Source organism: Heloderma suspectum, chromosome 14 (genome assembly GCF_057233095.1).
Source record: "Heloderma suspectum isolate Gila_16-S chromosome 14, 16-S_ref, whole genome shotgun sequence".
NCBI classification, from domain to species: Eukaryota; Metazoa; Chordata; class Lepidosauria; order Squamata; family Helodermatidae; genus Heloderma; species Heloderma suspectum.
The window spans coordinates 8,939,304-9,227,661 of record NC_139471.1 but is presented as its reverse complement, the minus strand read 5'-3'; the positions used below and the strand labels follow the sequence as shown (position 1 = coordinate 9,227,661).

The 288,358-nt window shown below is 46.9% G+C and overlaps 1 protein-coding gene and 1 long non-coding RNA gene across 6 annotated transcripts; one reads left to right on the top strand and one right to left on the bottom strand.

The window, feature by feature from the left end:
- Nucleotides 1–113,589: 113,589 nt before the first annotated feature.
- LOC146335671 (uncharacterized) lies at nt 113,590–125,562 on the bottom strand. The gene is made up of 4 exons (XR_014785971.1): nt 124,276–125,562; nt 122,693–122,887; nt 114,912–114,975; nt 113,590–114,383 (listed from the first exon to the last, which is right to left on the bottom strand). It is a non-coding gene; the product is annotated as an uncharacterized LOC146335671 (long non-coding RNA).
- A 25,196-nt stretch (nt 125,563–150,758) lies between these two features.
- On the top strand, nt 150,759–267,788 carry MVB12B (multivesicular body subunit 12B). 5 transcript variants are annotated; one of them, XM_084821336.1, is made up of 10 exons: nt 150,764–150,960; nt 164,066–164,188; nt 179,451–179,558; nt 182,544–182,640; nt 184,321–184,450; nt 184,654–184,776; nt 196,523–196,620; nt 238,790–238,845; nt 246,551–246,610; nt 261,687–267,788. In XM_084821336.1, exons 2-10 carry the CDS (start codon nt 164,078–164,080, stop codon nt 261,771–261,773), a joined length of 870 nt encoding a protein of 289 aa, XP_084677462.1. In that variant the 5' UTR covers nt 150,764–150,960; nt 164,066–164,077; the 3' UTR covers nt 261,774–267,788. The 5 variants fall into 5 exon arrangements, with proteins under 5 accessions (XP_084677465.1, XP_084677462.1, XP_084677461.1 ...); XM_084821335.1 differs by having other exon boundaries at nt 150,788–151,140; nt 261,687–266,001; XM_084821339.1 differs by lacking the exons at nt 238,790–238,845; nt 246,551–246,610; nt 261,687–267,788 and adding exons at nt 228,052–228,163; nt 228,762–229,619 and having other exon boundaries at nt 150,759–150,960.
- Nucleotides 267,789–288,358: the final 20,570 nt, after the last annotated feature.

Sequence of the window (288,358 nt, the reverse complement as noted above, 5' to 3'; positions counted from 1 at the left end):
TAATCCCCCCCCCAATTTTGCTGCCCATGAATAGGGTGGAGAATTTTGGTGGGGGCATTTTCACTCCGCTCCAGTGGCATACTGGTACACTTTGAAGTGCAGGTTCTCATCATGACAGCCCCCATTGCCACAAGCCCCCAAGAAGAATCCATAGCTATGTTATGCTCATGCATAACTCATGCGTGCTCAAAGGAGCCAACTGTCTGGTTAGAAACTCCATAACAAAGCACAGCCATCCAAAACAAACAAAGCAAACCACTAATAAAATGTCACAATCAAATTTACAGGGCATGACTGCAGTTCTGTGCATAGTTACCTGGGAGCAAACTTCACTGAACTCAGCTCTGCTTCCTTCTGACTGCAAAGGTTTAATTGTAAAACACATTGAGCTTTCACAAAAGATCTTCAGCCAGCTGAAATGCAGCCTTCAGCACAGGGTGCAGAACCAAATCCACCTCTCTGCAATTTTCCAGAACGATCCACCCCCTTCTCTTGGCCCCACCCCCTTTCCCTGACCACTGATTCTTTGATAGTTTCCTGGCTTTTGTGCATTTCCCCCCTTTCTAATTGGTCAAAATGCCTCTCCTGGGGCTTAGTCCATCAAGTAAGAGCTTTAAGCTAAAATAGGCTGGTGTTTTGGCCCCACCCCTTTTATCTTTTGCTCCGCCCACCATTGGAATGCTGCTCCCAAGAGCTTCTCTGAAGTGGAATTTGGCCCTTGGGCTGAAAGAGGTTTGACACCCCTGCTTTGGCTTTTAATTAGAAATGCAAGCAACCTTACATTGAAGTGTTACCATCAAAATGGCTAGTGTGAAGTAGGAACATTATCAAAGAAAAGGAAAGAAGCATCCAATCTCTGCTTTGTTTTTTTCCTCATTCTCTGACTTCGTTTATGTGATGCTCTCACAAACAACAGCACCATCCAAAGGACCAAGAGCTGCTATTCAGGGAAAGAACAACAGGAAGGGAAGATCACCCCACTCTGAACTGGATATAAATGCTCACTCAAAGCTCACCACTTTGTTCTGGGCTTGAAGGACTGAGCTCCCTCTGCTCCCTTTTCCTTTCCTTTCCCTTGTGTGTCTTATCTTCAGGGCTGCCCCAAGACATTTTGCTGCCTAGGACTAAGATGGGACAGTCATTCCTTGTACAGAACTGGCAGTAGGGATGGCAGAGAATTCCGCCACGGATTCCAGTGAGGCCAGATTCTTTAGAATCTGGCCCCCCGGAATCCGTGGCGGAACGGCCTCCTGCCCCCCCCACCCCCCCCACGGAATCCCCCCGGGACAGCACTTACCTGGGGCGGATGCGGCAGATGCGGCAGATCCGGCGGCGGCTGGTCTCCTGGCCGGCCACTGCTGGGCTGCTGCCGCCGCCATTGCCACCCTTGCAGCCGTGATAGGCTACGTAAGAATTTACGTAGCCTAACATGGCTAACCCCCCCCCGCAAAAAAACCCAGCGTACGCAAGTGGCAGCAGCTATGGCGGCCACCATTTGCGTTCTGTATTTTTCGCCAATTTATCTTACATAAATATTTATGTAAGATAAAATGGCGAAAAAAAGGGGAACGCAAATAGTGTAGTGGGCGCTATTTGTGTTCCTTTATTTTTCGTCGTTCTAGCCTACGTAAGTATTTATGTAAATTCTTATGTAGCCTATCATGGCTGCCTGGCTGGATGCAAATGGCGGCCTCTACGGCGGCCACCATTTGCATCTGCAGCAGCCTGTCCGTGGCCAGAAATCCGGCTGCGGATGGCCCTGGCCGGCTGCTCCATGGCCTGGCCGTGGAGCGGAGCCAGCCGTCGAGGATTCCAGTGGGGAGGACCGGATCGCCTCCCTTCCCGTCAAGGATTCCAGGGGGAGGGATGGAGCGCCCCCCCCCACCGCGAAAGATTCCGCGAAAAGGTAAGTGAGTTTCGTACATCCCTAACTGGCAGTTAGGGATAGATGGACTCACCCCAGTCCCTCTGACGCGCTGTGTGCCGGACCCAGACTAGGCCAAGTGCTGTGTGCCTGACCCAGGCCAGCCAGCCACCCCTACTCACTGTACTGTGTGAGCCACTGGATGGTCTGCGAGCACCTGGCGAATGGTGCATGGTCACCCATTCCCTCAGCAAGCCACCATTTTGTGTAAAAATGGTGGCTCGTTCTTTCATGTAAAGGGCCTTTTATGCAAATGGTGGTCATAAGGCAGCCATTGACACAGGATTATAGGAGTAAATGGTCCATTTCTGCCTGTAATCTTGCAAGAATGGCTGCTTTGTGGCCCCCAAGGCCCTTTACGTGAAAGAATGAGCCACCATTTTGCGCAAAATGGCAGCTTGGTTGACTAGCGGAGACCACTGCACTTGCCCAACTCAGTGCTCACCTGGTCCGGCATGCATGGTGGTCTTAGGGCTGGGAGGTGGGGGGGGGGAGTCCGCCAGACTCCACCCCACTCTTGGACACCTGTGACATTCCTACTGGCAGCTGAATTTTATCTCAACACTGGCAATGGGACAGCATCCTCGACCACACATGGGGCAGGAGGCTAGTTTCCCAAACTGTGCAAAATTTGCATGTGCCATATGTGCCTGCCCGGACCTTAAGATCATCATCAGCGGCCCTTCTCCGTGAGTCCCTGCCAAAGGAAGTGAGGCGGGTGGCTACTAGGAGGAGGGCTTTTTCTGTTGTGGCACCCCGGCTCTGGAATGAGCTCCCTAGTGAGGTTCGCCTGGCACCTACATTGTACTCCTTTCGGCGCCAGGTGAAGACCTTTTTATTTTCCCAGGCATTTTAGCATTTTAGCTTTCTAAATTTTTATCTTTGCTGTTTTAAATCTGTTTTAAACTCCTGTACTGCTGCTAGGTTTTATTGTGGTTGTATTGTTATATTGTGGTTTTAATGTTCTATATATTTTAAATTGTTTTATTGTGTGTTGTTTGGTTTTAATTTTTGTGAACCGCCTAGAGAGCTTTGGCTATTGGGCGTATAGAAATGAAATTAAATAAATAAATAAATAAATAAATAAATAAAATTCCTCCAAAATGTCAATTTTCATACTTTAGCCTATGGGAGAAATGTTCATTTTTGGCTGTGTGTTGTTTTGTGTGTGTGTGTGTGTGTGTGTATTTTTCTACAATGAAAGTTGTGCAAAATTCAGGAAAGTTAGAAAAATGGCCCGCAAGTCCAAGGAATCTGCCCAACAGGGGAAAAGCAAGTCCACTGCAGAATCCACAGGTCAGATCCATGAAAATCTGAACTCACGTGGTTCCATTGCAGATTTCTCTGACATCCCTAGTTGCACCACTCCTTTGAACTCCTGGCCCCAGGCTGGCCGCTCACCCCAATAGCAAACACAGAAGAGTCAATATTCAAAGCAGCAAGACATGGCAAATCAAAGCTGTAGCAAATCGAATTGATCACTCACTTTCAATCCTGCTAAAAGCCTGGATAAACCCTACAGTTTTGACCTAGTGTCAAACCCACCCACCCCACCCCCAAATCTTCAATACAAACAACCTCCAAATTGACAAGGGGAAGAATTTCTACAAATGAAGGGCCACAGAACTGCCTGGGCTCTCCCATATTGCACTGCAGATGGGGAGATCGCATAACTGAGCCCCTTTTCAATAATAATAATAATAATTAAAAAAAAATCCACAAGCTCAGAAAAATAGCACGTTAGGGAAAAGGCAAGAGTCTCCTGGAATTCTTGTCCACGACTGCTAGTTTATTATGTACAGGGATTTATGTATTAATTTTGCATGGAGAAATCATTCAGTCAGGTGAGACCAACACACACACACACACACACACACACAACTGAAGTCTGAAGCAATATGACCTAGACACAATTTGTGACCACCTCAGTAAGAAGTAAGCCTCATGTGTAAAACCAAAACCAAAACCAGAAGTAAAAAACCTGGGTCAGCTCTTGTGGGTGATTCCATGAATACAATGCCTTCACTGGCCAGTGGTAGTGGCGTAATGGTTAGAGCGTTGGGCTAGGACTCAGGAGATCCGGGTTCTAGTCCCCACTTGGCCATGAAGCTCAATGGGTGACTTTGGGCCAGTCACTGACTCTCAGTCTAACTTTCCTCACAGGGTTGTTCTGAGGATGAAATGGAGAGGAGCGTTGTGTACACTGCTTTGGGTTCCCTGGAGTAAAAATGGTGGGATATAAATGCAATAAATACATACATACATACATACCCTGCCTGGAGATTCCAGGGCTAGAATTGGGAACCCTCAGCTCCGTGCATGGCTGCCACATGTGGTGAGCCACTGAAGTTGAGGCCTGAACATTCTCTGGCATTGGCCATCATGTTTGGGATAGGACTTGGCTTGAGCAACAATTGTCTTCCTGGTTGCAGTGTGTTTCAGTGTGCTTTTTGGCTCTCACTCCTGGTCCCTCACCTTTGGAACCCTGGCACAACGCTTGTCCCCTGGCTGCCCGTCCCTCAGCCTGGACAAACCCCCTGGAGTGGAATCAGGTTCAGGTATAGATGGCCCATCTGCCAAGACCCAGAAAGAGGAAGGAATCCCTCTTGGAGAAGAAAATACGAATGAGCTTGGAATTGCTGAGTCAGCACCCCTGAATGTTGCTCCCCTTCTCCATCGATTCTGAGCCACGGAATGATTTGCCATGTGGTTTCAATAAAGCTTTTGGAGATTGTTATGCTAAATGAAAAAGGGGGAATGGTGGTGGTGGTGGGGAGCGGAGGGAGTAATTGCCTTCACCACCTTGAAAAACTCCAGATATATAGCTTGGAGAAATATAATTAGCTGCTAACTTTGAAAGATGCATTGGACTTTGGGTAATGGGGAAAAGAGAGGCAAGTATTAAAAACTGGAAGGGGCAAAAAGAAAGATTATGGGGCTCTGGCATGTGAATGGAAGGAGGCCTGCATGTTTTCAATTAGGATCTCTTTCGTATGCTGAGAAAAGCAGCAAATTAAAATAAAATTAAAACACACACACAATAACAACAACAAACCCAGTTAACAGTATGCTAAAGAGACACATACCAAGTGTAAAGTCTTGGTGAATAAAATGGGGGTGGGGGGGACGGGGAAGGATGTGATTTTTCCTTCAGTCTTGCTAGCGAACAAAAGCTATTTTAAAATATGGGAAGGTGATATTTATACTGTGTTTAATATTTCATGAGTCTTTCATTTCTGCTAAACAGTATTTGCAAATATTTCTAAGTACCCATTGGCAACATACAAAGAAAAGGAGTTTTGTTTTTACTGTCTGGGGAAAGCACAGAAATCTCGATCATGGCATGTTCGTGGAAAGGAGGGGGAATGACCAAAGTGGAGGCTGTTTCCCTTAGGGTGACCACGTGTCCTCCTTTGCAGAGGGCAATCCTCTCTTATAAGGGCTCTCAGAGAACAGTTTTCTACTAGAAGGGGTCCTCTACTTAGGGGAGGCTGGTGGCTCTGAGGTCAGTGGGGCAGTGAATCCACTCTGGGTTTCAGTCACCTTGGATCACTCCATTAGAGTTCTGACTGGTTCTGACTGAAACCCAGAGCGGATTCACTGCCCCACTGATCTCGGAGCCACCAGCCTCCACCACCTCTACTGGAAGGGCTGTCCAGTTCAAACAGTAAAGATATTACACCATTTTCCCCCACCCCCCGAATGGCGTATGGTCAGGGTTGGCAGGAGTTGTAGTCCAAAACATCAGCAGAGGAAGGTTGCTTTTGCCAAGGGTGGTGAACCTCTTTCAGACCAAGAGCTGAATTCAGTTTTGGAGAAGCTTCCTGAGGCCACGTTCCAGTGGTGGGCAAGGCGGAAGGCAAAAGGAGTGAGGCCCAAAATGCAGAAAAATACCAGCAAATTGTAGCTTATATCTCTTACTGCCAGTAACCAAGTTTTAGGAGAGAGACATTTCAACCTTTTAGAATGGGGGAAAAATGCACAACAGCCAGGAAACCACCAATCAATGGTTGGGAAAGGGGTGTGACTGGGAGCCCAGAAGGACTGGATTCCGCTCCCTGACATTCCACACCACGGCTTCATGCCCTGCTTGTAGGCTTCCTTGAGATATCTGTTGAAAACAGAATACTGGACTAGGTAGATTTTTGGTTTATTTCCAGCGAGACAGATCTTAGGGGAGGGGAGAGCCAAGGAGTTCAAAGTGTTAGAACCACCAGGTCAAAACTGCAGTGATAAGCCATCGTCTTTGTCTCAGGAGCCAGTATGAAACAGTCTGAAGGCTGTTGAGTAGCAATGGCATAACATCTTGATGGTCACTGCCCCCATTTTCCAGTAGGAAAACAAGAGGAAAACATAGCACAGCAATGACGACCTCATAGCAACCAAGGAGAGATAAATGGTGTCCCTGGATTTTGTACATCATGGATGCCTAAGAGTCAAGAAGTGTTTCTTTCCTTGCCCTGCCCCTCCTGGCTTGGTTCCATCCCGCACCCTGGCCTACCCCTGTTCCCCTTGCAATTGTGACAGGGAATGATGTCAGACTCTCATCCTGGTGGGTCAGAGCTGTCAGCGATCATGCGGGCGCCAGGGCCGCAACCGCAGCGACGCTTCATTGCCGAAGAACCTGTGAGAAATTAAATTCTCCACTTGGCTGGTCCGGGTGACTCGGTTTTGCTCCGCCAACTTGTTTCTTCATTATATTTTTGGCCGATAACTGACTGCGAGCTTGTCTTGTCTGTTTAATGCCAGTTCAACGGCTCCATGAGAGGAGCCATAGTTGTCTGTCTCAGCTAAGGCACACCAGATGACTATCCCCACCTCATTTATTTTACAGACAGGTGTGTGTGTGTGTGTGTGTGTGAGAGAGAGAGAGAGAGAGAGAGAGGGCGAGGGCGAGGGGAATTGCCTGAAGTTGCAACGACTCTTGAGAAGTTTTCATGGTTTTGCTGTTCTGCTTCTTTTGCCTCAAGAGAAATTTGGGGGGCCTTAATGTCTAAGGTGAATTTTCTTGGGTTTTGTTTTTGTGTGTGTTGAAATGTGTGTTTTTCAGTAGGGCAGGGGCGGGGATCTCAGGCTTGTAGGCCAAATTTAGCCCTCCTGAGATCCCAATTTGCCCCTCCAGGGTTTCTCAGTTGATTATGCCTCCTTTCCCCCAAGCCACTGATTTCCCACTTATTTTATGGTGGCTTCCTGGCTTTTGCAGAGTGTTGGTAGAGGCATTTTAAATCTGGGCATTCTGAGGTGAACACATTCACATTCCAAAGCATGTAATTATGAGCTCCCATGACATTACTACAAACATGGATATCGCCCACCATGCAACTTCACAGTGCACAGTGCAATCACAAATGAATCCACAGTTAACAACAAGAATAGCTCAGCTGGATTTTCTTTCTTTCATTGGTATCCTTCAGTCCTGGCAACTAGCCAAGAGGGTAACATCTTAGGCAGGCCAGTAAAATTCTGGATGGGAAACAACTGTAGTCCTCACACCACCTGAGATACAATGCTTTTCAACAGACTCTATTCGCACCTTAAGCTGTCATCAGCTATAATCAAGTGAGGAGCACACAAGTGTAAACCATTCCTAAAGTTCAAGAGGAGAGTCTTCAAGGGCTGGGGTTTCTCTTTCTCTCCCCCACCTCGCTGATGATAAATTAACCTACTCTTGGTTAAGGACAGCAAGCAAACAACCTAAGATCAATGAACTCACTGCTGTCACTGTGGCTACTCAACGCTTGCTCATTTATAGCACAGAAAGAAAAAAAGAAATGAAAGAATGAGAAACCTTAACCTTCAGGCCCCAGCACTGCTTTTTGAGGGTAGGGTAAGCAGGAGGACTGAGTGCTGATAATGATTATGAATGGAAGCGATTATGAGTCAGATCTAAAGACTTATACATTCCAAGTTGCCTCCTCCAGTCCTTTCCTGTTGCATGCATTGTGCACACTGTCTGTGAAGCCAGATAGAGGGAGAAACTCCCACTGCTCGCTTGTTCCTTCTCTTCCTCCCCCGAGCCTTGCCCCTTTCCTTCTCTTTGGCTGGTGTATGCCTGCCAAGAGAGTGAAAGATCCCTGCCTACTTCTTTTCCTCCCAACTCCAGTTGACTGTGGATCACAGGAAAGGAAAGAAAAATCAGCTATGCTCATAGTGACCCGGGGCACTAAGAAATATACCCAGGGAATGTGCCCTGTGGGCCTGCCTCTAGCAATGTCCCCACCAACCTTTTTTGTGAAATGTCATCTACCCTCCAGTTTGGAATGGTTTGCACCTAGGGTGTTCTGCATTCACACCATAGGAAGTAACACTGGAAGCTCCCTTATGCAGAGCTTGGCCACTGAGAAGCCCACAACCTAGTCAAGGAGGCAAAAGCCCTCTCCTGCTGATGTTTCATATAGCAACTAGTAGTTTCATCGCCTTAGGACATGGATGTTCTTTTTTGCTATCATGGCTCATAGCTGTTGCAAGACCTCTCCCCCACCATGATTTTGTCTCATCTTCCTTTCATAAGAATGGTGCTGCTGGATCAAACCCAAAAGCCCCATGCCCTCCAACCTCCTGTTCCCTACAGTGGCCACCTAGATGCCTCCAAAAATCCCCCAGAGTGTGAAGGCAATAACTCTCATAAAAATTCTCTTAGGAACAATTGTGCATGCTTCCAGACACTAGGGGGAGATAGAGAATGTGTATCAACAGCCACATGGATGATATTCTGGAGGTGACGGACTCAGCCTTGGGGGAGCTGGGGGTGGCGACGGCCAACAGGAAGCTCTGGCGTGGGCTGGTCCATGAAGTCACAAAGAGTCGGAATTGACTGAGTGAATAAACAACAAATCAACAGCCTCTTGTCTCGTTCATCCCCCTTGTTGTTTATTCACTTCCTTCTTCCTGCTTCCTCTCTTTCCTCTTCCTTCTTCATCTTGCCCCTGCAATGAGCAGCATGCATCTCTCTCGTTGAAGGAAACAATAACCATATCTCACTTACACTCACACGCCCAGTGTTTGGGGTTTCTTGTAGTTGAACAGTATTAGATAGACTTCTCTTAAGGATATGTAGAACAGTACTAATAAAGTAAGTTGATTTGAAGTTCTTTTAAACTGGCTCTAGCCTGCATTCATTGCCTTCAATATTAAATGCTGTGTTGCCACACTTTCTGTGTATAAAACAATTCTGCTGTAAGTCACACCAGACTTTCCAACAAGAACAGCCATACAAATCGCATGAAGCTGTCTTAAACTGAGTTGGGTGAATGGCCCATCTAGCCCAGTACTGCCAACACTGACTGGCAGCAGCAGCTCCCCAGGGTTTCAGATGGGAGTCCTTCTTCCCAGCTGGAGATACAAGGGATTGAACCTGGGACCTTCTCCATGCAAAGCAGGGGCTCCACTACAGAGCTATGGTTGCTCCCAAAATGACTTGGAAAAAAGGCAAGTAAGGGGAGACATGGTAGAGGTGTCCAAAATTATGCATGCTGTGGAGAAAGTGGACGGGGAGACATTTTTCTCTCTCTTTCATAATACTAGAGCCCAAAGGGGTCATCCCATGAAGCTGATGGGTGGAAGATTCAGGACAGATCAAAGGAAGGGCTTCTCCACACAGCACAGAGTTAAACTATGGGATTCACTTCCACAAGATGTAGTGATGGCCACCAATTTGGATAGCTTTAAAAGGGGGTTCAGAAAAATCATGGAGGAGAAGGTGATTAGTGGCTACTAGTCCTGATGACTGTATCCTACCTCCAATAATCAGAGGCAGTATGCCTATGTACACCAGTTGCTGGGGAACATGGGCAGGAGGGTGCTGTTGCACTCATGTCCTGCTTGTGGGTTTCCCATGGGCAGCTGGCAGGCCACAGTGTGAACAGAATGCTGGACTAGATGGACCCTTGTGTCAGGAGTGCCCTAGCGGCCTCTTTCAGTACACTCCGATAGCCAACTCAAGACACAGATGAAAGGATTCTTTTCACGGCTTTAATCCTTTTACAACTTAATGACTCCTTCAGATGCTAATCACCAGCGACTAAGCAATGAACAGCAGAGTAGCCTATGCTCTGAGTAGGCAGTTGATCCCTGTTTGAAGGAGAATCACTTGAAGATCCTGAACTTATGGGCTAGGGAGAGATCCTCCCTCTTTCCCTAGGGTCCATGGGAGGTGGCTGTTGCTTGCGCACCAAACGGGCGCTACACCTCCTTTCCGCGCCCTCCATCACTCGTTGCTGTCTGCGTCGAGCGTCTACCAAGCCCCCCTCCCGCACTTTCTCACTGCTAGGATCATATCTATCTCAGGAATGCTGGCAGGAGGAATCTCTGCCAGCTGCTGTGCCTGTGAGGGATGAGCTGGCTCCTCTCCCACGGATTGCTGATCCTCCTCAGAATCAGAATTGCTCTGGGGTTCTATCAGCTCAGTTTCCACCCTGACATCTTGGCTTGATCCAGCAGGGTACTTCTTATGTCCTTACATTCGTAACCACAATGGGATCCCATTGTATATCCTTTCCCCCCAGTGTTCAGAAATGGGCAGAGCGGCCAAGATTGTGCAAATGTCTTCCCCCCCCCCTCCAAATGCTAACCAAAATGTCCTTTCTTCTTTCCCCCTCTTCAACCCCCTGCTTCATTTAAAATGCATTTTTTCTCTCTTTATGCAGCACTCGTGACCTTTCTGCCAGCCCCCTTTGGAGCCAGGGCTGGAGTCGTGCGTAAAAGTCACATCAAATGGGCCACTAAAACCTCTTTTGCCTGATTAGAATGAATTGCTCTAGGATGGCTGGTGCGTTTCCCCACTGCTGGCTTTTTGCATGCTGGAGTCTTTCCAGCATTCAAAATGCAGTGTGTGCATGCGTGCGTGTGGGGAGGGGTGGTTGTGGGAGAAATACCGCTACAGGTACTGCCGTCTGGCTTCACGGGTGCTAATTGCACTCAGTGGAAGGATTGATTTGTAAAATGTATTCTGGTTGCCTCAAGGACAAACATTTGTGCAAATCATATTATTGTATGCGGAGAAATTGGTAACACTTGGCGTTATGGCTCCCTTTATAAATACCCTATTATTTATGAAATTAAATTAAACGGCACTTGATAGCAATCCTTTTTCCCCCCCTAATGCCAGTGTGCTGTTTTTAAATGCTACCTTCACGTTATAAAATAATCTATTAGATCTTGGGAGTCCATCAACTGGTGGAAGAATTTATTGTCCGTGCATTTTATAACACGCTGAGTGTTAACAGTCGGAAACAAATAGGCAATTCCCAAGATAATGCAACACAGCCTCCTTTTTTATTGTAGTTCTTTGGAACAGGGTCTTGATTATATATGAAACTGGTTCCCAGGGTTTTGTCACAGGAAACAGAACTCTGGGCAGATCTATGCAAATGAAACAGTGTGGCTGATCAGGTAAAGGTAATGTTGTTTCTCACTGGCTGAGTCACTGGGGTCAAGTGGGAAAGGTTAGCTTCCACTTCAGTGGTGTGTTCCTTTACTTTTTCCCATACATTGCCCTCACTTACCCCTAACTTTCAATTGCCGTCATCTGTCCCCAGTCCTGACATCACTTACCCAACTTGAATTGGCTACCTAACAGCATTGTGAAGACATCCTGTTCATTGTGTGAATCCTGCTAGGATAAGATCGCCCATGTGACTAATCCAGGAAGTAAGAAGTAGTGATATTAGGGATGTACGAAAGTCACTTACCTTTTTGCAGCTTGGATTTGCGGTGGGGGGGAGGCAGCTCCGTGGAACCACCGGCCAGGGCCGTCCGCAGCCGGAGTTCCAGCCATGGCCAGCTGCTGTGGATGCAAATGGCGGCCGCCATAGTGGCCACCATTTGCGTCCTGCCAGGCTGCCGTGATAGGTTATGTAAGTATTTACGTAGGCTGCCTTTACCGTGGCAGGACGTAAGCATTTGCGTGGCTGCCTTTACCATGATAGGCTACGTAAGTATTTAGTAAAGGCCGCCATTTGCGCCCCTGCTCTTTGCTGTGATAGGCTACATAAATACTTATGTAGCCTATCACGGCAACCTGGCAGGACGCAAATGGTGGCCGCTACGGCGGCCACCATTTGTGGCCGCAGCAGCCGGCCAAGAGACCAGCTGCTGCCACCGCTGCCAGAGCTGCCGCGGCCGGAGCTGCCACTGCCGGAACATCCGCCCCAGGCAAGCTTCGTCCCAGGGGGGATTCTGCAGGGTGGCGGGGGGGGTGGTGGCCATTCCGCCATTCTCCACCATGCCTAAGTGATATCAAGGGATACAAGATGGCACCATAACAGCTACAGCTAGCAGAGGAAATGATTGAAAATAGCAAATATTCACATCATGAAATTCGGTTTGGGGGGTGGGGGGAGATGATCTAGCTCATCAAGATCCACTCACTTTGAAAACTGAGATGGAGGAGGAGTTTGGCATAGCTTTAAAATGAGCCTTTAGGTGTACATCTAGAAAAGAAAAGGGAATATATTATTAAAGGGGGGAGCTATGGGCCCTCTTTGGTCTCAGCCAGGATGATGGGGATTACTTGCACAGTCTTGCTTCTCATATAGGCATGGATCCTTTGGTCTATTTCTGGTCTATTTCTGGTCCATATCAGTTTTGCTTGCATTCATTCCTAAGTCCATTCTGTCCCATTTCTGCATTCTGTTTTAAAAAAAATTAAATGGCATGAAAATTCACATTTTTGAACATCTATTCACAAAATATGAATTTTGTAACCTAAAATATGCATTTTTGTTCACATTTTGGTATGTTTTTTAATTATTAATTTCTTTATTTATTTAGCCAAGAACTGCGTCACAAAACCTGTGTAATCAGTTAACAGTTAACTGATCCATTTGATCCAAACAGTTAACCTGATCCTTTTGCGACTTTGTCTCACCCACGAATCTGGTTTGACTGGGACCTGACAGGATCAGGACCCCCAGACTAAGACAACCTTCTTTATAGTTCTGACTGGTTCTGACTGAAAACCAGAGCAGATTCACTACCCCACTGACATCGGAGTCACCAGCCTCCACTGGTTCAGTCCTGTTGATCTCCAGACAGGGCTAGGAAAGACCCTTGTCTGAGACCCCAGAGAGCTGCTGCTAATGAGTATAGATAATACTGACCTAGTTGGAGCAAGGGTCTGACTTGGGCTATAGCCACCTGCTGTGTTTATTTTGTTTCTCTTTCCTCCGCCCTTGCTATGGAATTTCCCAGCCATGCCTGCTTCCTACCTCCCTCACCTTCAAGAGTAGGCCCTTAGCTCCTGAGAAAGGTATTGATCCTGTAGAGGCCAGCCCCCTCAGGGAGCAGACCACTGCTGCTTCTCATGTGGCTTCCCTCTTTGCACAGACATCCCTCTTCTTCTGCCACCCAGATCATTCAGGGGGATTTGTCAAGTTGGAGGTGTCGTCGAAATACCCACAGATGTGAAGGGAGCCTGCTTGGGTCAACCTGAAATCACAAGGTCAGTCACAGGGAAACTATAGGGATTCCAAGTGGGGATTCTCCCCACAGGGTTGGAAGGTGCCATGCCTCAGTCAAGCCACCCATTTAATCAACTCTGATTGCTTCTAGTGAATCAACTCCCATGTCATCATTGTGCCACACTCTTGCCCTCGTATCACATTATATATTTCACTCTCCAGTAATAAACAAGCTTGGGAGAGGTAAGAATCCCATCCGGTTTGTTGTTGTTTTTATAAGAATTTACCAAACCCACAAATTTCTTCATGAAAACAGGATGGAAAGAACTTGAGATTTTAAAGAATTCTAAAGTGGGAGGAAGCAGATTCATCTGGCCAGGCAGAGGACTTTGAGTGCTTCGCTTTGAAAAGCCTGGCTTTGAATCCCTGGGTATTTAGCCCTGTTTTTGATGCTGAAATCAGGTCACCAGCCTTTTTTTCTCCTCATTTCTAACAGCAACATGGCAGGCAGGTACAATGAGGTCCTCTCCATGCCGGGTATAGCTGTGCACCTATTGAATTTGGCCAGCGCCAATGACTGAGGATTCTGTTTGGTTCCTTTCTTGGTAAGTATTGAGCCCAATTTGCACATTTCTTCATGGGAAAAAAATGGGATGGAAAGTACTTGGGATTTTTTTTAAAAAATCAAATGTGTGGGAGAAAAAGAACGCAGCAGATCCATCCATCCCTATTACAGAACACTTTCCCCATTTTTGGTGTGCTGGTGTGGGTGTGTAGCAGGGAGGGAAGGACAGACATGGCCTACTAGAAATACCTGGCACTGTCTTCTTCTTTTTACAAGAAGGCATTGACCTTCCCTTCTGAAATCCTTGCCAGCTCTGGAAAACAAGCAGACAAGACATCTTTACTGAGGTAGAAATTTCTCTTGAATGTATCTTCTTTAATTTATGTCCCCTTGTGCTCCATTGCCTGCAGCAAAAGCCATTAATGGTGGCCATTTGTAACGTAAGCAAAAGCTCCCCTAATGGGCAGCGGTGCAGCAATTCAAACACCGTCTTGCTTCAAAGAATTCTTGCCAGCATTGGGATCCTTTGGTCTTTCTCGCTTTTCTCCTCAACCCCCACCACACCCCTTGTTTTGCCCAGGCTCTGGAGAGCAATCCTTCCTTAAGTTGTTCTTTCCTACTACACGGGCCATAATTCCTCACCTCCACCATCACCACCATCACGGTAATCATCCGTCACAATTCTTTGGGAGCAACGCAAGGAATGCCACTCGTAGGATACCTTAGAGGTAAGACAAGCTGCACATCATAAAAGTTTTAAAAGTTCTGTGGGGGGGGGGATATCTCATATGGCTCTTCATATGAAGCTAAAATTGCACATCAGAAAAGATAATGCATCTTTATGCCGTTACAATGACTTCTAAATTTTTCATTTAGTGGCAGGGACCCACCATTGCCTGCGTTACATTCCCAAGATGGTTCCCCCCACCAATTCCACAAAGTGTCTGCGGTGGATTTGAACAGTAGGAAATCCAAGGGTGATAAATAGCTATTTCTAAGTAAATTTCATGCAATTGCCCTTTGGTTAAAGTCTCTCCTCTCAGCACTTTTCCTGCGCCCGCCGCACAGCTAATAACATTCAAGAGCGAGTACTCTGCAGTGTGACAACTGATTGCACTTTGAAGCAGTAAATGGCTGATTTCATAATTGGTATAATTTTTCACAAGTACCTGAATGTCATATAGAGAAAGAATAAGCAACCTGGACTTAATACGAGAGCTTTTTCAATTCACTGACGAAAATCAATAATGTATTAAATCCCCCTCAAACTGATTAAAATAATGGGAACCTTGACGAGGCTCTGGTGAGGAAAGCAAGTTGCTTCGATAGGGGGTTGTTGGGGCAAGGGGGAGATTTATGGCCAAAGGGTTAAAATGTGGGGCAAACGGGGCTACTTTAGTGATGGGAGTCAGTTTTCCTAATTAAACTTTTATCCAGTCCCCCCACCCCATTTCCTGTTTGGAGTGTTCCACTTAATTCAATGGATTGTTGTTGTTGTTGTTGTTGTTGTTCTTGTTGTTGTTACTATTATTATTATTGCTCAGGCTGTTGATTTCAGTATTAGCAGGTGTTCAGTGCAACTGTGAGAAAGGGGAAATGATGATAATAATATAAAGAAATATTGATTCCATTTGGAAAACATCTGAAATTAATTTTCCAGGTATTTGGATAATGGAAAACCTGGATGACATGGTTGAAATCAGTCATAGTAAGTTGTTTCAGATGATAACGGAAATCTTAATCCATGGTCCAAGATGAACCTAACATGGATAAGACTTGTATCTACAGTTCATATGGATGTCCTTCCATTCCATGAGTTTTTTCCCCTAATTATGTACTAATGAATATCCCTCTGAACACTAGCTCAAAAGGATGTTTCTGCACTTTAATGATAAAAGGCACCAGGACAGGAGGGTGTGGTGTGTATTTGTTCCCCCTTCCCTCTTTCTTCAGAAGTGAACAGTTTGTGTTTTAGTGATTTGCGGAGCCCTTTTGTCCTGGTCCAAGGAGAAGTTGGCAGCCAGTTGTTTGTATGGACCGGTGGCAGGCTTCATGGATGTGCAGGCCCAGCTCTTTCGCGAGGCAGGGGGTTGCCATGGTAATTATCTTCCCAGGCAACTCTCCTGCCTCCAGGCACCTTTGAGAAAGTTCAATTAGCATCAGTAATAACATGAATATTATCCTCGTCCAGGCTACAAAAGAAAGAAGAAAAATAAAGCAGAGGGTGGGAAGGAACACCAGTTTTCCTTTTCTTTTTCTCCTCACAAGGAATGTAAGAATCCAGGATTGTGTCTTTCAGGAAAGCAAGACTGCCAAAACATTTGAAGCTATAATTGGGAAATCGTAAGTGAGTTTGTTTGTCCTAAGTTCTGTCGTAGATTTCCCCTATGTTCTTCAAACAGAGATGCCCCAATCCAGTTTGACACCTGATGGACAAAAGAAGAAGAAGAAGAAGAAGAAGAAGAAGAAGAAGAAGAAGAAGAAGAAGAAGAAGAAGAAGAAGAAGAAGAAATCATCAAATCCTAGTACCAACTCCATGGCGGTAAAAAATATAATAACAAATGATGGCTGCAAACCTAAACACACTTACTGACTGCAGTGTCAGCTCCAGGATTTGGGGGGCCCTTGGGCAAGACACCCTCAATGGGCCCCCCTCCCTCAGTGAGACTACTTTCTCACCACCATTGTCACCAGCCGCTATTGGTCCTCCGCCTCCTTATTGCTACTACCTGCCTGCTTGCCAGGCGGAGAGGCGATGAGTAAATGGGCAGTGGTAACTACTGCTCTGGTGGGTGAAGAAACAGGTTGCAGGGGTTCTTGTCAGTACCCGCTTGCTAGGATGGGGGTATACACGTCAATAGTGGGAGAGAGCTATTGAGTTCATGTCCTGTTTCTTAGTTTGCAGAGGCATTGCCAAAGTTGTGGCCTTGAATGAGAGCTGAGGCTCAGAGATGGAGGAAGAGGAGGAGGCCAAGTCTGTGGCTGCTATACCACCAGGTCCCAGGGCATAGTCTGAAGGCACATGAGACAGCCACCTTGATGAAGCTAAGCAGGTCTGGGTCTGGTCAGTGCTTGGAGGGGAGACCACCTGGGAACCACATGTAGCCATCTTGAGTTCCATTCCATGATGGCAGAAAGGTGGGATATAAAGGAAATAAACAAACGAACAAACAAATAAATAACATTTATATCATGCCTTCTTCCTCTTGCAAAGAAGCCAGGGTGGCTTACATGATCCTCCTCCTCTCCATTTTATCCTCACAACAACCCTGTGAGGTAGGTTAGGCTGAGAGTCAGTGACTGGCCTAAAGTCTCCCACTGAGCTTCATGGCCAAGTGGGGACTAGAGCCCAGGGCACCATCTACATGGCATCACTTTTACCCCCCACCCTGTCACAACTGCACAGCATTGCAGCTTCGAATTAGCTTCTGCTGGGATACACTCGCGATTTACTGCCCGCTTCCCTAAGAGATGCCGCCGTGCCCTTTTTTTGCCATTATACTTTAATGAGCAGCTGTGTGGTCCCGTGAGCATGTGGATGTGACACTACAGTGGCTGTTTTGTATTTTAGGGGTTCTGTGGTGTCTTTCCGCCCCTCAATAGGTAAAAAGTGGGTGTTCTGTGCTCCGTCATTTCCACGCTATCTGTTTGTCAGTTCCCCAGCCTGAGACTCTCGCAATGGTTCGTGTGAGTGGTATGTGCCTACTCATTGCTCCGAAATGGAGGCTGGAGCGAAGTTGGTCCCCGCACAATACCCCCTCGGCCCTTGGGCACTGTGTCCAAAAGCAACCGTTGCGAAGATACAAAGCTGCAAAAATGTGCGGAAGTGTGATGAAATAAATGAAAATGCCTCTCTGTGCCTCTGTAACTGCGCAGCTGCAAAGGGACTGGGGGAATAAAGGGGCATCACAGAGTGATGCAAGTACTACACACGCCTACAACACACCCACCACAAAATGCGAAGTTGGTTCAGGAAAGGGACAGATGGCTCGCAACCACGGGGAAACCCGCAGCAAACCCCCAAAATCGCAGCAAAATGCCTCCTCGGAAATCCGCATTTTCCAGAAGAAACTAGGGATGGCTGCGAAGTGGTGACTGTGTCATCTGTTCCAAGCTGCCCTGGAGTAAAAGGGTCATGTAGATGGGGCCCAGATCTCCCGAGTCCCAGTCCAGCCCTCTAACCACTAACCACACTGGCTCTCAGTTAAAGAACTCAACCAGGTACTGGATACTGAACCCAAGGCTGACGGCTGTGGATCTCAGATCCCAACCTAGAACCATCACAGATGTCCTCTGTGCACACACACACACACACACACACACACACTGAGCCCATTTCCTCAGAGGGGCCAAGTACCTCTGGCTCCCCATCCCCCGTCCAAGTCTCCAGCATTTTCATGAGCAAGATGTTCGCTTGGAGGAGTTCTCCAAAGTGTTGCAGCCCTGGCCTGCCTCGATGCTGCCTATTTGTGGGCTTCTGCCTGAGTTCAGCTCAGGACATGACAAGCATCTGGTTGGTTGGGAGACAAGGTGCTGGACTAGAAGAGCCACTGGCCTGATTAATCAGGGATCTTCTTATTTTCTTACATACATTTGTAAATAAACCACTTTATTCTCTGATACTCTTTTCTGGATTTTTTTGTTTTTAAATCTGCCTTGCAATTCCCTGCCACTCAGGAAAGTGGGGGACAGAAAACAGGAACCCCACTTAGGGAAACCCATTCCTCTGTATCCACGGGGTTCTGAAGTAGAGCTTCCCTCAATATTGCTCTTTCTCCTTACACTGCTCAACACCAGATCTATCTAGATCTATCTAGATCTATCTCAGCACCAGATCTATCTTTGCAGGATGTAGATCTGAGGCTGACAGATCTTCACATCTCTGGCTCTAACTCCACCCCACCCCCTTGAGCATGGGTATCATTCACATTTGTGTCTATAGTTTCAAACTCATTTCCCATTTTCCAGTTGAGGGGACTCTGCCAGGAGCTCTCCGTGCCAAAGATTAAAACAATTTAGGGAGCAGACAATCCAATTTCTTCCTTTGAAGACACAAGCAAATTGGATATCTGCAAGAGGCAAGCAAATTTTATTATCAACACATAGTTTGCTACTTAACTATCCTTAGGAATCACCCAGTAGTTCATAGAGTCTAATTAAGAGGGCTTAGCGGAGCTATGAGAATTTTACCACCAACTTTGTTGCTTATTAGACCAAAGGTCTCCAAACCATCCTATGGAGTACTAGGAGATACACAGCTCCCTCCTGTCTGCCTGATTTGCTCTATCAAGGCAATGGCCTCAAAGGGAAAAATGCAGAAATATGAGTCACAGTCTGTCTCTACAGTCCTCTGTCCTTCTTGGCCACCTCCACAGACAGCTTTCCATATGGGGCTGAGGGAGTGGGCTCTATTTAGGTGAAAGATTCCCAGTTCCACAAAACCTCCCATCCTACAAAGTTTGCTGATGACATGCAGTGACAGAGGAATTTTGTTCACTTCACATTCTTACAAGATTTGTACTTCCCAATCCAATAAGTGAACCAGAACACTGTTGCCCTTAGGTAATTGCCTTTGCCTGGATTTTGTTATGCAGTGCTTGGAACCAAGAAAGTGCACGCAAATGCACTTATTAAGGAGATGTGCAGACAAAAATGCATATATTAGTGAAAGAAACATACAAAACATCACTATATAAGGGGAAACTCCTTGGAAAAAAAAGTGTGTCTATTATGCAAAGGTGTGTACAAAAATGTATATATTAGGCAAGAGTGCATACTAAAATGTATATATAAGGATGATTCATATGAAGTTCATACGAATTTCTGGGAAACCTTTTTCTTTTCTTTCTTTTTTAACTGAAAGCTGGAAAAAATGAGAAACTGAGAGAAACTAAAATTGCTAGCCCAAATCACATCTTTGCTTCTGCAACAGGAAAAGATGGACAGAACCACAGACATGACGAGAGAATTGACACCTGACCTGCAATTTGGCGTAAATGGCGCTATTTACAGCAACCATTTTGTGCAAGATGGTCATTTACGTAAAAGGCTTACCTGCCATTTTCCACAAAACTGTGGCTCATGAGTAAGCGGGACACCACATAGCGCTCACCAATCAACCCTAGACCATACAGCAGCTCACACCATGTGCTAAGCAGGGGTGAGCAAGAGGTGGGTTTCCAGCGAGCGGTGTGTCAGGTGACGGCAGGTGATTTTGGCCATCCCTAACCCATAGCCCCTGAAGTTTCTGAAAATGTAGCAGAGCACTGATAGGAACAGGACAGAAGTGATGGGAAGCTTTTATATCATATTCCCCAGACAATCTGTCTTAGCTGTTCCACCACTAGAATTTAGTATGGAATTATATACTGTATTGTTAGCCACTTCAAAGATGTTTCATCTTGAAAAACAGGGTGTAAATCTTTAAAATTAACATAAATAAAAGGAGTATTCTTGCAACAGTTGCACCCTCACGACATTTTAACTTTTTCATATCATTTAGCTGGGGACAGCCAAATCATTTAGCTGCCTGATTTGGGGGTAGGCAGGTGGGGACCTGGGCCGCGGTGGCTTAGTGGTTAAGATGCTGAACTGCAGACTAGAAGGTCGGCAGATCAGCAGTTCGAGACCCGAGTGCTGCGTGACGGAGTGAGCTCCCGTCTTCAGTCCCAGCTTCTGCCAACCTAGCAGTTCGAAAGCAAAAAATTGCAAGTAGATAAATAGGTACCACCTCGGCGGGAAAGGTAACAGCATTCCGTGCACCTCGGTGTTCAGTCATGCCGGCCACATGACCACGGAAGCATCTTCGGACAGCGCTGGTTCTTCAGCTTAGAAACGGGGATGAGCACCGCACCCTAGAGTCGGACACAACTGGTTGGGGACACCTTTACCTTTACCTTTAGGTGGGGACCTAGGGGGAAATATACAGCTGAAAAAATTACAAAAGACTATAGTTCAGTATGATCTAAAGTGGAAGGTACAAGCATGAGAAATACTAACTACACTGCCTTAAGACTACAAACCCTATGATGCACTGTGTGTGTTTTGAAAAAGGTGTGCAAGAAAACAACCAGGGGCTTTCACTGAAGACAGCAATTGATAGCATGAAAGGAAGAGTTCAGCACACAAAACTGGCTGAACTTGAACAGAAAGATGGATTTTCTCAAAAAAAAATCCAACTGCTCGGGGCTCAGAGAAAGGGCAACTGGAAATGGAATTCTTCCTGCTGGTTTTGAACATGGCTATAAATTAAATATATTTCTCTTTAGCTTCTTGTAACATAATGGGCTTGGAGAAGGGGTCCTGAGAGGCTCAGAAAGATGCTAACTCTCCCTTATAGAAGTTGGCCTAGTAAAAAAAAATCCCCCCTTATCTGCTCCATGCCTCCTCTTCGAGCTGTCAACAATGGCTTGCCCCATTGATTCGCTTAATATGCTGGGGACAAGAAAGCCTAGTGTGTGTCAAATGTTGCTGGCAATGGATGGCTTAGGAGTCATTTTCTTTCTTTTTATTGCCATTACATTATTTTTAAATTGCCCCTCACAGCACTTATAAATGGCCTCTCCCATCCAGCTGAACTCCATCTGGGGAACAAGGGAGTATGCCTCGCCATGCAGCAGGTCAGAGAGGCCTATGCCATGTTGTCATTTGAAATAATAAGTTGGCGATGTTCCTCTTTTCTCACAGAGAGGCAGTCGCGAGGACTACCTGTTTCAGGCATTTGCAAGGGCAAAAAACAAAACAGGATCACAACCTTTGTCGAATAATAGCTGGGATCTTTGTCCTTGCTTTACTGAATGCTGAGTCTTTGGAACTGAGTACAATCAATGCATTTTTAGTTTTGCCAGCATCGCAATTTATTGCATTTTATTAGCTTCTGATTCCTGTCTCAGTAAAAGGTGCTGTGAGAAATAATGTGGCTTTTTGTGTGTGTGATGTTTCCCATCCATAGGTCCAGTTCACACATGAATTTACCTTGCTTGGTTGGATCATAGATCATAGAATCATAGGGTTGGAAGGGGCCTACGAGACTATCGAGCCCAACCCCCTGCTCAATGCAGGAAGCCTGATTCCCAGCGGTCTCCCATCCAAGTACTAACCAGGGTTGACCCCGCTTAGCTTCCAAGATCAGACGAGATCAGGCACATCCAGCCCTTGATCCATTACGGGACACTTGAACCTGGTCCATTTGTATTTACACCATTGACCTCTCCACCCCTGATGCTGGGGCGACTAAATTTGCTAAAGGAATGCTTTACACTGCATTCCATCTGCATTGCTGCTGGGAGGAGATATGAAGGTTTTATTTGTGGTGTAAACCCAGGCTCTCATTAGGTACACCAACCATGCAATCCTCTACAGGGGCGGTGTCTGAGTGGTGGAGAGCATGCTTTGCATGCAGAAGGTCCTAGGTTCAATCCCCACCATTTCTGGTAGGGCTGGCGGGAAAAAAAACCTGCCTGAAACCCCGGAGAACTGCTGCCAGTGTCAACAATACTGGACTAGATGAACAAATGGTCTGACCCAGTATAAGGCAGCTTCTTGTGCTCCTATTTAGAAGTAAGTCCCACGAGTTCAATGAGGCTTACTCCCAGGTAAGTGAGTGCAGGGTTGCAGCCAGAGGTTTCACATCAGTTAGACAGTCTCCACCTCAGAATAATTTACCTCATAAATGGGTATTTTTCACATTAGTTATATCAGTGAGACCTCATAATAATGTGCCTCATAAATGGGTACACTCTGGTATTTTTCACATTAGTTAGAGGGCTGAAAAACTCATAAGAGTTCACCTCATAAAATGTTTACACTAAGGTATTTTTTTTTATATTCGTTAGACAGGAGAAAGCTCACGATAGTTGACAATTTAGTAGCTCGTGTGGTATTTTGTTTACCTCATAAATGGAGTGGCCACATAACAGAGGTCAGAAATTTAGCGCGTTGCAAGCCAAGCTGCACAAGCGGCAACTGTTAGTCTTTGGAAGTTCCATTGACCCTTGACGCATGTGAATCAGGCTTGGGGTGAGGCCTTGGGGATTTCCAGTGGCAGCCAGGAATGTGTATCTATGCTTGAAGGGTGCTCTTGCTCTGATATATTCACTGATCAGATGCACTGTTTCAGAACTTCCAGCCCTCTCATCTCAGAAATATAGAGTGTCTAAGCCCACTGTTCTATACAAAGCTGACAGGAGACGGTATTCTTTGGGACAGTCAAAGCCTGCACAGCTGACGTTCCACAGCAAGCCCTGTGGTATCCAAGAAGACAAGGCCTTGGATCCAGGATCTGCCTTCTGCAAGAAGAAGGACTCCACTTGTGGAAGTTCCCTCCACCTGACTCACACACACACACACACACACATGCACGCACGCACACACACCACAGTTCACCCCATTCAGCAGGGGCTCCTGACTCTCTGGGTAGCATTTTTAGGGGGCTGGAGGGGCTGCCTTGGGAAGGAAGGGGTGGGGAAACCCCACTTGCACCACTGCAGTTAATCCAGTGTAAATCTGGACCCAACCCATTGCCCATGCCTTTCCCCAGAATGCTTCCTACCCATCAGCAACGGATGAGCCAAATATGTTTATCTTGCTCTTTTTCTTTTTCTTTTTTTAATAGGGGCTGCCTCATCATGTTGCTGTAGGTTCTCACCTCTAACAGGGGTGTCTCAAGGTATAGTCATTCAGCCAGCCAGACTTCTCCTCTTGTCCTCTTGTGATGACTGGGCTCTGAGCTCACAGAGGCAGTGGACTGCAACAGTGGCACCTACTGGCAGGGCAGCATAACAGCAGGTAAGGCAGAGTCACATCCCAAAGGCCAGGTCCAGGCAAGTACAGCAGGGTCTGGCTTAGACAAGGCAGAAGTGGTCAGGACCTTGGACAGAGCACAATGAGTAAGCTGGCTAGAGGGCTCCCATGCATAGGAGGGCAGCTGTTGCTTCAGCAAGGTAATAGAAGCCTCCTGTAGCCTTATGAAGACTGGCCAGACGTCCTGCTATTGGCCCCACTCCCTTGTTCTGCAACCATTGGCTTCCACAGCTTGGGGGTGATGGGGGCTGCCCCCAGAGTGAGCCTTCTGAACCTGAGGAGTCCAGGAAAGCAATAACCTCTGGTCTGAAAGGACTCAGAGTTGGGTGATGGTGTATTAATGTGGGGTCCTGATTCTGTCAGGTCCCAGTCAAAATAGGTTCTTGTGGATTACCAAGATGAAACAAAGCCACTTGAGCAGAAGGATGGCAGTTTAGCGACAGAAAATAGATGTGGAATAAATATGAAGAGGAAGCTCACACCTCTCATCAGCCAATGAAGCTGTCAGAGCTGATTGTCTACCTGGGCCCCCAAGTTAGATGAGAAGTCATTCCTAGGGCTACAAATGTTCTCTAGGCTGGTAGCATGCCCCCCACCATCCCCTAGAACAAAGCCTGCAAGTTGGATTGTATAGGTTTCCCTCTCTCTAAGCTCAGGAACCTGTCTTGCAAAACACACTCCCTTCTCGAGAGAAGGGGGCTTCTCTTTTGCTTTTCATGGGAGAGAAGAACAGCATTCCTTTCTGGTTTTCCAGGATGACATCATCCAGCTGGCCAAACGGCTTCAAGGTGAAAGGTGTAAATAACTGCCCTGTGTGAAAGGCCTTCCTAATTAACTATAAAGCTGCTGGTTAGGCCAAACCTAACAAGTCTTATGTGTTCTAGGTGGCTACCAACAGCATATAGGAATCCTGTGCAGTCCACTTTATTGCTCACTAACAAACTCACTACAGACAGCAAGTTTTATCTGTGCTTGTGTGTGAGTTGAAGCCAGGGAAGAATCTGTAAGGAGGTGAAGCAGGAAATGTAAGGAGCAGAGAAAGGCAAGCAGGAGAATTGCCTGGCTCCAGTATGCAGCTGCTTCCTAGGTCCAATCTAGAGTGGTGATGGGTTGGTCTGGGCTGGTAGGTGAGGGGCTGGTAAGGAAAGATTGTTGATCTGGGGGTGGGAGGTGGGGAGAGAAAACCAATACAGCTCTTTTAACATCCAGTGATCAAACAAAGCTCAAAATGAAGATAAAATACACACAACACAGCCCACGAGTCATTCATCAGGGCTGTTGTAGCTCTTGACCACATGGTGAATGATTTATTAAATCTTAATGTATTCCATAAAGAGTCCCGATATTTCCATAAATGTGTCACATCTACCTAATACATAGTAATGAACCCGCTCCGAGGATAGATAAATAAGATCTAAGCATGCTGTGCCAATGTTTATCAAAGAGAGATACGCCAGTATTGAGTTCTTTAAAGTACCATTCTTCATAGCCAGGTGAGGCAGCTTCTAAGGCATCTCTCTTCAGTGAGAAACTCCTCTGTGTGTGTGCGTGTGTGTGTGTGCGCGAGAGAGAGAGAGAGAGACAGACAGACAGATAGACAGACAGAATTGTATTTGTGCTCCCCCCTCCCTGTGTATGACTTCACTTTCCTTCTGATGTTACTCATATGGTTGATCCCAACTAATCAGGGATCACATAGGGAACAGTCATGGCTCTACATAGCCACTCAGTTTGGCTCTGTGCTGATGTCACTGAGGACAAATGAAGTCAATTAAGACTGAGGGGGATATTTCCTGAATATGCCAACACTTCCAAACACAATTTTTCAGTAAAATAATCAATGCAACCTTCAGTGAATTAATTGGTGGCCAATTTTGTTTGAAGAAGGTAAATTTTAACCTGTAAAGCTGAAAGTTAAGGGGTACCTTAACCATGATTGAAAATGAAAATAGTAAGGATAGCCTTTCCTTTGAGCAATGTTCGATATGAGCATTCACTTACTCCATTGTGCGTTCTCTCACAATTCCTTCAAGACCTCAACAAACCCCCTTTATGATATGCAGACTTATGGAACTGATTTTGATTATATTGCACGGGGGCCGCGGTGGCTTAGTGGTTAAGACGCTGAACTGCAGACTGGAAGGTCAGCAGTTCGAGACCCGAGTGCTGCGTGACGGAGTGAGCTCCCGTCTTCAGTCCCAGCTTCTGCCAACCTAGCAGTTCGAAAGCAAGAAATTGCAAGTAGATAAATAGGTACCACCTCGGCGGGAAAGGTAACAGCGTTCCGTGCACCTCGGTGTTCAGTCATGCCGGCCACGTGACCACGGAAGCATCTTCGGACAGCACTGGCTCTTCGGCTTAGAAACGGGGATGAGCACCGCACCCTAGAGTCGGACACGACTGGTTGGGGACACCTTTACCTTTACCTTTTTTACATTTTATAATAATCAAACATATGTAACTGGTTAATTAATCTCATAAAATTAGATGATCTGCCAACTTAAAAATCTTTAATGGGGGCGACACCCCAAAGAGAATAATCCTAAAACATTCTTTTAAATGTTGAAGGTTACAAATACAGAGGGTCTCCATCTTGAAAATATCTGAACTAGCTTTTTCTCTCTTACCCTAAATGATTTGATAAATGAATGGATGATAATTCAATCAATGGCTATTAGCTAAGTGGAGCTTCCGTGTTCAGAGGCAGTCTAGCTCTGAATAGCAGGTTTAGGGGACAAATCATTCCCTTCAGTCTGTCCTTGAGATTGTTCAGAAGCATCCAACTGGCTGCTGTCAGACAGAATGCTGGGCTGGCTGGACTTTTGGCCTGATCCCACAAGACAAATCTTCACTAAAATGAATCAACAGTTTCCTTGGCGGTGGCAAGTTTTGCTGAGCATCTGTTGAGTGTCCTGTGGGCTGCTGCATCTTTCATTGCTGTCACCCCAGAGGCGCTGAGTGGCTTAATAAGACTGCTGTTGTGCTCCCCCCTCCCCTTGAACAATCGTTTCCTCTTAGCAACGTACAGCAGCATTCTGGGACACTCCAGTGGCCTTAGGGCTCCCTATTGCTGTGACTATTCTGGCTTGTCTCTGCCGTATTTCAGCTGACAGGCTGCATTTTCTTTGGGGTGGTGAATCTTGTCAGCAGTTGGGATGACACTCATTACTCTCTGGCTCAAACATTGTGCGGCTGAATGACACGCCGAAACCTCCCTGACACTTCCCAGGGTTTCCCTTCACACTTTTTTTTTCACTTTTATCGGTAGTGTCGTTCACAGCTACGATCACCTTTCTAGCCCCAAGCGCTGGAGAATAAGGCGATGCGAGTGGCTCAATTGTGAATGGCGCGGCGCTGGAGCTCAGGCCTCCTTGGGACCCGTGCTTTCAGGTAGCTCTGGGCACTGGGAGGAAGTGTGAAACAGGGAGCACACCTTGCACTTTCTGTATTGTACTTCTGGTTAAGTGCAAGATGAAACAAAGGCAGAAAGGGGGCGTTAGGAGTTGCCAGGGTTCACAGGCCCTCATGTCTGTGTGTCGTGCCCCCACTGGAGGGGTCCTCAGAGAGGAAGAGCTGGAGGACCAGGAACCACCTGCCCCCAGCAATGCCCAGGCTCTGCCAGCAGACCAGGATGAGCCCGGGCCCTCACGGGCAACTACCATGAGGGCATCGCCTGTGGAGGACAAGGACTCTGCCTTAGAAGTGGAGGCAGAGAAACCTCCAAGCCCTTGGGAGAGATGGGGCCTGAAAAGACAGAAACTCAGGAGGAGTGCTAGGGGCCTCCTTGTGAGAAAAGGTCTACTCACACACAGGAGGCTTGCTCACAAGAATGACCTTTTCAGCTGAAGTCACTAACAGCTCACAGCAGAGGCTTGGGTGTGGCTCTTTATTTATTTTTATTTATTTATTATTAAATTTATTAATCACCCATCTGGCTGGTCACCCAGCCACTCTGGGCGATGTACAGCGTATAATGAAACAGTTTAAAACAATAAAATTCTACAGTAAAAATGTTGTCTAAAATACCCTAGCCCACCCCAAATGCCTGCCTGAACAACCACATTTTTAATGCATGGCGGAAGCTCATTAAAGAAGGGGAATGGCGGAGTTCCCTAGGGAGGGAGTTCCACAGAGTGGGGGCCACCACAGAAAAGGCCCTCTCCCTCGTCCCCACCAGTCTAGCTGGCCTGGCTGATGGGACAGAGAGAAGGCCATCCGAGGCTGATCTTGTTAAGCGGCCTGTCTGGTGCTGCTGGAGGCGCTCCTTAAGATAGGCTGGGCCGGAACCATATAGGGTTTTAAAGGTCAAAACCAACCCCTTGAATTTGGCCTGGAAAACAACTGGTAACCAGTGCAACTCCTTCAGCACTGGAGTGATGTGATCTTGCCGGTGGCTGCCTTTAATCAGGCGAGCCGCCGCGTTCTGTACCAGCGTGGTTCTGACAGCTTCTGCATAAAAACAGCCATGTGAGGCTGAGGCAGTGGCTGGAAACAGCGTTGACCAGACTTTCCTGAATCCAGCTTCTCTCGCCTTGACTAATTCTTGGTGTGAACACTTCTGGACAAAACTCTGACTATCCTTCTTCCTAATCCTTGTCTGCTGGGTTGCCTTGGGATGCTATTGCCTGTGACCTGGACTGTTGAGACCTTGCCTTTTGCTTTATCCCTATTTGCGCTGACCATCTTGGAACTCTTGGACCCTTGAACCTGCAACTGCTAGGTTCAGACTCCGGAAATGTGACACTGTGTGTAGCTACCCTGTGCAATCAGCCACTGAACTGAAAGTTGCAGCATCTGCCTAGGCAGATTTGAGCCCTGGCAATAACATGCAAGGAAGGTGATCGTGCTTCCTCAGAGAGAAACATGGCAGCTCCAGATCCATGGCTGGGCCCTGCCATTTTATGCCACTTCCAGCCTGTACTAGGAATCCCCATTCTCTACGTTGCATAGAGATGTGCTTCCCAGTGGGGATCATAATGTGGTTTGAGGTCACGGATACCTCTGCAGATATGTGCTCATCCCATTGCTGCTTTATTGTTGTTTCAACATACACACCTGGACCACCAGGGTGACTTGGATCTCCCTGGAGATTTGAACCACTACACACAGATATTGAGGGATATCCAAGGCTGACATGGGTCAGGCACCTCCTTTGCATGCAGAAGGTCACAGGTTCAATCCCAGGCATCTCCAGCTGGTGCTAGAAAAACTCCTGGCTGAAACTCTGGAGAGCCACTGCCAGTTAGTGTCAGCAATGCTGGGCTAGATGGATCAATGGTCAGTTTAAGCCAGCTTCCCGTGGTCCTATCTGTAGTGATTAGGACTGTTGGAGAAATCTGCAATGGAATCAAATGAGTTTGGATTTCTATGGGTCTGACCCATGGATTCCACAGCAGATAGGCTTTTTCCAAGTCACATGATTCCACAGACTTGTGGACTTTTTTTTTTTTTTTAGCTTTCTGGAATTTTACACAAATGTAGTTGTACAAAAATATGTTGTTGTTTTTTTAAAAAACACAGCTGAAAATGTGCATTTTCCCCATAGGCTAAAGCATGAACATGTGTATTTTGTGGGGGATTTGTGCATTCGGGGGGCGCATTTTTGCAACTGTGAATTTGTGCAAATTTGGGAAATCAGAAGAAACCCAATTCCGTGAATGAGCAGACGACGGAACGAAAGGCGACTGACAATCCAGGAAATGCAGATGGAATGGACTTGGAAAATCCATTCCATCCGAAGTGATGATGGAGCAAGAGTTTTCCATTTATTCCCCATGCATAGGTTGCTGTTTTTCAAAAGGCAGTCTGGTCTTGGCCTCTTGCCAAAGAGTCTTGCTCTCTGGGATCGACCTGGAATTCTTCATATCACTCCAGGCTCATATGCCCAACCACTTGGGATGGGTGAATCTGTCCATTTCACTTCCTGCTGCATTCATTTTTGTAAAATCTGAAGTTCTTTTTCTCCTACACCTGAAACAATTGGTCAGTTTTGGTTCTGATCCAGACCAAATTCGAAATGAAATTCTCACCCAGCTGTACCAGCCAAATTCAACAAGTGCTGCTATTCCCAGCATAGAGATCACGTTGTGCCTGCCTGCCATTTAGCTGTAAAAGATGATGACCTCATCAGAAAGATAGAGGTGGCATTCACCAACCTGGCTGAATCCATTGGGATTCAGTGCTCAAAGCCCCCAAATCTCTCATTTTGTGGTTCCTCCCACATTCAATGTTGCAGTTGTGGTTTCTCCCATGTTTAGTGTTTCCAATCTCAAGTTCTTCCCATCATTTTCACGAAGAACTTTGTGAGTTTTGGTAAGTTCTTGTCAAGAAATGAACCCTTCAAAATTCTCACCCATCTCTGCCAACCTCATACCTCTGTCTGAGGCTTTGCTGGCCCATGGCAAATCTATCCCTGTTTGGCTGCTGCTACAGTTTCCTTTGCCAGCCAGGGCAGTCCATCCAGTCCTTCAGTTGCAGTGGCTTTTGCCTGGGCCCAGTGTGCTCAAACAGGCACTTCCCCAAGGAGTTGGTTCTGCTCTTAGAGAATACCCTGCATATTCATGCTTCGCATGCTGATGGCTAGCGTGGGCTTGGTCCCTTTTATCAACTGTTCCTCAAGCTTTCCATCCCGTTTCCTGGACAATGCTTCCTACAAGCTGTTTCCCCCTGATTTGGCCACCTTTGGCTCCCTCGGTTCCATGTGCCTTTCAGCCTCCATGTGGCTGAGGGAAGGTGGAGCTCCTAGCTCCCGGTATCTGCTTTCTTCCTCTCAGCCCACGCATTCACCTCTCGAAAGATGGGCTCGCCCGCCTCCCTGTCTTTTCTAGCACACCTCTCCCTTGGGAAGGGCCCATAGAGTTTTGCCAGCTGCGTCTGTCACAAGATGGTAAACAGAGGCGGCTCCTGGGATTGTAGCCTGGAGTTTGGCTCCCAGGCTCTGTGCGTTTGGGCTTGTTTGGGGAACGCCAACCTCATTGTGTTTTCTGTTGGCACAGGGACTGCCGCCACGTCTCTGGTGCCAGCTGTACAAAGCTCCATACCAGATCATATATCTTCCTGACAGTTGAATACCTGGGACCAGTGCCTGAGCTCTCTTCCTTGGCAAGGGATTCCAGTTTGTCTCCACTCTTGTGTGCCGGAGCCCCATCAATATAGGCTCATGCTGGAGTCTTTGGCTAGGACAGCGGAAAAGTTGCTTAAGTCTCTGTGGCAATGTCAAACCTAGTGCTACCCATAATGCTTTGTGGCTTTTTCATGAGGAACCTTGCATCCATGAGGATACTGCAGACCTTCTTCAAGTTGGCAATGCATTATTATCATCATCATCAATAATAATAATAATATATAATAATAATATATAATAATACCAAACTCGTTCTCTAAAAGTAGATCCTTCTAGAGCAAAAATGGCACTGCCCTCACACAAGACAAGAAGGAGGCATGGCCAACCTTGGGGGAACCCCAAAATTTTCAGAAGTATTAAGACAAGATTTTAGAAAAAACAACTAAGAGCCCCTCCACCCCCAATCCAATAAGAATTAAGCATGGTCAGTGGCCAGAGAAAGCTGACTGACTGACTGCTGAGTAGGGATGTATGAAAGTCACTTACCTTTTCAAAGGGTGACATTCGCGGTGGGGGGGAGGCGCTCCATCCCTCCCCCCAAAATTTTCTCCAGCCAGCTCTGCTCCGTGGAGATTCCACGGACCCGCCAGCCAGGGCCACCCGCAGCCAGACATCTGGCCACTGGGCAGCCTGCAGGGACACAAATGGAGGCTGCCGTAGCCGCCGCCATTTGCGTCCATGTATTTTGCCATGATAGGCTACATAAGTATTTACATAGCCTATCACAGCAAAAAAACAACAACATACCAGTGAACGCAAATGGCGGTGGCTACGGCGGCCGCCATTTGCGTTCCCTTTTTGTTTTTGCCGTTTTAGCCTACGTAAATATTTACATAGGCTAAAACAGAAAAAAAAAGGGAACGCAAATGGTGGCCGCCATAGTAGGAGTGCATGAAAGCCACTTACCTGGTCTCGCAGCTTGTTCGCAGTGGGGGGGAGGCGCTTCGCTGCTCTCCCCCTGAAGTTCAGGCCGGGGGGGAGGCTTCCCGCCTCGCCTGGCCGAAATTCAGGCCGGGGAGGAGGCGCCTCGCCTCGCCCGGCCGCGAAATAAAAAGTTTAAAAAAAAACAATGCCCCCGTGATAGGCTACGTGACGATTAACGTAGCCTATCACGGCTAGATCTGCAAAGTCAGCCGTGATAGGCTACGTAAATCATCACATAGCCTATCACGGGTGACTTAAAAAAAAAAAAAAGCGCATACGCAAATGGTGGCCCCCATAGGGAGCCGCCATTCGCGTTCCTTATTTGGTCGCTGTAGTCTACGTAAATCTTTACATAGACTACGGCGAAAATAAGGGCAACGCTACGGCGACTATTTTCGCCGTAGTCTACGTAATCTTTACGTAGACTACAGCGACCAAATAAGGAACGTGAATTTTGTTGCAGGTCCAATTTGTTTGGTTGTTATCTTTATTCATTATCTATCCACAACCACTGATGTATGCAATGGCATGTTCTAGACAGTGGAGGCTGGTGGCTCCGATGTCAATGGCGCAGTAAATCCACTCCAGGTTTCAGTTAGAACCAGTCAGAGCTCTAAAGGAGCTATCCAAGGTGCTTCACACCTTTGATTAGGGATGTCAGAGAAAGCCGCAATGGAACCAAATGAGTTTGGACTTTTATGATTCCACAGCAGACTGGTTTTTCTCCTGTCAGGCAGATTCCATGGATGTGCAGACCGTTTTTCTAACCTTTGGGAATTTTGCACACATTTTGTCATAGAGAAATACACCAAAATTGTAAAAACCAACCAAAATGTACATTTTTCCCCATAGGCTAAAACTTGAAAATGTGTATTTTGAGGGGATTTGTGCATTTTTGCATGTGCAAATTTGGAAACTAAAAAAATCCAATTCCATGGATGGGCAGATGATGGAACGAAAGGCACCTGACAACCTGTGAAACACAGACAGAATGGATTTTACACAGTCTGTACACTGCTACTTTGGAGAGCTCCTTTAGAATTCTCACTGAAACTCGGAGTGGATTCACCACCCCTCTGATATTGGAGCCACCAGCCACCACTGTTTCTAGGGTAGAAAAGTGGGAGGACAAATCCCTGATCCAAGGAGTATCCACTGTATGATATAACAATGGGGAGAGATACTAAAAGGAGCAGAGGGCTGAGAGAGTCCATGTCACATAACTGTTCTGGGAGGGAGATCCAAATCTAAAGCACAGCAAGAGAAGAGGAAGGATGGAATGACTTAACTACTATAACCATCTCCCACTCAAGCTAGGAAGACAAAATCTGGCACATTTATAATTGACCCAGAGACAGTGAGAGTAACAAGCAAAATTTAATTAAAGCTGCAGCAGTTACGATTTTGAGGAGAACAAGTAACTCCCTGTCCCTGCCCCCTTTCTAGAACACTGTTGGCCTTCAGTGGGTTTCATCCAATTTCAGTTTGCATGTATTGAAGTTTCGGGGGATACAACTTCTGGCAGAAGAAACCAGATATTCTCCAGATTGGAGAAAAGGTGGTTGTTGTATGGATTTTCACCAATATTTACAACACTGGAGGGCAGGCAGGTTTGAAACCACTAAACAAATTCTGAAAAGATTTTGGAACACTTATATACTGTGTTTACCAATGGAGATGAGGTGGTGGGTTTGTAGCAGATGAAAATTGTGTTGCCATCTTGTGGAAGAGCCTTGAATGGTGTGCAGTGTGGCTTTCTGATTAAGGCTATACATCTGAAGCACCGCTACCAAGTCAAGAGTTGAGCTATGTGTGCAAAGAAAAGTTTTTCAAGTAGATTCATACCATTAACAGCAATGGATGTATAAACTACTACCCTTCCCCAAACTGGAAGGGTAGTAGTTTATACTACTCCAGGCGTTTTGGACTTCAACTCCCAACAGCCCCAAACAGTATAGTCAGTCATCAGGAATGCTAGGAGTTGTCATCCAAAAACATCTGTGAGGCAACAGATTGAGGAAGAGTGGTACACTCTGCTTGACAATGTTCAGTGCTTTGTGTCTTCTACCCTAAAAATGTGCTGTTGCTGTTTTTGTTTTGTTTTTTTAAATCCTGCAATTCAAATACTACAACAAGAAAAGCCAAATTCTGTGACTCGGATAAATGGTGCAAGTTGACCAGATTTGAATTATTGTTTTCTTACTTTTCATACTGTTTTCTGGTTTTGCAAGTCACACAGAGGAGCAAAAAACTATATAGGCCACAGAATCCCTGCCACCAACGAGCAAAAAAAGTTATTCTCCAGTTCCTGAAATTTCAGCCAGCATTGCACACACTTTCAAACCTATTTGTGTCCTGCAAGAGCTAGAAACTTGTTGTCTTTAAATGAAAGCTAAGAATCTCAGAAAACAGTTCTAATGACATATTCTTGGGTGGATGGGTGGGCTGGTTTTTTAGCCTTCCTGCAAAATAGCAGTCCTGATCCTAGCAGTTAATGGAATACCTTCTGGCTATATTTTGGTTCCATGTAATAACCTGATGTATTAGATGAGCATTCTGCCGAAATGTATGTACATTAGATATTTTGCAGATTTCATTGTGTTCTTTCTCCATTGATGTCAGTCTCTTCAGTGATGTTATTTACACTACTTACATTAGTGGTTCTGTATCCATCATATTGTTGTTTCTTCTGGTTGAAAAGAATGTTAAAATTCACATGATGTAACACCAATGTTGTGGCATGCGAATGTGAAAGGATATGCTTGATTTAAAAAAAAAGTGCATCATTCCCTCCCCCAACTACAAAATATTGTAATATTCTGCCTCTCCAAAGCCACAGCATGACTTCTGTATTTAAATCGATTTATCTATCTATCCACAAACGCACGCGCACATACAAAGCAGATAGCATTGGGTAAAAGTTTGCTGTGAATGGCAGCTGGCAACCTCTCTGAGCCCACAAAATGATATTAACATTTCATTATTCTAAGGTGAGATTTTTAAAACGGAATTTTAAATGTCACCCTGCTGTTTCGGAACACAAAAACCTTTAATTTTATGCAAATGAACAGCGAGGAGCTGAGTGCCTTAATGTAAACCAACACTTTCTTTGAACAAAGAGGTTGGAAGTGAACAAGAGAGAAGGAGAAAGAAAATATTCCCATAGATTCTTTAATTGCTGTCTCAAATTATGTAAATCCCAGCACTAGGCAGAATGCAATTATCCAGTGCCCCTCTCTGCCACCATTGCTAATGTCTAACAAACTATCGGTAGGTGACATTTAGTGGAGGTAATGCAAATGAGAATTAATTTTTTTCCCCAGACAAAGGGCAGTAGAAAGAGCACCTCCTTCATATACAGTAAAAGGAAACTGAAGAGCGTGTGTGTGTGTGTGCGTGCGCGTGTGGGGAGGCAGTAGCAGAAAGGCACCAGCAACCTGGAATAGCTGAAATGGGCAAGACACGGGTAGTGGAACTCAGAGGCACTGTTCGGTGTTCTCTCCCTCTGTCTCTCTGTGAAAAGGAGAAAAACTCTGCCATTTCCCCTTTTTCCTTTTAAATCCGCTGCTATTTTCAAAAGGTAGGAGGAATCTAATGGAAACCCCTCTAACGCCCTGGGTATTGTCAAGGGAGTGCTTGCAATTCATCACCTAGTTGCGTTGATAACTAGCAATATTTCTATGAAATATTCAGCCTGTGGCTTTGGCAACAGAGAGAGCAGAGAAGGGGCTATGTGTAAGAGTTTGGGGCTGGGGAGTTAGGGTGGCTGTATGTCCTCTTTTACAGAAGACAGCCCTCTGTTTTGAAGGTGTCCTCTCTTTGCAGGGCTGGACCTTGAAGCTGTGCAGTGACAGCACCTGGACAGCTCACCTGGTCACCAGGCTTTCACACTACGGTGGGATGTCCCATATTTCTATTTGCATGATAGTGATTCTGTCTAAATGTGCATCTATGCCTACAAATTAGCAAATGGCAAATGCACATTTTATACAAATGGGTGTCCTCTTTGTTCGGCAATGCGTTTCTTCTTTGGGGGCAATTCAGAAGTGTTCCCTCCCTCCCTCCCTCCCTCCCAGTACTGCCTGTTCATGGGTGTTGATTGGGGCGGTACTGAAATATATCCTACATCTGGAGACATTGGAGGAGATGGGAGTTTGGTCACAGATGGCGGCACCATTATAGTGAGGGTGGAAAAGCTGCACAAAAGCAAGGAAACCAGGTCAGGTGAAAGGGGGTGGGGGCAGGGGAAAGGTGTGTGACTATTTGGGGAGCCCAAGAGAGCTAGATGGGGACCCGAAGAGGGGTGGACTAAAACATTGGAGCAAGAGAATGATGATGCAAAAAACGGGGAAGAAATCTCTTTGGCCGAAGGGACACATTCCGATTTGGGAAACCATCTGGGAGCTGGGGGGGGGGGTGCTCCCCAACAAGTAGGTTCAAGTAGATAGAGCCATCCCATATTCTCTTTCATACACACAGCTATAGGCACGCACAACACACACACCTTCACTCATTCATACACACACAACACACACAGATAACCAGTGGCGGCTGATAACTCCAGTTCCAGAGGGCTGGTATTCCATTCAGGGTTTTAGTTACAACCAGCCAGAATTCTAAACATGCTATCCAAGGAGCTGAACCCATTTGGGGGATAAGGTTTAGCACCTTGTATAGCACTTTTAGAATTTTGGCTGGTGGTAGCTAAAACCCAGAATGGAATTGCCGCCCCTCTGGAACTGGAGTCTGCACGTAACATGATTGATACAGCCCCCAAACACACACACACGTGCCACATTCCTCACACACATGGCAATTCCACTTTTAAAAAGGCCTCCGTCAGCACCAAAGGAGGCCTTTTCAGAGCCTGACGGTGGCACGGGGTGGGCAGGAGGCAAAGGGAAGGCCACGGGCTGGGTTGGAAGGCCCCACAAGCTGGCTGAATGTTCCCTGCCCCTGTTGTACAGCATCAACTCAAGATGGCTTGTATGCATTGTTTTGCCAATGTGCATGGCAGTAACATGAAGGAGGGGTGATGCACATGGATTAAAAGGATGGACAACTGCAGCAGATGTCAACAAAGTGTATGCACTCCTGTTCAGGAATTAGTTTTAGAAGTCCTCTCAGGTGGGGCAGGAGACCTGTGGCCCTCCAGATGTGGCTAGACTCCAACTCCCATCAGCCCCAGCCAGCATGGCCAATGGCCAAGGATGATGAGAGGTGAGAGTTCAGCAACATCTGGACAGCTGACCACTGTTTTAGTTAAACCAGAATTAAGGGGGAATGGAACATGGAGCAGAAAAAGATTCTGAAGCATTACAGCAGAAGAATGGGGTGGGGAGGGGTGCGGGGAATCTACTCAGCCCTTTATTGGCCTCTCCATTGATTGGGCCTTGAGCATCATGTGCTGCATAGCTGGTTCAATTCCCCCTCTCCCCACCTCTGTTTTTAGGCTGGGAAAATGAAATGAGAAATAGCCTGAGCAGTCAGCAAATGATGTACATTGCGAGTGAGCGGCGAGAATCCATGCACATTGTCTCAGAGTGGGATTGGGAAACATCACATGGAGACCATTTTAGAGAGTAATGGGCAGAGAAAACCCTATTTCTCTTACACATTGACAACAACTTTTTCTCCCCGCCGGCTCTTCCGCCATCTCGATGGCAGGCCGGCTGGATGCTCCTGGAGGTGAGGCTGCAGGCTGCAAAGGCTGACAGCGTCTGTTCACGACAGCTTCAAAAAGTGTGGCAATTAACTCATTGTGTTAATCACCATGGGTAGATGAACGGCTGGGCTCTGTTTCCCCCTTCCTTTTCTTCTTTCCATTCTGTGAAAGCAGGGCATTTCCACGGCAAACATGTGATGTTCGAATTTGTTGAGGTACTCCGAATCCCTCCCTGCAGCTCATTCTGCTTTGTTCGCATTCCCAAACGCAAGCATCATTTTTTCCTGGAAAAACCTGCATTTTTAAAGGTGTGCATGCAAAACGTTCACTATCCTCCTGTAGGCTAAGCTGTAGAAATGTGGATTTGCAGGGGAAATATGCCTTTGCGGAAGTGTGCACTGGCAAACCCAAACACAAGTTTGAAAAATTGCAAAAATTTCCCAAGAATTGCACTCCTGCCCGTGTTCAAATTCGGGGTTGGAAACGGGACATGTTTACATTGTGAACTTAAATGAAATTCATGTACATCCCTATTTCCAGGTGGCTTTTTGAGTGGGAGGCAACTGTCTTCCCACCTCCATTCTTAGTTGGCATTCACAGCTAGGGATGTACGAAATACTTACCTCCAGGTTCTGGGGGTGTCCACGTTGGGGGGGAGGCAATCTGTCCCTCCCCCCGGAATCCTCCCTGGCCAGCTCTGCTCCACGCAGAGTCCGTGGAGCTGCCGGCCAGGCCCTTCCACAGCCAGACTTCCGGGCTGCGGCCACAAATGGTGTTCAGCATAGGGGATGCCATTTGTGTCCCTGCTTTAGCCGTGATAGGCTACGTAAATATTTACGTAGCCTGTCACAGCTAAAGCAGGGACACAAATGGCGTCCACTACTCTGGATGCCATTTGCGGCCACAGACTGGAGCAGTGGATGGCAGCGGACAGACTGGACTGGACAACAGCAGGTAGGGTCCATCTGGGGGGGATTTCAGGGGGTAGGGGGGTAGTCCGTTCCACCATGGACTCCGGGGAGGTGGATTCTAAAGCATCTGGCCTCACTGGAGTCCGTGGCAGATTTCCCCGCCATCCCTATTCACAGCTACATTAAAGTCCAGCTCTAGCCCATCTAGGCAGAGCCATGAAGGGGCAACACAAATAGATAAGGGCTACAGGATGACACCTAAAGCCCTTCCCACCTGGTCTTGTGTAACTTCTACTCATGCTACTTCCTAATTGCTCCCCATGCAATTAGGAACCCTAGAAGATACACCAGAAGGTGGAGAAGGTGGCAGGGGGCACACAGCCCTGTTTACCAGTTGTGTTGCCTCCCCTTCAGGGCCACAAAGCCTAAATAGGGCTGGTGTGTGTTCCCAAACACAGTCTCAAAGGTGCTTGTAATGGCCCTTGTGGAGGCGAAAAACTGGTTTTATTTCTATCTCTTCCCAAAAATTGTGGATCAGACCAGAGAAAGGCAACTTGTGTCCATCCAGTGCTTATGGCCTACAACTACGCATGTTGAAGAAATCCGCCATGGATTCAAATGAGTTCGTATTTCAGTGATTCTTAGGGATGTACGAAAGTCACTTACTTTTTCGACGGGGTGATTCGCGGTGGGGGGGAGGTGCTCCGCACCTCCCTCCGAAATCCTAATCCGGCCAGCTCCACTCCATGGAGATTCCGCAGAGCTGCCGGCCGGGGCTGCCCGCAGCCGGACATCCGACCGCTGGGCAGCCTGGAGGGAAAAAAAACCAAAACACCCACATACGCAAATGGCGGTGGCTACAGTGGCCGCCATTTGCATTCCCTTTTTTTCGCTGTTTTAGCCTACGTAAATATTTACGTAAGCTATTACAGCGGGGGTGGGGAGAAAGGAACGCAAATAGCACCCACTACGCTATTTGCATTCCCCTTTTTTTTGCCAGAATAGCTTACATAAATATTTATGTAGGCTAAAACAGCGAAAAAAAGGGAACACAAATGGCGGCCGCCATAGCCGTCGCCATTTGCGTACACGGTTGGGGTTTTTTTTGCTTGCCGTGATAGGCTACGTAAATACTTACATAGCCTATCACAGCCTCCACAGGGACGCAAAAGGCATCCCTGCATTAGCTGTGATAGGCTACGTAAGTATTTACGTAGCCTATCATGGCTATGATGAAGAAGCATGGCGGCCGCCATTTGCAAGTCAGCGCAGACGGCAGCAGGTAAGTGCTCCATTTCACATGCCTTTCGTGGGTTGGGGGGGCAGGGGCTTTGTTCTGCCATGGATTTCGGGGGACCGAATGCACTGGCATTTGGCCTCACCGAGATCCGTGGCAGTATTCTCTGACATCCCTAATGATTCTGCAGAAGTCCAGTTTTCCCAAGTTGTGTGGATTCCACAGACTTGCAAAAACATTTTTTACTTGGGGTGGGGGGATTTGCACAAATTCACTCATGCTCTAATGCACATTATTGCTAATGCACACTTGCACTAATGTGTACCTGTGCCAAGGTGCAATTGCACAAGTGGAATGAAGCTCTTGTGCACACACACACCCAATCTAATTCCGTCGATGAGTGGACAATGGAACGGAAGACACCGGCAATCTGCAAAATATAGACAAAACAGATTGAACAAAATCCATTAATCCCTTCCTACAACTCCCATGATCTCCCACCATTGGCTATGCTGACTATGCTGGGAGTAGAAATGTCAGAGGAATCTGTCCAGGGGGTCAAGCCCATCGAGTTGTTGGTGGCTTGACCTCACGGACTCCAGCTTGCTTGTCCGCGAGCTGCCCTGACGTGGAGTTTGCCGAATTGGGCCTCAAGAGTAGGGATGTACGAAAGTCACTTACATTTTTACGAAATTGATTCAAGGTGGGCAGGAGGCACTCCGTCCCTCCCCCCCGAAATTCTGGCTGGGGGGGGAGGCGCTCCATCCCTCCCCCCCAAATCCTGGCCGGCCGGGTCTGCAAATGGCGGCGGCCATAGCCTCCGCCGTTTGCGTCCCTGCAGTCAGCCGTGATAGGCTACGTAAATATTTACGTAGCTGATTTAAAAGGGGAAAAAAGTGCGTACGCAAATGGCGGTGCCCATCGGCGCCGCCATTTCCGTTCCATATTTTGACACGTCTTAGTCTACGTAAACATTTACGTAGACTAAGACGGCGAAAATAAGGGGAACACAAATAGCGTAGCGTCTACTCTATTTGCGTTCCCCTTATTTTCGCCGTCTTAGTCTATGTAAATGTTTACGTAGACTAAGACGTGTCAAAATAAGGAACGCAAATGGCGGCGCCCATGGGCGCTGCCATTTGCATATGCACATTTTTTTTCTTTTTAATCAGCCGTGATAGGCTACGTAAACATTTACATAGCCTATCACAGTATTTTTTTAAAATCTAGCCATGATAGGCTACGTAAATCTTTATGTAGCCTATCACTTTTTTTGTTTTTGTTTTTTTTTTCCTGGAAATGGTGGCGGCGGCAGCCTGTCGGAAGACTGGCCGCTGCAGCTGCCGCCGCCGCACTGCCGCCGCACCGCCGCTGGAGCCGCCGCCGCCAGGAAGATCTGCCCAAGGTAAGTCCCGTCCTGGGGGGGGGCGGGGGGGCAGACCGTTTCGCCACCGATTTCGGGGGGCCGAATGCGCTGGCATTCGGCCTCCCCGAGATTCATGGTGAAATTCTCTGACATCCCTACTCAAGAGGGCCAGATTTTCCCCATGCCAGACATCCCCAGATGGGTACTGTAGGACAAAACCTCTGGAGGGCCATGAGTTGCCCACACCTGGATCAGATGTTCTATTGATCCCTTCCATCCTTTCCGTTGCATTGAGTGAGGATCTCGTTGGTTTCTTTTTTAAAAAAATGTGCCAACATTCTCACATTTCTTCATCAAAGGGATGGAAAGATCTCAAGATTTCAAAACAGTGGATGTGGGAGAAAGCAGAAGGAAGAGATTCAGCCACCCCTACCCTTCAGGTCCTTCATGAAGAATTGCTCCCTTCTCTTAGAGTCCATCGCTGCTGGCAAGCACTGCATTCCCTAAACGTAGTCTGCTTGCTGGCTTTGGGATTGTCAAGGGCTGTGGCCTGCCCGAAATACTGTCTGAACATGCTGCATCTCTTTCTAAGGGCTGTAGGAACACAAAGAGATGCACAGCAAGAGGAAGGGGGGAAGCAAACAGGGAGGCATATCACCCGCAACCGAATGAGAGGCAGAATGCAAAGCACCGCAGCGTTTAAAATATGCAGGTCGCTGGTAGGGGCCTTCCCAGTGTAACGGCATGCGCCTCAAGTCAAGCAGGTCAATTGCTATTTGTCAGAGGGAACCACAGCTGAGGCCTGAGGCTCAGTGCTGATCACGATGTGGCCCCCTCTGAACTGACCCAGCCATTTAGCCTTTTCTGAGAAATATTCACAGAAAGGTCAGCAAATGTTTTGTGACAGGATGCGATCGCATCCCCCTAACCCCGTGAGCTCCTGCTGTCTACCTCCCCTATTCTCCCAGCTGCTCAACCTCATGAGAGTGGCAGGCTTGGGTTGCTAAGGGGACAGGGGGGAGCACAATTGGACAGGAATGTCCTTTGCAGAAGACTGGTTGAAATGCATGGCAGCAGCACAAAACGGTGCCTCTTGTTCTGCATGTCTCCACGTTAATTACAATTAGCAAAGTCTGGGATTTGGGAGAGTTCCCGAAGGCTGGGGACTGGAAAGAGTTTATTTCCAAACTCACTGGGTGAATCTGGAAATGAACCCACCCAGTCAAAACCCCTGAGCCCATGATGAGTTGAGCTCCTAACTGCTCTGCGGTTCAGGCGTGGTTTGTAACAGGCTTGGCCTGATCCCAACTGCCATTCCCCATCATTGCAGCTGCCCTTCTCCACTCAAAGTTACCTGTAGCAGCAGCGAGGACGACTGGGGAGGATGACCCTGGGGCCCCCATTAAACTCTGGAATCGTGCTGCAACTAAGGATGTATGAGAAATTCATTTCAGTTTGTTTTTGACCAAAATTTACCAAGTTTGCACCTTCCGGACTGAACACAGACACCTGCGGTTGAAGTCTGTACATTTCCAAGCTTGCAGTGTCGTTCATAGACCCTCCAAATGTGTCCAACAACATGTGTCCATTTGAAAAATGCACATAAAATGCATACTTGTGAAAAATGCACACAAATATGCTTTAATCAATGGGAGAAGAATGCATACCTGTCAAAGATGCACTCAGTCGATGTGCCTAGGTGCAACAGAGTTCCAAGTACCAGTTGCTTTGGGAAATTAAAGGTCCTGTGGCTCCCAAGTCCTTAACACTGGGAAATGCAGTTTCCTAAGGTTTCCAAGTCCTTAGTAAGGTTTCATCTTGGCACTTGGGACACTGCTGTGGCAACATTCTAGGTATGATGGAGGTTCCAGCACCAGAACTCCCAACTGTGTGACTTCACTTCACTTCACATACACACACACACACACATTCAAGGAATGCACAAGAGTGGTTATGGGACCTTTTGAGTTGGCCCACCTGGCAGCTGTGCCCATCCATACCCTGACTGTGCACGAGGAGAAGCTGTACACGTGACGCCATTTCCTCCATCAATACACTGGGTGTGTTTGTATGAACCCTCCTTTTGCCACCATTAGGTAAGTGTCAGTGTGGCAGGGGAACTGGGGAGGGTTGGAGGAAGGCATTCAGCCCTCCAATGATCTCATTGGGTCTGCAATGGGATCTGAACTTCAGAACAGGCTCGGAAATCCTACTGTCTACTTTCTGATCTATTTGGGGCCTTGCCGATCTCTGGCATCAATGGAGCTTACACAGGAGAAGCTGCTGAATGGTGCGCCGTGTTCCTTCCAGTGGGGATTGCAGGGGCCTGGGAACCCTTGGGGACTATAATCCTGGCTTACTATATGCATTGCATACACAGGTGCTGTCCCATGTAAATCAATGGGACTTGCCCATGACAAGTTCCCATTCACTCTGCTTGTGTAAAACCAAGTGATCACAGCTGATGTCAAGGGTCGGCCTGGTTGGGCACCTGCCAAGGGCCCACACCCCAGCAGGGGCCCACTGACAAGAGCCCCCTGGAGTTGCTCCTCCTCTTCGGCATTGCAAGCTGCATGTTCCCCTGCCTCTTAGTTTGGCCCAGACAACGGCGGTGGTGAGAAGGAGGAGCAGGAGATGCCGTGGTCTCCTTGCTCGCCGGCGCTCTGCCTGTCAAGCAAGCGACGGCAGTGATGAAAAGGAGGTGGAGGAGAAGCTAGAGCAGCTGGGGACAATGGCAATGCGAAGGTAAAGTCACTGAGGGAGGGGGCCCATGGAGGGAGTCTTGCCCAAGGGCCCTCAAAAGCCTGGGGCTGGCGTTGCGTGTGGTGCAAGCTAGAGATGGAAGACCTTTCTGAAGCTCTCCTTGGATTAGCCTGGGCATTTCCCAAGTTTGGGAGGAGGGGGGTGTTGGAAAGCCTTCCAACCTGACTGACCAGTGCCAGCTCCAAGTTGGGGGGGGGGTGCGTGTGCTTGGGCAGGGGAGGCTGGTGTCTCTGATTCCAGTGGGGTGGACATTCCATTCTGGGTTTTAGTTACAACCAGCCAGAAGTCTAAAAGAGGTATTCAAGGAGCTGGACCCTTTGGGGGGATAGGTTCCAGCAGCACCTTGGATACCTGTACAAGGAATGGGATCTCCATCCTACCAAAATCGGAGCCACCAATCTCCCCTGGGCTTGGGCCAGGTGCCGTCAGTGGGCCCCTTCCTCTCCAAGGTACCACTGCCCAGTTGCTTGGCCTCTGCCTCTGGGCCCAGTCCGCACAGCTGTCCAAAGAGAGAATACAAAGCAAGAGTGGAGGACGTGATTCCATCTCCTCACTCTTGGAGGACAGGTAGCGAGAGCAAGCAATAAGAGCTGCAGGACCAGGAAGCTTCAGAGAGGGACAGTGTTGCACTTGCAGTGGGCAGCAGGTCTATCTGGAGAATAGCAATGGAGGCATGCATGGAAAATAGAGGAGGGAGAATTTTCCTTGCCTCCCTCCTTTTGCTCCATTGCCCTCTCTCACTGGGTGGCAGCATGCAGGAGCTCTTTTTTATTATTTATTTTATTGCATGTATACCCCGCCTTTTTTCCTCTTGCAAGGAACCCAAGGCGGCTTACATCATCCACCTCCTCTCCATTTTATCCTCACAGCATCAACCCTGTGAGGTGGGTTGGGCTGAGAGTCTGTGACTGGCCCAAAGTCACCCAGTGAGCTTCCATGGCTGAGTGGAGACTAGAACCCGGATCTCCCAGCTCCTAGTCCAACACTCTTGCCACTACACCACACTGGCTCTTACAAGAACTACATCACCCACAGGCCTCTGTGCTCTGGCACAACAGAGCGATGGGGCAGAGACAGGGAGAAAGGGCGTTCCCTCCTCTCTTTTCCCCATGGGTCTCTGCCATGGCTGTTCTTCACTCTGCCCAGCGGGGTGGCCAGTTACGCATCGCCAAAAAAGAGGACGCCAATGTCTATAAAAATGGCATATGCTAATTTATATGTATAGACATACATTTAGACATAATTATTATAATTTAAAGATAAAGGCATTACATCTCATCATAGCATGGAAGACTCTGATCAGGTGATCTGCTCAGGCTGTGTCCCAGGTGCTAATTGTCGATGGCCAACTTCAATAGGAATGTCCACATTTTGTGAAATCTGTCCCATGTGTGTTTTGTGGATTGTGTGGTGTCATTTGTTCTGACATCCATTCACAAACTGATTCGATTTTTTTCATTATGCATAAAATACACAAATAATTCCATAAGACATTTTGCAACAATTTACATAATGTACATTAGTACGTAACATTTAGCGTATTGTCCTTCATTCCATTAAACGTTTTCCCACGTATATTTTCCAGTCCCAGCAGAAATGTGCGTATTTTCCTACAAATAAATTTGCACACATTTTGGGAAAGTAAAAGAAAAAAGAAAAAAGATCTGAACATTTACAGACGCCATGCTGCCTGTGGAGGCCAGTCATTGGCACATTCTGAAGGTTGGATTCTTAGAAATCTGAATTCATTTTAGTCCTTTTCGAATTTCTCCAGCATGAAGGCCTTTTAGCTTTCCCTTCTGATGGTTCTTGAACTTGAAACTGGACTTGTGCTGGACAGCCCTTCAAATGGAGGATGCTTTCAAAATGGCAGCTCTTCATACAGAGAATTGTCCTCTATAAAAGAGGACTCATGGCCACCCTACAGCCAGTTTCAAGGGAAGGAAGGGGATGTTTTTGGTGAAGGTGGTAGCGAAGATGGTTTTTCATGAGGAAAGGCGTCGAAACCAAGAGGGAGATGCCAGGAATTATTCTGTGGCTCAGATTGTAATCCAAGCCAGAGAAGAATGGGAGGCTTGCAAAGTTTGCCCTACATTTTCAGTCTAGCTAATGAACCCCCAAAGACAATTTCTGAACCCAACCTTGATGAACTTCACTGACATCTCTAGCAAGAATCAATTGGCCCTTCCATACCCCACTGACTAGAAATGAAAGAGTATGGCATGAATCACACAAACTGGTGCATTTTTTAAATCCTCAGTGACTACATGTTTTATTTATTCTATTAAAAAGTTATATTGGTCTTGTTCTTGTGCCAAAGGATTAGACACCTGATTGTATTATGAGTTAATAATGAGTGTGTGTGTGTGTGTTTTAAGGAAATGATCCAGTTATGGAGGTCTCAGGCATTTGTAAGCTCTCAGGGTCTTAAAGGAAGTGTATTACTTACCTTATCGAGACAAGTAAATTGGGTTAAAGGCCTGCGGAAACAGAGACAAGGGGGAGTGGGGGAAGAAAGATGCTGTGCTTCTAGACTGCAATGTTTGAAAATAATACGATGAAAGAAGCTAAATGTTTCAAGCTGAACAAGCGAAGGAAAGAGCATAAAGTAGAAAAACAGAGAAGGACGAAATGCTGACATGACTGGTAAAACAACAACAAAGAAACACCAATCCATATGGGACCCACTTCTCCCTAATGGATATGAAGCACATATGTAGCAGGACATTCTCTTTCTTGCACTGTACCACTTCAAACGGCAGGAAGGGGAGCCCACCATTTGCATACGCAATATTGCAAGACTCCGTGCACAGAGATTTGGTCCCAGTGCACAGAGGGCCTCTACTGGCCCCACACCACCATGGGCCGGCCAGCACACGCCGGCCCTCACATTCAGTGCACCACAGGGCTTTCATGTCAAACCTTTGATGCTCGTGTGTGTTAGACTCCTTGGTCCCCTGCGCATGGAATCCCTGCACATAGAAAGCTAGTGTGTCAGAGAGAAGAGTTTTAGCTTAACTAGATATCTAAATGCAGGGATTCCCCCTGCCCCCGCTGCCCAACGTGGGAGAGTACTTTGACAGCACAATCCTATACATCTCTACTCAGAATTACGTCCCAGTGAATTCAGTGGGGCTTAAGTGGGTACAGGATTGCATTTCAAGTGTCCTGAACTTTGACTGGATGGTGTCATCAGTCTGGCTGATAAATTTTAAGGAAATTAATAGTAAATGTGAGCTTACCAATGTCACAAATCTGGCAGGAAGGTTGGATCCAGGTTTACACTGGATCACCTGCACTAATGGAAGCTGACTTCCTCTCTTCCTCCTTCCCATGGCAGCCTGTCCAGCCCCCTGAAAATGCTACACAGAGGGTCAGGGGACCTGTTGGATTGGGAAATGCTATGGTGTGGGGGAGTGGGGGGGGGGATCTCCACAAATAGGGCATGTGGACGGAGCCCTTCTGAGAATGATGTAAAAAAACCACCAAACAACTAAATTGGAATTAGGAGAAGATCAACCGAATCACTAGAAGCTATTTGGAGTTAGGAGAATGTGCTACGGATAGCATTTTTCTGCTGACAGAATGAGATTCCTCAGTGTGGACAAAGCGTTTTTTCTCTGAAGTCGCCCTAAACAAAGACAAACGAGTCCAAAAGAAACTGACCAAGTGAGCCCACTGCAACTTAAAAGTCCACAAATAACGAGCAAATATTCCAGGTTCTGAGACATCCATTACCAACTTGCCTACATGGGGTGATGACCTGATTAATTGATATTTAATTGATTGTCCTGCCAGCCTAGGACTTTATCGTGTGTTGATTGTTTTGCAGACTATTACCAAAATGGTTGAGGGACAGTTAGTGCAAAATCCATAGGAGCGTCAGCAAGAGACCAGTAACCCCATTCAGAGTCAACCGGAAATGATAGGTCTGTTACATGCTTGCGTCTTGCAGCAGGAAGAAAATGATCATTGGATAATGAACAAAAAAAGTAGGGATGGCGGAGAATTTCTCCCCGAAATTTCGGGGGGCCGAGCGCCAACGTGTTCGGCCCCCCGAACAAGTTTCGGGGAGAAATCCTCCGAACCCCCCCGCCCCCCGCACCCCCCCCCCGGGACGGGACTTACCTTCGCCGAATGTCCCTCCCGGCGGCGGGTCTGGCCGGCGGTTCGGTGGGTGTTCGAGCGGGGCGGGAGCGGCAGCCGGTCTTTCGACCGGCTGCCGCCGCCGCCATTGCAATAAAAGAAAAAAAAAACGCCCCCTGATAGGCTACGTGACGATTAATGTAGCCTATCATGGCTAGATTTGTAAAGTCAGCCGTGATAGGCTACGTCAATTGTCACGTAGCCTATCACGGGTGACTTTAAAAAAAAAAAAAGCGCGTACGCTAATGGCGGCCCCCATAGGGAGCCGCCATTCCCGTTCCTTATTTGGTCGCTGTAGTCTACGTAAAGATTTACGTAGACTACGGCGAAAATAAGGGCAACGCTATTTGCGTTGCCCTTATTTTCGCCGTAGTCTACATAAAGATTTACGTAGACTACAGCGACCAAATAAGGAACGCGAATGGCGGCTCCCTATGGGGCCGCCATTAGCGTACGCGCTTTTTTTTTTTTTTTAAGTCACCCGTGATAGGCTACGTGACGATGTACGTAGTCTATCACGGCTGACTTTGCAAATCTAGCCGTGATAGGCTACGTTAATCGTCACGTAGCCTATCAGGGGGCGTTTTTGTTTTTTTTTTAAAGTTTCGCGTTCGCGGCCGGGCGAGACGGGAAGCCTCCTCCCCGGCCTGAATTTCAGCCGGGGCGAGGCGGGAAGCCTCCCCCCGGCCTGAATTTTGGCCGGGGCGAGGCGGGAAGCCTCCCCCCCCGGCCTGAACTTCGCGGGGGGAGCAGCAAAGCGCCTCCCCCCCACCGCGAACAAGCTTCGGCGAAAGGTAAGGGACTTTCGTCCACCCCTAAAAATAAGACCCCTTCTGGATCAAAGAAATCAACCCAGCCTCCATCTTGTTTCCAACACTACCCAGAAAGATTACTGTTTTTAATGTTCTTGGGGGGGGGGGTTAACTATTGCTAAAGTTGTTATTGTTTTATACTACTGTGGACAACCTTGATGGCTTTTTCACAAATAAGGCAGTAGATAAATGTTAATAATAAATAAACCAACTCTTATCCAGTGTCCTTGTTTCCTATAACGAACAACTGGGTGCCTGTAGGAAGCTGACAAGCAGGATGTGATGGCAGAAGCTCCTTGCACCTGAAACAGAGGTATGCTGCTCTTGAACATGGAGGTTCTGTTTTGGGCTCTTCTTAGGTGCAGCTAGGTGCTGCTAAGTTTTATGTCTTGGGGATGCCAGTCCTCTTGGCCTCTATCTTGTGTAGGCTAAATGTGATATTTCACAGGGCATTGGTGACATGCTTTCTAGCCCTAGAGTCACAGCCTTAAGGGATAGTCGTTTGATCTTTTACCCTCTTTGTTCTTCTACACACCAAGTCCAATATGGCTGTCTTTCTAGGCCCAGTGTGCTGTAGTGGTTGGAGTGATGGACTGGGAAATGAGAGATCTGGGTTCTAGTCCCCACTCAGCCATGAAGCTCAGTGGGGGACTTTGGGCCAGTCACTGATTCTTAGTCTAACCTACCTCACAGGGTTGTTGTGAGGATAAAATGGAGAGGAGGAGGATCATGTAAGCTGCCTTGGGTTCCTTGCATGAAGAAAAAATGTGATAATAAATGAATAAATAGGGAAGAGGCCCAGTTGTCTTTCCAGAACAGCCTTCCCCAACCTGGTGCCCTCTAGATGTCTTGGACTTGGGGTTGGGAAGGAATTTCACTGGAATTTCAGGTCCACATTCTTAAGTGACCTGACCACATTTGCACTTCCTCGGCTAATATGTAGATCAGAACACAGTCCGTATTCTGGATTGTACATTTCGCTCAGTTTTTTCTTGGCTCAAAAAAACTGTACAAAAAATGCATAGGGAAAGTGGCGTGCAAAATCTGTATGTTAGGGAAAGTTGCATTCGAAAATAAATGCAAAGTTCCATGCAGGGTTTTCTTTTTTAAAACATGCACATTCACACCGTGATACAGAAATTGGACGGAATGGATTTCGGATTGATTTCATGCAAAAATGGTATTGGCTGGTTGTAGACCAATTTTTCCATCACTAGTTAGACTACTAATGCTTTCTCAGGCACATGTCTTCTGAGAAATGTCCCCTCAGCTCTAAGTAGAGCCCGCCTTTCTCTCCCCTGCCCCTGAGACATTTGCTAGTCTTGTTGGAACTCGGTTGACTCCATTCAGAATTTCATGCACTAGGAACCCCAGTGTTTGCTTTGGATTTTTTCTTCAGGTCAGACATGACAACAATCTAGGGAAGTGGCTAGATGTTGGACTTTGGCTGACAGAAGCCCAGCTGCAAATCTCTGCTCACCCATAAAGTGTATCGGGTCACCTTATGTCCGTCACTCTCTCTTGGTGGCCTAACCTGCCTCACAGTAGGGATGTTGGTGGAATCTGCAACAGAACCAAACGAGTTTGGATTTTCATGAATCCAACCCTTGGACTTGCAGACCGGTTTTCTAACTTTCCCGAATGTTGTGCAAGTTTTGTAGTTGAGAAATATGCAATTAAAAAAAATGTGCATTTTCCCTATAGGCTAAAGCATTTTTATTTATTTATTTATTATTACATTTATTAATCGCCCATCTGGCTGGTCACCCAGCCACTCTGGGCGATGTACAGCATATAATAAAACAGTTTAAAACAATAAAATTCTACAATAAAAACATTTTCTAAAATACCCTAACCCACCCCAAATGCCTGCCTGAACAACCACGTTTTTAATGCACAACGGAAGCTCATTAAAGAGGGGGTATGATGGAGTTCCCTTGGGAGGGAGTTCCACAGAGTGGGGGCTACCACAGAAAAGGCCCACAGAAAAGCATGCATTTGGGGGGAATTTGCATTTTCACATGCATGAATTTGAGCAAATTCAGAAACAAAAAATCCAATTCCGTCGATGGGCAGATGATGGAATGAAAGGCACCTGACAATCCACGAAACACAGACAGAATAGATTTTACACAGTACCTCACAGGATTGTTGTGAGGATAAAAGGGGGAGATCATGCCTTGAGCTCTTTGGGAGGAGGGCAGGATAATGATACAGATCTTGTTTATCTAAGAATTTTCCCAAATAAACCTTACTGCCGTTTTCTAGTTTTGAAACCCTTTGGAGGAAATGTCAAATTTTGACTGAGGTGTCACTGCAATTCTGCTTCCATTTTTCCCAGGTTCCAACTCCCAGTTCCTGAAATTCCCAAGTTCAAATGTCACCTCAGGTGCAATTTTTGATGTCCGCTCTAAATGTGGGCTAGGAAATCCTTTCTACTTTCTATTTCAGCTCATCCACAAACCCACTAAGTACCCTGGGACAAGCTACAATCCTCTCAGCATAAGCTCCCCATCTTCAGTATGGAGATAATAATAATAATATTGCCCTGCCTGACAGTAAGAATTACTGAGGTGGTGTCTGTGGAGAACTTTGAAAGCTCAAAATGCACAATATAAATGCTAAGCATGATGCGGATGAGGTGTTTGGGAAGACCAGAAAGCTATTCTGTGGCAATGACTGGGTGCAGGAGAAGTGATGCTGTCCCACCACCCCATATTACCCTAGCGTCCGCTTGAATCAATACCCAGAAAAAGCACCAAGCCTCAGAATGGATGAATAACTCCCCCCACCCCGAAATCTGATCTGACAGAGAGGCTGTGGTCACTTCCCGGTCAGATCTTGCATTTGCTTATGGAAATGTTGCCACTGTCCTCCCGTCTTTCTTGAAAGTGAGGCCCAGACCTCAATTATTCGAAAGCCACTGTGAACCTGAGGATGGAATTGCACAGCTGTACCAATGCTACCCCCTTGTGACCAGAACAGATGAATCCAGTCGAGTTTCTAATGTGATGCTGCTCTCTCTTGCAAGGAAGGGAGAAGCAGCTGAAGTGGGAAGGGCTGTTCTTTCAGGGACATGGGAACAGACTGGGACAGACAGAGGGATTCAAAGAGAAATGTCTCAGAGCAATTGTCAGGCCTTTCCCCTTCAGCAGGAAATTTGCTCTGGATAACAAAACCTGCTGTTTCCCTTTGGAATTTGGAATTCCTTCCTCCCTTCCTCCATCCCTCCTTTTAACTACTTTGTATATCTTTCCCTGCCAGCTTCTTTCTTTCTCTTTCTAATCAACCAGTCTCCCTCCATCCCTCTCTCCCTCTCTCCCTCCCTCCCTCTTTTTAATTACTTTGCCTACCTACATCCTATCCCCACTCTTAAAAGAAAATATATATATATTGAGTTTTAATTACATATTTTCAATGTAATCAGTGAGCACGTAAAAATATTCTAACAAAACACAAACATTACATAGGAAATCCAATTACAGTCACCTGGGATCACAGGAGTTTCAATATATTAATAACCTTATATTTATCCACAGAAGTTCTTCAAGGGTTTAAGATTCAGTTGTAATTACTGAAATGTATCTTTCCATATCTGTCGATGACATGATGGTCCCCACTCTCTCTTTTCAACTATCCTTCTTTCCTTCCTTCCTCCTTTTAACCACTTTCTATATCTTTCCCTGCCAGTTTCTTTCTTTCTTTCTCTCTCTCTCTCTCCAATCAATCTCCCTCCCTCCCTCTTTTCAACTACTTTGCAAATATGTTTGCCTGCCTACCTCCTATCCCCACTCGCTCTTTTCAACAATCCTTCCTTCCTTCCTTCCTTCCTTCCTTCCTTCCTTCCTTCCAGAGCTATGTAGCTCACTCCTATGCATGCTTGCTTAGTGCTAATGCTTACTCACTAATATGTGTATTTAGGATCACAGCCATAGCCTGTTCCACAGCAAAATGAAACGTCTTCCATTTAAAACCCCAGTCAAGGTGCCACTGGATTTTGCCTGAAGTAACATTTGAAGTGAATTTCCTGTGCTTTACCCATTAAAAAACAACAACAACACCCCACTATGATGGAAGCAAAGAAAGTCTTGATCAGACTACTGAGAGTCTCTGGAGGTTTCTATGCATCCCAATGTGGCTACAGAGGGGGACCATGGCTCAGTGACAGAGCCCCTGCTTGGCAAGCGGAAGGTCCCGGGTTTGATCCCCAGCATCTCCAGGTAGGGCTGGAAAAATTCTTGCCTGAAAGTGAAAACCTGGAGAGCCACTGCTGCCAGTCAGTGTCAGCAATACTGGGCTAAGGATCTGACTCAGTATAAGGCAGCTTCTGATGTTCCTAAGGGTGCCATGCCACTAATATTCAGCCAAAAGGGAAAAAGAAAGAAAGAAAGAAAGAAAGAAAGAAAGAAAGAAAGAAAAGGAATACCTTGAGCAAAAACAGCTGAGGATTTTCAAGAGAACCCACGAGTTTGAACAAGAGAAGGGCAATTTCACAGGTGAGGTTCTACATATCCCCAGTTCCAGCACTTCCCTCTCAGAATACGATGCTTGTGTCTGAGAACTGGTGTAGTATGGTACTCAAGAGGGTGATCCATGATCGAGAAAGCTTGGGTGGCAGCTGGAGATGCATGCTAACACCTGCCCTGGCGCCGTTCAAAACACTATTCTGGTGTCCCACAATGCCCCAGAGTGATGCTGCACTAGGGGCATTGTGGGAAATTAAAATGGCAGGGAGGGGAGTTTCTGGGGCCATTAGCTGAATGCTTTTTGGAGGTGGGGGAACTATAGGAACCTGTGAATCCCACCTGCTTTTCTCATTGAATCTGACCGGTGGGAGAGTCAGGGCAGATATAAGGGAGTCCTTCTTCACTCAGTTGCTTTCTCGTTTCTCCCACATCCATTTCTTTTTTAAAAAATCTCAAGCTCTTTCAGTCACGTTTATGATGAAACTGCAAATATTGGCAAGTCCTTATTATAAAAAACCTAACCAAATGCAATTCTCACCCATTCCTAGCCTCAGCCAGTATGGCCAATAGTTAGGGATGATGGGAATTGTGGTCCAACAACATCTGGCAGGACACAGTTCCCCACTCCTGATCATAGAATCATAGGGTTGGAAGGGGCCTACAAGACCATCGAGTCCAACCCCCTGCTCAGTGCATTCCCAGGTAGTTTCCCATCCAAGTACGAACCAGGGCTGACCCTGCTTAGCTTCCGCGAGCAGATGAGATCGGGCGCATTCCAGCCCTTTGCTCATGTAATGTGCTTTGAAAAGTCAAAAAATCACTCTATAGATGTTGTAAAATAAGAACACCTTGATCAGTTGGCAGAGGATGTTCACTGGGTGCTTTAGGAACATATTTTTCCTAAAAAAATTTTCCTCGAAGGGCAAAAATTGCTTTGTTATTGGACATAAAGACAAAATAATCCTTTGTCACCTTAAAGACTACCAGGTATGTTGTGGCATGACTTTCCGGACTTGTCAGAGGTAGCCACAAGACTCATAGTTGCTTCTGCTGCAGTCGAGTAATGTTGTAAAAAGGATGTGTGTGTGTGGCAGGGGGAGCTGTTAAAGTGGTGAAGTTGACCTTTCTTCAAGAGCTGATTTATGTTGGGCCTAATGGCATATACGGGGGTTGGCATATAGCCAGAAATTTAGGTTGGAGCAGGATAGCCAAGACGTTCTTTTGTGTGATTTTCTGGGGCCATTAGCTGAATGCTTTTGGGGGGTGGGGAAACTATTGGAACATGTGAATCCTTCCTGCTTTTCTCATTGAAGCCAGATGATGGGAGATTCCGGACAGATAAAAGGAAGTTCTTCTTCACTCAGTGCAGAGTTAAACTCTGGAATTTGCTACCACAGTGATGGCCACCAATGTGGACGGCTTTAAAAGGGGATTGGGTAAATTCATGGAGGAGAAGGCTATTAGTGGCTACTTGTCATGATGGCTATATATTACCTCCAGTATCAAGGGTAGTATGCCTCTGTATGCCACTTGCTGGAGAATACTAGTGGGAGGGTGCTGTTGCACTCATGTCCTGCTTGTGACCTTCCCATGGGCACCTGGCTGGCCACTGTGCAAACAGAATGCTGGATTAGATTCTGTTTAGACAGTTTTCTGAAGCACTTGAGTAGGGGACATAGGTACTCTGGAAACTGCATGTCCTAGGGCACCTTGTACCTGTGACATTGCTTATCATGTTCATGACTGTGATCCAGGAAGGAGGAGCTCTCAGACATGTCCTTTCTGGGGTAACATGTCCCTGCTGACTACCCAGATGCCTTGGAAGACTATATGTCCCAGGGTTCCTTGCTGACCTACACATGTTCAGATTCTTGGTTAATATTCTATCCATCTTGAAGATGACAATCATCATTTATTATACTGTATTTCAAACAAAAAAGGACATCTTGGGGAAATTGGTCTCAATTCATAATACATTTGAGCATTCCAAGCTGGTTGTCTGAACTAGTCCACCTTAGAATGCAGCTCCCAAACGGTTCAAAATCAAGGGTCACACTTCTGGGTTTGCAGCAGCAATTACTTTTTCTTTCACCCAGGGTGACTCCCTACCTATGACAAGTGAGTGCTCATCTCATACAACTCATTCTCCCCCAGTCAGGAGCACCTGGTTTTGCACACCATAACTGGGATTCCCCATTTTCTCTCTTCTTCCTTTTTTACCTTGCCTGGTGAAATGATTGCAGTGATCAAGTGCTGACAAGTAGCATTAAAATTTATTAGCTGGCATAAAGTTTTATTTAAGGGTGGCTAGAGATTTACTAGGCTTCGTGAGTCCTCACATAGGTTGGCTGTGTCACTTTTAATAACTACTTGACACAACAACTCTTTTCCAAAAGGGAGACCATAGGATGGTTTAGGGGTCGGGAAAGGGGGGCACAATATAAGAACATAAGAAGAGTCCTGCTGGATCCGACCAAGGGTCCATCTAGTCCAGCGTTCTGTTCACACAGTGGCTAACCAGCTGTCAGCCAGGAACCCACAAGCAGGGCATGAGTGGAACAGCACCCTCCTGCCCATGTTCCCCAGCAACCGGTGCACATAGGCACACTGCTGCCCCTGGTTCTGGAGGTAGCACATAGCCATCTAGACTAGAAGCCATTGATAGCCTTCTCCTCCAGGAATTTGTCGAATCCCCTTTTAGACCATCCAAATTGGTGGCCATCACTACATCTTGTGGTAGAAAATTCCACAGTTTGACTATGCGCTATGTGGAGAAGTCCTTCCTTTGATCTGTCCTGAATCTCCCACCAATCAGCTTCATGGGAGGACCCGGGGTTCTAGGGTTTTGAGAAAGAGGGGGGTGGTGGTGGCTGAAAAGGGAACCAGCAGCCCAGACCAATCAAGCAGTGAGCCCAAGACTGCTAAGGAGACTCCTCATCATTTACCCACAATGCCTTATCCATAGATTAGGTTTTTCTAGAATAGCCAAGGGACACATCTGGTTGCTTTATACTGGGTCAAGCCATTGGCCACCCTGCTCAGCATGGCCTGCTCTGGCTGGCTTCTCTCTGACCTCAGGCTTCAGTGCAGGCTAAGGAGCTGGGCAGCAACTGAGGGCTTGTTGTTGCCATTAATATTTTTTTAACAAACTATAAGAACACAAGCATAGCATAGAATGATCTTACACACAGGAAGATTAAAATCAAACAATTTGATTTAGCGGAAAGTAGTTAGACCCAGCAGAATTTAGATCCCTCTTCAAACTTCATCATTATCATCATCACTTTACGTACACTTGTGGAATTTCAGTCTTCTAGATTTATTTCCGAAATCTTACAAAAGGTGACCTTCTTCTGTCAACAAAAAAAATCTCATTTTTTGCTGGCTTTACTGAGGTCTCTTATAGTCAGTCTTACAGACCCATCATTCCTGGTAGCTCAGTGGAAGTCCTGATCCTGGAAGCACGCAGGTGCATTGGTGAAGGACCTGTTCCTATGAGCATTTCAGTCAGGCTCTCGTCCTGAGGAGCAGAACTTGGGGGAAAAGGAGGACCCATGACTCCTGGGGACTGCTCTGCTTCCTGATGGTGGCTTCTGTCTGGGATCACTATCTCCTTTATTCCTGGGGTCCAAGAGGTGACCATGGGGATGGGGGTTCTGTGAGAGAGAGGAACCCTGGTCCATGGCAACAGGTTTTGTGTCCAAGTCCCTGGATTCAGCAGGGTCCAATGGCACTAAGAACTTTATACCAGGTATCTTGGAATTCCCAAGGGAGCCATTTCCTCCAGGTCCCAGCATATATTGGTGTCTGTCTGTGGGGAATTTGGAAGTCCCATCAGACACAGGTTCTAGGAGCCAACAGGTAGCTGCAGAAACACAAACAAACCCAACCCCTTCTGCATTTGATTTATTTATTTATTTATTTATTATTAAATTTCTTAATCACCCATCTGGCTGGTCACCCAGCCACTCTGGGCAAAGTACAACATACAATAAAACAGTTTAAAACAATAAAATTCTACAATAAAAACATTTTCTAAAATACCCTAACCCACCCCAAATGCCTGCCTGAACAACCACGTTTTTAATGCACGATGGAAGCTCATTAAAGAGGGGGCATGATGGAGTTCCCTAGGGAGGGAGTTCCACAGAGTTTAAAACGTTTAAAATCTGGGTAACAGCAACAGAGGAAGTTGTGCATCATGCTCATTTCCTCTACACACATGGGCACACACCCCAAAAGACCAAAATTAACATCTTTCTTCTGCTCAGTGGTGATTGCTTTACTGAGCTCCCTTATTAATATTTATAATGTGGAGAGGAAGTTGCATAAATCTTAATCGCTACATAATTAACCCTTCTTTTACAAAAGGAAAGGTGGCTGCTTCTTTGCCGTCATTTTTTATGGGAACTCCGCAAAATGAGTTGAGGTTGACTGGCAAAGAAAAAAAATCTGGAACGTGCCATCATATTCCAATAAGGTTATTGCAACCCAGACATTTTGGAAAACATAACCTGCCTAATTCCTAGCTCTCTGGAGATTCCCATGTGTGAATTCACTTCTTTGAAATTATCTTTATTTCTGGCCATGCTGATAATTCTGTTCCATCTCTTGATATATAAAAGGTGGCTCCCAGCATTCCATCACTGCCTAAGCCCCATTCAGGCATTCTAGTCCTCATGCTGTATGGCCCAGCCCTCACTGGAGATTTCAGGAATTGAACCTGGGACCTTCTGCATGCAAAGCATGTGCTGTACCTCTGACCTACAGCCATTCCCCACTGTTCCCCCCCCCCACACACACACACACATATATATATATATATATATATATATATATATATATATATATATAGTTGGAGATGGAGCAATACTTTGTCCCAGGGTTTCTTAGCCACACCAGAGTCTTCTTTGGGCATTCTAGTCCTCATGGAATGAGGGGAGAGCAGGGATGCTCTCACTGGCCCTGCCCCCTCCCTTGTATCCCCATTGCCTGGCCCCACTGCCCTGCATAAATTGGAGGGTGAAGCTCTGAAGCTGAGTGCCTGCTTGATACATATAGGATCCCCCTACAGTTTACAATGTCACATAATCATGGTTCTAAATTGCATGGGGGAGCACACACAGAAGGAGGCTTGTGTGATTCGCAGCAGTTTTCCACTGAGTAACTATCTGATCTTGTTTCATTTCTCTTTGTGAGGGCTTAGCGTAAAAATCAGCTTCTAAATATACTTTGAAAGAATGAATGAATGCATAAATATCAAATTCAGTGGGACTTACATCCAAGTAGATATGCAGAGAAGCTTGGGTCGCTTTATTTTTTCAATCCATTGTTGGGCCGCTGCTCTTTTTACAGGGCGACACATATACTCAGAGACAACAGGCCCCTCTAGACCGTGGGTAGAGAACCTGCAGCTCTCCAGATGTTGTTGGGCAACACTGGCCCTCTAGAATAGACCACAGGTAAAGAACCTGCAGCTCTCCAGATGTTGTTGGACAACACTGGCCCTCTAGACCATGGGTAGACAACCTGCCGCTCTCCAAATGTTGCTGGAAAATACCAGCCCTCTGGACCATGGATGGAGAACCAGCAGCTCTCCAGATGTTGTTGGGCAACAGAGGCCCTCTAGAATAGACCACAGGTAAAGAACCTTCAGCTCTCCAGATGTTGTTGGACAACACTGGCCCTCTAGACCATGGGTGGAGAACCTGCAGCTCTCCAGATGTTTTTTGACAACTGCTTCCATCACCTCCAGCCATGTTGGCTGGGGCTGATGGGAGTGGTAATCCAGGAACATCTGGGGACCTCGGGCTGGGGGCCATTGCTTTAGGCAGCGCAAGCCCCATGGCTGTGGCTCAGTGGCAGGGGGCATGCGAAAGGCCCCAGCTGCCAATGCCAGCATCTCCAGTTAAAAGGATCAGGTCGCAGGTGATGGGAAAGAGACTGAGGCCCTGGAGACAGCTGCCAGTCACAGCTGAAAATACAGGGCTAGCTGGACAGTCTGCCCTTGAACCTGGTGGCAAGATTCAGGCTGCAATACTATGCACACTTACCTGGGAGAGGGAGAGGCTGGTGGCTCCAATTTCAGTGGGGTTGTGTATCCATACTGGGTTTCAGTCAGAACCAGCCAGAACTCTAAAGAAGCCTTCCAAGCTGCTGAACCCCATCCCCGGAATGGGTTCAGCACCTTGGAGAGCTCCTTTAGAGTTCTGCTTGGTTCTGACTGAAACCCAGAGCAGATTTACTGGCCCGCTGACATCAGATTCACCAGTCTCCGCTGATGGGAGTTGAACGCAGACAATTCCCTTCCCCTGCCATAGTCTGAGTTTCTGTCAGACTTACGTCCCCTGCTTTCTGGCTTGGTTCCTCAGCTTCCCTCCAGACTGCCCTGCCTCATCTGCCCAAAATGTCAGGTTCCCCCTCCCCTCACACCCGCTTTTTTGTTTTAATCTGCACTTTGTGCCTGATCTTTAGCACAATTCATAAGGAAAATGGTTAACACGCAGCTGACATATCTTTGATACAATGATCATATACGGGAAGCAGCTTGACCCCTGAAGGTTCTCTTGTACCACAAGATTGACACTTCGCATTGACTTTGCTTCAGGCTTATCAACAAATCTAAGCCAATTTTATTAAAGAGCATGCCAGCAAGAGACAACTTTATAAAGAGGACTGTGTAGAAAGCCAAGGTTTGTTTGGCTATTTTTTTTTCCTGTTCACTTCCCCCACCACATTCATGTACAAGAAAAAGGCTTAGGAATAGGGAAGGAATTCATTCAGTTCACATTTTAATTCAAATTTATCTAATTTCCTACTTTTGAACCAAGATGCGAACTGAAATGCGATTCTTCTTCCAAATTTGTGCCTCTGAATTTTGCAATGAAGTTCTCCAATCAGAAATGCACGGGAAAATTTGCACGTTTGTGAAAATAACATCAAAATGCATTATATTAGGAAAACTGTTTGCAAAAATGTGTATATTAGGCAGAATTGCGAGAAAAATGCACACATTTGGAGAAATGAACTCAAAAACATGTGTTCAGATTTTCATGCAAACTTCTTTTTTAATCTCAAGGTTTGGGACAAACCAAAACTATGGCAGAAAAAATTCTCAAAGTTCAGTACAAAACAGACTTCAGATTGGAATGAGAATGTGAGACAAATGGAACCTGAAGGATTTATCCATCCCTAGGAAAGGTCCACTTTAAAAAACGATTGGTTGATGAAGTAAGCGAGTGAGTTTGGTCATCAGCTTGCCAGGCCACCATATCTGCTGGACTTCAAGAGGGTTATAGAAACTTGGACCTCCTTTATCACCTGCCTAGGAATGTTCTCCTCCCAAGGTCCTAGTCAGAAAATTGGTTCCAAACTAGGAAATTCCTCAGCTATTGGAACTGTTCTTTCACCACCATAAGAAGAACCCTACAGAATCAGACCAAAGGCCCATGCAGCTTTTCCTAAGCTATGTGCCGCTAGATGTTTTGGACCATGATTTCCCAGTGTGAAATATGGATTTCAATTTTTCCCAGGACCATCCAGTTGATCAGGCTGAGAGGTTTGGGATCTGATGAGGTGGAAAAGAACATGCACACAACCACTGTAGATGAAAGAAAAGGAGATTTATTGCAATCAAAAGAAATAAGCAAAAGTAGAACCTCCCCAGAGAGTTGCACGCTCTCTGAGGCTGAAGAGGTCACACACTTCTCGGGCACAAACGTGGTTACAAACAAATCTCAGAGAGTTTCAGCCACTCTGAAGCTCAAGACTGAAGAGGAAACATGCCTCTTAGGTACAAACCTAATTACAAAGAAATCTCAAAGAGCTTCAAGCCCCCTGCGTCTCAAGAAATTCCATGCCTCTTAGATTAGAGTCAAACCAACTATCCTTCAGAAGTTGCACGCTTCTTCTGAGGCTTTAAGAGGTTGCGCACCTCTTAAGGTAGAAACTTAGTTAACCAAATGTGGTGCATTAAATGACTAAATATACAGTTAGCCCCCATTTGTTGCTCAGCTCCAAATCGGTCCGCTGCCACAGATGTCCCACTGGGACAAAGATGATGCAGTGTCAGCCAGACCCAATCCTAAGCCTGCTGTCTTATATCCAAACCAACAGTGCATATGACAGAACAAAGATAGCTGCGCCCATACCTAAGCCCTGGACAGTAAAATCCTCTCCCTGAATTTTACCCAACACATACTCACCACAGTGCTATCAAGTACTTGGCCAGAGCGCTTAATGCGTGTCCCGTTGTATCGACGGTACTGTTGGTATGTGCACATACAAACGATCCAGATGCAACCACGCCCCTCGTAGGGATGTCAGAGAATTCCACCACGGATCTCAGTGAGGCCGAATGCCAGTGCATTCAGCCCCCCGAAATCCGTGGCGGAACGAAGCCCCCCATCCCCCCACCTCACGAAAGGCGCACGAAACGGAGCACCTACCTGCTGCCGTCCACACTGACTTGTGAATGGCGGCCGCATCTGCGGCTGCCATTCACTTCTTCCATGTAGCCATGATAGGCTACGTAAATACTTACGTAGCCTATCACGGCTAAAGCAGGGACGCCATTTGCGTCCCTGCAGAAGCCGTGATAGGCTACGTAAGTATTTATGTAGCCTATCACGGCCTAACTAAGGGAACTCAAATGGCGGTGGCTACAGTGGCCGCCATTTGCGTTCCCTTTTTTCCCCCATTTTAGCCTATGTAAATATTTATGTAGGCTATTACGGCGGGGGGGGGGGGAAGGGAACGCAAATGGCAGCCACTACGCCATTTGCGTTCCCTTTTTTCTTTTTGCAGTAATAGCCTATGTAAATATTTACGTAGGCTAAAATGGCAAAAAAAAGGGAACACAAATGGCGGCCGCCATAGCCACCCCCATATGCGTCCACTTTTTTTTTTTTTTTGCCATGATAGGCTACGTAAATATTTACGTACCCTATCATGGCAAAATACAGGGACGCAAATGGCGGCGGCTATGGCCACCGCCATTTGCGTCCCTGCAGGCTGCCCAGTGGCTGGATGTCCGGCCACGGGCGGCCCCGGCCGGTGGTTCCGTGGAATCCCCGCAGAGTGGAGCTGGCTGGAGAGAATTCCGGAGGGAGGGACGGAGCGCCTCCCCCCCACCGCGAATGTCACCCTTCGGAAAGGTACGTGACTTTCGTACATCCCTACCCTCCTGAACAATGGCAGATTCAGGGGTTTTATACTCTTCTTCCCTCGTTGGGGCTCATGAGATCAAAGAGGGTTTCAGTATGTTCTTTGTTGATAATACATCATGTTCCCAATTCTAGGACTGACGTTGTTACTGACAGATTGACATTTATTGTAGACAGCCAGGTACCTCCTTCTGACTCCCCAACATTTCAATGGTTATAAAGTGCTGTCCCTGTTACCAGGTAATCTGTAGATAGCCCTCTTTTATTGGCCCATGTCCACCTTCTGTAACTGATACTTTGGCAATCTTCAGCACATACCAGAGCACCCTCATCTGGCCCTCCTATAACAAAACCATTCACTCTCCATTCACACCTCCCCTTCCTGGTCTGGGCTATTCACATGACATGGACTGGTTTAGAATTTTGACCTTTTCACATTTCATAGAGTTCTAATTCACACTCAGTCAGATCACAGATTACATACCAGGATCTTTATAATTCAGGCTTGTATTCAGGGTCAAATGCTGCATTCCATTTCTTTTCACACCACATCTGTTATGTTGCAGAAGAAAATAAGAGTACGTCAGGCACCAGGAGTCTACAAGATTATCCACTATGAGAAAAGGGTGGGGGGGAGTTATAGAAGGAAGCAATCTTCACTGTCAAAAATCAGGTAAGGGTAGATTTAAGAAATGAGAGCAATTAATAGCAAATATTTAAGGTATGAGGAGACAGTAAAAAGACAACTTGAAGAAAAATAGAAAAAATAAAATCACACTGTGTCATCATCTGGCTTGGGTTGATGATGGAAGCTGAAGTCCAAAACATCTGGAGGGCAGCAGACTAGGCTCTAGTCCCAATATCTTGTTTCCTACAGTGGTCAACCAGTTGCCTCCAAGGCACTCACCAGCAGAGGGGATGAAGGCAATAGCCTCCTTCCATTGTTGCTGTTTGGCAACTGGTATTCAGTGCCCTCTTACCTCTGAATCTGGAGCTTGCCTGTATCTACCAAGACTAGTAGCCACTGATAGACTTATCTTTCATGAAATCAGCTAATCTGGGTGTAGACAACATAGTGCCCTCCATATATGTTGGTCTGTAGCTCCTGTAATCCATGACGGTTGGCGATGCTACTGAGGACTGAGGGGGTTGTATTCTAAAACATCTGGAGGACATCAGGTTTAATCCATGGAGGAGGCAATGTCCATGCTATCCCCTAACACAAGGCAGCAGGCAGGCAGGCATACCTTAGACTCAAAGGATGACCCCCTTTAACAGGGAACTGACCTTCTTCAGAGGGCGTTCCTGCAGAAATATTTTAGCCCTTTGTAGGCTGATGCTATGTAGTAAGTGCTTGGGGAAGGATCTCTCCCCCCCCCCATTCCCCATGACACTAGCAGTCAGGGTCACCCAATTAGATTGATTGGGAGTAGATCCAGGACAGACAAAAGGAAGGATGTCTTCACACAATAAATAATTCACTTCTGGGAATGCCCTGATGTGGTGAAGGGTACTGACTAGGGATGGCGGAGAATTCCACCATGGACTCCAATGAGACCGGATTCTAAAGAATCCACCCCCGCCCCAGAGTCCGCGGCAGAATGGAACACTCACCTCCACTTCCCCCCAGAATCTGTCTGGGTCGGATCCATCTCGGCATTGATCCTGCGGAGCCAGCCGCCTGCTCCACATCACTGCTGAATGTCAATACGGCTGGCAGTCATTGCCCTGCCGTATCGCTGTAAGTAAGTCTCCGGACAAAAATGGCGTAGTGGGTGTCATTTGCGGCCATAAGGCTTCTAGATTAGCCTAAATATAGCCATTTACAGCCACAAATGGCATCCACTATGCCATTTGCATCCCTGTTTTTTGACGTGTCAGGCTACAAAAATATTTGCATAGCCCATCACGTGAACAGGGATGCAAATGGCATCCACTACACCATTTGCATCCGGAGACTTACAGCGAATATTTGTGTAGCCTATCACGTCAAAAACAGGGACGCAAATGGCATAGCAGATGCCATTTGTGGCCATAAAGCTGGTAGATTAACCTAAATGCAGCCGTAAATGGCTGCATTTAGGCTAATCTACCAGCTTTATGGCCGCAAATGGCGCCCACTACACCATTTGCGTCCGGAGACTTACTTACAGCGATACGGCATGGCAATGGCTGCTGGCCGTATCGACATTTGGCAGTGATGCAGAGCAGGCAGCTGGCTCCGCAGGATCGACATGGAGTGGAGCCGGCCTGGATGGATTCCAGGGGGAGGGATGGATTGCCTCCCCCCTGCGGGTGGATTCCCCCATGGAACAACAGGTAGGGAATCTGCCCATCCCTAGTCCTGACTAGGGATGTCAGAGAAATCAAAACGGAACCAAATGAGTTCAGATTTTCATGAATCTGACCTGCAGATTCCACAGCAGACCACCTTTTCCCCTGTCGCAGGGATTCTGCAGACTTGCAGACCAGTTTTCTAACTTCCCCAAATTTAATCATAGCAAACTATGTGAAATAAAAACAACAACGGCCGAACATGTACATTTCGGCCACAGGCTAAAGCATGAAAATGCACAGTGGGGGGGTATATGCGTATGTTTGAATCTGCGCAAATGTGCAAATGCGCATTTGCACACAGTCGGCAAAAAAAAAAAAACACCTCGATTCTGCTGATGGGAGGATGATGGAAGAAAAGGCGCCCGGCAATCTGCAAAACACAGATGGAATGGATTTTACACAATTCATACATCCCTAGTACTGACTCAGATGACTTTAAAAGAGCATGAGACCAAACCATGGCGAAGTTGTCTACAGTGACTATTCACCATAATTGCAAACTGGTACTTTCCAGATCAGAGGCCTCCAAATACCCATTGGTGTGGAGAATTACCACGGTAGGACTGTTTCCTCCCTGACCTTTTTGTGGGCTTCCTGGAGGCATCTTTAAGGAACTGGATGCTGGAGTGGATGGACCTTCAGTCACATCAAGAAGGGTTCTTCTTATCTCTGGATGTCCTAGGTTCTGACCATTTCTGGAGCAGCACTCTGCCTGCTTGACCGCTTTAGGCTTCAGTCCAGGTCCACAATGCTCTGTCCAGGGTCCTGATGGGTGGCCTGCCATGGTAGACTCCTGCTTCACACCATTATGGCTCGCTGGTCATAAACTCTATGGAGTCCCTACTGATGGGATTGAGGTGACTTTCCATAGCCATCACAACTAGGTAGCTGCAGGTGTTCAGCCTTGCCACAGCTCAGCAGCAACATTCTGAAGGCTCCAACTGACTTCCTTTAATACAACCAAATGGGGGTTTGGGAGGGCAGGAAGCTCATATCTCTCCCAATCCTTGACCAATCTTGCTGGATTTTGAACTCACTGCTAGTTAACCCATTCTCTCCCAGCCTGGTGAATTTGTTGGCTTTCCATCCTTAGTTCATGAGACAGGTTGGTCACACCTTTTCACTTCTTTTTCTTGAATTTTCACACTCAAAAAAAATTCTACCATAGCCTATGCACTAGAAGAACTCCCCATGGATCTCTGTCTCAAAGGACAATGCTAACTTCCATCTATGAGGGCCTACATGAGGGCTGAATCCTTTTTCTCTCTAACATCCCATAATAAGCTTTGTTATGCACCATACTTAGCCGATTCACTGGAAAATTACATAGCTATTTACATGCAAAATTTGGGGCAGATCAGATGAGGGGGAGCTTATCTATGCCCCCCAAACTGACTTTTTGCCCCTGTGGGAAAAAATGCCATATTTCAACTAGTGGTCAATTTCAAAGTGAGTTTGGTGTTTTTGGCCCTGGTGAAACATTTGGGGACTTTAGATAAAACTATTGACATTGCTCAGGAGTGTTCAGTAAAACCCAAGGCCAAAGGCAAAGGTCCTCTAGGATCCAGTGTGACATAAAAAAAAAAAAGAATGCAGTGGAAATGTGATTTGGGGATGTTGCTCTCTCTTTGTCTCTCTTGCTCATGCAAATGTTATCAATATTATTTATGAATTCCAGGCCACATATAAATAATATATACATTTATGCTAAGGTAATTGCCTCAACTTGATTATTTGTCCTGGTTTTTAATGTCTGGGCAAGAAAAATGCAGATGACTTCTTTTCTCTTTTTTTAAGTGATGTTATACAGAACATGCTTTTCTCTCAGTTCAGACATCAAGTCCCTCAGGGAAAATATATAATAAATGTGTGTCTGTATTTCCCAATGTTGTGTAGGAGTTTGTGTGTGGGGTGTGTGTGTGTGTGGATATGACAGATAGGAGAAGCAAAGCATTGTGGGAAAGAAGGAGAAACAGAGAGAGAACATAAAGGAAAATTCCAGTGTAAATGAAAATGTAAGTCACTATTTTTTTTAAAAAAAGAAAAAAAAATGGAGAGAATGTTCCATCCCTTACTGAAAGCCTGCCCAACCTCCTAGAACTGTGATATTTTGACCTACAAAGATCTGTGCCTAAATGGCAGGCAAAATTTCAATGGGTGATGCTTTTTGCCCACAATATGGAGATGCGGCGATCGATAAACCCTTTGATTTTGGCCTTTCACACATCTCTTGCAAGACACAGCAATGTTTGCAGGATCAGTTCCCAGTGGAGGAGAAGGTACAGAAAACCATATGGTGCATGGTGTCCTAGTCACCAGATGTCTCAGACAGTGACTGAGGCAGTGAAGGCTTCTTCAAACAAAGATAAGCAGCAGTCAGAAACCTTGCAAGTCCCAAGTTAGCTTAATGCCCAGTTCAAGCTAAAGCACTCTGTGGGCACCCAAATGGGGATCGCTTGATGCTCAATATTACCCTTGAGGCTCAGAGTTCAGTCTCCACTGGTGGGGAAATGGAATCTGAATCTCCAACATTTTGCCAACATTTGAAAGCCCTTCGCTTGTCCCTATCTTCTCAAAACAGTGTACACCCAGAGGCTATCTAGCAGTGCCAGCCTGCACTCTTTCAGTCCTGGGATCTGTCCTATTCTAGGCAGGGGAAAACCAGGAAAGCTGGGCGAGAGTTCCCATACGGAGGCAGGACCATGGACAGCTCCAGGTTGAGCTGGAGAAGTTCAGGCTGGCTACATCCTCCTTGGGACAATGAAACAATGTTGGTGCTTGCCTGGCATCAACAGGCAGGGAGTTCCATAGAAAGGGAGCCAACTCAAACAAGGCTGTGCTTTGCGCAGACTCCAAATGACTGCAGGTCCATGCAGAACCACCAGGCCCATGCAGAACTAAATGGACTGCAGGTCCATGCAGAACCACCAGGAGTGCCTCAGCTGATGACCTCAATGGTTGGGCAGGCTGGTAAGGGAGAAGATGCTCTCTCAAATGCGCATGGAGGATTTAGAATTAAATGAGAAGCACATTCTGCACTGTGCAGAATCTGGTTTTACATTGTGAGCTGCTGAAGGGGGAAGGCATTCGATCAGTAATACATCCAAGCATCCCAGGCCAGGCCATTTCGTACTCCAGAGCGGGAAGCAACCAGAAGCTTCAACAATGTCCCTAGTTCCATGCCACATGCAACAGCACACAACCCACATCTGGGATAGTCATATAAAATCTCCGGGCTTCCGCAATCCGTCATGTTTTTACCACCCACCTCTTTACTTTACCTAAACTTGACATCACAATGAAAAAAGATTAGGAGTGTTGACAGGCCTGCAAAGGTGACAGCTACAAAGAATTATGGTGCAATCAGATTGTCAGAATGCCCATTAGGGGTCTAAAAAACCTTCCCGTTCTCCAACGCGATCCAAACTGATTTATGGCTCTGCACAGTTCATGAACTCATCAGTGGTTTTGCATGGGGAAGAGAGATGGATTTTCTTCCCAATCTTTGGCATGCCTTCATAATGTCCTTCTGAATCTTATCACTTTGATTCTGTGTGGGGGGGGGGGGACTGCTCCCATCCAGGATGGATCAGAGCTTGTGAGGGTAATCTCATTCAAAAACATACCCTTCTAGCTGAACCATTTTCACAAAAATGCTGAATTTTGGGGCCACCTCTTTTGATTTTAAAACACCTCTTTTTTCTTCTTTCAGTGTGGGTTTTTTTTTTAAAAAAAAGTTTATGATTTATAACTTATAAATGTATAAACTTACAAATGTATAACCCATTTATCTCCCAGATGGAACTAACATTGATTCCTGCCCCCATCTATGATTATTATTCAGCAAGGAGAATTTCCCCTATTTCTAATGTTCAGGCTGTAAGTGCCATTGCTTATGTAGCCAAAATAATGCAGGAGGGAGGTATCTGCAAGCTTGGGGAACCCCCAAGTTTGCAGAAGTACAAAAAGATTAGAAAAAATAAATAAATGGCAGCTGTTGCCTCTAAAAAAATGAGAAGGTTCAGTGGCTATTGGATACTGATAGACAATTTGGGGTGGGAGGATGGAAAACCAGGGGAGAGGTGGGATGGAAATGGAATGGCTGGGATCCTGAAGAGCAGCATTCCATGCTGCAACATTGTTACAGGTCCCACTTGGATTTCTGATTTTTAAGAGGTGTCAAAAGTAATCGCAGGATTCGCTCTTGAAATGCACAGCCTTATTTCTTTATTTTGCAATTTGAATTCGAATATATCCAAGAGCAGGACCCTTGCTGCAAACCTGGCCCCCTTTTATAGAAACAAAAAAAAATGGTGACCCTAACATTTCACTTTTCCCCCAAGAGTTCTTTGGGCCCAAATAACCATGACTTCAGGTGCATCTCTAATGTCTTTATTTATTTATTTATTTTTGCTAAACATAGCCACAGGGTGGCCGAATTGGCATCAAGGCCATGGTACAGAAGAGTATATGTTTGCCTCTGCAGCTGATAGCAGTTCCAGGGGTGAGTGATTTGGCTTAGGAACAGGGCTTAGGAACAGGGATTCCCTATTTATTTATCTCTGTTCACAAATCATAAGAACCTGCCCTGTTCACAGCCTTCAGTGTGAATGCATTTTCCCGAAAGAACTTGCACATTTCTGAACTTGCGATCATGTTTGAAAAATGATTTCTTTAACAAAAAACATACTTTAAAATGCACATTTCTCAAGAAATACACATTTTCACACTTCTTAAAAGCCACTCCCTCTGCCTGCATGTTTCACGAACTACCAGGGCTCGATCTGGTGGTCTCTGGGTCTGTGTGTGGTCAAATACCAAACTGGATGTTGCAGCATGTGCCTAGGTAGCTTAGTATCCTCAGACCCTGGTTTGTCAGCCTGGTCACTGGGCCCTCCTTGGCAGGAAGTACTATCAAAGAGATGCCTCTTCCAGTTCAACCTTGCCTGAGCCAATAAGGTATTTCTGAGCTCTGTCATGTTCCTGTATCCTTTGGTCCTAACTTCTGGATTGCTCCGTGCGATAAACCCCTATATTCTGATGTAGCTCATCAGGGTAGCTCTTGTATCTGGGACTTTGCACCCAGTGCTGGATCCAGGATTTGCAGAGACATCCTCAAGCTGGCAGCAGCATCTACTGCTCGTCTTTCATACCACCACCATTTTAGTTATTTACTTACTTACTTACTTACTTATTTACAACAGTTGTAGACTGCTCCACATCTAAACAGATTCCAGAGTGGTGAACAACAAGAGATAAAATGAACAAAAGATAAAAAGAATGAAACATGATATTGAGATTATTCTTTAAAAACAGAATACCAATGAAACTGAGGCTGGTTAACCAAGGAAGGCTTCCTGGAAGAGAGCTTGTTTCCAGGAGGGGCTGAAAATAACCTAGTGTTGGCGCCTGCCTAACTTCCACAGGCAAGAGTTCCATAGGAAGGGGGCCACCACACTGAAGGCTCTTCTCTGGGTGACTGCAGTCAGGCCATGGGTCCATATGGAACCACCAGGAGCATTCCCTCTGATGACCTCAGTGACTGGGCAGGTTGGTAAGGGGGAAGATGCTCTCTCAGGTATCCTGGTCCCAAGTTGTTTAGGGCTTTGTACGCTAATACCAAAACCTTAAACTTGCCTGGTAGTGAATAGTCAGCCAGTGCAGCTCCCTCAGCAAAGGAGTTACATGCTGAAAAGGGGCAGCTCCTGACAACATCCAAGCTGAAGCATTCTGCATTAGCTCCAGCTTCCGGAGCAGCCTCAAGGGCAGTCCCACATAGAGCACATTGCTGCGATCCAGTCTTAAGGTTACTAGCACCTGTACCACTGTGTTCTTTCTGGGCCAAACTGAGAGGCAGGTGAACAAGCAGGTTGCAAGGGCTCTTGCCAGTAGGCCCCCTGCTACGCTGTGGGTCCTTGGCAGGTGCCCAGCTTTGCTTACCCTTGACACCAGCCCTGTTTGCACCCCTGAAAAACTGAACCCAGTAACAATGCCTTTGGGCAATATCCCTAGAACCAGCCTTGCCTTCTCCCCCAGTGTGCTGTTTTTCGATGCGGAGGGAGTTTCTTTTACTCAAATATGACCCCAAACACACACACAGCTTCAGCCTAAAAGGATCACACCAAAACGTTTTACAGCTAGGTCCTTCCAGTTGTATAAACAGGCCCTCATAGGAGAAGCAGGCAGAACAATGCTCAGTCCAAGATGGCCTCCCAGCAGATAATTTATATATACAAATTTTTGCAGACAAAGCTCAAGGGATCCTGATTTACACAGGCGTCCACTGTCTCTTCCTCTCTCTTTTAATGGCTTGTGGCTGCAAATGAATTGTGTAAACAAAAGGTCTCCCTCTGTCTCTACCCCATCACCCTTGCCTGCCTCTTTGGATGAAATCATTACACCCTCTGGGAGTCACAACAGAGTCATGTCCAGCCTCGGAGCTCCCAAGGGGAGGTCGTGCCAAAGGGACGCATCATGACATTGGCCACAGAAATAATATGTTGTTGCTGCTGACATTGGGTTCTGGAAGACGTCAGAACTAGGGATGGGCATTCCTGTCACATTTGCTTTGGCTCAGTTTGTGGGATTTCCATGGTTCCGTTCACTCCATCCTGCTCTCGCTGCGCTGTCCGAATTTTGTTTTTGAAAGTCCACATGAAAATGTGTATTTTTACATGTGCGTTTCTCCTAATATGAACATTTTTCTGCCCACATTTACAAATGTACACATCCCCCATGTATATAGTGACTTTGTGCATTTTCCCTTAATACATGCATTTTGTCTGCACTTTTCCCTAATATATTCATGTTTGTGCATAATTGTAGGCCAAATCCAGCCCTTTGAGGTTGCCCAGGTGGCCACTTTCCCCTTCCCATGGCCCCACCCCTTTTGCTAAGACCCCTGATGGCACTGGTGCAGTCCCCACCCCCATTCTACAAGGTCGAAATACCTCTCCTAGGGTTTAGTACTGGCAGTAAGAGTTTTGAGCTAAAATATGCTGGTATTTTGGCCACACCCCTTTTGCCTTTGCCCACGCCCACTCCTGGAATGTGGCCCCCAAGAGCCTCTCTGACATGGAATTCAGCCCTCAGGCTGAAAAATGTTCAACACTCTAGATACAGAGAAAGGAATACAACTATGAAAATTCACAGGTCCTGGCTAAACAATTCACCCAGCAGGCTGCTCAAAGACTTCCAGCATGGAAGTCTTTGAGCATGCTGACCCCACCAGCCCACTGGGTAATTGGTTCCATTGTCAAACCGTTCTTGCTGTGAAGAAGTTTCTCCTAACGTTCAGCCAAAATCTACTCTTCTGTGACTTAAGCCCATTAGATGTAGTCCTGCCTACCAAAATGCAGGTGGAAGAAGCTTGCTTTCTCCTCTCTGTAAGACCCTGAACTCTTGAGACGGGGCTTCTTATAAAGTTGTTCCTGTGTTGCTGGATCCTGAACCATTTTGAGAAGATTGCTGCAGAGCTGAACTGAATAGAGACTGTTCTCCTTCTTCAGCCAGCAGAAAAATCAAGCTTCGGAGAGTTTTATTTATACTTTTGCTGTGGACTCAAGCTAAAAGACAGAACTTTGGGAGGGCTGTGCTCTGTTTTATTGTTTTGGTGATAAGTGAATTGTTATGCATGTAAAATTATTACATGTGCATTATTATTGTTTTTAATTAAGAAATTACAATAATATTGTCAGGAGCACCCTGGCAGCCTCTTTCAGTCTACTTCAATAGCTCACTCACGACACAGACAAAAGGATTCTTTTCAAGGCTTTAATCCTTTTACAACTTAATGACTATTTCAGATGCTAATCACCAGCAAGTAAGCAAGGAATAGCAGAGTAGCCTATGCTCCACGTTAGGCAGCTGGTCCCGATTTGAAGGAGAATCATGGGAAGACCCTGAACTTATGGGCTAGGGAGAGATCCTCCCTCTTTCCCTTGGGTCCTCAGGACGCGACCGTTGCTTGCACGCCAAACGAGCGCTATGCCTCCTTTCCGTGCCCTCCATCTGTCGTCGCTCCCTGCGTCTGCGCCGAGCATCCAGCAAGCCCCCCTCCAGCGCTCTATCACGGCCAGGGTCACTATCTCTCCCAGGAATGCCGGCAGGAGGAATCTCTGCCAGCTGCTGTGCCTGTGAGAGATGAGCGTGCTCCTCTCCCATGGATTGCTGTTCCTCCTCAGAATCAGAACTGCTCTGGGGTCCTATCAGCTCAGTTTCCACCCTGACAAATATATATTAATTGTCCCTGTGCAAGGCCTTTACTGTGAGTCCCTTTAGAGACCCTAAAGAAAAAGTCTTACAAAATTTACAACATGTTACATGCCGAGGGCTGCATGAAGATTTCATTTGGTCCACATTGCAAAGCAAACCTCTTGGACTAATAATGTGTGGATCAGAAATGCAGTCTTCAGCTTTTCCACTTCTCTGTGTTTTCTGATCCAGTTCTTGGCTCAAGGAAGTACCACAAGGTGTATACAAATGCATATTTGGGGGTACAATGCCATGAGAAATGGGACTTTCAGAGAAACTGATGTTTAGAAATGCATGCTTTGTGGGAAAATAGGTTAAATATATTTATTTAAAAGCATTTTTTTTTTACAATTGCAGGTTAATGTAGGAATGGGATGGAATGGATTTATATGTGAAACTGACACAGATCTGAAATAGACTGATCCCTAGTCCTGCCTTTCAAGGTAGGAGAGAACAAGTCTTTACCCTTTCATATGCAACAGCCCTTCAAGTATTTGAAGAGTGCTACCAGAACCCCCTTCAGCCTTCTCTTCTGCAGGCTAAACATACAGTTCTTTCAGCCTTTCCTCATAGGAGCTGGATTCCATACAGCTGACCATCTCCATTGTTTTCCTCTCAATCCATTCCAATGTCTCTACATCCATCTTAAAGTGTGGTGCTGGTGCACAGAAGTGGACACAGTACTCTAGATGCAGTCGGACTAGAGAAGAACAAAGTGGAACTAATATTTCCCTTTACTTGGAAACAACCGTTCTGTGAATGCAGCATAAAGTCACATTAGCCTTTTTTCACAGCTTCGTCGTCACACTTCAGGCCCATGGTCAGCCTTGGTTTGCTTTGCCTGCAGTTTCTGGGACTTCACTCATGCAATCCTATGCATGTTTAGACAGAAAAAAATCCTAGAACTCCCAGCATGTCCCAGCCAGGATGCTTTTCTGTCTAAACATGCATAAGATTGCTGGAGGTGTTTATGGCCTCCATTTTGGTCTCATTTGGAAGGGTGGTTCTTACCTCCATGAATCTGGGATTGGTAGGGATGATGGGGCAAATCTGGAATCAGGGGAGTTTGGAATGTGAAGTCCCCAGTGTGGAGAGCATCACCCCGTCATGAACTGATCCCAAACCCTTTTGAATTGAGGTCTGGTTTATGACAGGATATGCCCCTGTGGCTGGTGCCTCCCCGAGCAGGAAAACCTAGAAAGCAGAGAACAACTACACTGCTGTCGAAGTGCACACCCAGGGTAAAATCCAATTCTTTAGTAGGTCTTGAACTAGTGATGTGGGGCAGAGATTTAAATTGGCCAAAGGAAGGAACTGCAAGGAGACCAATCAAGGTGTTGGGAATATTGCAACCTCGTCTGCAAGTTACTGGAAGGGGGTGGTGTTGCAGTTCATTAGTTCATGGGAATTTTGAGCACAGCTAGCCTCAGGATGTCTGTAGCCTACAGTGTGGTTTCCTGTGAATTCTTTCTTTTGCTCCTCCTTTTCCTCCCCCCATCTCCCTCTCCCTCTCCCTCTCTCTCTCTCTCTCTCTCTCTCTGACTTCCTCCATTGCTGAGAGCACATATGTTTGCTCTCTCTCTCTCTCTCTCTTCTGCCCATGTAATGGAACACAAAATGGACTGAACAAACTCCTTTTGAAACTGTTTGCTGTACCTGCATATTGTATGCAAGTTTATATTGTGAGTAGAGATGGCAGAGAATTCTGCCACGGAGCTCGGTGAGGCCGAATGCCAGTGCATTTGGCCCCCTGAAATCTGCGGCGAAATGGCTTGCCATCCCCCCCCCCCGTGGATCCCCCCCGGGATGAGACTTACCTGGGGCAGATCTTCCGGGCAGCGGCAGCTTTGGCAGCGGCGGCTGAGGCAGCTGGCTTCCGACCGGCTGCCGCCACCGCCATTTGCAGTTTTTTTTGTTTGCTTTTTTAACAGAGACATGATAGGCTACGTAAGTTTTTACGTAGCCTAAAACGTCTGGGTAAAAAAAAAAGAGGTGTACGCAAATGGCGGCGGCTATGGCCGCCACCATTTGCGTTCCTTATTTTGGGCTGTCTTAGTCTACGTAAATAATTACGTAGACTAAGACGGTGAAAATAAGGGGAACGCAAATAGCGTCCGCTACACTATTTGCGTTCCCCTTATTTTTGCCGTCTTAGTCTACGTAAATATTTACATAGATTAAGACGGCCCAAAATAAGGAACACACATTTGCATACGCGGTGTTTTGTGTTTTTTTTCCCAGAGCCCTCCGCGGCCGGAAATCCAGCTGCGGACGGCTCTGGCCTGGCTGGGCCTGTCCGGCTGCTCCATGGAGCTGCCGTGGAGCACAGCCGGCCGCGGAGGATTCTGGGGGGGAGGAACGGAGCGCCTCCCCCCCATCCAGGATTCTGTAGGGAGGGACAGAACACCTCCCCCCCCACCATCAACATAATCCACGAACAGGTAAGTGACTTTTGTACATCCCTAATTGTGAGTAAGACTATTTCACCTTTCTTCACTAAAGAAGGATGTGGTCTCCTTTCTAGCCTTGTGTGCATGTTGGACTGGTAAACACTCATTCTGTTCTGCCTTTTGTTTTTACTCTGCTGCCTTTCTAGCAGGAGGCATCACTACCAAATCATTCCCATCACAAGGAAGCCTCCTTCCACCCATAGGTCAGAGCAGGTCAGGTGATACTCCCTGGATCCCATTAAAGCTTCCAGGTTGAGCGTTCTCCCTTGCTTGAGCAATGAGCAAGGTTGCCTTGGCAATTCTAGCTCTCCCTTGCTCTCATCTATACTGTTGGGTCTGATGGCCTGCTGTCGCTGTCTCCCCCATCCGATGGATGCCATCAGAGATAATTGATGGCCTAGCCAATGGAAGGCCTAAGACAAATCAATTAAGATAGCTGCTAGTCTATTGATTCATACCCGCAGCTATAAAAATATCATTGATTACCTTGAGGTCCACGCACAACCACAGATGGCCCCACCTGTCTGCCGCTTGATCAATACGGCACATTCCGGAAAGTTTGCCCAGGAGTCTCGTTGGATGGGAACAGATTTGGCCCCAGCTTAAAGAGCAAAAGCAAATAATTTTGCTAACAACAGCCCATTAGGCAGCAAGTCGGTTTGTGTCCCTCATTTATCCCCCGACTCAAGTTTATAGCCACACTGGTAGCAGTCACATTTTTTATTTTTATTCTCAACCGGAAGGAAAGTGGCTCTGTGGGACCTGTCATGGAATGCTGATGGTGGCAGCTTTTGCTGGTGCATGGACAGGATAAATGGGATGTGTGTGTGTGTGTGTGTGTGTGTGAGAGAGAGAGAGAGAGAGAGAGAGAGAGAGAGAGAGCAGCCCAGGAAGAGGGAGAATTTGGCTGAGGCAGCATGGTAGAAATAAAATTGCTCTTGGGATGACCCCTGCCTCGCCCCTCCTCCCCACAGAGGATGTTTTCATCCAGAGGACAAGATCATTTCAGGTTTACAGCATATATATATATATATATATATATATATATATATAATTTTCCATTCCATTCAGTCAGAAGTGGCAAGGAACATTTGATGGGGATAAGTTGAAAGAGATAAGCAGAAGCTCCGCCTGATGCCTCTGTCATTTGACTGCACCATTTCAGATTGTGTGCAAGTATGAACACAGGAAACAACTTTATTTCAAGTTAGACCAGGGGTGCAGAACCTCTTTCAGCTGAGGGCTGAATTCCATATCTGAGAAGCTCGCGGGGGCTGCGTTGCAGTGGTGGGCGGAGCCAAAGGCAAAAGGGTACGGGGCTAATATACAAAACAACCCAGCGTATTTTACCTTCAGGTTCTTACTCCCTGTAACTAAGCTTTGGAGAGGCGCATTTCAACCTTTTTAGAATGTGGGGGTTGGGGGGGACTGCCCAAACGCAAGGAATGCAAACTGAGAGCCAGTATGGTGTAGTGGCAAGAGAGTGGACTGGGAGCTGGGAGATCCGGGTTCTAATCCCCACTCGGCCATGGAAGCTCACTGGGTGACTTTGGGCCAGTCACACACTCTCAGCCCAACCTACCTCACAGGGTTGTTGTGAGGATAAAATGGAGAGGAGGAGGATAATGTAAGCTGCCTTGGGTTCCTTACAAGAGGAATAAAGGCGAGATATAAATGCAATAATAAATAAATAAATAAATAAATAAATAAATAAATAAAATAAGGAAAGCATCAAATGATCAGTGGTAAGGGGAAAGGGGTGGGGCCAGGGGAAGGGGGTGTGGCCTTCTGGGGAGTCCCAGAGGGCCATACTGGAATCCCTGGAGGGCCAGATTCAGTTCCCAGGCCTGTGATCCTGCATCCCTGAGTTAGACCATCGCTCCATCTTGCTCAGTATTGTCTGCACTGACCGGTTGTGGTTTTCCAGGGTTTCAGGCAGGATTCTTTCCCAGCTCTGCCTGGGGATCAAATCTGGGACCTTCTGCATGCAAAGCAGGGGCTCTCCCAATGAGCTATGGAGTCCACTGTTCCATCAAGCTCAGTATTGCCTATGCCAGCCTTCCCCAACTTCCAGATGTTTTGGACCATGACTCCCAGCATTCCTGACCACTTTCATGGGAGTCAGTTTTGACATCTTTGAAATGAGCATCGCCATTTTGAGACAGCCCTGGGCAGCTTGTTAAGAAATGACTTATGTGACGTGGTGGCGCAGATCCAGGACCTTTTTCAGGGCAGGAGCAGCAACGACACCTGCCGGAGCACCAAAGTCCTTGAGAGTGAAGTGATAATGAGGCTTTCAAGTTTCACGGTTATTTGTTGCAGGATAGCAGAGAAGAAATTGTAGGATGAGGAAGATAGTCAAGTGGAGGCTAGATATGTATTTCATTTTCCTTGGGAATCCTACTTCACACTAGCAATTTCAATCAGGGGTACTGAACTGCTTTCAGCCAGATTTCCATTTTGGGGAAGCTCTTGAGGGGTGGGGGAGCACAGTGGTGGGCAGGGCTGAAGGCAAAAAAGGATGGAGCCAAAAATTCAAAAACTACCAGTATATTTTAAATTAAAGCTCTTACTTCTATAATTAAGCCTTGGGGGGGGGGGAGACTGCACAGAAGCCAGGAAAGCCACCAAACAATCGGTGATTGGGGGGAAAGGGGTGGGGCCAAGAGAAGAGGGTGTGGCCATCTGGAGAAACCTGGAGGGCTTAATTTGGACCACAAGAGAGTTAGATTCTCTCCCCGCTCCCCGGCAAGAGGTTCTGCACCCCTGAATTAAATGATAACGCATCTTTGCAAAATTGTTTACTCTTCTCCTTCTCCTTCTCCTTTCAATTTATGCAGTGCTTCCCATTGCAAAACGCGATTTACCCACATCATATATAAATCCATAATTAATATAACAGAAAAAAACCAAAATCAATATAACCCTTAATCAGCACAATCATAAAAAATAAACACCATAAAACATAATCTGAAAACAATGCAATGTGAAAAGTATCCGTCTAGAATACACAAAATCTCCCCCTTCACCCCCACCCATTGACCCACCACACACACACACACACACAGCCTAGAATGAATACCATAATGAATACCCACAGTGGTTGGGGCAGGAGTCATGTCCAAATGCCCAGGAAAAGAGGTACATCTTCACCTGGCACCAGCAAGATGACAATTTTAAATTTTTAAACATCTTAATGAGAAGTTCAACGTTGCATTTCATCTGGTTGAAGATCTTTTGTGAAAGCTCAGCCGGTTGGATCTGGAATCTGCCTTCCACAAGTGGAAGGGACCTACCATGAGAGCTCTTTCCCCACACATATCAGAGCTCACCCATTTCAGCTAGGTCTCCTGACTCTCTCAATAGGATTTTCAGAGGGCTCGGGGGTGGGCAGGGGCTGCCGTTGGAAGGAGGAGGCAGGAAAGTCCACTCCCACCAGCACACTTGATCCAGCATAAATCTGCATCCAGAATAAATCTGGATGCAATGTCTTTTAGGAGTTGAACCTACGCAGTCAAAAGGAAGCCCTGCCGAACTGAGTGGATATATAACCCCAGGTAACTACACATAGGATTGTTGTCTTTGGTGCACCTGTGTGTGTGTGTGATGTATACACATAAGCAGTTCCAAGTTTACTACTGCTTGAGTGTATACATACACCTACACAAGGCGCTTAGCAAAGTACGAAAGGGGGTGAATGGGAGAAAAAACCCACTGTGTCTTTCCCCTCGCCCCAACTCAGCATCGAGTAAATCCGAAGAGACTTTGACAAGGTGAAGGGAAAGTGATTATACTGGTCCAGGTTGTCACAGGAATTGATCTGTCCTCCCAGATATCGATCCATGGTCTCAAGCATTTCAGGATGTCAAGCGACTCGATCTGAATTTCTATCTGCGACGCTCTAGATGAAATGATGGAGAACCTCACCCACCCCCGCTGCCAGGTTTACCTTTGGAATTCCTTGACAGAACACCAGCGTAACAGAGAGCCCCACTGGAGAGCCCACACCGAATCTCCGGGAGGCTGAATGCCAACGTACGGCTGACTTTGAAAAAAAAAAAAAGAAGCGCGTACACAAATGGCGGCGCCCATGGGCACCGCCATTTGCATTCCTTATTTTGGCCTGGGTAGTCTACGTAAATATTGACGTAGACTACCCGGGCCAAAATAAGGAACGCAAATGGCGGCGCCCATGGGTGCCGCCATTTGCGTACGCGCTTCTTTCTTTTTTTTCAAAGTCAGCTGTGATAGGCTACGTAAAGATTTACGTAGCCTATCACAGTATTTTTTGAAAATCTAGCCATGATAGGCTACGTAAATCTTTACGTAGCCTATCACGTTTGGTGTTGTTGTTGTTGTTTTTACTTGGAAATGGCGGTGGCAGCAGCCAGTCGGAAGACCGGCCGCCGCCGCCGCCACCACCGAACTGCCGCCAGGATCTGCCACCGCCAGGGACATTCACCGAAGGTAAGTCCCATCCCGGCGGGGGGAGGACCGTTTCTCCACCAATTTCGGGGGGCCGAATGCGTTGGCATTCAGCCTCCCGGAGATTCGTGGAGAAATTCTCTGACATCCCTACCAGTGGTCATATTCTGTGGCAGACAGGCAACCCAGGCCATAAACTTCTCCTTTTTTTTTACTAGCCCATATGCCCAGACTTCGGTTAGTCATCTCACCATTGGAGGCTGGTGGCTCTAAGGTCAGTGGGGGAGCGAATCCACTCTGAGTTCCAGTCAGAACCAGTCAGGACTCTGAAGGAGGTATCCAAGATGCAGTGTTGTTATAATCTCCCCTATGAGGGAAGGTTAAAACAGCTGGGATTGTTTAGTCTGGAAAAATGGAGGCTAAGGGGAGACATGATAGAGGTGTACAGAATTATGCCTGGTGTGGAGAATGTGGATAGGGAGACATTTTTCTCCCTCTTTCATAATCCTAGAACCCGGGGTCATCCCATGGAACTCACTGGTGGGAGATTCGGGACAGATCAAAGGAAGGACTTCACACAGCGCAGAGTTGAACTATGGAATTCCATAACATATAGCGATGGCCACCAATTTAGAAGGGGGGTTGACAAATTCATGGAGGAGAAGGCTTTTGGTGCCTACTAGTCCTGGTGGCTATATGTCATGTCCAGGATCAGTGGCAGTGTGCCTATATACACCAGTTCCTGGGGAACATGGATGGGAGGGTGCTGTTGCACTCATGTCCTGCTTGTGTGTTTCCCATGGGCAGCTGGTTGGCCACTGTGTGAACAGAATGCTGGACTAGATGGACCCTTATTCTGATCCAGCAGGGCTCTTCTGAAGTTCCTTTGACTGAAACCGAGAGTGAATTCACAGCCCCACTGACTCAGAGCCACCAGCCTCCAATGTATTAACATACATGGGATCAGGCCAAAAGTCCATCTTGACAAGTATTGTGTGTTTATTAACAGCCAACCAGATGTTGCCAAGAGTCTACACAAGCAGGTTTTGAAGGCAATGCCCTTATGACTACATTGTCCCTAGCACTGGCTATTCAGACGAATATGCAAGGCTGGCCCAAGACCAACTGGTGCCCCAGATGAAAAGTAACTCCGGCATCTCCTCCACTTCTTCAGTTTGGTCCCCAGGCCTGAGGTTTCCACCCCTGGTATATTTGCTGATGAGGTGGTAGACTGAGATCATATTATTCTGGTCTGTACTATTTGAGACTGCAAGTGTATCAATGTCACCTTTGGAATGCTCCCCACTTTAAAACAACAACCCTCCCTCTGCATGTAGAAACCCCTCCCATGCTTTCCACCCATTTGGGGGGGGGGGGTCTTAATGAGGAAAGTCTGATCTTTTCTCTAAATCATGTCATAAAACTCTCATGTAATGGTGCAATTCCGTTATACCACACTCCCATCTAGTGGCTGTATAATGAAACATATGGAAAGGCAGAGAAAGAAAAACCCAGAAAAAACATGTGTAAAGGAAACTGATCATAATCCTACAAGAGGGATAAAAGCTTCATGCAGGAATGCTTGTGCTCTCTCTCTCTCTCTCTCTCTCTCTCTCTCTCTCTCTCTCTCACACACACACACACACACACACACACACAGCTCCAACCTGTAGTAGTTCAGTCCAGAATTCTCCCATCTCATTCTGTGTAATATATTGTCTCTGTGTAATAAAATTGTCTCAGGCCTCTGTACTTCATGCTACAGCCATTTCTGAGCTGTATGACTTGGTTGCAGGCAAGGGGCTGACATGATGAAATACTCTTTCCTGCCAATAAAAACATAAATAAATCCCTGCCTGTAGAAAACAGGCAAGCCAGGGAGAAGGTTCTAGCCTAGTTTTCTCCCTGAGAACTAGTTTTCTATGTAAAGGGAATGTCTTTGTATGAAAAATTATTCCTTCGATTGGGTCCCAGCACTCTGTCCAAAGTAGCACAGACCAGACACAGTTTGTTTGCTTGTTTATATAGTGCAGACACCCCACTCCTCAGATGAAAAGGCTCGCAGAGTAGCTTACAAAGGGTCAATTTTTTAAAAGCCAAACAGTCCCTTCATACAGGCTCACGATCTCAAAGACATGACACAAAAGGAAATAGGATTGGGGAGGGAGGGGGGAGAGGGAAAGAGCAAACTTAAGAGACCAGTTCTTAAAGCTGCAGTTCTTATAATGACCAGCTGGGTTGGAGACAGCTCAGGCGGCCTGATGTAATGGCTGATGCCAAGTGTCACTTGATGGAGAAGAAGAGCCAAAAGCAGCTGGTCTCCAAAATAGCCCAGCTTCTCCCCTCTCCCTCTGTTGAAGCCTGGGAGCCACTTCAGAGGGACCTGGGCCTCTAGATCACCCATTTCTTTTCTTCTGTCCTTGCTGTCCCCCCTCCCAACTTGTTAAGTAATTTCTTCAACCTTTTAGTGGCAAGGGCATTCTGACATCACCCAGCATACAGCAGTGGGCTTTCTCAGTTATTTATCACCGTAACTACTCTCCCCTTCTCGTCTTTGGCATCGTTGGAGGTCAGACAGAGTTTGTAGCTTAGAAAGATTCGGTTTCATGTTCTCAAAACAGGGAGAAAAATTATCATGAGAAGATACGTGGGCATGTGTGCGTGTGTGGGTGTGCATGTGGTAGGGAGAGGGTGAAGGTCAGAAGAAAGACCTGTTAATGAACTCCCAATTGTGTGTTGTCCTCCTTGGCCAAAAGTGAAATTTCAATGTGAAAGTTATTTATCAAGCTACCTTGTGTGTGTGTGTGGGGGGGGGTCATTTGGTCCACACAAGCTTCAGTCTGGGGCCCAGAGCTGCTGAAGGAATTCTCTGGGCCAAGTTGGGCAAAATTGATTCAACCACAACATTCCTGAATGTTCACCTAGAATGAAATGTAGAGGAGATTCTTGGAAGTTTCTACTCAAGAGAAATGTCCAAGAACCTTTGGTGGAAGCAAAAAAAACAAAAACAAAACCCAAAGTTCTTTGTACTCAGATGGCTGGTTTTTATTTTACATTTCCTGATGGGGTTCCATGCATCCTTATTTCAAATGCCTGCCTGAACCAGGCCCTGTGGAGACCTCCTCTGAGGAAGACACATGGGATCCCGCAAAGAACCCCAGTACAACTGCAGAACTGGAAGAAGCCACTGAAGTCCTAAGGCAGCCCTAAATATGTTATCTCATGAATGTCTCACCTAGGCCTCTGACGAACTCTCTGACCACATCCTATATGCACCTTGGATAGCTCCTTTAGAGTTCTGACTGGTTCTGACTGAAACCCAGAGCACATTCACCACCTCACTGACATCGGAGCCACCAGCCTCCACAGATGTGCATATTTTGTTTCGGATCGAAATTGACTTTAATGTTCATATATTGTAAGCCACCCAGAGAACTTTATGTTATTGGGGTGACATACAAATGTCATCAATAAATAAATGAGGAAAGAAAACACACAGCATTACCATGTTACCTGATTCGTCTGCCAACTGAACAGATCTAAGTTTGAAGGCCTAAATGAGAACAGGTTGTGTGAACATTGTCTCAAGTAACACCTGTCTTTAGACATAAGAACATCAGAAGAGCCCTGCTGGATCAGGCCAAGGGTCCACCTAGTCCAGCGTTCTGTTCCCACAGTGGCCAACCAGCTGTCGACTGGGAACCCACAACTAGGACAGGAGTGCAACAACACCCTCTCGCCCATGTTCCCCAGCAACATAGACATACTGCCTCTAACCCTGGAGGTAGCATCTAGCCATCAGGATCAGTAGCCAGTGGTGGCCTTCTCCTCCAGGAAATTGTCCAGACAGAGGAGATAGGTTATAAATAGGGGGCTGGGTCCAAATTTCATCATACCTAAACTGGACCCATTGAAACCAGTGGGACTTCAGTTTGCCATGACCACCTGAAGTTCCGTTGGTTCCAATCTGTCTACTCTAAGTATGACTAAATCTGGTTCCAACCCAGGGATGGATCACCAGGACTGGCCCTGCCTTATATGTGAGTCCTCAGCATCCTGCTAAAGCAGATTTCCCCAACCAGCATTTATTTATTTATTCATTTATTCATTCATTTCATTTCTATGCCGCCCAATAGCCGAAGCTCTCTGGGCAGTTCACAAAAATTAAAACCAAACAACACACAATAAAACAATTTAAAATATATAGAACATTAAAACCACAATATAACAATACAACCACAATAAAACCTAGCAGCCGTGCAGGAGTTTAAAATACAGATTTAAAACAACAAAGATAAAAATTTAGAAAGCTAAAATCCTAAAATGCCTGGGAAAATAAAAAGGTCTTCACCTGGCGCCGAAAGGAATACAATGTAGGTGCCAGGCGAACCTCACTAGGGAGCTCATTCCAGAGCCGGGGTGCCACAACAGAAAAAGCCCTCCTCCTAGTAGCCACCCGCCTCACTTCCTTTGGCAGGGGCTCACGGAGAAGGGCCGCTGCTGATGCTTTAATTTATTTGTTATTACATTTATATCCCACCTTTCTTCCATCGTGGAACTCCAGGTGGCTACATGAACTTCCCAGGTGGTCTCCCCTGCAAGCACTGACCAGACCCAGACCTGCTTAGCTTCAGCAAGGTGGCTGTCTCAAGTGCCTTCAGACAATTCCCTGTGACTTTAATTGTGTTGAACTACAACTCCCATCACCCCAGCCAGCAAGGCCCATTGCTGTGCTGGCTGGGGATGATGGGGGTCATAGTCCAACCCTCTAGAGGGCAGCAGGTGGGGGAAAGCTATTTTTGCCTGGCCTGTTAGAAAACCATCTTCCTTGAACCACATTCCTAGAACGATCCCTCTTGCATGTGTGAGGTTTTCCTGTGAATGACAACAACCTTGCAGTGGGATTTCCCCACCCCCACCCCAGTTTGCAGAGCTCTGGATTAAATAATAGTTATCAGCATTATGCTTGAAAAATTGGTTCTGGACTAGCCAAATAGCTGCCCCTGTATTATTATTGTTTTGATGCTAAGTAGTTGTTGTTACATCTTATTCATCTGGAAAATAATTTTAAACAGCCATGAAAATAGCGGATTCCTCTCTGTTAAAATGATCGTGGGCGCCAGGGCCGCTGACATATAGTAACATGATTCACTTGGACAGTTAGTGACTGCACATCCAATTCATTTCTTCTCTGGAGCACCAAGTTATTATCTGAAATGCACAAGGTGTCTAGGGCTAACGTATGATCAGCCAGGGACGCTTCTGACGGCTTGAAGAGCAATCAATAAAAATTGTCTCCAGCAGTTTTGTAGACTATGGAAGTTGGTGGGGAAATGAAGTGATGGAGATTAACTAGTGGAAGTCGATGCCCCGGTGCTTTGAACCCTGCTTTTTAATTAAAGATCCAACACTGCTTTGTAGTGGAATAGGGATTCCCCCCCCCTCCACACACACCCCACACACATACACCACACACACACACACTATTTCCAAGAAATTCCACAGTACTGGATAATTTCCTTTCACAAACCACATAACTGTGAATTTTGATAAAGCTCTTGCCACAATTCATAGTATCAGAGGGCTGATTTATACATTGGGTTGGAGCCAGTTTTAGCCACACTTAGAGTAGACCCATTAAAATCAAAGGGACAAGCTAGTCACAGTTAACTTCAGTCCCACTGATTTCAATGAATGCCCATTTAAGACTGGATCTAAGTTTGACTGCCTCTGGATCCAACCCATTATGTGTTTAGGTGTACATCTAAGATGTTTTAAGTGTGTACCTCCAAGAAGAATCAAACTGGACTCATCTTTATGTTTGACATTCCTGATGGCTTTTTCTTTCTGTAAAAGGTAGTGATGGCAAAGAATTCCACCAGGGACTCCAATGAGGCTGGATTCTAAAGAATCCGGCCCCCCAGACTCCATGGCAGAATGGACCACTCACCTCCACCTCCCCGCGGGATCTGTCCAGGTTGGATCCCTGTCCATGTCGAACCTGTGGAGCCGGCCGCCAGCTCTGCAGAGCTGGAGAAAGTCGATATGGCCAGCAGCCATTGCCATGCCGTATCTCTGTCTAAGTCAGTCCCCCGGACGCAAATGGTGTAGTGGGTGCCATTTGCAGCCATAAAGCTGGTCAATTAGCCTAAATGCAGCAACCATTTATGGCTGCATTTAGGTTAATCGACCAGCTTTACAGCCGCAAATGGCATCTGCTACGCCATTTGCATCCCTGTTTTTGGCTGTGATAGGCTACGCAAATATTTTACTAAAAGGAGACACTGGGATCCCTGACTGGGATTGGGACCATGGCATAGAGGTCAAGGGTTTGGTAGATGCCCCTTCCTCCCCATGCTATGGCCCTGATCCAAATCATGCAACCTGTTGCTCCTGTTGGGAGCACAAAACACGGACCTCCCATGCCATGTCAAATCTAATCACGCCCATGTATTTCAACCCTATTTACCAGTCTGATGTTACAGTACCTTCCCTGATATATAACTGTCCTGTTTTAATTGGGGGGGGGACACCTTGTTAAAATGTTGTTGGGGTGAGGAGCCAGTGTTGTCATTCATCAGGGTTCATCTCCTTCCCCAGGGTCTCTAGGCCTCTAAGTTTCTGAGTGAGGGATGGGCTGCATCTTGCCTCTAGAGCACACACAACATTTCAGGCACCATGCAGGACACAGGCTGTGTTTTGGGGCATTTTAGTTTAGAAAGAAGGAAAGCCAGGGAGGCCATAAGGGAGGTGTGTAAGACTATGTATGATGCAGAGAAAGTGGATGGGGAGATGCGACAAGGAGTTTTTGATTAGTGCAGGTAGCTCCTGAGGAAGGAGTTCATCTCCAAAATGTTGGGCACAAAAGAAACAGGCACTTTTATTATTTGGGAGGTTTGCTGCCAGCATGCCACACAAGGATGCTCGGAGATCAAATCGCCCAAAGGTAGAGATGAAACCAACTCGTGAAGAATGGGAATTTCCAAAGAAAGACTTAACTCTAATTCATTTGTAAAAACAAATCACATTGTTTGTTATTTGTAGTGAATTTTAGTCCTTGATGAATCCACTGATCCTGTTTAAAATAAAATAAACAATCAGAGACTGTACTAAGATTTTGTTTCTGAATAACTGGGTGCTATTTATTTCAGATTTCACAATGTCTATATATGTGCAGTCTAGCAAATAATGGCCTGACTTTCAGTTACACCCCTTGTTAAATAATAAGGGGTACATCTGCTTTATTTTTATTTTTTAATCCTCCTAAATAGTAATATTATCAAAATAGGAGAAACAGATCTTCCTTCCTTCCTTCCTTCCTTCCTTTCTTTCTTTCTTTCTTTCTTTCTTTCTTTCTTTCTAAAAGATCTGTATCTTTCATATGAGTAACTTGTATATAGGCCCATTTCACAGTTTATTATTCAGGGCTGCCCTGGTGGTCCACTCTCCATAATTGCTGTTGAGTGACATTTGGCTTGGTGGGTCACAAGGCGGGCAGCCAAGGTTTCTAAATAGTGTGTAGAACTTGTGAGCTGGCCATAGATACATCACATGCAGTCTGAAACAAATAATATATGAATTGTACAGATGAGGGGAGGGGAGGCAACTGAGGCTAAAATGCTGACTAGTAAACCCATGGTTGAGGTGGGGTTCGAAACCCTAGTTTCCCTAGGTTCAGCATCAAAAAACACCCTCTCCTCTTCCCCGTCCTTGCCCTGCATGCATTCTGGTATCTAGGGCCCATCCTACATCTCTCTTTGACATCTAACATATTACACTCAAGCGTCGTACACTGTCATTGCGGGAGACAGGATCCTGGAATAGACAGAGCATGGGACTGATCCCGTCTGACAATTCCCATATCCGAATGGAAGAAATTGAGTCGAATCACTGAACTGGGGAAGATAGAATGCCAGCCTGGAGTTTGCACCTCACAAATTCTCCCCGCATGTCCCTCACTTGCTAGCAGTTGTCTTCCGAGTGAATCGCCAAGTCTCCTGGAAGGGAGGCAGGGAAGCTGTTCAATGGAACATTAACCTCACATTTCACATGCTTGCAATAATCCAACAGGAAGATTCCTCCTCCTCCCCCCTCCATTTTTTTTCATATGGTGAACTACCCTTACTGGCTTTAATAAGATATGTCTCCAAATAATAAAAATGGATATTATTATATATATTTTTCCCAAGCATCTGTCTCACAATTCCCTGTTAGTCCGGAGATCGTTCTTCTGGGATCATAAGTCCAACGCATTAATGGTAATTTAAAGTTGCACTGCGCATTGATTATTTATATGCTTACATAAAAAGGAGGAAAAAATGGGTTTTCAGCAGAGCACACGAGTCTTGATAAACTGTGCATGTTAAATCAAAATCTCCCAGATATGTGCGCTGAATCTCTGGGTGGTACACACACACACGCACATGCACACAGATGCATACTTTGCTAGTGACTCTCATGATTCAAGCGCATCTCTAAATCATGCTGTGCATGTAAATAATATATAAGGGAGACCATCGTGCTCTTCATGTTATTCTTGCGTCTTATTAAACTAATATTTCAAGAAACATACGGTGTTGGGTGCGTTTTGCACATCTGCGTATTTTGTCACCGTTAACGTAAAACAAAAGGAGAGAATGGGGAGGAGAGGGGCAGGGTGGGGTGGGGAAACACAACCCATAATAGTGGTAATAATAGCAGAAGCGATAAGAAGAAGAAAGGAGTGCCTGATCTGATAAAAACACAAACCAATCCCATAAAAACAGAAGTATGACTGATTATTCTAATTGTACAGAAATACCTTCGGAGAGATGGCATAATTAAATGGCATAGTGGCAGAGACCTCTAGACATGCTCTCCTTTCCCTGTTATCCTTTCCCCCTCGTCCCATGAGAAGTAACAAAGATATTATTTTCTGAAAGACTCTTTCATCCATTAAAAAAAAAAACTTTATCGCAAGAGGATTCTTATTTTAGTTCTCGCCATGAATCTCCTCCCTCGATTCTGCCGGGTTTGTAATGGGCTGCAAAGCACGGATGCTTTGCTTGGGAATATGCACCAGGCACATTGAGGTGATTGGTTTCAAGAAAACACAGTGGCCGGGGTCTTCAGGAAAGCTGGTTTTAACCAAAAGGAAGCAGAGACCCATCCAGACATTACATTGAAAGCCAGTGTGGTGTAGTGGTTAGAGTGACTCAGGAGATCCAGGTTCTAGTTAGGGATCCTGGAGAAATTCAAGATTGGTTACTCACGGACGTTTGCGGGTCCATTAGATGATGTCGTCAACCTCCAGGGCATCTCCTGTACTAAATGACCTTCATTCAATTTTTTTTAAAGATTGAGCTATCAAATTACAGTGTTTGAGTTCCGCTTGAGTTCTCTCTGTGAAAATAGGAAAAGCCACAATAAGAGGAGCTAGACCACATCGCCATCTAGTGGCTGTATAATGAAACATATTAAAGACTCAGATGAGGAGGAAAAGAAGGGGGAAAGGGGGGGGAGGAAGTGCTTGTAAAGGAGAGGGAAAGGGGTGGGGAGGAACTGCATGTAAAGGGAGTCTGTCATGATCCTGCATTTAAAATGGAAGCAGAAAGCCTCATTTTAAATGCGGGATTTTAGGCCGGCGTAGAAATGCTCCAGAAGGCACTTCACTGTGAACCAGCTACCTGTAATTCATTGGTTCACCACAAGGGGTGGCCACACACAGCTCCAACAGTTGCTGATAGTTTGTAGGCTCATCCATGCTATCAGGAACCCATATCTTTGCACACTTCAAACATTTGCGCGGGGCTACAGTATGCACATACTTGCTAACTTGTCCACACATTGGGTCAGTCTCGCTGTTCAGCCTATGTACATCCATAATATTTGTTTGTGCATTCAGTCCACCCAAGTATACATGCTGGTGTAATGCAAGTTCCAGGATGACAGTCAACCCAGTATCACCAGAGAGATGAGGTACAGAACAGAGAGCCAGTGTGGCGTAGTGGTGAGAGTGTTGGACTGGGAGCCGGAAGATCCGGGTTCTAGTCCCCACTCAGCCATGGAAGCTCACTGGGTGACTTTGGGCCAGTCACAGACTCTCAGCCCAACCTACCTCACAGGGTTGTTGTTGTGAGGCTAAAATGGGGAGGAGGAGGTTAATGTAAGCTGCCTTGGGTTTATTGTGAGAAGAAAAAAGGTGGGATATAAATATAATAAATAAATAAACAAACAAACAGATATGCAGAAAACACTACAAAATGAAAATGAACAACAGTACCTGCTATATTGCTACTTCTATGGCTTGCAGGACAATTTCATATATGGAAATGGAGTTCCCATGCATGTGGGGGTTCGTTCAACCATACATGTGTCTGGTGAACGTGCGTGCAAAGGAATGTGTGCTTGCCTCCCCAGATTTATTCAGGTTCTCCCATGAATATACACTCCAGATTTGACCGGGTTGAGGCCAATATACACAGGAGATGGAACCAGGAGCTGTGCCAGCCCATGACAGCTCAGGTATCAAGCCAGGAGTCAGCGATTAGGAACAAAGCCAGGGGTCAGAGCCAAGAAACAATGTCAGGAGGAAGAGCTGAGAGGCAAACTGGAACATGCCATGCTCCGGAAGAGCAGCATTCCAGAGCACCTCATGTTTCTTGTGTGTCAAGCCTGAGATGATGGATCTAGAGTTGTCTCCCTCACACGTCAACATCCCCAGATCAGCAGGCAATAACCAGGCAGGACCACAGAGGACAGCTGTCATTTTCCTGGGAATTCTTAGACAGTTTGAGGTCCTTGGGCTCTTGGATGGAACAGCTGAAGATGGAGGTAATCTGAACACCTGCCTCTCTCAGGTGGTTGTGTTTTGGCTTACACTTTTGGCTGGGAAGCCAGACCACAGCTTATCAGCTGTGTCATCCTTGACCATATCCCCCCACCCCAAAACTTCAAATTTCTCAGAAGTGGTTCCAAGAAAGCACTGGGAGGAAGGAGGCAATTATGCCAGTCCAAACCAGAGATAAATATGATGCATCAAAATTTGCAGCAAATTAAAATCAGAAACATCTACAAGGGCAATGAGCAGCTGACTGTCTGGCTTGATCAACAGGGGAGTCCCTCAGCAAATTAAATTTTGGCTAGGAGATCCAGTGGACTACCACAGAACATTTCCTTCTAGAATGAAACTCTTGGAGGAAGATATTTGAAGTTTTGTTCCATCAGACCTGAGAGTTAGAGATACGACACTTTTAAATGAACATTTTGGACAGTGCCAAAAACTGCCCCCTCTTTTCACACCCCCTTTTTGTGGGGGTGATAATTTTGAAAGTGTCCATCTCTTTGTGAAGCATTGCCTTAATGCTGAATTCAGTTTGCCACCAGTTATATGAGCACATAGCAAAATCTGATTGGCCATGTAGCTTCGCGATGTCATCCCATTCATTGGATCTTCCCCAATCAGCTGATGGCATGTGATAGATCCAGAATTCATTATCCCCATTCACAATTAGCTTAGTTTGCCCTTAGTGACATTATTAAACCTCCTCGACTACATAGCATCATTATGTCATTCCATTCACTATATGTTCCCTGATAGGTTGGGATTTTGCAGGCAATTAAGCAAGGAAAAAAGCAACACCAGCTGTAATTAGGAGGGTGCTGAAAGCTGAGAGGGGAAATGACTTCAGCAAACACAATTGAAAAAAGTGAATATTATCACCATTGGGGGGGGGGGTGATATTTCTGCACCTTGAAATCCCTGAGTCTGACAATTACCATGGGAGAACATTTAATGCAGCCTTAGTTAGATGTATTAAAACAACAATACAAACAAGAATGAAACCAAGAGGACAAGTTGTCTAGGACTAGTACTATTTATTAAACTCATTTCTCTTCAAAATTAACACATCTTCTGTGTGAAGGCAGTAGGGGATGATTTTTGTTTATTTATTTTATTTATTTTGGCTTTCACTTAAAATAGGACTCCTGCTGAAGCATTTCAGGCTTTTGACTTAGAAAAAAAAAAAAAGAGGGGAAAAAAGGATGAATAGAGGGAGGACATGATCAAGGTTTCTAAAATTAAAGAAGGTATGAACTGACCGAGATTTCTTGCCCTCTCTATCATAATGATAGAATTCAGGGTCATCCAATGTAATTGACTGGCAGGATGTTCATTGAGACAAAAGAAAGGATTTCTTCACACTGTGCATTTAGAACATAAGAAGAGCCCTGCTGGATCTAGATTCTAGTCAAGTGGCCAACCATAAGCCCACAAGTAGGCCATGGCAGTAATCGCCTTCCCATTTTGACTGTCCTCTAGCACCTGGTATTCAGAAAGGCATGTTGCCTCTGATGCTCAAGGTAGCATACCGCCATCACAATTAGGGGCATGTGAGAATGTCACTTCACAGAGGGCCTTCACATTGTTTGTTTTTACAGGTTTAGGTGATTTGCACCTCGCAGAACCAAATGCAATTTGTGGTCTGAAATCCATACATTTCAGGGCTCGTGATGCATTCCGCAAAAGGAGGAAAGAAAGAATGTGTTTGGCAACATCTGAAAATTGTGCAAAAACTCTGTGAACATTTAGTCAATGAGGGCATGCTAAAATAATGTGCACATTTGAAAAAATGCACACAAAAACTGTGTACATTTGAAAAATGCACACAAAAGTATGTATGGATTACTTACTGTGAAGGAAAAAAAATAACTCATTTGGAACTGGGATGGAAAGAGCTTGGGTGTGGGAAATTAAGAATCTCAATAAGCTTGAGATTCACTGATCTGTCCATCCTGAATCATGGCTGTAGCTATTGATATACTCATCTTCCAGGAATTCATCTAATCCTCTTTTAAAGTCTTCTAAGTTGGTGGCCCACACCACATCTGGTGGAAGTGAACTCTACTGCTAGGTAGTGAACCCTGGGTGATATGGGGTCAAAGATGTCATACAATCTCAGGGGATCAGTGGATGGTGGACTTCAGTGCAGGAGACACACACACACATCTGAGAGCCAGTAACCCAGACCACTCAGCCCAGTCCTTAGGCTCAGAAGGACCACCTCTTCTACCCATAATTTGAGATCTTTGTCATAGGCCCTATTAATTGTCCCACCTCCAGGAGGGATGGGCCCATGAGACAGGGCCTTTTCTGTAGCAGCCCCCTGACTGTGGAACTTCCTCCCAAGGGAGGTCAGGCTGGCCCCATCCCTACTGAGTTTTAGAGAGGAGTAAGAACTGTATTGGTCTGCCAGTCCTTTGGCTTTTAAAAATGTGTTTGGTCTGTTATTAAAGAATGTTCTGTTTGAGGTTGTTGCTTTTAGGTTGTCTTTGGATTTAATTGTACATCACTTTGAGGGCCCTGATGGGCAGAAAAGTGATATAAAAACACATTCAAATGAATGAATGAATGAATGAATGAATGAATGAATGAATCCTAGACTCAGCACTCATCCAAGACCTCAACTTCATCTATTCTCACTCCCCTGAACCCACTACACAGAACACCAAAGGAGGGCTGTACTTCAGGCCAGCATGTGCCCCCTTTAAGACATGTTTGCTTCACCAAGGGGATGGAGTTTGAGACAGTCTCCAGGGCCTACACACTCTATATAAGGCTCAGTTCTGCCTCAGGGACAGTTGCCAACACATAGGTTGCCTGCCTGGAGAGCTGTCTACAGTCTCGCCTTGGGCACTATCCAAGGTACTGAACCACATCCCCCAAATAGGTTCAGCACCTTGGATCGCTGTTTTAGAGTTCTGGCTGGTTCTGACTGAAACCCAGAGTGGATTCATAGCCCCACTGAGATCGGAGCCACCAACCTCCACTAGCCAATCAACAAACCAGTTTCATAGATTTCATAGAATCCTAGGGTTGGAAGGGGCCTACAAGACCACTGAGTCCAACCCCCTGCTCAGTGCAGGAAGCCTGATTCCCAGGCAGTCTCCCACCCAAGTACTAACCAGGGCTGACTCTGCTTAGCTTCCGAGATCAGACGAGAGCATGCCCTATTATGTTCTCTTTTTTTGGTGATGCATAAGTGGCCACCCTAAGGCCGAGATGAGATGCTTTAAGAGAGGGGTAGGATATGAAGAATGTCCCAGAAAAAGTGGGGTACCCAGAAGATGGGCCTAGAAATGGCAGGAGGAAGAGGAAGCTTACTGGATGATCCCATAAGTAATGAGAATGCCAGAAGGTGGCACATAAGAGAGGAAGGCAACTCTGGTTTGAGTGCCGTTTGGTGGTGCTGAGGATTCTCCAGTAGAGCTCCTTAGCCTGCTCCACACAGAAGTAGTTGCCAGGATGCCAAGGAAAGATGGAAGAGCAATGGACCCATTTAAAGTCCACAGTGTATCTATGGCTTTAGTGGGTGTGAGCACTCCGATGAGGGAGGCATCTCAGCTTGTGAGCAGTCACGCCATGCAAAGAACATCAAATACACAGTCTACAAATGAGGCAAGATTGGCCTTCCCCAACCTGGCACCCTCCAGATGTGTTGGACTCCAATTCCCATTATCTCATGGCAGGTGAGGCTGATGGGGGTTGTAGCTGCACACATCTGTAGGGCATCCAATCATGAAAGGCCAGGCTAGATACATGGCCCATTAGAGAGGTTTATAGACGTAAACCCTTTCCAGTACCGCCCCGGCCATTAGCCAATAAATACCTGAAATCACTCCATTAGACACTAATACTCGAACTTCTGTGAATTATTCAAGTAGGGCGACCCAACAAACCGGGCAATGCGGGAAGATAATTGTCAGCACCTGGCAGTTAAGTTCTGCCAGAGCAAGATAAGGGTGGAAAATGTACCAAGAAGGTCAATTATTCAATAATCTTAATTCTGTCGGGCCCTGTGGCTGTTTAGCAACAGACAGCACCAATTAAAATGCTCCTTCAATTAGCAAGTGGAAACTTTTCACGATTCCCCCAGTAAATCTACATAAAGTTGTTGTTCTTTTCTTTCTGCCTCCACTTAGTAAGGATAACAGTATTAGGATTTTTAGCTCTGCTGTGCTGTTTAGGAGCTGGATAAAACAGGGCTATGAATGCTTATTTTGTCATTCTTAAGAATAATCTATATCAGGGCTGAAGTAGAAGGTAAATCTGGACCCATTGCTAGATCCCCAGGTGATTTGCAGGAGATCTGCAAGGATTTTGGACTCCCATTTGTTTAACAAAAGCAGGAACAAAATGACCTCCCCCGCCCCCCCCCCCACACTAAATTATACTGCTGCAGTGAAGAAACCTTGGGGGTAACTAGGAGTGGATTTTTGTGTGGAAGGGGTGCAAGTTGCATTCAGTTCTGGTAGTCAAAACAAATTCCTGGACTCAGAATTTTTGCTTACTGGTGGCTCCAGGGTCAGCAGAGCCGTGAATCCGCTCTGGGTTTCAGTCAGAACCAGTCGGAAGTCTAAAGGAGCTCTCCAAGGTGACAGCCCTCAGAGCCACCAGCCTCCACTGTGAGCACCTGACTTTTGCACCAGGCTAGGTTTGGTGGGTCTCAGGGTTCTAGTAAAAATGCAAAAAACAAACAAACAAACAAACCAAAGTCAACCCTACAAGCCTGAGATCTGCCCATCTATATGACAGTGCTCTTAGGGACTGAGTGGTGGTGGAGAAGTCTCTAGCAATGGTTGGCTGGGCCTCTCTGATGTCACAGAGTGTTAATCAGTCAGGCAGAAGGGTCTCCGGCTACCACTGGCTGAATTTCTCAAAGCTGGGTGAGGGGTACCGTAGGCAGAAAGAAAGGCCATGGGGAGGAGGCAGTTGAAGGAGCTACGGAAGGAGCAGGCAGGGGCTTAAGATCACAGCAGGCCCAAGAATGTACTGCAGCAGGAAGGAAGGTTGGGAGAGGGTGGATGTTGCCACGCTGGAACTTCATAGCATCAAGTGTGTTGTGTGGCTGTATAGAGACCTCCCTCTTCAAAAGAATACCTAACAGGCTGAGCCATTCCACCAGGCTGCAGCAGAGGGAGAGAAGTGAAGCAGGGCCGCTCCATTGGCTCTGCCAAGAAGCTTCATTCAACTGCCCTCCACCCACAGCCATTCCATCAGTCTTCAGCAGAGGGAGAGAAGGTAGAGACAGTTCACTCCACCAGCTCTGCTGAGATATCAGCAACCATTGGCTTCTCCTCCCCTTGAACTGTATGCATTCCAGTTGGTCATTATCCAAACTTCTGTAACTACCCATGCCTGTGTTTGCTTTGTTTCCTCCTCCCTCCCAATACCTTTTCCTTTTGTGTCATGCCTTTTTGATTGTCAGCTGGTGGGCAGGGACTGTCTTGGTTATTTACCTTTGTAAGCTGCTCTGCGAGTCTTTTCTCTGGCTGAGGAGTGGAATAAAATAAAAGAAAAAATCCTCCAAACTAGGGGTGTATGAACCCCACCTACCTGAGTCTGCCAGGGGGTCCGCGAGGGGGAGGCGATCTGTTCCTCCCCCGCCCCCGGAATCCTACCTGGCCGGCTGTGCTCTGCAGTGAGTCCACAGAGCCACCAGCCAGGTCCTTCCGCTGCTAGACTGCTGGATTGCGGACACAAATGGCGTCCGGCATAGCAGACGCCATTTGCGTCCCTGCTCTTTGCCGTGATAGGCTACGTAAATCTTTACATAGCCTATCACACAAAGGAACAGAGATGCAAATACACCATTGAGGTGAATGGAGGTGAGTGGTCCATTCTGCCACGGACTCCGGGCAATCTTTCTTAGAATCTGGCCTCATTGGAGTCCTTGGTGGAATTCTCCACCATCCCTACTCCAAACACATAAATACAGTGCAGCTGTTTGTATTCTGTTCTTCTCCACTTCCTAATACCACCCTACCCCTTCAAAAAAAGAAAAAAGAAAAAAGCCAACAGCAGGCTCTCACTGAAGAGTTTGCGCAACTACAAAGTTCTTCCTACCTTCTTGTTGGATCAAACGTTGCTTGCTCCTGTGATTGCTCAAAGTCCCGAATCCCTAGTTCTCTCCCCACCACCACCATCACCCCCCGCCCCTCTTTTCTGTACCAGCACAGTGCTGTCTCCGGCAATGACATGAGAACAATACTTTATGTAAATACCTTCCAAGTGGAGTTCCTCATTATTAATGCCGACAGTTCCGAAGGCAAAGGCAAACAACGTTTGGCGGTGAAGCTTTTTTAATGAGGATGTCATTAAGGAATTCAGCCTGGGAACCGCTGCACACTTCTCAATGCTCCTCCTTTCCCTCTCTTGTCCACTAAACATTTTTAAAGAACACGGTTTGTTTTTATAACCCCAGGACGCTGGACATTCTCTTGCCCTCCCCCCTTTGGGAAAAAAAAAATCAACCAATTTATTAGCTGGGCGCATGCAGCCAGCTGGAATGCAAGCACACTGGCTTTTGACCCTCTTTCTCCGTTTTTGGCCCTTAAATGTTCAATCGGTCTCATTATTTATAGCGTTTGGGTAGCAGGGCTTCCATAAATTCAGACTTCTCTCTTCCAAAATGCTGGCATGCTAGGCTGACTCAGTATGTGGGAGTGCACATAATGTGCCACTAGAAATAAAAAAGGGTCGGGGATTACATTGCTGGTTGGTCCTTTGTGTGGAGAGGATGGGCCTTATTCCTTGAGCTGTGTTGTCTCTTGCCTCTGTGCATTTGCTGCCAGAAAAACTATGGGTCCCTCTCTGAGTACTGCCGAGCTGCCATTTCTCAGAAGATGTTATTCTTCAGACCATGTCTGCATTTGTTTGTTCGTTTTTCTCACTCTTTTAAGAAAAAGAAGCCCCCTAGCATTTTCTCTGAATATTGTCCACCTTGCTTTTTGTGCGGTTGCCACCATGCCCCCCCCAACACACACACACACACACACACACACACCTACACACAATGTCCCAGAATGAGATTAGGTGCAGAGAACTATGAAGAGTGCAAAACAGTGGCCAGCCTGCCAACACAGTTGCTGGCGGGGGCGGGAGGAACAAACCCACAACTTTGAGGAAAGCAAAAGAAACTGCTACTTCAACTGCTAAAGGCGAGCCCTGCTCAGATCTGTTGGGGAATTTCTTCCCTCCTTAGAGAAATTCACTGAAATGGTCTCCCTAATTTCTTGGCCCACAAAGATGGCGGAGCATTTCGAGAGGCCGTTTGCGCACAGCTATCTGTGAGGGCAGATATAACCCCCCAGTTTTTAACTGAGAGTGAGGTGCATGGAGAGAAACCATGAGACGGTCCTTCTTCTCACCCCCCATCAACACATGCGGGACATGAATGGTGGCCTTAGAAATCTGTTGTGGCCAAAGCAATGAGGAAGGCAGGGGCTTTGGCGTTACTGTAAACGTAACACTGCATATTGACTTGTTGAAGCTGAGGGCTTCACGTGGTCAGATGAGTGGGCCTTCAGAAATAGGAATCACAGCTCCTGCTTCCTCCAATGACTCCTCCCTACTTTCCCTTGTTGCCCCTGGGGCCTGTCACTGCTTCTCAGAACACCTCCATGGTGTCATCTCTCTTATTTCTTTCAAATCCCTCCTGAAAACCCACCATAAAGCCTTTGGCTCAACCCCCTAGTTCCCAGGTCCTCAACACCCTAGCATCTTCATAGTTCCCATGGCTCCGACCCTTGCTCTGGGGAAATGAAGATGGTGGATGTAGTTGAAGCCTCAGAAATGGCTCCTTCACTGCACAGTGTGTTTGCTCAACTCAGTGGGAAGGAAGGAAGGAAGGAAGGAAGGAAGGAAGGAAGGAAGGAAGGAAGGAAGGAAGGGACTTCTGCTTCTCCCTGTGGAAGAGGATGGGGCAACCCAGGCAGCAGGAAAAGAGGAGAGGGCAGAGTAGTGGAGCACCCATGGTGTCAGAAAACCGGGGGGGGGGGCAGCCATGGCAGAACAGCTAGGGCAGCACACAGGAAAGCGAGCAGCCAGGGCTTCTGCCAGGGCTTCCTCATGGCTGGGAAGCCGTGAGCCGAGCAGCATTGCTGGTTCTAATCCCTTTTCAAATGTCCAGCTTGAGCAGACATTCACAGCCTCACAAGTGGACCACTTTGTTGAATCCACAGGGAAATTCTGAACACTTCGCTCCGCCACCCGCCGCACCTGAATTACAGCTACGGTTCTTGCCGCAGAATGTCCACTTTCTCTCTGCACACCCCAGCCCCCACCGGCCCCCTCTGCTTCTCCTGGATTTTTCTCTTCCACTTATTAATGGCGCTTCACCACCGCTGTTCCCAGCTGCGATGCCACTCAAATGCCAGCAGTAATGAAATGCTTATCCATGCACAGAGCAGCCACTTCTATCAGTGCTCACATTTCCACAATTCCTATCGACTCAGGCTTTCAGCTGGGCCACTCTTGGGTGCAAATGGGCTTGGTGGGGAGCCGAGGCCTAGATCTGAACTTTTCAAATGCAAGTGCATTTGAAGAGAGCCAGCGTGGTGTAGCGGCGAGAGTGTTGGACTGGGAGCCGGGAGATCCGGGTTCTAGTCCCCGCTCGGCCATGGAAGCTCACTGGGTGACTTTGGGCCAGCCGCAGACTCTCAGCCCAACCTCCCTCACAGGGTTGTTGTTGTGAGGACAAAATGGAGAGGAGGAGGAGGATAATGTAAGCTGCCTTGGGTTCCTTGCGAGAGGAAGAAAGGCAGGGTGTAAATGCAATAAATAGATAAATAAATAAGTGTAGCTTTCCTTTAATAGCCACTCAAGCATGGAGCACCCTGCAAGAACTGTTGAACAAGAATGAGCGTTCAGTAAATGTCTGCCGTTGGCCGAAATTTCTCAGTTTGCCATTCCAACATTCAAATGTGAAACATCAGATCGGAAGTTAGAATTTAGGGGGCTGGGGTTGGGATGTATTTATTTTTAACCCTGCAAAGTTTTGCCTAGAAATGTGAGTGCTTTAGAGTTTTCCACACCCTGGCATTGATTTGATTCAGGCAGATATCAAATGTGAAGTTTCATTAAGTTGTCAACCTTCAAATACTACATGCTATTGCATACCGACTATCGAACGCTGCAAAAGGTCAGATATTGAAATCAAACACTGATTCAGTTCAAACATTGCCCCAAACCATGGAACAATGTATGATTACTCATGAAGTAACCATCATGAAGTAACCTTCTGCCTTTGACAAGAGGTCCACCAGTATCCGGCTGGAAGGATCAGGGCCCTGAGCATCTGCAAGTGTCATTTGAGTGACTATGGGCATCTTAAACCATGGTCTCTGGGTAAAAGCCAACTTATGTCCTACTTAGAGTAGACCCATTGAAATGAGTGGGACGTAACTTGGCTGCAAGTAACTTAAGTCCCGTTCATTTCAATGGGCCTACTCTAAGTAAGACTTATGTTGAATTTTACCCTCTGTCTGCTAGCCCTAAGTGCCTCCATGACAGAAGAGCACCACCTGGCTTTTTCCGGTGCTTAGGCGCCACCCGTGCAGCTGGCCAGAAAGGGTATTGCAGCTTGCTATGACAGCAGTTGTCAGGTGGTGGCCCAGGTGGCCAAAAGGGTTTCACCTAGCCCGGAAAAGCCTCAGACTGCCTGGGTCCGCTTGTGTGTCACCCCATGTGCTGCCGATCTGGTGGCAACCAGGCTTCAGGCTTCCTTCTTGGACTCGTCATATTCCACCAGGCCTGGCTAACTTGACACCATAATGACGTGGGCGGGCCACTTCTTGCAGGTTTAACATAGGAAAGCTGCAACAGAACCAGGGCCATGAAGTTGTTCTCCATCTGCTGCCCATTCCTCACTGCAGCCCTTGTTTTGACCCTTGCTTGCTACTCCCCAAAGGGTTTTCTCTCCTCCATTTGGAGGACCATGCGGGCTGCTCCTGCCATCTTCTGTCAGATGTTCCTTGTGGTTCATCACATGGAAAGCCCTGAATGCAAAGTTTCTGCAATCAATAATGCAGATGAGCAATGGGAAAGGAAGTGTCAGGAAGGATATCTTTCAACCGGCATGTACCCTACTTCACCAACAGAATGATGACTGAGCTCGTACATCCAAACTCCCCCAGTATTTCCTGCTGAAATTTGGGACCTTTGGTCAGTATGGCGCCAGGAGAAGCCAAACCGTCTTAGGGACAAGTCACACATTTCATTCGTACGATTTTTTAAAAAAAGGCATGCCTGAATGAGACAACCCACACCTTTGGGGAAAAGTGTATCATACAAGGACACTTGCCCTGCAAATTGCTGTCAAATGTCCGCTCGGCTGGGAGCCCGGGTCCCTGCTATTTAATGTGGATAAAAGGTTATCCATCCCCTGAAAAAGGTTGGCCAGTTTTTCCCTAAGCAATGGGGCAGATTGCTCCAGAAATACCTGGGAACCAAAAAGGTTGAGTTACAGTAGCCTAGATGGTCAAGTACGTCTCACACAGTGCGTAGTCAAGCTATGGAATTCAGTACCGCAAGATGGATGGCTTGAGAACGGGATAAATTGGTAGGGAACAGGACAGCAATTCACAGAGGCTGAGACGATCAATGGCTACTAGTCACGAGAGCTATATGTTGCTTCCAGTATCAGAGGCAAAATGCCTCTGAATTAGGGATGTCTGTCATTTGCAGGCCCAGCCCTTTTGGGGCCTGACGGATTTCCGCTGCCCACCTGGCTTGGCTTGCATTTGTAGCCAAGCCGCAAATGTTTCCCGAAATCCAGGAACTATTTTCGTGGGGGGTGGGGGAGAGTAAAAAGAAAGTTGCACAAATTGCAGCCAGAATTTGCTTAATTTGCACACATTCTGGGTGGAATCTGTGCAAATTAAGCAAATTACACAAATTGCAGCCACAATTTGCACAACTTTCTATTTATGGGGAAAAAACAGAAAATCCACAAGCTGGCCCAACTTGATGCAGATTGAGTCAGGCCAGCTTGCGGGGAAGTAAGTCAAAGTCCAGGGGGCTGAGCTGATGAAAGCTCAGTGAGCTCCACCACCCTTCCCCCTGGATGGATTCCTCTGACATCCCTATTCTGAATACCATGTATCATTATTATTTATTACATTTCTATAGTGCCCCATAGCCAAAGCCTTTTAGGCAGTTGCTTGGGAATATGTGTGCAAGTGTGCTATTGCCCTCTTGTCTTGCTTGTGGGTTTCCCACTGGGGCATCTAGTTGGCCACTGTGGGAACAGAATGCCGGATGAGATAGATGGGCCCTTTAGATGGCTTGGATTACAACTCCCAGAAGCCTCCAGTCAGCAACTGTAGGACATGAGGTTGGGTGAGACTGAGACAGACCTTTGTTCTAAGACTGCAAAATCAGGTGAGGGCCCTTCAACAGTCCAGGCAGCTTCTCCAGGAGGGTTGGAGTTACCTGATGGAACATGGATTTACTGGTTGGACACATTGGATTCTGTCTGGCTGGCAAAGCCTCCATGTGTAGCCTCTTTCCAATTTTTCTCTGCTGTGTGCCTTTTTAGTCCTAAACCATTACTTCCCAGGATGCCTCTGCACACTATACAGGGAGAGTCTATTTCCTTTCTAGACATTCAAGCAGAGGAAGATTCTGGGATCCTCTAAAATGACTACATTACCCTCTTTGTGGAGAAAAAGGTGAGGGGGATACGCACCTTAAGTACAGAAATAAGACACACACCCTTGAATAATGGTCTGCTAGAGTACTTAACAGAGCCTAACTGAAATATTGCAAAAGGTTTTAGCACCACCAACAACTATGAAATGCATCCCTCTATTTTGACAATTGTTCTGGAAGGCTTGTGAAACAGTCTGAAAATGTTTGCCCATTCAGAGTGAGGGATGAAAGCATTCCCTTCATTGTGAATTGGTCTGATGACACCACCATCAAATACCAGATCAGATAGGCTCCCTGATAACATCAAAAAGTCAATCTGAAGTGAAGGTAATGCTTTGCACCCTCACTTGGAATTGGCTGTGTGATGTCAACACACCACTTTGCAATCCCTTGATTGGCTGGAATTGCCTCCGGAAGAAGCCTGTTGGAGTTGTTTTAAATGACAAGAAAGAAGTAGATTGGGAAAAGAAGTAGCTGTGAACAGGCAGTGAACAGCAGGCAAAGGAGGCAGGGAGATTGCAAAAGTGCCCCTCCCCATCCCTTTTCTCCCAAAGTGTTCGCAGACCACAAAAAAAAAACAAAAAAAACTTGGCACAGCCCTATTATCTCATGATGACTGTGCTGTGACTGTCTTTGTTCACTGGAATATATAGGCTTTAAGTTCTCCCTGTGGTTTAAACCCTCTCCATGTCCACGCTGTTCTGTGTCTTAGAAACTTTTCAGGCACATTGAATGCTTTTGTAAGGTATCAACAGCTCCACCTTGTGGTGGAAGGACAAGATGCACTTCAAAACCGGGCAGCATGTTAGTCTATTACAGGGGCTTCCTTCTTTTTTGGAGCAACTTTGGTGGTCCTTGGAAGCTTATTAGAGGTCCTTCAATGAGAATATTAAAAATGGTTGACCCAATTCCTCAAAAGACAGCGTGCCCTCTCCTACCAATTTCCCTCTGCCCTGTGCAAAGACAAGGAAGCACTGAATATGCCTTGAACTGCATCTCCCATCATCCCCCCCATTGGCTATGCTGGCTAGGGGTGAAGGGAGTTGTAGTTCAGCATCTTCTGGAGGGCCACAAGCTGTCTGCCCCTGCAATAGGTCCTCAGCAGGCCAAGTCTATGTAAAAAGGGTTCTCTCGAGTCAGAAAACTTGAAAACCACATCTCTATTATTGCAAAATGTCCATGAAATAATATTTGTATTAGGAGTGACCAGTGTTTGTAATGCACCGCATGAGATTTGGGGCCATACAGAACTCTTCTTCAGCGTGACGGTTCGAGATGAAAGGGGGAAATTGCTCGTTCTCAGCAAAGGCATGATGGCTTCCAGCTCTTGAGTATGGATTGTTCCAGTCTTGAGACTGCGGAGGGATTTCCTGCAGATGTCATTCAGTTACAGTCTCAGGTCTCCCAGGTGCATGCTGGGGCAAAAAGGCCATAGGAACTTCCCCCCTGGAAATATAATATGCTGTATTTCAGCGGGAGCCAGTCTCACTGGAGACTGTTTCCCAAGCCAAGACTGAAGCAAGAGGCAGTGCCCACTTCAGTGGCCAGCTGTGTAGGCCCAACTGCCCTGCGAGACAGAGTAAGAAGACCGTCAAGATTCCCTTATCCCCCACTTCACTTCAATGCCCAAACATTCCTTGACTTCAGTCTACAGCTTCAGTCCATTACTTCCTTCACAGGGTCATACAGATGCAAATTCTTAGAGAAACTCTCTGTCTACAAGGAATGCCTTCAGGGGATCCAAATGGGATTTACGAGAGTTGCCCGCCTTTTGAAGAGGGAGGTGGTCTCACTAGCCTAACTTAAGGTGGGGAGGTCCCTCTCTTCTCGTGAGGCCTCTAAGTGCAGCCTCTCACACAAGGCCAATCAGGTAGACCGTCTATGTTCCACCCCTGCCTTCTCTCTCTTTGCTCTGCACCTGTGCCTGGCATCTGTTAGGTCAATCTCCTGTTCACTGCCTCTCGGAGGGGGGGTGAGGAGGGACCCTCAAGCTCAGCCATCTGTACATTTGCAACCTGAGAAGCAGGCCTACTCGTATCTGGACTAGCCTGGGAAAACACCTCCCCATGTCTAGGGGTGTATGAAACCCCACTTACCTGCATCCATGGGGGGTCCACCGGGGGGGAGGCAATCTGTTCCTCCCACCAGAATCCTCAACAGGGGAGGAGATGATCTGTTCCTCCCACCTCGGAAGCCTCCCTGGCTGGCTCCGCTCCGCGGCAAGTCCGCAGAGCTGCCGGCAAGGGCCGCCCACCGCAGCCTGACTTCTGGCCGCGGCCAGGCTGCAGCCGCAAATGGCATCCCACATAGGGGACACCATTTACATCCCTGCTTTGCCGTCATAGGCTATGTAAGGATTTACGTAGCCTATCACAGCAAAAAGGGATTCACGCAAATGGCATAGCAGATGCCATTTGCGTCCTTCCTTTTGGCTGTGATAGGCTACGTAAAACTTTACATAGCCTATCACGGCCAAAGGGAGGCATGCCAATGGCCGCAGCCCAGCCATTCGCGGCTGCAGCCCAGATGGCAGCCAGCAGCGGCTGGATCCAGACCCGCCGAAGGCAGGTAGGATCCAGTCCATGCAGATTTCATGAGGTGGCAGGGGGGATTGCTCCGTCCGCCACGGACTCTGGGGGGCCAGATTCCAAAGAATCTGGCCTCACTGGAGTCCGTGGCGGAATTCTCTGCCATCCCTACCCATGTCTGATGGTTCTCCTTCAGAATCTGAGCTACTATTCCACTCCCTGCACTCAGAAACACCCCAACAAAGACAGGGCCAACAAAGATGCCATCACAAAAGGCTTTTGGAAATAGGCCAAGAGCTGCAGGTTGCCAACCCTAGGATTAGATGAAGCTTTGGCCTCCTGGCTCAGCAACACCCTCCTTACGTTCTTAAGAGCATCAGTTGCCATTGGGGGTGGGGGCATGGCACAGTGGCAGAGCCCCTGTTGTGCATGCAGGAGGTCTCAATTTCGATCTGTGGCTTCTGCAGGTAGGGCAGGAAAATCTCCCACCCGAAACCCTGGACAGCCACTGCAAATCAGTGTCAATGGACCAATGGACTCAGTAGAAAGCAGTTTCCTACATCCCTATGTATATCTCATAATAACCAGAAATATGGATCATCCTGAGGAATAATCCCAGTGGCCTTAAACCAAGAAGGCGGGCAGCACAACTAGCCAGAAGATGGAAACTGGACCAGTGGCCTGTGCAGCTGAACATGTAGCTGCTAGTACTGAGCCAAAGGTTCACCCTGCTGAGACCTCCAGAGCAAAAGCGGGTGTGGATGGAACATCCCTCCAGAGCAAAATGAGGAAGCAAGAATTGTCCTTTAAAAAAAGCAAAAACCAAAAACCAAATTTTGCCTTTAAAGCACTTGATCTGCAACAAAAGGGCCAAATCAGATCACAGTGCAGAAACAGGAGAGTCAACAGATTGCAGTGGCGGCTGGAGGGGTGGTGATTCCATTCACGGCTTAAGTTACAACCAGCCAAAACTCTAAAGGTGCTTTCCAAGGTGCTGAACCATTTGGGGGGATAAGGTTCAGCACCTTGGACAGCACCTTTAGAGCTTTGGCTGGTGGTGACTAAAACAAAATAGAGTGGAATTGCCGCCCCTCCAGAACTGGAATCACCAGCCACCCCTGCTGGATTGCCTATGTACTGTAGGTGCTGCCGGGGCTGGGGGGACCTGCAGGCCCACCTCTGTTGTTTGCCTTGGGCCCCCTGGGAATTAACGGCTGGGTCTGGAAGCTACAACAGAAAAAAAAGGAGTGCTGCTGCAGCATGAAAGCATAAAGAAGCAGAGAAAGAGGCACAGCTTTAAAATGGCACTGGGGAAATGAATCTTATAAAATGGTCAAATGGCCTTATAAAGTGTGTTCCAGTAAAGACTTTTAACAGAGATGCAAGGATACCTTTTAGCCAGAATAAAAAACCTATGTTCTTGTGCCACTGAATAAGGTCTTTGCTGAAACACGGGCATTTTATACGGGCATTTTATAAAATTCATTTTTTCTAGAGCCATTTTGAGACTTCACCTCTTCCTTTCCTTCCTCCCTTTCAGTCCAGGAGCCTCCATTTAAATTTCCCATAATACCCCAGAACAACACTATGACAGGTGCATTGTGGGAAATTAGAATGGTGGCTTCCAACCCAGGTGTCTGGTGCTGCCTGCTATTTCCATCAGGTAAGCCACTCGTGACATAGGAAGGGTCTCCTCAAACCTAGAACTGGACCTGCCCTTCCTTCAGGCCCCAGACCAATGATCAAACTCCAGCCATCACCGAACCCACCCCCCGCCTCCGAAGCAGTCAGTCAAATTTGTCAGTCAGTCAGTAGATTAGTGATGAAGTGAAGGATTTTTTTTTCCCCAGCAAGTTCTTCTTACTCCTGAGGAGACTCTCTCCTGCCCCCTCCCTAGTAGCTACAACTTACCTATTACAGGTGAGACCTCTAGGAGAGATGCCATGATGAGAAAGGGAGCGGGAACTTTATAGCCCATGAACAAGGCCATGAAACTAGGATGGTATCTCAACTCTAGCACAGATGCAGAGCATGATGTACTTATTTTTCACTGCAATGGGTGACTGGATTTGTGAGACCCAGAGCTCACCCCACCACCTCTCCAGTCACAAGAGTTCTGGCCCTGCTAATATCTGAATGAACTCTCTGGTACTATTTGCCAATCTAGGATGAAGAATTCGGCAAGGACAGACTCAACTGACTGACAGTGGAGAGGCATTTTCCCCCGAGTCCAGAAAAGAGTTAAGGCTGCAGTCCTACACCCACTTACGTGGGAGTAAGCCCCACGGAACTCAATGGGACTTACTTCTGAGCAGACATGTATAGCACTGCTCGTTGATGTGAGAAATACTGAAGGCAATTTAAAACACACAAGCGGGGGGGGGGGAGAGAGAGAGAGAGAGAGAGAGAGTAAACAACAGCAACTTATGTTCTGCACTTTTAGCATGAATTTGCAGATTCCTTAGGAGGCTAGGAACAGGAGAAATGATGACAGAAGTTTGACTTAAAGGGTTGCCTGCAGTGTTTCCTTTTTAAACCCTCAGTTGATCCAAAGGCAGCATCATTCCCCCACCTTAACATCCTTTCAAACTCCCATCCAAAAAGCGCAAGTGAAATAACTGGTGTGATTGCCCCCCGCCCGCTTCCTCCCTGCACCCTTTCTCCATTTCCAGAACAGTTGCTTCTAAAGCTGCAAATGTCAAGTTTGGAGATTCTACCCAATATTAATCGGGATGCTTTGTTACAAAAATGCCTCCCCCCCCCCCCCCGAATACATCTGAGGAACACCTCCGGACAACAACCCTCTCTTCAAAGAACGGTGAAGAACAGAGCCTACGATCACCCAATCTTTTTCCCTCCCCACTCAGTAAAGATAATTGTATCTTGTCAGGTATGAGAGCACCTGAACAAAAATATGTATTCATCGTAGAGGCATTCATCCCCATGAGAGTGTGGGATTTCTTTGGGGGTGAACTTTGTTGAAAAGGGGCTTGCTTTTAATTAAGAGGGTTTGGGAAGCAAAGCAAAGAATCACATCTTGCCCAGGGACTGGCTCACGTGTGCACAGCCCTCACTTGAGCACTGTGACCAGTGCCAGCTCCAGGTTTCTGAGGGCCTTTGGGCAAGAGGCAGTGTGGTGTAGTGGCTACAGTGTTGGACTGGGAGTTGGGAGATCCGGGTTGTAGTCCCCACTCAGCCATGGAAGCTCATTGGGCAACTTTGGGCCAGTCACAGACTCTCAGCCCAACCCACCTCACAGGGTTGTTGTTGTGAGGATAAAATGGAGAGGAAGATTGTGTATACCGCCTTGGGTTCCCCAAGCAGGGATATAAACGTAATAAATAAATAAATAAATAAATAAATAAATAAGAGACCCTCCATAGGCCCCGTCCCTTCTCACCACCATTGTTACCAGCAGCTTTTGCTCCTCTCCTCTTCCTCATCATTGCTTCTGCTTGCTTGCTTGACAGGCAGAGAGCCAGGGAGCAAGGAGGCCGCAGCATCTCCTGCTCCCCCTTCTCACCACCGCCGTCGTCTGGGACAGAGTGACAGGCGGATGAACAAGCCAGCTGCGGTGGTGAAGAGGAGGAGCAAGTCCAGGGGGCTCTTGTCAGTGGGCCCCTGCTGGGGTCTGGGCCCTTGACAGGTGCCCAACTATGCCTACCCTTGACACCAGACCTGTCAGCAGCTAATATCCCCTTAAAATACCATTTCAAGTTATGTTCAAATGGTGCCAGGGCTCCAGGTTTTGGAGGTCCCTTGGGCAAGACACCCTCCATGGGCCCTTGGCAGGTGCCCAACCATGCCTACCTTGGCGCCGGCCCTGACTGCAACACCAGAGCCTTTTTCAGATGACTTTCATCAGTGGGTTCAGAGAACCTCCCACATGCCATCTGGGGCTGGAGCTCAGTGGAAGCGCATGGGACGTGCATATAGAAGGTCCCAGGTTCAAGTCCCAGTCTCCCCAGGTAGGGTTGGGAAAGATTCCCATGTGAAATTATGGAGGTTAGAGAATTCCACCATGAATCCCAGGGGGGCCAAATTCCTGTGAATTCGGTCTAGGGATATCAGAGAATTCCACCACGGATCTCGGGGAGGCCAAATGCCAGTGCATCGGCCCCCCGAAATTGGTGTCAGAACGGCCTGCCACCCCCACCCCACCCCGCCACCCCTGGGACGAGACTTACCTGGGGCGGATCTTCCGGGCACCGGAGGCTCCGGCGGCGGCTCCGGCAGCGGGGCGGCAGCGGCGGCGGCCGGTCTTCTGACCGGCTGCCGCCGCCACCATTTCCAGTTAAAAAAAAAAAAAGTGATAGGCTACGTAAATGTTTACGTAACCTATCACGTCTGACTTAAAAAAAAAACCGCACATACGCAAATGGCGGTGGCAACGGCCGCCGCCATTTGCGTTCCTTATTTTGGCACGTCTTAGTCTATGTCAAGATTTACGTAGACTAAGACAGTGAAAATAAGGGGAACGCAAATAGCATAGCGTCCGCTACGCTATTTGCGTTCCCCTTATTTTCGCCGTCTTAGTCTACGTAAATCTTGACGTAGACTAAGATGTGCCAAAATAGGGAACGTAAATGGCAGCGGCCATGGCCGCCGCCATTTGCGTACGTGCAATGTTGTTGTTGTTTTTTAAGTCAGACATGATAGGCTACGTAAACATTTACATAGCTTATCACGGCTGACTGCAGGGACGCAAATGGTGGTGGCTATGGCCGCCGCCATTTGCGTCCCTGCTAGCCAGCGGCCAGATGTCTGGCTGCTGGCGGAGCTGGCCAGTGGCTCCGCAGAATCCCTGCGGAGTGGAGCCGGCCGGCCAGGATTCCGGGGGGAGGGACGGAGCGCCTCCCCCCCACCATCAACATAATCCGCAAACAGGTAAGTGACTTTTGTACATTCCAAATTCGGTCCCCCGGAGTCCGTGGCGGAACGGAGCCCCCTGCCCCTCCACCCTGTGAAAGCCCCGCGAAATGGAGCCTACCTGGCTGCGGCTCTGGCTCCGGCTCTGGAGGTGGTGGCGGCGGCTCCGGCCACTGCCAGGCTGCTGCGGCCACAAATGGCGGCCTTGTAGCGACTGCCATTTGCATCCCTACGCCGGCCCATGATAGGCTATGTATATATTTACGCAGCCTATCACAGCTAAAGCAGGGATGCAAATGGCATCCCCTACGCCGTTTGCATTCCCGCTTTAGCCGTGGTAGCCTACATAAATATTTACGTAGCCTATCACAGGCTTGCGCAGGGATGCAAATGGCATCCCCTATGCAGGACGCCATTTGTGTCCATACCAGCCCAGCAGTGGCTGAAGGCCCTGCTGCGGGTTGGCCCAGCTGGCGGCTCTGCAGCCTGGCCATGGAGCAGAGCCAGCCTGGAAGGATTTGGGTGGGGAGGACCAGATCGCCTCCCCCCACCTGCAGAACCCAGCGGAGCCACGTAAGCGGAGTTTCGTACACCCCTATGTGAAATCCTGGAGAGCAGGTGCCAGTCATTGTTGACAACACTGGGCTAGATCAGGGGCACCAAACCTCAGGCCTGGGGGCCAAATCCAGGCTGCCAAGGGTCCCAATCCAGCCCTCTGGGGTTCCCCAGCAGGCTACACCCATTTCCCAGCTTTTCTGCAGTTTTTTCCCCATTCTAAAAGGCTGAAATGCCACTCCCAAGGCTTCATTCCTGGAAGTAAGAGCTTTGAACTACAATACACTGGTATTTTTGATATTTTTGCCCTGCCCCTTTTGCCATTGCCCCACCCCTTCTGCTTTTGGCCTCACCCACCACTGGAATGCGGCCCTCAAGAGCTTCTCTGAAATGGCATTTGGCCCTCGGGCTGAAAGAGGCTCTGCACTCTGGGGCAAGATGGATCCATGGTCTAACTCAGCAGAAAGCTGTATCCTATGCATTGGGGTTGGCCTTGCGGGGCCCTATAGGCTAGCCAGTGAAGGCCGGTGGCTCCAATGTGAGTGGGGTGGTGAATCCAATCTGCTTCCACACCTTGGATAGCTCCTTTAGAATTAGAGTTTAGAGTTCTGGCTGGTTCTGACTGAAACCCAGAGCGAATTCACAGCCCCGCTGACATCAGAGCCACCAGCCTCCCCTGAGGCCAGCCATGCCCCTGCCACCAATATGCCCAGTGGCAACACTACAGCATTGGCATATGGAGGAGGTCTATGCATGCTGGGGATGTTGGAGAACTGTGCAATGGAACCAAATGAGTTCAGATTCTCATGAATCCAACCCATGGATTCCACAGCTGAGTGACTTTCCCCCCATTGGGCAGAATCTGTGGACTTGGCTTGCTGACCAACTTTCTAACTTTCCTGAATTTTGTGCATCATAGGAAAATACAACAACAACAACAACAATAATAATAATAATACCAGCCCAAAATATGCATTTCCCTCCATGGGGCTAAAGCAAGAAAATGCATGTTTGGGGGAAATTTGCACGTTTTTGCACATGAGAATTTGCACAAATTCAGAAACAAAAAAAATACGATTCCATTGATGGGTGGACGATGGAACGAAAGGTGCCTGACAATCCACAAAACAGACAGAATAGATTTTACCTGATTCATACTATCCTTAATGCATGCACATGGTTACTTAAGTAGAGCCTCTTCTGATCTGCTCCAAACACACGCCTGGCAGTTCTAGCCCATGGGTCCCATGCACCCCCCCTTGCATTCTTTTAATGCATAGGTGGGTGTCATCTGAACATCATGTGCACACTGAATGTTTGGAGCAGAGAGCAGGATCATGCCTACGATCCCCATGCGGGGCGGCCCTAAACTAGCTGCCAGTAACTGGCGCCCAAGGTGAACCATGCCGTCGACACCCCCACCCCCAAGCCCCATGGGCAGATCTAGGTTGAAGTTTTTGGTAAACTGGGAAACATTTTGCCCCTATTTTCCGTTTAACGTTTTTAAGCATATTTATTTAAACAGAAGCACAATTATTCTATTTTTCCGTCTGTCCAACCAATGTCTCTGAGATCAGATAAGACAGAGACATGAAACGTTCAGAATGGATTTGTATCTGACAGCTAGGCTACATTTCAGTCTGATTTCAAATAAAAATGCATTTAAAATGTTGATTATACTTATTGTTATTTTATTTGTATTTTTTTAATTTGCATTTTCCCCTCGAATCTGGCTCTCCACTCCACTTGGTGCCCTAGGCAGCTGCTTTCTTCACCTATATGGATGGGCATCCCCTATCCCTACCCCTGATCTCCATGAGATCAGTTGGGGAACTATCCATGTGCAACTCCAGACAGAAGGGTGAGCTCTCCTTTTCCAGCATTCCCAATTTCTTAGAGCACGATACAAGCAAAGTCAAGCACCTTCAAGCCACTTTCGTGCCACTGGGGATGGCGCAGGCATCCGACTAGGTATGGGAGTTCATCAGGCTCACCCCCAGACCACACCTGTCGAGCCTCTGGCCTCGCTCGCCCCCGCTTGCAGCCTCCTGGGTGTTCCCTGCACTCACCCGGACCTGTCTGTGGGCGCCTGCCATTTTCCCAAGCTGGTTTTTACAGAAAAAAGGAGGACTTTAAAAATGTGCATATTTAAATATATGTAAATTTGGGCCGGGAAAGGCTGATCTATGCAATATTAGAGGTGTAAGTGGCTCATTATGCCTGTAACATTGTGCATATCAACCTTTTCCAGCCCGAATTTGCCCTTGTTTAAATGTGCGCATTTTTAAAGAACTCCTTTTTTCTGTAAAAGCCAGCTTGGGAAAATGGCAGGCGCTCACGGATGGGGTCCAGGGTGAGTGTGGGCAGCTCAGCAAGCTCATGAGGGCTTGAGCATGGGTCCGGGGAGGCCCCTGCCAAAACCAGACAGGGGTGGATCCACCCATCCCTACATGCCACTGGGTGGATTCGACACACGTTTCATTTCCCCTTGAAACCAATTGACCTGAACATGTTCCTACTCTTCCCCGCCCCCTTTTAAAAAAAACAAGTGATGACCCAGGGAAGGACCCTGGAAGGAGGGAGGTTTCCACGGGTGTCCCCACACACACACACACTGTGGCCCTGGTCCATTCCAGCAACTGCAATGTTGTAATTAGTCAAGAAGCCACCATGGGTAGGGGGGGGATTGCTACCACAAGTCAAAGGTCTCACTACTCAGGGAAACTTGCTCTTGCTTGTGGATTTCATGGCTTTTTGTGGGTGCAAAACAAAAGGAAAGCCCCTTGGCTGTTTCTGTCCAAGGTCACATCTCCCTCCTCCCGAGCAATAGTCCATGGCTGAATGTGCTGAACTGTCTTTGGCTGCAGGCAGGGTGCCAATGAGACGCTTCTGCCTCACCTGCTGCCCTTGCTCAGCCACTGGCTTTTCCTCAACCATCTTGAACACCCACTTAATTATGCAAAAGGAAACAACACATGACATGCCGTGTCAATTGCTGCACCATAGCGCTTGAACTCTGACGCTCAGTTGGTGCCCCTCTCCAACTCCTTTCTGAGAGCAGGCATCCCTGTTTGCTCCAGCCCAGTTATACTCTCAAATGACATATCCATTACATGGGCCTGCTGGTGGCGTTGCTTGGCTCCAAAATGTTGGCATGCCCCATTCCCACAAACACAGGAGCTGGTGGGCCGAGGGTCAAGGGTTTGCAAGGGAGGTGGGAAAGAAGCCTAGCTAGGAAGGAAGGCTTGCACTGGAGCTCGGATTCTAAGCATGACTGCCGAAGCAGCAGCACAGCTGTCCATAACACACAGCCCAAGGAACTGGGCAGGATCAATGTTTTGCCAACAGAGCCGGCCCTACTGTTAGGCAGAGTGAGACCATCGCATCAGGTGGCAGATGCTGGGAGGGGGCAGCAAAGCGTTGAAGTAGAAAGTTGTGTGCGTGTGTTTAATAATTTGCTTTTTATGAGGTCATAAGCATAACTGTTCATTGAACAACAATACAACACAACGAAAGGTCTCAATATGGAATAAATGCACCACCCCACAGAATTCAAATTCACTGAAGGGCTCAGTGCATTTATGGATCATACAGAGTAAAGTTATTACAGAGTAATGTCATCCTTTCATCCAGTTCGAGGCAGTATCCAGTGCTGTCCAAGCAGCAGCAGGACCCACCGCTTGTGCAATGGTGATTTAGCACTTCAGATCAGAACCGGAAACAAGTGGAAACGCTCATTTCCAGAAAGGGGCAGGTCAGAGGTGTGCACATAATGGCGCTCTGCCTACCTGCCCTGATGAGAAAATATGCATTTCTGCTCATTTGGGGGCTTGCTTTATGAAGCACTAAATCCACGTTGCGCCAGCCGTGAGTCCTGTTGGCGCAACAGGATTGGTAGGAGCACAGCGGCCCTGTTGGAAACTACCCCAGGTCTCTCCATAGAGTTCCACGAGTGAGTGGTGGATGGACATGGACATGGAGGCACACCTCCAGCAGCAAAATATCTTGGACAATCCCTGTTCACCAGCACCAGCCAGGCATCAACTGAGAGTTCATTTAAGAGACTTCATGGCCTCACCCTTCCTGGTGGATCAGTGGAGGCTTTGATTCCGGATCTGGAAGCTCTTCAGTAAGGATCTCATTCTCAAGTGCAGAGTCAGACAAGCACTCTGCTCTCCAGTGGTGTCTTCTGCCTGGTTTCACCATTCTCCTTCTTCTTGGATATAATCCTGGAGGGTGGGATGGGAGGAGTACATGCATGTGGCAAGGGAACTATATCCAGGTCTGTGGACTCAGTGTTGTCCAAAGTTGGGTTGTCTTTCATAGAGACTGTCTTGGAGTGCCCACTAGGAGGCACCAACCCCTCCTGGTCCCAGCATGCAGAATCCATGGACACAATGCAGTCCTGTCCCCATCTTATGCGGACTCTGAGAGCCATCAGGCCCCAACCGTGAAATTTCAGCTCACAAATGCAGATGAGAATAGCAGCAACTTGGCTGATAATTACCTGGTTGAAATCCTCACCCTGGGAGGCTGAGGCCCAAGGTGAATGAACAATGGGAAACACCACCCCCACACTAAGGTGTTGATGGGGCTAACACGGAACAGTGCTCCGAGGTTCCTCAGCGTCCCCGGCGACACTTCTGAATGACAGCCAACAACTCGCCTTCCGTATGGAAGAGGTACGGCGTGGCTTTGACAAACACTCACAGGAAAATAATAAAGTGGCAAACTAATTTTGCATCGGCCACACTTACCAGAGCATGAAGATCCTCTGAAAAGGAGACATCTTGTGCCATCTATCTTCCTTAAACACCCAAGCTGTGACAAAGTGGAAAGCAAAATTATGATGAATGATGGGACAGGTTTCCATCGGTACCTGGGCGCTTTAACCTGGCGGAATGGGTGCTAATGAAAAACAGAACTTCTGCCGGTGGGAGGAGAGGCGATTTTCTTGAAACACACACAAACGCACACAAGTCTTTATTATAAATCGGCGCTTCATTTCCATCAAAAGTGCATAATGAAGGCGCATCTCGTGACATAAATTAAAGCCGGCAAGTGATAGGTCAGCATTGCGCCATGTTGTGCGAAGACGAATGGCCCCCAATCCCTTGACAGTGGCTGTATCTCATTTACAATTTTTTGAGTACATTTCCCGATTGCAAGGGGAACATGGCGAGGTTTTGTTCGTCAACAGCATCAGCGTCATTTATTTTACTGCCTCATTTGAATATGATGAATACTGGAGCCCTTTATTTGTTCACAACAGCCAAATAATTGTAGATCCACCAGTTTCTCAGCAATTAATCACGGGACAGGGATTTCCCCCCCACCACCTTTCTCCCCCAACATTCCACTATAAACATGACATTGAACAATAAAAAACATTAACCTTTGCTTTGCAGCAACAGAAATAGATACACACACACAAACATCAAAGATCCACTCGCCTGTTTCCTGCAAGGTTAGTGGTCTGTAGTCGGTTTCTTTCAGATTAATAATTTATGTAGTTCCATTTTTGTCTCATCCCTCCCCACAAGCTTGGGAGGGGAATTACAATGGTGAAAAATATAATAGAGGTAATAACAGACCCATCTACCTCCGCTGAGGCTCTGGAAGCTGCGGGGCTGGTAAAAAAAATTCTGCTTAGATGTGTGCAGAAGGACGATGCATCAATGGCAAACGCCCCATGTTCCATCCCTGACAAATGCAGTTAAAATGGATATGTAACCACTGGCCTGTGTGCCTAATCTAGCCTGCAGGACACCACATCGATGTGGCCCATGCCACCTCTTGAGGTCCTTCCAGGGGAAGCAGCTTAGACTCTAAGCTGCACCCCCTGGAGGAATCCTATCCCAGGGCAACCCCGCCACTACCTGCAATCTGATATTGGAGATAACCGCAGGAGTTCCCTTGCTGGAGTGCACCAGCAGGGGAACCCCCACCATTATCTCCAATCCCACATTGGGGATAGCAGCTGGTGGGCTGGGTCTGACTCACCTGGACCAGGGAAAGCAGCCACTCTTCCCTGTGTGGGCAAGTCCCAACCCCCACCACTAATCACCCCCATTGCTACCTCCAATCGGAGACAGGAGCGTGGGTGGGGCAGCACCACAGGACTCATCCATGCATGGGGAAGTGTGTGTCAGGGTGGACACTGAGCCCATAGAATCCCAGAGTAGTTCTGATTCTGAGGAAGAGCAGTCGCTCCTGGGAGAGGAGCGCGCTCCTTTTTCCCAGGGCCAACAGCTGACGGAGATTCCTCCCACCGGCATTCCTAGCTTAGATAGCAGTCCTGGGAGTGACAGAGCGCGGGAAGCAGACTTGCTGGACGCGTGACGCCGACGCAGAGAGTGGCGCCAAATGGAGGGCGCAGAAAGGAGGCGTAGTGCCCGGTTGGCGCGCAAACAATGGCTGCGCCCAGAGGATCCAAGGGAAAAGGGGAGGGACTCTCCCTAGTCCTTAAGTTCAGGGGTCTGCCAGTAATTCCCTTTCAAATGAGGACCAACTGTTCCAACTTAGGGCATAGGTATTCTGCTGCTCATATCTAGTTGTTAACGGCAGAGTTGTTAAGTTGTAAAAGAAGAATAAAGCTTTGAAAAGAGTCCCTTTGTCTGTGTCTGGACTTGGCTACTGGATTAGACTGAGAGAGGCCTCCAAGGAGCCCTTGACAGCGTGCTCTTAGAGTGAAGATAGCAGCAGAGGTGGGGGGTGGCCTGGGCTTTCTCTGTGCTGGCAGGAGGCACAAAGATAAAAAAGAGAGAAGGGGGTGCCATAAGGGGGTAAGGCCATGACCCCTGACATCATCTATCCCCCACTCCAAAACTGTTTTGCACCCCTGAGTTAAAAGGATCTCCATTGGTAGCAGGGCTTGGAAAGGCCTTCTGACCATGATCCTGAGTTAAAAGGATCCCTGCCAGTAGGTGGAGTTTTCCATTAACAGCTGGTTGGCCGCTGTGTGAACAGAATGCTGGACTAGATGGACCTTGGTCTGATCCAGCAGGGCCCTTCCTATGTTCTTAATAGCAGGGGTTGGGAAGACCTTCTGCCCAAGAACCAGAATGAAAAGGATCTCTACCAGTAGCAGGTGTCAGAAAGACGTTCTGTCAAAGATCCTGAGTTAAAAGGATCTCCACCAGTAGCAGGACCCAGAAAGGCCTTCTGCCCAAGATCCTGCCTGGCTGCTACCACTGTAAGGAGGCCATACCAGGCTACAAGGATCAGTGGTGTGATCTGGCTCCTTCCTAGGCTCCATAGAGGGGAAAGGAGTCCCACCACCTTCCTAGGATAGCTCAATGCCTCAATTTCTGAAACCTGTTTCTAACAAGGGAAGGTTTTGGCATCTGTACAGCAGTCTCTTCCAAGTACGGCATGGGATGGGGATCTACTGGAGAGATGCTTCTTTCAAGACCACCACCTTCAGAGGCATGTTTGGTGGGGACCCAAGAGAGGGATTTTTTGGTGCCAACCCCTGCTATTAAGAGCATAAGAAGGGCCCTGCTGTGGAACTCCCTCCCAAGGGAGGCCAGGTTGGATCCCTCTGTGCAATCTTTCCAATGGCAGACAAAGACAGCTTTATGTAAGAAGGTCCTTAACCTGTAAGTGGGTCTGCTGGGTTGGGCACTGTTTTTATTTTTTTTATTCTGCAATTGTTATATTTTAATTGTATTTTAATGCATTTTATTGTCTTAAATCAATTTGAATTATGCGTCTAAGCTGCCTTGAGTGCCGTTTTCTTGGTAGAAAGGTGGGGTATAAATCAAACAAACAAATACACATACAGATTTTGTTTAATCTGTTCCATGTGTGTTTCATGGATTCTCAGGCATCTTTCGTCCTGTCATCCCTCAATGGCAGAATCACATTTTCCCCCCCATTTGGAATAATATGCAAAAACAAGTCTGCTGCAATTTACATAACTTTCACTGACACATAAATAGGGATGTACGAGCTGTGTAAAATCCACTCTGTCTGTCTTTTTTGGATTGCCAGGCACCTTTTGTTCCAGCGTCCACTCACAGACAGGCGTGAATAGTGTTTTTTTTTGTCATGCGGAAAAATACGCAAATAATTATGTAAGAGGTTTCGTAAGAATATACACAATGTACTTTAGTACATAATGTTTAGCATATTATCCCCCATTCCATTCAACTCTTCCTCAGCAGAAATGTGCATAATTTCCTACAAATAATTATGCGTACATTTCAAGAAAGTAAAAAAAAAACAAAACACGTCTGGAAGTCCACAGACTCTACACGCCCTGAGGGGTTCACTCCGCAGCAAATTCCGCAGGTCGGGTTCTTAGAAATCCGAGCTCATTTTAGTTTGTCTCGAATTTCTCCAGCATCCCTACACATAACATCTCCGCTCAGTGTACGATCAATGAGCAGAGCACACACAAAGAGTGCTACAAAGCAGAGGCTGAAGAGAAATCAGAGATGCATAAAATGTTTTGCTTTAGTATTTTAGTGGCATATACTATATTAGAGTCTTTTCCAGTAAGTTTTGTATTTTCGTATGACTAAATTTGGGCCAGCCTTCCCCAACCTGGTGCTCACCAAACGTGTTGGGCTACAACCTCCATCAGCCCCAGCCAGCATGGACAATGGTCAGGGATACTGATAGTTCCAGCCTGAAACATCTGGAGGGCATGTGGTTGGAGAAGGCTGCTCTAGATTTAGCCACTCCTTGGAAATGCCAAGGGCTGCTTGATAAGAGGCCGAGGCCTGCCTGTGGGCCTAGGTTAGCCTCCCCTGGGCTAGAAGGTTCAGCACTGAGCAATAGTCCACCAACAGCAATAGTCCGCCAAAGTACAATAGTGAATTAGTCCGCCAATACACAATAGTCCAGCTCCACAGTGGGGAATCTGGCAGTAAGCCTTGATGTGAGCATAGGAGCACAAACAGAGTATCCTTGTTCTCTGTGAAATGTCAGAGAATGTGGACAGAACTAGGGATGGCGGAGAATTTCTCCCCGAAACTTCGGGGGGCCGAGCGCCAACGTGTTCGCCCCCCGAACAAGTTTCGCTATTTGCGTTGCCCTTATTCTCGCCGTAGTCTACGTAAACATTTACGTAGACTACAGCCACCAAATAAGGAGCGGGAATGGCGGCTCCCTATGGGGGCCGCCATTCGCGTACGCGATTTTTTTTTTTTTTAAAGTCACCCGTGATAGGCTACATGACAATTCACGTAGCCTATCACAGCTGACTTTGCAGATCTAGCCGTGATAGGCTACGTGAATCGTCACGTAGCCTATCAGGGGAAGTGTTTTTTTTTTTACTTTCGCGTTCGCGGCCGGGCGAGGTGAGGCGCCTCCCCCCCGGCCTGAATTTCGGCCGGGCGAGGCGGGAAGCCTCCCCCCCGGCCTGAATTTCGGCCGGGCGAGGTGGGAAGCCTCCCCCCCCGGCCTGAACTTCGCGGGGGGAGCAGCGAAGCGCTCCCCCCCACCGCGAACGGCCTTCGACGACAGGTAAGTGACTTTCGTCCACCCCTAGACAGAACTGCCCTCGTGTCTCATCCCATAATTCCTTGCTTCTCCTCTTTCCTGATGAAGTCCCAGGGCATGTATGCAGCAGAGAGTGTCCCTTTTAGCACTCTGAATTTTGCCTGAGGCTTTGGAAAAGAAATGCTTCAGAGATGCCCAAAGCATGGTGTCTCTGAAAAAAGACAAAACAAAACCAACAACAACAACAGAATTTAGACACACTTTAGTACTAGACAAGATTAGGGATGTACGAATCCTCCTTACCTTTCTTTTGCCGGGGGTTGGCTAGGGGGGAGGCGATCCGTTCCTCCCCCGGAATCCTCTAGGGGGGGGGAGGTGATCAGTTCCTACCCCTCAGAATCCTGCCAGGTGGCACCGCTCCGCAGCACGTCCACGGAGCCGCCAGCCGGGCCAATCCGCAGCCGGACCTCTGTCCGCTGCCGGGCTGCTGTGGATGCAAATGGTGTCCTGCGTAGGGGACGCCATTTGCGTCGCTGCTTTAGCCATGATAGCATGGCTAAAGTAGGGATGTACGAAAATCACTTACCTTTCGGGGATTATGCTGATGGTGGGGGGGGAGGCGTTCCATCCCTTCCCTCGTAATCCTCGCCGGGGGGGAGGCGCTCCGTTCCTCCCCCCCCCGGAATCCTGGCCGGCCGGCTGTGCTCTGCAGCGATTCTGCGGATCCGCCGGTTGGCTCCACCAGCAGCCGGAAATCTGGCCGCTGGCTAGCAGGGACGCAAAGGGCGGCGGCCGTAGCCGCCGCCGTTTGCGTCCCTGCAGTCAGCCGTGATAGGCTATGTAAATGTTTACGTAGCCTAACACGGCTGATTTTTTAAAAAAATGCACATATGCAAATGGCGGCAGCTATGGCCACCGCCATTTGCGTTCCTTATTTTGGCACGTCTTAGTCTACGTAAACATTTACGTAGACTAAGACGGCAAAAATAAGGGGAACGCAAATAGCGTAGCATCTACCAGACCTGCCGAAGGCAGGTAGGATCCGGTCCGTGGGGACTACGCGGGGGGGAGGGGGGAGCAGTCCGTTCCGCCATGGACTCCAGACTTCTAAAGAATCTGGCCTCACTGGGGTCCGTGGGGGAATTCTCCACCATCCCTAGACAAGACAACAGCAACAACAAAGTGCAAAGCTTTGGCTATTGGGTGGTATAGAAATAAAAAATAAAATAAAGGGAAACAAACTTACAGGAGCACAGCTGAGTGGAGGGTAGGGGCGTACGAAACCCCACTTACCTGGCTCCGCCAGGTTCCACTGGGGGGAGGCTCTCCGTCCCCCCAGAATCCTCGCTGGCTGGCTCCGCTCTGCAGGGATTCCGCGGAGCCACCGGCCGGCTCCGCCAGCAGCCAGACATCCGTAGCCGCCGCCGTTTGCGTCCCTGAATTCAGCTGTGATAGGCTACATAAATCTTTACGTAGCCTATCACAAATGTGGGGGGGGGGAACAGACTGCAAATGGTGGTGGCGGCGGCGGCAACCGGTCGGAAGACCAGCCGCCGCTGCTGCCGAAGCTGCCCCTGGAGCCGCCGCCGCCTGGAACATCTGCCCCAGGTATGTCTCGTCCCGGGGGGGATCTGCGGGGAGCGGGGGGGCAGGCCGTTCTGCCACGGAGTTCAGGGGGCTGAATGCACTGGCACTCAGCCTCACCGAGATCCGTGGCGGAATTCTCTGACATCCCTAGTGGAGGGAGGCAAATTCATCGTAACAGGACACTATCTACTCCTGGCAACTAAAAAAGGTGTAAGGAGGCACACAAGTTCCATTTAGGTCATCACTGTTGTTGGGGAAAGCCCCAGCCTGCTCTCCTCCCGATGTTCGGGACTACGACTGAGAGCCGGTGTAGTGTAATGGTTGGAAGTCTTGGGCTGGGACTGAGGAGACCTGGGTTCTAGTCCCCTTTCAGCCATGAAGCTCACTGGGCGACTTTAGGCCAGTCACTGACTCTTAGCCTAAGCTACCTCACAGGGTTGTTGTGAGGAAAGAATGGAGAGGAGGAGGATCATGTATGCTGCTTTGGGCTCCTTGGAGGAAAGGTGGGATATAAATGTAATAACTAAATAAATGCCCCCCAGTCGACATGGCCAAGACTGATGGGAATTGTAGTACAAAACACCTGGAGGGTGTCAGATTGAGAACGCTGGTCTAGGTCCATGAGTCTAGGTCTGAGGGTGAGAGGGCCTGGGTTCAATTCCCAGATAAATCTACGTACCTGTGGAAAGGAGGGGCACACCTTTAATAATGCCTGTGGGGCTTCTACAGGAAGGACCATAGCACAATGGAAGAGCCCCTGCTTTGCATGCAGAGGGTCTGGGATCCAGTCCCTGGCATCTCCAGGTAGGGCAGGGAAAGACCCCCTTCCTGAGACCCTGGAGAGCTTCACCCAGCCAGTGCCAATGGGACTGAGTGGGGTGGTCTGACTTGGACCAACGCAGCTTCCCATGTTCCTGGGGGTGGTCTTATGAGGTGCAGTGCCCCCATGCCCTTCTTTTAGGCTTGCTGGGAACATCTGGTTGGTCACTATGGGAAGTGGGCACTGGGATACTAAATGGGCATCTGAGCCTGGTTCAGCAAGGCTCTTCTTCTTGTGTTCTTCTCAACTGGAAGTTCTCCAAGCACAGATGTAATATATCTGTGAGCATATCTATACTACATACTGAGGCTGGAATTATGCATCATGTAGGAACACTTAAAAGGAAGGAAGGAAGGAAGGAAGGAAGGAAGGAAGGAAGGAAGAAAGAAAGAAAGAGAAAGAAAGAAAGAAAGTCCTAGGCTGGAGCAATACATCATAGAATCATAGAATAGTAGGGTTGGAAGGGGCCTACAAGGCCATCGAGTCCAACCCCCTGCTCAGTGCAGGAATCCAAGTCAGGATTAGTAAAACTATCAACTAACGTTGTGCCAAAATTTCTCCCACATTTTCTTCAACCATTGTCATTCAATTTGATAGAAGGGAATCCTTTCGAAAAGAAATTTGGTGATGAAGGAATTTCAGAGAAATTCTCTTGTGTTGGCTTTATTCTCTCCTCCTTACCTTACTTAGCGGGAGGTCGAGGGGTGAGCACAAGCATTCTGTGTTTCATTGTACACTCATCTCTCCGGCAGCCTGTGCCCTCCTCAGCTTCCCACTCTTCAATTACAGCCCGCTGGAAGTCAACGTGAGGCAATTCCTCCCATGGGGCTTTTTCAGATCAGGAAGCGCAGGCGGCCTGGGAGGACAGCTGTGATTCTGTTCGCTCAAAAACACCACAAAAATGAATTACAAAGCACCCTGAGAAGGAGGCAGAACAACTGGAAGCCCCTTTCGTGGGGGAAGAAGACTTTCAGGAAATCGGAGGACAGATTTTGGCAGAGCGCTAACTCCCCCTCACCCCTGGATCTGGACCCAACACTGGAGCTAGCACGGCAGAGTGGGAAGATGGAAAGGGGTTTAAAAGGCATTGTCTTCTCCTCAGGGAACCTGGGAAGTGTAGTCCTTTGAATAGACTCTAGTCCCCCTGAATGCTTTGGGGGAAGCCACCAGCCTTCTGCAACCTGGTGCCCTGCCTTCCAGATGTTTGGGACTTCAACCCCCATCAGCCCCAAACAGCATCATCAATATTCAGGAAATATGGAAGTTGTGGTGAAAACCTGGAGGACATCAGGTTGAAGAAGGCTGCATTAAACCAATACACCTTTGTAGCGCCCAGGAAGAGCACAGCGGATGCATGACTGCTTCTGTTTTATCTGGACTAGTGTTCTGCCAACCCCAAGCGACCTGTCGGGGCTGCCACTCTGAGGCCAGCGAAGCACCTTCTTGCCATGTTGCTGAGCATTGAGGGGTGCAACTACGGTGACTATGTGTCCTGTTTTACAGAGGACAGTCCTCTATTAGAAGGTAGGGATGCTGAAGAAACCCGCAATGGATTCAAATGAGTTTGGATTTCTATGAATCCGACCTGTGGATTCCCCAGCAGGCCAGCTTTCTCCAAGGGGGGGCGGATTTGTGGGATTGTAGGTATCATTGCAGCAAGAGTATTTTGCATGGCGTTTTTCACCCGTGAGCAGTTGCACAGCAGGGAAACACTGCACAAAGAGAGACTCATGGCAATCACATGTATGATCCTATGAAGATTACTTTTTAGCCTTTAAAAAAAAAAAAAACACCAGTGCACATACGCACACTGGTGAAGCAGAGGGTGGAGATGGGGCGAATGCACTGAATGCATGCGGCTGGCCGCATGCCAGGAGCTGCCGGATCTGTGCGCAGCTCCCCTGTTTGGTGAGCCACTGAACTGCAGGAGCCACTTCTCAAGGAAGTGCCTTCAGGCCCTGGTGTGACTCCACCCATACCGGAAGCTGCCTTATATTGACTCAGACCGTTGGTCTGTCCAGCCCAGTGTCGTCCATGCTGAGTGGCTCTCCAAGGTTTCCAGCAGGATTCTCTCCTAGCCCTACTTGGAGATGCCAAGAATTGGATTTGGGACCTTCTGCATGCAAAGCTGGTGCTCTGCCACTGAGCCATGGCCCTTCTATTGGATTCTCCTAGACAGGAAGGAGTATGAGATGGCTTCCTATTCCAGGTGAGCCTTGCATGAGCAACAAGGCCTTCCTGAGCTCTGGTGTGCTCTTGCATACCTGGTTATTCTTTGTGCCTGACCCCTGGCTTGCCTCTTGAGCCTGCCTCCTGGTTTCTCTTCTGGTTCTGACTCACTCTTCAGCCCTGGCTTCTGGCTTGCTCCTTGATCCTGCCTCCTGGTTTCTCCTCCAGCCCTGATCTTCATTTCTGCATCCAGGCTCACTCCTTGATCCCGCCTCCTGGTTCTCCTCCAGCCCTGATTTGCTCTTCATTTCTGCATCCAGGCTCACTCCTTGATCCCACCTCCTGGTTTCTCCTCCAGCCCTGATTTGCTCTTCATTTCTGCATCCGGGCTCACTCCTTGATCCCGCCTCCTGGTTTCTCCTCCAGCCCTGATTTGATTTCATTTCTGTGTCTGGGCTCACTCCTTGATCCTGCCTCCTGGTTTCTCCTCCAGCCCTGATTTGGTCTTCATTTCTGCATCCGGGCTCACTTCTTGATTCCGCCTCCTGGTTTCTCCTCCAGCCCTGATTTGGTCTTCATTTCTGCATCCGGGCTCACTCCTTGATCCCGCCTCCTGGTTTCTCCTCCAGCCCTGATTTGCTCTTCATTTCTGCATCCAGGCTCACTCCTTGATCCCACCTCCTGGTTTCTCCTCCAGCCCTGATTTGGTCTTCACTCCTGCCTCCAGGCTTCTTTCTCAGCCCTGCCTCCCAGTTTGTCCTTCAGACTCACTCTTTGATCCTGTCTACTGACTGGTCCCGTGGCTCCTGGCTCACCTCAGACCACGGTGCACAGTGCAACCCTGGCTCTGTGCATGGGCCAATCCTGGAATTGAATTCATGTTGTTGTTGTTCTAGCGAAGCCAGAATCCAGGAGGAATGGAAAGTAGGGTAAAGCAGGGCAAAGCAAACCAAGAGGAACAATAAGGGAACAGAATGGATCCTTTCTTCTGCACGCAAGGCTCCTTAGCAGCCTGTTGGCAGTTTTGCACGTGGTGGATGCAGTGCCCCCTCCCCATTCCCTCTCCCTGCCTTTATTTCCAAATGGATGGTGGCAAAGGCGCCCTCCAGCTGCCGGCACTGCGCTGCCCTTGTGCAGTTGCCTGCCAGTTGCACGTTGCCGATTGCAATGAACGCCACCATCTGCCATGCCACGTGGACCTCATCATCTTTCCTTAATTACATTAGCCGTGCAATCAGTTACTGCGTTACAAGGCCGGCGATGAGCTTTTAAATCTTGGTGGAAATCATAAATAATTGCAATAAGTGCCAGGCGCCAGATGTGAGTGCCAACTCCATGCGCGCTAGATAAATAGTAACCTTACGACGCGGCGTTCTGCTGCTGTCCGGCCGAGCTGACGTGTGACTTCATTCGGCTTCATTTTCCACACTCCCGCCTTCCCGACTGTGCCATTCTGGACCTCCAGGGGGAGAGACAGCAGAGGCTGGGGAGGGGGAGGAGGACAACCCCGGCCAAACGGACCCTTACAAACAGAGATGTCGACCCAAAGAGCTGTTCCTGGTTCGGCAGCACCAGCCATCAAGATGCCAAGCTAGAAAGGAACAGGCTGTTTAGGGTTCTTTGTTGTGCAAACGCCGGCAGCCTTTCCAGATAATTGGGGAGGGTGGATCAGTCATTGCGGGGGAGGGAGCAGAGGCTGTAGGACCTGAAGACATTTTCACAGAGGCAAAAAATGAAAATTGGCAATTACGTTCTAATTGATAGCCCAGCAGCAGTTAACGAACGGGCCTCCCTCATTAATCCTAGCTGTAAGGATTTTGCAAACCATACCAGCATACTGTCCTTCTTATTGTTATTATTACGCCAAAGAATGCATCCATTATAATAAAGGGTATTTTACATATATATTATATTGGAATGCATTCTTTAGGAACGACTTTCTTTTTTAGTGTCAATTACAATTCAAAGACTCTTGCTTCTCAATGGATATTTGGCACTCTCCAGTTTCACGATGGACACATTTCTTCTTGCATATCTGAATGAGCCATCCCAGATCAAAAGACATGGATAGAACTTCTGGATTACCTCAAAGATGATGCTTTTCACACATGCCGCTGTGAGGCATGAGGGCTTGCTTTACACATAAATAAAGTGCATCACTTGATTTTTCTGTATTCACTTACCTCCTATATCATCCTGCCCATGCATTAAGCTCTTCAGAGGCAGCCTTTCTTCAAATACCATCAGTGGGGGAAGCACATTATAGGCTGGATCCAGATTTAGTCAGAGTAAACCCATTGAAATCCCATTAATTCAAATGGATCTTACCTCTAGGTATGACTAAATCTGGGTCCAGCCCTCTGCAGTTAGAACTGAGATGGCCTTCTCTGTGGTGGTTCCTGATTTTGGAATCCCCCTCCCCACTCTTTGCTTTCTTTTTGATGCCAAAAAATGTTCTTGCTTGCCCAGGCATTTTAAAAATTTTTTTTAATGGATAGCTTCATTTCTTTGTTTACTGGCTGAATAGTTTTTGTGTCTCTTACCTTGTAGTTCTATCATTGTCACTATCTTCTGTTTTGCCATCTTATAACATCCTGTGCATCACCCTGGGATCCCTTGTGTATGAAGGGTGGCTTATAAATTTTACAAATAAAATACATGCATACCTTCACACTCAACAGATGTAAGGACTTCACCCCAAGTTTCTCCCATTCTTAGGGATGTGTGAATCCACCCCTGTCTGGGTTCTCTGGGAGCCCACCCAGCCACTGCCCCAGCTCACCGGTCCCCAAAACACGCTCGAGCCTTTCCTGTACTCGTGAGTGGCCCACACCCACCCCGGCAGCCTCGTCAAGCTCCGCAGTGACAATTTTTGAAAAATAAAATGGCGATCGCAAAATGTGCATATTTGAATATGCACGAAAATGTACATTTTTGCAAATGTCCATATGAGCGCATGCACAAAAATGTGCATTTTGCAACTGCACATATTTGCATGTGTGTGAATATGCATGAGCACAGAAATGCACACTTCACATAAGCAAATATGCGCAGCCGCAAAATGCGCACTTTTGCACTTATGCGAACATGTGCATTTTTGCGACTGCCATTTTATGTTTCATAAAATGGCGACCGCAGAGCTTGACGAGGCCACCTGGGTGAGTGTGGGCTACTCATGGAGCACGGGCATGGGGCGAGCAGGGGCAGGTTCTCAGTGAGCGGGGCTCGGGGTGCGGGCAGGGGGTTGTGCCAGATTTCTGAACGGAATAAGGTGCCTGCACCATCTCTACCAATTCTATTTCGAGCTCCATCTCAAAGTGCATCAGCATCTGGTTCCTAGCAATGGCTGCTTGGTTCCATCATCCTCAGTTTCCCCTTGAAGTATCCTCTGCCCTGGGCGTGACCTCTCCTGGGAGGAAAACACCATAACCTGCTCTCAGGTCATGTAGCGCAGGAGTCATCTTCTCAAGCATCCTCATCTACCTACCTCTTGGTAGGGATAATTGAATCAGTCCATTTCAGTTTTGCTCCCTTTCTGATTTTTTTTTTTAATCTTCAGTTCATCCCAAACTTTGGGAATCTTTCCAGTCTCAAGTTCAGTTCATTCTGAACTTTGAGTTTATTATTTTTAAGTCTGCACAATTCATACATATTTTTGCATGCAGTTCTCCTAAAACCTGCATTTTTGAATGCAATTTGGCCAAGTATGCACAATTTTTGCAAGCAACTTTCTTAATATAATGCATTTCTTACCATTATTTTTCCTAATATACACATTTTTGTATACATTTTTTTAAAAATGGGAGAACTCCTTTGCAAAATGATTTTCACTAATATATGCCTTTTTATGTGCACTTTGACAATATACATTCTTGTACACATTTCTTTTTTAAAAAAATGGAGAACAGCATTGCAAAACTTGGGTAAGTGCAAACTGCGATGGAATAACTGAGTTTCAGCTCACATATCGGTTCAAAAGTGTGAAATTAGGTATGTTTGCATTCAAATGTCAACCAAATGAATTCCTGCTGCTTGGGAGAGTTGACGCTTTCTCAGGCTGCTCTACAACACTCATACTCATGAGAACAGAAGAAGAGCCATGCTGGGTCAGACCAAGGGTCCATCTAGTCCAGCATTCTGTTCACACAGTGGCCAACCAGCTGCCCATGGGAAATGCACAAGCAGGACATGAGTGCAACAGCACCCTCCCATCCATGTTCCGCAGGAACTGGTGTATATAGGCACACTGCCTCTGATCCTGGACATAGTACATAGCCACCAGGACTAGTAGGCACCAAAAGCCTTCTCCTCCACGAATTTGTCAACCCCCCTTCTAAATTGGTGGCCATCACTATATGTTGTGGAATTCCATAGTTCAACTCTGCGCTGTGTGAAGTCCTTCCTTTGATCTGTCCTGAATCTCCCACCAGTCAGCTTCATGGGGAGACCCCACTGGGTCCTAGTACTTTGAGGGATGGAGAAAAAATATCTCCCTACCCACCTTCTCCACACCATGCATAATTATTCTTGCAATTATTATTCTTGATTAAGGGGCTACGACCACAGAACTGGAATCCTCTGTATCTGTTCACATGTTAAAGTCTGAGGACAGATAGAAAGGCCTTTTGCATGCAAAGTATGGGCCCTACCGCTGAAATGTAGCCCTCCCCTTGGGAACATGGCACAGGGGGAGGAGGGCTAAACCTCCTTCCCCAGCCCCCCCAGCCCACACACACACACACCACGGACTCAATCAAATTATTCCTGAGTCCAGTGGAGGCCTTGGATAGCTCCTTTAGAAGTCTGAACTGGTTCTGACTGAATCCCAGAGTGGATTCACCGCCCCACTGACATTGGCGCCACCAGCCTCCACTGCCTGAGGCAATCATACGAATGAAGGAAGCTGCCTCATACCAGGTCGGATTCTTTGTCTCCCTAGCCCTAAATTGTCTGGTCTGATTGTTAAAGGCTCTTCGGGATCTCAGACAGAGAAGGGTTTTCCCCATCCCCTGCTACCCAACCATTTAATGGGAGAGGCCGGGGGGTTGAACCTGAGGCCTTCCGCATGCAACACAGGTACGCTAGTTTTTTATTTTGCATATTTTTCCATGCTGAAATTTGCGCAACATTCAGGAAAGTTAGAAAAACGGTCCGCAGGTCCGCAGCATCTGCCTGACAAGGGAAAAGCCAGTCTGTTTTGGAATTTGCAGGTCAGATTCATGAAAATCCAAATTCATTTGGTTCCCTTGCAGATTTCTCCAACATCCCTAAGTTGAAGGACCACCATCCACAGTACTGGTGGGGATTTAAGATGAGATTTAAGATCAGCTGGGCAGGCTTTGCTTATGGTGTCCTTAAGGAAATGTGGCCCATAAGGCTACCACACTTGGCAGAGCCTTCTTAATGATGGCACCCTGTCTGTGGAAATCCCTTCCATTAGTAATCAGTTGTCCTCCACACTGTTGTCACTCAGGCACCAGTTAAAGACATATTTATGTGTATGTGCATTTGGGGTATAGACAAGTGCTGTATTTGCTTTCTAGTGTTGCAGTGATTATTTTATTGAGTATTTGTAATGTTAGAGTTATGATTTCCATGGTGTTCATATGTTGTATTGTTTTTATACAGGTTGTTAGCCATCCTAGGATTTTTGCAAGCAAGGACAGGATATACATATAAATCAATAAATAAAATAAGTATTGTCCTTATGATTGATAAATTTGAGCCATAACTCAAGAAGGTACCAACCCAGCTTTTTTCTTTCTTTCTTTTACCAGCTTTGACTTCTCTGCCTTTACAGGTAGCTTGATGTGCGTACAATTAGCTGGTGACAAATGCTTCAGCTTTGAAAAGACTTTTACCTAAAAGGTGACCTACAAATCTTTTAAATAGATGAATTTAGTGGTAGATTTCTGAACATCAAACATCTGCGAAACGCACAAGAGCACCTCCCCCCCAATCAGTTGGCAACCTGGTTTTGAAGCTGAGATTGAGTCCCAAAGTACATTGCCAGCATTTGTTGTTAGCAAGGCTGCTGTGTCTTTAGTAGCTGCCAGGTGACTGAAATGCAAGAGATACAGCTTTTCTCAGCACAGAACGGTGGTGAAAGGAAAAGCTTCACCCGGGGAATTTCCATCATGTGCCCATTAACCCTGAACATTCCGCAATATTCCTGATATTCACAAGCTAGGGACCAGTTCATAAATGTGTTTTACAGACAGCTGTTTGCATGTTGCAAATAGCATTGATTCTGTCTAGGAAGCAGGGGGGAGGATGTCAGAGTTTTTGCCCTGCCAGAAAGATACAAAGATAATTATATAATGCTTCCTCTCTAGAGCCTCAGGGCTTCAGCCCAGCAGCAAGTTTTGCTTTAGGTCACAGTGTGTTCTGCTCTGAACGGGCGGAGGGGAGCAGGGAGACGTTTAACACATTGTTAATGGCTGAAACGTATAACCAAAGCTATGGTTTTCCCAGTAGCAACGTATGGCTGTGAGAGCTGGACTATAAGGAAGGCTGAGTGCCGAAGAAGAAGCTTTTGAACTGTGGTGCTGGAGAAGACTCTTACGAGTCCCCTGGACTGCAAGGAGGTCAAATCAGTCAATCCTAAAGGAAATCAACCCTGAGTGCTCATTGGAAGGACAGATACTGAAGCTGAAGCTCAAATATTTTGGCCACCTAATGCGAAGAGAAAACTCCCTGGAAAAGACCCTGATGCTGGGAAAGATCGAAGGCAAAAGGAGAAGGAGACAGCAGAGGATGCGATGGCTAGAGAGCATCACCGATGCAATGAATATGAACTTGAGCACGCTCTGGGAGAGAGCAGAGGACAGGAAGGCCTGGCGTGCTCTGGTCCATGGGGTCACGAAGAGTCGGACACGACTGAATGACTGAACAACAACAATGGCTGAAAGAAAGCAATTCTCAAACGGAGTAAGTGGTGTGTTTCTTGGCCTAGCCTCTTATTTACTCACAAACTGAGTTGTGAAAAAAAGACGCTTTGGGGTTCTGCTGCACCCACCCCCCTCGAGTTGAATTTGACATTATGAGGTGAACGTGCTGCAAACTCTACTAAGATCATGGTCACTGAACTTCATGGGTCTGTGCAGTCACCACTTGGATCAACCCACTCTGCCCACTTCATAGCCATACAGCACACTTGTATTATATGCATGATGACCAAAAAATGAAGAAGCATTTATTTTTTTAAGAAAAAATAGGGATGTCAGAGAATTCCGCCACGGATCTCGGTGAGGCTGAATGCCAGTGCATTCGACCCCCCGAAATCCATGGTAGAACAAAGCCCCTCACCCCCCCACCCCACGAAAGGCACGCGAAACGGACCACTTACCTGCTGTCATCCACGCTGACTTGCAAATGGCAGCTGCGTCTGCATCCCTGCGGAGGCCGTGATAGGCTACATAAGTATTTACGTAGCCTATCACAGCAAAAAAAAGAAAAACAGCGAACGCAAATGGCAGCTACAGCAGCCGCCATTTGCGTTCCTTTTTTGCCGTTTTAGCCTACGTAAATAATTACGTAGGCTATTAGGGCGAGAAAAAAAGGGAACGCAAATGGCGGCCACTATGCCATTTGCATTCCCTTTTTTCTTTTTGCAGTAATAGCCTATGTAAATATTTATGTAGACTAAAACAGCAAAAAAAAAAAAAAGGGAACACAAATGGTGGCCGCTGTAGCCGCCGCTATTTGCATCCGCTGTTTTTTGGGTTTTTTGCTGCTGGTTTTTTTTTTTTTTTTTGCCATTATAGGCTACGTAAATATTTACATAGCCTATCATGGCAAAATATAGCCCTGCAGGCTGCCCAGTGGCTGGATGTCTGGCTGTGGGCGGCCCTGGCCGGCGGCTCCGTGGAATCTCCACAGAGCAGAGCCAGCCGGAGAGAATTTTGGGAGGAGTGATGGAGCACCTCCCCCCCACTGCGAATGTCACCCTTTGAAAAGGTAAGTGACTTTCGGACATCCCTAAGAACAATAGACAGCAGAAGTACAGATATACCTTGGTGTCTCCCTTGCTTTTCTGACAACTAGGAAGGAAGGATGAAAGATGTGGGAAGTTGCAAATTGATGGAAGTGGAGATGGAGAAATCTGTCAACTTTGGTTTCTCATTTTTCCAGCCTTAAGTTCAGTTCACCCTGAACTTTGAGAATTAAAAAAAATGCATGAACATCATACGCATTTTTGTCTGCTTTTTCTCCTAAAGTATGCATCTTAATGCAAATTGGCCTACAGTGTGAACAATTTTTCTAATAGAATGCATTTTGAATAATTTGAACAATATATGCATTTTTGTGTGCGTGGTTAGCCAATGCATGCATTCTTGAACACAGTATGCATTGCCGGACTCCAATGCAAAATTTGGAGAAGGGAAAATTATGAAGGAGGACAAAGCTCTGGTTTCTGTATTGGTTTGGAAGTGTGAAATTGGGAAAGCTCACATTCATATGCGAACCAAATAAATTTCTCCCCCATTCCTAGGAATGAATGAAGAGAGGAATTTGTTTTTCCTCCTGTCAACTAGCAACCATAACTAAACCGGAAGTTCTGAGTCAAACAGCGCACTACACAGGTAGGGAGTGTTACATCCTGCAGAGCAAGTCTGCAAAATTTGGAGAAGTACAAATTGCAAAACTTTTCTGTGCAGACTAGGGCTTGATCAGGAAGAGGAGTGGCAGATGTCCCTTCTTTGGGTTGGATTTCTAAGTCACTCAGCTCCCCCTGCCCCCCCCCCGCCCCAGCTCACAAATGCACTGTGTGCAAATTACTACGAAGGAATTTCTGAAGAGTTTACAAAGCTGTTTTTACCAACAGCTGTTAGTGTCTGATGAGCCGTGGGCATTCTGTCAGGGAAAACCAGTTACCGGGTTTATAGCTCAGGCACTTAAATATTATGATCCCTAATATATAAATAGCAGGGCTCATGCTGCAGCTCCTCTCCAATATTACATATTTCGCATAGCGACGAGGATGTGCAACCAAATTTCTAGAGCTGTCCTATTTTCTGGGAGTGCCAGAGTGTGGCATCATGGCTACAATGCTGGTCTTAACTGGAGATGGCAAATGGGTGCCCTGCAGATGTTTGGGTCTACAAGTCCCATAATCACTGAGCATTGGCCTTCCTGGCTGGGGCTGATGGGAGTTGTAGTCCCAAACATCTGAAGGGTGCCAGGTTGCCTACCTCTGGACTAGTGCTGGGAAGAACTGGGTTCCAAGAACTCAGCCATGAAACTCCTTGGGCGACCTTGAGCCAGTCAATTTATCCCAATCTAACCTACCTTCATTGGAGGCAGATAGCTCTGATGGGCAGTGAATCTCCTCTGCGTTTCAGTCAAAACCAAGTCAGAACTTTGAAGGAGCTATCCAAGGTTCTGAAGCACCTTGGATAGCTCCTTTAGAGTTCTGACTGTAACCCAGAGCGGATTCACCACCCCACTAACGTCAAAGCCCCAGCCTCCACTGTGTGAAGATGTCCATGCCACTTTCTTAGCAGCTGTCTACACCGTGCAGCCCCACACAGGGCTGTGGGTTGCTGGTTTGTCCAACCCCAGTGGCTGCTGACAGACCCTCACCTGGAGAGTGCATTCTGGAGTCCCCCAGCCTGGTTTGAACCTGACACATAACTCACAGGGTTCTTGCGAAGATCACATTGGAGTGGCCCATATATGCCACCCCATGAAGCGGGCCCACAAATATAACACACTATACTGACTGAAACCATGCCTCCACCTAGCCTCATAATGGCCCTGTTCAGACATCATACGAAGCCATGATGGTTAGAAGTTTTGAGCTAACCATGTGGGCTTGGCATGACATCTGAACAGGCATCATCGGTCCCAACCATGGTGGCTTATTAACCACGGACTAACCACGTTCACTAACCACTTGCTGCAATGTGGTTAGTGGGCTCTATCATGTCTTAGCGTGACATCTGAACAGCCTCCATGATTCACTGACAGCTGCCATAGAGCTCCATGGCAAGAGCAGCCAAGGGAGGAGTAGCCGCTCATGCCCGACCAGCAGATCTCTATGGTCAAGATCTGCCTAGCAGCAAATGACGTGGCTTCTGTGAGCCTGCCAATACGCCGTCTCTGGAACAGCCCACTGCACGCCAGCAGAGAAGCGAGCACAGAGCTGCAGCTCGCGGCCACTTGCACCCTGGCATGCCACCACTATGGACATGCTATAGGCATGGCCAGGCACCACCATGTCGAGTGATGCCTGTTACAATGTGACTACAGAGGCAGCGTGGATTCCAGCACTGCGCCTGCAGTGGCATAAACGGTTGGCCGAAGCAGCGGAAGATGATTCCCGGCGGCCGCCCATGTCTGTTTTCATTGCAGGGGATGCTTGCATGTGCTGTGCATCAGGGCAGTGGATTACGGCGATGAGCGGTGATTACGGGACTCCGGAATGGGAAAGACGGATCTCAGACCATGTGAGTCCATGCTGCAGGACTTGCCTGGGGGCCATGTGCCAAGGCACAGGGGGCAGCATGCCGCTGAACAGGCGAGCACCAAAATGGCTGACAGCACCGAGCCGCGAAATGGCTGACAGCAGCAAGCACCAAAATGGCTGACAGCGCAAAGGCTGCTGGGATACATGGCCACCCATCTGGAGGACCGGGTCCCTGCAGGAGGGAGGGTGGTTAGAGAATGGTTAGTACAACCATGGTGAGGAACATTTATTTATTTATTTATTTATTTATTTAAATTTCTTAATCACCCATCTGGCTGGTCACCCAGCCACTCTGGGTGATGTACAACAACAACACAACAATCAAAACAGTAAAATTACGCATTAAAACATCATGTTCTAAAAATACCCTAACCCACCCCAAATGCCTGCCTGACCAACCAAGTTTTCAATGCGTGGCAGAAGCTCATTAAAGAGGGGGCATGGCGGAGTTCCCTAGGGAGGGAGTTTCACAGAGTGGGGGCCACCACAGAGAAGGCCTTCTCCCTTGTCCTCACCAGGCTACCTGTCCTGGCTGATGGGACAGAGAGAAGGCCATCCGAGGCTGATCTTGTTGAGTGGCCTGTCTGGTATGCTGGAGGCGCTCCTTGAGATAGGCTGGGCTGGAAACATGGTTACCTGCTTGTTCGGCAGTAGCATTCACAGTGGTTAGTGGAAACCACCATGCACCATGGTTAGCCTAACCACCCTTCCCCAATGTGCTTCTGAACAAGGCCAATATCTGCTATAATTAGCAAAAGGTTCACGAAATATTAAGCAGAGGTCCCTCTTAGTCGTGCTACTGGGCATCCTTCCAACAGGATGTCCGGGACTGAACCTGCAAATTCATGCATGGAAAATGCAGGCTCCAGCCAGGAGCAATCATATAAAAAAAGATCCACTGACACACAAGCCAACTCCTAGGGCTTATGGGAGGTTGGAGGTCTAGATGTAGGAAGCAGGCCAAGATCCATAGAACACGGCACCCTTCCCCAACCTGGAGTCCTCCAGATGTGCTGGACTATAACTCCCATCAGCCCCCCTGCCCCCAACTAACTGCCATGCTGCCTAGGGATGATGACAGGGGAAGTCCACTTATTTTTTTTCCTCTTCCCTCCCCATCCCTTTTTCCTTGTATGCCGCGTAAAAGTAAAAATTACTTTTTAGATGGTAAGCTTGCAGGCAGGGATTGTCATGTTTTACTGATTAATTGCAAGCCACCGCCACCCTTGAGACTTTTTTGGCTGAGGAGTGGGATAAAAAATACTTTAAATAAATAATGATAAATGATAATCATCCAACACCTCAGGAGGGCACCAGGTTGATATAACAAGAAGGGGCCAGGAAGTAGCTGGACCATAAGGAGCTGTCCAGCAGACCATCAGGAGCTGTCCACTGCTGAAGGCAGAACGTCAGGCAAAGGTCTGTAGAGCAGAGCCTACAGCCCCTGGGTTATAGGTGTTGTCACAGCGGAGGCTGGTGCCTCCGATGTCAGTAGGGCAGTGAATCCTCTCTGGGTTTCAGTCAGAACCAACCAGAACTCTAAAGATTCTGCAGAGCTCTTTGGATAGCACCTGTAGAGTTCTGGCTGAAACCCAGAGTGGATTCACCATCCCACTGATATCGGAGCTAACAGCCTCCACTGAGTTGTTGCCTACACCCAGCCAGGTGGACTGGCCTACATGCTCATACCATGTCCTCCTTGGCTCGTGGTAGCAGAGATGGTTCACCACAGACCAGCTGAAACAGGAAGCATGAGTGGGTCACAGGACAGGGCCATGCAGGCATGCAGGAGGTCACCAATTTAATCCCCAGGGAATTAATAGAGAATTTCAAAACAGTTTGTGAAGATTGGCTTCAACTCATGCGGTTTCGATCCCAGACACTGCTGGTTAAAAGAAAGCAAATAAATTCGACAAGGCCAATAACTCTTTCCCAGCTTAGCCTACCTCAACAGGTTGTTGTGAGGATCAAATAGGCAGATGAGGGGAGGGAGAAAATCATGTACACTATCCTGAGAACCCTAGTGGAAGGGTGAGATAAAAACATCATTAATGAGAAAATAATAAATAAGGAGAACTTAAGCTTTTTTTTCTGTTTTTTTTAAATAATCTGTTAGTTACCCATTAACCTTATCGTCCAGGGGATGTACAGCAATTTAAAGCACAAAAATTAAAGCGCAAATCAAATAATGCAATAAAATATTGAATCAAATACAACATCAGCACAAATACATAGAAAGTGGTACAACAGTGAAATGGCAGCGAGAATGTTGGTTGTGCAGTCTTGGAAGAAAAAGGAACTGTTGTCACCGCAGTTTTTAAAAAAGAAATTATGGTCTTTGGGCCTTTGAAATGGATGTATTGTCTTCAATATACAGCAGGAATAATGGGATATTTGAACATTTTAGAAGACATTAAGGGGTGGCAGGAAAAAGTCCCATAATTCCAGTATGACATAAAATATCCATACCTAATCATCATTTACTATACTGTTAATAAAAGAAAGAAAGAAAGAAAGAAAGAAAGAAAGGAGAGAAATGACTTAACATGTCAGTTTCAAATATATACATTAAAGGCACAATCCTATGTATGTTTAGACAGAAAAAAGCCCTACAACTCCCAGCATGAGGCATACTGGGATTGTGACCTAAAGCTTTCCATCGAACCTTTTGCTTGAAGCACTTGTTCCAATATATGACAGAGTCTAATGCTCAAAATCGTCTTCACTCTGCCTCTTTCTGAGACCTAACTAAGTGAGCGTGCTTCACCACATATGAATGTACTCCAAACCTTTTCAACCAGTCTTCCAAACAGACAGGCAATTAGGGAAGAAGAGCCCTAGATCAGACCAAAGGCTTCTTCAGTCCAGCAGCATCCTGTTTCCCACAAAGGGCAACCAGATGCCTGTGGGAAGCCGCAGGCAGGACATGAGTGCAATAGACTTCTCCCGCTGCTGTTCCCAGCAAGTGGTACTTGGAGGCATGCTGGCTGTCATATACAGCCATTGTGACTAGTAGCCATTGATTGCCTTATCCTCCATAAATTTGTCTAATGCCCTTTTAAAGCTGTCCAAGTTGGTGGCCATAACCACATCTTGTGGTAACAAATTCTATCATTTAACTTTGCCCTGTGGGAAGCTGCACATCTTTTTGTCTGTCCTGAATCTCCCATCAAACAGCTCCGTTGGATGACGCGAGGTTTTTGTGTTATAAGGGAAAAACACACATCCCTTATCCACTTTCTTCACACCATGCATAATTGTATAAACCTCTGTCATGTCCAGCCTTATTCACCTTTTCTTCTAAGTTAGGCATGGGTAACTGCAGGAGCTGTTTTTGCCCTCTGGATGCCCCCCACCTCCATGAGGGGCCGCAGTCAGCAGGGTGACCTGAAAATACATTTTTTTGAAAATGTTAAGGGAAAAAGAGTGCCCAAAAGGTCAAATTGAGAGGAATTACAAATTTAGATTAACTGATTACATTTGACCCTTTGGGTGATCTGTAGCAGATACAATGCCATTTTTCCCTAAAAAATGATTCTTTTTACAATATTTTTGAGGTCAGCCTGAATTTGGCAGGGTAGTGGCAGCCAGACACAGTCTGCATGTTTCCCACCCCTGTTCTAAGCTAAAAAGCCCCAAGCATCGTAACCTTTCCCAGCAGGGATGCGTTCCCCCCACTGCCACCAACCCACACCCGAACATTTTGGCTGCCCTTTTCTGTGCTGTTTCCAGCTCTATAATATCTGTTTGCATTATGACAACCAGAGCTGTACACAGTGTTCCGAGTATAGCCGCACCATAGATTTGGACAGAGGCATTGCAATATTGGTCATTTTATTAGAATCCCTAACATGAAATTTGCCATTTTCACAGCTGCCACACACTGGCTTGGTGTTTTCTTTCAGGTCTCTACTACAACTCAAATATCTCTTTTTTTGGCCAGTTACTATCAAACCTCATTGCTACCAGTGCAATTTGATTGATTTGCTTTTTGATTAGGTGCTTAATATCAGTGCTTCCACTTTGTCCATGATCTGTTGAACTTTGCAACTAAGAATCTACTGCCTGAATTTGCTTGTTTTCCTCCTCCCTCGCAATCCCCCTTTCCTTTGGTGCTGTGTTTTTTAGACTGTAACACTGCAAGACAGGGACTTCCTTAAGAAATATATTTGTAAGCCACTTTGGGAGTCTTTTTGGCTAAACGGCGGGATAAAAATGCTTGTTGTTGTTCAGTCGTTAAGTCATGTCCGACTCTTCATGACCCCATGGACCATAGCACACCAGGCCTTCCTGTCCTCTGCTCTCTCCCGGAGTGTGCTCAAGTTCATATTAATTGCATCGGTGATGCTATCTAGCCATCTCATCCTCTGCCGTCCCCTTCTCCTTTTGCCTTCAGTCTTTCCCAGCATCAGGGTCTTTTCCAGGGAGTTTGTTCTTCGCATTAGGTGGCCAAAATATTTGAGCTTCAGCTTCAGTATCTGTCCTTCCAATGAGCACTCAGGGTTGATTTCATTTAGGACTGACTGATATGACCTCCTTGCAGTCCAGGGGACTCATAAGAGTCTTCTCCAGCACCACAGTTCGAAAGCATCAATGCTTCGGCGGCGGCACTCGGCCTTCCTTATAGTCCAGCTCTCACAGCCATACATTACTACTGGGAAAACCATAGCTTTAATTAGATGGACCTTTGTCGGCAAGGTGATGTCTCTGCTTCTTACTATGCTGTCTAGGTTTGCCATAGCTTTCCTCCCAAGGAGCAAGCGTCTTTTAATTTCATGGCTACAGTCACCGTCTGCGGTGATCTTGGAGCCCAAGAAAATAAAATCTGTCACTGCTTCCATTTCTTCCCCTTCTATATGCCAGGAAGTGATAGGGCCAGATGCCATGATTTTAGTTGTTTTATTGTTGAGTTTCAAACCAGCTTTTGCACTCTCCACTTTCACCCTCAACAAGAGGCTCCTGAGATCCTCTTCGCTTTCTGCCATTAGGGTGGTATCGTCTGCGTATCTGAGGTTGTTGATAATTCTCCTGGCAATCTTAATTCTGACCTGTGATTCATCCAACCTGGCGTTTCTCATGATGTACTCTGCATATAAGTTAAATAAGCAGGGTGACAATATGCAGCCTTGTCGTACTCCTTTCCCAATTTTGAACCAATCAGTTGTTCCATGTCTGGTTCTTACTGTTGCTTCTTGACCCTCATACAGGTTTCTCAGGAGACAGGTAAAGTGGTCTGGTATTCCCATCTTTTTAAGAATTTGCCACAGTTTGTTGTGATTCACACAATCAAAGGCTTTAGCATAGTCAATGAAGCAGAAATAGACTTTTTCTGGAATTCTCTTGTTTTCTCCATAATCCAGCGAATGTTGGTGATTTGATCTCTAGTTCCTCTGCCTCTTCAAACCCAGCTTGTACTTCTGGTAGTTCTCGGTTCACATATTGCTGAAGCCTAGCTTGTAGGATTTTGAGCATAACCTTGCTGGCATGTGAAAGGAGTGCAATTGTATGGTAGTTTGAACACTCTTTGGCATTGCCCTTTTCTGGAACTGGAACGTAAACTGACCTTTTCCAGTGTTGTGGCCACTGTTGAGTGTTCCAAATGTGTTGGCATATTGAGTGCAGCACTTTAACAGCATCATCTTTTAGGATCTCAAATAGCTCAGCTGGAATACTGTCATCTCCGCTAGCTTTGTTGTTAGCAATGCTTCCTAAGGCCCGCTTGACTTCACTCTCTAGGATGTCCGGCCCCAGTTCAGTGACCGCACTATCATGGCTATCAGGGACATTCAGATCTTTCCTGTATAGTTCTTCTGTGTATTCTTGCCACCTCTTCTTGATCTCATCTGCTTCTGTTAGGTCCCTGCCTTCTTTGTCCTTTATCATGCCCATCTTTGCACAAAACATTCCCTTGAGATCTCCAATTTTCTTGAAAAGATCTCTAGTCTTTCTCATTCTATTGTTTTCCTCCATTTCTTTGCATTGTTCATTTAAGAAGGCCTTCTTGTCTCTCCTTGCTATTCTCTGGAACTCTGCATTCAGTTGGATATATCTTCCCCTTTCTCCCTTGCTTTTCGCTTCCCTTCTTCCCTCAGCTACTTGTAAAGCCTCATCAGACAGCCACTTTGCTTTCTTGCATCTTGCATCTTAAATCTATTCATCGCCTCCACTGTATATTCATAAGGGATATAATTTAGGCCATACCTGCATGGTTTAGTGGTTTTCCCTATGTTCTTCAATTTAAGGCAAAATTTTGCAACAAGAAGCTCATGATCTGAGCTAGGGATGTTAGAGAATTCCGCCATGGATCCCAGGGGGGCCGAATTCCAGTGAATTTGGCCCCCTGGAATCCGTGGCGGAATGGAGCAACCCGCCCCACCACCCTGCGAAAGCCCCGTGAAACGGAGCCTACCTGGCTGCAGCTCCGGCGGCGGCTTCGGCTCCGGCAGTGGCTCCGGCGGCGGCGGCTCCAGCTGCTGCCGGGCTGCTGTGGACACAAATGGCGTCCTGAGTAGGGGACGCCATTTGCGTCCCTATGGTAGCCCATGATAGGCTATGTAAATATTTACGTAGCCTATCACAGCTAAAGCGGGGACGCAAATGGCATCCTCTATGCCATTTGTGTTCCCGTTTTCTCCGTGATAGGCTACGTAAATATTTACGTAGCCTATGACAGCTAAAGCGCAAATGGTGTCCCCTACGCCATTTGCGTTCCCGCTTTAGCCGTGATAGGCTATGTAAATATTTACGTAGCCTATCACGGGCTGCCATAGGGATGCAAACGGCGTCCCCTACTCAGGATGCCATTTGCGTCCACAGCAGTCCGGCAGCGGCTGGAGGCCCCGCTGTGGATTGGACCGGCCGGTGGCTCCGCAGCCTGGCCGCGGAGCGGAGCTAGCCGGGCAGGATTCCGGGGGGGGGGGGGAGGAACGGATCGCCTTCCCCCCCCGCCGAGGATTTCGGGGGGAGGGACAGAGCACCTCCCCCCCACCGCGGATGCCCCTGGACGAAACCAGGTAAGTGTTTCGTACATCCCTAATCTGAGCCACAGTCAGCTCCAGGTCTTGTTTTTACTGACTGTATAGAGCTTCTCCATCTTTGGCTTCAAAGTACATAATCAATCTGATTTCGATATTGACCATCTGGTGATGTCCATGTGTAGAGCCGCCTCTTGTGCTGTTGGAAAAGAGTGTTTGCTATGATCAGCGTGTTCTCTTGGCAAAACTCTATTAGCCTTTGTCCTGCTTCATTTTGTACACCAAGGCCATGCTTGCCTGTTATCCCAGTGATTTCTTGACTTCCTACTTTAGCATTCCAATCCTCTATGATGAAGTGGACATCTTTTTTTGGTGTTAGTTCTAGAAGGTGTTGTAGTAGGTCTTCATAGAACCGATCAACCTCAGCTTCTTCGGCCTCAGTGGTTGGGGCATAGATTTGAATTACTGTGATGTTGAATGGTTTGCCTTGGATTCATACTGAGATCATTCTATCGTTTTTGAGATTGTACCCCAGTACTGCTTTTCCCACCCTTTTGTTGACTATGAGTGCTACTCCATTTCTTCTAAGGGATTCTTGCCCACAGTAGTAGATATAATGGTCACCTGAATTAAATTCGCCCATGCTTGTCCATTTTAGTTCGCTGATTCCCAAGATGTGGATGTTCAATCTTGCCATCTCATGTTTGACCACCTCCAGCTTACCTTGATCCATTGATCTTACATTCCAGGTTCCTAAACAATATTGTTCTTTACAGCATCGGACTTTCTTTTCACCACCAGACACATCCACAGCTGAGTGTCCTTTCGGCTTTGGCCCAGCCGCTTCATTCTTTCCGGCGCTACTTGGAAATTCCCTCTGCTCTTCCCCAATAGTATATTGGACACCTTCCAACCTGAGGGGCTCATCTTCCAGCATCATCTCTTTTAGCCTTGTGATACGTTCCATGGGGTTTTCTTGGCAGGAATACTGGAGTGGGTTGCCATTTCCTTCTCCAGTGGACCACATTTTGTCAGAACTCTCTGCCATGACCTGTCCATCTTGGGCGGCCCTGCATGGCATAGCTTATGGCTTCACTGAGTTACGCAAGCCCCTTCGCCACAACAAGGCAGTGATCCATGAAGGGGAAATTCATGAAGGGGAAATTCATTAAAAATGCTATAAATTAATAAATAATATTCTGCCTTCCTGTGCCAAATGCCTACTTTGGGCAGTTTATAGGATAAAAGCTAAGATAACAAAGGCAAGCTAAAATACAATTCTAATATCAGAAAAATCCATCGCGGCAATAAAACACACCCAGAACAGAGGATACCTGAAAAGTGGCATTTGCTTTGCTGGAAAAAGAACAATGAGAAAAGCTTTTAGGTAGCGGAATTTCCATGGCTCTGGTTACAGAATTTTCATGGCTCACAATGTGGATTACCTTGACACAGAATTTTTGGGCAGTTTAAAAGAAAATAAAAATATATCCAGAGTATCCCAAGCTTTGATACTATGTAGTCCAAGCAAGTGGCATAATGACTAAGATTTGTACACTGTCAAAGGAGAGAAAAAAAAAGATGAACCTAAGAGTACATTTTTTTTACCACAGGCTCATGAAAAGCAGCTAGTCCCTATGAGGCAGTGGGTGGGGGGAACACAGCTCATTGTGGTCCACGTTTCCATCCTGAAAAACACACACAAAACCCCCCACATATGTTTGCAATATGCATAGTTCTGCTTTCTGGCTACTAAGTACCAATTAGATATTTCCTTAGGAAGCAATGGAAATATCCCTTTGCTACTGGAACTTATTGAAATGGGAAGTTTATAAAAAATATTATTACACTAAAGACTGTCTCAGTAACAGCCCATCCATGGGGGAGCATTAACACTCTAGAATGCATGCCAGGGTGTGTGTGTGTTTTCCAGCTTGAGATATTTTCTTGCATTTGTTAATGGGGCACTGGGGGCATCTATTATGTATGGGGCATATATTTCTTACCTCCATCAAGCAATGTTGTTGTCTTAAAATTACTCTCCATACTAAAAGGGGGGGAGAAAGAGAAGAGAAAGATCATTGTACTTCTAATAGTCCCAAGGCATTGCCGTGCGAAAAATTGCAACATCACATTCCAAGATCCGGACTGGACCCTCAGATTGCTGAGCACCTAAGAGCTACCTTACTAGATGAGATGTGTGATGTGGCTCCAGGCCATCATTACTGGTCCCAGAATGTGAACTTGGCCTGCATCTAACACTCAGCTGCTTTACGCAATGAGTGCCATTTACTGGCAAACCTCCCAGTCTATTGACTTGAATACTGCAACAGCAGCGCCCAAGGCTAGGTGTGGGAAACTTGTGGCCCTCCAGAGGGATGATGGGAGTTGTAGGCCAAAACATTGGGAGAGCCACAAGATGTCCACACCTACCCTAAGCACGGGAGGGGAACCTCAGGCTCTGGGGCCGAATATGGCCATTCTGGGGTACCCATCTGGTCCTCCCAGGTTCTCTAGATAGCTGCGTTCCCTTCCCTGGCTATACCCTCCCCCGTCTCAACTACTGATCATTTGATGTTTCTTGGGGACCACATTCCAATGGTGGGTGGACCTGAAGGCGAAAGAGGAAGACTAAAGGCAAAAGGAGTGGAGCCAAAAAAAGTCTTAGGAGAGGCACTTTAGAATGGGGTGGGGGTGCACAAAAGCCAGGAAACTACCAAACAGTTGGTGGCTGGGGGAAAGGTGGCAGGGCCATCTGGAGAACCCTGGGGAGGGGGGCATATTTGGCCCCTGGGGTTGAAGTTCTGTATCCCTGTCTTAGACTCTTAAGAATTTCATAACTCAAAAAATAAGCAAGGTACCTTCCATTAAAAAAAAAGAGGGGGGGGGAGCTTGGTTAGCAGAGCAGCTTCCAAATTGAGCCAAGGGGAGCTTGCTCATGACTTGAATATGTTATAAAAAGATATACGCTGTATGTATGTATGTATGTATGTATGTATATAAAAGCTGTGTCTCCCTCCTTTCTGTTATGCTGACCTTCTAGGTCTGCTTATGACTCCATCAACACAATAAACGATAACAAAAGTACAATGTTGACAGTCAACAACATACTAAAAACAAGCTGAACCATGCGGGTGAAAGGCGGTGCAAATCCTGATAAAAACTGTTATTACAGCCAATCACTATTAATGGCAAATTAATGACAAACAGGACGTACTTCACCTGATGCCTAAAAAATGGTAACAATGGCAAAATTGCCAGAATAGGGAATTCCACAACCTGGGTAACAGCCACCACAGAAAAGGCTCTCTACCCACCTAACCTCTGAAGATAAGGGCATCCAGAGAAGGACCTCAGATGCACAGGTGGGCTAGAGAAGGCTGTCCTTCAGAGCTCCTGGTCCCAGATGTCAACTACAGGTAAGCACAGCCATATGTGCATACCAAGGGTAGCACACTATCCCTCAGAATTTTCATACTGGCATTTAATCCCTTAGCCACCGCACAGCCAATGTTAAACCTGCTTTTCAAAGGTGGAGCCTGCAACTAAATGTTGTAGCATGGCTGCTGTTCAGAGTGTCGGCCACCGTATTCAATTTCTCCCCCAGCCATTGCCATTTGCCCCCCATTTTTCCCCCCAATAGTCAGTCAACATACTCAGTTCTCAATGGGCTGTTTGGGGTTTTAAAAATTTATTTATTGGATTTATACACAGCCGTTCCACTAAACTAAAGGAATAAAAAATAAAAAAAAAACTGGTGCTCAAGGTGGCTAACAGTCATAAAACCAAGATTAAAATTTGTTGTTGTTCAGTCGTGTCCGACTCTTCGTGACCCCATGGACCATAGCACGCCAGGCCTTCCTGTCCTGCGCTCTCTCCCAGAGTGTCTAGGTTCTTACTATGCTGTCTAGGTTTGCCATAGCTTTCCTCCCAAGGACAAGAGTATTTTAATTTCATGGCTACAGTCACTGTCTGCGATGATCTTGGAGCCCAAGAAAATAAAATCTGTCACAGCTTCCATTTCTTCCCCTTCTATATGCCAGGAAATGATGGGGCCAGATGCCATGAACTTCATTTTTTTAATGTTGTGTTTCAAACCAGCTTTTGCACTCTCCTCTTTCACCCTCAGCAAGAGGCTCTTGAGATCCTCTTTGCTTTCTGCCATTATGCAGATATCGTCTGCATATCGGAGGTTGTTGATAATTCTCCCGGCAATCTTAATTCTGACCTGTGAGTCATCCAACCCGGCGTTTCTCATGATGTACTCTGCATATAAGTTAAATAAGCAGGGTGACAATATGCAGCCTTGTCGTACTCCTTTCCCAATTTTGAACCAATCGGTTGTTCCATGTCTGGTTCTTACTGTTGCTTCTTGACCCTCGTACAGGTTTCTCAGGAGACAGGTAAAGTGGTCTGGTACTCCCAGACTCTTTAAGAATTTGCCACAGTTTGTTGTGATCCACACAATCAAAGGCCTTAGCATGGTCAATGAAGCAGAAATATACATTTTTCTGGAATTCTCTTGCTTTCTTCATGATCCAGCAAATGTTGGCGATTTGATCTCTAGTTCCTCTGCCTCTTCGAAACCCAGCTTGTACTTCCGGTAGTTCTCGGTTCGCATACTGCTGAAGCCTAGCTTGTAGGATTTTGAGCATAACCTTGCTGGCATGTGAAAGGAGCGCAATTGTGCGGTAGTTTGAACACTCTTTGGCGTTGCCCTTCTTTGGAATTGGAATGTAAACTGACCTTTTCCAGTCTTGTGGCCACTGTTGAGTGTTCCAAATTTGTTGGCATATTGAGTGCAGCACTTTAACAGCATAGTCTTTTAGGATTTTAAATAGCTCAGCTGGAATACTGTCATCTCTGCTAGCTTTGTTGTTAGCAATGCTTCCTAAGGCCCACTTGACTTCAATCTCGAGGATGTCCGGCTCAAGTTCAGTGACCGCACTATCATGGCTATCAGGGACATTCAGATCTTTCCTGTAGAGTTCTTCTGTGTACTCTTGCCACCTCTTCTTAATCTCATCTGCTTCTGTTAGGTCCCTGCCTTCTTTGTCCTTTATCATGCCCATCTTTGCACAAAACGTTCCCTTGAGATCTCCGATTTTCTTGAAGAGATCTCTAGTCTTTCCCATTCTGTTGTTTTCCTCGATTTCTTTGCATTGTTCATTTAAGAAGGCCTTCTTGTCTCTCCTTGCTCTTCTCTGGAACTCTGCATTCAGTTGGATATATCTTCCCCTTTCTCCCTTGCTTTTCGCTTCCCTTCTTTCCTCAGCTACTTGTAAAGCCTCATCAGGCAGCCACTTGGCTTTCTTGCATTTCTTTTTCTTTGGGATGGATTTCGTTGCTGCCTCCTGAACAATGTTACGGACCTCCGTCCATAGTTCCTCAGGCACTCTATCAGGTCTAATCCCTGAAATCTATTCCTCACCTCCACTGTATATTCATAAGGGATATGATTGAGGTCATACCTGAATGGTTTAGTGGTTTTCCCTACGTTCTTCAATTTAAGCCGAAATTTTGCAACAAGAAGCTCATGATCTGAGCCACAGTCAGCTCCAGGTCTTGTTTTTACTGACTGTCTAGAGCTTCTCCATCTTTGGCTTCAAAGTACATAATCAATCTGATTTCGATATTGACCATCTGGTGATGTCCATGTGTAGAGTCGTCTCTTGTGCTGTTGGAAAAGAGTGTTTGCTATGATCAGCGTGTTCTCTTGGCAAAACTCTATTAGCTTTTGTCCTGCTTCATTTTGTACACCAAGGCCATGCTTGCCTGTTATCCCGGTGATTTCTTGACTTCCTACTTTAGCATTCCAATCCCCTATGATGAAGAGGAGATCTTTTTTTGGTGTTAGTTCTAGAAGGTGTTGTAGGTCTTCATAGAACCGATCAACTTCAGCTTCTTCGGCATCAGTGGCTGGGGCATAGACTTGAATTACTGTGATGTTGAATGGTTTGCCTTGGATTCGTACTGAGATCATTCTATCGTTTTTGAGATTGTACCCCAGTACTGCTTTTCCCACCCTTTTGTTGACTATGAGTGCTACTCCATTTCTTCTAAGGGATTCTTGCCCACAGTAGTAGATATGATGGTCACCTGAATTAAATTCGCCCATGCCTGTCCATTTTAATTTGCTGATTCCCAAGATGTCGATGTTCAATCTTGCCATCTCATGTTTGACCACCTCCAGCTTACCTTGATCCATTGATCTTACATTCCAGGTTCCTAAACAATATTGTTCTTTACAGCATCGGATTTTCTTTTCACCACCAGACACATCCACAGCTGAGTGTCCTTTCGGCTTTGGCCCAGTTGCTTCACTCTTTCTGGCGCTACTTGGAAATTCCCTCTGGTCTTCCCCAGTAGTATATTGGACACCTTCCGACCTGAGGGGCTCATCTTCTGGCGTCATCTCTTTTAGCCTTGTGATATGTTCCATGGGGTTTTCTTGGCAAGAATACTGGAGTGGGTTGCCATTTCCTTCTCCAGTGGACCACATTTTGTCAGAACTCTTCGCCATGACCTGTCCATCTTGGGTGGCCCTGCACAGCATAGCTTATGGCTTCACTGAGTTATGCAAGCCCCTTCACCACAACAAGGCAGTGATCCATGAAGGGGAAGATTAAAATAAGCATAATTAAAACAATAAAAAATGTATAAACAACATCCCCAAAACAACACCATTCAAAAACGCAGCAATAAAATAAAAACGGCACCCAACCTGACAGAACCCGCATCAGCAAGAAGCAAGCTTTCATGCCAAAGGCCTGCTTGGATAAAAATATAATTGCCTGCTGGCAGAAGGACAACAGAGAGGGAGCCAAACTAGCCTCCCTTGGCATGGAGTTCCAGAGCTTCGGTGCTACCACTGAAAAGGCCCTTTCTCGAGTCTCCTTAGGCTTTTGCCCCATTAGATCCCTCCCCACACTCATATATATATATATATATATATATTCTACTTCTGCAAACCACGGGGTTCTCTTGAGCCAGCTAGTACCTCTCTCTTCTTGTGTGTGTGGTTCCGTTTTGGCTACATAAGGGCAAGCAGCTGGAGAACTGAGAACTGAATTCTTTTTAAAAAATGTGCAAAGGAGAAAGAAAGACAGAAGAGACATGTGACTATGTCTCTGGTCATTACCAGAGAACAGAGAGAGGTTTTTCACCTGCTCTTATAACACAAGAAGTATTATGCTCAGTAAAATGGATAGGCAGTAGTTTCAGGATTGACAAAAGGAAAGACTGGTTCACTCATGCATTGTTCACTTCTGGAATTCATTGCCACAAGATGGTGGTTGCTATCTTAAATGCCTTTTCAAAGGGGTTGGAGATGTTTGTGGATTATAGAACTCTCAACAGCTATTAGTTGGGATGGTAAGTTAAAATTCCATGGCACCTTTTGAGGTTGTTAAACTGTGCACACTGGAGCAAAAGCCTGTGGACCTACATGGGATTCACTACTGAGTCAGCATGCACAGGATCACATGGCACTATAATCAATCTATGGAATTCTCTACAAGATGCGGTGATGGCCTCTCTCTTAGGGCGCAATTCTATGCATGTTTAGACAGTCAAAAGCCCTACTACTCCCAGCATGCCTCAGCCAGCATGGGAGTTCCTGTGACTATAACCCCAGCACCATCCCCATGCTGGTTAGGGATGATGGGAATTGTAGTCCAAGTTATCTGGAAGCACCAGTTTGGGGAAGGTTCAAATGGAATCTCCAGAAGCAGTGTATTTCTAAAAACCAGAAGAAGGGGGATGTAAAACAAGCGATCCACCATGTACATCTCTTTAAAGTGGTATTTGACTGACTCCCGTGAAAGACACAGTGGGGACCCTTGCCATCATATAGAAAGCTGCCCAATACCAAGCTGAACTATTTGTCAGTGTTGCCCAGTATCGTCTACTCCTATGAGCACTTTCACACGGGCGTCTGGCTGGGCACCACAAGAGACTGGATGAGATGTGAATTAAAGCAAGGCTGGAGAGATTGCTGGGCTACAACTCCTGGCATCTGTGACTACTGCCCAAGCTGGCTGGGGCTGATAGGAACTGGAGTCTAAAATCATAAGGAAATTTTTTTTTAAAGGCCCCCTACCCCTGAATTACTGCACAATCCTAGGCATGTCTACTCAGGAGTAAATCCCAAATGGAGGCTCAAAGAGGCTTACTCCCAGGTCGGTGTGCTGAACAGCCTTCCCCAATGTGGCACCCTCCAGATGTTTGGGACAACTCCCACCAGCCCCAGTTAGCCAATCCCAATGGCCAGGGATGATGGGGCGTGTGGTCCAAAACCTCAGCAGGGCACCATGCTGGGGAAGGCTGCTGAAGAGCAGAGGTGGGCATCTTTCAGCCCTCCAGATGTTTTGGGCTACAACTCCCATGATCCCTCACCCATTGGCTATGCTGGTTAGAGCTGTTGGGAGTTGTCGGTGAAAACATCTGGAGGGCCACCAGTTGCCCGCCCCTGCCTTGGCGGATTGCGGCCTTAACTGGATCCTTGCAGTCCCATTTCCCCTGCGGGGTTAACAGGGGAGTAAAACCTCCCAGGTGGTAGCCGCTCTTACTCCCGCATAGAGTAGATCCATCGAAACGAATGAGGCTTAAACGAGGCGCAGCGAACTTAGGCCCCGTTCATTGCAGCGGGTCCACTTGACGTAGGGCTGACGCTGGATACTACCCATGGAGTGGAACCGGGGCTCGCGGGCCGTTCCGAGGTGCTCGGGAGTGGCACATCGGAGCACGGCACACTCCCGAGCCAGCGTGTCCGGCGCTGCGGCTGGAGGACCCCCCACCTCCCCAGGAGCGCGATGGGGGAGCCGGAGCCCTCCCCCGGAGAAGGGCGGCGCGGGGCGAGGCGAGGAGGGCGCCTGGCTCGGCGGCTCCTCGCCCGCTCAGGAACCCCCCGCAGCCCAAGCGCCGGGCCCGGCCCGGCGGGGCTGAGGCGCCGGACCCCGGCGTCCAGAGCGCCGCGCGCGCGCCCTGGGCGCGAAGGGCGAGTCTCCGAGGGCGCTGGCCCGCGGCGTGCGCCCTGGGCGCAAAGGCTGGCCGGGCGAGGGCGGCGGGGCAGCGGCGCCCCCGAGCCCTCCGCCTCGGGCCGGCGGGCGGGCGGGCGGGCGGCGCGAGCGGCAGTGCGGGCTGCGGGAGGCAGGGGGCTCTGCGCCAGCGCGGCGGCGCCTCCTCCTCGTCGGAGCGCCGGGGAGGCGGCGCCAGGCTCGGCTCCTCGGCCGCCCCCCTCCGCCCTCGCCGTGGCCCCAGCCGGTGGCCTCGGCTCCTGACGGGCTCCTCCGCGCGGCGCGCCGGCTGTGGGGGGCCTCGGCCGAACGCGCCCGGTAAGGACCGCCGCCTCCGCCTCAGGCGGGCCCCGAAAAAGGCCGCCTCTCCTCCCCGCTCGCTGCCGCTCCTCCTCCTCCTCCGCTCCGCTCCGCTGCCCGCCCTGCCGGGCAATGAGAAGCTGCTTCTGCCTGAAACGGGGGAGCCGGGATCAGCCGCCGCCAGCGCCCCGGGCAACAGTTAAGTGTCTCCCCGGGAGCCTTCGGGGCCAGGCCTGGCCGGCCTCGCTCCCCACCCCGGGCCGGGGCCTACTTCTTCCCCTTGCCCTGCTTCTCTCTCGCCCCCTTCGCCTTGGTGGCCTTTGCGTTGCTTCCTTTCCCCGGTCTTCCGTTGCTTTTGATTCCGCCCCTCGCACACGCACCTTGGGTGGCTTTTTGGGGAGGGGGGCCCTTCCTCTCCGCAGCCAAAGTGTTGTCCCTTCTTGCGGCCTGGCCAGACTCGGGGGGGGGGGGGGGGCTGGCTCAGACCCTAAACTATGATTTTAAAAAATGCACCGGGGGGGTTGTGATGATGGGGACATCTCTCGGCCTCTGCCTTTCATTGTGTGTGGACACAGCTTTCCCTTGTTCGAGCTGGGCTGGGAGAGGGCCTTTCTTTAAGAAACGAAACAAAAAACCCTGGTAAGGTATCATAACAATGGATTGGCTTTGTCTTCTGCCTAAACATCTCTCTCCCTCCCCCTCTCCCTCCAGTTCCAATGCAGGAGAAATATATCTATCTTATCACCCTAAGCAATTGACAACAACAGTCTAGCAAGGCATGCCTTGATAATTCAGTTGATCGCAAAAAACCCTTTAATTGTATATTCAGAGCTCCGTGCTTCTCAGCCGTAATGTCCCCTTGTTTGTTCGAAACACCATAATACTGTTGGGCCATGGAGTCTAGTCCTATCTGCTTTGAGTGGCAATGGGGGCTCCCCCTGAAGTCGCGCCCTGAGCTCATTTGAACTGGACCTGCCTGGCTGGGATTCAATCTGGCATCTTTTGCATGCAAACCATGTACTCTGCAGGTGAGCTGTAAGTTCCAATGGCACCTTGCTTGGGCGTTTTTCTCTTTTTAAAAAAGATTGCTCTTCAAACCCTCCCCATCTCTTCCCACCCACCTGCTTAGTTACCACTTTGGGTAGGATGCTGTCTGCAACATTCCAGCACCAGTTGGCGTGAGTCATTTCAGTGTGTTTGCAGTGGGCTAACAGGAGAGCCATCATTTTTAACACTGGCAGTGTACAAAGGGTGTCCAGGTGGGATGAACAGGGAGCAAGCTTTTACATTTTAAAAGGGAGCAAGTATTTATTTTTGAAACAGCCTTGCAAATCTGTGGAACTCGTTGCTGTCGGAAGGTCTGAAAGCCTGTGGCTTTTTTTCTGAAACCTATCTAGTTCATAGCATTTCTTTTGCTCTGTCCCATGAGCACTTAAAAAAAAAGAAAGGAAGGAAGGAAGGAAGGAAACCATAACCCATGCAGATACAGGAGCCTTCCCCAACATGTTCTCTCCAGATGTTTTGAACTAAAAAACAACAATCCTGTCAATTGACCATGCTAGTTGGGGCTGATTGGTGTTGTACTCCAAAACATCTAGAGGGCACCACATTGGGGAAGGCTGAGATACAGTAAAACCGCGCCTTCATTAGAGAAAGCCATGTTGAGGTTGCCCCATCTCAAAAAGGATAACGTAAAGCTGGAAAAAGTACAGCAAAGTGCAGGTCAGGTTATTAAGGAGTTGGAAGACTTTTCCTCACAAAGAAAGGCTCAAGAGTTTGGGTCTTTTTTTGGTTTCGTTTAGAAAGAAAACGATAACAAATGGAGGCAGATGATAGAGGTTTCTAAAATTAGGAACAATGCAAAAAGATATATAATTTCCTTCCTTTCTCATATAAATCTAAAAATACATGAAATCAATTCCTCCCATATCAGAGGCAGTTATGCCTATGTATACCAGTTGCTGGGGAACGTGGGTAGGAGGGTGCTGTTGCACTCGTGTCCAGCTTGTGGGTTTCCCGTGGGCAGCTGGTTGGCCGCTGTGTGAACAGAATGCTGGACTAGATGGACCTTTGATCTGATCCAGCATGGCACTTCTTATGTGCTTAATGAGCACTACATATGTTCAGGATGCTATGGTCCATGGGGTCACGAAGAGTCGGAAACGACTGAACAACAACAAAATGTTCAGGACAGGCGGAATATATCTGTAGGCCACGTTTTAGGATCATACCCTCCCATGGTGGTTTCTAAGCCTGTACATTTCACAGTAAGAAATCAATAACAAAGTTGAAACCACAAAACACCATAAGAATACAGTAAGGCTCAACGGGCAGTAGCTTAAAAAAAGGGACTAGATATAAAGAAGGAAAGTCTATCAGTAGCCATGCTGGTTAAATGGAACCTAAGGGCGCAATCCTATCTGGATAGGCGGCTGCCTCCAGACTCAGAGGCGACTGCCTGTCCAATGCAGGGCAGGAGCAGCATGGAGGGGATCTTCTCTGTGCTTCAGCCACCCTGCATTCATGGCTAGACAGCCGATTTTGGCTGTCTAGCTGCAGGAATTTGGGGCAGGGGGGAGGCCGGCTGATGCGTAGGAAGTGTCGGAAAGCCACTTTTGCCCTCCCTGCCCCGTTTTTGCTGCTCTGTGCTGCTCTTACGAGTGTGGGGCCAATTCGCACTGCCTACAAGGCAGCGCGGGGGGGGGGGGTGTGGAGGTCGGATCTCAGGTAACCGACCTACCCTATGGCCATCTGGCTGCTGACTAGGGGCCATAGAATTGCGCCCTAAATTGGTGTCTGTGACAGCAGTGAAGTGCTGTTGCTATCTCAGGGTGCAATCCTGTGCATGTTTAGACAGAAAAAGAAAGCCTACAATGCCCAGCATGCCCTAGCCAGCATGGCTGGCTGGAGGGATGCTGGGAGCTGTATCATTTTATTTATTACATTTCTGTATCACCCAAGAGCTGAAGCATTCTGGGCAGTTCTGGGACTTTTTTCCTGTCTAAACACGCCTAGGATTGAGTCCTTACTCTGCTGGGAGGTTTTCGAGAAGACCCATCTGCCTGGTCACAACGGGAAACAGTGCTGGATTTGGACACCTTTGGGTTCTGATCCAGAAGGACAGTTCTTAACTTAAGTATAGCAGAGTTTCTGAAGGTGGCTAGAGTGGTGTTACATCATGATATTTTCCAGTCTACTTGGCAGATAAACATGGCTTTGTTTTTAAGAACGAGGATAGGAGTTATAATGTAAGATGCACATCCCAGAGGGGTAGCTGTGTTAGTCTGTGGCAGCAAAAACATTAATGGTTGTGAACCGCCAGAGAGCTCTGACTATTGGGCGGCAGAGAAGTGTAATAAATAAATAAATGAAATGCAGAGTCTTGTGCAAAAGAGAGCTCTCCACCTTCCAGCAGCCCACATCTTGTTATACTTTGTAGAGCTGTGATACTAAACATACTTACATGGAAAGGGAAGTCCCCTTGAACTTGATCCAAAGCGTGGGAATTCTGGTCTGTTTCAGTCCCGCTGGCAGAAGTGGAGAAGGTGAAAATGACAAGACACTTTTTCATGAACTTTTTGTGGCAGGGCTATAGTTCAGAGGTACAGCAAGCAATTGTCTTGTAGAAAGTCCCTGGTTCAGTCCCTGGCCTCTCCCGATAAGGCTGGGAAATATCCCTGTCTGAAGCTTTGGAGAGCTGCTGCCAAGAGAGTAGACAATACTGAACAATGTGGACCAACGCTCTGACTCTATAAGGCTTTGTATGGTTCAGGGAGCTGTGCGTCGGGATGCTCGAGGAGTTGTGCACTGGCATACCGAAGAGCCAAAATGTAGCTTTGAAAAAATGTCTGCTGCTTCCAGTGTGGGTCAGCTGTGTGGGGCTTGCCGTGAGGAGGTCACATTTGGTAGCACTCTTCAGAACAACTCTAATGAGTGCACTGGTATGTAACGCCATATGGATTCTGCTTCTTGGTTACTGCACACTCACCCTATCTAGACAGGGTGGATGTGCAGATCTTTGGAAGATGCTTCTGATCTTGTCTGTGGGGTGTTTGTAATGCAATTTTGGAGAGCGGGGGAAGCCTGCCGTATGATTGGTTTGCATCACGGACTTCTTTGGGAAGCTTCTTCAAAATAATTTAGAGACAGGCAGCTGTGCTTGTCCATCCATTGCAGCAAAAACAGCGGAGTTTTGTGGCACCTTAAGTTGTTGTACACCACCTTGATAGCTTTTTAGCAGATAAGGCAGTGTGTTGTTGTTGTTCAGTCGTTCAGTCGTGTCCGACTCTTCGTGACCCCATGGGCCATAGCACGCCAGGCCTTCCTGTCCTGCGCTCTCTCCCGGAGTGTGCTCAAGTCCATATTCATTGCATCGGTGATGCTATCTAGCCATCTCATCCTCTGCCATCCTCCTCTCCTTTTGCCTTCAGTCTTTCCCAGCATCAGGGTCTTTTCCAGAGAGTTTTCTCTTCGCAAGGCATTGTAGAAATGTCTAAAATTAATTAATTACAGTTATTCAATAACAATTTTAAAAGATCATCAAATGAAGTGTGATCCTCAGTTGTTAGCTGTGTGTGTATGTACACATTCTCTCTCACATGTACATACAGATATAAAAGGAAACAAGTGGAGGTTTGTTTATTTATTTTAAAATGTTTCTTTACCATGGTCATCTGCAACATATCCAGGTGGGGCACAACAGTAAACCTACAATATAAATATATGTCATAGTTCAACAAAACAGACGTATATAATATTATCAGTGGGCCATAATGAAAGGCGTCATGAATCAGTAAATGCTGAGGCACAAAATAATAGAATAGTAGGGTTGGAAGGGGCCTATAAGACCATCGAGTCCAACCCCCTGCTCAGTGCAGGAATCTAAGTCAAAACATCCCTGACAGATGGCTGTCCAGCTTCATCTTGAATGCCTCCAGTGTGGGAGAGCCCACCACCTCCATTGTCATATTGCTCTAACAGTCAGGAAGTTTTTCCTGTTGTTCAGCCGGAATCTGGCTTCCTGTCACTTGAGCCCATGATTCCGTGTCCTGCATTCTGGGATGATCAAGAAGAGATCCTGGCCATCCTCTCTGTGACAGCCTTTCAAGTCCTTGAAAAGCGCTATCCTATCTCCCCTCGGTCTTCTATTCTCAGGGCTAAACATGCCCAGTTCTTTCAGTCTCTCCTCGTAGGGCTTTGTTTCCAGTCCCCCAATCATCTTTGTTGCCCTCCTCTGAACCCTCTCCAGCTTGTCTGCATCCTTCTTAAAATGTGGTGCCCAGAACTGGACACAGTACTCCCAATGAGGCCTAACCAGTGCTGAGTAGAGGGGAACTAGACAAAGGAAAACATTTTTAGCATCTCCTGAACTGAAAAGAGTTGGCCCACGTTTTATGTCTGGGGGGAAGGCATTCCAGAGAGCAGGCTCCATCATGGAAACATTCCTCTTCCTGGTTGTTGTCAGATGGGCACCTGCATCACCAGCTGATGATGATCACAGTGGCTGGGCAGATCTCTGTGGAAAGATGGACTTCAGCGGCAATGGGATAGAAAAAGTTCAGGCTGTGACAATTTGGTTGGACTGGCGTTCCCCAACCTGATGCCCCGGAGATGTTTTGGACTTCTTGTTGTTGTTGTTTATTCGGTCAGTTGCTTCCGACTCTTCGTGACTTCCTGGACCAGCCCACGCCAGAGCTTCCTGTCAGCCGTCGCCACCCCCAGCTCCCCCAAGGTCGAGTCCGTCACCTCCAGAATATCATCCATCCATCTTGCCCTTGGTCGGCCCCTCTTCCTTTTGCCTTCCGCTTTCCCTAGCATCAGCATCTTCTCCAGGGAAGATGTTTTGGACTACAACCCCCATAATCCCTAACCATTGGCCATGCTGGCTGGGGATGCTTGGAGTTGAAGGCGTTTGGAAGGACCTAGGCTGGGGAGGGTTGAGTTAGAGTGTGTGTGTGTGTGTGCGCAAGGTGACCCCCCCCCCGCACACACACACACACACACACACACAGCAGCAAGAAAGTGTTTGAAGGCCCTGAAACTGCATTTCCTCCCCTGTTGCTACATGAATCTTCCCTGGGGTGGAATTTAGGGTGGGTTGGGCAGACCCAAACTAACTAGTGGTTGTTATCTTGGATTTTCAGTATTTAACCTTTTTTCTCTTTTTTTGGAGAAATGTTGTTTTGTTCAGTTGATCACGTAAATTTGTTGTATTTAGTGTTGTTATTTGTATTGTACACTGCCTAGCGTGGCCGGGTAGCTGGCCAGATGAGCGGCTAATAAATCTAATAATAAATAAATAAAATACATTTGTGTTAGGTTAACAGACAACAATAGAGGTATTTAAGAACATTTGATGTCAATTTATTTCTATTATGTTTATTTTAATTAAAAGATTATACACACACGTGCGATTGAATAGATATTTAGAAAATTAAATTTCAGTTTTAAAAAGTTCATTTGATTATACATACACTATTATGTAGTCTACAGCAGGCTCCAGAATGGCTCGGATATACATGGTCTGTGGTTGTCTAGTTTGCCTCTTTGCCTGGTTCGTCAATGCCAAATTGTGGCCTGTGCGAGGAGCCGCCATGTGATGTAATTTCTTGGGTTAAATGTCTGAATTGCTGGCCCATTCATGTTGACGAAGAGGTAGCAAGCAAGTTGTTTAATGGCAAAGGGGAAAAGTTGTATTGTCTGGGGCAGCTTCCTCCTTTATTTAGAATTATTTATTTAGTTATTGCATTTCTGTCCCACCTTTCTTCCATTGTTGAACTCCAGGTGGCTACGTGTGGTTCCTGGGTGGTCCCCCCTCCAAGCACTGACCAGACCCAGACTGGCTTAGCTTCAGCAAGATGGCTGCCTTATGTGCCTTCAGACCATGCCTTGGGAATTTCACTTAGAGTACTTTTAGAGTAGACCAGGGGTGTAAAACCTGAGGCCCAGGGAACAAATTTGGCTGCCCAGGCCTCGTCCCCTTCTCCTGGCTCCACCCTCTTTCCACCAATCATTTGGTGGCTTCTCAGCTTTTTTTTTTTTTTTTTTGCATTTCCTTGCATTCTAAGAGGTTGAAATACCTCTCCTAAGGCTTAGCTTTAAGCTCAAACATGCTGGTATTTTTGACCCACCCCTTTTGCCTTTGGCCCCACCCACTGTTGGAATGCAGCCCCTGAGAGCTTTTCCAGAACTGAATTTGGCCCTCAGGCTGAAAGAAGTTCCCCACTTCTGGAGTAGACCCATTGAAATTGTGGGACAAGCTAGGCATGACTAACTTAAGCCCCTTTCATTCCAATGGCTCTCCTCTAAGCATAACTAAGTCTGGATCCAACCCTCAGTTTTGTAGTAATTCTTGAACCCATGTGTGCTTTGTGTAAACTGGTGCTTTGTTGGCAGTGGAACTCAGAGGAGAGGTCACTCAGCCTCTCACAGCCACCATGGCGATTGTAGCTGGGTAGCTGCAGTTATAACACCCGGGGTTATGGCTTGAAGAGGTCCATTCTTGTTACCAGATACTTTGCAGAAATATGTGAGTAATCTGCTTTAAAAAAATAAATAAATAAATACGTGAACTCAGACTGAGCTTGTGTTGCGGAAGCAAAATCCAACAGCGAGTGCAAAAGATGGTAACAGAAACAAAACACTGCACTGGGTGGGATTAGGCGAGATGGCTTGAACCCAGTCAGCTGTTTCCTCCGCTTGCAAATTCTATGGTCTGTGCAAAGTTCACAACAATATTTACCTAAATTTCCTGAGCCATATCCTGTCTCCCTTTAGGTCTGATTGGACTCTTCCTGCAGGATGAAAAATAAGACCCTTAAATAGGCAGTTAGTAATCCAGCCAAAGCGCTTGTTTGGATCGGTAGAAATGCACTGTGTCATAAGAAATGGATCTCTCCGCATTTAGGGGGCTTTTTCCAAACCTGGAGGGATTCTGGGAGACTGGGTTTTCATTTACCCCCCCCCCCACGCTCTTAAGCCATTCCTTTTACAGCTGGTTCTTGCCCACATGGTCACCACTTGGCTGTTGCATCCAGTGTTGACCAGAGTATGTAGATGAGCCATTGCAGAGATGGTGCACATCCAGCATCATAGACTAGTGTTTATCACAGCGGTGGGGACTCTTTCTTTTCTATAGGGGGCCGAAGCTGCTGGTGGGCGGGACCTGAGCCAAAACTGGGTGGAGTCATACCCTTCTCTCCCTCTTCCTTCCTGCCCAGCAGGCTGCCAGGGGAAGGACAAACTGCTCTTGTCAGTGGACTGAACAGATTGCTTGCAGAGACCTTCAGAAATTAGGCACATGTTGTCAACCCCTGGTTTATCAGAGGGCGTCCCAGGGTATTGTGGGTAGCATCCAATGTTACTCCTACTTAGGGTAGACCCATTGAAATGAATGGGACTTGAGTTGGTCATGACTAACTTGTCCCATTCATTTCAGTAGGTCTACTCTCAGTAGGACTAACGTGGGATACTGCCCTGTGGGCTAACTCTCAGGAGGTTATCTGGTGTTCTTCCATAAGACGATCAGCAACAGTTAAGGTTGGACGTTTGGTCAAAAAGGTTGTTGTGGTCAATTGATTGGTCTAATATTGTTGAATAATCGTCAAGTATTTTCGAAGCACAGGGAGCTGCCTTGTACCATGAAGGGTTGGCATCCTTGGGCAGTTGTCCAGGTCCCCTGTGCCTCAGAAAGGCTCGCTGCTGACATGTGCTCTGGATTCCCCCAACCCTTCCAAAAATATTCCTGTCTGGCCTGGGGCTCCATGCAGTATTGGGTGGCTGGGTCTCGCCATCATTTTAATTTCCTACAGCATCGCTCCATGGCACTGTGGGAAGTTAAAATGGCAGCTAGACCTAGCTCTCCTGTGCTGTTGAAGTCCACTGCTTCTGCTAGGTAAGCACACTGAAGGATGAGGGTGACCACAACAGGGAGCTGACCTTGATACCAGGTCAAGCCATTTGTTTAGCCCAGTCTGGTCTACTCTCTCTGGCAGGGTCTCTCTTGAGTGGGGGTGGGCAACCTGGTGCCTTCCAGATGTTTTGGACTCCCAGCAGCCCAAGCCAGCAAGGCCAGTGATCAGGGATTATGGGAGTTGAAGTCCAAAAAATCTGGAGGGCAGCAGTCTGGAACAGAGAGAGTTCTCTCCCATCAGCTACCACCTGACCATTTTCCTGGTGTTGTGGGACTTTTTTCTGTGTAAACACGAATGCAGTTGCACCCATGGAGCATAATCCTATGCATGTTTAGATAGAAAAAACTCCTACAGTTCCCAGCATGCCCCTCACTGGGGCATGCTGGGAATTGTAGGACTTTGTTTTCTGTCTAAACATTTATTTCTTTATTTAAACCATTTGTATCCCACCCTATATCATTAAGATCTCAGGGTGGCATACAGATAAAATCAATGTAAACAGTATAAAACAATAATTTAAACAGCTAAAAACATATTAAACCATGGACAATTAAAATCTAAAACAATAAAATAGTTAAAACAGGGTGCTACTTTAGAGAATACATTTATCAATCAAAGGCTTTGGTAAAAAGCCATGTTTCTACTTGGAGCCAAAATGAAACCAATGTCTGAGCCAATTGGGCCTCCAGCAGGAGGGTATTCCACAACCAGGGTGTCACAGCACAGAAGGCCCTCTCCCACGTCCCTCCGTAATGTATGTCTCTCACTTGTGAGATGCAGAGTAGGGTCCCTGCAACAGATCTCAGTCCTTGGGCAGGCATATATATGTAGAGAGAGGCGTTCCCTCAAATATCGAAGTCCCAAGCCGGTTAGGGCTTTAAATGTCATCACTAAAACCTTGAATTGCAATCAGGAGCATTTTGGCAGCCAGTGCAATTCCTTTAAAACTGGTGTTATATAATTTTTACACGATGTTCGGGGGGGGGGGGGCTGCACAGAACCTGGAAAAGCACCGTAATATTGGTGGTTTGGGGGAAAGGGGCGTGGCTGGGGGAAAAGGGCATGGCCATCTGGGGAATCTTGGGAGAGCCGGATTTGGCCTCCAGGTCTAACCTTCTGCACCCATGCTCTAGATGATGGAGGTCAGGGTTCTAGTCAAAAACAAAATAGATCCTGCAAGCCTAAAGTCTGCCCAGCCCTGGTTTCAGGAATAGGAAACCAAATAATTGGTGGTGGTCGTGGTGGGGAGAAGGGATAGAAAAGGCGCAGTGTAGGCAGAGAGGGGCAGATTGCTACTTAGCGTGCTAGACTCTCATTCTTTATCAGAATTAATTAGACGCTTGTGTGTATCCACTGCAAGTTGACTCCCAAAGGTACCTTATGGAGGAGAAAATGGATTGTCTATAAATCTGTCTTGAGAGTTTGAAGCAACATGATGTTCAGTGTGCCAGGAGTGTGTGTGTATGTGTGTGGGGGGAGCTTATTCATTGCTCCCCCATCACCCCTGAGCAAGTGTGTGATTTGCCCTCTACGGAAGGGCCTGTCTTTCTCCTTTTCAGTCTTTTTCTCACCCCTTCATCAGCTCCATTTATAAAGCAGGCCTTTGTGCGTCCAGCAACAAAGTCCGAATTGATCTGGGTTTCCTGCCCGCCCCCTGCTGCTCGCTCTGAGTCACACACCCACAAGAAAGCTTTTGTGCTTCGGAGCTGACAAAAGCTTTTGCGCTCGTTTTCTTCCTTCCAGAATCCAAAGATAGATTATTTTTGGCAGCTTCTAGCGGAGAGGGGTGACGGATAAGTCCTTCTTTGTGCCAAAGTACACCCAGGAACTCCTGACCCCCGCTTGGTCACTTGGGAAATTGGGCCCTTGTTCTGAAAGATGGCAGCTGGCCCAATGTTGCATATATATAAAAAATAATGAAACCATGTCTAATTTGTAAAATGAAAGGTCCCTGGGCTTAGCTTGCTCCCATCTGTCCCTTTCCCTCAAACCTTCATTTTCCCCGAGATGTGTGATGGCTAATGGATGACACAGTAAAGGGAAACACTCTGTAGGTGCTCAGAAGCATTCTGTTTTTGTTGCTTGGCATCTTTAGAAGCAGGTGCCTCTGTTGGTTGTGTTTAGATGTGGAGGCCTTGTTGAAATTAAACTCTGCCTGAAAATATCGGGGGCTAGAATAACACTGAATTGCTTTCAAGTTGATAGGTTCTTTGCGGGCTGTGGATACATACAAAGTTGGATCGTGCCGGGCAGGCTTCAGGTTTCAGGATGTCCTGAACTAAGTGTACTTGAGTGCTGGGGTGAGCAGAAGGCAGACCTTAAGGTGTGTTGGACTTCAGCTCCCAGAAGCCCCTGTCAACATAGCTGGTGGTCAAGAATGCTGGGAGTTGAAGTCCAAAACATCTGGAGTTGGACTTCTGTCCACCTACTGGGCACCTGCCTGCCTCGTTGGGTCCTGGCAGCAGCAATAGCGGTGGGCAGTGGTGGATTGGATTGGTGCTGGGCAATCTGTCTGACTCCAACGTTGTGCAAAATATATGCAGCGGTTTGGCGTAGATATATACTGCAAACCACTGCATCGTACAATGAGCAGGAGATAGTTACTGAAAGCACCTTCCATTGCCGCTTCGATATAACGTCAAGAACACTTTCAAAATCGGTTCCTTGTACTGCGCGACAAACTTCGCAGCAAGGTGCCGCCCAATGGGGTGACATCAGGTTCACCCCCACCCAAGAACATCCCAGTTTAATTTCCCACAGTGGAGCATCACTTGGAGGCATTGTGAGATATTTAAATGGTGGTTCCCATATCCAGCCACTTCGAAAAAGCCACCACTGAAATAACTCACAATGCCTCCGAGTGGTGCTCCGCTGTGGGAAATTAAAATGGTGGTTCCCCTATCCAGCTGCTTCTAAAAACAGGGGTCCAGGTGTGTCCAAACCATTCCACTCTGCTTGGGGACATGCAGCCTGTTGGGCTTGGTCTCTCTCGTTGGGATGTGAGTTCTGGAGGGGGGGTGGGCAGGTGTGATCTTGATGTCACCCAGCTGGGTGGAACCTTCCCTGCTACGTTTGTCGAGCGGTGCAAGGAACTGATTTTGGAAGTGTCCTCGACATCATATCGAAGCGGTGATGAAGGGTGATTTCAGTAACTCTCTCCCGCTCATCATATGATACAGTGGTTTGCAATATATATCCACAACAAACCGCTGCATATATTTTGCACAACATAGGAGCCAGTCAGATTTTCCAAGAGGTAACTGGGAAGGAGGGAGACACGGAGAGCTGTGTGTGCCTGGGAGAGAGGAGATCCTGTTCTTGCTGCTGTGTTGTAGTCTATCTGCCCATTCTCTTCCAGGAAGTGCCAGGGCTGAACCTCTCTGGGGAACATGGCCTCTGAATGAGAGCCATTCTTCCAGGGAAAGTTTAGGGACTAAGCAAGTAAGAAGAGGTGGTGGCAGCCAGGTACCACACAGTGGCACATATAGGAGGTGGAAAAAACAGCTTCTTGCCACCTTCAGCAGCCCAGGGGATCATAGTCTGACTTTGGAGCCCTTCCTCCGGGCAATGGTTCTTTGTTGAGATTAGAGATCAAGGAATTAGGAGGAGGTGGCGGCAGCCAGGCACCACACACGGGAGGAGGAGAAATCTGCTTTCTATTGAACGTGTTGGATGCCAAGATTAGGGGGTGACAGCAGGTGCCTGGATTTTTGTGCCTTGGGGGAAATGATTCCACACACACCCAGATTAGAATCTGTGATTTCATTCCCATGTGCAACTTGTCGAGTGACAACGATGAGTGTGTAAACCCGCCTTTCAAACACAGTTGTTCTTTCACATTTTTTCCCCCTTAGCAACCTTAAGGACTAGAAGCTTTTTAAAAACGATCAAAACTGAGTTTGCTTGTTTTTCCAGCTTGGATCTACACAGGCTGCAGCTTCCTTTTTGAAAAGCAGGTTCCCACCCTTGGATCTTTTGGACGGAGACCTGCCTGGGTGAAATATTTCTGAAGTGATCGCCCTTATCTGGGAAAAAATTGTGAGCCTATCAGAAAAGCAAGTCAATGCAAGTCAGTCTTATCGCCAGCAAAGGGGTAGGGAGTGCCCAGACTGAGTGTTTGTTCTGGTAGACTCGTGCTCTGCAGTGATCCGCCCGTTGGCTCCTTGCCCACTGACCTTGCTGTTCTTCTTCAATCCTCTTCACTGTTTCAGGATCAGTCCACAATGCCTGAGGTTAGAGACCTTGCCGACGCTTTGCCAGATGCACCGATGGACCCGATCACCGGAGTTGGGCTCATTGCCTCCCGGAACCGGGCGCCGACAAATTACGACGTTGTAAGTACAGAAGTCATCTCTCTTCCCTCCTTTTTACGCAGCACTTTAAGTTGCATAATTTATATTGGTTGCAGAGTTCAAAGTGTTTTTGGTTTTGGTTTTTAATTTCCTGGCACAGAATTTGGACTGCATGGGCATGGAGATAGATAGATAGATAGATAGATAGATAGATAGATAGATAGATAGATAGATAATTTAGTGCACAGAACTCTGCACATTACGCCCTCACCACGCAGAAACTGATCCTCGTGGTGAATTGTCTGCAGCCGCTGCCGTAACCTGCAGCTCTATTTACATGTCTCGTACATGTTCCCTCATATCATCCTGAAGATTTGTTCTCTGTCTTCTGAGATTTTACCAAGTGCTGCTCAAATGTTTTCAAGCTACCTTAAGGACTAGAAACTGTAAAATGGGTGGGGAATCTGTGGGCCGTATGAAGCCCCCGGAGACCACTTTTGTACAGCCTGCTGTGGGTGCCCTCTACCACGCCCTGAACTCTCCCCCCCCGGCGCCATCTTGGAATGAGGGTGTATGGAGATAACTCTTTCCACTGCCTTCTTTCCCCATGTTCTCAAGCTCCCAGTAGCCTGCCAATTGTCTGTTTGGCAGCCTGCTAGGGGCTGGATCACACTAGGAAATAGCAGCGGATGTTTCTCCTTACTCTCCTACCTAGCAGTGTTGTTGTGTATGGGAGGGAATTGGGGGAGGGGCGGTGACCTCGGCAACCTGCGGCAGTTTTCACAGTGCCCAGGCAGCCTCCCACGGCCCGTGCTGCAACGAGTGAATGAGGTGATGACGAGCCTTTTGAGTTTTCTCGTTATTTGTGATGTCGGCACAGAGCAGGGGTGTTGAACCTTTTTCAGCCTGAGGGCAGAGTTCAGTTTTGGAGTCGCTTTTGGCGGCTGCATTCCAGGGATGGGCAGGAGTGCAGCCAAAAGGGGCAGAGCCGGAATACCAAAAATGCCGGCGTATTGTAGCTTAAAGCCCTGACTGCCAGTACCTAAGCGTTCGGAGAGGCGTTTCGACCTCGTAGAATGAGGGGAAAACTATGCACAAGTTGAAACAGGGCCAGACAATCAGTGGTCGGTGGAAAGGGGGCAGGGCTGGGGGAAAGGGGCGTGTCTGTCTGAGGGGCCGACAAAGGCGGGATTCAGCTGAAACAGTGCCAAACAATCAGTGGTTGGTGGAAAGGGGGCAGGGCTGGGGGGACAGGGGTGTGTCCGTCTGAGGGGCCAACAAAGGTGGGATTCGGCTTTTGTATTCAGCCCCCAGGCCTGAGGTGCTACCAGTGGAGGCCGGTGACTCCAATGTCGGTGGGATGGTGAATCCACTCCGGGTTTCAGTCAGAACCGGTCAGAACTCTAAAGGAGCTGTCCAAGGTTTGACACTCCGTTAGAGTTCTGACTGGTCCTGACAGAAACCCAGAGCAGATTCACCGCCCCACTGACATCGGAGCCACCAGCCTCCATTGGGTTCTACAGCCCTGGCATAGAGGGCGTCGGAGAATGAGAAAAATAATCTAGCGGAGAATGATTGATTGATTGATTGCATTTTACCCGCCTTTTTTCCTCTAGCAAGGAACCCAAGGCGGCTTACATTCTCCTCCTCCTCTCCATTTTATCCTCACAACAACAGCCCTGCGAGGTGGGTTGGGCTGAGAGTGTGTGACTGGCCCAAGTCACCCAGTGAGCTTCCATGGCCGAGTGGGGACTAGAACCCGGATCTCCCAGCTCCTAGTCCAACACTCTTGCCACTGCACCACACTGGCTCTCTGGGGAGACAGGATGCTTATTTCGTTTTCTTCCATGTTCCTTCTCCGTGCTGGCCATTTAAACGGGAACGCTTCTTTGCAAGTTCGTCTGCATTCCTAGTGAAAAAACGAAGGTTGCATTTCAGCTGGCGGGCGACCTGTCGTTAAAGCTCCTTGTGTTGTACAAGTTGCACCTCAGCAGTCCGAAGGACACACCAGCACATTCAGCGCCACTTGCTCCCAGTGGCGTGCCATGCAGCTGCCTTTTGCTGTGCGTGTTTGCACCACATACATACCGCTGTACTGTCGTTACAAGCTCCTGCACTTCAAAATTGACCCCTTCACCGCTGGGTGCTGCTAGTCACTGTAGTCATACAATTCTTACGGAGGGCCCATCGCTGAGTAGTGGGGTTTAAGCTTTGCTCAGCATCTCCAGCTTAAAATCGTCTCTGGCATCAGGGCTGGGGAAAAGGCTCCTTGAGATGCTGGCCCAGCCATTGCCAATCAGAGCAGCCAATACTGGCGTAGGCAGACCCGTGGTTTGCCTCCGTATTAGACAGCTTCATTATTGCCAAGGGGCCCTAACTCAGCGGCGGAGGATATGCTTTATGTGCAGAACAACCCGGGTTCCATCTCCAGCACCTCCCGTTAAAACAGGGGTGGAGACATGAGTCACATTTTTGCACCCCCCCGCCACTCTGCCACTGAATTTGCTGCTGAAATCCGGCAGTGAGACAGAGCAAAAGCTGCATTTTCCCTTTGAAACAAGGTGCCTTAAAACAAGGTCTTCTTGGTGGTGGCCCCCCAATTGAGGAGGGCTCTTTCCAGGGAGGTCCGCTTGGCGCCATCATTGTCCGCTTTCCGGTGCCAGGTTAAAGACTTTCCTCTGCTCTTAGGTTTTGACAGCAGATGCAAAGGTTTTTAACGGGTTTTTGTTGTCGATTGTGCAAAACTGTTTTATATTTTTGGATGGAAATGGCTTTATATTACATCATGATATTGTATTTTTAGGGGTTTAACCTTTGTAAACCACCCACAGAGCTTTGGCTATTGGGCAGTATAGAAATGGAAGGAAGGAAGGAAGGAAGGAAGGAAGGAAGGAAGGAAGGAAGGTCAGTCTGGGGGAGTGTGATTTTGTTTTGAAGGAAAAATGTGGCTTTCTTGTTGCTGCCTCGCCACTGACTTTTGGTGGCAGATTCAGCCTGGTGGCAGCAATTTCAGCTGGGGAGTGTGATGGGTTCCAGGTTAGGGGGGAATTGACCGCCAGCCGTTGCTCACTCCTGCATTAAAAGGTTCACGGGTAGTAGAAGGGGAGACTCGTCGCTAGTTGAAAGTAGACGCTCCAGGGCTAAGCTGACTACTGACCTGTCTCATTATCAGGACGCTCTTGTGGCTCAGTGGCAGAGCCCCTGCTTTGCATGCAGAAAGTCCCAGGTTCAATCCCCAGCATATCCAGGTAGGGCTGGAAAAGCTCCCGCCTGAAACCCTGGAGAGCCTCTGTCAGTCGGTGTTGACCATACTGGACTAGATGGACCCAGGGTCTGACTGAGTATAAGGCAGCTTCCTGTGTTGCCACGTTCCTGCTCTCCAGACCTGGATTTGGGAAGGGAGCCTCGTCTTGAGAACAGGGAATCGGAAACCGGCCGGCTGGTATGCAGCTAGAAACAGATGGAGGAACCTGATCCTTCGTTGGCTGGGGAAACGCAGATGTTGATGAACTGTTGTTGAACTAGAGTGTGAAGTCCCCGCAGAGCTCAGCTGGCTTTTGGTTCTGATTTGGGAGAATGTCTTCTCGTTGCAGAAAAGATGTGATCAAACTTTCCAGACTGCTCAGGTTCAGCCATAACAACGATAATCCGGAAAAATTGAAATACAGCTCTTTTCCCTCACCCACATTCCTCAGAAACCTGCAAGAGATGATAAGTATATCATGGGGTGGAGATGATGCAGGTGGCTCGGGGGTGTATTCAGGCTGGTACCTTTTAATTAATGATGGCCCTGCTGGGATTTCTGTTTTAATTTGTTTGGTTCTGTTAATGGAAGCTAAATATTTAGTGTCCTTTTTTGTATGCTGTATGCATTCCACAATCTGGTGGAAGCCCAAAAAGCATCTTGGGAATTTTAGCACAATTTCTTTCCAAAGCAACATTGACCTGAGTTGCTAGTCCTTATGGTTGCAACAAACCCCTTCAGATTGCATGGATAATGTTTGGTGAAATCTCAAGAGCCAGTGGAAAGGGTGTCCTGTGCAGGGCAAGGGCCTTGCACTTCAGTTCTTTCCCCCTTTCTGTGATTATCAAATGTGGAACAAATAACACAAATGATATTCAGGCTTACACAATTCACATAGATCATGTAGGCTGAGGACGCCAGTTTCTTCACGCACAGAATTTGGGAGAATTTTCTGTTTTTCAATTTTATGCTATTTGGTGGGAGAAGAGGGTGGGGAGCGCTGTTTCCTGTCGGGTGCATTTAGCACTGAACTTGGGAGAAAGGGCTGGGAACCTTCTTGGATGCAATCATTCTGATGTCTGTTCCTGGGAATTGGAGAAATGTATTTAGACTTACCCAGGGCTGGTGCTTAGGAATGTGATCCATTCCCTGCTGGGATTGGAAGCAGTATTTTGAAAGAAAGAGGTGTGTGGGGTGGGGACGGTCCACAGCACCACACATGTGAATCATACCATCAACCTATGCTAGTTCATGTTTCTCCAGTCTAGGAATAGGCAACCTCATTCATTCATTACTGCGTTTCTATACTGCCCATTATCTAAAACTCCCTGGGCAGTTCACTGCATGGTAAAACATAATATAAAGCATTCAAAAATTTAAAACCCTTTAAAAACAAACACACCTATGGCAAGGGTCCCTATCCTTTTTGAACCCATAGGCAATATTTGGGCATTGGAGAAACTGCTGTGGGCACTACCACAAAATGGCTCCCTCGGAGGATGTGGCTAGTCATATCCATAATGCCATGGGGGCCTGGCAAGTCAAAATTGAGCTAAAGAGGGGTGGGGGAGAGAAATAGTGAGGGGTAGAGGCTGGAAGGGAGGCGGAAATAGCAAGGCAATGGGGTAGTGGGGAGAGAAAGAGCAAGGCTAGCAGCTAGAAGGAGGAAAAACAATAAGCTGAAGAGGAGGGAGGAATACCGAGGCTAGAGGGTGGGAGGGAAGGGGAAACAGCAATGCAGAGGTGGAGAGGGGAGAAAAAGAGCAAGACTAGCAGCTAGAGACGGAGAGAAAGAAGATTGCCCGAACATTTTCCAAGGTTTTTCTCCAAGCAATTCTTGTGAAGAAGGCAGCGGGGGGGAAGCTTTGTGGGCACCGCTGGAGGTCCCACAGGTGCCATGGCATCCAGGGACGCTGTGTTGGGGTCCCCTGACATATGGGGTGTCCCAGTGTGCAAATTGGGCTGAATTAGATTCCCGGAGGATACGTCTGCTTGCCATGACAGTTAAATGGAACCTCCATGTTCAAGGCAGTATGCTTCAGAGAACAAAGCAACAAGGGATCACCTTTGCCTTCATAACTCGTGTGTGAGCTTCCGTAGAGGGTTGTGGCTGGATGCTTGCCTGAGGAGCTACGTCGGGGGTGGGCAACTTGTAGGGCAAAACATCTGGGGCGCCACAACTCACATCAAGTTGTCCACCCCTGCTTTACAGCAGACTCCCTCAACGTGGTGCCCTGCAGATGTTTTGGAGAACACCTCCCAGCATTCTTGACCGTGGGCCATGCTGGCTGGGTCTGATGGGAGCTGAGGGCCAACACATCTGGAGGGTACCAGGGTGCTCTCATGCACACTCACGAGTGTGATGGCGATTGATCTGAGAAAACTGAACACCCGATTGTTGCCTTGGCTCGTCCGATATAAAGGAGCTTAAGCTTCACTCTATGCAATATGGTCCCTCTCCGGAGCGGGCATTCCCCGCTGGAGGGGTTTACAAGGTGTGATCCTGGAGTTGCTCCACCACCAAAAGGATGCTTGAGATTCACCAGATGTGCCCCAGATGCTGCAAGGAGGGAAGGACAACCTGTTGGCCTGATTGAGGGCTTACATGCTTACAGGAAGGCAATGAGGGAAGTAAAGGCAATTGAAGCTGGAAAAGTGCAGAAAAGGGCAACTAAAATGATAAAGAGGCTAAAGCATCTCTCCCTACGAGGGAAGGTTGCAACAGCTGGGATGGTTTAGCTTGGAAAAAAAGGAGGGCAAGGGGAGATATGATTTGTTGTTGTTGTTCAGTCGTTCAGTTGTGTCCGACTCTTCGTGACCCCATGGACCATAGCACGCCAGGCCTTCCTGTCCTGCGCTCTCTCCCGGAGCGTGCTCAAGTCCACTGGAGATATGATAGAGGTGTGCAAAATTATGCACAATATGGAGAACGTGGATAGGGAGACATTTTTCTCCCTCTCCCACAACACTAGAAGCCAGTGGGGTCATCCCATGAAGCTGATTGGTGGGAGATTCAGGGCAGATAAAAGGAGGGACTTCTTTGCACAGCACATGGCATTCGCTACCACAACATGTCGTGCTGGCCACCAATTTGGAAGGCTTTAAAAGGGGGTTAGATAAATTCCAGGAGGACAAGGCTATCATAGCTACTAGTCCTGATGGCTGTATGCTACCTCCAGTACCAGAGGCAGTGAGCCTGTGTGCACCAGTTGCTGGGGAATATGGCGGTAGGATGCTGTTGCACTCATGTCCTGCTTGTGGGTCTCTCGTTGACAGCTGGTTGGCCACTGTGCAAACAGAATGCTGGGCTGGATGGACGCTTGGTCTGATCCAGCAAGGTTCTTCCTATGTTCTTCAGAGGCAGGATGAGGGTGGAACCCTGCTAGCCTCCGGCTCTGGGGAAACGCCTCTCCTCCTTTCCAAAACGTTGCCGCTGCTGATCTTATCACAAGTGATTGAAATCATGTATGATTGCTCTACTGGAATTCCCCTGCAGATCTGGGGAACGGCGGCATGCCATCAAGTTGCCAGACAAGTTGGTGGAGAAAGGAGAGGGATGAACAAAGCTCTCTGTCGATTGACAGGCACTAATCTAACCCATCGTTTCCCCTGGGTTCTGTGGAGGTATTTTGCACAGCTGTACAAAAAACCCAGATCCTTTGTCCACCAAACCCTGATTTTGTTGTGCCCGGAGTTGGAGGCCAACCCTGCTGTTAGGCAAGTTGAAGAAGCCTGCAAAGCTTTGCAGCACCAGTAGGCTGAAGGAGGTCAGATGATATTCCCTGAGCCCTAGAAAGGTGGCTGGATAAGCCTTGTTCCAGGGCCAGCTCCACAGGATGGCACAGTTGGGTTCACAGGGTTCCAAAATCCACAGTCGGCCCTCCATCCTAAAATGACCACCCTTTCTACTTTGCACCAGGGTTTCTGAGAAAATTGGATTCAGCCCTGGAGATTTCTCATCTTTGCATGTTCCATCCCTCCCAGGTTAGGGGTGGGAGTGCACTGAAGGTGCCATGCTGGGTGGGTGGGGGGTCTCAGAAATCCTGGGGCCAACAGTAGCTTTCTTCCAGCTCTGCTCAAAGAGGGAACTCTGCTCTTGCTTCGTCTTTGCTGGCTGCCCAAGAACATCAGAAGAGCCCTGCTGGATCAGATCAAGGGTCCATCCAGTCCAGCATTCTGTTCACACAGTGGCCAGCCAGCTGCCCACGGGAAACCCACAAGCCGGACACGAGTGCAACAGCACCCTCCCGCCCATGTTCCCCAGGAACTGGTGTACATAGGCAGACTGCCTCTGATACTGGAGGGAGCAGATAGCCATCAGGAGTAATAGCCACTGATCACCTTCTCCTCCAGGAATTTGTCTTACCCCCTTCTAAAGCCATCCAAATGGGTTGCCATCACTACGTCTTGTAGTTCTGCTTCCTTTGCTCTTCCCTGGCATTGTTCCCTCCTTAACAAAACAGCGTCATTTACTAAGCCTGAGCTGAAAGTTCTTGGACAGACTTACTTGGCTCGAAGGTGGTGCTTCAGGGAGGGTGTGTATGCACGAGAGAAAGGAGCGCAGGTTGCAAAATGTGCTTCACCAGCTCACCTTCTTCACTGCCGTTTGCTGATGGCAGTCGTATGTACTGATGCTGCTGAGAGCCACTTATTCCCCTCCCACCCCTTTTATTTTGTCCATACATTAGCAGAGTCAGGGCAGGAGAGATTCTTCTTCCAAGCAGGAGGAAAGGAAGCAGGGCAAGATCACAGGATGGAACTTGGAGCATCAATGACTGAGATCCAGGAGCTCTCCGTGAACCTGCCCAGAGTCTGTGATGGATGTCTGGCCACAGAAGTATTTATAGATCAGCAGGAGCCAATGGAAAAGAACAGGCAGAGCTCTCCGTGAACCTTCCCAGAGTCTGTGATGGATGTTTGGCCACGGTATTCCTCCTCCAGTCAGAAACTACCTGGGTTCTTCTTAAGGCCTGTAATCTCCATTGATGCTGAAACTATTTGCTTCGTTGGAAGCTGTTGGTGTATTTTCTTTGCGCCCAGAGGATGCCCTGTTTTGTTTTGTTTTTTTAAATTATTTAAGTGGCATGCCCTAAAACATTTAACAACCCACCCTCCAAGAAAAGATACATGTGGGAGCTTCATTTCAAGCAATTGCAGGAAATTAAATGACTGTGGCTTCTGTTAATTATCTCAGTTGTTAGCAAGAAGGGCGGCTCCTTAGAAGGCTTTAATTTATGTGTTGAACTTGGAAGAGCCAGCAAAGGTTTTGCACAGCGGTGTCTACGTGTGCGCGCGGATGGATGTGCATTCATCGAGCACATAGTCTGGAACTTCATGTGTGGGTGTGTGCAAGATTCTGATGAGGTGTGTTAGGAAGAGTGAGATAGTTGGGGAAGGGCTGGTGTGGCTGAGAATGTAGAGGGGTTTTAAAAGCTTACTGGCAGGTAGGGATGTATGGATTGTGTAAAATCCATTCCATCAGTGTTTTGCGGATAGTCAGGGTTTTCGTTCCGCTGTCTGCCCATCGCCGGAATGAAATGCGGCGGGGGGGTGTCCTAATTCGCGCAAATTCACACATGTGGAAATGCACAATTTCCCCCCAGATGTGCATTTTCACGCTTGAGCCTATGAGGCAAATGTGCATCTTTGGAGGGGGGAGTGCCTATTTTTCTATGGAAAGATTTGCGCAAAATTTGGGAAAATTAGAATGCCGGTCTGCAAGTCCGCGGAATCCCCCCAACAGGGGGAAAGCCAGTCTGCTGCAGAATCTGTGGGTCGGATTCGTGAAAACCCGAACTCATTTGGCTCCTTTAGAGTTCTGACTGGTTCTGACTGAAACCCAGAACGGATTCACTGCCCCACTGATATTGGAGCCACCAGCCTCCACTGGGTGCTGGTGAATTAGGTGTTTTTCCACTGGTTAGTGCCTGGCTGGGAGACAGCCAAGGAACCCTATTTATTCATTTGTAAATAAATAAATTTACAAAGTCATTTTATTTTATTTTCGTTATATTTATCTATTCACCCCAACCTGGTGCTCTTGGGTGGCTTGGATTGTAGTTCCCATCATCCCATTTGCTATGGGCCATGCTGCCTGAGCATGATGGGGGTTGTATTTATCAGGGTGGACACTGAGCCCATAGAATCCCAGAGTAGTTCTGATTCTGAGGAAGAGCAGTCGCTCCTGGGAGAGGAGCGCGCTCCTTTTTCCCAGGGCCAACAGCTGATGGAGATTCCTCCCACCGGCATTCCTAGCTTAGATAGCAGTCCTGGGAGTGACAGAGCACGGGAAGCAGACTTGATGGATGCGCGACGCCGACACAGAGAGCGGCGCCAAATGGAGGGCACAGAAAGGAGACGTAGTGCCCAGTTGGCGCGCAAAAAACGGCTGCGCCCAGAGGATCCAAGGGAAAAGGGGAGGGACTCTCCCTAGTCCTTAAGTTCAGGGGTCTGTCAGTAATTCCCTTTCAAACGGGGACCAACTGTTCCAACTTAGGGCATAGGTACTGTGCTGCTCAGATCTAGTTGCAAACGGTATAGTTGTTAAGTTGTAAAAGAAGAATATAGCTTTGAAAGGAATCCCTTTGTCTGTGTCTGGACTTGGCTACTGGATTAGACTGAGAGAGGCCTCCAAGGAGCCCGTGACAGTATTTCAAGACACCTTGTGTGGGGGGGGACAGGTTGGGGAAGGCTGACTTAGGCGTTCTCGTGTCCTGCACCCTTTTGAGATGTAGTCAGGCCCCCATGGCAACATTATGCAACTAGCCACATCCACCCCGGAAGCCATTTTGTGGTTGGGCCCACAGCAGCTTCTCAACTTCCCGAATGTGCCCACGGGTCCAAAAAGGTTGGGTCGAAATGTGCCCACGGGTCCAAGAAGGATTCCTGCATTGAGCAGGGGGTTGGACTGGATGGCCTTGTAGGCCCCTTCCAACCCTACTATTCTATGATTCTATGACATCTCAGTTTACCCTACTTCACAGGGTCATTGTAAAAGTAAAATGAAGGTGTGGCAGGAGGACCACGTGCAGTGCCTCCTTGGGGGAAAAGGTGGGACACAAATGTACTAATAAATAAAATATTTCAAGTGTAAATTTGTATAAGGGCACGAAGGAACTGGCAGATATATTTTCGCTCCCTTTCATGATAGCCCCTAGCCTGGAAGTTCCCTTTTTCAGAACGCAAGAACTTCAAGTTTCATCATGGTAGAAAGGCAGGATAGAAACAAAATGATACATAAGCACCTTGTTTGTGGCCCTGAGAGACGGAGAGTCCATGGGCTTGCTGTTTCTGTAACCATCACATCTGAATCTGCAAGTTCAAATGATTTCCCATCTCTCATTAGCACCTCCTGTATCTCTACCAGAGCAATCCTGGCCTGACAAGAGCCACAAACTACCTTGATGCTGGATTTTCCTGGCTTTGGACTCTGCTGCTGCTTCTTTTTTCGGCATGTCCCCGCCTTTTTATCCAAGAAGGCGCGAGCTTTATCTGCATAGAAATGTCATTGCATTGCCGGCATTCCTCCCTCGTGTATATTTTTGAAACAAATATTTTCCCCTCAAAGAAGCTTTAGAATAATTTTTTTAAATCTCGGGAGAAACAAGTTCTTTGGAGGTTTCTCCCTTTTTTGCCTTTTTCTTTAAACGGAAGGCTTTGTTCCAACTTTTCCTTACAGCCTTGGGAAGTCTCCTCCTCCTCCTCCAACTCATAGAGTTGGATGGGACCTCAAAGGTCATTTAGACCAACCTTCCCCAACCTGGTACCCTCCCAAAGTTTTGGACTACAGCTACTAGCATTTCTGACCATTGGCCATCCTGCCTGAGGTTGATGGATGTTGACAGTCCAAAACATCTAGAGGGTACCAGGTTGGGGAAGGCTGATCTGTTTATTTATTTATTGCATTTCTATACCCCCCACTAGCCGAAACTCTCTGATCTAGTCCAGCCCCCTGAAATCAATGACCACAGCATCCAGAGGCCATCCAGCTTCTGCTTAAAAATTCTTTCATCTTCTTTCAATTTCTACTGCTGTGGGGGTGCAAAATATACCAGCAAGAACCAGTTTTACGGGGGGGAAATAATAATGATAATGAACAACACTGGAAGTTATCTGACATGTATCTTTCCCAGCCCTACCTGGAGATGCCAGGAATTGAACCTGGGACTTTCTGCATGCAAAGCAGGTGCCCAGCCACTGAGCTGTGGCCTTTCCCCTAATTATAACATAGGAAACTGCCTTATATCGAGTCAACCCATTGGTTCATCTGGCTCAGTATTCAATGACTGGAGGTGGTTCTCCAGAGTTTCAGACGGGAGTCTTTTCCTGCTCTCCCTGGAGATGATGGTGGTGCTGATTAAATAATATAACACCGCTTATGAACATGGTGTTTTACAAAGAACAGATGTGGCAGGTCCCTGCCCCAAGAGGCTTACAATCTAGAATATATGCTGACTGGGTTTGCACAACACGCTAACCCACACTTAGTGGTTGAGTGTGGGTTGTTGTTGAACCATGGGTTGTTTGTTGAACTGTGGGGTAGTGTGTTGTCCAAACCCAGGATGTTTTCTGCAGGGTGGCTTTTTAACCATGCAATATGGCTTGTTAACTACCCTGAACAACCCAACAAACCATGGGTTCCCAAGGTGGCTTGTTCAAGAAAAATAAGCCACACTGCATGGTTAACAAGCCACCCTGCGGAAAATGTCCTGGGTTCAGACAACACGCTAACCCACAGTTCAACGAACAACCCATGGTTCAACAACAACCCACATGTTGTATGAACCCAGGGCATTTTCAGCAGGGTGGTTTGTTCAAGAAAAATAAGCCACACTGTATGACTAATAAGCCACCCTGCGGAAAATGTCCTGGGTTCAGGCAACATGCTAACCCACAGTTCAGCAACAACCCACACTCAACCATTGACTGTGGGTTAGTGTGCTGTTTAAACCCAGCCACAGGAAAACAGCAGAGGAACTGGGGATGGGGGAATGCAGGCATGGGAAGAAGATGTGATCACTCCAATTCCACCTACTTTGCCTCCCCCTCCCTTATTTTAACTTAGCCAGTCTGGGATGTCCTCCATGTGTTTTGGAGAGCAGTTCCCATGAGCCATGACTGTTGGTGGGAGCTGATGGGAGTTGTAGTCCATGACATCCAGAGGGCACCAGGTTGCAAAAAGGTACGGGGGCCAGTGGGGTGATCAAAAGGTTTCCCGGAAAAGGTGAGCTTTGAGGAGGGGCTTGAAGGAAACAACATAGGCAGTTACATGGAGGCAGCATTCTGGGAGGCAGTTACAGGCATAGAATCATAGAATAGTAGGGTTGGAAGGGGCCTACAAGGCCATCGAGTCCAACCCCCTGCTCAATGCAGGAGGCAGGAAGGGGCAGAGTTGTTTCTGAGTGCAGAAGAAGCATCAGCAGGCTGAGAGGGGTGGAGCTAGTTGAGCAGAGGACACAGGATGGATGTGTAAGGGATCTCAGCATAGAACGATGAGCAGTGGCAAAGCCATGGAGATGCCGGGGACTGAACCTTGGATCTTTTTCATGGGCTCTACCAGTGAGCTGCAGCCTGTCCTTTGGAATGGGGAATGGGGGCGGGGGGATATCAAGGTAAGTAAATAGGGCTTAAAACAGAAATCAGGGGATGGGAAGACCATACTGTCCAGTACAGGAACTTTCAACTCAGCTTTAAGAGAGAGAGAGAGAGATTTGAAGCCCCTCTCTGAAGGTAAACCAAAGGCATCCTGAAAACATATGCCAGTAATTAAATTAGGCTTTGAGCGCCAAACCTTGCATTGATCATTCTGATAACGTGGTTACTTAACACAAGAGGATGTTTTTAAAATGTCTTTTTTTAAAAGAAGAAACAAAAAAACCCAAACTGAGAGGCTAAATATAACAATGTTATCTAGACGTTGCTGCTTCTTTTACTGAGGTCATGCATGCATTGGCTGGGGTGATGGTAGTTGTAGTCCAACACATCTGGAGGATGACACGGTGGGAAACGTCGGTGCAGACAGGAACTAGATGGCGCTGTGTGGTCATAGAATCATAGAATATTAGGGTTGGAAGGGGCCTACAAGGCCATCCAATTAAACCCCCTGCTCAATGCAGGAATCCAAGTCAGAGCATCCCCGACAGATGGCTGTCCAGCCTCATCTTGAATGCCTCCAGTGTAGGGATGGCAGAGAATTCCGCCACGGATCTCGGTGAGGCCGAATGCCAGTGCATTCAGACCCCTGAAATCTGTGGCGGAATGGCCTGCCACCCCCCCGCCCCCCCACGGATCCCCCCCGGGACAAGACTTACCTGGGGCGGATCTTCCGGGAGGCAGCAGCTTCGGCAGCGGCAGCTGCGGCGGCTGGTCTTCCAACCGGCTGCCGCCACCGCCATTTGCAGTCTTGTTAAAAAAAAAAAAAAAAAAACACAACGTGATAGGCTACGTAAAGATTTACGTAGCCTATCATGGCTGGGTTTAAAAAACAAAAAATCGCATACGCAAATGGCGGCGGCTACGGCCGCCATTTGCATTCCTTATTTTTGGCCGTCTTAGTCTACGTAAATATTTACGTAGACTAAGATGGTGAAAATAAGGGGAACGCAAATAGCGTAGTGGTCGCTATTTGCGTTCCCCCTTATTTTCGCCGTCTTAGTCTACAGAAATATTTATGTAGACTAAGATGGCCAAAAATAAGGAACGCAAATGGCGGCAGCCGTAGCCGCTGCCATTTGCGTACACGTGTTTTTTGGGTTTTTTTTAAAGCCAGACGTGATAGGCTACGTAAGTCTTTACGTAGCCTATCACGGCTGACTACAGGGACGCAAACGGCGGCGGCTATGGCCGCCGCCATTTGCGTCCCTGCTAGCCAGCGGCCGGATGTCCGGCTGCTGGCAGAGCCGACCAGCGGCTCCGCGGAATCCTCGCGGAGCAGAGCCGGCTGGCCAGGATTCCAGGGGGAGGGACGGAGCGCCTCCCCCCCCAGCGGAACCCGGCGGAGCCAGGTGAGGGGACTTTCATACATCCCTACTCCAGTGTGGGAGAGCCCACCACCTCCCTAGGTTGGGCTCGATGGCCTTGATGCTCTCACATTGACTGGTTGACGTTATGAACTGCACCAGAAAATCCTTGCCGATATTTGCTCCGAAACAGCACCTTGTCAGGCCTCTTGCAGAACGGCTACAAGAACTTTGAAACTAAGAATGGGTGCTTAAGTTTTGCTTCCCCCCCCCTCCATCCTCTCAGTCCCTTTTCCTTTTGTGTCGTATCCTTTAGATTGTACCGCCTGAGGACAGGGTCTGTCTTATTATTAAACTATGTAAGCCACTTGGGGAGACCTTTTTTTTTTTTGGCTGAAGGGCAAGATAAAATTGCTCTAAATAAACAAACAAACGTGTGGTTGCCCCAGTTTAGGGTTGGGTGTTCAATGGATGGTAATACATTTTGCCCAATGACGGCTGCTGGCTCTGATGTCAGTGGGTGTGTGGGTGTGAATCCACTCTGGGTTTCAGTCCTTTAGAGTTCTGACTGGTTCTAACTGAAACCCAGAGTGGATTCACCGTCCCAGTGATCTCGGAGCCACCAGCCTCCACAGCATTTGCCTCGTCGTAAGATCTCACCAGCCGCCCTGAGATCGTAATGATATAGGGCAGGATACAAATGTTTTAAATAAAGAAATCATACATAAATAACATGCCCCATTTTTTTTAGCCTTCCAGGCTGGCAGCCTGCAAAAGTGGGGGTGAGAGGTAGATGCTTTTTGCGTTTCTCCCCCTCACCTCCAAACCACCCTAAGACGCTGGGGCCAAATGTGGTTTTCTCCGTGGATTCCTTTTGTGGGGGTTTCTCTTTAACCAATTGATTCTCTGGCGACAGTATTTTTAGAAGCGACCTCCTTTGTCAGCGATCTCACTCTCCATTGGAAGAGAGACTTAATGAGGTGTCAAGAGAGCCTCAGGCCAGCATTAATTAGTGTAGGTATGAAAGGGATGCCGTGCCTATATATTGAATTCAACATGGTTCACCTGTCCTTCTCTTCTCTCCCCCCCCATTTTATTCCAGGTTGCGCAGACGGCAGATGGTTTGGATGCTGACCTCTGGAAAGATTGCCTGTTCAAATCCAAGGTTACGCGGTATTTGTGCTTCACGCGGACCTTCTCCAAAGAGAACGTAAGTGGCTTGCGTTTCTGGCCAGCACGCTTGTTTGCTTAACATCTGAACTGGATGTTTGTTTCGTGAGTTTGTCTTCTGTTACTCATCTGAGAGAGAAAGAGAGAAAGGAAACACGAAAAACAACAAACCGAACTTTTGCCAAGCTTCCTTTCCTGATCGCCTTACAGGTGATGTTTTAACTTGCCACAGGTGAGCAGGAAACTTTACTACTTGCAAACCTGCATTAACGTTTTGATACGTCGCTGAAAGAGAAGGTGCCACGTAATCTATGGGAGCTGTTCCTGGGACCAACACACACACACACACACACACACAATCAAAATGATCAAGGGGCTGAAGCAACTCTGCTATGAGGAAAGGTTACAGTGTTTGGGGCTTTTTAACTTAGAAAAATGGTGAGTCCAGAGAGACACGATAGATATAGCGTGGAGAAAGTGGATAGGGAGACATTTTTCTCCCTCTCTCATAAAACTAGAACTCAGGGTCATCCCATGAAGCTGAGTGGTGGGAGATTCAGGGCAGGCAAAAGGAAGGGCTTCTTCACACAGCGCATAGTTAAACTATGGAATTCACTTCCACAAGATGTGGTGATGGCCACCAATTTGGATGGCTTTAAAAGTGGGTTAGACAGATTCGTGGAGGAGAAGGCTACTCATCATGATAGCTATATATTACCTCCAGTATCAGAAGCAGTATGCCTCTGTATACCAGTTGCGGGGGAGCACGATCAGGAGGAGGGTCTTGTGTGCTGCACATGAGTTTCCCATGGGCATCTGGTTGGCCACGGCGGAGAACAGAATGGTGGATTCGCTTAGCTTTTGGTCTCATCCAGCAGGGTTCTTCTTACAAGTTTTAAAAAATGTTTTTTAAAAAAGCGTTCTATTTGTCTCAAATGCAGATTTTCTCATCCCAGTGCAAAATCCTTTCATCTTGCTGGAATAAAAATACTGGAATAAAAATTCATTTGGGCTCAGAATATGGTGACTCTTGTAAACCTGCAAGATTCTCCTCACCCCACCCCCACCCCAATGTTTCAACAAGTGGTATGCCAACGAACATCAGAGTGTGTACCTGTGTGTGTGTGTGTGTGTGTGCTGCTTTCAGATGGATCCCAAATATCGTCCCTTATGGAAATATTGGGAAATGCACATATTCAGCCTTTTCATTGGTGTATTTGTGTGTGTGTTTTTGTTGATGTATTTGTGTCTGGGTTTCTCTCTCCATCCCTTGATTAATAAGGAAAGACATTATTTTGGATCCCAAGTACAGTTTCTTGTTCCAACTGGCATACAGACTCTTTTCTTTTTTTGGATCTTTTTCTTGATTTTGGAGCTAGTAACAAATACACGCAGAACTAATTAGCTAAATTCATTACATATGTATTTTCTGTCCAGATAAAGCTCTTTACTGTGTATGTTTTCAAAGCAAGCACACATACACATTTCACTGTTGCTGTTTTATAAAGTTGGGACTGTGCGCGCCGCTGATTTTTACAGATAAGTCATACGTTTTCCATTTACAATGCCCGCCTACAGATCTCTACTCAGAAGTAACTCTCGTTGTTTTCATTGGACCTTACCATTAGGTAAATGTGCATACAAGTGCAGCTTTAAACTCTTGGAGCATCATCTCAAAATGAAGTCGGTTTCTGGCTTCAGAAGCATTTTTTTTTTGGACGCACATTTGTTAACTTTTAGTAAATAGAATAGGCAAACATTGATCAGGTGACTTGATGAGGATTTGTTTGAATTGGTGATGTCTGTACTGTTTTTCAGAGATCGCCTTGTTTCATGAAGAACTGAGCAGTCGTGCATTTATAACAGGGGTGGGGAATCTTTTTTGGCCCAAAGGCTAAATTAACTCCAGACAAGCACGTCAGAGGCCCCGTGCCAGCAGTGGGAGGGGCCATCCCTCTTGCTGGCATGCAGCCCTAACATGCTTGTCTGGAGCAAATTCACACACAGCATCATGTCACGTGAGCACCCCCTATACACACACACACACACACACACACACCATCCATTCATTCACACACATGAACACACATCATTTACTGGCATACATCCCCCATACACAAACATGCCCAAACATTTTGTCTTGCGCACCCCACATTTTCTCTTTCGCACACCCCACATTTTCTCTCTCACACACCCCACATTTTCTCTCTCATACACTCTGCATCTTCTGTCCCCCCCCCCCCCGTCACACACACACACATGCATGCACCCTCTGGGACTGGGAAGATGCAGGTTCAAATCCCCATTCAACTACGATGGTCACTAGTGACTGTATCTCAGCCTAGCCTACTTCACAGGGTTGTTGTGAGGACAGGTTGTTTGCTGACTTCAACTCCTTGGAGGAGAGGGTGGGATACAAAGGTAGACAATAAAATAAATAAATAAATATTCTGAAAGCGTTTGCATAATTAGATTTATATGGTGATCTTGGGCCTGCTACTAACTCTCTACCCTTTGGGGAAAAAAAGGTGGGGTGTAAATGTCATAAATCTTAGCAACGTGCCATGAGAATGCCAAGATGCAGAAAAAGTGCACAATGCAAGATCAGCTGTCGAATGTAGCTTCCTGAGAATGGCACTTTAATAACAGTAATAATTTTCAAAGGAGTTAAGTTTCTAGCCCTTTTGATTGTGAAGAGCCCTTGCTCTGTCTGAACACCATATACGGTCAGGGCCAGAAATATTGGAACAAGGATAACTGTTTAGGCAGTTGGCCTCTGTACACCACCACATTGAAGTTGAAAGGAAACACGCCCAGATGGGAGTGAAGTCAGGACTTTCAGCTGTAATTCAAGGGGTTTGACAAAAGTGGGGCACTAACCATTCAGGAAGTTCCAATATTTCTGGCCCTGACTGTATTTTGGGGCAGGAGCATAACTGCACATCCCCTTGAGAACAGGAAGTGTCACTGTCATTCTGCTGAGTTTTGTCACTGCTCAGGAATCCCTTGGCCTTCCTTCCAACAGAGCCATCTGGGGAACGTCTTGGTTGACATGAAGCTCATAGATATCAGGGATACCTTGCCTGTCGGCTTTATTCCCATCCAAGAGACCATGGATACACGTGAGTTGAGCTTGCTGGCTTGTACTCGGGTTCTGTGCATATGCAGTTATGGAAGGAACATGGCGGCAGTGCAGCTGCTGCTACGGGTTGGTGGAATTCAATTTATACCCAACCTTTTAGCCACCATTCTGTCTCAAAGTGGCTTGCACTTAGAGGCACGGAAGTATAAGGGGATGCTAGGTTGGGTGGGGAGGGGAGCAGATGCAAAGGCAAGTAGACTCAAGCTGGAGGGGGTGCTGCTGCTGGGTAAAAATGCTAACCCGCAGAAGCAGCCCTAATACAGTAGCAATTTTCTGTAGCGCTGTGTCCTTCAAGACAAGGCTGGACGGCTATCTGTCAGGGATGCTCTGACTTGGATTCCTGCACTGAGCAGGGGGTTGGACTCGATGGTCTTGTAGGCCCCTTCCAACCCTACTATTCTATGATTCTACGTAGGGATGTACAAATTGTGTAAAATCCATTCCGTCAGCGTTTTGCAGATGATGAGGTGCCTTTCCGTCATCCATCCATGGACGGAATTGTTTTTTTGTTTCCAAATGTGCATTTGCACAAATTTGCACGTGCAAAAATGTGCAAATACCCCCCTATGTGCATTTTCACACTTTAGGCTATGGGGGAAATGCTCACTTGTGCTTTTTAAAAAATTTTGTGTACTTTTCTACGATGAAATTTGTGCAAAATTCAGATAGTTAGAAAAACGATCCGCAAGTCTGTGGAATCTTCTCCTGTCCACTGGGGAGTCCGTGGTTCGGGTTCATAAAAATCCAAACTCATTTGGTTCTGTCGCAGATTTCTCCGACATCCCTAGCGCGATGTACCTGGATGGTTTTTTCCTTTTGCAAAACTTAATATAAGCATAGAAAAGGACAGGTGTCTGTTTCGGACCACCAATTCTTGAAATAGAAAGCTCTCCTAGCAGGGTGGTGCTTAGGGGGCAAAGCCCTCTTGGTCAAGAGGTGAAGCCCAGGATAGTGGAAGAGGTGGAGTGTCATGGTTTTTGGCGTGCCTGGGGAAAGAAACCAGCACAACAGCAAAAATAGTTCTCTGTGTGTGGAGGGGGGAGGGCTATTTTCTCCCTGTCCCATTTTTGGGGGTTCCAAAATAAGCCACATTCTCTAGCCAGGTTTTTTGTTTGTTGTTTTTGTCAGCTCAGTTGGCAAATTTAGTCTTTGCCCCAAGGAGTGTACAATTTCTACATGCTGCAGCATGGAGTGCTCCTGTTCTGGATACTCCGTTTCCTTTCCTTCTGGGTTTTTAGACTCTCCAAACCCCTCAAGAATCAGCCTGCTGTAGCCAATGAGTAAGCTCGGTCCCTATTGCACTGTTTTTGGGGTTCCTCCCCCTGAGAGTTCTAACGTTTTATTTTCTGCATGCTCCTGCAAACTTCGGGGTTTCCCCCGAGTCTGCTGCTAACCTCCTTCTTGTGCACGGGTAGCACCATTCCCGCTACATGAGCCGCAGCACGTGCCTCTAAACATCAGAAATGGAAGGAGCGATGATAAAGAGGAGTGAGAGGCGAAGGGTGCAGAGATGGCTGTGCAATAGTTCGTTTTGGTCGGGGTGAGAGGTCTGAGGATTAAGCTGAAGGAAGAGTTGGGTTTTCGGCAAGGGGTTGAAGGAAGAGAGTGGGGAGGGGACACCTCCTCCACCCCTGAACTCATGCGCTCTGGCATTTTTCAGAAGAGACCGCTTTCCGAAAGAAGAGACTCTGCATTAAATTCATTCCACGGGATTCTACGGAGGCGGCCATTTGCGATATCCGAATCTTGGGCCGGGGCAAGCAATCCCCTCCGCAGTATACGTTCATAGGGTAAGGGTCTGTCTCATCATCCTTTCCTCAAGCCACGACACTTTAATCCAGGTTGTCTAGTTGAGTTCAGCTTTTCCTACTTACGGGACTCCCCCGTGGTGTTTCTCACCCGAGTCCCCAACGTGCACCCAGTACATCGCGTGTGTTATGTTCACCGCCAGCCAAGCTGCGGGCCTGACACAGTTTCTCTGTCTCTTGCAAAGGGAGCTGAATAGCATGGCCATCTGGTACAGGATGGGCAAAGTGCCCCGAAATCATGAAACATCTCAGCCCACAACACCTTCTCCGCAAGCTCCGGCCACGACACCAGCCACCAACCTTCCCAGGTGAGGCTTTCTGCTCGAATTCTCCTGTGGCTCATGACAGCTTTGGCGTCGGACTCGATGGCCTTATGGGCCCCTTTCGAATCCTACTCTTCTATGATTCTTTCTGGGGCTGGCAGTGCTTGGTGGCTGTATATCCACCTGGGCATGCCTGCCATAGTCTTCTGAACTCCGTGGCGTGAGCTGGGCCGCCATTTTGGCCCTCGGAATGCTTAAGCATGCAAATGCAGCGCAGGGCGAAGAGAGGATCAGTCCACTCCAGGGGTGTGGAACCTCTTTCAGCCCGAGAGCCGAATTTCATTTTGGAGCAGCTCTTGGGGGCAACATTCCAGTGGTGGGCGCTGCCAAGGGCAAAAGGGGGCAGAGCCAAAAGCCCAGAATATGAGCAAATTGTGGCTTAATGCTCTCACTTAAGCTACTTGGTTAAGCTTTCAGAGAGGCATTTCAACCTTTTGGACCTTCAGCCCAATGAAATCTTTCCTCATAGGGTATGCCAGTTTTCCTTTCCCAATACCTGACATTAGGCCAGGATAGGGGCCATACTGGGAGCACTTTTCTGCGTGAGCCTTCCACCTGTGCATGGTCCTTTTTAAATGCTCCCACCATATGTGCCACCTGGTTTTTGCATTAATGTTAGCTCACATGTGACCAGGTCGACGGTGGCTGGTGTGCTTACGTTAACTCGTCACACATGGTGGGCCGTTCATGAGGGTCGCTTTTTGAGTGGCCCGCATCCTGTGTAATTGAGCGGGGGGGGTGCGCGCGAGAGAGAGAGAGAGAGAGAGGGACCCTTAATGCTGTAGCGCAATGCCTTCCCTCCATTTTTGTTGCCCCATTCGGTGACAGGGAAAATAGGAGGGCAAGTTTAGCTACTTTTGGCGGGAGCTGGGGGGGGGTATTGGAACTCAGGATGTGAAATTCACTGGCACTTCTTCATGTTACCAGCCACCAGTGGGGGCTGTTATTTCCTCATTCCCCCAAATGCCCCTTGGAACAGCGCTTGCATTGAGACTTGTTGTCATTCTGGGGCATTGTGGGGATTTCAAAATGGCGGCAGGCAGCACAGAAGAGCCAGGCAGAGCACTGGTGAGTTTTCTGCCACCCCTCCCCTTTGAAATGCAAAACAACAGAGGCAGTTTTGCCCCCTCTTGAATGGTAGCCCTTCCAAATTCGAGCCGGAGCAGTTTTAGCCAACCTCCATCCTGCGTGTGTTTCTCTTCGACAACCTGACGCGCTCGGGATTCTGTCCCAGGGCGTCTCCTGGGCCATCATTCAAGCAGTCTCCCAACAATCTGTCAGCTTCAAGTAAAGATGTCACTTGCGTGAGTGCGCGTGTGCGCGTTTGTATGTTTCTTCTCTTATCTCCCACCCCCACCCCCCCTATAATTGTACTTCACATTTTTGTTGCATGGATATGATCAGCCTGAGACAGACACTTTGGGAATAGAATGTGCTCAGATTGTGAAAAGATTTGGTATCTTGCATTGAATGTCCCAGTTGGTGAGAGGGCGTGGCGGGGGGGGGGGGCGGTTTCAAGTCCTGTATGTTAATACCTTCTCTCCCCTTCCCACTAGCTCCAATCTTTGAGTGACAAGAAGGGTACCAGCTAATCTTAGGGAAGAGTTTCGGCAATTTGGGAGGAGACAGGGCTGTTGGCAAGATGGTTTATTCATTTATTATTTATATTATTTGTTACATTTGTAACCTGCTTTTTCGTCCAAGGAGACCAAGGTATCATACATGGCCCTTCTCTTCTCCATTTTATCCTCACACCAACCCTGTGAAGTAGGTTAAGCTGACAGTCAGTGACTGGTTCAAAGTCACCCAGTGAGCTTAGTGGCGTAGTGGGGACTTGAATCTAGTTCTTCCCAGTCTCACTCCAACATTCTAACCACTATACCATTCTGCCAATGGTTTATGTGAAGGAATAGGAAGAGGGAAGGGGAGGGATCAGCTCTTCAGACTTAATTGTGGCTGAAAGATTGAACCTGGTTGCTCTCTGGCTAAGCCGTGTCTTATTTTATGTATTTTCATTAAAAAAATTTCTAGCCCCGCTTTTCAGGGCACAGCCCTCCCAGGGCGGTTCACATAAAAGCACATCATGCAAATTTCCTAAACAATCATCCAAATTCACGAGCAGCAACAAATTGAAATCAAGAACCAGCACATCAATCAACTGTGGATTGATTCAAGGTTCTCCTAAAAGCCAGTATTAATGGGTCTGTGTGTGTTTCCCTGGGGAGGGAATTCCAAAGGTGTGGGGCCACCACTGAAAAGGCCCTGTCTTTGGTATGCTCCAGTTTAATAGATCATACCATCTTGAGGGGAAATCTGTTTCAAAGTGAGTTTCCTGAAGGAGAATTCCTGCTCACTCTCTCACTCACACTCACACACACACACACACCGCAGAAGAAGGGGATGGAGCAGGAGGCCTTGGGTGAATCCAGTGGGTGAGGGCAGGAGGCCAAAACTGTGAGCCTTCCAAGCAGTTTCCATAGAGAGTGAAAAGCAAATGGGCCAGAATGGATTGATAGCCGGCATGTGTAACAGATGGAGCAGCCACCCCTATTCTGGTGCCCTCTAGATGTGTTAGACTAAAACTCCCATTATTCCTGACCCCTGGTTACGCTAGGTGAGGTCGATGGGAGTTGTAGTCAAAATCCTATTTGGAACACAGCAGGTTTGGAGAAGGCATTGGATAAAGAATGGGAAGACCCAGGACCAAATCTCCACTTAGCCCATTGGCTGTGCCAGCTGGGGATGGTGGGATTTGTAATCCATGCCAGGCTGCCCTGAGCTTCTTGGAGGAAAGGTGCAATTGTGTGTGTGTGTGTGTGTGTGTGTGTGTGTGTACCCCATTTTAAAAATATGTAATACTAGATTATAGTGCTTGGCAATAATTATATTACGTATTCTTACATCCACACACTTGGAACCATACTCTGCTCCTGAGTCTGCCCCATCTGGGATGTCTGTTTGCAGTCTAGCAGTCCAGAGACCGCTTCCCAAGTTTTGTTCTAAAGTTGCTCTTGCCCTGCATGGCTTTGCATCTGGCTTACTTGGATGGCAAAGTACAGAAAGCAGTTCCAGCTCGATGTGTTTCAGCTGCAGATGAAGGTGATTAGGAAAAAAGGAAAGGGTGGGGGGGGGAGTTCTTGGCTCTGAAAGTCCCCTACTTGAGACGAGGGAGAAATAAGAACTTAACACCAGTGTGGTTTTATATTTTACTGGGCTTCGCTGAGAGTTTAAAATATTTACAGACTGTGCAACGGTTGGCGTTCCTGCCCGGCTTGGACCGAAATCTTTATATGTTGACACTGGCTTTAGTTTTGCTAATAAGCAAGCGTCTACCTCTGGTGGTCTTGGACAGACATTTACAGTGGCCTAGTTGGCATGACTTGACAACCCACCATGTCTTAATTTGCCCGCGGGGGCTGTCATGTTGTCCATGGCCCGCAGGCTCTCTGCTTGTTGCATCGTGCAAACCCAGGCAGCGGGGGTTGTTTGAGGGTTAGATAACCCTCAAATAACCGTAAACAAGCCATGGGTTATTTGCGGGTTGCCTGTCAGACCTAAGGCTCACCTCGTCCAGCACTCTGATCCACGGTGACCAACCAGGTGCCTATGGGAAGCCTGCAAGCAGGATGTGGATGTGTTAGGCCCCTCCTGCTTGTGATCCTCAGCAAATGGAATTGAACACAAATAGCATGGCCTCTGACCATGGAGGTAGCACAGAGCCATCATGACCAGTACTAATTGGTAACGTTATCCTCTGTGAATTTGTCTAATCCCCTTCTAAATCCATCCAAGTCAGTGATTATCACCACATCTTGCAGGAGTGAGTGCCACAGTTTAAGTATGCACTCTGTAAAGAACTACTTCCTTTTGTCTCTCCCCTGAATCTCCCCGGGTTCTAGTATTATCCATTTTCTCCACACTGTGCATGATTTTATGCGCCTTTATCATGTCTTCCCCGCTACCCACCTTTTTTTTCTAAACTCAAAAGCCCTGGCATTTCTACTCTTTCCTCATAGAAGAGTTACCCCAGCCTCCTCTTGGTTTTGGTTGCATTTTTTCTGTACCTTTTCCAGCTCTACAATATCCTTTTTGAGATGCAGAAACCACCTCATCATGACATAGCATTGTTCCAGGGAACTCGGGGAAAGACAAAATGGCGGCTTCCAGTTGGGAGAGAAGCCAACAAGTTTCATCCTCCCGCTCTAGAAATTCAGCCCCACCCCAAATGACACCTTCACTTTGCCACCTGTGGATGGGGTTGTGAAAGGGGTAGGGGTCATCTCGGCCCAGCAAAGTTCAACGGAACACATCAAGCGGACACTCTAAAAAATGTAAGAGGTGAATATGAAAGAATGCAGCTCTGAACTGTTGTGGGTTGGCTCACCTGTGCTTGTTGGCCACCCACTGACTGTCTAGCATATGTGAAAGGGCTACCATATATAAAATAGCACAGAGAGAATGTGAGGCAATGGACACTTCATACATTCTACTGCCAGTCATTGTCTAAGGACATTTTAAATGATGTGCATGCATTAAGAAAACATATTTCTGTATCACCCTTTGGTGTTGCTACTTCTAGGTAGGGGTGTACGGATTCCCCACCGTCTGTTCCGGTGGGGAATCCGTGGCGGGGGGGGGAGGCGATCCGTTCCTCGCCCCCCCGGCATCCTCCAGAGCAATTCCGCTCCGCTCGGATTCCGGGGGGCGGGGGGGGGGACTGGCTTGGGGGCACTTACCTTCCCTCCTGACAGCCAGAGCTGTTCGCCTCCTCCCTGTCCCTGCCGCTTGCCATGTCTTTAAAGAAAAAAAAATGGCGATCGGGAGGATGTGCCCATAGACTTATACGCAAATAGAGTCATGAATCTTGCGTATAAGTCTATGTGTCCATAGGCTTATACGCAAGATTCACCGCTTTATTTTGCATATACGTCTATGGGCACATCCTGCTGATCGCATGTGCCCATAGACTTACACGCAAAATAGAGCGGTGGCAATCGGCATGGACATGGCAATCGGCAGGGACTGGGAGGAGGCGAATGGCTCTAGCTGGCAAGAAGCAGCCAAGTGCCGTTCCGCCTCCAGTCCTCCTGGAGCAGAGGTAAGTGGTCCCGATCCGCTGCGGATTCCTGAGGCTGGATTCCAAAGAATCCGGCCTCATTTGAATCCGCAGCGGATTTCTCTGACATCCCTACTTCTAGGATAGGTAACGGGTTGGTAAAATAATAAGAGCATGAAATACACGAAGGGGCTGTTCACACAGCATGCCAGCTCACACTCAGTGGTTGAGCGTGGGTTGTTGTTGAACCACAGGTTGTTTGTTGAACTGTGGATAAGCGTGTTGTCTGAACCCAGGACATTTCCGCAGGGTGGCTTGTTAACCACCCTGAAGAACCCAACAACAAACCATGGGTTCTCAACTGTATGGTTAACAAGCCACCCTGCTGAAAATGTCCTGGGTTCAGGCAACACGCTAACCCACGGTTCAACAAACAATCCAAGGTTCAACAACAACCCATGCTCAACCTCTGAGTGTGGGTTAGCGTGTTGTGTGAACCTAGTCAAAGTGTGTGTGTGTATCTATAGATCTGTATACACGTATATATCAAGGCAGAGGAAAACGTGAAATCACAGCCGCAGAACAAAACCTGGGAGATCAAAGTCAGTTTAAAACACATGGGAAAATAACTTTTTAAAAACTTGCCCAGCAACAACAACAAACTAAGAGTAGGAAGGCATTCAAAAACAGGGTGGCTACTTGTGAATTGTCAAAAAAAGGGGACGAGAGAGGATGGTGAGTTGCATAAAATCCACATATACCAATTTATATGTAAAGATGCAAATTTAGAAATGCTTCTTGTAGTTAAACAGAAATGCAGTCCATCTCGCCACAGTGTGGAAGACGGTGACCAGGTCACCTGTGTGCCTGCCCATTCTGTCTGCTGTTCAGGGGGTAAGTGTTGACAGGCCACGGTTCTGAAGGTTCTTTATCTTTAAACCAGAATTGGACAGGAGAGCCCTTCAAATACAGGATGCCTTCAAAACAGAGGACAGACCTCTGGCAACCCTGCAAATAGAGGACCAACATCTGTGAAGGAGAATGACCATCGTATTCAAAAAAGCCGGGCACTGAAAATGAGGACAGTAGGCAGGTTAAAAATGTAAATAATGATAAAGCCAATTAGTTTGTGTTGGATGATGACAGGGATCTAAAGTCAGGGTAGGGATTTTAATAGCAGGCGTTGGAATCAGTAGAGCAAGCCTGTAGTGAAAGTTGTGACATCCACTTCCTGTGGGTGGGCTTAATTCTTTGTTACAGGAAGAGGAAATGTGCTTTCCTTGCACAGACATTTTGCTCATTCTGTTTTGCTCAGTCCAGAACGTTTCCATTTTCTTTCTTTTTTAGATGACCCCATCTCCTCCTTGTCATTTTAATGCAAATGAGAAAGAGATTGTTATTTTCTGTCTGTGTTGGGAAAGAAATAATATTTGGCGTTAGCTCATATTAATGAGGGTCTCCCCACCCCCACCAACACCACACACATCTTGGCATTACAGATTCTCTCAAAGTCCTAGTAATTACTGTTAATATCTTTCAGTGGCAACTTTTTATAGTAGCGGTAGGAGCAGTGGTGAATGGCGCACTGCCGGCACGCTACGAATGCAAATTGGCGCTGCGCACCTAGTGATTTCATCTCCCCGCCACCATCACGCCACTGCTGTACAGCAAGTGGAGTTGCGAACATGTCATGCGTCGCCTGTGCATTCGGCAAGTGTGTCAAAACACAACTTCAATTAATTTGCTCTAATTATGGCTCCAGAGAGGCAGGAACTGTATTGTTCCTCATTAAAAGACATTTCTCTCTCTCTCTCTCTCTCTCTCTCTCTCTCTCTCATACTCTTCCCTTCCTCCATCTCACACATCTCCCACCATGTTCTTATGGCTTAATGCGTACAACATACAGAAAGAATTCAAGATGTCTGAGCATGGAGGTCTTCTGCATTTTATGGAGTACATTAATAGGATTCCATAACATCCCATGCTGATGTTGGATCCAGTAGTGGGAAAAACCCAGCAGCAATGGGGAAAGAGTTAAGACTTCCACGTGCATTTCTTGTATTTAAAATACTTGCGTATTGTCCCTTCCCCACCAAATTTTCGTTCCAGGGAGATTTACAAAATTAAAAGAAATAGAATCAGTCAAGCCACATAATATAATAAGTAAATAATAAAACAATACATTCATTTAAGATATTTATATATCACCCCTTCCCTACCAAATTTTGTTCCAGGGCGATTTACAAAATTAAAAGAAATAGAAGCAATCAAGCCACGAAATATAATAAATAATAACAATATAATTAATAAATAATACAATAAATGCATTAAACATATTTCTGTATCGCCCTTCCCTACCAAATTTTGTGCCGGGGAGGTTTACAAAATTAAAAGAACAAGAAACAGTCAAACCAGGTAATATAATAAATAACAATGAAAGAATAAATAATAAGATAACAACAATAAATCAGCTGATAAAAGCAGAGCAAGCAGTAAGATTCTAAAATGCCTCAAATACTGTAAAGGCCTGTGAGAATAATAAAGGTTTCTTGTAGCTGAAAGAAAACAATGTTTAAATGCTAAAATGCCTGCGAAAATAAAAGGGTCTTCACCTGGTGCCAGAAGGAATACAGTGTAGGTGCCAGGCAAACCTCACTAGGGAGCTCATTCCAGAGTCAGGGTGCCACAGCAGAAAAGGCCCTCCTCCTAGTCGCCACCCGCCTTACTTCCTTTGGCAGGGGCTCACGGAGAAGGGCTGCTGAGGATGGTCTTAAGGTCCGGGCAGGCACATATGGGAGGAGGCAATTCTTCAGATAACCTGGCCCCAAGTCATTAAGGGCTTTGAATGTTAATACCAGCACTTTGAATCAGGCCCAGAAATGGACTGGCAGCCAGTGCAGCTGGGAAAGTGCTGGCATAATATGAGCTTGTTGGCCAGTCCCTGTTGCCCCATTTTGGACCAGCTGAAGTTTCCAGACTATTTTCAAAGGCGGCCCCACATATAACACATTGCAGTAATCCAGACGAGAGGTTATCAGAGCATGGATAACTGTAGCTAGGCTATCTCTGTCCAGGTAAGGGTGTAGTTGGTATACCAGCCTAAGCTGATAAAAGGTGCTCTGTGCCACTGAGTTCACCTGTGCCTCAAGTGACACTTCTAATTAGGCATTTTGTGGTGGTGCCCACAGCAGTATCTCAGATTCCCAAATGTGCCTGTGGGTCCAAAAAGGCTGGCGTAGGTAGCTGTCCAAGAAGTGGCTGCAGCTGCTGGACCAAGCTGGTAAAGGGTACTCTGTGGCCCTGAGGCTACTTGGGTCTCTAGTAATAAAGCTGGGTCCAAGAAACCCCCCACGCTGTCAGTCCTGAGCCTTCATGGGATGTGCAAACCCTGGCTAAAACAGGTTATTAACTTTTTTACTTACTACATTTGTACCCCGCCTTTCATTCAAGGAGCTCAAGGTGGCTTGGACAGCTGTTCCTCTGTCATTTAATCCTTGTAACAACCCTGTGTGGCGGGCCAGGCTGTCCCGAGGTCGCCCAGTAAGTTTGTGGGCGAGTGGTGCTTTGAATCTGGGTCTCTTCATTCCTTGTCCAAAACGTGAAGCAGTACGGAGTACACCCTTGCCACTTCTCTGAATCAGAGATCCGTCTGCCCACAGCACCACCTCCTTGGTGGTGGTGAGCTCAGTTTATTGGCCCTCATCCAGCTTGTCATGGATTCCAGACATCTGTTTGGCACTTCACAGCTTCACCTGACTCCAGGTGATGGGAGGAAACGGAGCTGAGAGTCCTCAATGTACTGATGGCATCTCACGCCAAATCCCCATATGATTTATTTATTTTATTTTTATTTTATTATTACATTTATATCCTGCCTTTTTTCCTCTGAGGATCCCAAGGCGGTTTACGTGATCCTCGTCATCCTCTCCATTTTATCCTCACAACAACCCTGTGAGGTGGGTTAGGCTGAGTGTCAGTGACTGGCCCAGAGTCACCCAGTGAGCAAGTGGGGACCAGAACCTGAGTCTCTAGTAATAAAGACTATTACTAGAGACTACTACTAGTGTCCTAGTCCAACACTCTAACCACTACACCACACTGGCTCTCAGCCAGCAGCTTCATATCGATGCCTGTACATCGCTTGGCCAAAGGAATGCTCCTTCCGAGCCTTAACTAACTTTAACTAGAAACATCCTTTTTTTAAAAAGTTGAGATTAGCCACGAGAGTAATGGGATACTGCAATCTTGCACCCAGTACCAGTATCTTCCTTTAGTTTGAGGCTTGCTTATAACTGAGGAATCCACACCTTCCGGGTTCAGATCTAACATGGAGCATTCAGAGCAGGGGTAGGGGCCTTTCTTGGCGCCCGCCATGGTGCCCTACCCATCCCATTAAAAACAAACACATTTTTTCTTAACTGGCCGCTGGAATTGTTGTGAAATGGGTTTCTGTTATTACTGTAAACTGTGGGCTCAAAGGAATGGTTTAGTATGTTGGGGCTCTGTCCCCACCTTGTACTTAGTCCTTCAGGCAACTGACATGTCCTTTGCCACACCTCCCATGGTAGCCATTTTGTGGTAGTACCTGAGAGAGTTCCTGAAATTGCCCGATGTCCCCACAGCCCAAAAAGTTTGTCTACCCCTGATTTAGGGTGTCAAATTGTGAGCCCCCTCCTTGATTACATGGCCTCCCTGGGTTAATAAATGTTTACAGTAGTAATTGTTTGTTTATTTATTTATTTACAATATTTGTATACCGCTCCGCATCTAAACAGATTCCGGAGCAGTGAACAATAAGAGATAAAAGGAATAAAAGATAAAAGGAGTGAACATGATATTAAAAGTATTCTTTAAAAAACAGAGTGGCAATAAAACCAAGGCTGGTTAACCAAGGAAGACTTCCTGGAAAAGAACTGTTTTCAGGAGGCACCGAAAACAGTCCAGCATTAGCATCTACCTGACCTCCAGAAGCAGGGAGTTCCATAGGAAGGGTTGAAATCAGAAATAATGCTACAGTCTGAATAATTAGAGAGAGCCTTCATTTGAGCATTCCACACCTTCATTTAAGTTCAGAGGTGCCACCCCCCAATAAATTTCTAATAGACCATCGTAAATGATTACCCCTGTACAAGTTCGCTAAATGCCTCACATCACATCGGCATTAGTCTCACGGTTTCAAGCGGGCACACCAGCCTGTTTGACAGCAGCTTGAATATTTGGGGTATTCGGTTGTGCCAGGTTTTATGCACACACCCCAGCCCCCACCCTGCTCAGTTCTGTGATAATTTGATGAAGAACTTCACCCTAATTAACTATTCAAATGGAGCCCGCGTGTCAATATGGCTTCCCGTTGCTTGGAATGATGATTAATGGTATTCAAAACTCCAGCGGCCGCCGTTCATCTAAACTCTGCTATTGTTTTCTGGTTGTTCCAGCATCCCTTTTGTAATTCCTCCCCTTTTCCCCCTCCTCCTCTCATTTCTTCGCTGTGTGTGTGTGTGTTTCGGAATTGAAACTAGTAATTGATTTGCCATATGCTGCTCGCATTTAACAATATGTGTTTAGGAACTTGGGATTTTTATAAATTGGGCTGTTCTTGGTTTCTCGATGGGTTCCGTGTGTGCGGGAGAGAATGTTCCACAGAGCTAATTTCCTGTCTACAGTATAAAATGACAAGGCGCTTCATAAGCAAAAGGAAAGCAGATTTCTGCAGTCAGTTAGCAGGGATAATAAGTTTGTATCCATCCTGGTCAAATGTTTGCATTTACTTAAAGTAAGTTAGCCCGAAGGGGTCAGTTGCAGGCAGGGCAAACTGGAGTGTACCTCTGTTTTTTTAAATTTATTTGGTGTCTTTCTCTGCTGTCCTTTCTGACAAAGCACTCAAGGCGGTTTATGGATTAAAATAATGGCTTACATCACATTCTAAATGATGTGATACAAATGGAAAAAAGTACAAAGTGGGAAGAGGAAAATGATTCAGGTAACAGCTCTTTCATACTGTGACATCATCAAGTTAGTTCATGAGCGGTTGAATGAGTGGTCACTGACAGAGGCAGTTCTGGGAGAGGAAGAACCAAGTTGCTACTGGTTCGCGCTCGGCCGACGGAGCGGGCCTCACTGCCTTACCTGAGTCAGTATAGAGAGGCGAAGCTAAATGGCTTTTGGTCCCTTGGCCCCTGGAAATCTTGTTCTTGTATTCTCCTTCTCTCCTCTGCAGCTTCTGAAGTTTTGCCAACCCACTTATCACACTTATCTGTGCAGCTTAGGAGCTAGGAACCTGCACACTCTCGCTCTTTAAAAAAAAAATGTGCGTAGTACCACACGCATGCTCTTCAATTGTGCGGTCGCAGTGTAGAATGCACACAGATCTGGTGATCCGTCCTGATTTCCATTAAGTCAGAGGAATTTTATCTGCAGGTGAAGAATGAAGATGGTCAGTTTTGCTTCCAGAGCACATTGGTGAGCTCCTTTGGAGTTCTGCCTGAAACCTGGAGTGGATTCACCACCCCACTGACATTGGAGCCACCAGCCTCCACTGGCTTCCATGCACCCACCCGTCAAAGGCCTTTTGAAGCCAATCTCAGGGTTTGGGCTGGTCCCACCACCTCTGTCCCACCACCTTAGGTAGACCCCTGGCAGCCTTGACCTCTAATAATGGTATCTTTTCCTCGCTAGGCATATATCTCTGACACTTCCTGCCAGTTTCCGAGGGAAGGGGAATGGCACGCGACCAGACTTCGAGTACCAGCACTCCAATTTATATGCCATATCAGGTAAGCCAGAGACTGCATTGGTACTGGAGTTGTTTGTTACGTATTGTTTGGAAATGTCACCTGGTCCAGAATGCTCCAGCCAGACTGTTAACTGGGGCTGGTTAAAGGGAGCACGTAACTCCCTTAATACAACAGCTTCAGTCTGTTTCCAGGCACAATTCACAGTGCTGATTATAATCTATAAAACCCTATATAACTTGGGACCAATCCTTCTGAAAGAACATGTTCTCCCCTATGAACCTGCCTGGGTTTTAAGGTCTTGTATCAGTCTCGCCTACATCCAAGGCACGTTTGGTGGGGACGTGAGACAGGGCCTGCTCGGTGGCTGCTCCCATGCTCTAGAACTCGCTGCTGAGGGGAGGCTAGATTGGCCTCGTCTCCGTTATCCTTCTGCCAGGAGGCAAGGACATCTTTATTCAGGCAGGCCTTTGGCATAGAAGCTGGTCTGTCGCTGAAAGGAGTTTTAATTGGTTGGGCGCTGTTTATTTTCATCTTGTGCTTTGAATTGTATTTTTAATTTAACTCTTTTTATGGCATGTTTTAATTAAGTTGCTGTTTTTAATCCAGATTTTATTGTTTGCTGCCTCGAGCACCGTTTTTGTGTGAAAAGGCGGGATGTAAATTAAGAATAGAAATAATAAATGCACACTTAAATGCAGGGCTGGCCTGACTGCACAAGCAGGCCAGACAGTCACTTGGGGTCTCTGTACATTCTGGGGCATGATATGTGAGATCAAGCCCAGCATATTTTGGAATGGTGCAGAAGATGCAAGGATGCAGCTCTCAATCCTGGTTCTTGTGGGTCTTCAAAAGGAGTCTCCGCGAGGTCAGAAGCCTCAGATTGGCTGTAGAAAACTGTTCCGTTGGGTACTGAAGTTATCCAGAGAGTCCTGTTTTAGCCTTCTCTGTGCTGCTGCCCGCTAGCTCTTCCTTCCCCTGTTGTTGCTTGCCAGCGAAAGGTACTTGAAGACATACTGCCTGTGAAGCTGGAACGTGCATATAGCCATCATTGCTGATAGCCATTTCTAGACCTTTATCCTCTATAGTTTGCTAATCAGCTACAGTTTGGAGGCAGAGTAGAAATGTCCTTTTGGTCACATCTAGCTCTTGTGTGTTGCCAACAATCCTGGGGTGTGTGCAGGAGGAAAACCCCTAAGTCTGGGAAACAGCTTTGTTCTTTGGAGGAATGGTGATTATGGAATCCTGTATTTGCTCTGGAGCCTCTAAATCAGGGGCACACAACCTTTTTTTTCTGTTAGTTACCTCTGAGATAATCTGTTAGGGGTCACGCACTGGCAGCAGATAGAGCCAAAGTCAGTGGTGAGTGGGAGCACCACTCTCTCTGACACCCTTTTTTTCTCTCTCACCTTCTTTCTCTCTCTCTCTCTCTCTCTCTCTCTCTCTCTTTGACACCCTTCTGCTGTCTTTCTGACACCCCCTTTCTTTTTTTTCCCTCTCACTCCTCTCTTAGACACCCTTCTCTCTGTCTTTCTGACACCCCCTTTCTCTCTCTCTCTCTCTCTCTGCCCCCTCCCCCCCTCCACTTTCCTCTCAGTTGACTGCCAGGAAAGGGATAGATCATTGCCAGAGGTCTGAAATAATTTCTTGCAGAGTACTTTTTAAATTAGGCAAAGGGCCACCAGTTGTCCACCCTGTCCTAAATTGTCACAGAAGTGCTATGCTGATGGTGTCATCTCCCCCCACTTTTTGTTTTGTTTTGTTTTGCATTAACTGGTTTCCTTGCCAGGGTTTCAAGAATGCTCCAGAGCATTTTGATTTCTTTGCAAAAGGTGTTGACGTATCTGGGCTTCCAGACATAATGAATGGATATCTCCTGTTAATGGACTGTCTTATGAAATGGAATTTGCTCACTCAAGATGTGGTGAAGGCTGCAGTCAACAGCTACTCCTAGTTGCTTGCCCCCAGAACTTGGTAACTGCAAGTAGATGACACGTGAATTTGGAGGCTCCTTCCCCCCCTGCTTTTGTTGTCATGACTACAGAGACTGACCTGAATATTTTACTTTGCAATGCACAGAGGAGATGCATGCCAGGATTGTGCCATCCATAGCTCTTGGCCACAATAAATAAGTAGAACCTCCATGTACAAGGTCAGTATATCTCTAAATTCTAGATGCTAAGGCAAACAGAATGGCCATCATAACTTCCTTATTAGCTTCCTGGACACTATTGGCTGGCTGGATGGCTTTTGGAACAACACTCCTAGAATTGATGGATTTCTGATCCAACAAAGCAATGGCTGGGTTCAGATAACACGATAACCCACACTCAGGGGTTGAGTATGGGTTGAGTGTGGTTTGTCGTTGAACCATGGGTTGTTGTTGAATTGTGGGTCACCATGTTGTCTGAACCCGGCCACGCTAACAGGGCCATGGTTTCTTAGCTGCAAACAACCCATGAAAAGAACCCATGGTTTGTTGCTGGGTTGTGAGCTATGGGTTGTTTGTGATTAACAAACCATGTTTTGTTACCATGGCTGGGTTCAGGCAACACGATAACCACGTTTCAACAACTCATGGTTCAACAACCCATACTCAATCCATTAGTATGGGTTATTGTGTTGTCTGAACCTAGTCAATCTCTTTCATACTTATTTTTCATTTGGCCTTACCAAGAGCAGCTAGGACTAAATCTGACCCTTTGGGGGCTCACCAGATGTCCATGGCACATCTAAGTTGGCTTGCGAGCTGAGCCGTGTGGTTTCCCCAGATTCTGGGGCTTTTCACTTTTTTTTTTTTTGTCTTGACCACAATTTGTGCAAATAGAGATTTGTACAAATTATGGCCACAAATTGTGCAACTTCACACAATTTGCACAAATTTCAGCAAAAATAATGGCTGTAATTTGTGCAAATCATGAAAATTTGTGAAAGTTACGGCCAAAATTTGCACACATGTGTTTTTACGGAAGTTCAGCCAGCTGGCCCAACTCGTTGCACACTGAGTTGGGCCAGCTAGCAGAAGATGGAATGGAGTTCAGGGAGGTGAGCCGACAAAAACTTGTTGAACTCCACCCCACAACCAGATTCCTCTGACGTACCTAGCTGGGATTCTCAAAAAAATCTAAGCTATGAATTCTGATGGGGGAACACCATTGCACAGCAAGAAACAAACAAAAACAAAAAAACACAAGGGCTATTGACTAGTTTTCTTTAAAAAAAATAATAATGGTGAGTGACACTTATAACAGAGGAACATGGCATTAACTCATGTACCTTAATGAAAGGGCCGTTCAGATGGTAATCTTTTTGCCAAAACTGCTGCTGTAGCTTTCTAAAGAGATGGAATATAACAATGGCATAATTCATGTCAGTATTCGTTTTTCCTCATTACTCTGGTGGTCTAATGGGTTTGGAAATGAGAAAAGCGGCAACATTGCCCTGGCGATGGTCCCAGAGGAGTCAGAGGTAGAAGGAAGTTGTGAGTTGTTGGGTGTGTGTTTCTTTTTCCTGCTTGAAACCACAGCTCCATCTGGGGCGGGGGGGGGGGGTTGCCTAGGGATTCTTGAGAGAGAACTGAAACCCTCTTAAGGACATAATTATTGCTTTCCTGGATCTGACCCTGATGATCCGTCTAGGCAACCTGGTGCCCTCCAGATGTTTTGAACTGCAACTCCCATAAGCCCTAGCCAGCATTGCCAGTGGTCAGGGGCTGTGGGAGTTGTAGTCTAAAACATCTGGAGGGCACTAGGTTGCTTACCCCTGAGGCCAACCCCATTAAAATACAGTGTAATATTTAAAAACCATTTACATAAAACACACAAACAGTATGCACGAAGACAACATATATCTAAAAACAACATTGAGCGATCAGCCATAACCATAAACAACTCCAGGACTGATTAAAAACTCATCATATGCTGCCAGTTGCCTGAGAAAAGAGAAAGGTCTTAACCTGGTGCCAAATAGATAACAATCTTGGCTCCAGGTGGGCCTCATTGGGGAGATCATTCCACAGTTGGGGGGCCACCACTGAGAAGGCCCTCTCCCTTGGCGCCGCCTTCTGAGCCTCCATTGGAGGAGGCACCTGGAGGAGGACCTTGGATGCTGAGCATAGAGTATGGGTAGGTTCATGTCAGGAGAGGCACTCTATCAGGTATTGCAGTCCCAAGCCATGTAGGGCTTTATAGGTTAAAACTGGCACCTTGAATCAAGCTCAGAAGCATATAGGCAGCCGATGCAAGGGGGCCAGAGTCAGTCTAATATATTCATACCTTCTAGTCCCTGTTATTAATCTGGCTGCCACATTTTGCACGAGCTGCAGCTTCTGAACCGTCTTCAAAGGCAGCCCCACGTAGACCGCATTGCAGTAATCGAACCCGGAGGTTACATGTAGGTTTGCTGGCTGAGTTCAGGGAAGACCTCCCTTGTTGCCTAGAAATGACGTTTTGCTGGTAGGGAGCCATGATTCTATTTGAGACCTATCAACAGCTACTAGATACTGTCTTCCAGTAGCACAAAGCCTGTTAGGTTTGACAGGCAGTGGAAGCAGTTGAGCTGGAAGCTTCCCCCCAGCCCCTTTCATCTCCCTCCCCGACCCCATTCCCAAAGTGGAGAAGCTGGCCTTTACAAGGATGTTCCCTCAGATTGTTAATTAATATGAGCCAGTTCCCTGTTGCCATGACAGGTGTGTGGGGGAGGCCTATGTCTTGTTCAGTGGGGTCTGGGTGCATGCTGATGGAAGCTTGGCCACCTGTGGTCAGAAATGGCGGACATGTTTAGCTTTCACTGTGACATTGTCTTCTTCTAATGGCCTGGCTGAAACCATCTGCCATTTGGCTCTGCCTCTCCCAGAATGGCCTCCATCACCAGCCATTTCACCTGGCTGCATCAGAGAGAGAGAGAGAGAGATGAGGCAGTGAGGCCCCCTCCATCGGCTGGGCTGGGACTGAGGACTTCCTCAGAACTGCTTTGTGCAGTGGTCACGGCACCTGTATTTCCCCATTTTCCCCTCTCCCCTTTCATGCCATGTCTGTAAAATGTGTACGCGGTCGTTGTAATGGCCTTGAGGGCATTGGCAGAAAGGTGACATAGAAATGTAAGTATGTAAATAAGTTCAGTGCGTATGCGTGAGAAAGTAAGCAGGGCCACTGGGGTGGCCGCTAAACCAGCTCCCTTTCCCTGGTGCCCTCAGCCAATTAATAATTGAGCGTGCTCCTATCCACATAGCCCCTCCCTCCGTCGTCTTTCTTGGTCATACTAAAGGGTGACCCATCAGTGGGCCAATGGCATGGAATATCAGGAACTGACTTAATTAGCTATATGTATTGTTTTCCCTACAGTGTGGCCTTGGACTTAATTAGAAATAGATGTTTTGGACCACACATTTAAGGACTTCTTGAGTAGTGTTTGGGTGGTTTATCTTTGCAAGGGAAGGAGAAACAGGGGAGGAGGCAAGGAGGGGAAACATTTTTACACTGGGACAGCGGATAATAAACCACAGAAGTGAAGCAGAATCCTGAATGAAGTAGAAGGGGGGATTATTTATAATAATGGAAGTCAAACAGAAGGGGGAATAAGTCACGTTAAGGGTGCATAAATTTTTACGATGGCACATAAACAGCCGTCGCACGGCTTGTCTCTCCCCGTCTGTCCTCGCCAATAATGGGGGACGGTGCCGTACATAAAGGAGGATATAATCAGGCAGAGGGAGGGAACGGATGGGAAGGTCTGAAGGATTGATCAGGGGGGGGTACGTTTGTATATCCCAGTGTAAAAGGTTGGCGGCTGACAGGTGGCCAGGTTTTTCTACTGTATAAAGCCATGTGGGGGCTGTCAGCCCCACGCAGGCTGGCTTGTTGCGATTGATGAATTGCCCGCTTTCTTGATTAAACCTTCCGTCACTTAAGAAACAATAAGCCCAGGCGTGGATGAGAGAGAGGAACACATCAAGAAATGTGTATGGAGTGGGGAGAGTCTGTTTTACCTTTTTGCAGATGTTGGGCACAGAGTGCAACGTGTATTATTAAAACGAATGTGGCATTTATAGTGTGTGTGTTTTTTGCAGGAGAAAGGACCTGCAAATTATATGTTAATAATATGACGACAGACCCTTTCCGGGAGAGAGTGGAGGTCTTTTAATCAATTTAATTGGCAAATTAATCAACTGAAGTTTTAGTTGATTAATCTGAAGATTGAGAATTTTTGTGTTGCAGGGTGGTTGGTGTTTTTTTAAATGTAGGTGCTTTTGATTCTGGGGTGTTACTATAATAAGGGATGAATGAAGAAATAGAAACCATCATTTTTCCATCTAAGAACAAATGGTAATTTGTAAAGTCATCTCATGCTTGCTTTAGTACCTCAAAAAGGCACCTATATTGAGGTATTGGAAATATGAAGATTTATTTAAAGATAATCAATACATTGGTTGAAAAGCAGATGACTAATAAACTAAGGCTGCAGTCTTAAAACTACTTACCATGGAGTAAACCCCATTGAACTTAGTGGCTCTTACTTCTGAGTAGACATGTATAGCATTACACTTCAGAATACTCTTCATTGGTTGACCGGCTCTTTAGGTTTACAGTGGGAGGGACAAAGGTGTTGGTGTCGGTTGTTATGTTATCAGTGTGTCTGGCTCATTACAAAATACAAGAGAACAGGTCCCTGTCCCAGGGAGCTTACAATCTAAAAGTTGACACAAGGAAAATAACAGAGGAAGGGAAGAGGAATGAATGAAGGTAGGGGGTAAACAGGGAAAGTAAACAGGGTTTTTACTTAAGTTGCACGCTGTCTCACAGTAGTCATGTACACTGATAATGCCATAGAAATGGGGTTAGTAGAGGAATTGTGGAGTTCTGCATTCGCTTTATTGATTTGTGGATTGGTGGGTTGGAATGTGATCTGCTTTGGAATATGCACCCCTGGCAAACTCTACAAGATAGTCTGAGGGCTACCTTTAATTAAAAAAAAAATCAACAGATTTTTCTAATATCGTGGGGGCAGCCATCTCCCCACCCCCCATAACATCCCTGTGCAGAACAATATGTCATCAGGTCCCATCTTCCAGGGGCCATTTCTAGCCCCATTTCAACCCAACCCTATAGTGGCAGCTGCCCTTTCTAGATGATTAAATTTTATGCCTCCCACTGCAAAAAGCAGTCCCAAAGCAAATTACACACACACATACAGATAGCTATAATTAATAAAACAGGGGGCAGGGACCCAAATCAATCTAAACCATAATTAGCTCAATAATAGCAATAGAAATAAACACCACAAAAGCAGTCCATAACCATTGGGCCAAAACTAATGAACAAATGCCTTGGAAAATAAGTATGTCCTCTAGAAAAACCTGTTCATTTGAGGGGTTTCTTTAAAAAAAAAAAAAGTGTAGAAGGCAGCCCGCAGACCACCTCATGAGCTTCTTTTAACTACGTTGTTTTTAAAGAATTCTGCACAGATTTTCTTTTTTTTCAAATCAGCACGTTAAGGTGGGATACTCACCTGCGAAATCAGTGTAGATGCAACTGAGCCCATTCCATCCATCCCAAAGTAGAAATAATGATAATAGACTCACACACTACAGACAAGATCTAGCCAGAGTAAAGCAAATTTAATTCCTATTTATTTCAACGGGCAAGGTTTGACTGTGCCAAACTCTTCTATTGCTATCAGTGGGACATAGAAAGTACCTAAATTTGCCTGGATTATAACCTATATTTTTATAAATAAATTGCTTCTTGATCATCCAGAGTGCAGAACATGCAATAATGGGCTCAAGTTACAGGAAGCCAGAGTCCGGCTGAACATCAGGAAAAACCTCCTGACTGTTAGAGCAGTACGACAATGGAACCGATTCCCTAGGGAAGTGGTGGGCTCTCCCACACTGGAGACATTCAAGTAACGTAACAGATTAGAGAAATGCATCACAGTGCGAAGTAACGTAACAGATTAGAGAAATGCATCACAGTATTTGTGATTATTTTTGAAATATGCTTAATCTTAATTTTTTCTGCACCATCGACTTCAATGGGACTTCTGTGCATGGGCGATGGAGCCCTGGACTGCATCCTTTAAAAAGATGTCAAATGGAGGCATGCAAATATTCCATCAAAAGTTTGTGCTAAGTGGACGAGCTTTTTAATACCTTGGCAGCCTTTGCAGTGAAGTTATTAAACAGCTTGTTTCAGGACAATATGTTAATGGTCCCCAAAGGGATGAGGTTTGGTCTTGCTTCCAAAAAATTCTTTGGCTGGAAACAAAAGCCGTTTCAACTGCAAGATGTTCCTACTCTTCACAATCAAGTGGACGCGCAAGCGTTCAGAAAGTTTGATGGACAAATTGTTTTATGACAAATCCCTGACGCTATTTAGGTGCCTGTTGAAAACCTATCTGTATACTTAGATATTTGCTCATTTTAATACCTGACTTGGTAGATTTTCTTTTTTGTTGTTTCTCTTGTTATATTTTATTGTTGTTTTAGTGCATTTTGTACACTGCCCTGTGATTTGATACTGAAGGGTGGTATATAAATATTTGAAGAACAAAAAGAATAAATACATTACTGGGTCTAAGTTGAAACTATTCATTTCTGGTTGCAAACATTTTCTGCAATGCTGAAAAATGCTACTCCCTTCTGTGGCAATTGCAACTTCTCCACTTCTCCCGCAGTAGCTTTTTTGTTTAAATTGCCCTCACTTGCCCTCAGTGATCTCATTTTGCCAGATCTCATTATCTGTCTAGCATTGTGACATACCAGTCCCCGCAGCCTTTTTTAGCCAATCACCTGATGGGGAGAGAAGGGCCATGCTGGCTGGTCCTGCCCCTTCCATCATGTTCCTGTTGGCCCCTCCCCTCACTACCCATATGCAAACAGGGTTCTAAATCAAACAGGGAACCTATGTGTGTAGAGCAGCTTTCCCTCTTCAGACCTTCCCTCCCAGTGCATAGACTCCTGAAAAGTGATTATGTGATCCCTGATTGGGTGGAATCATCCATGGGACTAACCCGTGAAGGGAGGAAGTGGCAGCCAGGAGAAAGAATGGCACTAAGCAGACTTGCGGGGCAGTGTTAATATTCACGACAATATAAACATACTGGAGGTATTTCCACCCCATCAAAATTGACCCAAATCTTCTAAAGTGAGGAATATTCAGTGTGTTTCTTTTGTATGTGTAGCAGCTCCTGGGTGGTGAACTTACATGACACTGTAGCAGTAACCATTGCTGTCTGAAACCTGGTGTTAACACATTGCATATGCATATTGAGGCCTATTTGTAGAATACCTGCATTTGACTTCCAGGCATATCTTTCTCCTATGTGGTTGGCCAATCAACAAATTGGACAAATATATATGGCAATTTACTTTATTTCACAAAATGTTCACGTTGTCTTGGTGCAGAGTTTAGGTCATGGGTGGGGAACCCTTTTTTATTGAGGGCTACATTCCCACAGGGGTAATGGTTGGGGGCCACATGTCAGATGTGGGCAGGGCCAATGCCAAAAGTAAGAATCCTGTCCTGTCCCACCTACCTCTCTCTCTCTCTCTCTCTCTCTGCCACCTCTTTTCTTTCTTCCTTCTCCCTCCCCAGCCAATGGGAATGCCAAAGGAGGGACAGAGTTCTCTTATCAGAGGTCTGAACTGCATGCTTCCAGAGGGCTTCCTCCCCTCATTCCATCACCCCATCTGTTTTTTGTCCTCCCTCCATGTTTTCCTCCCACCCTCCTTCTCCCTCTTGGGGCTCACCCCACATCATGAACAGAAGAGCCCTGCTGGATCAGACCAAGTTCCATCTGATCCAGCATTCTGTTCACACAGTGGCCAACCAGCTGCCTGCAGGAAACCCACAAGCAGGACAGGAGTGCAACAGCACCCTCCCACCCATGTTCCCCAGCAACTGGTGTACATAGGCACACTGCCTCTGATACTGTAGGTAGCCTAGAGCCATCAGCACTAGCAGACATTGATAGCCTTCTCCTCCATGAATTTATCCATGAAATTAAGGAGAAGGCTTCAGGTGCCCACCCTGGTTTAGGTTACCTTGATAGTATTTTGAGACTAGTGTGGTGCAGTTGTTAGAGCAAGGAGAGGAAACCCGGCACCCTCCTGAAGTTTTGGACTGCAACTCCCACAATCTCTGGCCATTCTCCATGCCTTTGGGGGCTGGAGAGCTGTAGTTCTGGAGGGCACCTCTGTTCTAACCACTAAACCCCACCTGGCTCTCAAGACTATAACTAGGGAGAACCAGGCTCAGACCTCCAACTAGCCATAAAATCTCACTGGCTGACATCAGGCTATTCTCTTTCTCTCAGCCCGACCTATCTTACAGGATTGTTGGGATGCTGGACTGGGGCAGGGGGTAAGGGAGAGAACCATGTATGCCACCCCATGCTTCCAGCCCTGGAACCCTTCCACCCCTTGCTTCCAGCCCCAGAGGCCCTGACACGAAACTTGTGAGTGGGAGGGTGGGGGCCAAATTCCAGTTCATCATCTACCCAGCATCAGCCGCCTGTTGAAGGCTCCTTTCCTGGTTAGCTCCATCTGTCCTCTTCCAGTGCCCCTAGGGAGTTGTTGACTTTAAAAACAAAAGGAACAGCAAGCTGAAGACGAACATCTTGGCTCCTTTCACTGTAAAGAACATTAGGTCCCATAGATTAGACTTGAGATGGAGCAGATCTGTCAGCACGCTGAAAAGAAGCTCATTATTCCGCAGATTTGTCTCCCCTTTGTCTACGAGACAATGAATGATGCCAGCCTGAGATCCTTTGTTATCCAGAGAGCTGGGTCTCTCCCCCCTTCCCGCCCGCTTGCATGCCTGGTTTGTTTTATGGCATCAAAGATCTACCGATCCACCGATAAGGTGGCATTCTCAGTTCTGCCTGAAGCACCGATAATTCGACAGCCCTCGCCCTCCAAGGGGCTTCCTGTCTCACCACACGAGGCCTTGATATATCAGGCACTGCCTTGAGGCTGTGTGCATATCATTGGGTTTGCGCACACACACACATACTCCCAACTGGACATGCAGAGGTCTACAAGTTCCTAGTCGGCAACGTTTGGGCAGATAGACCAAGGCCTGTTGGGAAGGCCTGTTTCTGGGGCTTTTGTTCCCTCTTCTATTGCCTGTTTCTGGGTTGCCGTTGAGGGGAAGACATCACCCTGCCTAGCAAATAAATGAATAGTAGGTATAAAGCACTTTGCAGTGCAGTCGTATATGCCAGAGATGGTCAATATTTGGCCATCTGCACCCCCCTGTCCCCCAAATACATTTAAAAAATATGCTCCAGAGCTGCTGTGGCACACCAAAGGGGCCAAAATTAGCTTGCAAACAAGCTTGTTCTGACCCTTTTTGGCACTCCATAGCCACTATGGATGCCATTTTTAATTATTTTTAGGCATGGACGTGCAGCCCGTGAGGGAGGGCTTCAAGGGATTGAAATGGCCATAGACCACCTGAAGTTGCATACCCCTACTATACATGCTTCCCTGTGAGTCCCAATGAAGACATTGGGACTTCCTGCCGAGCAGATGTGCACTTCTAGACTGTTCAAGGCACGTTGCAGAGGTTACCTCAGTCCTTACAAAATCCTGTAAGGGAAATAGGTATTGCGATCTCCACAGTGCAGATGGGACAGAGTGAAGATGTGATGTATTTATTTCAAGTATTTTTTAGCTGCTTTTTTAGGGATACACCAGCATCTTCCAACCTGGTGCCCTCCAGATGTTTTTTGACCAGAAGTCCTGACCATTGGCCGTGCTGGCTGAGGCTGATGGAAATTGAAGTCCAAAATATCGGGAGAGCCCCAGGTTAGGGAAGACTAGGCTATGCCCGCCCAAAGTGGCATAGCAAAAAAGTGAGAAGCAAGGTACAATTTTAAAGCTGGTCACACCAGAACAGAATTAGGAACTTTTTGGTTCATGGCTCAGTCTCAGCTGCTGTGCTACTCTAGTTCTCACTTGATGCTGCATTTGGTCCTTTGGCTTCCAGTTGCTGGTCCCTATAATAAGTTACTCTGGGGACTTTATAGCAGGACCTTTACTCAGGACCTGAGTGCTGTCGTCATGCCCATACAATGTTGGGAAGGAGGCTACAAAGAAAATGTGCCACAAAGAAAATGGCAGCTACTGGAGACACATGGGTATTTGTCCGCACCCCAAGGTGTGTTGGCTGGTGTTATAATTAAGCCATGTTGTTATACTTGTAATGCTTGTAATATGCCACTAGGTGCCACTGTTCTGTTTATTTGTACTGCTAACAGTATTGAGAGCCCCTACAAATTACAACTGTTGTCCGTAATACACTTCCTCCTCACAAGGAAGGAGCTTCCAAGATGTAGTCTTGTTACTACATAAACTTTTATTTTTAACATCAGTTTTCCTGAAGCACTAACACTTCCGTGCCACAAACGCCAAAGCTGTATGCTGTAATTAGAAATACGATCGTAGCAGACATTTGTTTCTCCTTGTTTCGACCTGTGTGGTGAACCCCTCACTTCCTCCCTCTGTGTAAATCAAACTTTGGAAAAGAGGTATCCTGGCCAAAACATAATCATAAGGCAAGGTCCAAATTCTGAGATAACAATTGTCATGGAAAATTAAATATCCAACCCATGGTTTGGTAACAGCTTTGTTTCAAGCCTGGGTCTGTTCAGGTAGTTTGGCATTGATTAATGAGCATTGGTGGCAGCTTGAATAGAAAAATCGTCCTTTCTCCATTTGCTTTCAAGAGAAGGAATGACTAAAATCTCTGATTCGCATTCCGTTCCCTCTCTGTAATTTTCCCCTGTGTTGCCAAAAAATGTCGGTTGCTCCCTGCTCCGGCACTATATGCTCTTCAATAGGCATTTAAAAATGGTATCTTTTATCTGCTTGTGATGAGGAAAGACATTTTAATCAGGGCTTAGTCATATATTTCCCCCAAAAACTATTGTTTTAATTCATCACCCCCCTCCCCAGTTTTCAAAGATAATTAAATAGTTCACTAGGCACAGTGTGCCACCTTTATTAACATAGGTAATTTTGAAAGGAGGAAAAAAGAAAAGAGATGCCATTGTTTTAATTCACTGCAGAAGAATTGCTTTCAGCTTCATCTTGCAACATAGTTTCTGGGAGTTATTATAATGTTCTTCTGATGTTCAGAGGTGTTAGCATTGAGACTGAGCCCAAATTCTTCCCTCTGCCCTGAATTTTGCTATCCCATTCTCAGGTGGAGAAATTCTGGAGGCTATTTTTGTGGTTTCCACAGGCTGGGGCACAAACAGGGCCTTACCGGCAGCAACAGGGACCCTGCCAGCACTAGCTGGTGGCTGCTATACCCCCCACCCCAAGAAGCCCATCTCGGAATGATGCTGCATGATGGTTTAGTGCTGTTTTGAGAGGGAATTTGGGAGGGATAGCAATAATCAGCCAGCAACTGCTGGGCGGACCCAAACAGGTTGCATTGAAATAAAGAATCATAGAATAGTAGGGTTGGAAGGGGCCTACAAGACCATCAAGTCCAGCCCCCTGCTCAGTGCAGGAATCCAAGTCAAAACATCCCTGACAGATGGCTGTCCAGCCTCGTCTTGAAGGCCTCCAGTGTGGGAGAGCCCACCACCTCCCTAGGTCATGGGTTCCACTGTAGTATTGCTCTAAAAGTCAGGAGGTTTTTCCTGATGTTCAGCCGGAATCTGGCTTCCTGTCACTTGAGCCCATTATTCTTTGTCCTGCACTCTGGGATGATCGAGAAGAGATCCTGGCCTTCCTCTCTGTGACAACCTTTCAAGTCCTTGAACAGCGCTATCCTATCTCCCCTCAGTCTTCTCTTCTCAAGGCTCAGCATGCCCAGTTCTTTCAGTCTCTCCTCACAGGGCTTTGTTTCCAGTCCCCAGATCATTGTCGTTGCCCTCCTCTGAACCCTCTCCAGCTTGTCTGCATCCTTCTTAAAGTGCGGTGCCCAAAACTGGACACAGTACTCCAGATGAGGCCTAACCAGTGCTGGGTACAAGGGAACTAGTACTTCACGTGATTTGGAAGCTTTGCTTCTATTGTTGCAGCCCAAAATAGCATTGGCTTTTTTTGCAAGCCAGAGGAAGCTGCCGTTTCAGCTAGTGGTGAACCAGCCTTACCCAAATTCCTGCCCTTCAGTTGCATTGGACTACAACACCATGAGCCCCCAACCAGCTATGAGAATTGTGGTGTCATGTTGGGCAGGCTATGATCAGCCCTAATGCGGCTCCATTAGCAGGTAGTAAAAGTAGCGGGAAGAAAACATAAAGGGCATGGTCCCCAAACAGCAGTATGGATATAAACTCTCCTGGTATAAGAGACCTACAACACAGCACTACCAAATTTGCCATAAATGTGGTTACCAAATTTATGTTAATAATCACCAGAACAGTTGTGCCAATTGGTGTACAATTCCAGTAGCAGAGGCAGTGAGCCTATGTACACCATTGCTGGGGAACGTGGGTGGGAGGGTGCTGTTGCGCTCATGTCCTGCTCGTGGGCTCCTGGTCGACAGCTGGTTGGCCACTGTGTGAACAGGATGCTGGACTGGATGGACCCTTGGTCTGACCCAGCAGGGCTTTGTGTCAGGAGCGCCCTTGCTAGGGATGTACGAAAGTCACTTACCTGGTTTCGCAGCTTGCTTCACGGTGGGGGGGAGGCGCTTCGGTTCTCCCCCCAAAGTTCAGGCCGGGGGGGGAGGCACCTCGCCTCGCCCGGCCGAAATTCAGGCCGGAGGGGAGGCGCCCCGCCTCGCCCAGCCGAAATTCAGCACGGGGAGAAGCGCCCCGTCTCCCCAGCCACGAACTACGAAAGTTAAAAAAAAAAAAAAAACCGTGATAGGCTATGTAACGATTTACGCAGTCTATTGCGGCTAGATTTGCAAAGTCAGCCGTGATAGGCTACGTTAATCGTTACGTAGCCTATCACGGGGTGTTTTGTGTTTTTTTTTACTTCAGCTGTAATGGCGGCGGTGGCAGCCGGTCGAAAGACCGGCTGCCGCCCCCGCCCCCGCCGAAAGCCCGCTGAACCACCGCCAGGACCCGCCGTCAGAAGGGACATTCGGCTACGGTAAGTCCCATCCCGGGGGGGGGGGTTGGGGGGGCGGAGAATTTCACCGCCGATTTCGGGGGGCCGAATGCGTTGGCGCTCGGCCCCCCGAAGATTTGGGGAGAAATTCTCCGCCATCCCTAGCCCTTGCTGCCTTCTGAAATCCTCAAGTAGCTAGAATCAACACACAGACAACAGGGCTTTTTTCCAAGGCTTTATTTCCAGTCAGCCTAATGACGCTTACGGATGCTGATTGCATGAGCCTAATGAGGGGAACTTTAGAGAGCTGCCTAACAGAGGTTGCTAGCCTTCGAGAAATCAGTTGATCTGCGTTTGGAGGACAGAGGCGGGAAACCTCTGGATTTAAGGACTAGGAGGCGAAAGTCCGCCCCTTTCCTGTGCGGCATCGGAGCGCAGCTGTTGACGTCGCGCCCTCTCAGCGCCCTCCTTCTCCCGCTTGTCCCCACACCGACGCCTAGCGTCCCGAAGCTCCAGTTGTCCCTCCCTCTCCCTGCCAGGGTCGCTACCACTCTCATGAATGTGAGCAGGGCGGGACTCTCCCTCTGGCAGCACCTTTGAACAGCACGCGGGTTCCTCTCCCACGGTTTCTATCTCTTCCTCAGAATCAGAACTGCTTTGGGGCTCTATGGGCTCCGATCCAACCCTGACACTTTGCTTATGTTCTAATTATACACAGTCGGTCAGAATTTCTATATCAGTTATGCTGGTCTATTTAACAACGACTCTAACAGTCAAGTCTACGGAACCCCAGTGTATCTCCATGTAGGCTAAATGAGGTCTTCCTCAGGCATTCCTGTAGATTTAACCAGCTCAGTAACAATTTACAATACCGTTACAAAAGAAATAATTGCACTTCCTGAATCAACTGTTTCTAACAATGGCATACTGGTCCCGATAAAGGCAAAATAGCCTTCTTTATTAATTGGGTGAAGGGGAGGTAATCCATGATTCTTGCAGCTCCTCCCCTCCCACAATACGTGAATACTCTCCAGACCAGTTATCAAACAACTGACGCTCCCCTCTGTGTCTCTGATGTGGAGCGGGAACCCATTTTTGCACAAATTTGGTAAACATTTTGTATTTTCAATTTAGAATTTTGAAATGTATAATCCTTGCTTTACAATGTTAGCTTCGATGGAAACAAACCTCAACCTTCTAACTGTTGCATTTGGGTAGAATTTAAGGTGTAAATGTCAAGTATCTGCTCTCTCAATTCAATATAATTTCGCACTAGCTTTTCTCCCTCCCTAAATTCAATAATATTCACGATCACGGACATCGGAGAAATAGCTGATTATACTCAGCTGTCGATTCAGAATTTTGCCAGAATGTTGGAGCGAAGGGAAATTTGCTTGAGAAATTCTTCTCTCCCCCGCCCCCACCCCCAATTAATGTCTGCTATAATTTGCTTTAAAAAAAAACAACAACAACATGCACAACCATGCTCTTCTTTTTCACTTGCAGGATTGAGTTGCCCAGCCCGTGGCTGTCAGATAGCTTTGCATCCGTTAAACATTCTGTTCATGGTTTCTTTTGGTTTTAGCAGGGCTGCCTTTGGGATTCGGTCTTGGGGCAGGTTGATAGAGAAGACCCTTTTAAACAGCAACAGGGAAGCATGGGGCATGGAGGAACGTGAAAGCCCAGATGCCTCATGCAAGTAAGCTGAGCCAGATGTCAAAATACCATATTCTTTGGGGGAGTCATATGTAGGGATAGGGAAAGGGAAAGAGATAGGGAAAGGGAAAGAGATAGGGAAAGGGAAAGAGATAGGGATAGGGAGAGGGATAAGGATAGGGAAAGGAAGGGAGAGGGAGAGGGGGGAGAGAGAGAGGGAGCTTAGTTAAGATTCAGGGGAAAACCAAAAAAGTGGCTCCATCGTTAGAAGGTGTTTGTCCCAGTTCCTCTGATCCCAGTGAGCCCCCCTTTTTCTTTATAGGCCCATAGCAACCACCTCACCTAGCCACCACCTGGACTGGTTAGCGCCTGGAAAGACATTTTGTATTGAGTCTAAGAATCAACCAGCAAAGCCTCATCATTTGTTTGAGTCTGGGGTGTTAGCCAATTCCCAACCAAGGATGGGTTCAAGATCCACCATTGCTTTCCCACCCCCCCACCCCCACTCCGATTCATTGCACATCTAATTGCACATACTGGTGCGCATCATGTACCCATTGCGGGAGGAGTCGCCCGCCTTATCGGGAATCTTATTTGTTTTGCTTCCACGTGCCCCGTCGTTTTAATTTTTTTTAATAGAATGCCGCTGTGCTGTTTGGAAATTTAAACAGTTATTAACGGAATGACAATTAACAGATTGGTGAGACAGATTTCCTTTGGAAAACACATACGTACACACACACACACACACACACACATGCACACACACTCTCCGAAAACGGAGTACAGTTTGCAAAAGTATGGAGGCGCAGTAATGACAATGAATTTTGATTTCCCGGAACTGATATTAGACTCCTTATTAAACTATGTACATCTGCTTTTAATTTAGTCCAAATAATTGGAAAATGCAATGAAGCTTTCCAATTAAAGCGGGGGCTTTATGCTGTTTAATAATACCCCCATAATATTATAGCTTATGAAGTGACAGGTGAGTTGGGTGAATGGATGAATAAAACATAAACGCAGCAATAAGGGATGGAAAAACTGGAGACAGTTGCAGGAGATTTTAAATGCTCAATGTAATTTGCATATATTAATCTCTTCTTTTCAGCCTTATCAAGCATTCTTCAGTATCTGAAGTTAAAATAGCGTTGACAGGCGAGAGCACGCTTAGTTTTTTCGAGGATTTATTACTTGTATAATTTCTGATCTTTAATAAGCAGATATGACTGATCCACATAGTTCTATAGAAATCGTTTAATTGTTCCAGATGGCGTGTACTGATTATGCAAAATTACTTTTCACACAATTTTTTTTTTCTTTTGGTGCTTGTATATGATGTGCGTGATGGAGTTTGGAGTAAAATTAAAACAAATTTATAGTCGCCTTATCGTGCTGTTTTATGGTGTGTTAAAACACACACAGAGAGAAGTTGAATTTAATCTACTACATTACATTGACCAACAGCTATTATAATGTAACAGAGGGCTTTCCTTTTCCCCTCTCTCATTTGGAGGTTTGATGAAGAATAATGTATCACATTGGCTATTGTTCATTACAGTGTCACTAATATTAAAAAGAGAAAGAGAGAGGCAGTTCTGGTGAGTGAAGGAAGCCAGTGTTGATGAAAAATGCATAATGCATAATTTGTGCACTTAGATAAAATGCAAGGGAATTGCTCTCTCATTTTGGATAGCGGATCTGCGTGGAACAAATGAAATAACCTTGTTGCAGCGGCTTTGTCCTAATCGAGAAGGATTTTCTTTTAATGAGTAGTGTGGCAAAATTCTATTTTAATTCTGTTTTATTTCTGGATCACCGTGCAGGCTGTATTCTGTTGACAGGTGTCACTGGGATTCTTCTCTGTGACTCATGTTATATGGATATCTCAATGGTCCACTTTTTGTAATTGAAAAGGCATTTATTTGTAGAGAGTGTTAGCTGTAATTCAGTCTATTGTAAAGTGTGTGTTTTTTTCATGCAGAGTATGCATAAATGTGCTCATTCAATTGCATGTGCTCAAAGGAAGCCCTAGTTGAGACTTCCCCAACCTTTCCATATATTTTGGATGTCAACTGACATTAGCCCCAGCCAGCATGGCCAATTTTTAGGAAAGGTGAGGGTGGTAGTCCAAAACATTTGGAGGGTGCCATGTTTGAAGGAGTTTGAACATGTGAAGCTGTCTTATACTGTGTTGGACTTTTAGTACATCTTAAGAACATAAGACCTACATAGAGCCAGCGAGACTGCATGTTTGGCTGAAGCCCACTGGTGGAAAAGGGTGTGCAGGCCTCCTTTGAGAAGATGACTGAGTGGCAACATCCCTCATTCACCTTCCAGTCTTACCTGCGATGCCAAGAAGGCATGCGCCAAAACTGCTGAATAGCAAAGGGCCACTGCCCCTATTACTTCTATTTTCTGTGGGTGGTTGGGACCTGGACAATCATCAAGGCCTACTCCGGGGTATAAGACAGGGTGGGCTACTCGTAGGCCAAAACATCTGGAGGGCCACAACTCCCATCAGTCATAGACTGCATAGCCAATGCAGAGGGATGATGGCAGTTGTAGGCCAAAACATCTGGAGGGCCACAAGTTGCCCACCTCTGCTGTAAGACTTCAGCTGAACTCTGTGCTCTTTTGGAGCAACTTGTCTGCTTCCTTGGAGCTGTCCGTTGTCCTGTAAACCTTGCTTCTGTCCTAGACTCTCTACGTGCTGCATCCTGTTTTCTAAGCAGCTTGTCATCAGTTCTCCACGGGAGCCTCATCAGGGCCCAGCTCAAATTGCCCTGTGGACTTTGTGTCTCACTGGGGCAGGACAGTAATCAGGCATGCTACGTACATGGAATCCCCACACACACACACACTTCAAAGTTCTTGGGAAGATTGCTTATTTTATTCTTTATTTAGCTATGAGGAAATGGTTTCCTGTTTGGATAGTTTGGGAACAAAGGAAGGAAACGTGGAGCGCTCAACAAGCAAATATGTGTCTCCAGCCAGTAGCAGGCAGAATTTGCATTTGGATAAACGGGCATTGCACTGCAGTGAACAGATACATGGTTTTCTTGATTTATTAAAGTATTTCTGTGCTGCTTTTCATTTGAACCTTTCCAAGACATGTCCAGAGGAGGGTGACCAGAATGGTGAGAGGTTGGGAAACCAAGTTCTATGAGGAGCAGTTGAAAGATCTGTGTGTGTTTGTCCTGGAGAAGAGAAGATTAAGGGAACATGATAGCGGTCTTCAAATATCTGTCATACAGAAGATGGAGCAGAGTTGTACTCGGTTGCTCTGGAATGCAAGACTAGAACAATGGGTGGAAATGACAGGGAAGCAGATTCTGGCTAAAGATTTATTTATTTATTTATTTATTTATTGCTTTGCTTGCTTGCTTGCTTGCTTGCTTGTATTTCTGTACTGCCCAATAGCCGAAGTTCTTTGGGCAGTTCACAACAATTAAAACCGTAAAATACAACATGATGAATGCAATATAAAATTTTTAAAGTTTAAAACTACAGTATAAAAAATAAAAATAATAACCACATAGAACCTAGCTGCAGTGTGCAGATTTAAAATACAATACCAGATTTAAAGCAGAAACTGAAAGACTCAAATGCCTGGGAAAATATAAAGGCCTTCACCTGGCACTGAAAAGAGCACAGTGTAGGCACCAGGCGAGCCTCTCTGGGAAGCTTATTCCACAACTGCGGTGCCACAGCAGAAAAGGCCCTCAGCAGTTACCCACCTCACTTCCTTCGGTGGAGGGCTCCCAGAGAAGGAACGCTGAAGCTGATCTTGGGGTCCAGGCGCGTGTATATGGGAGGAGACGATCCTTCAGGTAACCTGGCCCCAAGCTGTTTAGGGCTTTGAATGTTAATACCAGCACTTTGAATCAGGCCCGGACATCGACTGGCAGCCAGTGCAGATGGAAAAGTACTGGCGTAATATGATCGCGTTGGCCAGTCCCCATTAACAATCTTCCTGCTTATTTTGGGACAGCTGAAGGTTCCAGACTGTTTTCAAAGGCATTTCCACATATAACGCATTGCAGCAATCCAGACGAGATTGGAGCGTGGATAACTGCAGGCTGTGTCTGTCCAGAGAAGGATGTAGTTGATATATCAGCCAAAGCTGATAAAAGGTGCTCCGTGACACCGAGTCCAACTGTGCCTTTAGTGATAATTCTGGATCCAAGAGCACCCCCAAACTATGAACCTGGTCCTTTAGGGAGAGCGCAGTCCGAACCTTGGATAGCTCCTTTAGAGTTCTGACTGAAAGCCAGAGCGGAACCACTGCCCCACTGACATTGGAGCCACTGGCCTCCACTGATAGGAACACAGGCTTGGGGAGAGAATACCGGAGACGTGATGCCACTACCAAAAAGGCCTCGTCTCCGGTTGCCTTTGCAGAGGGGGTCACCTGGAGAAGAGCCCCTGCCGATGACTGCCATGAGTGGGCAAGTTTACATGGGAGTAAGCAGTCCTCAAGACATTTTAACTAGCCCCAACCCAAAGAGGGCTTTATAGGTTAAAACTAGAGGTGTGCACCAACCCAAGATTTGGCACTTTGGGGAATGGCCCACTTCAACTTGAACAGATTCACTCTCCATCCATGTCGACATGGGTACTAAACCCGAGTCGAGAGTCAGAAATCTGATGAGTACCATGGGGATTATTTTAATGGCTATGTATTGTTTTACTCTTGGTCAAAATTGGATGATGGTTGCAGGCATAGTAGCCCCTTAGGAGGGGAATACACTCGCTGAATTTCAGAAAAATTGGTGTAGTGGTTTCTGTGGTAGGCGCCTTTATATTTTGATTTTTAAAAAAAGAAAGAAAGAAAAGGCCAATAATGTTTTTATTTCTTGGCAGAATTAGAGGAATTTCGCAGGGGAAGTTGTCCCCTTCTGAGGGCATCAAGCCTGCTAAATTTCAAAATGATAGCTGCAGGGTTGTTTGTTTTTGGTGAAAGAACAGCCTTGGGACCTTGAGGATATCCAAACCTCTGTGTTCCTTGTAGACCAGTGTTCTGAAACTGTCAGGCTGCCTAGAGATGGCCCTAAGTAAGAAAACTGCTGCCATTGGGGGTGTTTTTGTGGTGGCTGGGGTCCTGAGGGGCCATCACAAAGGCCTTGGGGGCTGCACGTGGCCTGCAGCCTGCATTTTTGCACCCTTGTTTTAGAGAAACTAAACGAAAAGGAGATTCCAAAACACAAATCAATAATGAAGCCCCGTTCAGCTCTGGCTTCAGTTCTGGTGGATTCAAAGAGAAGCCCACTTCAGCTTGGAAAGTACCAGAACTGGACCAAAGCAGACCAATTATGGTCCCAGACTTTGTCCAAATACAATCACGTCCCTAGTTAAAACCAGCACTTAGAATTGTGTCTGGGAATGCAGAGGAAGCCAGCCAAGCTGTTCAAATTGTTCTAGCATCGTTTTACCGGGGGGGGGGGTGGTTGGGGATGATGGAGAAATCCACAGCGGAACCAAATGAGTTCAGATTTTTATGAATCTGACCCACAGATTCTGCAGCAGACTGGCTTTCCCCCTGTCAGGCGTATTCCATGGACTTGCGGACAGTTTTTCTAACCTTTGGGAAATTTTGTGCAAATTTCCTTGTAGAAAATATGCAAAAAATGTAAAAAGCAGGCCAAAATGTGCATTTCCCCCCATAGACTAAAGTGTGAAAATGCACATGGGGGGATTTGTGCATTTGGAGGGGATTTGTGCATTTTTGCCCTGTGAATTTGCTCAAATTCACATTTGCACAGATGCGAATTCATGCAAATTCGGAAACTGAAAAAATCAAATTCCGTCGATGGGTGGACGACGGACCGAAAGGCACCTGACCACCTGTGAAACGGGAACAGAATGGATTTTACACAATGTATACATCCCTAGGTGCGGTGCATGTCTGTCTCTGGGCGTCACTACTTTGCCTTCTGGGAAATGGGCATTTTGCTGTGCCTTGTGGGGGCAAATACGTGATTCGGTATTTGCGTCTTAGACATCTTTTGGTGTTTTAACTAACTAGAGTTTGTTTTAAAGCAGCAGTGCAGAACCTGTTTTAGCCTGAGGGCCGAATTCCATTTCAAGAAACTTTGGAGGCTGTGGCCCAGACAGGGGCGGAACCAAAATGCCAGCATATTTTAGCTTCATGCTCCTCCTGCCAGTAGCGAAACCTTAGGAGAGGCATTTCAGCCTTTTGGAATGGGGAAAATATGCACAGGAGCTGGGAAACCACCAAATGATTTGTGGTTGGAGGAAAGAGGGTGAGGCCACAGGAGGGGTGGGGCCATCTGGAAGACCAGATTTTCAGAACACTCAGGAAGACCAGATTTTCAGAACAGTTCTCCCAAAAGCATTTGCTCTTTTGGCAAGCCGAGCTACAAAATGTGCTTGTTGACTCTCCAATTTAGGGATGGACGAAAGTCCCTTACCTGTTCCCGCAGCTTGCTTTGCGGTGGGGGGTAGGCGCCCCATCCCTCCCCGCCGAAATTCTGGCCGGGGGGGGAGGCGCCCCGTCCCTTCGGCTGAAATTCTGGCCGGGGGGGAGGCGCCCTGTCCCTCCGGCCACGAAACCTCTTCTGCCGGGACGCAAATGGCGGCGGCCGTAGCCGCCGCCGTTTGCGTCCCTGCAGTCAGCCGTGATAGGCTACGTAAATGTTTACGTAGCCTATCACGGCTGACTTTGGGGGGGGAAGTGCGTACTCAAATGGCGGCGCCCATGGGCACCGCCATTTGTGTTCCTTATTTGGGCACGTGTAGTCTACGTAGACATTTACGTAGACCACGGCGAAAATAAAACGTTGCCCTTATTTTCGCCGTAGTCTACGTAAATGTTTATGTAGACTACACGTGCCCAAATAAGGAATGCAAATGGCGGCACCCATGGGCTCCGCCATTTGCGTACGCGCTTTTTTCCCCCCAAAGTCAGCCGTGATAGGCTACGTAAACATTTACGTAACCTATCACAGTGTTTTTTGAAAATCTAGCCATGATAGGCTACGTAAATCTTTACGTAGCCTATCACGTTTGTTGTTCGTTTGGTTTTTTTACTTGGAAATGGCGGTGGCGGCAGCTGGTCGGAAGACCGGCTGCCGCCGCCGCCGAACCACCGCCAGGAGCCGCTGCCGCCAGGGACGTTCGCACAAGGTAAGTCCCATCCCGGGGGGGGGGGGGGGGGCAGACCATTTCTCCACCAATTTCGGGGGGCCGAATGCGCTGGCATTCGGCCTCCCGGAGATTCGTGGAGAAATTCTCCGACATCCCTACTCTCCATGCTGTGTAGTGAGGACTACGATGGCAACCCCCTCAGCTGTAGAACACATGCTTACTAGTAAAATCCTATACACCTTGGGAGCCAGATGGCAATGGGACTACCTTCTCCCATGTGAATCTGCCCAAGTACCATTTATTATTGGAGACCCTTCCCTGGGTGCCCCAACTCTTCAGAAATAGGTAGTGACTGGGGGAAAGGGCCTTTTTGGTTGTGGCTCCCTATTTATGGAACACTCTCTCTGGAGTGCTTCACTTGGCACTAGGCCTTATGTCCTTTTGGTCTTTAAATTTGTCAGAATCATTAGGCACGTTGATCTGTAGAGACCAAGTTTTAACAGTTGGGGCTGCAAGCAAACAAATAATTGATGGTATACTTGTTTTTCTTAGGAAGCTATTTTGTTTCTGGTGTGTTACTGTAATAGAGAATGAGGAAGACAATATTAAAGATGCAGTCGCTTTTGTTTTATGACATTATAAGTTGTCTTATTTCCTTCAATTTCTTAAATATTCACCTATATTATTAATAATATGCAATTTTATCTAAGTGTAATAGATCAGTCACTTAAATACTTAATCAGTTGACAGCCCTACTTAAACCTAATTCAAAATAAAATGTTGAATGGTAAAACTATGTTAAAATCCACCTACATTGTAAGCCACATGAAACTTGGGGCGGGGGGGGGGGTTACATTATCGAAGTATGTGTAAGCCTAATAATATAAATCAGGAGTGATTAGAAAAATATTTGCCCTAATGAAGTAATCATTTGGTCGTAATGCATTTCATGAATGTGGCTTTCGGGTGTGTTAACTGGATGGACGTTGTATGGATTTTCTCATTTTCATCTTCAAAACGCTATCTAATGTTTCATTAAGAGTCGCATATAATGTATCTTAAGTACAGTCATTAAATATAGTTTAAGGAGATTTATGCTTCAATATTGCTTAAAGATGGTTTAATAGGCCCATTTACTTGGGCGATATTAATGAGCTCTTACCACCTAATTTTGAGGATCTTAATGTGTGTTAAGAGTTTGCAACTGTACAAAACAACTTGGAAACGCCAAGGCGGTTGGAAACTGCTCTGCAGTCACCATCGAAGCAAAGCCCTCCAGTCCATGGGGTTTCCTATCCTGTGGCATCACTCAACTGATTTTGTGGCATGCTGCCTTGGTGGCCATCACCTGTCTCATGAACCCTATGGTCCTGGTGTTTTAGCCCCATCTTCTGTTTCCATACGACACAGATCTGATCCAGCAAGGCAGTTCTTATGCACAAAGGTCCACCTAGCTCAGCTTCCTGTGTCCTACAGTGGCCACCTGGATGCCTACTGGAAGCCTCCAAGCAGAGGGTAAAGACAATAGCCTTCTCAGCACTATTGCTCCACAACAACTGGGATGATGCCTCTGGTCCTGTAGGTAGCATATAGCTATCATGACTAGTAGTAGCCATGGATAGAGCTCTCCTCCACCATGTGTTTGTCTAATCCCTTTTTAAAGCCATCTAAGGTAGTGGCCTTCCCATCTTGTGTCAGGAAATTCCAAGGGTAGGGCTGAGTTGAAAATAATCACTGTTTTTTTGTGAATGTTTTCGGCATCAAAAAAGTGTGCTCTTCCCCACCACCTCACCCCTCAGCAGTTCTTCAGTGATTTGTTTTTAATCGCTATTCGGAGAGCATTTTCCCTTGCTCTGAAGTGTCTTGATTTGCCTTCATTGATGTCACCTAGCCTAACCTGAATGGCTCTGTGGGGTTGTGATGCCATCACATTTGCTGCATAATCCCTGATAGCCTGGGATCATCCATGTGACTAATCCAGGAAACATTGCTGTCACTTTGAATTGGCTTTGTTTTCCCTCTGTGACGTGGTCACGTAGTCAAGGCTGACAGGCTATGTAATGTCATTCCACCATCCTATTCACAAGACTCAATAATTGATTTGGAAGGGGGCCGGGGGTGGCACCAAAGTAGCAGTAGATAAGGCAACAAAACGGCAAACAGGATTGAAGGAAAGCGAATATTCTCACAATTAAGGCTTTTCTCAGAAAATTATCTCTCTATGTCATGCATGCACAGGTTTGCTCTCTCTCTGTCTGTCTGTCTGTCTCTCTCATGCACGCTCACACACATATAATTTTATGCACTTACACACACTCACACACTCACTTTCTGTCTTTTGCTCACACTCACCACACACTGCACCATTTTGTACTCAAAAATTGAACGGAGAGGGTGTTTGATGCAATCCAGTTCACATGATGATTGTCTTTTCCCCTCAATGCACAACCCCCCTTTAGCTTTTTCTCATACTGGAAGTATTCCAGGTACTTGGACCATCTTTAGCTGACGTTTTCTGTACGTTTTCCCACTTTGTGATGGCTGTTTTGAAACCAACTTCGAAGTATTGTAATTGTGGCTGCGCTCGCTCGCTCCCTCCCTCCCTCCCTCTCAGTAGAGGTTGGGGTAAAGCAGCACAATAGCAAAGCAACAAGGAACTCTGGATCTGCTGTGCATGCAGACAGCCTTAAGCTAAAATGTATAAGAAAGATAGAAAGACTAACAACAGAGTATTAAAAAAAATCTATTTAAGCTAAACATTCCGGCTTCCACCTTTATCAGTAGCTGAGCTGTTAAATGGGTACCAAGAGTGGCAGTTTACAATACCTGGAGATGAACGTTTCTTAGCAATAAAAACAGAGGTATGAGTGGTGTAATGCTTATGAATCTTCCCCAGATTAAGGCTATTTGGACAATGAGTTCTGAGACTACAGATCCAGAAATGTTCCCTTTTGTCAAGCATATCAGGGTCTCCTTTTTTTGTTCTGTTGGAACCAATTGTAAATCTGAGAGACTGTGTGCAAGAGAGCTGAAATGTCTTGCAACAGGCTGCTCCGTTTTTTTGGTAAGAATCACAGATTTGTGGTTACTGAATCTTGTTCTTAGGTCCGTTGTAGTTTTCCAGTTGCTTCCAACAGAACAAACAAAAGACCCTGATACACTTCTATCTTTCTTTTACATCTATAAGAAAGGCACATCCTAACATAGAATTGACCATTTTATTAAAACATTCTTAATAAGTTCATAGTCTTTTTTTTTTAAGCAATAAAATTTGTTTTAAAATGGCCTCATTAACAACTGGCATTACTTTACATGACTCGTATTTTGCCGTACAAATCGAGGGGCACGCTTGGCACACGTATGTTAAACATACTGCATATTTTCAGTCAAGCCAAAATTGTTTTCAAAGTTCTCTCCAGGTAGCTGCTGAGAACTCTAATTTTCATTTTTGTCTCTTTAAGTCTTCTGACTTCGGAGATGTTTCAAATCACTCAGCTGGTTCATTAGTAGAAGACGATAGGAAATTTCTTACTTTCGTAATTGGACATTCCTTCCCTGTGGGCTCATGTTTAAGCTGCATGTTCGAGGGAGGGGGAGTGAAAGCCTCCTTCTCTCCCCTCCTCCCAGTAACTAACTAATAAGTGTTGCATTGTCATCGGGAGAGTAATGGTTTGCTGATTAGCATAATTAATGACAAATGGTGGTGTGGAGCTGGTGGATTGGTTTAGCAGATGATGAATCTGTCATGGCTCATGCTGGCTCCTGCCAAAGGGGCCTTACCTGGCTTCTTGGCCTTTTGGTCTTGCATAGGTAGCCCTCATTACTCACTGGCCACAGGTGCCAACTTAAATTTGCTGTCATATCCAGAAGAGGCAGGGGGACTCCCTCAACAACAGGGGCAGCTCTTATTTCACAGATTCCTTTGAGCATCATCTGATAGCTGCTCTATCACGGATAGCGGCTTTTTGCATTTATCTCTCTGCAAATGACTGCTGCCCGTCTTATCCTGCTTGGGCCACAGGCCGACGGAGTGATGGAAGGGTCCGGGTGAGCTGACCCCAGAGTCGAAGGCAACCGGCAGCGGTGAGGAGCAGATAACGGAGAGCCTGTCAGATGAAAGTCTACTGCGCGACCTTAGAGAGCTCCCAGGAATTGCAGGAAGCAAATCTTTAAAGGCGCAATCCTATGCATGTTGAGAGAGAGAAAAGGCCTACGACTCCCAGCGTGCCCCAGCCGGTGTTTGGGGGTGGGGGAGTTGACATGCTAGCAACGGTGGTATCTTTTGTATTCGCTTCAGATCATCCCTTTTTGCCATTTCCGTTAGCCATGTTTATTTGTTACATTTATATCCTGTCTTCCCTCCAAGGAGCCCAGGGCAGTGTGTGTGATCCTCTTCCCCTCCATTTCATCCTTAGAACAACCCTGTGAGGTAGGTTAGGCTGAGAGACAAAAGTTGGGCCAAATGAGCTCCGGGGCCAAGTGGGACTTGGACCTTCCCGCTTTGGTCCGCAGTGCCACGGTGGTTTGCGTCACATGCTGGATGCCCATGGGTACCCATTCCATAATCCAGCTCCCACTCATAGAACCTGTGGTCTGTTTTAGGGTTGTGGGTGGTTTCTTAACCTCCCCAGCAAACCACCCTCGCTGGGTTTGGATGACACGACAACATACAAGCAGGGGTTGGGTTACAGATCAGGTGCCCATGGGAAAACCTATAATGCCAGACTATGACCAGAGAGACCCAGGTTCAAATCCCCATGAAAGCTCAGTGGGCCTGTCACAATCTCCCAGCCTAGCCTACCTCACAGGGCGGATGTGCATTTATAATGGGGTGGATGGGTAATATGTGCCACCCTGAGATCCTTGCAAGCATAGTAGGATGATAAAGTGTAATCTCTTTTTTTTTAGATCATTGATTAATAAAGGCTCTGTTGCCTTTGAAGGGATAATTGAAAGCGGATTCACCTTTGGAACTGGAAAGTTTCAAGGGGGCCTGCTTATTGCAATGATTTCTTTTAAGTGATGTTTTAAAAAGCAAAAAAGAAAACACTTTCACTAATAAGGGTGAAAATCCTTAATTTTGCATTAGCGAAAAGGGGCTAATAATTATATAGTTAATTGGCATCTGGAAATGAGGATAATCTTAATTACAAAGCGCCATTTCCCTAATAGCTACAAGACTTGGGCATTTGATCTGTTATGGAGATTGGTGGCTATTATTCTATAATTAGCAATTCCATTAATGGGGGCATCCTATTTTGATGGGATTTGCATATGCAAGTAAAGCATACCTAGTAGAAAACGCATCACTGGCCCGGTGAATCTCCATGCTTTTCTTTCAAGGGATCCCTCTCCCCAATATTTTGTAATCATGTTCGGCTTAACTGCTTTCCTGTTTCATGGATTCACTCCTGCAGAATAGAACTGCCCGCTTAGATGCTCATGTTTAGGGAGGTTGAAGGAACTCTTAGCACAGGTGCTGAGTAAGTTGTTGTTCAGTCGTTCAGTTGTGTCCGACTCTTCGTGACCCCATGGACCATAGCACGCCAGGCCTTCCTGTAGGTGAACTTTAAATTTATGCAGTGACTGGGAAGTGTTGCATGCAGCGATTGCCGCATGTGAGGAGGAAAAACCCACATGCAGTGGCATGCATCTTAGAGTCAGGGATGCATTCAAATCCACATTGAGAGGCAGGTTGTGACTTGGTACATTGTGGAAGGCTGTGGATGGAATATTTAAACTTGGACTGGGGAGGCTTTGAACTGGGTTCGAATCTCTGCTCAGATTTGAACTGGGTTCGAATCTCTGCTCAGCAAGGAAGCTTGCTCTGTGACCTTGGACCAGTTGTTGTCTACAGTCTACTTAACCTTGTAAGGTTTTTAATTTTAATTTTTTGGCTAACAGGTGGGGAGCTATGTATACCACCTGGAGTTGCTTGGAGAAAAGGTGTAGTTATAGTAGACGTTAGGCTGAAAACACATCCCGTTCTGTTTATGGCTGCCAGGCCATATTGCTCATCGTATGTGGGCCCAACAGATCTCTGTATGTGACTCTGCTCAAGTCATTCTGTTCAGCCATGTGCTGGAGTTTTCCCCATGCACATACTGAGATCCAGTTCCAGTTTGTAGGTAAGGCACTGCTGTTCTGTGTTCGCATAAGAGCAATACGACAATGGAACCAATGACCTAGGGAGGTGGTGGGCTCTCCCACAGTGGAGGCATTCAAGACGAGGCTGGACAGCCATCTGTCAGGGATGCTCTGACTTGGATTCCTGCATTGAGCAGGGGGTTGTACTCAATCGTCTTGTAGGCCCCTTCCAACCCTACTATTCTATGATTCTATAATGCAGTTGGATTATTGCAATCAACCTAAGTGACTTTAACGAGGTGTAAAATTATCAGCATTCAGCTCACACAGTCTTTTTCTGTATTAGTGATTGAGTGCAATATTGCCTGTTCAAACACAGAGGCACCCCACCCCGCCACCTGTAAAACTTGGTTTTATTCTACAGTATGTGTGCAACACTTTTCAACCATAATAGTTCTCAGTGCCACTCACAACGATAAAATCCAGTTTATTGTGGGGATGGATCGCTCAATGTTTCCAGTTGATGTCAGTTTCCGAGGTGTTCATTCAATCAGGAATCCATTCTGTCCCGTTTTCTGCAAACAAATAATTTTAACCTGTATAGAAATCTGCCATTAAATTGTTTGGATTTCCCCTGAAATACACATTTTCCCCTAATACATGCGTTTACAAATTTCTGAGCCGAGAATTGCTTTGCAAAATTCGTAGAAGTGTACAACCTGGGGGATAAATGGCATATTAGTAATGAAAGTGGAAATTGGGACAGGTTACTTAAAAATGCAGGCCGCACAAAATCCTCCAGTGTCCTTCGTTTACAGGCAGATTACGTTCTGTAGCGCCAGCTGCTGTCTATGGATTGAGAGCAATGATGGGACACAGCTCCAGGTTCTGTTGTCCTGTGTGGTCCCTCTGGCCTTCCAGATGATGTGGGACTCCAACACCAATCAGCCCCAGCTCGCAGGGTGTGTCTGATGGGGGCTGGGGTCATGGGGATTGGGGGTCATGGGGATTGGAGTTGGGAACATCTGGAGGGGCCCAGGTTCCCCATCTCTGCCCATAAAGGTAGCGACACCAAAGGGTGGTCCTGGGGAGAAGCAGTGATGTGCAAGTTTCTCTTGGTGGTGGTGGTAAAGGATGTGTGGGTGGGTGGGGAGATGTTCTTCAAGTGCGCTCTCCAGCCCATCAAATGCTTCTTCTGCCACTGCTGTAATAGATCTATCCTGTGCTCCGTCAGGCCACTGCGTGGCTTCTTCACATACCGTGTTAACAACGGGACCATTCATTTCAAGGCCTTCCGCGCTTCTCACTAGCATCCAAAGTTTGTTCTCTCACAGGCTGTCCGCGTGCGTCTCTACCTTTGCTTTTCTTGGGCATTTGTCAGTGTGTGTCAGGCCCTGTCCTGCCTGTGTAAGGAATGACCATCTGGATGTGAAGAACTCCTGGGGGTTGGTTGATTTGGGCTAATCCTGTCGGGGTAGAGTGCCGAGGTAGCCTCTCCTGGTATAGCTACAGCTGGCAGGGCCCAACCAGCAAAGTAAACTGCAGTATGTTGTTTTCCGGGCCAAATTCAACGTGTTGTTTTTGACCTTTAAAACTCTTTACAGTTCCTGCCCAACCTGTGTTAAGGAGCGCCTCCAGCAACACCAGACAGGCCGCTCAACAAGATCAGCCTCGGATGGCCTTCTCTCTGTCCCATCAGCCAGGACAGCTAGGCTGGTAAGGACGAGGGACAGGGCCTCTCTGTGGTGGCCCCCACTCTGTGGAACTCCCTCCGTAGGGAACTCCGCCATGCCCCCTCTTTAATGAGCTTCCGTCGTGCATTAAAAATGTGGTTGTTCAGGCAGGCTTTTGGGGTGGGTGAGGGTATTTTTAGAAAATGATGTTTTTAATGTGTAATTTTACAGTTTTAGATTATATGTACTGTTGTACATCGCCCAGAGTGGCCGGGTGACCGGCCAGATGGGCGATTAAGAAATTTAATTAATAAAAAACAAATATGTCCTTGCCGCAACAGCAACCTATTTGTTGTGTCATGCCACTCTGTTGGGATAGAGAATGAACCTGTTTAATTTGCTTTCGCCCTTCTATTAGCATATTGCTTAGTTTTAGTTGGTTTATGCGTTATATCCAGACTTTCTCTTAAAATAATGCAGCTTACAATAAAAAGAAAATGCAATATCATATTATATTTATCAAAAGATTTGTTAGGGTGTTTTTTTCCCTGCCTGAAATGTTGTGGTTTTTTTTCATATTTCTGTAAACTTTGGGGGTTCCCCTGGGCATTCTGATACCCACCCACCTTCTTCTTTCTCAGAAGCCTGTTTATGGCTGTAATCCTGTTGGCACTCACCAGCGGAGTTCACTATTAGAGGGAGGGATAAGAATGCAAATGGCCCCCTGCTGGATCAGAAGAAATGTCCATCTAGTCCAGCTTCCTGCTTCCCACAGAAGCCAGCCAGATGCCCCTGGGAAGGCCAGAAGCAGCTCCTGAAGGCAGTAACAGTTTTCCACTATTAAGCCCCCAGCAGTGATACAGAAACATATTGCTTCTGAAATCCAAATAGTAAACTCAAGGAGGCAGCAGTTCTAAAACTTTGAGAATACATAGTAACCTGCTGTTTTATATGATAAAGGTTATCTTAAATTTTTAAAAAGTTCTTGCCAGCCATTGAAAGAGAGGGAGCCCGGTGAATCTCCACTGGGAAGGAATTCCACAGTTGTGGCACCACCCCCCAAAAGGCCCTCCCCCCATCCATCCGCTCCTCTTGTATGGATTGACCACAGAACAAGAGCCTCCTGGGCTGATCTCAAAGGCTGGATTGGTCCATATTGGAGCAGGCCATTCATGAGAGGTCTCAAGCCATTTAGGGCTTCAAGGGCATTTTACCAGCACTTTAAATCAAGCCCAGAAACCAATAGCAGCCCATGAAAATGAAAGAAGGTTGGAATATCATCGAGTGACGAAGACAGATAAGCAAAATGTCCCCTCGTCCGTGCATTGGGCTGACTTTCGGCCTCTCTGTAATGGTGCCCGCGCGTCCAGCAGATGAAACGAAGCACAGCCCTCCCTCTCTCCATGCACCGATGCAGTTCTTCCAGGAGCCTAAGTATGACAATGCCAGCATTTTTCATTTCCCTGACGTTCCCATTAATAAAGCAATGATCCACACGCAGCTTTGCTGAGTCTGTTCTTTATGCTTCCATCACTCACGACGAGATAATTTCACACAGGATCGTTTTTAAATTAAATGACGATAAAGACGCGTGGGGCTGTTTCGGTGTTCGCCAGTTCACGGGAGTCTATCAAGTCATTAATGTGTCGTGACAAATCACTTGACGTGAACAGGAGTAATTAATTATTTGCCTAAATAATGGTGTGGACGGTGCTCTCTGGGCCTTCTCCTTGAGAGGTCTAGATGGAGGGTGTCTGCTGAACCTCTTTTGAAAGAAAAAAAGGGGGGCATATACGGCTGAGTACATTTCCCCCAACCTGTGTTCTAGCAGAAGAGCTTTGCATTAAAATGGGTTCCTCCATTCTTATTGGTGGTGATGCTCTGTGCATAGTCCAAATGCACGGTGCGGTCTGCATCATTAAGGGTATGATAATACCCTTAAAGGTAAAAAAGGTAAAGGCATCCCCAACCAGTCGTGTCCGACTCTAGGGTGCGGTGCTCATCCCCGTTTCTAAGCTGAAGAGCCAGCGCTGTCCGAAGACGCTTCCATGGTCATGTGGCCAGTATGACTGAACACCGAGGTGCACAGAACGCTGTTACCTCTCCCGCCGAGGCGGTACCTATTTCTCTACTTGCAATTTCTTGCTTTCGAACTGCTAGGTTGGCAGAAGCTGGGACTGAAGATGGGAGCTCACTCCGTCACGCAGCACTCCGGTCTCGAACTGCTGTCCTGCCGACCTTCCGGTCTGCAGTTCAGCGTCTTAACCACTAAGCCACCGTGGCTTAGGCAAGCAGTATTTCCCTTTAAACCGGAAGCACCTGCAGCCAGAAGTGACGCAGTCCAGGAAAAGCTATACCATGTCTGTCGACTTATCAATAAAGCTGGTCCACAGCTCCATATTTTCAGTGAGGGTCATGTGTGCCTAGCTTTTGCTGGATTACACCATCCTACTAGAGTGATGCCAGAACACATGTCCTGTGTTCCTCAGACCAGCTTCCAAGGGGGAATCTAGTAGACAGAGGGTAGCAGCCAAGGAAATAAAAGGTCAATGCTGACCAGTGGAGGCTGGGGGCTCTGATGCCAGTGGGGCGGTGAATCCGCTCCGGGTTTCAGTCAGAACTGGTCAAAACTCTAAAGGAGGTCCTTTAGAGTTCTGACCAGTTCTGAATGAAACCCGGAGCGGATTCACCGCCCCACTGACATCAGAGCCCCCAGCCTTCCCTGTTGCTGATCCAGAAGCTTTTATAGCCCAAGAAGTTTACGAGAGGCCAGCAGGCTGTCAGGGTGGTTTCACACTGGAGTTTGGGTGGACCTCTTAGCCCTGCGTGGTTCACCGCGAGGGGATAGCATAGCAGAGATCCAGAGGTGTCTGATTCCACCTAGGGCTGAGCTGGAAAAGGCTGCATATCTCATTGAAAAAGTACCCTTCTCCTCGCCGCTTGGAGACTTCTCAGCTGTGTGTTTTGGGGGGTGGGGGCCACAAACTGTGGGGAGAGTGTCCCTCCTCCCTAGGCAAGGTGGAAGCATTGCCTTCACTGTGGGTTGGCTTTCTGACATTGCATAGCCACATCTGACGTGCTCTGTGGCATTGTCAGAAAATCTTAAGAGTAGTGTTGTGCCGAATCCTGCCCCCTATTTTCTGGCATTTTTTCTTTCCCTGCAAAAAAAAGGACTTTTTTCCGCCTCTTTCGCAGCAAGGGGGAGATTTCCGGAGAATTTTCTCCTTGGGGAGGGGGGCAGGGTTTCCACATACCTCTTTAAGTTTGGGAGGTATTTGTTGCTGGTTTCTAAAACTCTAAAATCCCTGATTGCTCATGCTTTGCAAACCAGCTTCTGCAGCCTTGGAGCCTTTCCAGAATGCCTGTTGGAGAGGGAGAGGTCATGGGGTCTCCTCGGAGTTCAGAAAGATCCGCTGAACTAGAGAAGAGTCCTGGGCTCCTGCAAGTGCAGAGGGTGTTTTTAAAGAAATAAAAAATGGAAAGCAGACCTCTCAGCTGCCCCCTATACTTAAAAAGGTAAGCTGAAATCATGTCCTCCTCCCCAAGGAGAAAGTTATTTGAAATCCTCCCTCCTCCACCAGGGTTTTTATTTCACACCCACCCACCCACGGAAAATGGAAGCTTTGACATTTTTGGCACAGCACTACCTTTGAGAGAGGCCCTTTATTCTGACTCAGAAAATTTTTATTAGCAGCAGCCTGGGTTTGCAAGGTGGTCACGTTATTGATGTGATCACTGACTGGCTCGGAGTGCCTTAGCAAGAAGCCTGAAAAAGAAAAAGAAAAAGGTAAATGGGGAGAGGAGCAGTGGTGAACACACCAAACAGGTACACAAGGCAGGCTGTTTATGGATTGTTTTCAGCCCCTTGGAAGTTTTCATAGTCAAAAAAATATCCAGCAGGACCCCTCATTCTACAACCACAACTCCCACCATCCCCATCTAACATCTAGGGATCGTGGGAGTTGTAGTCCCACACCTCTGCAGGCCGCGAAGTTGGGGAAGGCTGTTCTAGCCTGAACAGCTTGTGACAGCTATATCTGAAATCTCTTTCTTTCTCTCTTTCAGAGGTTTTCTTGAGCTTGTCATGTTCTTTGTCACAGAATGTTCTTTATTTTCAGCGATTTGAAGAGACCATCTGATCTTTCAGTGAGTCAAAAGGAACAATTGTGCACATTTTCATAATCACCATGAAATGCTGTGCGTACATATGTATAAAAATATATAATAACGGCAATTAGTAGTTTGAATTCCTCCTGTTTCTGATCCCATTGTTTGTTTTTCTTTTAAGGGAACAAGTGCTTATTATTCTGGGAAATGTTGTTCTGTTCCAGGTCAAATTCTTTGTCCTCTTTCAACTCGTTTATACTTCGCCGACGTCGCCAAATGGAATTCATCAGCATGTTTAAATTTAGGATCGCGCTTGGTAGCCTTTACTAAAAATACTGCGATTTGAAGGGAGACAAATTGCTGACTTGACAAACTGAGGTTGAAGCAGGGATCTGATGTGCAAAGAAGAAGCAACATGTTCCTTATGGTGCATAATGTGCCATTGTGCGTAGGAACATGGGGCAATGAGATACATTTTTTTTCCTGTATGTATTCATAGCCAACTTTCTCCAAAGCTTTAGGCTGCTTACGACAACAGTGTTAAAAAAAAAACAGAACAATGTAAAAATTCAAGTAGCAAACATTGCTAATGTGTTATGATGGCAACTTTTTTTTCCATGTACGCAAAGCTTGTGCCATCACCTTGCAGGAGGAAGACACACCTGCATCCAGAGAATCCGATCCAGATGTAGAAAGCCATTTCATAGGCCAGCTGTATGTGATGCTTGTCCAAGGACCTATGCGTGTAACCTCTCAAATGGTATTTTTTCACCATTGTCTGTAGTCCTTTGGCAAAACAGCAGCATGAATTTTTCCCCCAGCTGTGGAGAACATGGGCATCGTGGCCCTACTCTATCCAGTGTTGTCTGCGTGTTGCACCAGAGCCCCCATTTTGTGATGCCTCTCGCCATTGTGATTGTCCCAGCCAGGAATAAATGCAGCCAGGAACACAGGAGGTATACAGCAGGTCTGAGGCACAGGAGGTACACAGTGGGTCTGAGGCACAGGAGGTACACAGCGGGTCTGAGGCACAGGAGGTACACAGCGGGTCTGAGGCACAGGAGGTACACAGCGGGTCTGAGGCAACTTGAACCGGGGAATCTGGCATTAAGGCGCAAGGGCCTTACCCCTGTGCCACCAGGCCAACTCTTGGACAGAGGGAGCTTTCAGACAGACCTTTGCTGCTCTACAGCGCCACCCAGATAATGGCTGGAGAGCGGTGCTCTAGCTCTGCCGAACCAGATGGTCTGGGGAGCCCTTAGCCTGGCCATAGAATACTGGTTTCTGGCCTGGTTCCTCAGACAGAGTGGCTTCTCTGCCTCCCCTCCCCTTGAGTCTTGCCGGCCCTCCTGATCTCATTTCATTGCTCTAGACTTTGACCTGGCCTAGAGGGGCATGGAGAGGAAGGAGGGGTGCTTTGCCTGTACCATGTGCGTGCCCACAGTATGTTGCCCACAGAGGCCTCTCTTGATGCCCGCTAGACTCCCCACTCCTCCTGATCCTTTCTTTTTTTAAGACGCTGTAATTACACATCCTTTTTTTAATTGGGAGAATGACTTGCTGCCAAATGAAGGTCAGGTGGATGGTCAGGTTCCAAAAGGCACTTGAATCCTGCTGCCATTTTGCTGCCCATTGAAGAGACGGCAGAGTTGGAGGTACTGCTGATGACGCTTCCCTCGCTTCCTGCGGGAACCAGGTTGTGACATTTTTCTCAAAACCCTCCTCGTTTTGGTGCCTCTCTCTCCCTAAGAAGAAGCCATTGGATATGTCCGTTTTCACACACACACATACACACACACTCATATATGTGCACACGCACACACATACACGCACGCTACCGTGGCTCTTACTTTCTCCCCCTCAACCCGCCCGGATGTTCCCTCAAGTGTATATTTTATAAATAATAATCTCACCATGACAGGACTTGATGAGGCCGATTCTTTGCCACGGTGTGTTCGCTCCTCTCTTGACAGTGCGGCATTAATAACAGACTACATTTTGCGTCCTGCCATTTTTTTAAGCGCAATCATTCCGATAAAGGGCATCCACTTAATTACAGGTCTGCTTAATTACAGCTCTGTGGAAGCTCGTTTGCTCCACGTTGCAGCACCAAACCGTTTTGGCATATTTTTCACTTTTCATCCACCGCATGTGGGGTTTTTTTTTTCTTTTTCTTCCAAGCTCGGCATCTGTGCTATTCTTTATTCCTTCCTTCTTCCAAGGGTATGTATTCTTCCCCTCCATTTTATCCTCCCAATAACCCTGTGAGGTAGATTAGGTTGAGACAAAACAGCTGACACTAAGTCACCCAGTCAGTCCCTCAGCTGACTATGGCTTTGGATCTGGGTCTGTGTTTCTTAAATGTTTGGGTGCCTTCTTTGTTCCCATATGAAGATAAAGACATGCATGCCTGTATTTAAAAAAAAATGTTTTTACTTACTACATTTTTATTCCACCCAGCAGCCAAAGCTCTCCGCGTGGTTCACAAAACTATAAAATACAAGACAGTAAAATAAACAAACTAACAGATATAAAGCAAACTAAAAAATTAAAATGCCTGGGGGGATAAAAAGGCCTTCACCTGGCGCTGAAATGAGCACAATGTTGGCGCCAGGCAAACCTCTCTGGGAAGCTCATTCCACAACTGGGGTGCCACAGCAGAAAAGGCCCTCTTCTTAGTAGCCTCCCAGTTCAGTTCTTTAGCAGGAGCTCCTGGAGAAGGACTGCTGAAGCTGATCTTAGGGTCCAGCCAGGTGTATATGGGAGGAGACGATCCTTCAGCTAGCCTGGTCCCAAGCTTTGAATGTTAAAAGTTTAAATTTCCTGTTTGACATTTAAGACCTCCCTCCATCTTAAAAAAAAACAAAATGAAGCTCAAAGTTTGCACCTGTGTGGCAGTGCTGGGCTTCCTAGCTGCTTGGAGTGGCTCTTAGCTGGAGGGCAAGAGGGGGGGAGTTTGACAAAGTAAGGCAGCTCCCAGACCCACTCATAAATCCATAAGTGATTGTGGTTTTGCGTGAATGTTTGTCTTCTTAAAAATAAATAAATCACAAAATGGTGGTGGGGTCTGGACAGAATGGATTTGGGAAGAAAATAAGTCTCAAGGGTCACTGATGGAAACAAACTGATCCATCCATTCCTAGTGTTCGTGCATGTGGATACCAAAAGTCAAGTTCCGCTAGAAACAAAAAGCTGAGGGAAAAAACATGGAACCCTAGCAGTAAGCATTTAAAAATCCACATTCTGATTGCAAATTTTGAATTTGAAAGTGGGTTTAACTCTCAATTCCCCTGCCTCACATGCCAGTTTGAAATGCTAATGTGCCGATAAAGCAATTCCGTGCATGTCTACTCAGAAGTAAGTCCCGCTGAGGTCAATGCATTATCGTCAGGTAAATATGTGCAGGATCTCCACCAGAATGTGACTTCTGCTCTCTCTCCCTCTCTCTGTATCTCTTACCTCAGTCAAATTTTACACACATTTACTTCGTTGTAAATAAAACCAGGGGAAGCATATATAAAAATATGAGAAACCGATATAAATTATATTTCATTCTCTCTCTCTCTCTCTCTCACTCCCCCCCCCCCCCGGTGGCTGATCACACCCAGGGCATCTTAGTTTCGACAAGCTGGGCTGCTTCATGTTTTCTAGCTGTACCCCAGTGATGAGGGAAAATGCAAGAGGTTCCCAGAAAACAGGACCCCTTTAAAGATAAAGCAAAAAACAAGAGCACCCATTACGCCAGCGTGGTATAGTAGCTAGAGTGTTGGACTGGGAGCCGGGAGATCCGGGTTCTAGTCCCCACTCGGCCATGGAAGCTCACTGGGTGACTTCGGGCCAGTCACAGACTCTCAGCCCAATCTCCCTCACAGGGTTGTTGTTGTGAGGATAAAATGGAGAGGAGGAGGATAATGTACACGGACTTGGGTTCCTCATGGAGGAAAAAAGGCAGGATATAAATGCAATAAATATATTACTGGCAAACAAGAGGCACACAGCAACAACCTGCACCCCGTCTCTTTGATGTGTTGTAAGGTGGCCGACATGCAACTGCGAATCCAGAACTATTCATGATATCTGCGTATGTGCGCGCATTTCCCTGTATGTGTGTGTTTCCTTTTCAAATCTCCAGCAAACAAATGAATAAAGTATTGATTTGGAAGGACCTTAAAAGACACGGAAAGACGTCACCCGTGCAATGTAAATGATCACTTTTGTAGTCTCACATAATAGCCTTGCGTCCCAGTATCTTTGTCCTTTTATTGGCGTCTCTTTCCAACTCTGGGGTTTGGTTGTGTTTAATAGCTCGCTATCAGATACTGTCACCAGATCTCGGCTTGGCAAGGAAGAACCCACTCACCCTGTATGTTACACACCCTTTCTAGTTTCAAAATGTCATCATCTTTTTCTTCTTTTTTTTAAGAAGCTTCTAATTATTATTTTGAAAGCTTCCTCTTGTTACTACCCTTGCGCGGAACAGAGAGCAAGGCCATCCTTGTACGGTCTTTCTCTGAAGACAAAACAACCCAACCCAACCCAAGCGAAATATTTCAGATTTTCCAGTAACTCTTGTCCTTTGAAATGAAAATGGTGCTATTGATGTGGATGGAGCGCAAGGCATTTTTGAGGTGTCCTAGCAACAATGTATTTTGCTATCTCTTTTCAAGAGAGGGAAGAAATCTATTCAGTTGTTGTTGATAAAAGCCTCCTCTGACACAGTTTGGGTGTCTGGTTTCTCAGGGTAACAAACATTTTATCCCCCCCCCCCCCCGGAAGAATGTGTATTTTAGGAAAAAATCTAGAGATTTGCAGGTTAAGAAAGGCTGGGTTCACACAACACGCCAACCCACATTCAGTGGTTGAGTGTGGGTTGTTGTTGGGTTGCTTGTTGAACCATGGGTTAGCATGTTGTCTAAACCCGGGAGATTTTCTGCAGCATGGCTTGTTAACTATGTAGTGTGGCTTATTTTTCTTGAACATGCCACCTTGAGAACCCATGGTTTGTTGTTGGGGTGTTCAGGGTGGTTAACAAGTCACCCTGTGGAAAATGTCCTGGGTTCAGACAACACTCTAACCCATGGTTCAACAAACAACCCACAGTTCAGCAAACAACCCATGCTCAACCACTGAGTATGGGTTAGCGTATTGTGTGAACCCAGCCAAATTGAGGATGCTCCTGCTGCTGCAGGGTTGGTTGACTCACAGGAGCAATTTGGGTTGTGTAAACCATGGTGATGAAGCCTGCAAAGAGGGATGTTGGATCATAAGTAGTTGCCTTAGATTGAGTCGCACCATTGGCCACTTAGCTCAGGGTTAGGCAACCTCATGTCATCCAGATGTTTTGGATTTCAACTTGGATTTCATGGCCAGCGGTTGGGGATTCTGAGAGTTGTAGCCCAAATCATCTGGCAGGTCACAAGTTGCCCATCCCTGATCTAGCTCCGAAGGTAGAATGGGATTTAGCGGTAGATGTCAGCTGACTTCCAGTGGAAAAGGAAGGGGTTCAGACTCGGAGCATCTGAGCAATAGAAATGGGTTTAAAATGTCTGTACGCGCGCATGCGCACACTGCCCCTCCTAAATCAGGCTGCTGAAATCACGAAACCTTGGTGGGAAAAGAGGAGCAGGTGTGTGTGTGAAAAGACTTGTGTTTGAGCTCCAGTTCTGGTACTGGAAACGAATCCTGGGCTGAGCATGTGCTCAAAGGCACTTGGTTCCGCAATTTGGTCTTCCTGAGCTAGTGTCTTGCACCTGGCTCTTTCCAGGACCTCGGCGTTCCAGCAAAGAGCAAAGGAGGTCTTGCAAGCCTCAAGAGAGCCAGTGTGGTGTACTGGTTAGAGTGTTGGACTGAGACTCAGGAGGTCTGGGTTCTAGTCCCATTTGGTCATGAAGCTCACTGGGTGACTGACTATCAGCCTAACCTACCTCACAGGGTTGTTGTGAGGGTAAAATGGAGAGGAGGCGGATCATGTAAGCCACCTTGGGTTCTTTGCAAGAGGAAAAAAGGCAAGATATAAATGTAATAATACATAAATGGTCTCAGCCGGGTTTCCAGTGCCTACCTGGAGATGCCGGGGATCGAAACCAGCACCTCCTGCATGCAAAATATGCACTCTACCCACTGAACCGTGGTCTCCCCTCTGAGAGGGCAGTGCAGAGAGGTCATGATACAGAAGAGGAGGGTTTTTTTAGCCCCACTCTTGTCATATTCCTCCCCCTCCAAACTGACCACCCCATTTGCTGTCAGTACTGTGGCTTTGACATCCGGGGGCGGGGGGAGGAATATACAAGGCCAAGTGGAATGGGACTGGAGCTTCGGTGGTGGCGGGGGGAAGAGATTCTGCGGGAGATGTTTGCAGGAAGAGTCGGGGGGAGTTGTAGTCAAACACATCTGGAGGGTGCCGGGTTGGGGGAGGCTGGACTGTACAGACAAGGCCAAATAGGACCGTTTTTATTGCGACGGCCATGTCAAGGGAGTTGCTTCAGGGACTCCAAAATCGGAGACGAGACGTCAGTGTGTTGAGTGTGACGGTGTTGATGCTCTCTTTGCGTTTTTCTTGTAGCAATGGAAGGTGTGCCTTTTATGATCTCGGAGAAGTTTGCCTGCGCTTCTGAAGGGGTGAGTAGTCTGTGTTTTATTCATCGCTCGCACCGTCATTCCTTCTCATTTGTCCACTTCGTACAGCACAGAGGTTCGTTCGGGATGGGGTGATGGCCGGTAGCTCAGATGGCTTTTAAAAAGAGGGGCCCGCTCATGGGTCATAGGTCTGTTGTTGGCTGTTTAGAGCCTCCATCTAAGGAGGCAGTATACCTTTCGATGCAAGGTACAGTGGACAAACAAGAGGGGAGCACATTGTTATGACCTGCTTGTGAGTTTCCAGAAACATCTGTCCTGACGCTGTTAGAAACTGCATACTTGGCTTGTCGGATCAGCGGTGAGAAAGATCTTTATGCTGTTGATTTTTGACAAAAGAGCCCCCATCCACACTTTCATCTGTGTGACTCTGTTGCTTATTCTGAACCCAGGTGCGGTACTGTGTCACCAGCTTCCACACACATGGCTTTCTCCCAAACAGCAGAGGAAGGGCTAAACTTGTCTCTGAACTGGATCACTGTAGATTGCAAGGTTGTCAGGGTGCAGGGAGAAGGTGGTGGCTCCTATTTTTCGTATCAAAAAAAAAATAATGTAGAAAGCCCTGCATATAGACAATTAGTCTGTCAGGGAGGGAAGGGTTCTGTTCTAGCTTTTTCCCCGGACATGCGATCTTTCCATGTGCAAGGGAAAGGTTTTGTTTTTGCAGCGTGCGTTGTAAAGTGGTACAGTCCTGACAACGGGTTTGCTCCCTCCTCTGCTCTTTGGGAGAACGAGAGTTGGCCTTGCTTGACAATCAATTTATGTATTTATTTATTTGCAGTCTTCATGTACTGCTCCACATCAAAAGGTTTCTGAGCAGTGAACAGCAAAGGTAAAAGAATAAAACACCATGTTAAAACAATGGAACGATATGCGCGCGGTCAGCGGCCTGCTCCCCGGCATGCGCCTGTGCGGTGTCTCTTCCCTCCCCATCACCCCACCACCCCGGCCACCCCTGCTCGCCAAATGTAACCCATTTGGCGAGTGCCTTCCCCCCAGCACCTATTTCTGGGAGCTGCTTAGATCTCGAGGAATATCCGCCATTCCGCGCACGGAGCACAAACTAACTTTAGCTGGCCCAACTCCGCTCGGTTGCCGTGGCGACGCTGGACGGCCTCCAGCTGCCGCGGGGAGGGAGGCCTCGCCGGCCCTGTTTACCAATTCCACTCTAGGAAGTTGAGAGGTCGTTACGTCCTAATGAGGCAGCAGATGGACCGCCGCTGGAGTCCCGGCTGCAGAAGCGCTGCCTCAAGGAAGACCTCGTCCATCTTCGCAGCTCACCCCTGTGGCTCGAGAGCACCGCCGCTGCCAGCCAACGCCTTTTCCGCAGACGGGTTCCCCTTGGGTTGCCGGTGCCCCGGCCGATGGTGGCACGCGACGACTGTGTCCACGTGGGATTTGGTCTCTCCGAGGAAGCGGCCGTGTAGGAGTCAAAATCGCGTGCGCTCCCGTGTGCATCAGACGTGCACAGAGACCTTTGGCAGACGCCTTCCTTCGCTCCTCGTCCCCTTCAGAGGTGTCCGTGGCAGGGCGCTGAGGCTGCGGAACTCCATCCCACGGGAGACTTGTATGACGCCCGCACTGCGGGCTTTCTGGCGGGCGATGAACACTACAATTTACTTCATCGGGTCTTTGGCCTTGACTGATTTGCGGGATCTTTCATACAGTTGTGTGTACTCCATCCGGGAGTTCTCCAGATGTTTTGGACTACAGCTCCTATCAGCCACAGCCATCCTGGCCAGTGTTCAGGGATTATGGGAGTTGTCGTCAAAACCATTTGGAGGGCACCAGGTTGCCTACCCCAGACAATGGCACCAGGTTGCCTGCCCCAGACTAGATAGACAAATGGATTGGATCGGCCTAAGCCTGCTTCCTACTTCAAACATGACTGCCATTCACTTCCAAGACCGTCTTCTCAGCCATAAGGACTAGCAACTTGATTGTGTGCCTGTGTTGTAGTTTTTAAATGAAAGCCAAGTTTCTCAAGATATGGAATAGTGTTCGGTGCCAACAGCGGTATGGGTTGTCCCTGAATACACAGCCCTGAAGACATATTTATTTTTTTAATGGAACTTTGCACCTCTTTAAAGACATCATAGTCAATTAACAGGATTGATTTTAATTATATTAAACCTCCATCAAATGACTGTTCCAGGGACATGCCTGTGTTTGTTTTTAGTCTAAGAAATATGTGGGAATGTTTCCTCCAAGACAGTGTCTGCTCCCCCCCTTTTAAAAATACTTTGCTTTAAAAATAATTAACTTAAAAAAAATCCCAATGGCCCAAATAGGAGGATTTGTTTCTGTTTTTAAAGAACAAGATCAATCTAAGCAATGAATCGACTAAACCTGCTGAGAACACTGGCTAAGATTGTAGACAAATTCATGGAGGAGAAGGCTGTCCATGGCTACTAGTCCTGATGCCCCTACCTTCAGTATCAGAAGCAGTGTGCCAGGTTGCTGGGGAACATGGGCAGGAGGGTGCTGTTGCACTCATGTCCTGCTTGTGGGTTTCCCATGGGCAGCTGTTTGGCCACTGTATGAACAGAATGCTGGACTAGATGGACCCTTGGTCTGGCCCAGCAGGGCTCTTCTTAGGTAGTCCAGCACATCTGGAGGCTACCAAGCTGGGCAGAACCATTGCAGCCCTGTTTACGTACAGATGGGCCATGTTTCGACTTGCTAGGAGCTTTTGAGAGGAGGCGGACCAGAATTCAGACCATGAAGATTTGGGCACAGTGTTTTCGTGGCCATTGGGCGGCAGCAGCAGAGACTGGACTCTGCTCTCCTGGCGCATGGCCATGTCGGGTCATGTTTTGTTCCCTGCCCCTCCGGCGTTGCTGAGGAAGCCAGAATTCCACAGCTGCTAGGCCGGATGCCAGGAGAGATTACGGCCCTTCTAATCCTCCTTTTAAAGATTCCATATGGAGGGGGCACTCAGTGCAACGCCGTCGAAAAGGCTCCCGGAACTGACTTGCGCAGCCCCACATCTTATTCTTGAGTAGCTCAGGGGTGGGCAACCCAACACCCCCCAGATGTTTTGGCCAGTGGAGGCTGGTGGCTCCGATGTCCATGGGGCAGTGAACCCTCTCCGAGTTTCCGTCAGAACTCTAAAGGAGCGATCCAAGTTGCTCTGCACCCTGGAGAGCTCCTTGAGAGCCCTGACTGGTTCTGATGGAAACCCGGAGCGAATTCACTGCCCCGCTGACATCAGAGCCACCAGCCTCCCCTGGTTTTGGCCCCAGCCAGCCTGGCTGATGGCCAGGGATTATGGGAGTTGTAGTCTAAAACATCGGGAGGGAACCAGGTTGCTTATTCCTGTGCTAGCGAATTGCCTGCGATCTTTGTCAGGAAGGGGGTGGACTCTTCCCCCCCACCCCTCCCCCCCACACACACACTGAACTCTACCTCATGTGGTAGCCTTGCCCAACTTGGCTGGGATTTATGGGAATTGTAGTCCAACACGTCTGGAGAGCACCAGATTGAGGAAGGCACATTCAACATAACTTACGTCCGGACCCAGAAGCTGGTCTGAGAACTCCGGTTGCTCCAGCGGTTGCAACAGCAACAACCCACCCCATAGCAAGTGGAGGTGGGGTGTTGTGGAGTGCTTTAAATCCACCCAATCCCCATCTTCCCTGTCTGCCATTGGAGCGATTGCAACAGGTGTGGAGAGGGAGGAGGCCAGACCTGTTTTTCCATACCTGGCCACATCACGCCACAGGGGCCCCTTGATTAATTTTCTTGCATTTCTATCTGGCCTGTCCTCCAAGGAGCTCAAGGTAGTGTATACAGTTCTTCTCTCCTACCTCCATATTTTCCTCACAACAGCCTTGGAAGGTCGATCAGGCTGTAAAAAAAAAAAACCTTATTGGCCTGGAGTCATCCAGTGATCTTCCAAGGGGACTGGAACCCAGGACTCCCCCAGCCTAGTTCCCAGCCTTGGTTCTCTAGATGTTTTTAGGCTACAACTTCTCTCATCTCTGACCGTTGGCCATGTTGGCTGAGGATGCTTTAGTAATTAATTTATATTACTTTTACCCCACTCCTCATGCAAAAAAGGATTAAATGTGATCAGTAGAATCAAGACAGTGCCTGCCCACAGGCTTATAATCTAAAAAGGCACAACACAAAAGGAAAAGTGGATGGGAGGGAAGAGGGGAAAAAGCAAGTTGTATTCCAGCAGGGTTGGTGGAATGGCCCTGCTTCCGATTATGACAGCTGCAGACCTGCAGCATCTGGGGACCCAAGGTTGGGAACCCGTGCTCTAACCACTACACCACAGGGGCTCTTAAATCTCAAACTGTTCTGATCTGCATAGCTCCGCCCATTCATCCGGATAGCCCCACCCTAGATTCTAGTTCTTGTTCCTACAATGTGGTAGAATATTAGAACCTGGTTTCTGTCCTCCTTCGCTTCATTCTCATGTATGTATGTATATATATGTATGTATGTGTGTGTGTGTGTATATATATATATATATATATATATGTGTGTGTGTGTGTGTGTGTGTATATGGGAGGGCTTTCGTTTTAAAACGGAAAATAAAGATACATGCAGAGTTTGAAAAATCTAAGTATTTCATAGACTTGATGATACGATGTGTCAGGAGAAACCCAAACGAAATACCGAATTAAATCAAAATAAAAACATGGGTGGTGATTTTGCGGAGGGACAGTAGCTTGCTTTGCATGCAAAAGGTCCCGGGTTCGGTCCCTGCCATCTCCAGTTAAAAGGGTCAGGTGGTAGGTGCTGGGAAAGATGGACTGCTAGTCCTGACGGCTACGTGCTCCCTCCAGTATCAGAGGCAGTATTCCTATGTACAGCAGTTGCTGGGGAACATAGGTCGAGGGGTGCTGATGCGCTCCTGTCCCGCTTGTGGGTTTCCCATGGGCAGCTGGTTGGCCACTGTGTGAACAGAATGCTGGACTAGATGGACCCTTGGTCTGATCCAGCACGGCTCTTTTTATGTTCTTATGACACTCACTCCAACCTGGTAAAAGGCAGCCTCCTTTTGCTGCTTGTTTCAGTTACTTCCACAAAGATACCAGTCCTCAGTAAATTTACAGGACTGCCGCCTGCCACCATGAATATGAACATAGTGAGTGTCTAGGCTGTCTTTTTACCCAGTGGGCCTTCTGGGTGGGCTAAAATAAACAACTTGGAGGGAGCCTCAGTGTTAGAGGATTGTCTGCTCCCATGTATTCCTGCCCAGACCCTAACATCATCTTCAGAGGCCCTCCTCTGGGTGCCAAATGAGGTGAGATGAAAAAGAGAGGGCCTTTTTGGTAGTGGCACCTCCCTCCCCATAGGGGCTTGCCTGTGGTCTTTCTGGCGACAGGTGAAGATCTTCTTATTTGCCCAGGGTTTTTAATCCTTCCATTATGTTTTGAAATGTGTAATTGCGTTTTTAGATCTTTTACACCCCACGGGCTTTTACTCTGGGTTTTCTTTGGTTTTATTCTGTTGTTTTAAACTTATAAACGTTTGTATATGATCTTTTATTGTGTTGTATCTTAGGGTTTTAATTTCTGTGAACCATCCAGAGAGCATTGGGCTGTTGGGCGGTAAAGAAATGTAATATATAAATAAATAAAATAGAGCAAACGTTTTACAGAGAGAAGGCCTTGACTTCACTCCTGGGCTCTCAGTTTTAGGTCTAGGAAAGAAATCCACAGGATTTCATCCAGTTTCATCCTCCACTTCAGCACTTCCAGAGCGAGGGGGGGGTGGAATTAACAAGTTCTTTGACAAGTATAGAAAATGGCTCTGCTGGACTAAGTAGTCTGTGGAGAGGATGAAACTGGCAAGGATATTTACAAGAGGGGAATGTGCTTCTGCGGAGCTGCAGGACCGACAGGCGGACCTACGATTGTGCGCACTTGCACAAGATCGCCAATTTTAAAAAATATTTTTAAAAATTACGACCCCCATCAATGCAGATTTCAAGGCCCCCCCCTCCCCGCCCAGCAATAATCCAATTTGCATGAATTTGCCACTATTACAAAACAAAAACAGAATCCGTGCATTGGATCAACTCACTACAGATCAAGTCGATGCCAGCAAGGGGAAAGAACAAAATCCACCAGGGCTGAACTGGAAAAATCCATTGGGTTTTCTCTCTCTCACACACACACACACACACAATGAAATTGTCATGCATCCCTAAGTATACCACCTTGAGCAACTTGTAGGAAAGACAGGATATATAAATTTAATAAATAAATATGTTTGTTATTTATAACCGTTAAAATCTGCCATCAAACACTCTCACACGCACATCCCAGAAAAGACATAACACTTTGGAGAACAGAGGGCAACCAACACCCCACATCATGATTGTCGCTTTCTAGGGAGTGCGGGGAGAGCAGGAGACGCCCCCTGTTGAGATGTTAATCCAGCTGCGTCTGGATGCGCAGCACTAATTCAGATCTGCTAACTGTGCTTTTGAATGGGGGACAGACATGATGTGTCATTCAGCGTATTCATTGATTTTATTTAAAATAAACTGGATACGCCACCTCCCCCCCGCCGCCACGCCAACACTGAACTCAAGGCAGCTTTCCAAAATCAAACATCACACGCGCTATAAAAACCAGATGCATCAAGAAATTGCAAAACAAGCATTCATAAGACAGAGGTCATCAAGGGAACAGCATTAATGCAACAAGCCAAGAGAATACACAGCTAAGTAGCACAAATAGCCTAGTGCTAATGGCATCTCCCAGGCATTTTTTATTTAGTTTAGATTTTTAATTTTAGATTTAATGGCTACTTTCATGTGGTTTATGCCCAAAGGAATGAAGAGACAAAGTCTCAGGATGTAAATATATATATAGTGAGAGACAGACAGACAGACAGACAGACAGATATACATATATAATATTTCTGCACTTCAAAGAATGAATCTCTCTCTCTCTCTCTCTCTCTCTCTCTCTCTATATATATATATATATATATATATTCTGCACTTCAAAGAATGCATCTCTCTCTCTCTCTATATATATATATATATATATATATAGTTGTTGTTCAGTCGTTAAGTCATGTCCGACTCTTCGTGACCCCATGGACCATAGCATGCCAGGCCTTCCTGTCCTCCGCTCTCTCCCGGAGCGTGCTCAAGTTCATATATATATATATATATAGACACACACACACACATACATATACATGCATATATATTCAACATCCTGAGACTTTGTCTCTTCATTCCCATGGGTTATTTTGGAAATTCTCCAGTTTTATTTCACCGATATGCTTTACACAACATTTTTTTTCCTGTGCTGTTTGCTGTTGTTTTTGTATTGTGTTTTTCTTATGCTTTTAGCTTTGTAATAAACCCAGAGAACTTTTGTTATTGGGCAGATTTAAAATATATAGTGAAGAAATGTGGGTGTACATACGTTGTGAACATCAAGTATTTGCTTTTGCGGGTAAGGGTCCCGGTAACCTCAGGAATGAAAGGATGAGTTTTGCTCATGGGGGGACTGGGAGTGAGAGAGAAAGTGGGCAGAGATCCTAACGTGGTGGGTGCTTTTCTGGAATTGGTGGTGTTCTGGCAGCCTGATGGAAATGGATTGTCTACTCGTTTCTTGCAGGCGATTGCTGTGATAGTCAGAAACTGGAGGAGACTTGGCTGGGATTATCCTTAAGCTTTCAACTAAATGTTTTTGGCCTCTTTTTGTAGATGCAGCCTGTCAATCTCTTGGGCATCACTATTAAATCCTTGGCAGAAATTGAAAAGGAGGTAAGTACTTCCGGGGACTTATCTTTGCTCAGTGCTCCAGTCCTCGTCTCCTTTTTTGCAGCTGGGTAAGAATTCCTCCCCTTATAAGAGCCGTGTGTACTCTGCGTGTTTTTTTTTTAATTGAAAATTCTGCACCCAAAATGTGCAGGGAAAAGTGACATTCTGCAACGTCTCTCAATGAATGCGAATTTGCGTGACTTTGCATAATTTTGCTCTGCATTTCTTAAATAATAATAAAAAAAACCCAGTTACCTGGAGGGTGTCTGGGAGTGGCAAGGAAACAGGAGCCACTCAGGGTAGGGCAAACCCCTGCCCCCTATGCCCTGGAAACCTTACTCAGCACTTCCTCCAGCTTCTGGGGGCCAATCGAGCATTGCCTATGTACCTTCCAGCATTTCTCCAAAGCCATAAGGAGAGAAATGCGGGGTCCATACAAGTTAAGGGCTGGGGTTGAGATGCCCGCTTCAATCAATGGAGGCTGGTGGCTCCGATGTCAGTGGGACGGTGAATCCGGGTTTCAGCCAGAACCAGTCAGAATTCTAAAGGAGCTATCCAAGGTGCTTTCAGTTTTCACTGAAACCTGGAGCCAATTCATCACCCCACTGACATCAGAGCCACCAGCCTTCACTGGCTTCAAGGTCTAGAACGAGACCACAAACCGGTCCGGGAGCTCTCTGGGCTCAGTTCCAGCCCCGTGAGATGCCCCACTGCAGCCCTGCCAGCCCTCTTCCTAGCTCAGTCCCCCCCTCCAGCTACGCCTTTTTCAGAGTTCCTCCACTCCAGAAAAAGCTGGGGGGAGGGGGTCAAATTAGCACCAATGAACATTTTAATATCCATCTCCTCACGTTGAAGGGGGGGGCGTTTTAGTTTTGCTGTTGAATTTCAGCATCTTCGCAAAGTCTCTTTGATGAAGAAACCCTCGGAAGAAAGGCGCTGGAAGGGTTTAATTTTATTCTGATGATCTAGGTTGGTTGTGTTTTCCCTCCCCTCTCCTCCCTTGCTTGTCCTTTTTAGCAGCAAAGCCTCCAGAGCACAGTCACATGTGATGGTCTTTAAACGAACATATTTGCTAACTGGCAAGAATTCAGGGCATTCTTGTGTGTGTGTTTTTTATGTTGGTTCCAGCAATTTAGCTGGGAGTTTGGGTTATTTCCCCCCCCTTCTCTCCCCCCACCCCCATCCCCCCAACGATCCCAACTGACTGGAGAAATTCGTCTTGATTATAATTGCTCTTACCCACGCATATCTAATTTGTGTCTTTTTAAGTGTTAATTAGTAAACAGTTTGAGCTGACATCTTTATGCATTTGCGTGTTTGAAAAATAACGCTTATGGCTTATTTAGCTGCGGGCACTTTCTGCTCACCACAACATCACGACATTGACATAAAATTAATGAAGATGTGGGTGCCAATTTTTGTTTTTTTCAAAGCCTCCTTGGAAAGACTCCTCCTTGACAAAGCTCTCCTTCATGCCATTTAATTTTATTTGTTTTGTTCTTTTAAAGCAGAGGGAGAAATATGCCCATACATCACTTTCTGTACATCATCTTCACTGAGCAGAAGTTCCTTTTAATTTCGCAACAACGCCGTGCCCATTTCTCAGTTTCCTAGGCAGCAAACAACCTTGCACCTGGGATAGCGCATAAATGTCACATCTTTTTCTTTCACTGCCTCCTAACTTTCCCTACCCGTTAACTTTCAAGAATAACCAGGTGTTGGTAATGGAAGAAAGAGAATTAAAAAAGCAAACAGAATAACAGATGCCCATCTCTTACAATCACACAGTGCCATCTAGTGGTGACATTGTTGATGGCACCAGGAGGGAAAACACCAGGTTACATACTCACAAAATGAAATATTACCATCAAACAGAGGTGGCCAGTTGGTGGCCCTGGGGCTGGAAATGCCCCCCCCCCCGAACATTTTGTCATCTGGTCCCTGGTAGCTTTACTAGATTGCAGTCGAAGGGTGGTAAACCATTTTGCTTCCCATGTCACTTGGAAGAAAGGATGTGAACATTTTTAGACCTTTCTCTTTTGGATTTTGTATGTCGCTAGCAGAACTCAAAATGTTGCACTTTGTCCCTGGTGTGCCCACACAACCCCTCGCTTCTCTCTCTCCCCCCGTTCCCCTATCTGCCTCTCCCTCTCCCCTTGCTGTGTCTCCCATTTTATTCTCTCCTTCTTTCTTCCTCTGTGCTCTGTTGCTTTTATTCACACTTTCCATCCCACTCACATCTCTTTTGTGTCCCAGCTCCTCACTCACCACATTCATAGAATCATAGAATAGTAGGGTTGGAAGGGGCCTGCAAGACCATCGAGTCCAACCCTCTGCTCAGTGTAGGAATCCAAGTCAGAGCATCCCCAGCAGATGGCTGTCCAGCCTTGTCTTGAATGCCTTCAGTGTGGGAGAGCCCACTACTGCCCTAGGTAATGGGTTCCATTGTCGTACTAACAGTCAGGACGTTTTTCCTGATGTTCAGCCGGAATCTGGCTTCCTGTCACTTGAGCCCATGATTCCGTGTCCTGCACTCTGGGATGATGGAGAAGACATCCTGGCCTTCCTCTCTGGGACAACCTTTCAAGTACTTGAAGAGCACTATCCTATCTCCCCTCAGTCTTCTTTTCTCAAGGCTCAACATGCCCAGTTCCTTCAGTCTCTCTTCATAGGGCTTTGTTTCCAGTCCCCTGATCATCTTCATTGCCCTCCTCTGAACCCTCTCCAGCTTGTCTGCATCCTTTTTAAAGTGCGGTGTCCAGAACTGGGCACAGTACTCCAGATGAGGCCTAACCAGTACTGAGTAGAAGGGAACTAGTCCTTCCTGGGGTTTGGAAGCTGTGCTTCTATTAAAGCAGCCCAAAATAGCATTTGCCTTTTTTGCAGCTGCATCACCTTGTTGGCTTATATTCAGCTTGTGACCGACAACAATTCCAAGATCCTTCTCGCCTGTAGTGTTGTTGAGCCACGTATCCCCCATCTTGTAACTGTGCATTTGGTTTCTTTTTCCTAGGTGCAGAGCTTGGCATTTATCCCTATTGAATTTCATTTTGCTGTTCTCTGCCCAGTGCTCCAGTCTATCAAGATCACTTTGAATTTTGCTTCTGTTTTCCAAAGAATTAGCTATCCCGCCCAGTTTTGTGTCATCTGCAAATTTGATCAGCATCCCCTGCACTTCCTCCTCCAAGTCATTAATAAAAATGTTGAAGAGCACTGGCCCAGGACTGAGCCCTGCGGTACCCCACTCGTTACCTCTCCCCAGTTTGAGAAGGTCCCATTGAGAAGCACTCTTGGAGTCCGCTTCTGTAGCCAACTGTGGATCCAGAGGATCGTTGTTTCATCTAGCCCACTTTGAGCTAGTTTGCTCATCCGGATATCATGGGACACTTCGTCAAAAGCTTTGCTGAAGTCGAGGTATATTATGTCTGCAGCATTTCCACAGTCCACAAGGGAGGTTACCTGATCAGAACATGAGATCAGATTCATCTGGCAGGATTTGTTCTTGACAAATCCATGTTGGCTTCAAGTCATCACTGCATGGTTTTCAAGGTGCTTACAGGTGGATTGCTTTATCATCTGCTCCAGAATTTTCCCAGGGACTGATGTCAGACTGACTGGTCTGTAGTTCCCAGGTTCCTCCTTTCTACCCTTTTTGAAGATAGGGACAACATTACCCTCCTCCCGTCATCTGGCACTTCCCCCGTCCTCCATGATTTCTCAAAGAGAATAGACAGCGGTTCTGAGAGTTCTTCTGCCAGTTCCTTTATTACTCTAGGATGCAGTTCATCTGGCCCTGGAGATTTGAACTCATTCAAAGTAATGAGGTGTTCCTTGACCATATGGCTGTCGGTCTCAAGCTGCAATCCTGCCCCTTCAGCCTGTACTTCGCCTTTGCCAGGGGGGTCATAGACCTTCTTTTGATTCCCCCATCTCACTCCCTGTCCTGATTCTATCCTCCCTCCTCCATCTCACACACACAAGCAGCTCAAAGTGAGCACACCAGCTTCTGAAAGCCTGTTGCATGTGCTCTGTTTGGAATGGAGGAAACAGTGTCAAAGCAGGGCGAGTCACATACGTGTAGTACCTCTATAGCCATTTGGGGTGCCTGGGTATTTTTGCACCCTTTGGGAGGGATTGCTTAATTTAAACAAAAAACAAAAAAAATTGTGCATAGCTCAGGTTTTCCCCCAGTATCCTGGAGCCTCCCTTTTTGTGTGTGAGTGGCCCTGTTTTCCCTTCAAAATGATCGGCACGGAGCTACTGAGTTCAGCAGTAGAGGGAATGATAGCCCAGCTGTGCCTGAGTGCATGTACTGTGTATTAGCAAAGCCCTCGGTGCTACTTTTGTGCCTCATGTTCATAAAGCCAATAAAGGGCAATACATGTTTTTCCTTTTAAAGAAATTATGTCTCTGTTTACTTTTTCTTAAGCCTCCAGATTCAGTCAGTATTTCCATTTCAGCATATCGCTGAGTCCTAGTAATGCCTCCTTCAATGCAAAAGGCTTATGGCTACACGCTTTCCTTGCAGTTGATACGTTGTCAGCCAATCCATCATGCTCAGCTCATATGATGCCATCCAGATTTCCAAACCAAAGGGTTTAAAAATAAAAGGGCTGCACCTGAGCTACGTTAGTTGAACTTCGTTCAAACTGGTGGGGCTCAAAGCCCTAACAAAATTGTCCCACTGATTTCAGTGGGACATAAATGCAACTAAAGTAGTCTGGATTGAACCCACTGTATTTGTTATAGTATACACAAAACCAGGGCAGAGCTGAAATCTGCCCCACCCCTGCATTTTGCTGCCTGTTTCACCTATTCCTGTTTTTTTCTGGGTGTGTTTTTTTCTGGGCTTTCGCATCTCTTGCCAGGGGGTGGGGAGCACTTCAAAGGAGAGTCATGCAGTCACCACCACAATACAGGTGGTGATATAGTGACAGGAGGTGCAGGGAATGCTGATCAGATCTGCAGAGGACACAAAATTGGGCGGGATAGCTAATACTTTGGAAGACAGAAACAAAATTCAAAGTGGTCCTGATAGACTGGAGCACTGGGCAGAAAACCACAGAATGACATTTAATAGGGACAAATGCCAAGTTCTGCACCTAGGAAAAAGAAACCAAAGGCACAGTTACAAGATGGGGGATATGTGGCTCAGCAACGCTACAAGCGAGAAGGAGCTTGGAATTGTTGTTGATCACAAGCTGAATAGGAGCCAACAATGTGATGTGGCTGCAAAAAAGGCAAATGCTATTTTGGGCTGCATTAATAGAAGCATAGCTTCCAAATCCTGGGAAGTACTAGTTTCCCTCTACTTAGCACTGGTTAGGCCTCATCTGGAGAATGTGGTTCTGGGCACCACATTTTAAGAAGGATGCAGACAAACTGGAGAGGGTTCAGAGGAGGGCAACAAAGATGATCAGGGGACTGGAAACAAAGCCCTCTGAAGAGAGACTGAAAGAACTGGGCATGTTGAACCTTGAGAAGACAAGACTGAGGGGAGATATGATAGCACTCTTCAAGGACTTGAAAGGTTGTCCCAGAGAGGAAGGCCAGGATGTCTTCTCCATCATCCCAGAGTGCAGGACACGGAATCATGGGCTCAAGTGACAGGAAGCCAGATTCCAGCTGAACATCAGGAAAAACTTCCTGACTGTTAGAGCAATGCGACAGTGGAACCCATTACCGAGGGAGGCGGTGGGCTCTCCCACACTGGAGGCCTTCAAGACGAGGCTGGACAGCCATCTGCCAGGGATGCTCTGACTTGGATTCCTGCATGGAGCAGGGGGTTGGACTCGATGGTCTTGTAGGCCCCTTCCAACCCTACTATTCTATGATTCTATGGAAAGGCAAAAGGGGATGAGTAGAAGTACCCCCCCAAAAAAAACAGGCCCGAAGTTCAAACATTCACCCCACCTGTACTTATAACCCATGTCCCACAATGGAGCTCAAGATAGCATCCATGGGGGCTCCTGGCGGTCTCCCATCTAGGCTATGACCAGACCCAACCCTGCTTGGCTTCAGCAAGGTGGGTTCATCATCTACGTTCAATACTGCTCCTTCCCACAATGTAGTATCATTTAGAGACTTCTTATTATGTATTGCATTTGTATCCCACCAATCGTCCTGATAACCTCAAGGTGGTTTCCTTGGGGATGTCACAGTTTGTACTCACAACAACCCTGCAAGGTAGGTTAGGCTGAGAGTCAGTGATTGGCCCAAGGTCACCCAGAGAGCTTCACAGACAACTTACTGAAGGCAAGAGCAGTTTGACGGGGGAAACAATTTACCAGGGTGGAAGTAAGCTCATCTTCACTGGAAGTCTTCAAGCAGAGGCTGGAGAGCCACCTGGTGCCCTCAAAAAGTTTTGGACTACAACTCCCATAAACCCCAGCCAGTATAGTCAATGGTCCAGCATGGCCAATGGTTCCAAAGATCAGCCTCTGTACCAGAGGGCTGGAGAGTGGCAAATGTAACACCAGTTTTTTGTTATTTTTTAAAATGGATCTGGCGGGATCCAGGTAATTACAGACCAGTTAGCTTAATGTCTGTTCTGGGTGAACTTGTGGAAAGTGCTATTAAAGATAAAATTGGTATTTATTAGTGATACTTATATACCGCTTAATATAATAAAACCCCTAAGTAAGTAGACAGAAGGACAAGCCCTGCTGACAAAGAAACAGCATGGCTTCCACAAAAGTAGGTTTTGTTTCACTAACATTTTAGAGTTCTTTGAGAAATAAAAATGTGGACAGGGATGTTCCAGTAGACATTGTTTACTTGGAGGCTTTTGACAGAGTCCCTTACCAAAAAAAACTCCTGAGCAAACTAAACAGTCATGGGATAAGAGAGGACGTCTTCTTATGGATTGTTTCTAAAGAACAGAAAGCAGAGACTAGAAATAAATGGAAAAGTCTCCCAGTTGAGGGGTGTAAAGAGTGGGGTCCCACAAAGATATGTATTGGGATTGTCGCTTTTTAACTGGTTCATAAATGATCTAAAATTAGGGGTGAGCAAGAATGAGATATGAGATTAAGAAGAGGTGGCAAGAATACACAGAAGAACTATACAGGAAAGATCTGAATGTCCCTGATAGCCATGATAGTGCAGTCACTGAACTTGAGCCGGACATCCTAGAGAGTGAAGTCAAGTGGGCCTTAGGAAGCATTAGTAACAACAAAGCTAGCGGAGATGACAGTCTTCCAGCTGAGCTATTTAAAATCCTAAAAGATGATGCTGTTAAAGTGCTGCATTCAATATGCCAACAAATCTGGAACACTCAACAGTGGCCTCAAGACTGGAAAAGGTCAGTTTACATTCCAGTTCCAAAGAAGGGCAACGCCAAAGAGTGTTCAAACTACCGCACCATTGCACTCATTTCACATGCCAGCAAGGTGATGCTCAAAATCCTACAAGCTAGGCTTCAGCAGTATGCGAACCGAGAACTACCGGAAGTACAAGCTGGGTTTCGAAGAGGCAGTGGAACTAGAGATCAAATCGCCAACATTCGCTGCATCATGGAGAAAGCAAGAGAATTCCAGAAAAACGTCTATTTCTGCTTCATTGACTACGCTAAAGCCTTTGATTGTGTGGATCACAACAAACTGTGGCAAATTCTGAAAGTGATGGGAGTACCAGACCACCTCACCTGTCTCCTGAGAAACCTGTACGAGGGTCAAGAAGCAAAAGTAAGAACCAGACATGGAACAACCGATTGGTTCAAAATTGGGAAAGGAGTACAACAAGGCTGCATATTGTCACCCTGCTTATTTAACTTATATGCAGAGTACATCATGAGAAATGCCAGGTTGGATGAATCAGAGGTCGGAATTAAGATTGCTGGGAGAATTATCAACAACCTCCGATATGCAGACGATACCACCCTAATGGCAGAAAGCGAAGAGGATCTCAAGAGCCTCTTGTTGAGGGTGAAAGAGGAGAGTGCAAAAGCTGGTTTGAAACTCAACATTAAAAAAACGAAGATCATGGCATCTGGCCCCATCACTTCCTGGCATATAGAAGGGGAAGAAATGGAAGCAGTGACAGATTTTACTTTCTTGGGCTCCAAGATCACCGCAGACGGTGGCTGTAGCCATGAAATTAAAAGACGCTTGCTCCTTGGGAGGAAAGCTATGGCCAACCTAGACAGCATAGTAAGAAGCAGAGACATCACCTTGCCGACAAAGGTCCATCTAATCAAAGCTATGGTTTTCCCAGTAGTAATGTATGGCTGTGAGAGCTGGACTATAAGGAAGGCTGAGCGCCGAAGAATTGATGCTTTCGAACTGTGGTGCTGGAGAAGACTCTTACGAGTCCCCTGGACTGCAAGGAGGTCAAATCAGTCCATCCTAAAGGAAATCAACCCTGAGTGCTCATTGGAAGGACAGATAATGAAGCTGAAGCTCCAATATTTTGGCCACCTAATGCGAAGAGAAAACTCTCTGGAAAAGACCCTGATGCTGGGAAAGACTGAAGGCAAAAGGAGAAGGGGACGGCAGAGGATGAGATGGCTAGATAGCATCATGGATGCAATGAATATGAACTTGAGCACGCTCCGGGAGAGAGCGCAGGACAGGAAGGCCTGGCGTGCTATGGTCCATGGGGTCACGAAGGGTCGGACACGACTGAACGACTGAACAACAACAACAACAACAACAAGAATGAGATGGCCAAGTTTGCTGATGACACCAAATTAATCGGGTGGTTCAACCAAAAAAGGGTTTGTGAAGAGCTCCAAAAGGATCTATCTAAACTGGGAGACCAGGCATCAAAATGGCGAATGCAGCTCAGCACTCAGCATAAGCAATTGCAAAATGAGGCACGCTGTGGCAAACTCAGATTTACTGTGATGGGATCCAAGCTGGTGGTTACTGACCAGGAAAGGGATTTGGGGATTGTGACAGCTCGATGGAAATGTCAGCCTGCAACCGGCGTTCAGCTGCTGGGTAAAAGGCACATTCCATGTTGGGCATAATTAGAAAAGGAACTGAAAATAAAACTTCGAATATTGTAGCACTCTTTTAAAAATCTATGATATGACCACACTTAGAATACTGTGTACAATTCTGATCGCTGCACCTAAACAAGAGAATTGTTGGTGCAGAAAAGGAAACCCAAAATGTTTCAGCAACTCCCCCATGAGGAAAACTGACAACGTCTGGGACTGTTTAGCTGGCTGGGGGGAGGCAAGTTAGGGGAGATATGATAAAGGTGTACAAAATTATGCATGGTGTGGAATAAGTGGATAGGGAGCCAGTGTGGTGTAGCGGTTGGAGTGTTGGACTGGAGAAACCCGGGTTCAGGTCCCCACTCTGCCATGAAGCTCACTGGGTGACTTTGAGCCAGGCACTGACTCTCATCCTAACCTCCCTTGCAGGGTTGTTGTGAGGGTAAAATGGAGAGGAGGATCATATAAGCCACCTCGTGTTCCTTGCAAGAGGAAAGAAGGTGGGATATAGATGTAATAAATAATAGGAAGACATTTTTCTCCCTCTCTCATAATACTAGAACCCAGTGGGGTGACCCCATGAAGCTGACTGGTGGGAGATTCGGGACGGATCAAAGGAAGGGCTTCTTCACACAGCACATGGTTAAAACTATGACATTTGCTACCAGAAGACGTACTGATGGCCACCCATTTGGATGGCTCTAAAAGGAGACTGGACAAATTCCTGGAGGAGAAGGCTATCAGTGGCTTCTAGTCCTGATGGCTCTGTGCTACCTCCAGTCTCAGAAGCAATATGCCTGTGCACACCACTTGCTGGGGAACATGGGCAGGAGGGTGCCGTTTTATTCCTGCCCTGCTTATGGGCTTCTTGTGGCCACTGTGTGAACAGAACGCTGGACTGGAGATGCTTTTGGTCTGATTCTGCCTGGCTCTTCTTATGTTCTGATGGTCAGGGATTATGGGAGCTGTAGTCCAAAGCAGCTGGAGGGCATTGGGTTGCTTACCATAGCCCTCAATTTCCTGCATTGAGCAGGGGTTGGACCAGGTAGCCTACCGACCCCACACCCACACCCCCTGGCTCTAGGATCCTATATTAGCTGAGCAAGGATTTGAACCTGGTATACAGCACTGGGCTGGTTCAGCTGTAATGATCTTGGCTTAATAAGCCATGATTTATTAAGCTAAGAATTACTGTTGGGCCTGCACACGCCTCCCCTTGATTTGTTTATTTGTTACATTTATATCCCACCTTTTTTCCTCTTGTGAGGAGACCAAGGCAGCTTACATGGTGGTCCCCCTCCCCCTCCCCCTTTTATCCTCACAACAACCCTCTGAGGTAGGGCAGGCTGAGAGTCAGGGACTGGTCCAAAGTCGCTTCATGGCCGAGTGGGGGCTTGAACCCTGGTCTCCCCATTCCCAGCCCACCAGTCCAACCAGTACACCACACCGGCTCTCTCCCCTTGCACTCTGGCACTTACGCCATGGTCAGATAAAAAAACAAACACTGATTCCCATTCCATCCAGACTGGGGAACTGGTTTAATCTCAGCTTAGTAACCCGCGTATGAAGCCAGGATCTGATTCCCCAGGAGCCCGACGGATCTGACTTCCATGCCAGCTGGCAACGTTGCCTGTGGCAAGGAAGACGTTCAGTGGAGTGACTGTAATCGGACTTGGGCAGTCTCCTCCAGATTTCTTCCAGCAAGGTTTGTTCCATTCCAAACGTTCACTTGCGCCCCGCATGCTCGGCTTCTTCGGCGTTTTCCAAGGATCCCATCAAGCGGCATTCGCAGCTGTGCAGTGCACAGCTCAGACAGGCGGCTTAAAAGCACCAGATGTGGCTGCCGGACGAGGCAACTCTGCTGCACCAGAAATGACTGGACCGTTCAGACATTCAGTCCCGCCGAGATGCAACATTGCATCCGAACTCTGTGGCCAAATGATCTCTGCGTAAAAGAGTACCAAATTGTGCAGGGAGCAGCTGCCTTTTGATTCTTGTATTTTGCACAGCACTGTGCACTGATTGCCTGGCCTACCAGGGGCTTTACAGAGGAATGTAGAACGGAAGAAATGGCCCCTGCCCCGGGGAGCTTACAGTTTAAATGTCCAGAGTGAAAGGCGATGAGCTAAACCAGGGATGGATATGAGAAAGCAGCTGCAGGCGCTTAGCCTCGATTTCAGCTGAGTGTGGGGGTGGGAGAATTAAGTCCACGGCATTTTTCTGTGTGTGTGTGTCGTTTAAAAAATAACATTTTGATCGAAGCAACGAAAAGAACAGAAACATTTTGTTAACTGGGGATTGAAAGGGCTGTGAAGGAGAGGAGGCTGTGGAGATGTAGCAGTGAAGGCGTTTAAGGTTCCCTGCCTTAAAGTGGGCAGTTTGGGAGGCAGTTCAAGTGGGCATAAGGCGGCAGCAAGGATGAGAGTAGATCTGAAGGTGGGAGGAGAACTCTGGAGGATGGTGGAGGGAAGGACATGGGAAGAGGCATATTGGGACGTAAGAGCGGAGAGACCAGGGGAGAACCGTGGAGATAAGGGGGGCAAGGAGCTCATGCTGGGTCCAGGAGCAGGCAGCCAGGTTTAAGAGGGGCATCATGCCGTCTGAATGACGTGAATGGTTGAGGGAGGGGCCATAGTCCAGTGGCAGGGTTTTGTGTTCTGTTTTGCATGCAAAAGGCCCCAGGTTCGATCCCTGCCATCTCCAGGAAGGCCTGGGAAAAGTCCTGCCTGAAACCCTGGAGAGCCGCCGCAGCCAGTCGGGGTCGACAATACTGGCCTATATGGACCAAGGGTCCGACTAAGTATATGTCCGCTTCCTATGTTGCTTCCTATGTTCCTATTGAGAATGCAGAAGGTTCTGCCGAGAGCAGTCCTTGACTTAAAGGGAGCTGGGCAAGGTGGGACCCACGCTCCCTACCCTTTTCGGTATGCCACTTAGGATGTAATCCTATGCATGTTTAGACAGAGAAAAGCCCTACAACTCCCAGCATTCCCTGCAGTTGTCTGTGAACTAGTTTTCAGCGTTCTCTCTTGGGATGCATGGATTGCGTAAAATCCATTCCATCTGTGTTTCACAGATTGTCAGGTGCCTTTTGTATCATCAGCCCATCGCCGGATTCCGATTTTCCCCCCTGAATTTGCACAAATTCACACTTGCAAAAATGCACAAATTTCCCCAAAATACTCCTTGTCATGCTTTAGCCTATGGGGGAAATACACAGTTTTGGTGGTGGTGGTGGGGGGGGGGGGGTTGTTAATATTTTGCATATTTTTCTACAACGAAATTTGCACAAAACCAGGAAAGTTGGAAAAACGGCCAGCGAAATCCTCTGGACAGGGGAAGAGGTGGTCCGCTTCAGAAACCACCAGCTGGATTCATCAAAATCCAAACTCATTTGGTTCCGTTGCAGATTTCTCCAACATCCCTCATCTGGAGTAGATCTGGCAAGCCTGTAGTTTGCCTATCCGAGGAATATACTATGTTGGGAACCTTGACAAGGCAACCCAAACTGTTCAGGAATCAGACAAGACTCATGTAATCTGTGCCTGCTTTAACCTGGTGGGTTAGTGAACTAATGCCAGACTGTTGCCAGCCTCTTGATTCTTACAGGTGAGGATCCTTACAGGTGAGGATCCTTACAGGTGAGGCTCTCTGCTTCTGCAAGGTGTGTGGTTGGTTGGTTTGTACCTGCCTTCTAGCCCTTGCATTGCACTTCGAACCTGGCCTCCAAAGGTAGATTGTTCTTCAGAGCCAGAGCTAGAGAAAGAAAAACTGTCCTGAGACCTTCACCTGGTGATCTCAAGAGTCCTAGAACAGCCTCTGTCAGATGGGAAAGATAAAACTTGGGGGAGGGGGGATTTGGAATGGGTTTCATCCTGATTACGGGACTGAATCAGCCTTGGTTGCCCTGATGGATGACCTTTATTGAGAGAGGGACAAGGGGAATGCAACCCTGTTAATTCTGTTTGACCTCTAATTTGCTTTTGATACCATTGACCATGGTATCCTCCTGGATCGACTCCATGGGATGGGTATCAGAGGCCCTGTGTTACGGTGGTTCCGGTCCTTCCTGCGGGGCCGATTTCAGAGAGTAACATTGGATGACCTTTCCTTGGCCCCTTGGCAATTGAGCTATGGGGTTCCTTGGTTGTGGTATCCTGGAGTAGAACGGGGCTAAAACACTGAGCACTCCTGTAAGGTGAGGATACTGGGCCTGTCTTACAGGGTTCTGTTGAGCATTGCTAAGGCCAAAGGAAGAGGGGCCGACCAAGGGCAAGATGGATGGATGCTATTCTGGAGGTGACAGGCTCGACCTTGGGGGAGCTGGGGGTGGTGACAGCCGACAGGAAGCTCTGGCGTGGGCTGGTCCAGGAAGTCACAAAGAGTCGGAAGCGACTGACCGAATAAACGACAACAACAAGAATTTTGAACACTGAGAAGTAAAATTATTATTATCATTTGTAGTAGTATTAGACTGTCCATGGTTGGAGTACGTGCTTTGGCTTGATTAATCTTTTATCTCTTCCAGAATATCAGTTTCTTAGATTCTTCATGGAAGCAGTCTCGCAAATGTGTTCATTCTTAAGATTTTTTTATTTTTAGTGTGCCACTGTGATTTTGCCACAAGATGGCAGTATTGCCATACGTTCCTGGAACCCCCTTGCTGGCTTTGGACCAAATGTTTAATTTGTTTAAATGTTTAAACATCAAATGTGATGTTTAACAGTCTAATCTACAGGGCGCTTTCCCAGTTTAATCCCAGCTGGCAGGAGCCAGGGACTTTGAGGGGTATCTAGGGGAACTATGTGATTTCAAACTCTGAATTCTCCATCATGCCCCCCACCCAGAAGAACCCTGATGTGTTAAAGGGGACAGGGTATTATCGGACTTGTTATGGCACTGTGCGTAAGGCTTTATAAAGTGAATGCAAGTCTCTGCCCTTGAGGGGCATACAAATCAGGTTTCTGCCTCGAAGGAGACAGCTTTGGGATGGAAGGAAAGAAGCAAGGCTAGGGCGTAGAGCAGGGGAGGCAACATACAGGTCATCCAGATGCTTTGGACTACAATTCCGATCATCCATCACCATTGGCTATGCTGGCTAAGGCTGATGGAAGTTGTAAACCGCAATCTGGAGGGCCACAAGTCATAGGATGGGGCAGAAATTAATTAAGTTTACAGTGTTATGTGAAATTACCTAATTTTGCACTTTTGAACCTCTGCGCAAACCAAAACAGTTATCCTTTGGAATCCTCACTTTTACCTACTCTTCTTTTGTCTTGAATAGTTTTTTAAAAAGAAATCTTGTATTGTAAAGCTTCTATGGAAATACTTACCATGAAGGGCAGTGTACAAATTCTTTTTTAAAAAAAACGGGCGTACGGATACATGTCCTCACAATTTTGTTCAAATATCTTTTGTGAGCAGCCTTGACGATCTAAACGTTGGAAAGGCGAGATGCAAATCTGTTTCAGTAAAGTCAATCAACATGTTCTACTCTTGGTGACTTAAGCATTGAGAATCCGGCCTGTTCGTATCTGCATAGCCCCACCCCTTCATTTGCATAGCCCAGCCCCCAGTTCCATTCCGTGTTCACACTGGAGTGTGACTGTTCTGAGCTGATTCTGTCTCCTCTCTCTCTCTCTCTCTCCCGCTCTGTTATACCAAAATAATCAATGGAAAAGAGGCTGCTAGGATTACCAGATAGCCCATACCTGAACTGCTTGGTTCTTGTCACTGATGCACAATTTGGATGTTACCTGTGAATCCAGTTTAAGGACTTTTTTTTTTCTTTTAAGTGGCCCCACTAATTATATTCATGCTAGTTTGTGGTACAGTTAAAGACCTATATCTTGTGTCATAGTTCCTGGTTTTGTTTTGTGTGTTTCCCCCCCCCACCCATTTTTGTCAGGATTTTTTTGTTTTATTTTGCAATTAAGTAAAAATAAAGGCATCAAAAAGAAGAAAATACATAATAATATTGCTAAAGAGAGCCATTGATAATACTTCTTTGTTTATTGCTGATATGCTTGTGGAACAGCTAGAGTAAAACAGCCTAAGTAGAAGCTCACGACCTAATGAAAGAGTGAAAATACAAGTTGTATCGCATATGTCAGTGTGTCTTTCTTTTTCCTGCAGTATGATTACAGCTTCAGGACGGAGCAGAGCGCTGCAGCCCGGTTGCCGCCCAGCCCCACTAGAAGTCAGCAGCTACCGCAATCCTGAACTCCCTTGGCTCTTTGCAGATGAAGCACACGTACTACTGAGAGGGGAAGTCTTTCCCCTCCCCAACACGTAACCTTCTCCCAATTTCCCCTTCCCCTGTCAAGCAGTGTTACTGGAACCCTTAACAGCAAAGGGGGACAACTCTCTCTCTCTCTCTCTCTCTCTCTCTCTCTCTCTCTCTGTCTCTCATATCACCACTCTTTGTATGATATAACTGGATAGGTTCTCTTTCTCTTTTTTTATGTACCTGTTGTTTTGGAGATTTTGGACTGTGTTACCCCTTTCTTCAACAGCCCTAACCCCTCCAAACTGCTCTGGGATCATTCTAACCTGTAACTGAGTTAACACAGACCTTGATGGATGTTTTTGTCCACCCCCTCTTTATTTTTGTGTTCATTTCCTCATAGCCTGTTCTGCCAATCAGTCTCTAAAGTTTAATGGAGACACCTTCATCATCTAAGAAGCGTCAGGCACCTGGTCCATGGCTTTTAACAGAGATTCCCACCTCCTTGGCAGTGGCTTGTTTGGGAAAGGGTTAAAATCACAACCCATGCACACTCTTATCACCCATGTGGGTGAACTGATCTTCAAAATAACAGCATACCATCTGCCCTAAACTTGTACAGTTTGGGGGTGGGGGTGTCCAGATTGTGCAGAGGCGATAAAACCCTGCATCATGCATTCAGTGGGCGAATGTTCTTCCATCACCCGTGGTGGCTTCACTCCACACTGGCTTATAAAGTGGGAGAAAAAGCGGATCATTTTGCCTTCACCATCAAAATCACACAACTGATCATTTGTGGCTGGGATCAGCTCAAGACCTTTTGAGGTCTGGACTTCCTTTTGGCTCATGAAGAAGCTTGGAATTGCACTCGGACTGATCCACTCACCCAACACCACTAGCAAAGCAATTTCATCCAGGGATCGCCCCATGGCATACTCGGTTTCCAAGACTTTTTTTGTAAGCACCTCCTTTTTCAGCAGAGAGGAAACGGTCCAGGCATTTGCCTAGAAACCCAGGAGATGTTCCTTGTTGCTCTCTCGGAATTCGAACCATACAGCAATCCTAGAAAGGTGTTCCAAGTTCCTTTCTTTGCTTAGAAATACTTGAACATGGCAACTCACAAAAGAGCCAACAGAACATGCCAGTTACTGGGGCTGACCCTTAAGTCTTTGTGTCTCTCCCCGCACCCCCAATTGGTTGCTTAAGATGAGAGCAACTACCATGTGTGCCTCTGGAAGCCTTCGCAGAAGGAACTAAAGACTTCAATTCTCAATGAGGCTGGTCCAGTTTTGCCGGTCCAAGAACGTTAAGCTTCAGTCTCCAACCTGCTCATGATGGGTGTCTCCAGCCCTTCTGTTTTGAGCCCTAAGTGCATGAGTTGCCAGAGTCTTACTGAAATTTTAAGTTATTTTGGAAAGCCTATGTGATCTCTTGTGCTGCTTTGTTAGTAAGTCCCTGCTGGAGAACAAATGCTATGTTACGGCAGCAAAGGAGGACAGGATTATGATTTGATTTTTTTTTTTGTATTTCTTCTCTTGCAAAAACAAAGCGGAAAGGTTCAACTGTGTACTGTGTAAATACTGATTGTCTCTAACTGTATTAAAATGCAATCGTCATGGTTATGAAAAGGCAGCTGATCTTGTGGGTTGTTTTGGCTAGCATGGTTAACTCTGTAGCAAGGGGAAAGGGCCTGTTTGTCCTGTCCTCAGTGCAGAGACCTTCCCGCATTTCTCCCCCCACCCAGATTTAGAATTGCATTCTGCAGGAAAGGATTTCCAGGAGGTTTATCTTGATCCTGTGCAGCAAAATCCAGCCAACTTGTTCACTCAGGCTACTGCAGCTCAGAAGAGGGTTGGGTGTTCGTCTGTGACTCATCCCACCCCTACGATCCTCAATGTATCTGTGCAGTTTGCATTCCTGGGTCCACGCAGTCTGCATCACTGGCTTGTAAAAATTGCCTCTAGTGTCCCAGGACAAAAGATATACCTGCCAATTCCCTGTTTCTGGTTTTGGTTATGATGGGAAGGGACAACAGCTCAGTAGTAGAGCCTATGGTTTGCATGCAGCAGGTCCCTTGGGATCTCCCGTTAAAAGGATCAGGTGATGGGAAGACCCTTCTCTGCCTAGAGAGCTCCTGCCAATCAGGGCCGGCCCTACCATAAGGCAGAGTGAGGCGGTTTCTTTAGGCCGCAGGTGCTGGGAAGTGACAACATGGTTTTGGAGGAGAGAACTGTGGAGTACGTGATCTGCCCTGTACCCGCCAAGTTGGCCTGCTGCCTTCAGATATAGTGGAGGATGGTGTCCCATCACCAGTGTTGAAGAAAGGTTCAACTGCCAATTCAGTTGGCTTTTGTACATCGAATGGGAGGGGGTGCCATCTTGACCTTTGCTTCAGGCAGCAAAGTGTAATGGGCGGCTGGCGCTGCTGCCAATACAGGGCTAGATGGACCTTGTATAAGGCAGGTTCCTCTCTTCGAAGAGCTGAGAAAATTGCTATTATACCCTGAGAATTTCTGTTCCCCACGGGTCCTGGTTTCCTTCCTGACCCTGTGCAATGGTCCTTGCTGCTATCCCTTTAAAAGAAAAAATCCTTTCTCTTGCAGGGGGTGTTATAACTGGCAATTGTGTGGTCACTAGCAACTGGTAGCGGGGAGATGTAAGTGGAGGGTAATGTGAGTGGTATTTGTACAGTATTCAAAGGTTGGTAGATTGGGAGTCGTCGTCTGCCACAGACGTATTCCAAGATTCTGGCTTAAGTATTGGTGTGCCTTTTTTCTGTGTGTGCATGCATGGTTGAAGAAGGAGGGGTGCGGTCCAGAATATGCTCCATCAGGTTCTCCTGGTGGAATTTCGAGGCCTTGCTCTCGTGCTCCTGATTCAGTGCTGTCATGGACACAATCCGTAATCTTCTACCACACACACACACACACACACAAGCACACGCACTGAGCAGGAGGTTCCCTGCTCATATTTCACCATCCACACTGGTCCCTATCACCTGTATGGACCGGCAAGGAGGAACTAAGAGATAGAAAATCCCTGCCCACGTGTACTGCAGAGTTGGATACATCAGCACATTATGTCTGATCCCTTAATTAAAGCTGTGCAGGTTTGCCCTGCACAAATTCGTTGATTTGCTCTACATTTTACCTGTCAGTTTTGACAACCTTTCTTCCTGTCTTAGTATTCAGTAGAGAAGTTGAAGATGGTCCATATGGGCTTGGCAGTTTTAAAAATACCCTTCCCCAACCTGGGGCCTTCCAGATGGTTTGGAGTACAACTCCCAGCATCCCTGACCATTGGCCATGCTGCTGGGGCTAATGGGAGGTAAAGTCCAAAACATCGGGAGGGCACCAAGTTGGGGAGGTTGTTTTAAAATTTGGGATTATGGTAATGATGGAGGTGGTTGAAACTTGGAGGTATACAGTGCAGTCTTATACATGTCTGCTTAGAAGTAAGTCTCATTGAGATCAGTGGAGCTTACTCCCAGTTAAGCAGGCATAAATTGCAGCCCAACAGCTCAGTCCTACACATCTCTACCCAGAAGTAAGTTCAATAGGGTTGTTGGGTTCAGTAGGACTTGCCTCCAGGTAAGTGTGTATAGTATTGTATCTTTAGCCTGCTAGAATTCTCTCCACCCTGAGTGAGTTGATGGACAGGTCTGAAGCACATTTCTAGATCCGTTTCTTTACACTTCATCCCTTCCTTGTTCCCAGTAGTCATTTTTAATGGTTCTTCCATTGGTTCATATTGCTGTATCTTAACTGTATAGAATCTGAGTTTTCTTTTAAAGCAGAGGTGGGTGGCTTAATGAAACCCAGAAAACTCTTGAAGAGCTAGAATGACAGTGAGTTTAGGTATTCCTTTATCCTGATTTTTGTCTTTATCGGTTGAATTGTTTGATTGTTTGTCTTCCTCAGTTCTGTGCTAACTATGTAGCCATATTCCTGGAGAGCCATGAGTTCTCTCAAAGTGACATTGGTTGTTACAGCACTGAAAGCCCTAGGATGTGACCACATCGATGTCTGAGAGGCCAAAAAACAACCATCACGCAGCATTAATTAATCTAGGATCCAACTACACCCAGGTGATCTCCTGAACTCTGAAATGCCTTGGAAGGTGGAACCCTGTAATCTTTTCATCCTGTATGTGGTTGTTTGCAACCTACCATGATGTGACCCACAAAACAAGGCCCGTAAAGGTCCTCGATCACCATTAAGATTTAAAAAAAAAAAAATGGACCAGCTATTTGTTGGGATCCTAGTATATGTTGAACTCATTTGTTAGGTCCAATTTCCACATGGATCCATCATATGGTGAACAGAAAAATACCTGTCAAAAAATGGAGACCCCCCACCCCCACCCCAAAATCTATAAAATATTAGCCCCACAAAGCAGTGGGTTTAAAACCACCTTTTGGAAACGTCGCCCAAATTCACTAGTGATTTAGGCCCAGTTCATGTCACCACGTAGAATGGTCTCCCACACCACATGAGTAATATGTCTGCGTCTTTGTCCACCCGACAGCAGAAATGGGGATAAACCTGTGGCTGGGTTGTATCGCTGCAGATTGGTTGTGGAAGCTCAAATACTGCAATGTTCCCTCAATAAGGTGGGCAGGAGAAACCCTACATTTCAATATCTCGGATTCTAAATCTACGTTTAGAAATCTAGGAAATGTAGCATGTTGAGGAGAAAACTAAGCTAAACTGCTTTCCCAAACTTTTTTTGTTTTCTCTCTGCGTCGATGGAATGGAATTATACAGGGGGATGGAGGAACATCTGGTCACATGACACTCCCGCCCTGACACACTTCTTCAGACTGAAGTGGGGACAACCTAGACATGGGTTTGACCACTCCATCCGTCCTTTGTGAAAATGAGTCCTACATCGTAACTGATTGTGTGAAGCCTTCACTTGACCCACCGAGAAACCTGGGTCTCTCTATTCTCCCACTTCCCCCTTTAAAAGTGGCACTAGGCCGCCATGTTGTGTTGCTCTGTCTCCCATCTAGTGGTTTCTATGCCCCTCCCCAAAAAAAACCCTCGTGCTGGTTCCTTCAGAACAAGGGTGAGCAAGTTGTGGTCCTCCAGATGTTTTGGCCTAAAACTCCCATCATCCGTCACCATTGGTTACGCTGGCTAGAGCTGATGGAATTTGTGAGCCAAAACATCTGGAGAGCCACACGTTACATACCTCCACTTTATAAGTTTTCTGTTTTTATTCACTCAGAAGCAATGGGAGAAATAATTCAGCATGGCTTTGCTTAATTGGGGTCTTATTAAAAAAAAAAAAAAAAGGTCAGTCCATTACTTGGAGGTAGACTGGATCTTTTGGATCCCCTATAGCAGAGGTAGGCAGTCTGGTACTCTATGGATCTTTTTTGGACTGCAGTTCCCACAATCCTGGACCATTGGCCATGTTGGCCAGGGCTTATGGGAATTGGAGCCCAAACATCTGGAGGGCACCAGGTTGCGTACCCCTGCCTTACAGTTTCCCCACCATCACCATTCCCCTTTCCTCAGCCTTATTTTGCCTCTACGCCCAAAGACTGCCAGCAGAGTCCTCATGAGGCAGTATATCTATGCCTGAAATGTATGCTAGGGTGGCCATATTTCCTACTTTACAGAGGACACTTCTCTGTTGGAAGGTGTTCTGTAATTGAAGGGCTGTCCCATCCAATTCCAGTTTATAGGTAATGAGCACTAAGATGGGAGAGTAATCAAGGGCCTTGAAGTTGCCCATGCAGTTAGCAACAGCTGGACAGCAGACAGCAGTAGACACACGGCTCACCTGGTCACCATCTACGCCACTATGATGTGAGATCGAATTTCTATTGAAATTCTAGACACGATGTCTACATTGGCATCTAGAAATGTATGCAAATACGAGTCCTCTTTTGTCCTTTTTTGTGCATGATGTGTTTCCGCTGTTTGGCAAGCCGTAACTGGCAACCCTAAATGCAGACTACAGGTGGTGGCACGAAAAGCAAGAAACACAACTCAATGACCAAAAAAAAAAAAAAAAAGCCAACCCTGCACATAGAAAGTTAATGTATCAGGGAGAAGGCTATTCTAATCCCCTTCTCCCTGACATGCTAGTTTGGAGGGGGTGGTGTGGGGGGTTTTTTGTACAGGGAAGCATTTCAATCACACGTGCCTCTCCACCTCAGTCAGAAGTGGTATAGGTGAGAAAGAGAGGTTTTACCACCTCAAGTTGGAACCTGGCCCAGATAATTTTCTGTGGGATCGATGTGAGGCCAATGATTTGAGAGTTGACCCCTTGTCTCTCAAACTTGGGGAAAGTCTCTGCAGACAGAGGTCTTCCAGACATACATTTTCCTGTAGGGCAGGCTGGTCCTGCAATGAGCATGTACAGAACCCCACACACACACCCGTCCTTTGTAGTGGTGATTTTGAGGCCTACACAGTTTCTGTTCTATTCCTTCCCTACTGCTGTTTGCTAGGAAACACACGCATTGGCTCTTGTCTCCCCCTAGTGGTGGTTACCACTACAACTTTTCCAAAGTGTTTTGAAAGTCCAGCATGTCGGGTTCCGTCTGTGTTTCGCAGATGGTTGGGCGCCTTTCATTCCGTTGTCCACCCATGGACGGAATTGGAATTTTTTGTTTCTGAAATGGCACAAATTTGCCTCTGCAAAAATGCGCAGTTGCACAGATTCACGCATGGGGAAATGCACACATTCCCTTGAAATGTGCGTTTTCGCGCTTTGGCCAATGGAGGAAATGCACATTTTTGGCCGTTTTGTGTGTGTGTGTTTTTAATGCATATTTTTTCTACAACGAAATTTGCACAAAATTTGGGAAATTTAGAAAAGCGGTCCACACGTCCGGAGAATCTGCCTGACAGGAAAAAGCTGGTCCACTGCGGCATCCACAGGGTGGACTCCTGAGAATCCGAACTCATTTGGTTCCATTGTGTATTACCCTGACATCCCTAGTGTCGGGTCCTTTTCAAATGTGACAAATGTCTGTACAAAGATGGCACTTTGTAGAGGAAAAGGCACACAAGCTATGTATACCTTGTTGCATGCAACAATTACACATGTGTCTTTTGTGCTATGTACACATGCAGTGGGCTGTGCCAATCCTAGTTTCCCAATGCGTGTATGCACACATCTTGCCGACCTTCGAAGTGCTTCCTGTGTGTTGTTCCAGCAACCACCATTAAGGGGAGACGGTGGGTTTGTTCATGCAGTTGAGTTTCCTTTAAACTCCAGCTGCTGTAGCTGAGCTTTGGTGAAATGTGTGTCCAGATTGCACAGGCAATCGGTAGTGTGGCACCTAGTCCTGTGGTCGTGGTGGCTGAAGAAAGGGTGTCTGCAATTGTGGAAATGGCTCCTGGCTATCTGTGCGCATAGCCCAATTCACACTAGCATTTCCCTCCAACAGTGGCAAATATCCAAGCGCATCAGTTGACATGAACTGATTCAAAGCAGATCAAATCTGTGGAGTAAATATGTCTTTCTTCTGGTAGCGCTTATACACACCCATCGAATGAAATTTCAATTTGAGAGAGGCAGGAAATAACCTTCCATTCAGAATGAAGTTTATATGTTTTCCTTTTAAACTGTGGGTGTGTTTTGCCATCGGCAGAGGAAGACTACTTCCAAATGATGTAATGTGAAATGCATTGGTGAAAGCAACCGTTTTGAGCCGTCAGATCATACAGGCAAAAATAAATGCTTTTGTTATGCAGTTGGGGAATCTTTGGTTGTGTTGTGTTAGTGTGTGTGTGCGTGTGTTTTAAGATGCTATGCATTTTTTGTGATGGGACATTGAAAGTGGATTAACTTGTTCATTAATCCTATTAATATTATCCTTTCGTATTTATTTTACATTGCCTTCCTTGTATTTTACAAAGGGAAGTTTGTGTCTGAGGATTTAGTCTGTATTCTTAATATAATTTGTTAAATAAAAGTTTTAACCTTCTCTTTTGTTCATTTCTTCAAAAAAGTGTTCTTTGGCTGCTCTTTAAATTTGGGGCTGGTTATCTCTGTGCCTGTATGGTTTCTAAAAGGCAGTTTAACTAACTAACTGGATGGAATGTAATTGAACATTCAGATGGAGGAATTGGATGTTGAAGTCCTCCACCAGATTTCAACAACTCCCTGTGTGTGGAAAGCTGAATGCGTCTGGGAGAAGTGTTTTTCTAGCCTAGCCTTCTCCTTGAGCTGCTGGTTTTCCACTTAGATGGACAGTCACTGGGACATGTAATTCCTCAATCTGCATTCTGAACTAATAAGGTCTCTAGAGGACTATACCACATCCCATTCCGAGAATTAGAACCAATTCTTGGGTTCTGGCTTTTTGGAGCCTAGGGAAAACTTGCAAAAGTACTCAAAAAGCCCTATTCTGGCAAAGCTAGCACATCACGGAGAAGGTAGGCTTAGACCATGTCTTCCTGAGGCACTAGCTTTCCAAATGCAGGGAGCTTCCTATTTAGAGGAGCATTCTGACATGGAGTTCTTCTATCCAGGGGAGGCTGGTGGCTCCATTGTCAGTGGGGCGGGGAATCCACTCTGGGTTTCAGTCAGAAGCAGCCCAAGCTAAAGAAGCTGTCCAACTTCTGACTGAAACCCAGGGAGGATTCCCCACCCCAGGGGCATTGGAGCCACCAGCCTTCACAGCCCTGATGATGACTACCAGATGAAGACCTCATATTTGCCTCCATCTGAATTTTCTAATGAACTCTGTCCTGTTCATTGCGAAGTAGAGATGCGCTTTGCCTTCCAAGGCTCGGCGGGCTTGATTTCAACTTACAAAGAAAAATTGCGCGAGCAGTGGTTTCTTGGGTCTGTGTGCAAGGGAGCACAGAAGTATAGAAGTATATGGTATCAAGTATAGAATTAAACTTCCTGAGGTTCTCAGGTTTGGGGTTGGGGGGGTAGTTCTTGGTTCATGATAGGACCCATGTTACTAGTCCTCAAGGCTGCAAAGGTCGCCATTGCCCGTTCAGCTGCCCGTTTCCCCTGGCCCAGAGGGCAGCAAGCGAGTCAAAAACAGCAGTGTTTCTACTTTGTTGTCTGCTGTCTCCCTGGCGGTGGTGGTGAACAGAAGGAGGAGCAGCAGCTAGGGGGCAAAGGCAGAAAAGAGGGCTACCAAAATCTGGCGTCAACTCCTGGCGTTGCTCCTCTAAGTAAAAGAGACTTTAAAACTAAAAACCATTCAGGGGAGGGGTCTGGAAGAGCTGGGCCCCACCCTCTGACCATGGCTATGACCTTGGAGAAGCCTCTCTTCTTCTAGATGATGATATTTAGTAGGCAACTAGATAAGAGAGCCTGTGTGGTGTAGTGGCAAGAGCGTTGGACTGGGAGCCAGGAGATCCGGGTTCTAGTCCCCACTCGGCCATGGAAGCTCACTGGGTGACTTTGGGCCAGTCACAGACTCTCAGCCCAACCCACCTCACAGGGTTGTTGTGAGTCTAAAATGGAGAGGGGGAGGATCATGTAAGCTGCCTTGGGTTCCTTAAGGAGGAAAAAAGGTGGGATATAAATGCAATAAATAAATAATGTCAAGTAGGCAAGTCCCAATATTGTGGTCTGCAGCTCCCATGATCCCTCAGCGCTGACTATGTTGGCTAGGGCTGATGGAAGTTGTAGGCCAAAACATCTGGCCCGAAGTTGCCCCCCGCCCACCCCAGTCTAGTAGAATAACCAGAATTAATGCATCCCACTGGGGAAGCACAGAAGCCAACTCCTTGTCGATATGGTTTCTTGGCCTTGTTCCCCCTGGTTGCTGCTTCTGCATGTCACAGCGCAGCCAGAGAAGGCATTTCACCACTGGCTCGGCCACCCAGGCAGCCTCTGTCCATTCCAGCGTTTCTTTCTTGGGAGCTGGGTAGACTCGGGATGTGGTGGCCCCCTTGCGTCTCCGTGTGGTTACATGCTAGAACGAAAGAAAAACAATGCTATAATCGATTCAAGGATCCAGAAGAGAAATATTATTTAATCAGAGCCTACAGGAACAAAACAGGGTTTCCTAAAAGAGCTCTGGAATCCAAACTACCTTTAATGTGGTGCCAGACGTTCTGAAGGTTTGGCTGGTGCAGAATGCAGGGAAAGGGCTGTAGCACAGCGAGCGAAAAAGCCTCTATGCTTCCGGGCTAATCACGTGGTACAGTCCACTTCAGACTGCACTTTTGAATGCTCATGCCATGTAAAACAGCACACCCTGAGCTTAGACAACTAGTGCATCAGGAAACCCAGCCCTCTTCTTGATATACTAGATTTCTACACACGGGGACTTTTTGCCAGGTGAGAACGTTCAAACATGCAATTCTTCCCTTTGCTTTCTGAAGCGGTACAAGGGGCTATCGTGATGATTCTGTATGGTTTGCTTCATAATTTGCTAATATGGCCAGAGCCTATGATCATGTTAGTACATTAAGATGCTGCTCAAACATGGACCTCATATCTTTATTGTGCCAGGGAACTCTGATGACTTTAGAGCATGTACATCACGATGACAAAGAAGGGAACTCAGTATGCTCAGAATACATCTTGCTTGACGTGGAATAACCATAGCCTGGCCATGTAGTTTTAGGGAAGGAAGTTTCTTTGAGTAGTGGTGACTTCACTGCCAAGCCCCTGAACCTTCTCTCTTAGAAATTAGATGTGCTTGTTTTTCAATTGTTTGACATTTTTGAATTTTTTTAGATCATGAGCGTGATTATGATGGAAGATAAATTTTGCTTTTTAAAACTATTCTGTGCATCCAATAGTTGTTTTTAGAGGTCAACAACAACAGCAACCCATTATTATTGTTGAACAACTACTGGAACATGCCACAAAATGTTCAGGCTGCCAGCCACTCAGGCATGTCCTCTTCCAACTTACTCCATTCTGTGTCCTTGCCCCAATTTTCTATTGTCGTTTTTTCCTCTTCATGCTTTGTGGCCATAGGGCACATCCAGTCCCCATTTGGCTGTTGAGGGGAGAGTCAGTCCTGCCATAGGTTTTCTTCTCTTAAGACTTTCTGTACTTCTGCAAACTTGCAGTTACACAGAGAATGCTTACGTGTTCCTCTCCTTTCTCATCAGCCTTGCCTTGGCTACACTTGTGTTGGCACTCACCACCCGAGTTTGCTATTAGTATCCACGAGCTTAACAATAATTTGTCTGAACTTAACCACGGTGCATGAGCTGAAGAAGGGATTATCCCCCATCGCCTGTGTTGTGGGTTCCCTCGCTCTTAAAAATTGGAGCCCACCCTGCTTTGTGTGTGATTAGGGATGTGCAAATAGTGTAAAATCTGTTCCGTCTCTGTTTCGTAGGTTGTCGGGCACCTTTCATTCCGTTGTCCTCCCATTGATGGAACTGGATTTTTTTTTTTCGTTTCTGAATGTGCACAAATTCACACATGCAAAAATGCACAAATTCCCACAAAATGTATACATTCCCCCCAAATGCACAATTTCACGCATTAGCCTATGGGGAAAACGCGCATTTTGGCCAGTTTTTTTTAATATTTGCATATTTTTCTATGACACAATTTGTGCAAAATTCCTGAAGGTTCAAAAACGGTCCTCAGGTCTGCTGAATGTGCCCAACAGGGGACAGGCCAGTCCGCTGCAGAATCCATCGGTCAGATTCATAAAAATCTGAACTCATTTGGTTCCATTGCAGATTTGTCCAACACCCCCATGCGGGATTGGGTCTAGGGAGTCCACTATGTCCACATACACATGGCAATATCCCCAGCCTCGTAACTCTTCCATTTGGTAGGTCGAGACCACCTGGAATTAGATTAGTAGTTTTGGATATTAGAAGGAACATGTACATTTGTTCCACCAACTGACAATGAAGTGGGTCCTGCAGGGGTTGGAAAATCCAGGTTTTCCTTCAGCGAGAGAAATGGATTTATTATTTAGCACACTGTTCCCCAACCCAATGTTTCTGGATGAGTTTCTACATGTGAACGTCCTCTCCCGTTCCCCACCCTCTGCCCCAATAACCCTCCTCCTCTTCTTCCTGCTTCTCTCTTTGAGTGGTCTTCAAATTAAATGAGATTAATTCCCGTGTTTTTGACATTCTGTGTTTTTATAACCTCATCCAATGAACAGTCATCCCCAAGGAGTGTGTGTGTGTTGGGGGGGAGGGGGTTTGTCTTTCAAAAATGCTATGGGACCTATCACCAGCACCTGATTGAATATCAAGGATGGGGTGGGGGTGAGAAGGCGGGAACATGGAGGTGCGGTGGAAATGTTAAAACAGAATCAACCTGCCCTCCTGCCTGGAAATGGAATTTCCTTTCGGCTTTTGTCGGGACGCGGTTAAATGCCTGGGTGTTTTCACGAGTACTGCATCAAATGGCAGCCCCATCTCAAGTCCCCTCTCCCTTAACATTTGGTAAAACCTAACCCATGTCCTGACTATCCTGTTTCTTGGCTACTAGGGTGGCCGCTTAACATGTCTCTAAAACAGAGTGTCCAAAGAGATTGCTGATTTGCATACATTTTCCCTACACTGATTTGTATGTATGGTAACCAGTTTAAAAAGAATTATAATGCAGATAGAAATTCAGTCCCTCTCTCATCACAGTGGGGAAGTGTGACCAGGTGAGCTGAGCTGTGTGCCCGCTGCACAGTGTGCTGTCCAGGAGCCGTTAACTTGATGGGCAGCTTCAAAGTCCTTCATTCTTCTCCCTTCTTAGGATTCTTCATCCTTAAACTCCACTTGGTCTGGACCAGTGGTGGCTGGCTGGTGGCTCTAATATCCGTGGGGTGGTGAATCTGCTCCAGGTTTCAGTCAGAAGTCTAAAGGAGCTATCCAAGGTGTAGACTGGTTCTGACTGAAACTCAGAGCGGACTCACCACCCCGCTGGTCTGGACAGCCCTTCAAAGAGAGGACCATCAAGAGAGGACAGACAACCGTTCAAGTAGAGGGCATGGCTGTCATAGAATCATAGAATAGTAGGGTTGGAAGGGACTGCCAGTGGACTGTCCTCTGCTTTGAAAGTGTCCTTTATCTGAAGGCTTGTCCAGTCCAAGATAACCATCAGAAGGAAAAGCTGGGCCTTGAAGTTGCTCATCAACAGCATCTGGACAGCAGACTGAGCAAGGCACGCTCTTCACCCTGTCCCAGTCTTCCACACCATGGTGAGAGGGGCAATTTCTATTTAAATCTTAATAATTTTTAAATTTGCATCTATACAAATTAGCATGTGCTTATTTTATGCAAATCAGTGTGATCTTGTGTCCTCTTCTTTGGTGGCGCCTATCTTTGGGGGCCATTCATACGTGGCCACCTAATCATAAACATTCGCAAGACGTGGTCTACACAGCAGTGTGACCGGGGGTGTCAACCCATCCCCCTGGCCACTGAAAATTTCTATTGGGTGTGGCAGGGGGAGAGGAGAAGTCTCATCAAAATGGGCGATCAGCGTGGCACATGTAACAGGCGTAAGTTATGTTGCTTTGGGAAGACTGCGGACTGAACATAGACTATCCTTGGCCAAAGAAGCCTACAGACTGGGCTTGCGAGAGAGACATGGAAGCAGTAACACTGTCCTTGTGGTACCTTGTGTGGTCTTTTCTGTATGGAGTTAGATCTCTGGGTCAGAAAGAGTTCGAATGGGTACCACAATTTTTTTTTTAAGCACTCTTGCATCCCCTAATGATATAACTGGTCTAAGGGAACAAAAAAACAATTTGTTCCGGAACGTCCTGCATCTGTGTTAGTGTGTGTGTGTGTGTGTGTGTGTGTGTGTGTTTTAAAGCAGACTCAAGCATGCACGTGCATGTGAACACACACAGAGAGAGTATTATATGAGAGAGGAAAGTTTCTCCCTCTCTCATATGATCCTAGAAATCATGATCACCATTGGATTGATAGGATGTCCTGGACCTGGTGTATTCTTCCTGCAAAATGTAACTAACAGTTGTAATTATCTGCCACTCAGCTTAGATAGCTTTTTTAAAAACTCTGGATAGATGAATTATTAATTCATTATACCCTGGCCTTTCAAGATAAAACCTTTCCAAAGAGACTGACAGTGTGAGGAAAGAGAATGGGTTGGAACCAGACGTAGTTATGCTTTGGAATAGACCCAATAAAATTAATGGGGCTTAAGTTGGTTATGACTAAATTGGGTCTCACTGATTTCAGTGGGTCGACTCTACTCCAAGCATGACTGAAGTCTGGATCCAACACATAGTAAAGAACAGTTAGAGGTACATCACAGAATATAATTGGCAGGAAAAAAAATTAAATCGGCACCTCAAGGTCAACAGCATCTCAAGGTCAACAGAGAGAGAGAACAAGGCTTACCCATACAGAGTCTTGTGGAATGAAAAGAAGCTCTCTCTTGCCATCTTTAGATGCACTGCAACCCACCTGCTGGATATCTCTACCAAGGTCCAGAGCGGTGAACTTCACAATGATGAAAGATAGGCCTGCTTATGGTGATTGCTCATGATGGCTAAAGGAGAACCTCCCTGAACCAAGGCAGTATATTGCTGAATGGCAGGTGCTGGGGCCATGATTCTCATGCCCTGCTTATATTGTAAGTGTCTAGTTGGAAACAAAATGCCAGACGTAATGGACGTTTTGTTTTAATCCAGCTAGATGATTAATAAGTGTGCATTCAAAGCTCTGTATTTCCCCCTCCTTGGCTAAATATGTGTTGAAAGATACATAAGTAAGTGCTGGTTAGTCAACTCCAAATTCCATGATGTAACAAAATGACCACATTCATGCACTCTTTGGCATACATATGCTAAAAGCAGGGATAGAGAGATCAGCCTGTTTCTGGTCCCTGTCAGTTTTACACATCTTCATAAGTCCATACTGTCCCATCTTGACATTTTTTTCTTTTAAAAAAACTGCATGAAAATTTGCATTTAAATCGAACGTATTTTCCAGAAATATGTATTTTTGTCCACTTCTTCCTACAAATATGCATCTTTGTATGCATTTTTACAAAATCCATTTTTTTCTATGTGGTTTGTAATGGAAACATCATGTCTGTGCCCCGTGTTTGAGCCAGGAGCTGCATTGCAAAATTTGGAGATGTGTGCAATCCAAAAGATTAGTCCCAGAAGTGTGGATTCAATTGGTTCTCTTTATTAAAACAAGGGCTGGATGAAATCCTTGAGTATCCCTAGTTAAATCGATGAATTGGCAATTTCCTCCAATGGAAGGTGTTTTATACTGTTCGTTTGAAGAAACTGTCATCTACCTTTCTCTTCCTCACAAAACCTGGCATCTTACCCTAACTTGTGCTGGCTTTACAAAGGACAGAGACCGAAGGTGGTGGTGATGGCAGCAACAACTAAAACCCTCAATTTCTCTTCCAGATCTTTGGGAGATAAAGGTGGCCCACACTTTTCTGCTGAGCCTCTCCCTTTTGAAGAACACTCTCAGATGTTTCCAGTTTTCAGCTCGCTTTGTTGAAAGATGTAAAAACGTCAGGCGACCGCAAAGAAAATCAACATTTTGCAACTTTCAGTTTGGGGAAGACGAGGAAGGTTTTTCAAATGCCTCTGATAACCCACTTCAGAAGCAGAGAGTTGTTTTCAAATGGGATCTTACAAATTAGCTTGTGAAAATACTCATTTGGTTGGATATTCTCCCCACACCCCCACCCAAAGAAAACATCCATTTATTATCTGATAGAAATGCCAGATAATTAGCTGTCTTGTCAACACAAAGAAACTTTTCTCAATGATGGTAAATTCATCTGCTTCTAATATTTATAAAGAATTTGCAAAGGCCATTAATTCTCCTGGTTGTGAATAAAACCAGCTGGTTGCTCCTTTCCATTTGATGTGTTTTGGGGGGGTTTAATGCACATTTTTTCACAACCAAGGGCATGGATTTTTTGGTGAAATAGTCACACTTGGAGGCTCATAAAGGGGGAGAAAACCGGGCCGAAGCGGGAAATGGCGCGTATTGTTAGCTAAGTAATTTCTCACCTTGCACTGGGAAGCAGATCTGTGCCAACTTTAACACATTAAGCGACAGAATTCCACATGCTTCTCTAATGCAATCCATGACATCTTACAAGGGAAAACATGGTATGTTTTGACGTTTCTGTCCCTTTGGGAAATGACACACTGATGTCAGCTCTCTAGAAACTGCCATCAACATAATCCATCCTGACACTTCAATTACAATGTGGTTTGCTTAAAAACAAGGGTGAAGGGCTTCTTCGGGGGATATAAGGCATTGAATTCACTCCTTCAGAAAGCAAAGCAGTGGTTAATATAAAAATACCCAATGTGTTGAGGGAGAGAAAATAATCAAATTGTGGTGTAATTCTCCAGTGGGAAGAAGGGGAGGGGAGATTTTTTAAGAATTATATTTCCAACAGAAATCAAGGGGAACCCAAATGATCCATTCTTGGATCAATGGTGAAATGGGATCTGTCAAGAGTTTAGCCTGATTCATCCAAAGCTCTGTGTGAAGAGAGGGGGAAGAGGGATGCCCCAAATGGGATTCCTTTGCAGTTCTCCAAGATAATTCCAACTGAATTTTCATCCAGCGACGGCTTCTGGCAGTTGCTTATTTCCTATTTAAAGCCATTTGTTATGGAAAAACCCTGTCTTAGGACTGACTGTGTATGTGTGTGTGTGTGTGTGTGTGAGAGAGAGAGAGAGGGGGGGGGGTCAGTGTGCAAACATGAATCTGACAACAATGACATACACCAGAGGAGGGAGGAGGAGGGTGAATTTCATCATGGAAGCATATCCCACTAGGCCTTGTGGTGATGCTATGAAGTCTGGCAGGATTTTTCTGTGTTCCCAGAACATCTTTCCTTGGCCCTCTGCTTCCTCCATTTTTTCCTTCCCCTCCCCTTCCTCTCCCACACTTCTGCCACTCTTTCTTAGCCTAGTCTGCTGTCTCTGCTGCACCCGTTCCAGTAGGCCAGGGATGGGGAATCGGTGGTCCTCCAGATGTTTCAACTATTATCCATCACCATTGGCTATGTTGGCAAGAGCTGATGGGGGTTACAGTCCAACAACTTCTGGAGATATTCTGGAGATAATCCTGTGATAGATCTTGTCTTCTTGGGGCGAGGGGGGGGGGACGATGCCTTTCTTCCTCCTCTCATCCATTATAACTGGCTTTCTTGATCTCCCTTCCTACTCAGCTCTCCAGTCTTTTTCTGCTTCTCCAGCTCTTTCTTCCAGGCTTCTGTGACATCAGATCAGTTCAGCCAATGGCCAGTGAGTGACTTGCCATCAGGTGATACCACATCTGTGTTGGGATTTGGGCCACGTTTGTGCAGCATCCTTTTTCTGGACCGGGCAATGCCACTTTTGCTCAGGAGGCAGGAGGCATACTATGTTTCCTGATATAACTTGACATTCTCTGCAGTCATAAGAGTGGGGTTCCCTAAAATGGTGTCCACCCACCAGTTGGTGTTTGCAATTCTCATGCAGATCGCACTCCTGTTGCTAAAACATCCAAGCCAGGAAAGTTCTGGGGAAATGTGGTGCTCATGTCTGCAATGTAGAAGGTTGATCAGCCCTAATTAACGCTCTGTTTTGTGTCAAGAGTAAAACAGAGGTTGGTGTGGAAATTGAGTTATTAATTGGAGGTGAATTAAGGTCAGCTCTCTTTGGGGGAAAGAACACTGTTGAGTCGGTGAAGTCTTGGCAAAGAGTTGAGCTGTTCCCAAATTGCTCTTTGGCCATGCCCATGTCAAGGCAGGAAGGAATCTCCCAAGGGCCCTGTTTGTCAGGAAATGGTTGTTCTTAAAACACACGCTTTGCGGCTGTGCGGTTTCCCAGTAATGACCTCTGTCAGAACGGGCGCACTGTCTGGATGTGAGTTGTACTTGAGTTGAAACAAACATAGAGATGGCAGAGGGAAGGGGCTCCTGAGGAAATTTCCCACACACATCTGGAATTGCCTGCAGACGTCTGGAATGTGAGGTCCTAAGAATTGCCTCTCTGGATCCGACCATGTCCGACTTGCCCAACAGTTGGCCAGTCAGAGTCCCCCAAGAAGCTCACAAGGAACAGCGCAAGGAAACAGCGGCCTTTCCATGGTTGTTTGTCCCCAATATCTTCTACTTCGAGATAGACTGCCTTTAAAACTGGAAGTTCAATTTGGCTATTATGGCCAATAGCCATAGCTAGGCCTATTCCCCCATGAATGTGTCTAATTCACCTTTCAAGCCATCTAAGGACCAAAGTGTGTATTATGTTTAAATCAGGGGTGTAGAAGAAACTTCATTAAATCAGTGGTGTGAGGGCCACAGTGGCCTGGTGGAAACCTGCCAGGGGCCACATGCCAACCGTCTACGGGGCCAGAGCCCCAAGCGGGCAAGGCACCCCACATTCTCCCTTTACTCACTCCCTTTACTTCCTTGCCATTCATGTGCAGTTGAGCAGGGCAGACAACAGCTGAGCAGGGAGGGAAGGGCTGGGCAGCCCCCTTTTCCCCATTCCTCACCTGTTGTGCAGTGCTGCTTGGTTCCCTGAAGAAGGAGTTGGCCCGTCATGAACCACCACTTCAAGGTGTTCCAGTCACTTTGAATCAGTGCCTTCCAGCAGAACCAATTCCCTTGCCTTTCCCAACAGGAAACCTGAACGGGTGAGGGAGCAGCTCCCCAGAGAAAAGGCAAACGGTCCAGAGATTCCCCACTGCTGTGTTAAATGCTTCTTTGCTGTTGTGCGTATTTAAAAAATCACAATAGCAACAGCATAATAGCATTCCAGCTTGGTAATGTGATGTGGGTGAAGGGGATTAAGAGACGGTAATAAAGGGGGCAGGCAAGCCTCCCTGGGAAGGGTGTTCCACTGGCGGAGGGGGGACAACCACCTCTGAAAATGCCTCTCCCCAGTCATCACTTCTAACAGCAAGGGCCCCTGGAGGGTGAACAGACAGCAAGGGCATGCTGATATAGGAGCAAATGCTCCTTCAGCTTCCTGGGTCCCAAGCCCTGTAGGGCTTTATAGGTAAGCACCAGCACCTTGAATTGAGCTGGGTAATGGACCAGAAGCCAGAACCCCTTCAATGCTGACAAGATGTCTTCCCAACAACTCCATCACCCCCTCTACTTCCAGTGCAGAACTATGCATCGCTTTCTCTATTTCCGTGATCAGAGGTGAGTGCCACTGATGCAGCCAAAACAGCACCATCCACACACAAAAGGAAGGTGTCAGCAGGCATGTGGAAACCTTGCAGAAAGACAAACAAGGCAGACAGAGATAGAGATATAAGGGATGGAAAAATCCACAAGGGAACCAAATGAGTTTGGATGTTTATGCATCTGATGCATGGATTCTGAAGTGGACTGGCTTTTCCCCTGATGGCTGGATTCTGCGGCGTTGCGGGCCAGGTTTCCAACTTTCCCGAATTTTGCGCGCATTTCATCTGTGGAAAAATACACATTAAAAAAAACAGCCAAAAATGTGCATTTCCCCCTTAAGCTTAAGCTCGAAAATGCACATTTGGGGGGAATTCGTGCATTTTCGCACATGCAAATGCAAATTTGCGTGAACTTAGAAGCTGAAAAAATCTGATTCCGTTGATGGGTGTCTGATGGAACGAAAGGCATCCAACATTCCACGAAACACAGATGGAATGGATTTTACACAATCCGTACATCATAGATAGGCAGGCAAGCAGGCACAATCTTTAGTTGAAAAAAACACTAAGGTAGGGAATCTCAAAAACAACCCAATGAGGTCTAAGCATGCTCAGTAGTCATGGAATGCTGAGTTGTGGGATGGGGGAGAAAGCGCGGAATGGAATTGTTGAGCTCTTGAACATCAACATTCAGCACTACAACATTTTGTTGCAGTTCTCGCTTGTTCTCTACTAACTGCAGTTTCTGAGGTTACATGTGCCTGCATTGGAGCTCTGTTTCGATACAGTGGGAGGGAGAGGAGCCATTCCAAATGTTTTTAAAAGCTATGAGCCGTCCTGAACCTTAGGGATAGCCTGGTGTGTGAGCATGAGTGTGCGTGCGTGTAATATGTCCAACTCAATCCGTGGCCAAGGCTTGAGGTTTCACTTGGCAGTCCAGCATCTCACCGACACTTCGAGCATAGCCATGGGATTACTGCTCGGTATAATCCTGAGGCTGATTTATTTGAGCACGGACATATTTACAACAACCTGATAAGTAGCGGTTGCTATAAATATGTCTCGGGTATGCACTCTTTTGCTGGTGCGCCAGCAAGGAAGGGAACATGCCGAGAGAAAATGACCCTGAAATAAATGGAATGTATCTAATGTTCAAGATTTAAATGCTGGGGGTCTCTGGGTACTTGTAATAAGGTGGTTTTCTTGTGTCACTATAAAATTGTGGTCTTGGACAAGGGGGAGGGGAAGGGGGAAAATGTTCCATTTGAATGGGAGTCTGAGCTTTCAGTCACTTGTATGTAGTATTAATAACCCCATTTTTCAGTATTTTGTCACCCCTTTTGTTTCAGCTACTGCTTTCTGACAACTCTGTAGGCCGGACTTCCCCAACCTGGAGCGCTTTCGATCTGTTGGACTACAGCTCCCATCATTCCTGGCTGGGTGATGGGTATTGTAGTCAAACACATCTGGACAGTGCCAAGTTAGGGAAGTCTGCTGTAGGCAAACGGGGTGGACACTGGAGGGCACCGCATCTAGGAAGGCTGATCTATGCTGACTGATTGGCAGTGATTCTCCAGGGCCTACCTGAAGATGGTGGGGATTGAACAAGGGACCATTTGCATGCAAAGCCGTACCACTGAGCTACACAGCCCTGCTCCACCAGCTGCTGGTCAAAGACAAAGCTGATGGATGGGATGAGCCAGCAAAGGAACTTAGTGCGGATCAAAGCTGAAATGAATTTGCTTCCGCAAGTTCTTACCAAAATGCTCCTCTATGAGATTTGCTGCCAAATATTCTCTGCATACTTGTCAAATGTTGCCAAAAAAACCCCATTGGCAAATATTCTCTGGATATTGCTTACCTGGATTTGATATCCAATGATTTCTGAATTCAATACTGGCTTGGTCTAAATATATTTTCTTGTTAAACTATATTTGATAGCTGATTTCAGTGGCAGTTCCTTTTTGGCAGTATTTGATATTTGGCCTTCAATGGTATGTAGTATTTGATGGGGACATGGATGATGGTAGTTACTGTGCAATGGTGTATAGTATTTAATAGCTGACATGTATGGTGGTAGTTACTATGTGACAGTAACTGATATTTGTTTGATCGTTGACATGCAACATCATTAGTACTTGAGAGCTGACATTCAGTGGGAGTTCCTAGTCTGAAAGTAGTTATTTGATAGTTGACATGTAGGGATGTCAGAGAATTCTGCCACGGGTCTCGGTGAGGCCGAATGCCAGTGCATTCGGCCCCTGAACTCCGTGGCGGAACAGCCTGCCACCCCACCCCCGCCACCCTGCAGATCCCCCCCGGGACGAGACTTACCTGGGGCGGATCTTCCGGGCAGCGGCGGCTCCAGCGGCGGTGGCTGCAGCGGCTGGTCTTCCGACCGGCTGCCACCGCCACCATTTTCCAGTCTTGTTAAAAAAAAAAAAAAAAAATGATAGGCTACGTAAAGATTTACATAGCCTATCATGGCTAGGTTAAAAAAAAAAAAAAACACGACGTGATAAAGACGTAAATCTTTACGTAGCCTATCATGGCTGGGTGGGTTTAAAACAAAAACAAAAACCGCGTACACAAATGGCGGCGGCTACAGCCGCCGCCATTTACGTTCCTTATTTTTGGCCGTCTTAGTCTACGTAAATATTTACATAGACTATGACGGCGAAAATAAAGGGGAATGCAAATAGTGTAGCGGGCGCTATTTGCGTGCCTTTTTGATTCGCCGTTTTAGCCTACATAAAGATTTACGTAGGCTAAAACGGTGAATCAAAAAGGGACGCAAATAGTGCCCGCTACGCTATTTGGTTCCCCTTTATTTTCGCCATCATAGTCTACGTAAATATTTACGTAGATTCAGACGGCCAAAAATAAGGAACACAAATGGCAGCGTCCGTAGCCGCCGCCATTTGCGTATGCGGTTTGGTTTTTTTCCCAGAGCACTCCGCGGCCGGAAATCCGGCTGCGGACGGCTCTGGGCTGGGCTGGGCTGGGCTGGGCCTGGCCGGCTGCTCCGCAGAGCTGCAGCAGAACACAGCCAGCCATCGAGGATTCTGGGGGGGAGGAACAGATCGCCTCCCCCCCGTCAAGGATTCTGGGGGGAGGGACGTAACGCCTCCCCCCCACCATCAACATAATCGGTGAAAGGTAAGTCACTTTCGTACATCCCTATTGACATGCAATGGTAATTAGTATTTGATAGCTGGCATGTAGGAGTAGCAGCTGTCTGGCAATATGTGAAAATTAGCTTGCAATAGTATTAGAGAGCAGAGGACAGGAAGGCCTGGCGTGCTATGGTCCATGGGGTTACGAAAAGTCGGACACGACTTAACGACTGAACAACAGTATTAGATAGTTGACTGTATTTGATACACGACATGCAGTGATAGTTACTATTAGATGGTAGTTGATCATTGGCTTCTGGCAATTTGTGATAGTTGACTATATTTGATGGGCATTGAGTGGTACTGCTGCCCCCGGGTGTGTTGGAGTACAACTCCCAGAATCCCCCAGCGCTGGAAGATTCTGGGAATTGCAGTCCAACACATCAGGGAGGGGGGAGGTCAGGGAAGGCTGTGCTAGCCAAATTAAAGCATCCACATTTTGAAGGTTTAGGAAGGACCAGAGCTCAGAGCACCTGCTTTGCATGCAGAAAGTCCCCGGTTCCATCCCTGGCATCTCCAAGTAGGACTAGGAAAAACCCCTGTCCGAACTAGGGATGTCAGAGAATTCCGCCACGGATCTTGGTGAGGCCGGGTGCCAGTGCATTCGGCCCCCTGAAATCCATGGCGGAACGAAGCCCCCCCGCCTCCCCACCCCGCGAAAGGTGCGCGAAATGGGACACCTACCTGCTGCCGTTCGCGCTGACTTGCATAAGTAAATACATAGCCTACCACGGCTAATGCAGGGACACCATTTGCGTCCCTGCAGAAGCCATGATAGGCTGCGTAAGTATTTACGTAGCCTATCATGGCAAAAAAAAGGGAACGCAAATGGCGGTGGATACAGCAGCCGCCATTTGCGTGCCCCTTTTTTTTTTTTGCTGTGATAGCCTACGTAAATATTTACGTAGGCTATTATGGCAAAAGAGGGGTGCAAATGGCGTAGTGGCCGCCATTTGCGTTCCCTTTCCCCCCCCCCCCCGCTGTAATAGGCTATGCAAATATTTATGTAACCTATCACGGCAAAAAAAAAAAAGGGAACACAAATGGCGGCCACCGTAGCCACCGCCATTTGCGTTCACTGTTTTGTGGGGGGGGTTGCCGTGACAGGCTACGTAAATATTTACGTAGCCTATCATGGCAAAATACAGGGATGCAAATGGTGGTGGCTACGGCCACCGCCATTTGTGTCCCTGCAGGCTGCCCAGTGGCCAGATGTCCGGCTGCAGGTGGCCCCAGCCAGCAGCTCCATGGAATCTCCGTGGAGCGGAGCCAGCCAGAGAGAATTTCGGGGGGAGGGACAAAGCGCCTCCCCCCACACCGCGAATGTCACCCTTCGAAAAGGTAAGTGACTTTCGTACATCCCTAATCCGAACCCCTGGAAAGCCACTCCCAAGTCAATCTGTAGACAATATTGGGCCAGATGGACCAACAGTCTATCTCAGTATACGGCAGCTTCCTGTGTTCCTCATAGTGATGCAAATTTTCCCATTCCAAATTTTGTGGTTGAAATGTAGCATTCCAAATTGTATGTGCAACACTGTACAAATCATGGTTTCCCTTCTGGTGCTGAGACTGCGCTCTTGTGGCGCGGGAGGCAGATGAAGGGCTTTGTGGGTTACTAAACCAAAGGACTTTGGTGTCTTCCTGCTTGGAAAAGGTGGCTTTTGAAGGGAGCAACAAAAGAAAGACATGGAATTGGTAATAGCTGGGGATGCCAACTAATCCAGAGAGGAGGAAATGTACAGAGGGATGCTTGGGGAACATGGAAGGACATCCTTGTCGGCCGTTTGCACACTGAAGTTTTGACATCATTTCGGCCTTTTGCACACTGAAGTTGGAGGTATAGCATTTATTTATTATTTATATCCTGTCCTTCCTTGCAATGAGCCCTGGGTAGCTAACAACCAAGGTAACAATCATTACAACCTATGAATAGCATTAAAATCACAACTCTAACATTATAAGCACAATAAAGTACAATAAAACCATCAGTAAAACAGATAAAATGCTTGCTTATACCCCCAAAGCCTGAATGAATGAATGAATGAATGAATGAATGAATGAATGAATGATTCTTTAGCTGGCTCCTGAATGACAACATTGTTGGGGAATGCTTAAAGTGTGGAGAATCTTTGCTGTTGTGCACCATGTGGAATAAGAAGAACATATGGTCAGTGGAGGCTGGTGATGCCGATATCAGTGGGGCAGTAAATCCACTCTGGGTTTCAGTCAGAATCAGTCAGAACTCTTCACACCTTGGATAGCTGTTTTAGAGTTCTGACTGGTTCTGACTGAAACCCGGAGCGGATTCACCACTCCACTGATACCGGAGTCACCAGCCTCCACTGCATACGGTGTTCCCCTCTTCTATATGGCCCCTGTTCCCACTCTTATGACTTTTCAAAGTACTGCAGTCAGAACCTTTCAGCCAGAACCTGGGATCCAACTACTGCTTCCCCTGATGTTTTCCCACACTGCTGCAGACAAGGTCTGAATACCAAAGCCACATGAGTGTGGGGGGGCTAGTACATGAGCCCCTCCCACCTGATTCTTATCATCCCTCCCAGCCAGCCAAAGATGGGGGGAGAGGGAAAAAGACCCCACACATTTGGCCCTGCCTAGCTAATTCCCAGATTCAAACATTTGCAGCACATAGGAAGAAGCTATGAGGAAACAGCTCCCATGCTCTCAACAGTAACATGGGCGTGGAGCTGATGGGAAATGCATTCTGGACATGCTCAGAAGTGTCCTTAATCTTCCTTCACGTGTCTCATGTGCAAATTATGGCATCAAAAAAGGATATAGATACACAGCTCTGGATCAAATTGAGCCTCCTGAGGCTCCTATGCACGAGCTAAGGCCTTCTGAAATAAGTCCTAGATGATTAAAGATGTCATTTTCTTTGCCCAGGTGAATGTCACTGCCTGGATTCCACTTTTGACACTGAACTGTTAACATGCTTCTAAAAGAATCTGAAGGTGATACTTGAAACGAGTATGTTAATGGTTAATGAACCATCACAGAAAGTGGACTTTTGTGATTAAAAAAAAAAACCCAAGCCAAGCCCAGAGAGATATAGATTCTATTGATAGGATGTTGGAGGGATGATATTTTGGGGAGGTCAAAACACCAAAGAGGAAGTCCTGACAATTTTAGCCAAATTAGAAGCAGGTTACGGCATCGGCCTTTAAGCTGAGGGTACCTGGGTATTAATCCATTAAAGTAATCAAAAAACCTTAGTGAAGAATCCGATGGCTGCAATATACATGTCATGGAACAAGCCGTAAAACTTCCTGAAAAGGTGATTTCAAAGCCGTATCGGCCAAACTTGGCAAATTGCAGATTTAATTATTGTGTCAGCCCTTCTTTTCCTCTCTAATCTTTTGGCCAAATACCTCAAGACATATGCAGCCGGTTAAGATAATGAGGCTACTATGGAATTAGGTGTGACTTGATCTTTTGAGAGAGGTATCATCCTCTCATCTGAATTCCCTCCGCCCCCCCCCCTTTATTTTCAGGACATGCGGTGCACCCTCCAAAACCTTATGGGCTAGAATAAGGCTTTCTTGTCTATAAAGATCAAAAGTCTCCAGCCTCTTTCAAGATGTCTGCAGAATTTGTTTCCTAATTATCTCTCCTGGTCTTATTCGTGCGTTCAGACAAATGCAGTTAACTCTTTGACTATCAGGCTGCCTTCAGCCAGCGGAACTAAGGGACCCCACCCCTCTTTCTCAAGTTGCTTTTTAAGTTAACCAAGTCCCTCTAATTCTTTGTGAATTAATGTCAAAAGTTAGAGAAACCTGACCTACGTTGTTGCATGCGCCCCAATTCACACAATACACATCATGACGTCGGGTGCCCTGTTTGCTTTATTGGAGAGAACCGTTGCATGCCAAGGCACACCAAATGCTGGTGGCAAATTTATCTATTGTTTGGGGTCACTTTTTTCTCTAGACAATGGATACAGGGACCAAAAATGTGTCACCGGTACCTGAATGTGTTTATTTTCCTCTCCCCTCCTCATCCTTCCCCCCCACACACACACCTCTAAGTATCATCGTGATTAGACTGTAAGCCAGTATTTTAAGTTTTAAATTGCACATTAAACATTGTAAACCAGCCTGAAGGTGGGCCAGAAATGTTGTCGATAAATAATTTCATTCATTAATTCAATAAATGCATAGATCAATGAAATAAATCAATTAATCAATGTTGCTGCAAGTGACTGACCTCTTTGCCTTTGGTTGGGCTCTAGAATTAAACAGACATCACGGAGGAGTGAGGGGTTCGATGTTAAGGTAGCCATGCACGAGGGAGTTTGTGCAGAACCCAAAGAAAGATGTA

Bases quoted from the DNA above. Each gene is read 5' to 3' on its own strand.
- MVB12B (XM_084821335.1), top strand. From the start codon at position 151,075: ATGAGAAGCTGCTTCTGCCTGAAACGGGGGAGCCGGGATCAGCCGCCG. The intron at 151,141-164,065 runs GTTAAGTGTCTC...TCACTGTTTCAG, and splicing joins CGCCAGCGCCCCGGGCAACA to GATCAGTCCACAATGCCTGA. The intron at 164,189-179,450 runs GTAAGTACAGAA...ATTTTATTCCAG, and splicing joins CGCCGACAAATTACGACGTT to GTTGCGCAGACGGCAGATGG.